General features: G+C 35.0%; 1 protein-coding gene across 2 annotated transcripts; it reads right to left on the bottom strand.

Moving 5' to 3' along the window:
• Window positions 1-72532: 72532 nt before the first annotated feature.
• On the bottom strand, window positions 72533-265228 carry FAT4 (FAT atypical cadherin 4). 2 transcript variants are annotated; one of them, XM_037991681.2, is made up of 17 exons: window positions 259055-265228; window positions 170215-170346; window positions 162113-162374; window positions 160466-160816; window positions 153461-154383; window positions 152645-152819; window positions 131777-131957; window positions 118164-118414; window positions 111925-116274; window positions 101015-101119; window positions 96637-96944; window positions 88728-88813; window positions 87657-87836; window positions 85106-85230; window positions 83236-83453; window positions 77286-77547; window positions 72533-74681 (listed from the first exon to the last, which is right to left on the bottom strand). In XM_037991681.2, the coding sequence occupies exons 1-17, from the start codon at window positions 264227-264229 to the stop codon at window positions 72814-72816; spliced, it is 14952 nt and encodes a 4983-aa protein (XP_037847609.2). In that variant the 5' UTR covers window positions 264230-265228; the 3' UTR covers window positions 72533-72813. The 2 variants fall into 2 exon arrangements, with proteins under 2 accessions (XP_037847609.2, XP_037847612.2); XM_037991684.2 differs by having other exon boundaries at window positions 72533-74678.
• Between the last annotated feature and the right edge of the window lie 23130 nt (window positions 265229-288358).

The raw sequence follows: 288358 nt of genomic DNA, 5'->3' as shown, positions 1-288358 counted from the left end.
ACTGCTTAACAAAATAAAACAGGACACAAATGGAAGAACGTTCCATGCTCATGGATAGAAAGAATCAATATCATGAAAATGGCCATACTGCCCAAGGTAATTGATAGATTCAATGCCACCCCCATCAAGCTACCAATGACTGTCTTCATAGAATTGGCAAAAAAAAAAAACTGCTTTAAAATTCATATAGAACCAAATAGAGCACGCATTGCCAAGACAATCCTAAGCCAAAAGAACAAAGCTGGAGGCATCATGCTACCTGACTTCAAACTATACTACAAGGCTACAGTAACCAAAACAGCATGGTACTGTACCAAAACAGAGATATAGACTAATGGAACAATGCATCTTAAAAAACTAAAATGGCAAGAGAAACCAAACACACTTTTTTTTTTTTTTGAGATAGAGGCTCACTCTGTTGCCCAGGCTGGAATGCAGTGGTCCAATTATGGCTCAGTGCAGCCTTGATATCCTAGTCTCAAGTGGGCCTCACCCTCCCAAGTAGCTGGGACAACAGGTGTGTTCAAACATGTCTAGCTTGTTTTTTTTTTTGTTTTTTTTTTTTTTGGTAGAAACAGGGTCTTCCTCTGTTGGCCAAGCTAGTCTCAAATTCCTCAGCTCAAATGATACTCCAGTATTGGCCTCCTAAAGTGCTGCAGTTACAGGTGTGAGATACTGTACCCACCTCAAATCAAAATTTAATAGAAGAAAAGAAATAATAAAGAACAGAGCAGAAATAAATGAAATTGAAAAGAAGAAAATAATATAAAAGATAAATCAGACCAAAGTTTTTTTGTTTTTTTGTTTTTTAAGTTAAACAAAATTGAAAAATCTTTACCCAGATTATGGAAAAAAAGAGAAGATCCAAATAAATAAAATCAAAGATGAAAAAGGAGACATTACAATTGATACTGCAGAAATTCAAAGGATCATTAGTGGCTACTATGAGGAACTGTATGCCAAAAATTGAAAGATATATAATAAATGAACAAATTTTGAGACACAGAAAAGCTTACAAGATTAAAACAGGAAGAAATCCAAAACCTGAACAGAAAAATAACAAATAACCATATCAAAGTCATAATAAATAAAATGTTTCCCAGTAAAGAAAAGCCTGGGACCCAATGGCTTTGCTGTTGAATTCTACCAAATTTTCAACAAAGAATTAATATCAATCAATCATAGTTAAGTTATTCTGAGAAACAGAACAAGAGGGAATGCTTCAAAATTCATTTTACAAGGCCAGTATTAACCTGATACCAAAACCAGACAAATACACGACCAAAAAAAAAAAAAAAAAAAAGTACATGCCAATATCTTGGATGAATATTGATGTAAAAATCTTAAACAAAATACTAGCAAACTGAATTCAACAAGACATTGAAAAGACCATTAATCATGACCAAGTAGGATTCATCCCAGGAATGCAAGGATGGTTCACTATATGCAAATTAATCAATGTGATACATCATATCAACATAATGAAGGACAAAAACCATATGATCATTTCAATTGATGCTGAAAAAGCACTTGACAAAATTCAACATCTCTTCATGGAAAAAAAAACTCAAAAAATTTGGTATAAAAGAAACATATCTCTTTTTTTTTTTTTGAGACGGAGTCTCGCTCTGCCGCCCAGGCTGGAGTACAGTGGCCGGATCTCAGCTCACTGCAAGCTCCGCCTCCCAGGTTCACACCATTCTCCTGCCTCAGCCTCCCGAGTAGCTGGGACTACAGGCGCCCACCACCTCGCCCAGCTAGGTTTTTTTTGTATTTTTTAGTAGAGACGGGTTTTCACTGTGTTAGCCAGGATGGTCTTGATCTCCTGACCTCATGATCCGCCCATCTCGGCCTCCCAAAGTGCTGGGATTACAGGCTTGAGCCACCGCGCCCGGCCAAAGAAACATATCTCAACATAAAAGCCATATATGAGAGACCTATAGCTAGTATCATACTGAATGAGGAAAAACTGCAAGCCTTTCCTCTAAGATCTGAAACACAACAGGGATGCCCAGTTTCACCACTGTTATTCAACACAGTACCGGAAGTCCTTGCTAGAGCAATCAGAAAAGAGAAAGAAATAGAAGGCATCCAAATTGAAAAGGAAGAAATCAAATTATCCTTGTTTGCATATGATATGGTCTTTATATTTGGACTCTATGTGAAAACTGTTAGAACTGATAAATTCAGTAAAGTCGCAGACTACAAAATCAACATCCAAAAATCAGTAGTATTTCTATATGCTAACAATGAACTATCTGAAAAAGAAATAAAAATGTAATCCCATTTACAATAGCAACAAATAAAATTAAATACCTAGGAATTAACTTTACCAAAGAAGTGAAAGAACTCTGTGATGAAAACAATAAAACACTGATGAAATAAATTGAAGAGAACATCAAAAATTTGAAAAAGATTCCATGTTCATGTATTGGAAGAATCAGTATTGTTAAAATGTCTATACTACCCAAAGCAACCTGCAGATTCAATGCAATCCCTGTCAAAATACCAATGACATTTTTCACACAAATAGAAAAAACAATTCTTAAGTTTATATGGAATCACACACACACACGCACGCACACACACACAAACTCACTCCAGCCTAACTAAAGCTATCTTAATCAAAAATAGCAAAACTGGAAGAATCACATTATCTGACTTCAAATTCTACTACAGAGTGATTGTAACCAAATCAATATGATACTGGCATAAAAATAGACATATTGGCCAGGTGCAGTGGGCTCACACCTGTAATCTCAGCACTTTGGGAGGCTGAGGCGAGTGGATCACAAGGTCAGGAGTTCGAGACCAACCTGGACAACATGGTAAAACACTATCTCTACTAAAAATACAAAAATTAGCTGGGCCTGGTGGCACGTGCCTGTAATCCCAGCTACGCAGGAGGCTGAGGCAGGAAAATCGCTTGAACCCGGGAGGCAGAGGTTGCAGTGAGCCAAGATCGTGGCATTGCACTCCAGCCTGGGCAACAGAGAGAGACTCCGTCTCAAGAACAACAGACATATTCATCAATGGAACAGAATACAGAACCCAGAAACAAATCCACACACCTGCAATGAACTCATTTTCAACAAGGGTGCCAAGACCATACCCTGGGGAAAAAAGTCTTTAATAAATGGTGCTGGGAGAGCTGGATATCCATATGCAGAATGATGAAACTAGACCCCTGTCTTTCTATATAAACAAAAATCAAGAACAAAGACTTAAATCTGACACCTTAAACTATGAAACTACTAACATAAAACACTGTGGAAACACTTCAGGGCATTGGTTTAGGCAAAAATTTCTTGGAGTAATACCCCAAAAGCACAGGGAACCAAAGCAAGCATATACAAATTGGATTGCATCAGGTTGAAAAGTTTCTGCACAGCAAAGGATACAATCAACAAACTGAAGAGACAACCTACAGCAAGGAATGGTTGGTTTCACTAATGAGGACAACAATTTGTGTTTTAAACCAGGTTTCCAGCTTACCTCGGATGGTCTGGTCTTTGAGTGAATATACATGTTTGGCTCTCGAAGATTATTTCATTCTACAGCTGCGTCTGTTAGGGTAGCACCAGCTTGTGTATTACTAGATATCCATTCCTACTCCCACACCTGCCTCAGAGTGCATTGTATCTCCCATCTTCTTTCACCTCCAGATAAATCTTCTCAGAACTAGAGTAACAGTAATCAACTTCCCTTTTGGTTAAAACACCTTCTTTCTGGTAACAGAGGACTCAACCACGAATTCTAAAATTACCATTCGAATTCCTCTTGGGTGACCTGTAGTTTTCATGCAAATAGGACCCTTATCGCCAGTATTTCAAGAAACCTTTTTTTCGTTCTGCGGACACTCGATTTTCTTTAGAAAAATAAATGAATAGAAAGAGAAAAGAAAGAAGGAAAGAAAAAGGAGGAAAAAGGGAAAGAAAGAAGACACGAAGGGAGAAAGGAAAGGAGTGAGGGAGGAAGAGAGGAACGAATGAAGGAAAGAAGGGAGGGAGGAAGGAAGTTTAATTGCCCAACATATTCTCCCTCTCAGCTGTCTAGACAGAGCTGATTTATTAAGAAGGGAATTGCAGGCCAGACGCAGTGGCTCACGCCTGTAATCCCAGCACTTTGGGAGGCCGAGATGGGGGAATCACTAGGTCAGAAGATCGAGACCATCCTGGCTAACACGGTGAAACCCCGTCTCTACTAAAACTACAAAAACAAAACTAGCCGGGCGTGGTGGCAGGCGCCTGTAGTCCCAGCTACTCGGGAGGCTGAGGTGGGAGAATGGCGTGAACCCAGGAGGCGGAGTTTGCAGTGAGCCGAGATCGCGCCACTGCACTCCAGCCTGGGTGACAGAGCAAGACTCCGTCTCAAAAAAAAAAAAAAAAAAAAGGCAGGGGAGGGGAATTGCAATAGAAAGAGTTTAATTCACACACAGCCAGCTGTATGGAGGTCAGAGTTTTATGATTACTCCAATCAGTCTCCACCAAAATTTGGGAATTGTGTTTTTTCAGGATAATTTGGTGAGTAGTGGGTCAGGAAGTGCAGGAAGTGGGGAGTGCTGATTAGTCAGGTTGGAGATGAAATTATAGGGGTTCAGAGTGGGTTTTCCTTGCTGTATTCCGTTCCTGGTGCGATCACAGAATTGGTTGAGCCAGACTACCATTCAGGTAGTGTCAGCTGATGCTCCCAAACACAGGATCTGCAAGATATCTCGAACACTGCTCTCAGGTTTTACAGCAGTGATGTTATCCCCGGGAGCAGTTGGGGAGGTTCAGAATCTTGCAGCCTCCAGCTGCCTGACTTCACACCGTAATTTCTAAACTTGCGGCTAATTTGTTAGTCTTAAAAAGGCAGACTAGTCTCCAGTCAAGAAGGGGATTTGTTTCGGGAAAGTGCTGTTATCAATTTTGTTTGTTGAACTGTAAGTTAAATTCCTCCCAAAACTAATTTGACCTATGCCCAGAAATGAACAGGAACAGTTTGTAGATTAAAAGCAAGATGGAGCTGGTTAGGTCAGATTTCTTTCACTGTCGTACTTTTGTTTCAATTTTTTGCAAAGGTAGTTTAAAGAGGGAGGAGGGAAGGAAGGAAGGAAGGAAGGAAGGAAGGAAGGAAGGAAGGAAGGAAGGAAGGAAGGAAGGAAGGAAGGAAGGAAGGAAGGAGGGAGGGAGGGAGGGAGGGAGGGAGGGAGGGAAGGAAGGAAGGAAGGACAGAAGGGAGGGAGGGAGGGAAGGAGGGAAGAAAGGAAGGAAGGAAGGAAGGACAGAAGGGAGGGAGGGAGGGAAGGAGGGAAGAAAGGAAGGAAGGAAGGAAGGACAGAAGGGAGGAAGGGAGGAAGGGAGGGAAGGAGGGAGGGAGGGGAAAAGAAAGAAAGAAACTTTAAAGCTTTCAGAACAAAAAATTAGACTAGTACTGGTGCTTTTGCTGTGTACACCAAGCCATATATTGAGTAAATTAATAAATAATATACATATTATACATAGATCAATTGTTTCTATATTAAAAATAATTATGAATAGTAACAATTACTTTTTAAAAAATAGTCTAAACTCTCTGTCTCTTAAAATTTGCAGTAACCTACAGTTCTAAGCTCCTGGAGAACATTTAAATTAGTGTTGTGTGCAGTAATTACCTGGCACCCAGTACATACTTAATACATATTTTTAATGGTATTTTAAAACTAAAGGAATCATTCCATTGTGGCTACCAAAATTAAGTGGTTTGATATCATTATATCAAAGTAAATTAATCTAGCAGCAAAATCACAGAAATAACTTGATTTCAAGAAATAAACTTTTTAGACAGCAAAAGTATTCTAATCTCAGAAACGTTAGAGTCATGTTAATTAGCAACTATTAATTCAATTTAACTCTTTTCTACAATATTGCTATTATTGGTTTCCATCTGGCCTAATTAATAAAAATTCTTCTTTCACTGGTTCTGATCATCAGCCAAATTTCATTTTCCCCAATCTGGCTTGGTTAAGAAATGATCTTAGTCCATCTGCAGTAGCCTTACTTTTATAATAAGCCAGAAACACAATGACTGCTGATTATATAAAGCTATATTCCAACACATCTACTGAATGTCTATTTTACCATTCAGATGGTGTGAAAGAGGCTGAAACTTTTCAAGATGTTTTTTCTAGTAAAAATATTTCTATACACAACAAATATAATTTTAGAGTTTTAAAATACACAAGTGTGCTCTTTGGAAGTTGTCAATAATTCTGGAACAGAAATTGTTAATTAAACATAGAAACTATAAATAATCAATGTCCAAGTACAATCAAATAAGTAAGTTGTGTCTCTAAGATTGTAAAGGCAAGGTCATTTTTATACGAGGACATATAACTGCCATTTTATACATATGCTATGATTTAAATGTCTCCTCTAAAATTCATGTTAAAATTTAATTGCCATTCTAATAGTATTAAGAGGTGAAATCTTCAAGAGATGATTAGGTAATGAGGGCTCTACCCTCACGAATGAATTAATGCTGTTATTGCAGGTGTGTGCTCCTCATTGCAGGAGTGGGTTAAGTATAAAAAGAAGAGTTTGTCCCCCCTTCTGTCTCTCTGTCATCCTCTCTTTGCTCTTCCATCATCGTCATGGGATGACACAACAAGCAGGCCCTCACCAGATGCCAGCCCTTTGAGCTTGGACTTCCCAGCCTTCAGAACCATGAGGCAACACATTTATGTTCATTGTAAATGATCTGGTCAATGGTATTCTGTTACAGCTGCACAAAATGAACAAATACAGAAAATTGTTACAAAGGAAGTGGGAAAGTACTGTAACAAATACCTGAAAATGTAGAAGTGGCTATGAAACTTGGTAATGAGTAGAAGCTAAAAGAATTTGGAGGAGCAGGCTAGAAAAAGCCTACATTGCTATTAATGGAGCGTTAAGGATGATTCTGATGAGGGCTCAGAAGAAAACTGTAGGAAAAGTCTGAAACTTCTTAGGGATCACTTAAGTTGCTATCATCAAAATATTGGTAGAAATATAAATGTTAGGCTGGGCACAGTGTTTCACCCCTGTAATCCCAGCACTTTAGGAGGCTAAGGCAGGAGGTGTCTTTGAGGCCCAGAGTTCAAGTCCAATCTGGGCAACACAGTGAGTTTCTGTCTCTACAAATTTAAAAAGAAAAGATTAGCTCAGTATTGTGGCACATACCTGTAGTCCTACTATTCAGGAGGCTGAGGCAGGAGGATCACTTGAGTCCAGGAGTTTGAGGTTAGAGTGAGCTATGATTGCACCACTGCACTCCATCCTGAGTGACACAGTGAGACCCTGTCTCTAAAAAATTTTCTATATATATATATATATATATATATAAAATCAGGTCATATGATATATAATTTTATATAATATAGTATATAAAATATATAGTTATTTATTTTGTTTATTCATCCACATATATACATATATATAGATGATAAAAACAATTCTGATGAAATCTTAGAAGGAAAAGAGTAACAAGGTATTGGAAAATCTAGTAAAGTCATCCTTTTTTATAAAGTGGCAAAGAATTTAACTGAATTGTGTTCATGCCTGAGGGCTTTATAGAAGACAGAATTTAAGAATGATAAACTAGAGTTTCTGACAGAAGACATATCTAAGTAGCAAAGCAGTCAGCAGGCTGTATGACTTATTTTAACTGTATATAGTAACAGGCAAGAAGAAAGAAGAAATTTCAAAACAGAATTTACAATTAATGGGGAAGCAAAATGTAAAAATTTGGAACTTCCCCAGCCTGGCCATCTGATATGGTTTAGCTGTATCCTCATCCAAATCTCATCTCGAATTATAGTTCCCATGATCCCCATGTGTCATGAGAGGGACACAGTGGGAGGTAATTGAATCACAGGAGTGTTTACCTTCATGCTATTTGCGTGATAGTGAGTGAGTTCTCATGAAATCTGAGGATTTTATAAGGAGCACACAGTGGGAGGTAATTGAATCACAGGAGTGTTTACCTTCATGCTATTTGCGTGATAGTGAGTGAGTTCTCATGAAATCTGAGGATTTTATAAGGAGCACTTCCCCATTTTGCTTGGCACTTCTCCTTCCTGCTACCATGTGAAGAAGGACATGTTTGCTCCCCTTTCTGCCATGATTGTAAGTGTCCTGCAGCCTCCCTAGTCATGCTGAACTGTGTGTCAACTAAACCTCTTTCCTTTATAAATTACCCAGTCTCAGGTATATCATTATTAGTAGCGTGAGAATGGATTAATACACCATCTAAGCAATAAAAATCCCTGTTTGGGAGAAAATACCAAGGGTGTGACCAAGCAACCCTTTCATAAGGGAATTAGTATAGGTAGAATAAAGCCAGATGCTAGTCATCAAAACTATGAGATAATTACCCTGAAAACATTTTAGAGATTTTTAAAGTTCCCCTCTCATCACAAGCCCAGAGTTGTAGGAAGCAGAATAGTTTCAGGGGAAGGCAGAATAGTTTTCAGGGATTCCCAGAGCCACCTCACAACTCTGCTGTCTGCATTCTGGTGCAGGGTACCTCAATGTCCCAGACAAAGCTCAAACCAACACAGATGCAGATCAGTCTGTTGCTCCAGAGGGTGCAAAGGATAAGTTCTGGTGACGTTCACATAGTGCTAATTATGCAGGTGCACAGAAGGCAAGAGCTATGTGGCATGGCTTCCTCCACCTAGATTTCAAAGGATGCTCCAAAACCTTAGTGGCCCAGGCAGAGACTTTTTGCAAGGGCACAGTGACCACAGAAAGTCCCAACTAGGGTAATACCCAAAGGAACTACAGGGTTGGGGCCACTACAGAGAGCCCTGATTATGACAATGTCCAAGAACTCTGGGATTGCAGCTGCAACAGAGACCTTAAAACTTTAGAGCTACCCATGTGCAACATCAGCGTGGAAAAGCAACTCTAGAACTGCTGCATGGGCTGACAATAGCAACGCCATAGGCGTGGGGCTATTCAAGGTCATGGGATCCCAACCCCTGCCCCAGTGTGTCCAGGACGCAGGAAATGGAGTCAAGAAAAGTTATTCTGGAGACTTAAGGTTTGATGTTGTTTACCCTCTTGTGTTTTAGACCTATTTGTGGCCTATTTCCTCGTTTTCCTTGTCTATTACTCCCTTTTGGAATAGGAATACCTGTCCTATGCCTGTCCCATCATTGTATTTTGCAAGTAGATAACTTGTTTTAGTTTCACAGACTCACAGCAGGAGAGAGATTTGCTTCAGGATGAATTGTGCCTTGGGTCTCATCCATATTTGCTTTAGACAAAACTTTGGACTTGATTGGTCTTTTGAGTTGATGCTAGAACTAGTTAATATTTTGGGGGGTTATTAGAATGGGATAACTGAATTTGTATGAAAAGGACATACATTTTTAGGATCTAGGGACAGAATGCTGTGGTTTGAATGTCACCTCCCAAACTTATGTTGAAGTTTAATTTCCACCATGACAGCATTAAGAGATGGGCATTCATATGGGTATTCATTCATGGTCTGGCCATGAGGGCTTTGCTGTTATGAATGGATTAACGCAGTTGTCACAGAAATGGATTCCTTAGGCCAAGCACGGTGGCTCATGCCTGTAATCCTAGCACTTTGGTAGCCTGATGCAGGTAGATCACCTGAGGTCAGGAGTTCAAGATCAGACTGGCCAAGATGGCGAAACCACCATCTTTACTAAAATTATGAAAATTGGCCAGGCGTAGTGGTGGGCACCTATAATCCCAGCTACTTGGGAGACTGAGGCAGGAGAATCGCTTGAACCTAGAGTGGGGAGGTTGCAGTGAGCCAAGATCGCACCACCTCACTCTAGCCTGGGCAACAGAGCGAAATTTTGTCTCAAAAAACAAACAAAGAAGTGGATTCCTAATAAAAGGATGGGTTTGGCCTGCTTTTGCCTCTCTCACCTTCTCTTTTCCCTTTGCCTTTGTCATGGAATGACACAGCAAGAAGGCCCTCACCATATGCCCATCACTTGATCTTGGACTTCTCAGCCTCCAGTCCGTGAGCTAATACATTTCTGTTCATTAACAATTTCCCAGTCTGTGGTGTTGTGTTACAGTAGCACAAAGTGGACTAAAATAACATTTCACAGCAATTTATATTATTTATAGAATTTTTAATAATATGGTTTTATTCAGACTGTGACAGGTTCCCATTATAGTGACTTAATACCTGATAGAAAATATATATTGATTCAGCTACAAATCTCTTTGAAAATAATTGCTCATATCTGAATACTCCTATACTCTTATAGCTAGACTGACTACACTGAGGAATGCCCTCTTACAAAGAAGTTAACTACACTGAGAATTGTTACCTGTTATCCTAGTGTAATAATAATGCCTTATTTGACTATCAAGTCTTAGTCATGATAATGATTTACATAATCCGTTTACTTTTAGTAATTATTGTCATTGTCATTGTCATTGTATTTCCCCAATATAGCCCAGAACAACGAAATCTTAAATAAAGGTCATAATTATAAATACAGTGACTCATGCCTGTAATCCCAGCATTTTGGAAGGCCAAGACTGGAAAATCACTTGAGTTCCATAGCAACCTGGGCAACATAGCAAGACCTGATCTCCATAAAATTAGCTGGGTACAGTGGCATGTGCCTGCATGCCAACCCAGATGATAGACTGAGATCTTATTGCTAAACATAAATAAATGATTAAACAAATAAATACATGTTTATAAATATAACCTAATTTTCATGAATTCAATAATTTTCACTGTCAACTAAATTAATGAACAGAATCCAAAGCTATTTCAAAAAATTAAAAAAACCTTTATTAATTTAACATCTGTTTATAATTCAAACAAGTGGCATTTGTCTTATTCATGAACAAGTTTTAGAAAATATTTTCCTTCATGACTAAAGAAAGAAAGAGACTCATTTCAGAAAAATCACTAATAATATAGCTTTATATAAAATAGAATCATGGAGAAGGTAAATTTTTATGCTCTTTGAATGACAGTAAAGTAATGGATGAAAAATTTATTTAATCACTTTTTTATATCTATATATCATCTATCTTCTATCTCTATCACCTGTTTATTTATTTGTGATAGGATTAAAGTCATAGGCTATGGATTTCTCTTCTTATTTCTGACATCTTTTCACACACGCTACTACCTCAGAAAAAACCATTCTAACCATCTTATCTAAAAGAATTTCTTCTCTGCCCTACAATTCCTCTATCTCCCTTACTAAATTATATTTTCATAATAATAATCTCTGATATAATTCTTTATTTACCTCCTTAGTATTTACCTTAGTATTTACTGGCAAAATAATTCAGTGCTAAGAAAGCAGGAAATTGCTCTAGTTTATTTATCATAATATTTGAGTATCTGTACTGTAAGTGGTTCATTCTCAATAAACATTCTTGCATGTATGGAAGATGAAAATAATTTATTCTAAGAAACTTACCATCTTGCTTTATTTTTCTTTTCTTTCATTCTTCCTTTTCCTCTTTTAGTCCTTCTCGATCTTGTCAGTATTATCACTGTACGCTCATGAACTAGCAACAAGAAAAATGTTCTTGTATTGAGTAGCAGATTTTACTAGTATTTTATAATTTCTAGCTAGTCAAAGTAAAAATACTGGCTTTCCCATTTGGCTTAATTTACTGACTAACAGAAAGCAGATACAATAACATAATAACATTTTGCTAATATAAAAAATGTGAGTTTTCCCTACTATCTATTGGTGTGGAAGTACAAAAGAAAGATGAGGTCTGTTATAGAAAATACATAAGCTAAATTTTATTTTGCAGAACATAATGTAACATGTGACTTTCAAAAGTTTCTACAAATGCATTAAAGATAAATGCAGTCTACTCCAATATTTATTCACACTATTAAATGGTAGATGGATATATACTATGTAATGTATAATACCTTATGGATATCTACATGTCCACTGTTTTAATTTTCCACACCTCTTATGCTCCTATCAAACAGCATCTGAATAAATGAGGGAGACATATCTATTTCACTTTGTATGTTTGAGATGAATTAGGCCATCAAATCTACAATACATCTTATATGTATTCTGGCTCCTTCCAACTTCATGAAAATATCCCTTGTAAAATTACTAGCTTTGCCTCTTTTTGGTGTCAAATGATGAATATGTAGCTACTGATATCAAAGAATAAATATACACTGTAAACTCTTACTTCCCCTACACCTACTCACCCTCTCTGAAACATATTCCTATCATAATCTCCCTGCTATGGTTTGAATGTGGTTCCCAAAGGTCATGTGTTAGAAACGTAATCTCCAATGTAATAGTGTTGAGAGGTGGGAGCTTTAAGAGGTGATTGAACCATGAGGGTTCTGCCCTCATGTATGGAGTAATGCCATTATTGTTAGAGAGGATTAGTTATCACAGGAATAGATTCCTGATAAAAGGATGAGTTTGCCCCACTTTCTTTCCCTTCTTTCTCTCTCTTGCTCTTCTGCTTTCTGCCATGGGATGGAACAGCAAAAAGGCTCTCACTAGATGTGGGTCCTTCAATTTTGGACTTCCCAGCCTCTATAGCCTTGAAAAAATAATTTTTTTGTTCACTATAAATTACCCAGTCTTGGATATTCTGTTACAGCAACATAAAATGAACTAAGATACTTCCCCGGTTGCTGGTGCCAAAATCATTGGAGTCATATTGATTTCTGCTTTTTCCTTACACATCACATCCAATCTGTCATCAAATCCAGTTGGCTTTACTACTAAAATTTGTCAAAACTCTGATAGCTTCTCACTACCTCTACCCCTACCAATGTGGTCCAAGCCACTGTCATCTATTGACTAATAATTGCAATATGACTAGTCTTCTTATTTCCACTGTCACCACAGGTTATTCTTACAGAGTAGCCAGAGTGATTGTTTTAAAATGTATGTAAATTTACACCGCTCTTCTGATCAAAATCCTCTAATGGCTTCCCACCTCACTCCAGCATAGAAGCTAATACCCTTACAGATGCCTACAGAGGCTTGCACCATCTGGTCCTCTGATACATTTCTGACTTTAGTTATCACCACTTCCCCTCATAATCTCTCTAATCTCTGGGCACGTTAAGTCTCCTACTGCTCCTCCAATAGGCCAAGAAGTTATTGTCTAAGAGATTTTGCTTTTTTCTCTGCCTGAAATGATTTGCCCCAGTTACCATGGTGACCTTCTTATCTCCTAAAAGTATATAGTCAAATGTACCATTACTGCAGATGTCTTTCTTGTTAGATCGAAAGCTCCACTCCTCAATCATCACTTTTTCTTACAAAATTTTAGTAACACATACACAGTAATGTAAATTGTCTGTTTCCTACCATTGGCAGGTAAGTTCCATGGTTGAAGGAAGACTTTGATTTGTTTATTGCTGTATCCCCAATTTTAGAACAATTTATGGTACATAGTACATAACCAATAAATATTTACTGAGTATTTGGTTAGAACTCATGCCTATTAGTCATTATTAGCTCCTTCTTAATTAATAGTAATATTAGTCAATATTAGCCCCATCTTAATTCTGGACAGAATAAATTCTAGTTCTGAGGTTCTATTGTGATTCTTTTGGTCTTCTGCTGTGCTTCTGTGTACCTTTTCAACAGGATCATTTCAAGCTGGTTGCTCTATCTCCTGGCCTCCTCGTAAACTCACAAGCCCAGCTAGCTATTACCCCAGGACATTTGTGGCCTTTGGACTTTTCTGTGCCACTCAAGAGTGTGTGTGTATTAGGAAATAATCATATGCACTGCATCTGTCTGATTATGTAGAGCTGTCAATTTTACCCAAATTTTGCTTTATCTGTTAATAAACAGAGAATCATGTAAAGCAGACACCTCGTAGATTCCCAAATGAGAAATTCTGCTTTGTTTTTTGCTTTCCCTTTAAACTTTCTCAGTCCAACTCTAAAATTCCAGCCTGAGAATGAAGAACACAGAAGTTTCATTCTTCTGTTCATATACGTATCCCCCTTTTACTCCTGTTTCCATTTTCCGTCCTTTTTTTCTTCACATTGTTCCCTGGGACTTGAAGTTGGAGATTTCTACATTATTTCATGTTCATATCAAAACCTGAGTTCTCTCTTCCACTACCATAGAGTGGAATTCTATCACAGTTTTTGCTATGTTAAAGTAACAGGCAAACAATATTGAAAAACTACTATTTTTTCAAAGAAACTGGGAAACTCTCATTTTGATGAAAATTTTCCTTTATATGGAAATCCAAAGCTGATTATTGATTTCCATCTCCTCCTCTCCCCAGGTGAGACCTAAGCAAATAAAATGCTTAGATCAGCTTTGATGGTCAACTGCCACTAAGGAATATGAAATAAGGAATATATATGTCTGTGTGTGTGTGTAATAGGATTGGCAGCCAAAAACAGTAAGAGTTTATCTGAGAACAAATCTCAGATGATGACTCCAAAACTACAATCAGAATGAAAAGTTTCAATTTCAATTCTTTATAACTGAGAACAAACCTAAATTTATTGAGTGTCCCTTCTATTTCAGTAAATTTTAGACATGGCATAAAATGTTTGATGTAATTTTTTCACTATCATAAAGAATAGGATACCTCAAATTTTTATATTGTTTTCACTATTCTTGTTGCAACTTCTTGCACATACAATCATATTCTGCTTCTACTGTTTCTTAACAATTGACATACTTCTACTTTCACATTCAGCAGATGAGAAAAAAAAATTACACAATTCCCTTAATATTCTGTACCTGCCTTCTCAAACTTACTGTCTTTATTTATCCTCTTCTTGTTCTTCCTCAGTGGGGAAGAAATTGCCTTCTTTCTCAAGGTAACTTTTGCAGTGGAGCTGTGGATCTGATCTCCTTAGCTTTTCTAGTACTTAGACCATTCTCCGTCTTGAATCCTTCTTTTCTTTTTACCATATCTTCCCTGATCTTTGACTAGACTACTTGGCCATGGCATCCTTCCTCTTTCTCTAAATATTTACTGACGTCCATGTATAAAGACCTGTCTAGATTGCTGACTGTGCTCTGTCAACCATCCAATCACTTGTTAGACTCTCATGCTGGTATTTCTGCTCCATCATCTTATGGGGCACATGCACTCTAATGAATTCATTCTTCAAAGTTGTTGTGTAACAAAATCACTCGGAGAACTAATAAAGAACCTGGTCCCATACTCTTTAAAGTGGATAGGGCTGAGGCCTCTCTATTGGTATAAGTCCCCCAGAGGGTTTTGACACATATCAAAAGTTGGGAATTGCTGCTCTACTGGTTTCTAAGATGACTTCTTAGTTGCCAGGAGTATGTAATTTTTTGACCATTTCACTCTCCCCAAACTCTCTTTCTCTCCTTCAGTTGTGTAATAAAGTGCTCTCCTGGATTGGACACCACTTGAGCAGTCTTAACTCTGGTAGACTCTCAGGCTACGTTTGTTGAAATAAACTGAATAACCAATGTCCTTATCAAAAAATCTGGTCTTTAGTCTGCTTTTGTTCAAATTTCATTTTTTTAAAATTGCCTAATTTTATTACTTTTTCAGAATAACAATATAGATTTTGCTTTTCAGTTCTACAAGCAAGTTATTTGAAATAAAAATCTTAATACTAATGCATTTTTTCCCTACCAGGCTGTGTTCATATTGGCATTTAGAAACTTAAATGATGACACATTTGCTTAAGAAAAAAATTGGTTTGTTATAATGTTATAATTCTTTATCACTAATTTGCTGATAACTAGATGGAAAATGAAGCACATGGCTCTGATTCACAAATTACATTTCTAATTTAAGGGCATATTCAATCACTGAAACACAGTTTTAGAACTAATGTTCAAATTTCTGAAGATATTGAAATATTTGATAGAAAATTGGGTTGGGGGATGCTATGGCTCTGTACCCCCTCAAAGCATCCTAATTGAAACCAAAGTCTAATGACACTAATAAAAATTTGGTAGATTGACAGTCGATTCCAAGAATATGGTTGTTGGCAACTTACCAAAATTAATCTGTTCCATATGTATAAATATCATATAAGGGTATTCTTCTCTAAAAATCATGTTATTTTAGCTTTCATACCTACCTTTGGATCCAAGTACTGTTATAAGATCATCTTCCCTGCAACTGCTGGTGATAATCCATACATGGATTTGCATGGGTGTGCACAGCTGTGTATGCATCATGGGCCTCCTACAAATGCAAGTGCACACCTATCTATTCACACACACATAGCCCCATAAAGATAACATGCATATAAATGTAAATATAACAAACATATCAGGGTAGTGTTAAGCTGAGATATTTAAGCTTACATAAATCAGCAGATTCAGAAACTGGGTCCTCACACAAAGTGAAACTAGCACTGGTATTATGTGCTATGACAGGATTTTTCCATTACATAGTCAGATAACCCTGTAAATGTGACATAAATATTTGGCAGATCTTTACTTTGTAAACATACATTACTGTGTCATATTATATAAATGGCTTCTATAATGTGAGTAACACTAAAAATGAAAGTTCTTAGTTTTCTAAATTATACATAAATATTTTACATATGAGACATATGAGACATAGCATTAATCTGAAAGCATAACAATATGAAAGATTGCCCTTTATAAGACAATGTTTGGTTTAACAATGTATTTGCAATGTCAACAAAATGAACAAATGTTGAAAGAGTACTTAATAATCATAGTGATAAATGAAGCATACATTTGGTAAATATAAAGTAAACAATAACATCTCTTTGTTCATAAAAAAAAAGTTTTGTTTTTAGTTTATAGTCTCATGAAAAATTACATACTTAGAATACAATAGGCTCAGGGAAGAGCCTGAAAAAAAATGAATGCAGAGTCTTAGACATAGACATTTAAACTCATTTTTTGTGTATAATAATGTCTATTTAAAATAAATTTGACATTAGTGATATTTTATTGTTGCTTCTTATTTATTTAATGATAAAAATATAAATACCCACCAAAAATATAAAATACACATGGAACATAACTATTTGAATATCTTGCAGATTGTCATCAAATTGCTTAAGAAAAAATTTCGGTGAAATGCCATTATTTTCTTTTTGGCTGTTTATAATCTTTAAATAAAATCAAAGTATAGAAAAGTGCTCTTAAATTTTTAAGCCCCAATTTTAATTGATTAAATATAATACTAATTTTATATCAAATAATATATAATATTGAGTATGGATTCATATGAAATGAAAGATGACTTTCTATTAAATCATACAATCTCATACTATGAGCAATTTAGTCTCTAAACCATTCATTGACTCAGTAAATGGTCATTTTGATAGTGGCAGGAGGCAGTCAAATGCCTAGGCAGATAGGAGAACGTCCCCAGCAAAATCCCACCTTCAAGCGAAAAAGCAGCCTGAAGTCTGAAAGACTGAACTGCTGGTCCCAGATCAAACCAGCTACTCAGAGTGAAAACTTCCATTCCTGTCTGCCTGCCCTTTCCCAATTGATTCTTTCTGAATAATACCTTTTAAACAATTGAACGTTGCCTTTTCCAATACTACTTATAGCCTGCCCCTCCCAATTGTGAGCCCATAAAAACTCTGCAATCAGTCACACTGGGGGGAATTTCCCGCCTTTAGTGTGAGATCCCCCTGTGTCCCCTCTCTGAGGGAAGCTGTTTCGTCACTCAATAAAACTCCCCACCCTGCTCACTCTTTGATTGTCAGCATATTCTCATTCTTCTCGGACAGTGGACAAGAGCCCGCAACTCACTGAGTGCAGGTATCCAGAATGGCAGTCACACTGGCCTTTTGCCCTCACTGGGAAAGGGGCCAGGGACCGACTGAGCTGCGAACATGCCACAGTCCATCAGGCTGTGGAAGGCAGAATTAAAAGAGGTAATTAGCTCATTAATACCCGCCCCCCCCCCCCCCCCCCAGGGCTTTGAGGTTGTGAGAACTCTTGCCTGGGTGCCACCGTGTTCCCCTCAAGGTGACATGCCTGGTCTGGCCACGGACCCCACATGGAGACTGTTCCTGTTTTGGTACCTACAGTGGCTGGAAGGATCCTACACTTGCTAGCTCACATGCTCCTTCCCACAGGAGCTGAGCACGTTGGGCCGAGAAGATGGCACACCTGGGCAGCGCATTGGTCAAAGGGGCTGAGAGACAATTCCTGTGTCATTTTGGAGTTGCTTTTGTGCCAGGGGCTGTGCTAGTCCAGGAGATTCTACAATTACTTAAACAATATGAATAATTCTCTAAGAATTTTCTATCATACTGTCACTCACAACATAATTGTGTGTAATTGAAGATGCACACATGTTTTCTATTATTTATAACAGAATATATAATAATAGCTAATATTTATTGACAGTTTATGTAGCAAGAATCACATTAAGGATTTAACAGCCATTAATTTGCTTATTCTTCACACTGATACAGTGGGATAGATAATAGTATTCACATATTATAGTAGAGGAAGCTGAGGAATAGACCTAATGTAGCATGCTTAAGGTCACAAAAATTATCCAGTGTTAATTTTTATGCAATACATAAAAAATAAAAATCTGTAGATAGGGAAACGACAAAATAATACTAATATTAATAGTCTAATAATCAAGATATAGATTGTATACTAGTGGAAGCTTTTTGACTATTAAAGAATTCACCAAAATTGATGATAAGACAATCTTTAAACTATTATTTGATAAAGACACTCTTCTACTTTGGGCTTCTAAAATAAACTACCATAGAATGGGTGGCTCTTAACAACAGAAATTTATTTCTCACAGTTCTGGAAGCCGGGAGGTCTCACTCTTCTACCAGGTGAGGACTGTGAAAGGAAAATAAATCTTGGATCCCCCAAATTTATCTAAAACTTGGGGCCCCAAAACTAAGCTAAAGGGAAAAGTCAATTTGAGAACCGCTTGGGCAAGTTCTCAGCATGACTTTTCCCATTCTATTCCAAGTCATCCCTCTGCTCACTGAAAAAAATGCATATCTGCTTGCCTCCTTTGGAAAGGCTAATCAGAATCTCAAAAGAACGCAACAATATTTCTCTTATTTACCTATGACCCAGAAGCCCCTTCCCCACTTTGAGTTGTCCCACCTTTGCTTCGAGTTGTCCTGCCTTCCTGGACCAAAACAATGTTCATTTTACATATACTGACTGATGTCTCCTGTCTCCCTAAAATGTATAAAATCAAGCTGTGCTCAGACCACCTTGGGCACATGTCTTCAGGACTTCTGGGCTGTGTCACAGGTGCATGTCTACAGCTTTGGGAAAATTAACTTTCTAAATTGACCGAGACCTGTCTCAGATATTTGGGGTTCACAGGATACAGTGAAAAGATGACTATCCATAAACAGGGAAGCAGACCCTCACAAGAAAACAAATCTTCCGGCACCCAATCTTCAGAATTGTGAGAAATGGATTTCTGCTGTTTGCAAACCACCCAGTTTATGGCAGTTTGTCATAGCATCCCAAACAAACTGCAACTGTGTCTTTAACACATAATGATATTTTAAAGATCATCTTACACATCAAAATTAAAACTGACCTCTCAGTATCATTTAACAACTATTCTGTCTTTATCTATAATTATCTTAAAAATAACTTTGGACAGTGATATTTTTGAATTAAGATGTCAACAAGCCTATTTTGCAATGGTATATGTATTAGTTTGTTCTCACACTGCAATGAAGAAATACCCAAGAATGGATAATTTATAAAGGAAAGAGGTTTAATTGTTTCATAGTTCTGCATGGCTAGGGAGGCCTGAGGAAACATATAATCATGGAGGAAGGCAAAGGAGAAGCAGGCGCCTTCTTCACAAGGCAGCAGGAGAGTGACTGCAAGCAGTGGAGATGCCAGATGCTTATAAAACCATCATATCTCATGAGACTCACTCAGTATCACAAAAACAGCATGGGAGAAACCACCCCCATGATCTAGTACCTTTACCTGGTTCTGCCCTTGACATGTGGGGATTATGGAGATTATAGGAATTACAATTCAAGATGAGATTTTGGGTGGGGACACAGCTAAACCATGTCAGTGTATCTTCAAAATCTATTCTTATTCTTTTGTTGTTGTTGTTGTTATCAACCTCATTTTTCCTGGAAAATTTTCACATTCTGCATGTGTCTAAATGTGTTCTCATGTCATTTAATGTGTTCTTCCATCTTCTTTATTTCTGGCACACTGATAGCCCTTATATTTTGATAATAGTTGTGTCTTTTTGTTGTTGGCAAGGGTATTCAAAAGATGGTGCTGTGTACTTCCTGGTTATATTTCTATCAGGCAGAAGATAACTTCTGTCTGAATCACTTCAACTCACTTTTCAAGGCCTAGTTCTTATCTTACCTCTGTAGGACACATGATTGAATTTCCCCACTACTCCTCTGAACACACATGGCCCCTAATCAATATTTCTTTCTACCAATTAAAATTGTGTGTGTCTGTGTGTGCGTGCATTCTGCTGTCCTTGACTATAAATGTTTCCACCCTAGTGACCATGCTTTTACCATATTTGTATCTTTAATGTCTGGTAATGGACATTACATACCACAAGGCCTGATATGTTTAGGATGAAAAATTGTTTTAAATATTAGGTTACATACATATAATACTTAACAGAGTTATGTAGCCCAACCAATACTTCCTGAGTACAGGTTATACCTCTGTACTCAGGAAGCTCCAGTCACAGCAGTCTCCTGATAGGTCTCTACAGCTTTAGCAGTTTTTCTATTGCTCTTGTAACAAATCACCACACACTTAGTGGATTAAAACACTATGCACTTATTATTACACATTCTCCATGCATTAGGAGCCCAGGCACGGTTTTGCTGGATCTTCTGTTCAGATCTCACAGGCTTAAGTCAGAATGTCCATCAGATGTGCAAACCTCATCTGAAGCTATTGGTCCTTTTCCAAGCTCACTGGTTGTTGGAAGAATTGGTTTGTGTGTGTGTGTGTGTGTGTGTGTGTGCGCGTGTGCAGTGGTAGGAACAGTTTTCCTCCTTATTTTCATCTTCATCGTGAGCAAGGAGCCATTCTCAGCTTTCAGAGGCCTTTCCCTGTTTAACAACAGTTCAGAAGTTGCCTGTTTGCTTTCTTCCTCAAGGCCAGCAAAACTCATCCCTCTGACTTCTTCCACTAGCCACAGAAAACTCTGCTTTTAAAGGACTCAACAGATGATGTTAGGCCCACCCAGATGATTTCTGCATTTTAAGATGAAATGGCTTGGAACTTTCATTAAATCTGAAAAATCCCTTCCCAACAGTACCCAGGAATAGACAGGCGACAGAAAGTCTTGGCTGTGGGCCAACTTAGAGTTCTGCCTACTGCAAGCTTGTCAAACAAAACCTTTTCCTGGAGGCTCCTTTGTCAATCTGTGGCATTCCCTTGAAGCCTTATCCAAGCTCCTCTCATGCTTGATTCTCTCCGTTTCATCAAGTCCCAGTAGAAATATCAGTTCTTCTGAAGGGTGTTCTTTATCTTATTTAAGTAGCTACCTGCAACCTGTGCCTTATTTTCCCATCACAACATGCTATTGCCTCCATAACATTAATCGTAATGTCTATTTTTTCAATTAACTTACTTGTTTATTGCTTCTCCCTCTTCAGAATATAGAATCTGTGAGACCAAGAAACTTCCATGCCTTATAATAAGTGCCAAACCCAGGTGGGTGCGTGACACCTAAGTGGTTAGGAAATATTTTTTATTGAATGAATACTAGCCTCTCTCTGTGTGTGTGTATATATATATGCATATAATTCACATTCTAAAGATAACTAGTTGCTACTCACAACATAAAACCTCTATATAAGTGGAATTGCAAAAGCCTTGAAACTGAATTTCTGATTATTTTATCTTGAAAGGACCAACCTTGGGTATCAACTTTTAACCATAAACTTCAAAAAGTAATACGATAAAAAAGAGAAAAGTACTATGCAGTATATATCTTTTCAATAAACCACCACACATGTTAATCTCTTCCAGCCAAAAACATGCTCACATACTTCTTAGACTTTCTTTTCCTTGGAAAAGATGACACATTAAGAAAGAACACTGGTTATAGGATGAAGTGGGAAATTAGAGAAGGAAGTCATATTTTTCAAAGCTGGAGACATTAACATTTTCATTTTCAGTCAGGAGCTGGGATTTTCATGCCCCCATAATCTTATTCTTTAGAAATGATTTGCATTTGCATTTAGCAGTGTGGAGTATTAAAACCAAGCACCCTTCCCAGTTCCATTTACTCTTTTTCATCTTCCAACCAAAGAAGTGGACAAATTAAGGGATTAGTTTTTGGTGGGATATTATTATGCACTGTTTCATTTGCTTTCTTCCTTAAGCCTAAGTGACTTGCTACTGTTCACAATGAATGCTAAAGTTTACTTTGCTTTATGATATTTCACATGTTTTTAATAAGTTATATCTTCAACATAACTTTAATGCTGGGGAATAAAGGGCATATGTTTCTGACACTTTTATTCTTTGCTCTTCATCATAAGATCTCTGAAGCTTGCAAGTCTTTTGTTTAGTCTTCCTTTTATCAGGATATTTGAAAAGGCAGTGGTGTTAGTTAAAGCAGTTTCTTTGTATTAATCTCCAACCCACCCGCACTGTTAAGGCTTCCTGTGGGGCTCTGGCAACCCAGTTTTCCTTCTTAGACAACTTTTCCATCTCCTTCTAGCAGTGGGAGGTCCAGTAGCTTAGGAGACTGAACTGTGTGCTTTTCCTCTTTTACTGCTATGAATAAACTGCAATGTTTATAATGACTCCATCTTATGGGGTATTTTTCTCTCATTTCCTTCTTTTTTTTTTAATTTATAAGAATGTCCTGAACTATTAAGCATTCTGAAGTTTTATTCTATGCTAGACATTTTACATAAGCATTTCATTTACTCCACACAACAATCCTGTGAAGTAGGTTTTGTTGTTGCATTTTTTTTTTAATTTTAGAAAATAAGACTAATATAAACTTGCCCTATATTTTATAGATGATAAGTAGTAAGACCAGAATTTACATCTAAATCTGCCTAACATCTGAGCCCAGAATCTTGATTGAAACCCTCAGATGCAACTCAGGGTCTGTCCTCAGGATCTGAATTGTTCACTTGGCACTTACTATCTACTAACCTATGTATATTATTATCTTTTCGTATGGTTATCTTCATTTCTCCAAGGGGGCTCAAAACAACTCTAAGAAAATCCCGTGGTAACTCCGTAGGGTCTCACATCTGAAAGAAGTGCTAAACAAATGTTTCTTGACAGATGGTTTTGGTGTGACCCCTCTTGGCCTAGGTGGATTTCATTTTTTTATTATGATAAAACATATATTATATAAAATTTACCATCTTAATTGTTTTAAGTGTACAGTAGTGTTCACTATATGCAAGTTGTTGTGCAACAGATCTCTAGAACTTTTTCATCTTGTGAAACTGAAACTCTCTATTTAATAAATTCCTTTTTCCTCTCCCCTTCACTCCTAGCACTCACTGTTCTATTATGTTCTAAGAGTTTGACTGCTTTAGATACCTCATATAAGTTGAATCATGAAGCATTTGTCTTTTTGTGAATGGTTTATTTCAGTAAGCATAATATCCTTAAGGTGCGTGCCTTCGTGTTCAACCTGTGTGTTTCCTTAATATCCAAAGTTAGTCTTTTGTAGAAAGCATAGAGTTGTATCTTGGTTTTATGTTCATTCAGCCATTGACTCTGTGTCTTTTGATTGGGGAGTATAATTTACATTTAAATTAATTACTGATATAGAAGGACTTACCATTGCTATGTTGTTAATTGTTTATTTTATGTCTTGTAGTTTGTCCATCTTTTTTTCTCTTTGTTTCCTTTGCCTATTATTGAATTTTTGGTAGTAATATGCAGTGATTTCTTTCTCATTTTCTTTTGTGTATAACCTATAGGTATTTTCTTCATGTTTACAATGAAGATTACAGAAAATCTAATACTTATAACAATCTATTTTAAACAGATAATTTCTATTACATAGAAAAACTCTATTCCTTTACATCCTGTCTTCCCCATATTGTATTATCAATATTATAAATTAAATGTTTTTAGATTTGATGTCTATTAAACTAGTTACAGTTATAGTTTTTATTCTTTTGTCTTTTAAATTCTGTCCCCAAATTAAAAGCTATTTATGCATCATAATTATAGCATTACAGGATTCTGTATTTGTTTATGTATTTACCTTACCAGAGAGTTTTCTGTTTTCAAATATTTTTGGGTTGCTCTGTGGCATCCTTTCACTACACTTTGGAATACTTCCTTTGTCACTTCTTCTAATGTAAGTCTAGTGCCAATGAACTCTATCAGGTTTAGTTTATTTAGAAAAGTCTTCATTCCTCTTTCATTTTTGGATCTTTATTCCTCTTTCATTTTTGAAGAATAGTTATGCTAGCTATAGTATTCTTAGTTGACAGGTAATTTTTCCTTTCAGTACTTGGAATATAACATCCACTTACTTCTGCTCTACAATGTTTCTGCTGAGAAATTTGCTGATAATCTAATGAGAGATTCCTTGTATATGAAATTTTGCTTTTATCTTGTGTCTTTCATCCTCTGTTTTTGAGTTCTGACAGTGTAATTATAATATGTCTTGGTATGTGTCTCTTTGGGTTCATTCTACTGGAGTCCTTTGAGCTTCTTGAGTTTGGACGTTTTTTCCTTCAGATTTTGAAAGTTTTCAGCCATTACCTTTTCAAATAAGCTCTCTGACCCTTTCTTTTCTCTTCTCGTTCTGAGACTCCCATAATACATATGCTTTCCACTTGATGGTGTTCCATAAGTCCCCCAGGCTTTCTTCACTTTTCTTCATTACTTTTTGTCTTTGTTTCTCTGATTTAATAATTGCAAATTACCTGTCTTCAAGTTCCATGACTGATTTTCCTGTTTGATCAAGTCTTCTGTTAACCCTGCTGGTGGAATTTTAACCCGTAATTTCTATTTGGTTCTTTTTTATACTTTTCATATCTTTGTTGATATTCCCATTTTGTTCATGCATCATTTTCCTTGTTTCATTTGTTTTTCTGTGTTCTTTTGTAGTGCACTGAGTTTCTCTAACATAATTATTTTGAATTCTTTTTCAGGGAATTAACAGAACTTCATTTTTAGGGTCTTGTCTGGAGATTTATGTTTTCTTTCATTGGACTTTTTTTTTCTATATCTTCATATGCTTTATTATTTTTTGGGGGGGGGATTTGTGCATTTGAAAAAGCAGCCACTTCTTCCAACCTTTAAGAACTATCTTTATGGTCGGGCGCAGTGGCTCAAGCCTGTAATCCCAGCACTTTGGGAGGCCGAGACGGGTGGATCACGAGGTCAGGAGATCAAGACCATCCTGGCTAACCCGGCGAAACCCCGTCTCTAGTAAAAAATACAAAAAAAAAAAAAAATAGCCGGGCGAGGTGGCGAGCGTCTGTAGTCCCAGCTACTCGGGAGGCTGAGGCAGGAGAATGGCGAGAACCCGGGAGGCGGAGCTTGCAGTGAGCCAAGATCCGGCCACTGCACTCCAGCCTGGGTGACAGAGAGAGACTCCGTCTCAAAAAAAAAAAAAAAAAGAACTATCTTTATACAGGGAAAGACCTACATCAATCAGTCCAACTGCAGATTCTCAAGACCTCTCAAACATTTTCTGGGAATGCATCTTCTCTTGATTTGTATATGTAATTTCCCATTTATAAAGGTTTGCCAGTTTCTTCTTTTTTTTTCTTTCTTTCATTTTTTTTGAAATGGAGTCTCTCACTCTTGTTGCCCAGGCTGGAGTGCAATGGCGCAATCTCGGCTCACTGCAAACTCCGTCTCCTAGGCCAGCTTCTTTTTAAATAGCCCATACTTTCATGCTCTCTCTGGTGTCTGTCTACAGTACCACAGGTTTTCTGGTACTGCAACAACCCTCCTAGCTCTCCTTTGTTCTCAGACATTCCTAGGTATCTAAAGTATGCTGCTTCCTAGTTAGCACTTCAAGTCAGGAAAGACAGAAACCAGACTCTTTAAAGTTCCCTCAAAAGCTGAACCATTGGACATATATTTCACTCTTCTCTCTCTTTCTCCCAGGGAAAAGCTGTTAGTTAAGACTTTTCTCCTAATTGGGCCAGCATGAGCTGGCTTGGGAAAGGAGCGACAATTCGTGAAATGAAATGGCTTTTCTTACACATTTTAATGCAACTCCTCTTGGCAGTGTGGCTGTTCTTGACTTTGTCTGAAGTACTGTGACTTCTTAACAAGTTTCTGGAGTTCTCATAAAGGCTTTTTAGACTTTATATTGTTTAGTAGTAAAGGTCTCTGTGGGAAAACAAAGTCTAAAACTTTTTATTCCACCATTTTCCTGAAGTCCCTCTTCTATTCATTTATTTATATCTGTGTTATTATCAAAACCTCAAACCCAAGTTTCTTTCACACCTCTTTTTAATATTACTTTTTTCTGTAATTCCTGATCTCTTCCAAAAATGAGACGTTTAAATTTACTGTTTGATTTATATAATTTTCTCTGAGTTTGTTGCTAACTTTAATTCTCTTCCTCCTATGAAACCAAGTGTTCCAAAAGAATAAATCTGATCAGTGTAAGCCAGGAAATATCAAAACTTTAGGTTAAATTTTTGCAGATTTATTATTTTCTTTTTATTTTTTTGAGATGGAGTTTTGCTTTTATTGCCCAGGCTGGAGTGCTATGTCGCCATCTTGGCTCACTGCAACCTCCGCCTCCTGGGTTCACACGATTCTCCCGCCTCAGTCTCCGGAGTAGCTGTGATTACAGGCATGCACCACCACGCCCGGCTAATTTTTTTGTACTTTTTTAGTAGAGACGGGGTTTCTCCATGTTGGTCGCGCTGGTCTTGAACTCCCAACCTCAGATGATCCGCCCTCCTCGGCCTTCCAAAGTGCTGGGATTAGAGGTGTGAGCCACCGCACCCAGTCTGCTGTTTTTTTTTTTTTTTTTTTTTTTTTTTTTTTTTTTTTTTAACGAACTTATAGCTGTCTTTCAACATCTCTGAAGTTTCATTGTTTTCATTAAGAAGAAATATACGCATTCCAGATGTAGCATGGATATTTTAAATTATGTGCTAATAGTTTTGATAAAATGATCATAATATAGCCATTTGTTGATGTTCATTTCAAATGAAATCTTCTAATGAAATGGCTATTTAAGGGGAAAATATAAGAAAAGCCACATGTTCTTTAAGTGTTTCCTAATCATTCAATCACGATGAGTTTTATTGAAGATAAAAATAAGAACAATTATCCTCAACGAAGTGAGTAATTTAGAATTTAATGCTCCAATACTCCCAGTTTTTGAAAAATTAACCACGAAAAACCTAAACTTGGCACTGGTTTCTTACCTCTCAACTCACAAGATGTAAAGTTATATTTTGATGAAGATCATTTTATAGCATACCTAGTGGTTATTTAATTAATTAACTTTCCTTATTGGCTATAGTAATTGCTTTATTCAGCTCATATAAATAATAACACTCTTTCTATGTTCTCAGGATTGGGCTAGATCTATAAACTGGTGCATGAGCCAAAACAAATATAATTAATATAGAGATAATAAATCATTCAAGTAAAAAAATTATAAAATGGACAAACAGAATCTTCATAAAAGTTAACCAACATTTATGCCTTTATTGAACTACAGTAAAATATTGCATAGATAATATTCTTACAAGACTGTAGGCACTTTATAAATGTTTTACAGTTATAGATTGATTAATCAAACAAAACAATTCCATAAAATAGATTCTGTAATTATCACTATTTCTCAAAGACTAAAACTGAGGTATAGAGAAGTTAAATAACTTGTCTAAAGTTTAAAAAGTCGTGTCCTTAGAAATTAAAAATATAGAATTTGATTCCAAACATCAAAGTCAACCATGATCTTCTGTACACTGAGTACAGGTTATATGCACTCCACCCCCACCTCCATGCACACCCTTACATACACTGAGGCGCATACAGTTATTTCTCATTATTCATGGGGGATATGTTCCAGGGTCTCCCACGAATACAAAAATAATAAATTTAAATTGACATAAAATTACATAACAATTGCATATAATTTACACAGATTCTTCTGTATGCTTTAAATAATCTTGAGATTATTTATAATACCTAATACAATATAAATGCTATGTCTGTAGGTATTATATTGTTAGGAAATGATGACAAGAAAAATGTTTGTAGATGTGCAGTACAGATGCAATTTTTTTCTTTTCTTTTTTTTTTTTAATTTTTTATTATTATACTTTGAGTTCTAGGGTACATGTGCATAACGTACAGGTTTGTTACATATGTATACTTGTACCATGTTGGTGTGCTGCAGCCATCAACTCGTCACTGGGAGTTATACCAGATGCAATTTTTTTCTAATATTTCTGATCTATGGTTGGTTTAATCTATAGATGTGGAAGCCATAGATAGAGAGAGCCGATTGTTTAGTTATTCCTACTAATATATTTCTGGAATTTTTTACCTGTATTTTTATCTTCTCAATAATACTATATGTATTACATACATTTCCATTCTACAATCCTAGTGCTTTCTGATTCCAAAGCAGGGCTTTATCTTTGATGCCTTCTGGGAACTAAATTGTGTTCCTTCCAAAATTCATGTATTGGACCCCTAATCCTTGGCGAGACTGTATTTGGAGAGAAGGCCTATAAGGAGGTGATAGAGATTAAATAAGGTCATAAGCATGGGCCTCTAATTCAATAGGACTTGTGGCCTTATGGGAAGAGGAAAATACAACAAAGCCTTCTCTCTACTAAGTGAGGACATGTGAGAAGGCAGCCTTCTGCAAGTTAGAAAGAGCGCCTTCACCAGAAACCAAATTAGCCAGCACCTTAATCTTGGACTTTTGCACCTGCAGAACTGTGGGAAATAAATTTCTGTTGCTTAAGCCAATCAGTCTGTGGTATTTGTTATAGCAGCCCAAGTAGACTAATGTAGTGTCATTACTTCATTCTCAGCTAAACACTAAGACTCTGTCTGTATGTTTCTTAATAAAAACTATGCAGGACTCTACCTAGGGGATTTCAAAAACTCTAATGCCAAAGTGTGATGGTTTATAGTAATTCTAATCGACTCTGTATCAGTTTGCTGTGGCTGCTGTAACAAATTACCATAAAATTTATGTTTTAAAACAACAGAAATGTATCCTCCCACAATACTGAAGCACAGAGGGCCAAACTGAAGGTGTTGGCAGGCCACATTCACTACCAAGGCTCTAGGGAAATATCCCTTTCTTGCCTTTTTCATCTTCTGGTGGCTGTCAATATTCTTTGCCTTGTGTCTTCCATCTAATCTTCAGGGCCAGAATCTTCAAGTGTCTGTTTTTTGTTTGTTTGTTTTTGTTTTTTTCACATCACCTATTCCTCTGTGTGTAGTAAAATCTCTCTGACTCCCTCTTAGAAGGATGCAAGTAATTTCTTTTTAAGGCCCAGCCAGATAATACAGAACAATCTCTTCATCTCAAGATCCTTAATTTAATCACATCTGCCAAGGTTTGGCTTTGTCACTATTATTGACATATAAGGAAACATTCACAAGTTCCAAGGATTAGAAATATGATATCCTTTGGAGGGAGACGCATATATTTCAGTCCACCACAAACTATAATTCAAAATTATTAGTATTTTATCCATTTTTACCACATTCTTTGGACTCCAGAAAAAGAAAAATTCTCCTTCCTTGCCAGACTAATTGCAACACCTGTAGTAGGGATCCCATTTCTTGTGGTTTTATTTCATGACCTTTTCCTATCAATTATGCCCTTACTCTTTATTTTGCATTAGTCTCTCCTTATATATGGACTCCTTTCCTACAGACTAAAAGAATGTATAAATATACCTTCGCTACTTTTGTTTTAATGCTATCAAAAACAAAAGCAAAACACTTTCATTCTTCATTCAAATTTTCTTTCCATAAAGATTCTGCTCCATTTCTCTTTTCTTTCATTCCCAAATTTCTTGATTACATCAACATTTATAATTCTTCAGTAAGATATCTCTGATGCCTCCCAGTTGCTTTTAGAATGAAAGTTCAGGCTGTTTATCATGACATTAAAGATTGCTTCAATTGTAATTTCTACTTGTGATTCTGGTTTCTTCTCATGATGTGCTACTGTGACCTAATTCTCTCCAAAGTGCATGTGATGGATCAAATAGGAGCAGTGATTCCTTTATAATATCCTTCCATTTAATATAAGGAGGCTGGATGATCACATTGCCAATATGATGAAGTCATCTTCTACCAGTGTCCAGGATAAGGCCTTAACAGAACAGACTGGCAGGATCCAAATCTGTCTCTGCTAACTCTCACCAGGAGCCCTCACCTACCATGTGAGGAGGCTGGGTATCCTGACTATGCTTGGATGCCATGCAGTGTTGCTACAGTTAATAGTCCAAGCTTAGTCCATCCTTCCCATCGTCTTTGACAAGGTTTTAGATATAAAAGTGAAAGTGGTACCACACATAACCTTTCAACTAGTCAAAAGTCAACAGGTTTTAAGAGATTACTTTGTTAATCTTTTTAAAAATCAAGCACTTATAAGAATCTTAAAGACATTATTTTACAGAAGACTCACACAGGTTTTTTATTTTGTTTTGTTTTGTTTTGTTTTGTTTTACAATAGACAGAAGAGCCTATCCAATCAAATAACCGAATAATATTAACGAAACCTGTAAAATTTTTATGGTAACTATGTCACTCACAAACAATAATAACTTAGAATAAAAGGACCACAGACAGCACAAAATAAAAAAGACCTTATAGCCACCTAGTCATCTAAACAACCATAGGAGGCCCGTGTAGTTACAAACATGGGCCAAAACAATGATTCAAAGGACAAAACCCATGAACTAGAGCTAAAAGTCACAGCGTACATTTCCAGGAAGCAGGACTCAGCTTTAATCATAAAATTGGTGACATCTTCCAGACTGGGTTTCAAAGTTTCTATGAAACTGTGACTGTTATGTGCCTATGCATTTCCTTATTGAATGGGAATGGCTATTGTGATTACACTGCCTCTGTCTTATTGTTCTATATTGTTTTTTGTTATGTTTTGTTTTCCCTGGAGCAGGAATCAACAGGCAACTTATCAATTTAGTTCACACATTTATAGGATGAGAGAGAGACCATGCTCAATCTAAGGAGCATCATAACACCTACGTCTAATTTGAATTATAAGATTCAGGAATCTAAGTTAATGCTGTATTGGGAGAAATCTTTAAAGATCTGAGAATAGAATTAATATATTTATCAAGGGAAGAAACGATTAAGGGGTAGATTCAGCAAGATAATATAACAATTATAAATATATATACACTCAACACTGGAGCACCCAGATACATAAAGCAAATATTACTAGAGAAAAAGAGAAAGATACACCCCAATGCAATAATAGCTGAAGATTTTCTCACTCTACTTTCATCATTGGACAAATCTTCCAGACAGAAAATCAACAAAGAAACATCAGACTTAATCTCTCTTCTTATAGCCTTTGTCTTGAAATCTATTTTGTCTGAAATAAGTACAACTACTCCTGCTGTTTTTTCGTTTCCATTGGCTTGGAATATCTTTTTTCACCACTTTATTTTCAGAATAGCCAAAACTATCCTAAGCAAAAGAACAAAATTAGAGGAATCACATTACTAGACCTTAAATTATACTACAGAGTTATAGTAACCAAAATGGTATAGTACTGACATACAAACAGACACATAGATCAGGGAAACAGAATGGTAAACCCAGAGATAAACGAATACCTCTACAGTGAACTCATTTTCGACAAAGTTGCCAAGACCATACATTGAGAAAAGGGCAGTCTCTTCAATAAATGGTGCTGGGAAAACTGGATATCCATATGCAGAAGAATGAAACTAAACCCGTATCTCTCACCATATACAAAAATTAAATATCAAAATGAATTAAAGACTTAAACTTATGACTTCAAACTATGAAACTACAAAAGGAAACTTTGGGAAAACTCTTCAGGACATTGGAATGGACAAAGATATCTTGAATAACACCCCATAGCACAAACAACCAAAGCAAAAATGGACAAATGGAATCACATCAAGTTAAAAAGCTTCTACACAGCAAAAGATACAATCAACAAAGTGAAGAAACAACCCACAGCATGGGAGAAAATATTTTCAAACTATCCATCTGACAAGGAATTAATAACCAGAATATATAAGGAGCTCAAACAACTCTATAGGAAAAATTTAATAACCCAATTTAAAACTGGACAAAAGATCTGAATAGATGTTTCTCCAAAGAAGACATACAAATGACAAATAGGAATATGAAGAAGTGCCCAACATCAATGATAGTCAGAGAAATGCACATCAAAACTATAGTAAGTAGTCATCTCACTCCAGTTAAAATGGCTGATAACCAAAAGTCAGGCAATAACAAATGCTGGTGAAGATGTGAAGAAAAGGGAACCCTTGTATACTATTGGTGGGAATGTAAATTAGTACAACAACTATGGAGGATGGTTTGGAGGCTCCTTGAAAAACTGAAAATAGGCTACCATACAATCCAGAAATCCTGCTCCTAAGTATATACCCAAAAGAATGAAAATCACTATATTGAAAAGATATCTGTACTCTCATGTTTGTTGCAACACTATTCACAATAGATAATATTTGGAAGTGATCTAAGTGTCCATCAGAAGATGAATAGATAAATAAAGTGTGGTATATATACACAATGGAGTACTATTAAGCTGTAAAGAAGAATGAGACCCTGTCATTTTCAACAATATGGATGAAACTGGAGGTCATTATGTTAAGTGAAATAAGCCAGGCACAGAAAGACAAACTTTGCATGTTCTCACATATTTATGGGAGCTAAAAATTAAAACAATTGAACTCATGGAGACAGAGAATAGAAGGATGGTTACCAGAGGCTGGGAAGGGTAGTTGGTGGGGTAGAGGGTGGGGATGACTAATGGTTACAAAAAATAGTTGAAAAGAATGAATAAGTATTCGATAGCACAAGTGTGACCATATTAAAAATAATATAATTATACATTTTAAAATAAATGAGTGTAATTGGATTGTTGGTAACACAAAGCATAAATGCTTGAGGTAGTGGATACCTCATTTTCCCTGATGTGATTATTACACATGTATGCCTGTATCAAAATGTCTCATGTAACCCATAAATACGTACACCTACTATGTATCCACAAAACTTAAAAATTTAAAAAATATATTAATTAGCTACATTCATTATTTAAATTCCTTAAAATCTATTAAAAAGTTAAATTAAAAAGTAAAATTCTACGCCAGGTGTTGGGGCTCATGCCTGTAATCCCAGCACTTTGGGAGGTGGAGGTGGGTGGATGACTTGAGTCCGGGAGTTTGAGACCAGCCTGGGCAACATGGAGAAACCCTGTCTCTACAAAAAATTACAAAAATTAGCCAGACGTGGTGGTGCGTGTCTGTAGTCCCAGCTACTCAGGAGACTGAGGAGGTGGAAGGAGCTCTTGAGCCTGGGAAGCAGAGGTTGCAGTGAGCCAAGGTCTTACCACCACACTCCAGCCTGGGTGACAGAGCGAGACCTTATTTCAAAAAATGAATGAATAAATAAATAAATACATAAATACAAACATAATTTTAGATACTATGTTGTATAACTTATTTCCCCACATAAAATAATACTTTGATGCTTCTCTATATACAATAAGATTGAAAACAAATGTGTATTTTATTGCTGTGGGTAGATACAAGTCAAATAGATAAAAGTGTCAATTGAGAAACTTACCTTAAAATAAATTCACTTAAACTATCCAAAAATATTATTTCACCAATGTCCCAAAACATTTAAAATCATACCAAACAATTTATAAATTATTTTAATATAGATTTTTAAAACCATACTACTATCAGTTTTGAGATTAAAAACCATTAAGATATTAACACTAATTCTTAGCAGAGAATTATCTCTATCTTGTCATTACTTCTGGCTGAATACATTTCACTTCTTTAGAGCTAATTACATCTCCTATTTCATATGCTTTGAGATTGTCAGCACAATTTTATGTGGAAGACAGAGAAAGGAAATTTCAAGCACGAGGAAATATATTTATATTTAACATTAGAGTAATATTTGTCAGTTCAGTCTGTAGTTCTATTTATGTACCAACAGTTTTCATGAAAGAAACAAACTAATTTGAAATGCTATTTCTCTTTTAAAGCCATTTGTCAGTAGCATATATATGGGGAAATCAAAGTGCTGTTAGGATAACTTCAAAGGAGAGACCAAATTTGCTTAATCTCTTTATTACCTTAAGATGCTCTCTTAGTTAGCTTGGGTTACTACAAAAATCCCATAGACAGTGGCTTAAATAGCAAATATTTATTTCTCATAATTGTAGAGGCTGGGAAGTCCCTGATAAAGGTATCAGCGGATTTGATTCTTAATGGTGGCCCCCTTCTTGGTATGCGGTTTCATTAGTTTTATTCTTCTGTTTATGGATATCCGGTTTCCCAGCATTATCCTCAATGTATGTTCTTGGTGACTTCCTCAAAATGGCTTGGCTTAAATGTGTAGATTTATTTCTGAGTTTCTTGTTCTATTCCATTGGTCTATTTGTCTGTTTTTATGTCAGTATCATGTTATTTTCGTTACTATAGCTGTGTAGTCTAGTTTGAAATACGGTGGTGTGATGCTGTCAGTTTTGTTTTTTTTCGTTTGTGTTTTGATTTGCTCAAGATTGACTTGACTGTCCTAGGTCTTTTGTCATTACATATTAATTTTATGATTTTTTTTTCTGTTTCTGTGAAGAAGTTCACTGGCATTTTGATAGGGATTGCATTGGATCTGTACATCACTTTGGATAATATAAACATTTTAACACCATTAATTTTTTTAGTCTATAAACATTAGATGTCCTTTAATTTTGTGTGCCTTCTTCAATTTCTGTCATCAGTGTTTTATAGTTTTCATTGTAGAGGTCTTTTACTTCTTTGCTTAAATTTGTTCCTAGGGAATTTTTTTTTTTTTTTTTTTTTTTTTGTAACTATTGTAAATGAAATTGCTTTCTTGAGTTCTTTTACAGATTGTTTGCCATTGTCATATAGAATTGATACCAATTTTTGTGTGTTGGTTATGTATCCTGCAATGTTCTTGAATTTATTGATCAGTTCTAAAAGTTTCTGGGGGGAGATTTTCTAAATATAAGACCATGTCATTTGCAAACAAGTACAATTTGACTTCTTTCTTTTCAATTTGTATGTCTTTTATTTCTGTCTCTTGCCTAATTGCTTTCTCTAGGTTTTCTAGTAGTATAAATGAAAGTAAAAAGAGGTAAAAATGAGCATCCTTGTCTTATTTCAGACCTTAGGGAAAAGACTTTCAATTTATCCTCATCAGTATGATATTAGCTGCGGGTTTGTCATATGTGGTGTTTGTTGATTGAGGTATGCTCTTTTTCAACCCAGTTTATTGAGAGCTTTCATCAAAAAGGGATGTTAAATTGTATTGAATGCTTTTTCTGCATCTACTGAAATGGTCATATGGTTTTCATCCTTGAATCTGCCAGTATAACACCATGATTTTTGATTTGCATATGTTGAGACAGCCTTAACTCACTGGGATGAAATTCATTTGATCATGTAAAATGAACTTTTTCATGTGTTACTGGGTTTGGGTTGCATTTATTCTGCTGAGGATTTTTGCATTTGTAGGATTCTTTATGACTTTATAAAAAGAGCAGATAATATAAGTGACAAAATGTACTTTCTGGAATAATAATTAAATTTAATTTTCTATAAATATATAAATACAATTACTATATCTTAACTCTAAAAGAATTGATACATTCCTAAGACATCTATGGGTCAAATTATTTTCTCTGTCCACATTTGTTCCTAATTCTCTCATTTTCTTGGTCATATTCTGTTAAAACTTTTAATTACAATAGCCTTGGTTCATATAGGTCAGAAAAAGTTATTTTTTGTGTTACAGTTTCAATACAAATTGCATTACTTTGCAACTTTGCACTAAAAATGCCAAGCATGCTTTTATTATTATCTAGAAATACTATTCCTAATAATTCTTGTTGCTACCACCTCTTTGTCTTTCTCTGTATATTTCTGAGTCTATTAGAGTGCAGAAATAGGTTTACTATAATGATTCTTCTGATTGGAAGAGTGGTTTCCAAACTGTACCAGACTACAAAAGGAGACTTGTTGCTCCTTGAGTAATAGTCTCAAATCTCCTTTCTTCTGATCAAGATAATGAAGCCTGTGGACAATGACTTTAATGAAATCTTAGAGGAAACTGGATAATACATGTAATAAATTCAAAGATGAAATTACATATCATGTAGTGGGTGCCAAGACATAGAAAAGTAAAGGGTATTTTTATGACATTCTATATTTTTTTCAATGTTGTTTGAATAGGAAGATGGCATTTTTATATGTAGATCATTTCTAACATCTTCTTTGGTTTTGAAAAAAAGGATAATATGCATATAGTCTCTGCTTGGAAATATCTCAACTTTTGCATATTCTTCCTAAAAATGTGTAGAACTGTGGCTCCATGCCCAGTGTCTCAAGCAAAACAAACAAACAAAAAGAAATAAAACCTAATTTAATTATTAATAGTTATTAAATATTGATGCCATTTCAGGGTATCAGTTTGACAAATTATCTAGGATGTCTTTTCCTGAAACAAAATTCAAGTTGCATAAAACAGAGTCATTGCATACAGAGAATGTTCATTTGTTTCCTAAGAAAATTGTTAGGGGTTAGGATTTAAATCATAAGTGTATAAATCTTTACTTACTTGGACATGTCAGTTAAAAAAATTGTCAGATTTTATCAAATTTTAAAATGCAAATGTCCTTAATTATATACTGAGAGATAATATAGTTTGAAATAGCTTATTTTCCACAGTATAATCTTGAATCAGCAAGGCCTTGATTACTTACTCAGTAGGATGCCTTTGAATTGGTTAAATCAAATAACTGTCATGTTGGACAATGCTTGGAGTACTAATGAAGTAGATGGAAGTGGGAAAAATGCCAAAATAGACTTTTGAAAAGGGAAAAAGATGACCATGAAATTATGTATCATTCAGTTTAGGTGTAAACATCCATCTGTCCCTATTATGTTATAACAGTTTATTATTCAAATGCATACTGTGAAAGAAGAATATCAAACTGATAAGTACTTAGTTTAATTTTTAACAAACATCGAAGATTAAAAGATAAACATTTTAGTCTTGTACAAGTCATCTGTATTTGATTAAACTAAAAAATTAAAGTGAAGAAACTTACAAGCATAAGCTCTTGTTAAACTTTCTCACTTGTAATAAAGAATCACCAGTGTGCCAAACAAATGTTTATTTTACATTTAATTACTTGCTACCAGTAATAAATAACAATTAAAATTTCAAAATATTTTGGACATTATAAAATGTTTACATGCATATAATATTGAAAGACATGAATATTTACATTATTCAAAAGGATGATAACTTCTTTATGTCAAGAGAAGCCATTTCTGAATTGTTAGTGAATTTAACAATTTAGTTCCTTAAAATTAAATTAATGGCTTTGATTCATCTGTCTATTCTAAATAGCATTAATCATTTTATTTTTTACTTTTTAAATTTACATTGAAATTTAACAAAATTTTCTGCAAAATCTATGAGTTTCTGTTATTGTTAGGCTTATGATTACATATCCTTAATTAAAAAGACACTGACCTTTCTCATTCCCTATAATTAAAAATATCTCAAGATTTCAGTAACTCTGTGTTCAAAATATTAAGCATCTCTGCTCTTTGTTTTTGCATATAATCTAATCATTCTTGATGTTTTTGTCAATTCTTTTGTAATAGTTCTCAAAAATGTTTACTTTTTAAACATTGTCATAATCACTAGTTCACGGCCACATCACCAGACACTTGTGCAATTGCTAAAATTCTAATAGGCTCTACTTTCCTGAAGTGCCCTCTTCTTCAATACGAATTACATAAGCCTAAGAGATTAAATCCTTAAAAATTCCTAACAACTCTCTGTTATCTAGAAGGTCAAGTCCATAGCTGTTAGTTTCATATTAAAACTACTCCTCAAACTAGTCTTAGTGTCAGCTACTAAATTAATTTTGAATTTCTTTTCTGAACAAATCATCTATTCTTAGATGTTATCTGACCTGTACATCCATCTTCTACAGTTGCATAATCTTAGTGTATTCATTCAATTTGGTATATGTATTCAATTATTATTTATAGCTATCCGTATTGCTATAAATGTATGCAATTCTAATTTATATTGACTTTTTAGGTTGTAATACGCTTTCAACCAATTATTGATCTTGGGATAGTATGGAACTAATGTGGACTCATGTATGTGTATATTATTGCCATAGAATTAGGGCACAGAAATATATACATGCAGGTATTCAACTTCAATACACAACTGGAATTTGGAGTCATGTGATATAAAGCATAAGAAATGTAGATACATGCATTAGTGGATTTAAAAAAGATGGGGAAATAAGACCAGAGAGATAAGAAGGCATCAGTTAATAAAGAAAGTTTCGTCTTATGATAAGAAATTTGATCCTTATTCTAAAGAGCATGACGAACAACTTGCATTTAATAAGCTGAACAACATAATCTCAGTTTACATCAGTTATTACATACAAATAGAAGAAACGCCGTCATCGTGAGAAGATAATTGGACTAAATAAAAAGCAAAATCCAACTATGGTAAATGCTTTTTATGTCATACATAAAAATACAGAGAAAGTCTTAAAATTAAATAATAGAAAAATATATAGCATGAAAAGATTAAAAGGAAAACAATCTGGTTTAGATATATTAATATGAGATCAAACAGACTGTCAGTCTATTTTATAAAATTTATTCTAGAAATAAAAAAAAATACTTCATATTAAAAAAAAAGTCAACAGGGAGATATAAAAATTCTGAATTTCTATGCATCCAAATCTATGACTTCAAAACATATGAAACAAACTCTGAAAGACCTAAAAGGAAAAGGAGACAATTTCACATTAGCCAATTTTGAGCTCCTTCTATCAGTGATCAATTGAACAAGCTGAAAAATGTATTAAGAACACAGTATATTTGAACAACATGATTGCAAATTTAAATTAATGGATATAGAAAGAACTCTAATTTGCCAAATTGCAAAAAGTACATTATTTTCAAGCACACAGAACATAAAATAATAACCATGTCTTACACCTGAAGTTTGTTTCAATAAACTTCAAAAAATTAAAATAATATAGAATATTTAATCTGACCATAATATAATGAAACAAGATGAATATACAAATATAACTACAGAAAATCATATGTTCTTAAATGACACAATGTATTTCTAAATAACTCAGAGATCAGAGAAGAAATCACAATCAATATTAGAAACTATTCATAAACAAATGATTATTAGTGCTTAAATGTTACATATCAACATTTTTTGACATACTTAAAGGCAATTATGGCCTTAGTCATGTGTATTGGTAACGAAGAAACACTAAAATTCAATTAGAAATTTAGAACAAAGGAAATAAACAGCAATGCCAATCCAAAATAAGAGTAAAAGAAAAAAGATAATGAAAACAAGAACAGAACATGGTGAAATAGAAAACAATCATGGGATAAAAGGATGAACACAGGCAAAAATGATTTGCTGAAAAGATTTTAAAGACAATAAAATATTGGTAAAATTATTAGAAGAATAAAAGAAAAAGGCATAATTAAGCAATATCAGTAATAAATAGGAGAGAATACTAAAAGTCAACCAGATAATAAAATAACAATATAATATAATAGCAAATATTATATTATTATATTATTATATCACGGATGTATATATTATATATTATAAATAATAATATGATAATAGTATGGTTAATCTTATGCAGGTTAATTTCCAAATTTAGATGAAACTGAATGATTCTAAAATCAAAATCCATACTGACAACGAATATTGACAAATTAAAAATGAAAATATGAACAGTTCCATTGACATAAAAGCATTATTAATATATTTTCACAAAGAAAACCCTATGGTTAGGTTATTTGACCAGCAATTGCACCTGAAATGGTTAAAAATAAATAATGGATTTTCCCGCGGATTCCAGCAGTAAATAAAAAAAGAGAGAACGCTCTCAAGTCACTTTATAAAGTTAGCCCTTGACCCCAAAACCTGAAAGATATTATAAAAAATAATGTTTACACATCAACCTGTTCATTAATTAGATGCAAACATTTAAAAATATATAATGAATCAAATACAATACACATTAAAAAATGATACTGAGACAGGAGAGTTCCCTGACCCCCTCGTGAGGGGAGGGGGTGTTTCGTTTGATCAGCTCGAACCTCTTGTTGCAGCAGGCGCACCCCCATGAGTGGGCAGGTGAAGGAGCCCAGCCAGTGCCTTTAGGCTCCGGCAGGAATGAACCCTGTAGCAGCCAGAGGCAGTGTCTAGCGGTTGTCCGCAACCTCTGGAGCTCCAGAGGGCATGTGTTACAAACAATGCAGTTGGGTCCGCAGATAGCTTAAGTGTTAACCAGCTCAGTGGAGAGTCAGGGTGACATACACCCTGCCCTCTTGGTACCTGGGTTCTTGTCTGACATCCAGGAACAATCAGGTCACAGGGACTTGAAGGATGGTGAATGGGGAGATTTTATTGAGTGTGGAAGTGGTTCTCAGTGGGATGGGATGCTGGAAAGCTGATGGAGTGGGAAGATAATCTTCCCCTGGAGTTTGGAAATGGCCGAACTCCTCTCCCACGGTCCAGCTGCTTCTTCAACTTTCAGCTCCTTTCCTTCTCTCCTTCTCTGCCACACCACTCTGCCGCGATTCTGCTCTTGGAGCCTGGGGTTTGGGGTTCTTATGCACACAGCATAGTGAGTAGGGCAGGCCAAAGTGGTCCTGGAAAAGGAAACATTTGGGCAGAAAAACAGGAATGCCTGTTCTCATTTAGAGCCATAGCTCCAAGCTTGAGGGTGGAACCCGCACCAGGGACCCCACCTTCTACCTTCTGTCCATACCAGTACTTTTGTTTGTTTGTTTTTACTATTTCGTGTTTGTTCTAGAATTACAAGTTTATTTTAATATTTAAAATGTCAATTGATGAAATGTACTGCATTAACATGACAAAAAATCACACAATCAATAGAAGATACAGAAAAAGGATTTGATAAATTCAACAAATGCTCATGCTAAAGAAAAAACATATTACAGACAAATATTACACAGGAACTTCCTTATGAAAAAGTGTGTCCCTAGCATTCTATGAGCATAGTATTTAATGGTGAAAACTTTTCCTTTGAGAGCAGGAAAAAAAAATGAATGTCTACTACTATACCTCCCTGCTTTTTACAGATATAACAGATGTTATTGCCAGCACAGCATACCAAGAAAAAGAAATAAAAGTTATATAATTGATATACCTAAGTAAATGCATCATTATTGGAAGATTTTGCAAGCATGTACCTTAAAAATTCAAATTCAAAAGTTTACAAATACATTACTAGAATTAAGATATTGTTTATAAAATGTGGTCAGAGTTTAATATAAAGTGTCTGCTTTATTTATAAATATAAACATTTGAATAATTAAATGGCTATCGATCCATATATATAGCAACAATAGTTCTAAAATATTTCAAATGGGTATAACTTGATATTATGAAATATGTGGAAGACGTTTATGACCTCTATGCAAAGGAATAAAAAGTTATTGGTAGAAATGTTTAAAACCTAAGTGAGTGGATTTTAAACATCTTCATGTTTTAAAAGACTAAACAATGCAAAGGCTATTCTCTCCCCAATGGTTATATAACCAATGCAATCTCAATCAAAACTTGGTAGTTGATCTAAAGTTAGTATATAGCAAAGCACTTAGGATAACCAAGAAAATATTGAAAAACAAAAACAAATAGGAAAGCCTTATTCTAATTAATTTTAAAACCTATTATGAAGGTACATTAAGCATTAAGTCATTTACTATGATATAAGAAAGGATTCCCTATTTACTAAATGGTGCTGGGAAAACTGGCTAGCCATATGTAGAAAGTTGAAACTGGATCCCTTCCTTACACCTTATACAAAAATTAATTCAAGAAAGATTAAAGACTTAAATGTTAGACCTAAAAGCATAAAAATCCTAGAAGAAAACCTAGGCAATACCATTCAGGACATAGGCATGGGCAAGGACTTCATGACTAAAACACCAAAAGCAATGACAACACAAGCCAAAATAGACAAATGGGATCTAATTAAACTAAAGAGTTTCTGCACAGCAAAAGCAACTACCATCCAAGTGAACAGGCAACCTACAGAATGGGAGAAAATTTTTGCAATCTATCCATCTGACAAAGGGCTAATATCCATAGTCTACCAAGAACTCAAACAAATTTACAAGAAAAAAAAATACAAGCCCATCAAAAAGTGGGCAAAGGATATGAACAAACACTTCTCAAAGAAGACATTTATGCAGCCAATAGAAATATGAAAAAATGCTCATCATCACTGGTCACCAGAGAAATGCAAATCAAAACCACAATGAGATAGCATCTCACACCAGTTAGAGTGGCGATCATTAAAAAGTCAGGAAACAACAGATGCTGGAGAGGATGTGGAGAAATAGGAATGCTTTTACACTGTTGGTGGGAGTGTAAATTAGTTCAACTATGGTGGAAGACAGAGTTGATGAGTGCAGCAAACCAACATGGCACATGTATACCTATGTATCAAACCTGCACGTTTACACCTGTACCCTAGAACTTAAAATATATATATATGAATATGAATCCAACAATATAGATAGAAATAGACTGTCCAGGCACAGATTCAGAAATATAAAGACAGGATGCATAATGAATTTGGCACTGAACAGCAGTGGGGAAAACATCACTTTTCAATAAGTGATGCTGGGACAATTGGAAATTCATGCAGAAGAAACTTGACCATAAAAATCAATTTGGGGCAAATTATGGATCTAATTGTAATATAAATAATAATATAGTTTCTGGAATATGCTATACAAGAATGTCTTCATACTGTTACAGTAGGGGAGAATGTTCAAAACAGTTTCTATGCAATTTTTGCAATTACTTTTAATGGCAAAAACTGCAATGACGTTTGCACCAACCTAACATAAAGGAACCGACTGATAAATTGCACTCAAAATTTTACATTTCTGTTCGTTAAAAGAGTATAAAGAGGATAAAAAGACCAGCTAAGGTGAGGGATAAGGCATTTGTCACATATACGACAAACAAATAGCTTATCATAATTTCTAAAAAACTCTTATGAATAAGAAAAAGATGATCTCATAGAAAGTGAACAAGATATTTGGATAGGCACTGGATTTATGCAATTGGTGGCATGAAGGGAAATTTTTGTTCTATCTGTGTTGGCATGAAGGGAAATTCTGTGATCTGTCAGTATTGATTTCTTGACCTGGGTAGTCGCAATTCTGCAGATGTTTACTTTTTGAAAAAATTCATCTGTACAAAATCTGCACAATTTTGATGTGCAAATTTTTCTGTACTTTATTTCTTATAATTATTAAATGTTTTAAAAGCAAGATTATTTCACTTCTAGTAATAACAGAATTGTTGAGGAGATTCTTCAATGTAGAAATAAAAACCAGCAATTGAGGGTAAATTTCAGTAATTTCCAAGAAGAAATGAGGGCCTGAACAAAGAGAGAGCCAGTAGAAACAGGAAGAAAGGAAACCATTTCAGAGATAGTACGTAGTTATAAACATGGCTTGACGATTAAAGTGGGGAGATAAAAGTAGAGGAAAGAATTTATTTAGAATGACTCACAGGTCTTGAGTGTATTGTTGGAAAATTATTCATTTGATGGAAATATTAATGAATAGGTTATATTTATGTCCTGCTAAGAAAACCAAGAGAGAACTGGAGATGCAGATATAAATTCAGTAATTCTACATTTTATTTGCAAACTGTTGAAACTGAACTTAAGGCTTATGTCATTAGACTCGAATTCTTAACCCAGAAATACCAGATAGCCTGAACTGGAGTATACTAAAGGAATGGTACCATTATTGTAGAAAGACATTAACATTTCAGCTTGCAACATGGGTCTTATCAATAATCAAGTTTCTTTACAGTGCAAATAAAATGAGATCACAAAAAAGAGTAAAAATGATTCTTCTTGGAAGCAGTTGAGTTTAATTAGCTCTTTATAAGCAGTGTAATAATTGGCAGCATTCAAATTGCTGACAGCTTCACTTCTGACTTCTTTATTTTACTCCCTTCTTTTTCCCCCTCACTTCTTTTAAAGGAAGATCAAAGCCTGTATAGCTGAGTGAATGCTAATGGTGCATACATTTATTTGAAAAGTTTTAAGGCCTTGAAAATCTGCACGTAAAATTTTTTATTCTCAAATGTCTGCCTGTAAGTGTATTTGACACTATTAGCAGGAATTATCTCTGCTTTTATTCCCCCTGTCCTTTTTAAAAGGAAATAAGTCTGATTGTGGAAATGTTGATTAAAATGAGAGTTACATAACCTTTTTGATCCTCCACAAAATAGGTACTTTGAACCACAGACTTGCCATAGAGTTAATGAGTCTCTTCCTCATGCATATGTACTTTCCTCCACATTGTACGCTGCATGAGGAGGGGCCTGAGCCCACCATACAAGCTTGGGAAAACGATTAAACTCTCTTGTTGGTGAATATATAACTCTGACAGGTGGGAGGTGTTGCTGTTGCAGTTTGTAAAGAAAGAATGGAATATTTTCCACTGGACAAAAAATTTCCCAGATTCTTACATGAACGAAAAGCCTTTACGCTCTTCTCAAAATAATAAGAATTACCCATGGCAACTTTGCGAAAGTAGTTCAGAGTTTTATCAGAAAATAGAAACTGATAAATAATTGTGCTTAGAGGAATTAATTTTCTGAAGCATTGGCAGAAACTTACAATGTTTGCTTCTTGGACTTCACTCTCTGGACATACATTGTAGTGGGATATTTAGTGTTGCTGAATGTGATGCTTAAGTCAAATTTCAAGGGTAAATATATACACTTCAACACTTTGCCTGAGAAAGAGAAAGTTTTAAGTTAATAGTTGTTATTATTTTGTTGAAGGAGAGAAAGAAAAAGAGGAAGGAAGGGAAAGTAGAAGAAATAGAATATCTACAGCACTCAGTAATTCAGAGAAGCTGCATTAATTTTTTTTCTGGTAACATCTCATATTACTGTCTTAGAGTAAAGAATGGCTGCATGGAATCAAATTATAATTTACTAATTAGAAAACATGCAAACAAAAGTTAGCATAGCCAAACTAAACAGGAGAACTAGAAAAAAAAACTGCCTTAAAATATCTGGCTTTTGTTTTATCTATTATAAGAAGATATACTGCACAGTTTATAAGTCTATACAACAGAATATTAAAAAGCAAAGCATTTCAACTAAGTTTCCAAAACATTAAACTCCAGCTTCTCCTTAATTTTAAAATAAAGTTCAATAAAACACTTATGCAGTGTGTGTCAAGGGTGGGGGTTAACTCCTTTCTGGTCTTCACTCTTACCCCTTTCATCTGTTTAGATGATAAAATTGAGGAGGCAGGAATGTTGGAATTTGTTGGAATTATTTCGAGTGGGTTTACTGTGCATACTGGAAACTCATCCACCACAAATACACACAGAAAGCCAGTAGAGACCAGGAGATTTTCCTTTAAAAGGCGTATAGAATGTTTACTACTTTATAGTACTAAACACATTGACATAATAAAAGAACATTACAAATTGAGACTGCTTGGGGGATTCACATCACCAAAGAGTATTTTATTATCTGAGAGCATCCAGGAAAATTTCTTGATTGCATGCACCAATGTAAGCAAGAACTATTCTAATAGACAATAGCCAAGCTGGGGCAATCATTAAAGAAAATATAATTTCTAATTATACCCAATGAGTCCCACTTACGCAATATACTGGTTATAATGTATTTCAAGGACCAAAATTTGCTTTCTGATTAAACTTGCAGAAGACTCCATATGTTCAAATCTTCAGGCCTATATTGTGACAAAACTAAATCCAACTCAGGAATTTAAACAGGAGTGCCTTGTCCTCAATTCTATTCTTGTTGAACAACTTTTGTTATTTAATATATGAATAATCACTATGGGTCACTATAGTAACAAATAAGTGTTTGGCAGTGATTGGAGAGGCTCAGATGATTGAAAGGATGATAAGAATTATTCTTTTTTAAAAGAATTCCAGGCCCCCTGCCAATATTTTTAAAAAACATCTCTCTCAAACCTTATGATTTTATTTAACTGCAAAACACTGAAAAGGAAGCACTCCCCTTGGTGGAGAAGGCTACTTTGTAATGCAGACGCTTCTGGAGTATTTTGTAATATGTTGGCAATGAATTAATGTTAAGAGGTTATTATTCTTTTTAAAACTTAGATTGAGGACTGATTAATAAAAAGTGTAATAACCAATTCTTATTAAGCACTTACTATGTGCCAAACTCTGAGCTCAGCTCCTCACATGGATTATCTCATTTAGCCCTTACAACTACCATATACTGTAGGCACCCCTGAAATTCTCATCCTGCTTACTTAATAGGAATACTAGAATGCAAAAAGTTATGTAAGTTTCTCAAAGTTACACACATTGAAATTTTATTTAATCTGACAACAAACCCCATGTTCTTAATAATTTTGTTTTATTACGTCCTTCACTTTTCCACATTCCAAACATGAGGTGTTTGGAACATCCAGAAATGCTAATAAAATAAACACACACTTGTTGCATGAGTTTGAGTGCACATTGTGTGTTTTTGTAGGGTGCGTGTGTGTGTATGTTTCCATAAATCTTAAAGCATTCTACATACCTAATGTAATCTTTCCATTAAGAATCTATAGGATCACATTTCTTCTTTACGAGTTTGCCTAATGAAAAAGTAGCCACTTCAAACACCTGTGTCTTAAACATGGACTTTATTCCTCTTATATAAAATGATAATTATTATAAAGATACCCCATTTAGTAAGATCACATCTCAGCTTGTGCTGTGTCAGAAGACACTGGGTACCTTCTTAAACTTCTTCTTCTTCTTTTTTTTTTTTCTTGCTGTTGCTGCATTCCTACTTCTGGCCTCCAGAGTTCAGTCAAGAATGGCTGCAGAATAGGTGTGTTGTCTATATGTAGAAGCCCAAGGCTATGCTAAATTTGCTGCATCTGCTATTTGCTTGGGTTCCATCTTTCCTTCGGAGTCCAAACTACAGCAAGTCTCATTTTATTGGCCTTGGCTTTATTATGCTTTGCAGATATCACATTTTTTACAAATTGAAAATTTGTGGCAACCCTGTGTCTAGTAAGTCTGTCAGCACTATTTTTCCAAAAGCATGTGCTCATTTTGTGTCCCTGTGTCACACTTTGGTAATTCTCACTGACATGATTCAGCCCTGTGTCCCCAACTAAATCTCATGTCTAATTGTAATCCCCACATGTCAGGAGAGGGACCTAGTGAGAGGTGATTGGATCATGGGGGCAGATTTTCCCCAGACTGTTCTTGTGATAGTGAGTTCTCAAGGGATCTGATGGTTTAAAAGTGTGGCACTTCCCCCCTCGCTTACTCTCTCTCTTGTTGCTGTGGTAAGAAGTACTTGCTTCCTCATTGCCTTCTCCCATGATTTTAAGTTTCCTGAGGCCTCTCAGTCATGCTTCCTCTTAAGCCTGCAGAACTGTGAGTCAATTAAACCTCTTTTCTTCATAAATTACCCAGTCTCAGGTAGTTCTTCATAGCAGTTTGAAAAAGGACTAATACACTCATAATATCTCAAATATTATTGTATCTGTCATGGTGATCTGTTATCAGTGGTCTTTGATGTTAATATAGTAACTCCTTTAATTAATGTGTTAATATGGTAACTGTCACTATGAACCACACCCAAATAAGATGGCAAACTTAATTGATGAATGTTGTGTGTGTTCTGACTACCCTGGACTGACCATTCCACATCTATCTCTCTCTATTCTCTGGCCTCTCTATTCCCTGAGACATAACACTATTGAAATTAGACCAATTAATAATTCCGCAACAACCTCTACGTGTTCAAATGAAAGGAAGAGCTGCATATCTCTCTTTAAATAAAAAGCTAGAAAAGATTAAGTTTAGTGAGGAAGGCATGTCAAAAGCCATGAGAGGATGAAAACTAGACCTCTTGTGCCAGTTAGCCAAGTTCTGAATACAAAGGTAGCATTCCCAAAGAAAAGTAAAAGTGCTACTCCAGTGAATACACAAGTGATAAGAAAGCAACACAGCCTTATTGCAGATGGAGAAAGTTTTAGTGATTTGGATAAAAGACCAAATTGGGCATAACATTCTCTTAAACCAAAGCCTAACCCAGAGCAAAGTCCTAACTTTCTTCAATTCTGTGAAGATTGAGAGAGGTAAGAAATGTGAAAATAAAAGTTTGAAGCTAGTAGAGCTTCATTGATGAGGTTTAAGAAAAAGCCATCTTAATGACATAAAAGTGCGAGGTGAAGAAGAAAGTGCTGTTACAGAAACTGTAGCATCTACAAATTATTTAGAACATCTAGATAAGGTAATTGTTAAATGTGGCTACATTAAACAGCAGATTTTTAACCCAGAAAAAACAGACTTGGAAGAGGAAGCCATCTAGGACTTCCATAGCTAGAAAGGAGAAATCAATGCCTGAGTTCAGTGCTTCAAAGGACAGGCTGACTCTCTTGTTAGGGACTAACACAGCTGGTGACATGAAGTTGAAGCCAACACTCATTTATCATTTCAAAAATCCTAGAAGAAGGCCAAATTTACTGTGCCTGTGCTCTATAAATGGAACAACAAAGACTGCATGAAAGCACAATTGTTTATAGTGTGGTTTACTGAATATTTTAAGCCCATTGTTGAGACCTACTGCCAGAAAAAAAAGAAGATTCCTTTCAAAACATTATTATAGGCAATGTGCCTAGACACTCAAGAGCTCTGAAAAAGTTGTAAAAGAAGACTAACATTGTTTCCATGCCTGGTAACACAACCTCCATTCTGCAGCTCATGGATCAATGAGTAATTCTAACACTCAAGCTGTTTTATTTAAGAAGCACATTTTGTAAAGCTCTAACTCCCATAGATAGTGATACCTCTGATGAATGTGGACAAAGTAAATTAAAAACCTTCTGGAAAGGATTGACCATTCTAGATTCTATGAAAAACATACATGATTCATGAGAGGAGGGCAAAATACCAACACTAAAAGGAGTTTGGAAGAAGTTTATTCCAACCCTGATGGATTATTTTGAGGAGTTCAAGACTTCAGGGGAAGAAGTAATTGCAGATGTGGTGGAAATAGCAAGAGAACTAGAATTAGAAGTGGAACTTGATCCTGGATTGCTGTAATTTCATTATAAAACTTGAATGGATTTTTTCTTTGTTCGTCTTATTGATGAGCAAAGAAGTTGGTTTATTGAAATAAAATCTACTCCCGCTGAAGATAGTGTGAACATTTCTGAAATGCTGACAAAGGATTTAGATTATTATATCAATTTAGTTGATAAAAAGTAGCAGGGTTTCAGAGAATTGATTCCAACTTTGAAAGAATTTCTACTGTGCATAAAATACTATCTATCAAACAGCATCAAATGCTACAGAGAAATCTTCCATGAAAGGAGGAGTCAATTGATGTGAGAAACTTCATTGTCTTATTTTTTTAATTTTTCACGCCACGCCAACTTTAGGAATCACCACCCTGATTAGTCAGCAGCCATCCACGTGGAGGCAAGATCCTTCACTGGTAAAAATATTATGATTCATTGAAGGCTCAGATGATTATTAATATTTTATAGCAATAAAGTACTTTTAAACTAAGATATGCAAATCAATTTTTCTTAGACATAATGCTTTCGCACAGTAGGCTACAATATAGTGTACATATAACTTTCATATGCACTGGAGAGTCAAAAACTTTCTGTTACTTTATTGTGGTGCTCTGGAACTGAGCCCACAATATCTCTGAGGTATGCCTGCATATAAGTTGGTGAAACTGCACCTTCTCGTGGCTAACCTAATAATTGAATCTACAACATGAGGCTTCCCTTTCATGCAGGTCTATCACTATCTTCTGTGCCACCGTGGCATGAATTAGATAAAGGTCACCCTTCCTGTGGAAGAAAAATCCCTACATCAGAATATGACCTGAAGAGGGGAGTTTAGGTTAGATTTCATTATCAGGTGTGTGTCATTGTACAGTAAACATCTTGGACAAAACTTTGTAATAGTCCTTATTCCTTTTCAGAGTTCTGGAGTACAAAGCAGCCACAAAATTAAGAGTCTCAGGTTTCATATGCTTTCTATTCCTGGTTAACAACAATATTCATCCATAATAATCCATAGTTAGAAGAGCCTTAAGAAGAAAATTATGAAACCAGGCTGGTTGATGGAAATAGTTGAAAAAAGAAACGACTGCATTTTACTTTTTTGTATTCCCTCTATCCATTACTAGAAAATAAATTCCACAGAATCTTTTATTCTTTCTCTAGCGTAATGGTTCTCAACTTTGGTTGAATATTGGAATTACCTGGAGAACCTTGAAAACTCTTAATCATCAGGCTCTATTCGAGACCAGTGAGATCAGAAACTAAGAGGACAAAACCTAAGCATCTGTATTTTTTAAGTGCTTCAGGTAATAGCCATGATCAAAGCTGAGAATCACTGAAGATTTGAATCATTGGGAGGTGGTGTAAGAATAAAACTGTGCGATCTTCCTTTCCATAATGAGCTTGTGTGACTCAAGTTATTTATTTATAACATAACAGATCTATCTTATCGTTTCAAAAAGTTTAACTATAGAACTTAACTCAAGTCATTTAAGTCCCTCTCTTCAAGGTTTTCAAATGGCTAAATGCACAATGTTGGTAATCAATTATAAAATGTATGATAGATAGTATATTTCTTTTTCCTAGAAAGTTCTTTCTGAACAGCAGCAAATGAACATTACCTGGGTATGAAAGAGCAGGTTTCCATAACATAAATGTTACTGAATAAATCATTAGGCCTCAATTAGCCTTTTTAAAACAATTAACTATAATAATTACCAAAAGGAAAAAAGAAAGTTTTACAACCTACAGTTTCCTTCAAGAAATAACTATTTAATAATTCATAAACAATCAATATGCAGAAAATATAATGGTATAGATAGCAATGTCATTACTAGGCTACAGCACTACCATAGTGTATCAGTAAACCACAGTTAACAGAACAAATATTTTTGGCTGTGGAAGGGTAGGTTCTCCTAACACAAATTAATCTCCTTAATGGATTTTCCTTACCTTCATGAAAAATACATTATGGGCTCTTAAGTCACACTCAACACACTGTTAGGGTTTTTTATGATGTGGGGTTGGCACAAAGATGATTTTTCTTTCACACTGTGGGTAAAAAAACAATGAGCTGGGTGGTTTGGAGCCAGACTATTTAATCACTAGGTAAAGACTGATTACCCAGAGAAGCTGCGTATTCTTAAGCACCCTCCTTCCATAAGAGATTCTTAAATTTTCTTGAGAGGTAGAAAAAAGAAATTGCATTGTGGGGCTTAACATCTGTGAAATTTTCAAAGTGTCAAAAAACGGTTCCAGTGGGCCTCCTTATTAATTGCTTTGATTTTCTTAAAAGCCAACCAAAGGAAAATTGTCCTGACGCACTTGAAAATGCCTCTGCTCATGCCCAACCTTTTTCCTGTCTGAGTATTCAATGCAGTGAGGGTAACTTGGAATGCAAACAAAAGTTGACTGTGGCCAGAAAGGCACAGCACACTTCCAACATTATAATAGTTTTGAAGCATCATTATATCTAAGCATTATTTTTAAGCGTGTGCTATTTCATAATATAGATTTTTAATGTGGATGAACATTCATCTAGGACTGAATACCCAATCTAACTATGTCATATGCGTTAAGTAGCTACATTAATGCTGCTTTAGGTACATCAAGATAGGCGAAGGAATTTCCATTGCTGTGCCCTTTAACCAGTTTAATTAGATACTGCAAGCCATAAGAGTCTGGTAAGAATTTTTAGAGGGCAGATGTGTGGCATTCATGATACCATCCACAGTTTTATGGTAGAACATGCCTTGCCTTTTTTTTTTTTTTTTTTCAGTTTCCTCAGTTTCAGTTGTGTAAAATTGTTTTGAAACCACTGAGTTTTTATTTTCTTTTAAGCAGAGGTCAACAATCAGCCTTCAGATGGTTCAAATTAGTCAACATAGATCAGAGCTGAACCCCTGCCCTACAAGTGAACATAACTTCTCCTGTGAGAAATCACCTGGCAGCAGGCTACAAGGTGAGAGAATCGTTAGGGCTGCAGAGAGTACTGCTCTTTGAAATGGCAGGAATCACACTGAGTTTGCAGCACAGGATCTTTCAGTAAATATTGCTACTACCTAGTGGTGCTCTTTCTCAGTAGTTGGATTTAGGACATTGGTAATCATCTCAGGGATTTACTGTATCCCAGAATTTTAGGCAAAATGTTTTCTAAATAAATCACATGAAGAAAATGTATGACCTAGATGTTTAGGATTGTCACCCTGTAACTTTTGTGATGATTATATTTCATCATAAAACCAAGTGCAGAAGAGTTAGACGGGCATTTCAAAATTTTATGAGAATTTAACTAAGTAAAGGAATTGAGACAATCATATTCAAATTCAAGAGGCAATTCAAATTATGGCCGAGAACCACTGCTGTGACTATTGTGTCTTAGAGTAATTTATATTAGCTATATAAAGCTGGAACTATTTTTTTCAAGTAACTGTCTGTAGCAACCTATGAATTTTCAGAGTTTATCACGAACTCTAAACTCATGAAAAATCTAACGTGTACTACTACCTTAATTTCCCAAACTTCACAGTTAGTAACTTTTCTAGTATGGAGGCTAAAAGTCAATGCTCCTTTTTACAGTACACTTAGTAAAATATTTTATCTCCCAAACACCAGTTTAATCATTGCCTATTTCACTTTCCAAACACTTTCATTCCCAAATGAATATATTAAAATCTAGAAAACAAATAAGCCTTTTTTCCCTTTGCTTCATTCTAATCTAATGTTAATAAAACAATAAATTATATCAAAAGTTAGGTCATGTAAATCTCTTTCTTAAATTTAAACAGAACAAACAAACAAACATTTCCAGGATTCTTCATTGCATTAGTAAAAATCCAACTCTTTTTTTTTTTTTTTTTTTTTTTGAGACAGAGTCTCGCTCTGTCGCCCAGGCTGGAGTGCAGTGGCCGGATCTCAGCTCACTGCAAGCTCCGCCTCCCGGGCTTACGCCATTCTCCTGCCTCAGCCTCCCGAGTAGCGGGGACTACAGGCGCCCGCCACCTCGCCCGGCTAGTTTTTTGTATTTTTTAGCAGAGACGGGGTTTCACCGGGTTAGCCAGAATGGTCTCAATCTCCTGACCTCGTGATCCGCCCGTCTCGGCCTCCCAAAGTGCTGGGATTACAGGCTTGAGCCACCGCGCCCAGCAAAAATCCAACTCTTAATGCAAGAGCCTGAACAAGTTAGAACTGATGTCTGCCTCACTCATGAAGCTTTGCCACTGTTCACTTTTCAATCACAGATCACTGGCCATTATAGTAGTTTGAATAATGGTCCCCAGATAAGTCCATATCCAAATTCCAGGGACCTGTGAGTGTACTACCTTACATGTGAAAAGGACTTTGCAGATGTGATTAAGTTAAGGATCTTGAGATAGGAAATTATTCTGGATTATCTAGTTGGACCTAATATAAAAACATTTAGCATTATAAGAGAGATGGAGGAGTATTAGAGTCAGAGAGAAATATAAACATGGAAGCAGAGATCAGAGACAAGGCTTGATCTCTGCTGACTTTGAAGATGGAGTAAGGTGCCTTGAGCCCAGGATTACAGGTGGTTTCTAGGAGCTGGAAAAGGCAGGGAGATAGATTCTCCCCTAGAGCCTTCAGAAGGAATGCAGGCCTGCTGACACCGTGATTTTAGCTCAGTAAAACAGATTTTGGACTTATGACCTGCAGAAATGTAAAATAATAAAGTAGTGTCATTTTAAGCCCCTAAATTCATTGTAAACTGTTAAAGCAGCAATAGGAAATGTAGATAGACACATTGCTGTCTTTCATTTCCTGGCATACACAAACCTCCTCCATAACTCAGAGATTTGCTGTGTCTCCACAGTGGAAGATGTGTGAAGGAGAGTCTCTAGGTCTTCTTCACTCTGGTCTTCTGGATAAATGAGGCACCGAATAAATATTTGTTGAATAGTGAATGATCAGATTAGAATCTGGGAAGGTGAATGTATTTACTTGGGGAATGGTTTAGGAGTATGATTTTTGTTGTTTTACTTAGGATTGTTAATGTATAAGCAAGATACTAGGAAGTATCCACAGTATATGATTCTTAGAGGTTTTTTTTTCAGCTTTATCTCTTTGCTCTGTTTTTACACAGAATGCCCTTTACTGAAGGAATATAGAAAGGAAGTGATGAAAGCAAAAGGATATAAATCATTCACTTTATTAGTAAGTGCTAATTAAGTCATGGATTACTTCAAACATGACCAACCCACCGATACTACTAACCATATTATCACTAACTGCTGAACTCTCAGGGGATTTGAGTGATTATTATACTACCAGATATACATTTGATGAGGGAAAATATTTGATATGGTTTGGCTGTGTCCCTACCCAAATCTCATCTTGAATTATAGTTTCCATAATCCTCACATGCCATGAGAGGGATCTGGTGGGAGGTAATTGAATCATGGGGGTGGTTACCCTCATGCTGTTCTCTTGAGAGTGAATGAGTTCTCACGTGATCTGGTTGTTTTATAAGGGGCTTTCCCCCCTTTGCTCAGCACTTCTCTCTCCAGCTGCCATTTGGAGAAGGACATGGTTGATTCCCCTTCTGCCATGAATGTAAGTTTCCTGAGGCCTTCCCAGTCATGCAGAAGTGTGAGTCAGTTAAACCTCTTTTCTTTATAAATTACCCAATCTTGGGGACTTTTTCATAGCACTGTGAGAACAGACTAACACAATATTACAAGGAGGAATTGTTTAATACTTTTGGAGGTGTTACAAATTGATCTTAGTGGGGCGTTTTTTGACCAACTGACCAACTTGTGCCAAGGGTCTTCTCTTATACTTACTTCTACAACAGTCAATTAGATTAATTACATCTGATCCAATCACTTCCTATTCTTCAATTAGTTTCAGCAAACAATATTACTGCCTGTCTTATTACTTTTTTATTCAAAATTGTTCGTAGCAATCTTGCTGGCAGGTACTAAGAAGGTAATGAACTTGAGCTTGTCTTATTTTGCAGAACATGTGTTAACATATCCAAATATGAGCACCATATAAAAATGCACATGATGTTTTTCTGGGCAAAACATTAGGAAAAGCCAGGCTTTTGGATGTTGCTTTTTTTAAAAAAAAAAAAAATAACTTGACATCTACTTTTCATTTGTTGTTACTTTTTAAACTATGATTTTATAGATTCATTTGGTTATTTTTAAAATATGGGCTATATTTGTTCAAATAAAATATTTCAACATTTAAATATATTTCAGTGACGTATAAATATAGTGAAGTCACATTATTTTGTTTAATAAGTGAAACATATGCCTGGTTTAAATGTGTAAGATTTTTTCCTTTCACAATAGTGTATGAAAAATATTTCATTTCTTGAAAGGATTGCTTTTATATTGACTTGAGTTTTTACAAAAAAATCTGTGTTTGTCTAGCTTTAAAATCTTTTGTACTTCTTAAAGTGAGACTATTTCTTATTAATAAAGTAAAAGTTAGGAATCATTTTCTCTAGATTATTTAGGAAAACTGCTATGAAATGTAAAATTCCAGAACCTCTTTTTACTTGATGTAGTTTTGCAAAGAAAACAATTTTACCAAAACTTCCCACCTAAAAACAAAATACTATGTCTTTAGATATATTCTATCAAGAAATCATGGGGACGTATACTGATTTATTGATAAGGGAAAATTAATATAAGTCAAAAATAAACAAGCAACAAGAAAATCTTAAATCCAGACTTTTCTAACTAAGGAGGGTAATGATAAAGGAAAATGAGTAAGTGTTTTCTTTGAATAGCTTAATGTGAGTCACAGGAAAACAAAGACCTATTTTACTATTAAAGAAAAGTACTCATCTACAAAAAATTGTAATGGAAAAACTTCTGCTGAGCAGCTAGAAATGGATATCCCCTAGGACCCAGTACACTTAATGGGTTTTTAGTTCTGTTCTAAATGTTTTCGTTTTCAATTCTCAATCAGTGTTGTGCAAAATGTCAGGTTTTCTTCAACTTTCTTTTCTTCCTCCTTGGAAACTCTTGCCCTTTGTCAATTGTTTAGAGGCAGAAAAGATTACAGTTCTGTATAAGAAGTCCAGGTTAGTTGAAGATACTAGAATTCAAACCCTGTAAAGATTATACCAAATGTATACGTATGCATTTTTAAACTACCTAGTTTACTCCCAACCTGTAAAATTTCAACAGACTCAAATTATATCTATGCCTTGGAGATAAAATAGGTGATTAATTAGCCATTAAAGTAGGAGAATCAACAGATCGGCTGACATAAGGATTAAATTGCCTTTTACCCCAAGAACTACACTCTTAAAAAACCTAGTTAGAGAATGATTAATCGTGAAGTGACTCTTCTGGAGAAATTTTGTTCTGAGTCTTTTAGTTTTGATAACTTAATGTCTCTGACTTTTCAAATAACACAATAAATTAGCTAACTTATATTATATAATATTTATATTTATATAAATTTATATAAGTGTATGATAGATTTATATTTATATATAATATACTTTTATTTTATATATAGATATATATTTATAGCTATATCTAATACATATTATATATTAATAAATATATATTTATAAATATACATATTTATATAAATATAGCAAATTTATATTTGCTATCAGATTATCTGGTGCATTGCTGATTGCTCTGCTTTTCAGTGAGAGTCACTGGGGAAATTTATATCTCAACAAAAGAAAATTCTGTAATTTTGATTCTGTTACTGATTATAAAACTGAGCAATATGAGAAACAGGAGAAAACTCAAAAGTCTGCAAGGGACCATCAGTCACTTGGTTTGTCTGAATTAATTGTTATCTTCAGACAACCAGTTTGTGTTGCTCTAGCCTGAGTTTACTTACTAAATATAGAAGTAGTCTCAAGCATTATTACTGCATATACAACATAGACAGCTAATTACCCTCTGTTGAATATTTTAATATGTTCCGCTATAATACATTTTTTAATGATAGACAATAAATTAAATTTGTATTACAGGAAGAAGGAGAATCTACACACTGGTGTTTCTTAATTGTTGCCAAAGGAAACCTAACAAAAACTCGTGGATTCAATGGGAGTATTAATAAGCCAATCAACAGATGGCTAATTGTACCACTGAAAAAATGCAAATAAATTAATTCTCACTTGCTCTCATCTATTGGGAGATAAAAGTAGAATTATTACTTTCTATCTCAATATATTTGTATAATTTATATGCCAAGATATTTTAGTGAAATAATCTGAAGTAATAAGAGTATAAAGGATTATTCTAAAATTGTGACACCACAAAGCACCTCCATTCTGATAGAGTTCTAATAACATCTTACATTATTAAACTGGAAATTCAGAGATAATTAAATATTTGTTTTATTAGCTTATTTGCAACAATGAGGTTACAATAGGCATGCTATAGTAACAAATCATTCTAAGATCTCGATGGCTTAAACAAGGAAGGTTTCTTTGTCACTCATGTTCATGCCCATTGCAGCTCTGCTCCACATCCTCATCATTCCAATACCCCATTGGAAGGGGGAAGCCTCTACTAAAGTGGTTCTGATGGCAAAGAGAAAGTAATGATGGAGCATCTAGAGGATGCTTTGAAAATATTTGCTCAGAAGTGTCACATATTACTTCCATGCACATTTAACTGGCTAAAGAAATTCACATGGCCAAACTTGATATCAGTGAGATAAGAAGTAACATTTCCCTACAGGAATAGTTTGTGCAAGAAAGTATAGCAAAAATTTGTATTATAATGTGGTCAATTCCATAAGCGTTTTTCTAAAACCAATTTATAAAACGTTTCCCCCAATCCTGAAACAAATTTCATAAGAAGTTCAGAAAAATTTTGAGTAAACATAGCAAAAAAATTAGAAAATATTATAGTAGGTTATGAAAAAATACTGTCAAATATTTATGACCCTTAATCTGGCTTAAAATCAAAAGAAATTGACATTATCAATCTAATGCTTTCCATAAGATTGAGTGTAAGAATAGATGTTTTTGTTAAACTATTACTCCGCTTGCAGCTCTGGTCTTATATGACTACATTTAGAAGAGTATAATGAGCATCAGTTCACTTCCTATTATGATTTTTTTTCCTCAGTCACATTGATAAATACATGGATAAATTATATAAATAAGTATATTTAATTTTGTATAAATGAATGGAAAATTTTAGAAATGGGGAAATGGAATAGTTGCCCCAATATTGCACATAAATAGGTAGTAATAAGAAGTGTTTATATTAAACCCATGTCTTAATTCTAGGATGGACTCCTTTACAATCATTGGCAATATTTTAAGAGCATCTCACTGTTTACTAAATTTAAATACCAAAGCAATGTTAGCATGAAAAAGATTGCTCCAACTATGAAGTCATCCATAGAGCCTGCAAATTTGTCACTCAACACAATGAGTACTAGGAACGAAACTCCAAAATCGAGAACTGGGGCTGGCAACCTGCTATTGCTAAAGTTAGGACATGGCTCCAGGAGCTCATTCCCAGTGCCTGAGGGAAATGTTTTTGAGTCTTTAAACTCAGAAGAAGAAGAGTAAAATTTATGTGTGTTTTAACTGACATGTCATGTGCAACAATGTTTAATATTTGAGTAAATCTTCATCTCTGTATAATATCCTATCTCTATCTGCTTTATTTCTTGTTTGAGGATACTAGACCCTAATGATCCATAGTCCCTAGCCAAAAAGAGAGAAAAATACAATAATTACACTTCAAAATATATTCTTCCTTTTGTATTTTGGGACCAAAAATCCAAAATAGGAAAATATAATGTATTACATTGAAGCAAATTCTAATTTGATGTCTTAAATTATTGTCTTTTAAACTAAGAAATAATTTAAATAGCCTTCAGACAGATTTGGAAGAAAGAATCTACATGTGCAAGAATTGAGTGCTGAAAATAAGGCACCTGTGACTTAATCTTAACTCTATTTGTATTTTGCTTTACTGGCTACATATATGCTTTCATGTATTCTATATATGTCTGTCAATCATTGGGAGGAGTGAAGACACAGTAATTCAGAAAACTGAACAACTTACTGTAGTGGCAAAGAACTTTTTAAAGGAAGGTGAGAATAAAACAGAAATTCAAGGTGAGGGTTACTCTAACCCTAGCCAAGAGAGCACACCTTCAGTCTCCCGAGTCCACACACAGAACACACACACACACACACACACAGAACACACACCCACACAGAACACACACAGAATACACACAGACACAGAACACCCACACAGAACACATACACACACACAAAAAAACAGAGAAGTTTCAACAGTAGAAGCGCTGACATTTTTTGTTAATGTGTTTTCGATATTGTGTTTCAAATGTCATTTGAACCAAGTGTTCTCTTTTTTCTTTCCTCTCAGTGGACTTTTCAGGTGTAATTATAATTATTTTGAAATGTCAGTGGACTAAACTATGCTCAGTAGGAAATAAGAATAAAAGAAATAAACACATTAATTCCCTATGCAATCTAATAATGAATGGAGAAAGGAGAATTGTAGTATACTATTTTACTGTCATTATAAGAATTAACAGAAGATAAATGCTTCTTTGTATCAAAAAAAATTTCAGCTTCCACTGATGTTAGTATAAGATGATGACTTTTTAGATTATCAGGTATTGGGCACAAGAAAGTTTAGGATTTTATAACAATACAGCTCTCTAAATAAGCTATGCTGTATAATAAACTGACCCCTTTTTAAGCATTCTATTATTCACAATGAGAATAGATAAGCAATAATAATATATGCACATTATTCCCCTAAACAGGAGCAGTCATTCTCCCAGAGACCATATGATGTTTTATAAACCTGGCACCTGATAAAGATAATAAATTGACTGCTCTAGAAACCATTGTGTTAACTGAACTGCCTTGTCATTTCTGCCTGAAGTGCAACGTTTCTAGCTGCAAATGGCAAGGGAAAATAATCAATGTAAGAGAAATCTTAGCTTTAAAAAGGTAAAACAATGCAAATGCAATGCCTTTCTGAAAGGAATATACTTTCAAATAGAAATACTTGAAAATTTGAATTCATTACCTCAATTCCAGTGAACAATATGTCTCAGGTACTCATATTATACTCTAAATATAAATTCCCGAGCTTGTCCATTTAGAACCTTATATATGAACTGCCTTTGACACTCATATGATATCAGAAAGGTCTTTCAAATTCATTTGCCTCTTCTCTGGAGTAAAGTTCTTATACTGCTATACCAAGGGTATTAAAGGATTAGTTTGGTATCTTTCCAATTCATTTGACTGGAGGCCAAATCAGATTCTACTAGTCTGAAAATAGAATTCCTGGCCTCAGGATTAAAATCATTACAGGTGCTTACTAAATGTTTCAAGAAAAATGATCAGCTTCGTCCTCCTCATTGCTAATGGAGCTGATTATGTAGAAGGCACATTATGTTTTAAGAACTTCATGTAAATCAGTCCAATTAATCTTCATACCATCCTATGAGGTAGATATTATCATCATCGTTATGTCCATGAAGGAATAGCAAATAGAATGTAATGACATAAGCATATTGATTCAGAATCCACACTCTAAGTAAAGAGAAGTGGAGGATAAGAGCCAGATACAGAAGACATGTTGTGGGGAGACGTAGAAGAGATATAACATGGTATACACTGTAGGCAAAATTTAAAGGACCTAGTAAGCAAGAGAAAACCATGACAGCTTTAAAGTTATTGATATACTTAGTAGAAAAGTTGACTGAACTCAGAGACCAGAGTTTAAATTCCAGTTCTACTCTTCATTTGTTATATAACTTTGAACAAGACCCTAAACTTCTTCATATGTAAATCATATAGTAAAATTATTACTTCTTATAATTGTGAGACTTAAACAAAACCAACTAATTGAGTTAAGTAGAATAATGCTTATAAGACGCTTAGCATGGTCTGAGGATTTTCTCTGTACACTGCTTTCTGATGTCTCATATGGTTTGGTTGTGTACTCACCCAATTCTCACTTTGAATTGTAGCTCCCATAATTCCCACGTGTTGTGGAGGGGACCCAGTGGGAGGTAATTGAATCATGAGGGTGTGTCTTTCCTGTATTGTTCTCGTGATAGTGAATAAGTCTCACAAGATCTGATGGTTTTATAAAGGGGAGTTCCCCTGCACATGCTCTCTCCTGCCTACCAGAATGTCCCTTTGCCCTTCCCTCATCTTCCACCATGATTGTGAGGCCGCCCTAGCCATGTGGAACTGTAAGTCCGTTAAACCTCTTTCCTTTATAAATTACCAAGTCTCAGGTATGGCTTTATTAGCCTCATGAGAACAAACTCATACAATGTCATATTTTCTTTATAACTTCTTTAATATTGGTTCCTAATTTTCAATAACATGCACTACTGTCAGATTAACATTCCATTATTTTGGGTATAATCATTCCTGGCTCAATATCCCTTAAGTGCCTGCAGTTTAACATCAGAGATATCACCTTGGCATTCCACCTTTTTCACAATTTATTGTGATATAGCAGAAAGAACCCCGCATGTAGGGTTAGTGGGTATATTTAAAGGGAAGCATTAAGAACTTCACCAGCTATTCACTGTTACTTTGTGACTTTGAGTAAGTCTCTTTTAGTTTATGTTTTCCTTTCTGTAAAATGTGTTAGTTACTTTTTTGTGATCAACTTCACAGATGTGATATAATGTTCAAATTAGATAACTTACCTGAAAACTCTTTGAAAGCTGAAGAAGAGATATACAAGTGTTAGGTAGTAATGGAAAAAGAATGAGCTTTTATATCTAGCACAACCCCAATTTAAATTCTGCCCTTGGCCCTTACCAGCCTTGTGGAAGTCACTGACTCTTTGATTCTCAGTATTTATAACTAGAATTGGGAAGAATAATATTTACTTTCAAAAAATAAAATCTTACTGCTGAATATTGATCCTTTGGTTTTTGATGGAAGTTTATCTTATCTATAAATCTGTAGATTGCCCCTAGGACTTGGACATTGTTTTATATTAATGTCATTTTCATATATTTCTCCATGCCTGACACCAGCTAACATACAATATTTGCAACACAAACAAGGAAAAATAGTGAAGATTAGTGATTATTATTCCTTATGCTTTTAGTCCTCACCTACTCTGATTCAATTAGGTTTCTGAATATAAAGGTAACAAATTTATTGGAGTCTAAGAATAAAAATGAAAGGGAGATTCTCTTATAGTCCATGACGATTTCATTATGAAACTACAGGGAATGAAACTGCGTTTATCATGACACGATTTCATTGCATTCAATGTGTGTAGAGAATGGATGACAGGGAGGGTTAGGCAGCTGTCATAAGAGGGGAAGAAACAGGTTAGCTGCCAGCAGTGAGGGCAAGCATCAAACATTAGCTCAGCTTTAGACTGCAGAGAAGTATAAAGAGCTGACAAGACAGCTTCACTTGAAGCAGGAAGACATTAGTTCTCCACTTTGAACCAAAGAATGTGTAATGATGCGGAATGCAAAAGGCAGGGTCACAAATAATGATAATAATGACAGTAGTACGACAGGCTCAAAGAGTAATGGCTAAGAATTGCATATCAAAGAAACAGCATAAAGTGAATTGTATGAGTTATTTGTCCAGATTTTAGCTACCATGTTGGCATGTCTATTGCAATTGTTAAGAGATAATGTATTTCAACTATTGAAACAAATTAAATTACAAATGCCAATTGACAATTAAATATAATTTCATAGGTATGTTTTAACTTAACACATCTATAAAATGTTATAATAGAAACCAAGTGTTAGATACTAATTTCTTATTTAGGTGGGGAATTTGATAGTGTTGTAGATTACACAAATTAAATGCTTCATGAATATTCATTGAGTGCATCAAAGAAAGATGCTTGCAGTAAGAGTTCCTGGTGCTCATACTTCAAAACAGATATATATAAATAACCTTGATTTATGCCTGTTACATATTTTGTGAGTATAATGCCACAAGTCTCTCTTAACAAACCTTATATCTGCGTAGATTTTTGCTAAATGTGACTTGAAGCAACTAAAAATGTAGTTGAGATTCAATGGTCTGTTTTGTAAAGAACATTCATCACAGTTAAGAATAAGATCCACATGCCTCATCACGTTTGAATGCTGTGTGTGTGATTCAAACGTTACTTCTCTGTCCTCATTTTCAGCTGCTCTCTCATTTACTCACCATGTTTCAAACACCTTGGCCCTTTTTAGTTTCTGGAAGATAGTGACTCTTCTCACTGTGGTGGCTTCGCTCATTCCCTTCCCTCTGTGAAAGATGCTCTTTCCCAGCTCTCTACCTGGCCAACTCCTTTGCTAAATCTCAGCTTCAATACTCACTCTGCAGAGGGGACTTCTTTAACCATCCTTATCAGTAACTTCCTCCTTTTTCTTCCCTTGTGCCAAATCCCAGAATCACAATGCACCCTTTTAGAACTAAGACAACAATTAGTATACTAAATGCAAATTCATTTTGTCTTTGTTTTGAGAATATTAGAATATTTTTACAACTTTTGATACCATCAAATTGTCAATAATACTCAAGAAGCTTTGATTTAAAAGATAATGTCATCATATGCTGTATTTATATGTGTATATTTGTCTATATGTGATATCAAATAGTTGCCATCATAGGATATGAATCTAAACTGTTAAATATACTGTTAACTTTATTTTCTTTTATTAACTAATCTTGTCTAAATACTGATATTCTAAAAAAATAATTTTAAGGGAATGTTAAAGAGTTCATCTTAATAAAATTTGAATTTTTTTTTTTTTTTTTGGTACTGGTCTCTGAAATTGCCCCCCCCCCCCCCCAACTCTCAATTATTCCAAAAGTTGAACAACTTTACTAGGACATGTTATGAAAGCCAAAATTTTTAGTATTTTCAAGAAGTCCTCCATGTTTGATATTACAGGCAAAATGCTTCCTTTCTTCAGGCAGCCATGGATACCCCATTCACTATTTTGTGTGTTGTCTTTATTATACAGTGTTATTAATAAAACTATTACAGTTTTTAACTTTGTTATTGGAATTTGCTACTTATTAAACAAAATTTAAGGATGGTATTACCATGAAATAAAGCAAAGTTATCTGATTAATACTATCAAAAAATGTAACAATGGATTGCTATTCTAAAATGTATTTAGCGGAATTTAATATCTAAATGTGCATTTAATTTGGTTTAGACATTAATGATGATAATAATATGTATATTATGATAACATAAGATTCTATTTCCAATTATCTCGTGATAATTATGGAGTCCATAAAGTATTTTTGCCAACTGCTCAATGCAGCACCTTTCATTTGTTTGTTTGTTTGTTTGTTTTTGAGATGGAGTTTTGCTCTTGTTGCCCAGGCTAGAGTATGATGGTGCAATCTCGGCTTACAGGAGGTTGCAACCTCCACCTCCCGGGTTCAAGCGATTCTCCTGCATCAGCCTCCTGAGTAGCTGGGATTACAGGTGCGTGCCACGATGACTGTCCAATTTTTTGTATTTTTAGTACAAACAGGGTTTCACCATGTTAGCCAGGCTGGTCTCGAACTCCTGACCTCAGGTGATCCGCCTGCCTCAGTCTCCCAAAGTGCTGGGATTACAGGCATGAGCCACCGCACCTGGCCTCAATGCAGCACCTTTTAGGAGTTGTGCAATTTGCTTAAATGAAAGTCTTAAGATGTAATATGAAATTATGTTGAATATTATAGAGGAAATTTACAACAAAACTCGGACACATAGAGATATTTTATTCAGTTTCAGCAGAATAATCAGAAAAATATATGGTTAGAAAAACAAAAATATCAGAAAAACATGTCATTTTGTTGTGCCTTTTTTTTTTCCCTTCAGAGTTTCGAATGTCTCCTTTCCACAAAATATAGTCACAAATGAGTCCTTTAAGAATTTGAATGAGGGCTGGGAAATTAAAATGGAAAATTAAAAGCAATGAAATTGGAAAGCAAAGGAACTCTGAGGATAGCTAGACAACTGTCAGAAGTAATTATTCAGTAATTTTACCCAAACTAAGCTTCAGCTCTATTTACTGCAAACTCAGCAGAACATGATCAATCTGAATAACCTCATACTCTTTTTACTAGAGATGACACCAATTTTGTGAAAAAGTATATTTCCAAAACCAATTGAACCAGCTTCAAAGTAAGGAGTACATGGTCGAACAAACCTGATAGTAGTCAGTTCATGGTAATAGCTTTAAATACAATAATTTTAATTGTCTTACATAATTATACAATGCAGGAACTGCTGAAAAATATTAGTAAAATGCCCAAAATGTTCTTTAAATCACACTAAACCTATTATTTTGTTTCTTTTGAAAATTTAGTAGATTACTAAAGCGTGGGAAGTAATTGATTGTTCAGAAGACTGCATGTGGAGCACACATGCATATGAATACCTCAGACAAATTTAAATAATTATTTGAAGACAGAGCTATGCAAATCTTAAAGTACTTTGGAAAAGGGAAAATCTAGTCACCAAAACTGCAAACTTCTTGAAGGCAAGAGTCATCTCTCACTTATCTAAATCTCTGTGGTGTTTCGCACAAAGCTCCGTTGTTAAGCAAATTTAAAAAGTGGATGCAATACCAAAGTATTGTACCAAGTTACAGGCTAACTTAAAAGGTTTTTTTTAATCATGTAATGTTCGACAAGTATCTGTTTAAAAGTGACTATTAAATGTTTAGTAGCCAGGAATTGTACTCTAATTAGAATAGAAAACTATGAATCATAAATAATTGTGCTTTAAAATCTATTGAGCATTTCTTGGGCTTATTCTGTCCTTGATCTGAAGCTGCATAAGACAATTTCAAATAACAATATACTAACCTATTCTGTCCTATAACAATGAAAAGCAAAACCATCTTTCTTAGAACACTATCTAATGCTTGCTGTCGATAAAGCTTAAAAGAAAAAAAAATATTTTTTAGGTTCACTCCCATGATCTATGTATCAGTCTTTGCATCATGTGCTACAGTAGGCTTTTTGCCTGGATTAGATAACATATTTTTAAGACATCGTTTTCTGTTAAATAGTATATGATGTCAATCGAAGTTTCTTGATGATGATTCTGCCAAAGGAAAACAGGACAATTCTCTTTTCACTTTTTTTATCCAAAGTCATTTCTCAAATTCATCAGTTTTCCATAAAGAGTCATCTGACATTCTGCGTAGCATTACTCCAGATTCATTATATGGTATCTTTCTATTTTCTCAGACTCATAGCTATAAAAGAATTTACACATTTTTGGCATAGGTTATGCTGCTCTTTGTCTCAATCATACCATTTCTCTAAAAGGGTATTTTCTTAGAGTGTTTTAATTTTTTACTTAAAAATCAAGGATCAACAAATTTTTTCAGCAACATTCGGGCCCAGAACTGTGCAAATAGAGTAGGAGAAGGATGGTTTGAGTGAGAAGACTGCTCTGGCAAAACAGAATCTTATTTTGATCAGCATTTGTACCACATGAAATATGTTTTCAATTTGAAATGGGGAACTCAGTGACATTGCCAAAGAACTTTGTACATTGTAGGTAATTTTATTTGGGCTAGAATGGTACATAGATTGAAATCCCAACTTTTTGCCAGAATATCATGATGACTGTATTTTGTATTTTGCAACCTGATTTGGGAGTTTGGCAAACTGATTCATAAACTAATAAAGTTAGAAGTATTCAAATAGACCACCTGAAAATCATCTGCCTTTAGGCAGTGTGTTTTAAAACCTTCTGTGGGTCTTTCCATTTCAACAGATATGGAGAGTCTCTCACAAATATGTCTATTTTGAATATATCATACACTATATGAGGATTTGATGAATCTGTCATTAATTCAACATATTCCTTTCATAAATATGAACAGTCTTTATATTATATATAGGTGTCAATTACACATTTTCAGAATTGTGTGAATCATGACACAACTATGGGTTAAACACATACACATTATACAGTGAATAAAAAGACTTCCCCAAGCCTTTTCATGGTCAATGCCAAAAATATGTATTTATATATTAATTCTATTTCAGTACACTTCACTTGGATACTTACTGAAATTCTAGCATACTTTGAAAAGTGCATTAGTGATGCAAAGATTTAGGTAACTATACTCATGATAAACAGCAACAACAAAATAACCTCATTAACAGCTATATGGGCAACCCTCAGTTGCCTTGATTATACATGAATCTTAACCATCAGGGCAAAATGAATGCATGTCTACCTTCTTAGGATTTACTTTGCATTGGGAGAGTTACTTCAACAGTAATTCTGTTTCTAGGCCAGTTTTGAAATATTCTTTACATACATTTATCCTTAAGCTTTTTGTGGGGCAGTCTTTGCTAATATGTTGACAACTATGTAGCCTAATTGATTCTCTTGCTGTTTCTCTAACATGAACTGTTCAAATCTAAGCTTCTCCATGTCACTCTCTCTGCCTGAGAAAGTGTCACACATATGTCCAGGGCTCACTCACCTGCCTCATTCAGCTCTCTGCTCAAATGTTTCCTCCCCAGAAAGGTCTTTCTGATTATCTGATTCAAACTAGCATACACATTCTCAAGTCAACCTCTTACCCTTAGCCTGTTTTAGTTGGCTTGCTAGCACTTGCCTCCACTAGATACTACACTACATGATTAGTACTATATTTATTTATCTCCTCTACTAGAATGTAAGTTCCACTAATACAAGTCTTATGCCTGTTTTTCACTACTTTATTCCATGACCTAGAGGAGTACTTGACGTGTAAAGGGCATGAATTACGTCTGTGATCAAATTTAATCCAAGACACTAAATTTCTTTGAATTTTAATATATTTCTCTGTTAAAGATTATTCTATTTCATGGCCAGGCGTGGTGGCTCATGCCTGTAATTAATCCCAGCACTTTGGGAGGCCGAGGTGGGTGCATCACGAGGTCAGGAGATCAAGACCATCCTGGCTAACACGGTGAAAACCCATCTCTACTAAAACTACAAAAAACATTGGCTGAGAGTGGTGGCGGGCACCTGTAATCCCAGGTGCTTGGAGGCTGAGGCAGGGAAATGGCGTGAACCCAGGAGGCAGGCTTGCAGTGAGCCAAGATCGAGCCACTGCACTCCAACCTGGGTGACACAGCAAGACTCTGTCTCAAAAAAAAAAAAAAAAAAAAAAAAGATTATTTTACTTCACGGCCTTTAGGTCAGAATATCTTTATTTGCAATGATTATCAGAGATGCATAGGTTTTCTTAGGATTCAATCTTTAATATGTATTTGTAGGTACCAAAACTGTATGCACCCAAATTTATTAGATCCTACTTTCTTTTCCCTCATTAAGAATAAATAAAAAAATGTAGAATTCATGTGTAACACTGACATATAACACTTGGACTGAAAAACCCATAAAACTGCTGGCTGGCTCAGTAGTAATAGACATGTAAATTATTAATAATATGGCATTTCATTTAAAATATTTTAAGGGACATATACTAGGTTAATCAAAGTCTTTAAAGTTTTACTTCACACTGAATGGCCTAATAATGTGTAAAGTGTATTTTATTTCTAGGTTTATTTTCCTAAGTGAAGGTAATTTCAGTCATTTTGAAATGTTAGTCCTTTAAAATGGCATCTATGACATAGCATATTGCATTGCTGTATTATTTATCCACAATTTAAAAAATATTTTCACTTTTCACACTTGTCTTTTACCATAATATTAAATTTTAGTAAAATAAAAATGCATTTGCTTGACAATAGTGATTTGTTCTGAGATGGAATGCCTGGAAGTAATAGTCACTTGGCGATATATTCTATTTCACTTATAAATAACGTATCTATACACAACATGACTTTCAATAGTGTAAGCCAGTTCTATTTCTCATCAGCCTTGGTATTGGTAAGTATTTTGTTAGCAACATGCAATGGGGAGTGGCACTCCAGGAACTTCTGCTGCTCCATTTTCTTTTCATTTTTTTTTTTTTTTTCTTTTTAGAGTAAAGTGAAAGCAAGTTTGATAAGAAAAAAAAAAAGGCTATCCACTGGCAGAGCAGCTTCCATTTTCTTAAAGTGATTTTAATTGATCTTAAGCTATCGATAATATCAACTAATTTAGAAAATTCTAGAGATGACATTGAAAGCAACAATAATGTGCCCCTTAGAACTCAGTAAGCAAAGTAGTCCTGTGTCATGCTGCCACACCTTGTTCACATGGGTGATCACATGCAGTTATGACAGCATAACTGCAAGGGTATTTTCAATATGCACCTGAAAGAAAGTAATATTTTTCCCCACAACACAGATGCAGAAGAGCCTAAAGAAGTCTGTTCTACAGTGCGTCAGTCTATGCAACCCTACCCTCAAAATCTGAGAGGTTGAAGAAAGAAGCTGACATATCCAGTTGCTCACAAAGAATCATTCAGTGGGGACTTATGAACAGAAGCCATGTTTGTGCCTCAGGCAGTGGAGAGACAAAATGGCGGATCGCTGCACCATTAACCCCCAGTCCGGGCATTATATATCATAGGAAAGAAACGTGTAGGACAATTGAAGTTGACCCCTCATGGAAATGCAAGACTGCTATGTGAATCTGCCTAAGGTCAGGATTTACAGTTAGTACAAGTTCTTACACAAGGAATCATAGATAAACTGGAAATATTAGAGGCATTCCCAGAACCGGGGTTAATCAGAAGCCGACATGGGAGATGAGCATCCAAAATGGAGTTGCTTTGGCCTCTACAGAGTAAAGCAACTGTATTCCAGGATATCCAATAAAACTTGACAGGGGATGGATTAAAATTCTCAGGTCATAATTTTATGTGTGAACGTGCAAGTAACTACCACTATTCATTTGTGGGGATTGCTAATCTGTTAATTTGCCTATAATCCCTCCTCCTCATAGTACACCATATGTCACTTCAATATTTCGATAAATTAAATATTACTGTCCATTTTAAAATGAGACCTTCATTTCATAGATTTCTGATTTATTTTAATATAAATATTGGCCTTGCTTCAGTAGAACAGATTTCCAAGAAGAACCAAAGACTAGAAATTGTCGTATGAGAATCCTATCATGTTCCTAAACTGGGATTGATTAGTCAAGGGAATAGTAATTCTCTATCTCACAAAGAATTCTTAGAGAATAAGAGTAAGCTTGGCACCAAGTTCCTCCCCCTTTACTCTTAGCTATAATCATGTTTATCATCTTACATTTAGCTCTGTTCTAAATTATAGAGTTTATATTCTTGAGGACATTGAGATGCTTCAGAGGTTTTTTTAAACTGTATTCTGTTTTGAGTTACACAAAGCAATGAACATGTTTCCATATTTGGAGAATAAACTTACAAAATTCATAGAGAAATACTAAAACATGTTGGCTCATCACAGGTGAGGAAAAAAGAGAAGATCCAATCATTATCTTACATTGCTTCAACCTAAAGGAATATCATGATTTAGATTAAATTCACATTATACTTCCTAATCTGAAACCAAAAAATAATAATGTCAACATTATTAAATAATAAAATAATTCTGGCATATACCTCAATCTGTGGGTGTTAATATACATATTGTTAAAATTCCTATTCAATATGGTACAGTCAGTATTAAAGGAGAGTATTCTCAATGAATATTAGGTTTGGGGCTGATATTTAATTAAATATGTTCTGAGATTGTGAGGTAATTTTTAAAAATCCTGTTATTTAAGATGTAACTATGACTCCTGAAAACAGAGGTTTGTCTTGGCTAAGACAGCATGTACAGTTTCTTTAGAATTATGCAGCAGAGTAATCAATAAATTAAAGACACATATGTAGAGTGGAGCTTTCGCTATCATTCTTTCTACCCACCCTTGGACTTAGAGAATTTTGGGCTGGGTCCTTGGAGAAAATCAGACCCAGACATTTTTCCATAATTAGCTTTAATTCATTGCTGCTTCTACGGCTATAAGACTGATCTAAAGCTGGTCTTCAGTGAACACATTCTACTGGGAATTTCCAAACATTTATTGCCAGAATGCTTAAAACAGTTTCATAACAAAGTCAGTCCCCTAAGATCAACCTAGTCTAGACTCATTATACTCCAGGGAAACCTAAGAACTCTGACATGTAGGAATGCACTAAAGTGACTTTGAAATACCTGTTCTGGCAATGATCCATATTCACATTTTTTAAAAAGAAAATGATGTTGCTCATATACAGTTCAAGTAGGCATACCCTATTGACAAGTAGAGACTATTCTCAATTGGGCATACAAAGAATATAGAAAGTTAAAAATTAATATTACACTATGAATACACAGTATTTTAAATAAATATTTTAATTCTATTGTTGACATTTACAAGTAGAAAGCATACAGTATGTTACAAATATCAAAATGTGAAAAATATGAATGTTACATAAGTAACAAATATAAAAAAAGTATTTTCTTACCTTCCCTGAAAGTAAGAAAACTATTCAGCATAGGAAAATATCAGTATCAAAAACACAGTTTAGGTGTAAAAAAAGTTTTTACACAGTATTAAAAAAAATGATCTACAAAATGACAGAAAGTAAGTGTTGAAATCTCATTTCATATAAATTATAAAAACTGGGTACTTAGAGTAAATGTTATCTGGTTGGAAAATAAGTCCAATCATAGGCTTTCCTTAGGTCAATTCTTTAAAATATTAAAAGCATAGAAAATTTTTTTCAATAAATAACGTTTAAGAGTGTCCTAAGTGCTGCTGAGAACATCATTCGCATAGCAAGGTGGCAGTGTTCTGGGGACAACATGCAATCATTCTGTTCCTAATGGAAGCCTCATGAAAGTCAGGAGACCATAATCACTTGTTCAAGGATCCAGAAGTTTTAAACAATTCTATAAGAAAGCATTAAAGTGCTGAACACAATGACTTAATTTTAGTACCCACTGTCATGTAAAACTTACTCAAAACTCAGACATTTCTGAGCAACATCAAATACGGAAACTATCATTCTGAAAAGTGTTAATATACTTAATCTTTCATTCCACGATAGGAGGGTTCCTTTCTACACTTTACAAGGATTGGTTTAACATCAAGAATCTTGCAATGCAAAACATAATTATAATAATACAATGGAAACAATACACATACGCCACTGGGAAAGCACAAGTTCTTTTCTGCAATGGTAAAGGTATCAATTTTTAAAAATCACAAATCAAACACCGGTAAATAAGAAAAATTTTCCAAATGCTGCATGCCACATAACTAGTTACAAAACACAATGCATGCAGGGAAATAAATTCAACCACACATGTTTAAATTAAGAGTTGTTGTGAGTCTGTTTCAGCAGCATTGTGGTTATTATTTTTAAAGTTTTCCCTCCACCACTAGTCCGTACTGGCCTGTTTTTCAAATGTGACCCAACCTAGTCGGCAAGTTTACAATGGTTTGAGCATTTCTTGTTTTTGTATTTTTATAGTGCCAGTACATAAACTTCACACATACTGTTCTGCTTCCCCATCTTTGGGGACTGGCTTAGTTGTCCCAGCTTTGCCTTCTTCATTTGCTGCTGCTTTTTCTGGAAGAGATGCCAAATCTTTAAAAACATCTACATAATGGCCAAAGCCAGGGCCCCAGTTCAAAAGGTTGTCCCAGTTGAAAGTCCCTGCTTGCTGCCCTAGCTTCATGGGCAGTGTGTTGTCAGCAGCGCCTGGTGCCGCTGCCTGGGTGCCCACAGGTCCTCCCTCGGCCCTGCGGCCGTGGTACCTTCGAGGCTTAAGTCTTGCTCCGTAATTATCTTCATCATCTGCATCAGATTCATTGACTTGAGATAATTTGGGCATCCTGGAAGTATATACCATTGGCTTCTCCCTGTCATATTCCATTTCTGAGCAAGTGAAAGATTCATGGGAGTCACTATCAGAAGAGGACTCTGGAGCTGGAATGCCATCGGCTGGATTCCTTGTTCTAGACAGTGGCCTTCTGCAGTCCTCCTCTGAAGAAGACCTCCCATGGTCTGCACTGCAGATACTTGGGTTTCTAGGGCGAGGTGTGTTGAGCCTCTCCACTTCCTCAATAGAGAGTCCAACTGGAGGAGAAGATTCCAGAGGAATCTGCCCAGTTGGCTGCTTTAGGCGACTCCCTGGTCTAGAACCATGTGATGCCATGGCCTGAGGACTCTTGCTTCTCCTTCCCAGCCTTGTGGCATAGTTGAAAATGCCAGGTTGGCAGGTGTCACCATGCATTTCCAAAGTATTACCATCCCTTATGGGAAGATGCAATTCCCTTGCTGGGCTGTTTCTATAGAATGTAGAAGATTTGGAGAAAGGGGCTGGACTGTGTCGAGACAGAGGGTTGGGAGTTGGGCATGCTGAGTGGCTTAGGGAGCTGGTTCTCAAACCTTGACCATATGAAGGCTGGTAAGTCAAACTGCTTGCTCCTAAGGGCATGGGGGATTGCCTTGCAAAACCTAGGGGACTGTGCCTCTGGATTGAAAATTTTGGTGTGTGGCTGCGGAACTGCTTGTAGTGTTGGATGATGTCAGCATCCGAAGGGGCGATGCTGCTGGCATTGTCAATGTCATAGTGCTCTATCTCCTGCTCTGGAGATGCCAAAGGGGCACTGGGGATGGTTTCTGAGTTGTGAGGAATATCAGTTTCATCATAGATAAGGTAGGGGTTTTCCCTTTCAATGATATCTGGTTTTGGGTTTCCTTCAGGCTGCTTCCTCACGGTCATGTCATCCCCGTAGGGAGGGATATTGTCGGGGTCATCAAAAGCAACATTCTCACTTCCCTTTTTCTTCTTCTCCTTCGGTTTCTTCTCCTCTTTGGGATTTTTGGCCTTCTTCCCCCTGCACTGGTTACACAGGATAAGGCTCAGGACCAGGAGGGCCAAGACGGTTGCGCAGCTGCCCACGATGGCAGGCACAGCCCACAAAGGCAGAGAGATCTCTTCAGGGCCCTGACTCAGAACACAGACATGTCCTGCAGGACTTCCAGCTTTGCACACCTTCCCCTGAGGACAGAGGACGCCAAGACAGGCCACCACCATCTCACAGGTCCTTCCTGTGTGCGAGTCTGGGCAGCTACAGGTGAAGCCAGAGTGCAGGCCTGGCTCACAGCTGCCACCATTCTGGCACGGGTGGGAGGCACAGTCTCCAGGAGGGACACATCTGTAGGCATACCACTGATTAATGCACAGCAAATCACCCCAGCAGGGGTTGCTGGCACAAATGTTCGGGCCACGGCAGCCAATCTTCACCGAGGGATCTGTTTTTGAGATGGAGGCCAAGCTATGCTTCCCGCTGAAAGGAAGACTTTCTCCACCATACCACATAGAAGCAATGCAGCCATCAAAACCTGCTGGGAGAAGAAGCAGCAGTAAGGCTTTTTACAAAAAAAAAAAAAAAAGCTTATAATACACTGCTGACATCTTGTAAAGAGAAGCTCCACAATCACCTCATATGAATACAGAACCTCAGTCTCAGTCATCGTCCAGCTGAAAGGTAATTAAGCTGTGCATCTTATAACATACATTAGCAAGGGACGTAAGATTACCGTGATCAAACATGGGGCAGATTGCTTGAATCTCACTCATTCTTAAGATTTATGAATGACTTGGGCAGGCTGAATTTTCTTTTACTTACTCATTTGTTTATTTATCAATTCCCTTCCTTCGTACATTCCATATACCAAAAATTGCATATATACAAATAAAATGTATGTTTTAAAACTTGTAAAGAACATGAAATCAGCCAATGATTTCAACTACTAAATCATGCATTCCCATTGAAGGTGATAATGCACCAAAGGTGTGGAACATAGGTTCTTGGGAAACAAAAGAAAAAAATCTTAGCTATTACAATGGTCTGTGGGCCTCGAAAGGGAAGATAAAAACATAACTCTGGTGTTAACATTTTATGACTTGGGGATGGCAAAGTTTAGACTATATTAAGTGTCTCCTTAGGGGAATGATAAAGATAAAATACAAAGTTAAGAAACACTTCATTACACTTGAGTGTGCTAGCACTGCTGATATTCCTATCTCAGGACCCAACAATCTATTTTGACTCTACCAAAAAAGCATAATTTCCATTGGCTTGTTTTCTCACAACATTCTATAATCAACATATACGAAAGACTTAGGACCTGGACTTTAACTTTTATGCCTTAAATCTATTACTCTCACATGCATTTTTCCCTCTTATTTAATGCATCGTTCTACCATAGGGATATTCTCATTCTTGATATGTTTTACCATGTACTTTTGTGACATCTTTTCCTTTTGTTCCTATACTCCTGGTTTTCTTCCTATTACTTTGTCTCATTTTCTGACTTATTCTCCTCTACCTATAACCAGTAACTCTTAGGGTTAATCAAGATGAGGTCCTAGGCTTTCTTTTCACTCTACACCCTGATGTTAGATGATCACATCCATGTCCAGTACTTAAGTTACCTGCTTGACACTGACCACTCCTAAATACATATTTCCAGCTAAAGTCTATTTCTGATTTCCAGCCCATCCATCCAAAGGAGTTTCTCAAAGATGTTTCAAACCCAAAATGTCCCAAACCAAATCTAATATTTCTCAGAGATATGCTGCTTTCACGGGGTTCTGCAGTTTCCTCTCTTGCTGACCTACTCTTCTTTGAGTTGAGAGGTAGAAACCTCCTTGAATTTTACCATAATCACTAACAGTTTGGTTGATTATAGTTCCCAGAGTACTTCTTGCTTATCTATTTCTTTCTAATTCCTCAGTCACCACACTAGTAGGAGCTCACAAGACATCTTGCCCAGATCCCACCTCATTTCTATAGATCCACTCGTGCCCTCCTCCAATTCATTCTCCATGTTGTAGCCTGAATGATCTGTAATATTACTGCATATCTAACTTGATCCTACTGTGATTAAAGTTTTCAATAACTTCTCATTGCTCTGTAGATAAGACCAAAACTGCAACATGGTCAGGAAGTTGCTTCATTCTCCAACTTCATCATTTACCTATGACATTCGCCCCCAGTGTGCTGTGTTCTATAACTGACTTAAACTATTTCTTTTTTTTTTGAGATGGAGTCTCGCTCTGTCGCCCAGGCTGGAGTGCAGTGGCCGGATCTCAGCTCACTGCAAGCTCTGCCTCCCGGGTTTACGCCATTCTCCTGCCTCAGCCTCCTGTGTAGCTGGGACTACAGGCGCTGGCCACCTCGCCCGGATAGTTTTTGTATTTTTTAGTAGAGACGGGGTTTTACCATGTTAGCCAGGATGGTCTTGATCTCCTGACCTCGTGATCCGCCCGTCTCAGCCTCCCAAAGTGCTGGGATTACAGGCTTGAGCCACCGCGCTCGGCCAACTTAAACTATTTCTTTAAAAAAATTCCTATCAACATACATTAACCTTTCATACACTTCTATACTCCTCCTTATCACTCAGATTTATGTATAAATGTCAATTCCACAGCAAAATTCCCCTTCCTTTCTGTTTTTCACTGTATTTTAGAATTCTACATTCTTCATTTGTATTATTTATCACACATTAGAATAATGTGGTTACTTGTGTAAGAATCTGATTAATGTTTGTCTCCATTAATGGTCTATGAAGAGAGTGGCTGTGAATGAATAAATAAATGAACAAATGTATACAAAATGCTTGGTGGACAAGCAAAGCATCAACACACTATGGACTGAATTACAACTTTGGTAAGAAAGATGCAAGCTGCTAAAGAAAGTGGTGGCTAATAGTTTATTACAAACTTTCTGAAGATAGTTATGACATTCTTAGGATATTTATAATTGATATTATCAGACATCAAACTACTTTTTTAAGCATAAATTTTATTGAATGAAATTGTACTGTATATGAGATTCATGCTAATTGTGTAGATTTTAGTCACTCATGCCACAAGAAAAAAACAATTACTCTTTGAAGAACAATTTTACTTCCCTTGTGATTCTACTTAACAGAGGCATTTACCTGTTTGGGCGTCTCGATGTGCTTGATTGAATGGAATTCCTCCAAGTGATATAGTAAGCACATCAAGGCCACCGAAGTCCTGAGTAGGGTGGATAATATCTCTGTTATATATTCTATCGACAGACAATACTGTAGCTGTTCCATTTTTCACAATTAGAAAAGTGTGCCAGTGGCCGTCTGCAACATACACTTCAGGAATATTTCTCTCCACTTTCCCAGCGATTCCTGCATCAGATGTAAAATGTACTTTGCCATTCTTAATCTGTAAAACATATTATAAATAATATGCAATTAAAATATGGTATGATTAAATCAAAATCATTAATAAAACTAAACTTAAATTTTTTGACCAATCTACAGCAGATAGAATAGCTGAATAATCTGGTTGTATTAGAATGTACTTACAAACCTTGTGTCTACAATTTTGGCAACATACACTTTTATAGTTAATAGTTTCAATGGTTTTCAAAATATTCTTGTATGTATACCTAATTTCTCAAAACACAATGAATTATTTTCCAGAACACAATTGAAATAATAAAGGGGCAAATGCCCATTTTAAGATAACTAAATTATACCTTTTTAAATTATTTGTATTCCAGTGACAACCTGCCATTGGAGTGCGTTATGCTGATTCGTTTAGTAAAAGGCCCACAGTACTAAAAAATTGTGAAAACCACTTGCAAAAAGAAAAAGCAATGCTCAGCTAAAAAGGAAGCATAGTTGAAAAATAAAGATGAAAATAATTGTTTTACCTCTCATCTTTTACACACAAATTTTAGGAATAAATGATGCCTATTGTTTATATCATTTATTGAGATCAAAAACTATGATGAACAAAGAGTGAAGTCTTAATGAGGTGTCTGGGCAAGCCTTCACTTTGGCTGTCTTTTACAATTTATCTAAGGGATATTTGGTTTATTTTATTTTGTCCAGGAGAACATTGGGTAACAGGGTGCTCCCGCTCCAGTTTCCAGCTACTGAGTTTCCAGTATCCTGAGCAGACCATTTTAGAAAATGAGATAATTTATGAGGCAAGATGAACATTTGGTTCAGGGAACATATCCCGTTACCACTGCCAGACAAAGCTGGTGTGTTGGCAGGGGGATGCAGTGGCACTGTTCTTCAAATAACGGGAATGAAAAGATGGATCAGTTTATTTTGTCACTCAGATCAAATGCTATTTCTACATGCAACAAACACATCTGGTAAAACTAAAAATCAGTTCATTTGTACTTTATGGAAAAGATGTCTAACACATTTACATATGTTATTCATATAGTAATATTTTATTAAAGCAATTTTTCCAGATAATAATATATTTCAGAACCAAACTAAAAAAAAAAAAACACAGAAAATTCTAGCTAAATGACAATAACATTTCATCAAATGGGCAACATCTCATGACACAGAGTAAAAAGAGCAACACAGAGTAAAAACTAGCTTTGGTTATAGCTAGAGTCCTTTTTGAAAAAAAAACATAGGAAAAGCCTCCTCCCAGCTCTTTCTTCCTAATTGATTTCATCATGTCATCCTTTTATTCAATAAATTTTTCATGAAAGATAACTTGGAATATACCACGAATTGGGGTGGATAAGAATATAAGTTCCCATTATAACATTCTTAATGTTTTCCTTCTCCCTGGCAGTACTGTACTTAACACTTATATAATTCCTCACTTTTAAAACGTCATGCTAATCTTTGCTTTGTTTTATTTATTCATAAACAGTCAATGATGAACCACAGGAGCTGAAAAATTATTATCGCCTAGTGACCCAAGAGCCATTGTAATGTCATAGCACAACAAATTACTTATTGTGGGGAGACAGGTGTAAACAAGCCTACTGTGCTGCCCGTTGTATAAAAGTATATCACATGCAATTATGTATAATACATAATACTTGATAATGATAATAAATGACTATATTAGTGGTTTATGCATTTACTACACTAAATTTTTTTATCATTATTTTAGAGGGTACTGCTTCTAATGATATAAAAAAGAGTTGTAAAGCAGCATCATCCAGGTCCTTTAGGTAGGATCCAGAAGAAGGCATTGTTATCATAGGAGATGACAGTTCCATGTGTGTTATTGTCCCTGAAGACCTTCCACTGGGACAAGATGTGGAGGTGGAAGACAGTGATATTGATAATACTGACCCTGCGTAGGCCGAGGCTAATGTGTATTTTTTTGTGTGTTTCTTAGTTACTAATGCAAAAGTTTAAAAGTAAAAATAAAATGAAATAAAGTTTGAAATAGAAAAAAAGCTTACAGAGTAAGGGTATAAGGAAAGAAAATATTTTTGTACAGCTGTACAATGTATTTGTGTTTTAATTGTTACTACAAAAGGGAAAACAGTTAAAAAATTTAGAAGTTTATAAACTAAAAGAGTTACAGTAAGCTAACGTTAATTTATTATTGAAGAAAAATATTTTTGATAAATTTAGTGTAACCTAAGTGTACAGTGTTTATAAAGTCTGAAGAAGTGTATAATAATGTCTTAGGCCTTCACATTGACCCACCACTTGCTTAATGACTCACTGACTCAGAGCAACTTTCAGTCCTATAAGATTCATTCACAATAAGTGCCATTTGGGCAACACGAGAAACCTTATCCCTACAAAAAACACAAAAATTAGCTGGGCATGGTGGCACACGCCTGTAGTCAAATTTACTTGGGAGATTGTGTTGGGAGGATAAATTGAGCCCAGGAGGTGGAGGCTGCAGTGAGCTGAGATCATGCCACTGTACTCCAGCCTGGGCAACAGAGCAAGACCTTGTTGCCCAGGCTGTCCCCAATTGCCCACAAAAAAATCTTCTATGTACCTTTTACTGTACCTTTTCTATGTTTGGATATGATTATATACACAAATACTTTCCACTGTGTTACAATTGCCTACAGTATTTATTACAGTATACATGCCATATAGGTTTGTAGCACAGGAGCAATAGACTATTCCATATAGCCTAGGTGTATAGTAGGCTGTACCATCTAGGTTTGAGTAAGTTCACTCTATGACGTTTGCACAAGAATGAAATCACTTAACAATGCAGTTATTGAAATGTATTCCTGTCATTATGCGACTCATGATGGCATTTATTTGTTCATTTATTTAACTTGAATCTATAGAGCTTTGAATTCCTTATTCCAATTATTCTGTACCACCTGTGTTGCCCACTTAAACAAACAGACAAACACAAAACAGAAGAACTGGTTTAGAGTAGAAATAAAGTCCATCACATTACTGTTATTACAGAACATCAAATATGGAGCTATAAGGTATGGCATGAATGAAGAGAGATTTGTGAAATGAGTTAAATATTGGCCTACAAAGTTTTAAACAAGTATGCTTTCCTTTTGCCGTTCTCTCTGAAACTTTCTCTTCTTAATTTTTTTTTCTGAATAGACCCAATTGATTCTACATATTCTTTTCTCTCCTCTCATCACTACTGCTGCCCATACCTGACACTGACACCCTGTCTCTCTCCTAACCACATGCAATCCCATGTACTCAACACCCTTGCTCATTTTTCACAAAATGTCCCCATCTTCTGTCTGCGTGTGTGTGTGTGTGTGTGTGTGTGTGTGTGTGTGTGTGTGTGTGTAGAGAGAGAGAGAGAGAGAGACAAAATGATAGAAAAGACAATGAGAGAGAGAGAAAGAGAGAGAGAGAATGCAAACCATAAGAAAGAGTTAAAGAAAGGGTCAGAAAAGGAGCCAAAAAAAAAAAAAAAAAAAAAAAAAAAGGAAAAAGAAACCCTGGCGTCTTGGTGACCAATAAGCTAACTGATAAGTAAAAGCCCATCCTAACTAGCTTCCTAGTCTGTATAAGCACTTGATATTCCTGTCATCCAAATAATTTGCCTGCTTACAACAGCCACTTTCTTTCAGTTTAGATATTCTTAATTCACTGCTGTTATTTTTTTCTTACCTATTCTCTTTACCTACCAAGCCCCTTAATCTTTGAAAAGCTGCTTTTCAAAATTTTCATACAAAAGTATGCATTTTGATCTGTATTATCCATTTTTTTAAAAATTAATTAGCACTTACTTTCTTTTCAGGAAAAAAATTAAGTTATTGCTACCAATCTAACAAAATCTGGAGTTGTATGCTGCTGTCCTGTTGGAAATAGAATTTATGTTGACAAAAATGGATCCTGACATTGAGCTTTTTTCTTAGTGGAGAAAAAAATTTGTCTTTCATTTTTTTCAACCACATTATATTTTGACTAAATTCCTTGGCTTAAAGTGTACGTTAGTACAGAAATATTTCGTATGTCATTTAAATGGCACTAAGACTTGGAAGCAGTTTAACAGATAACACACAGACCTCAATGTCAAAGCCTCTCAAAACACATAAAATACGTTTCTTATAGAAGATGAAGACCTGTTTCTTTCTTTGCTTCTTTACTTTGTTTACTTCAAATACCATTTTCAATGAAAATTATAAGTACCAAATAATAATATAATACAATGGCTTATGTGTTCTCTTTTACAGTTGTTTTATTAACTCTGGAACTGGGTCCTTTGTTTCAATAGAGGTACAGTTAAAACCTGAAGATGTTCTCTTGTAGGGGATAAGGGTAGAGTCTCTGCCACTTGGCAGTAATATCTGGGGCCACATTACTCTTTGTTGTGAAGTGCTACTGTTTAGCAGCATTCCTGACCTCTACCGCTAGACGCCAGCAGTACTCTCCCACCTCCTAACTGTGACACTTGAAAATATCTCCAGATATTGCCAAATGTCCCCTGGGGGTAAAATTTTTCCTAGTTGGAAATGACTAGACTAGAGGAATTATCATTTGAGAAGGTAAGAAATGTTGGTTTTCATGCTACTTATTAAATATATTTATATGCAACATAATCACAGTTGGCTTGCACAGAGAAAAATTTTGAGGATGAAAGAGGCTGAAGTTTAGAAGTGAACATCTATTTTTATTTTTAGTATTATATGTGAATTAAACCTAATAATTTTCTGAACATATTGCTCTTTTCCTTTGTGAACGATCCCTGAAGTAATTATCAAATATTGACTAACAGATGAAAATAATTCAGGAAATCTAGATTTATAATCTTAAGAATTTACTAAAATTTATATAAAAAATTATCAGTAGAATGATACAAAGTAATATTAATGGAAGGCAGTCAATACAACTAAACTAAAGAAACTATTGGTCTAGGAGATGACTTATTAAAGAAAGCAGAAATATAGATTCATAAATTCAGAAAGCTGAGAGCTGATGCAAAAATAGATATCTATTGAAATTATCCATCTGTATGTAAGTTTAGTATCTTATTTACAGATAAGAAAAAACAAATTATGTAAAAGCCTAATGATAAATCAATCCATTGTTCTCATGAAGTATAATTTTTAAGATTATTTAAAAATTATTTGGAAAGGTTAATTAAAATTATAATAAATTCCAAATATACTTCACAGAGTTTATATAGACAGAGAATTGAATATATGCTCCAGAAATCATATAATTTCAAAATGTTTTTCCTTATTTCAAAATGTTTTTCCTTATTCTCATCCTGTCAATTGACATATACATATCAGTATTTGAAATAATTGTTGGAGAAAAATATTTTTGTATTTCAAAGACACATTACATTTTTGGTTTGCTTTGTTTAAAAGTAAGAAAAAAGCGATATAAATTCTTACCAGAAAAATAGATTGCAACTCATTCTTTGTGTGCTGGCCTACCTGGCAGGGTTCTCTACTCTAAAGCACCACAAAAGTGTGTAGAAACCAAACCATTCAGATCTTTGTTACTCTGGCCAATGCCTGGGGAATAGTTAAGATAGATGACATTGGAATAGTGCCCAGCATTAGTCGGAACTCTAATGGGTTGTAAAGAAAAGGACAGAAATTATGGGAGGAGTGATTTAAACCACTACACGGCAGGCGGTCTAATCAAATGAAGTCACCATTAGCTTTTATCTCACCTTCACAGTAGTGTAATTGCTGCTTTCTTGGATATGGATTAAAATGCCATTCTCGCTTCTGGTCCTAAATTTTACCTCCAGACTGTTCACACCAAAAGGCTCCAACATGGCACCTCGTATGCTTTGCCTTAACAAATATTCCCGCTTCTCATTCTGACTCATGTGGTAGTCTAAGCGCCCTTTGCCTTCTAAGGATAAGGCAGTGTCAGGAGTAAGAGCTGAAAGCCAAAGGAAAAAAGGGAAAATGAATGCATTCATTTGGCATTTCTTGGAGAGTTTTCTATAGTGACAAAAAATATAAAAAGGACAATGAAAATATTAAGTTTTGGGAATTACTGTCCCCCAACTCTACTCTTTAAAAAATAGTCATTTATGAATTATTATATAAGTTGATTTCAAATGTTTACATCCATTTCAGAAGCATGAAATGTAAAATACTTTATGACAGTCATTAACCATTTGGGAAATATTTACTAAATTATTTGCCACATTATATAAATCATGAATATCTAAAGACATAGCCACTTGTTGGAAATATGTACCTGAAAAATTTGTTTGTAATCATTTTCACTGTGTTTCCAAAATATATGTTTGCATGATTAAAATAATTTGTAATCTTTAGTCTCTAGTATGCTATGAATTTGGACAAAAAAGTGTACAATCAAATATTTGCATCTGTAACTAACTTTATTTTCAGTAATCATCACATATAATTTATCATCATGTATAATCAGTATGTATATTATAATTTATCATAATCTGAAAAAAATCTACACTCCAGAAATATGGAAGTTTAAGTTATAGAAACAAATCATATAGCTAAAGAAAGAATATGAAGAAAATGAGCTCAAATGTATTTCAGTCCTGAAAAATACACTTTAAAACGATACATTTTATAGTATGTGAGTTACATCATGATTTAAGAAAAAGCACCTCAGGCATTTATCTAGCCAATGACTCATATTTCAGATATAATTAGGCTCCTACTTATTAAATATTTATTCATTAAAAATCACATGACAATATGTTTTCTATGTTTTCATTATCTCTAATATAATTACACACAATTACACTTTCTGCTAAGACCTTTTAGATTATATTACATCCTCAATTTTATTATGCATTTCTATTCATTTTCATAATATAATTGAATCAAATGACTTCTTAAATGTAGTTAGATATCTGCAACAGATTTAAGTAGTAACCACTTGTTTGAAAATGAAGAATTTTAAGAAAAGAGGAGCCATTAGGGTTAGTTAGTGAAATGTGCAGCTCGCAATTACAGAGCACCAATTTCTAATGATGATGTGAAGGTCATTAATGTCTAAATAATAACATTAGGGCTTAGGAGACAACTGACGAAAGGATTTTAAAAAGCAATATCCAAAACTAATTCTACCACTTGTACATTGAAATGAAAGTATCAACATTAATTTTAACATACGATGCCATTGTATGATGTTTTGAGCTCAGTGTTGAGTGATTTAGTGTGTATACCTTTTTATGCACAAAAATTGACCAGAAAAATATCCCCCAAAGGCAGATAATATGGAAAAAAAACCCTAAATATAACCTTTGATCTTTTAGATTGCCTAGCATTCTTACAGCTAAAACAAACAAAAATAAGTGAATAAAATACTTTAAAAATGGAAGCTAGAGATTTAGTAAATAATTCTTTAAAAGGATACCATTCTTCAGGTTACAAAAATATTTTTTAAATGTCACTGTATTTTACCAATTATTGCCCATTTAATATTTTTAATGTTTAGAATGAAATCATAATTTTTAATCCAATTACATACTTGGGTGCATATATTTTACTTTTCATAGTTATTATAATTTCCAGGGGAAGATGGAAGACCTTACATACATTTTTCACAGTATTTCCCAGTGAGTCCCTCTTTGCAATGACACTGCTGCCATGACCAGTAATCCATACATGTGCCACCATGCTGGCATGAGCTGCGAGTACAAGCGCCTTCCAGCCTAGGGCATCTAAAATAAATCATAATGAGAACCATAAATCACATAAAAGATGAGGAGAAGTTTGCTTAAACTCGATAAAATTTGTATTAACTTGTTTAATTTCAAGCACTCCATTATTTGAAGCTCAAGTTACAACTACATTTGGAGAAACTAATAAAATTAGAAGTTTTCCTAAAAAACACAGTCTGCCTCACACTAAAAGAGATTCAAGAAAAATTATGTCTTACATAATAATGAGAAAGATGTGACAATTTCTTCTTTAAATTAATTCTTACTTGAATAAAATATCTTGGTCAAATAAACACTTTGGTTAATACATATTATCCAGGGACCACATATTTTTTGACACCTGTCTACCAGGCTACTCATGCAACTAATGTTTAATGAATGCCTACCATACGCCAAGTACTGTTCTAAGCATGGAAGTAAAGTAATGAAAAAAATAAACGTGCACTCAGGAAGTACTTATCTTTTTCTTGTGGAAGAGGCAGAAAATAAAGAAAAAAATAGCTATCGAGAAAATTAAGGTGAGAAAAGGTATAGTCAGTTTGCAGGTTTGCTGAATCTTTAGATTAGGCAGTGAATTAATCTTAATCTTTAAGATTAATTCTTAAGACCTAAATAAAATAAGGGAATGAAGTATATCTGGTAGAATATCATTTCAGCTAGAGGAAACAGCCAGTGAGAAAGCCCTGAAGTGAAAGCATACTGCCATGTTTGAGAAACACTGAGGTCCAACATGGTTGGAGCTCAGGGGACAAGAAGAAGAAGAGTAGTTAGATATGGTCAGGAAGTTAAGGGAGATGGCAGATCACAAAAATGTTGTCAGTCAGTGTCAGGATTTTGGTTTTGAAGCTGGGTTAGATGGGAAGCTATTGAAGCACTTTGAGCCAAAAAGTGAAAAAGTTAACTGACTTGTGTTTTAAAAACCATTCTGGGCCGGGTGCAGTGGCTCATGCCTGTAATCCCAGCACTTTGGTAGGCCGAGGCCAGTAGATCATGAGGTCACGAATTCAAGACCAGCCTGGTCAACATGGTGAAACTCCCGTCTCTACTAAAAATACAAAAATTTGCCATGCATGGTGGCAGGCACCTGTAATCCCAGCTACTTGGGAGGCTGAGGCAGATAATTGCTTAAACCCGGGAGGCAGAGGTTGCAGTGAGCCGAGATCCCGCCACTGCACTCCAGCTTGGGCGACAGAGCAAGACTCCGTCTCAAAAAACAAACAAACAAATAGAAAGGTCATTCTGGACATAAGGTCTAACAGAAAGAGAGGAGTTAAAGGTAAGTCTAAAAGTTTTGTTTCAGTAGGTTTTGACCTAAAAAGATGTTCACAAAATATCTCTAAATGAAAAAAAAAAAAAAATGGTATTTAAAAATGTGTGTGAACATGGAGAGAGATACAAAAGGATGCACACCAAAGCATTAACAATGGTGGCAATCTCAATCCTTTGTTTTTCTGCACTGTTTGATTAATAATAATAATGAACCAATGTGACTTTGTAACAAAACAGTAACAACATGTAGGAAAAGAAAGGCAAATGGCAAATGTTATTAAAATATTTAAGTTACAAACATTAGAAAGTATTTCTAGCTTTGCCAGTAGTAGTTTTATTTCTAGTAATCTCATCCAAAAAATAATGTGAGCAAAGATTTTTGTGAAAATGTGTTAATCACAGGGTAATTGGTATATTAATAAAATTGGAAACAACTAAAGTGTAAAGCAATAGTTAAAATATAGCACATTCACATTATGGGATACTAAGCAGTCACAAACATGACAATAACCTAGGAGTACTTGTCTCTGGGTGGTTAGATTATAGGTTAATTTTATTTTCTTCCTTGTATTTTTTTCAGAATTTTTCAAACTTCAATAATGAACAAAAGTAATTTTAAAATAAAATATGTAATTTCTACCATTCCTAAGTTATTGCTAGAAACCTAATTAGTAATCAAATAAAAAAGTCTTACAGTTCATAATTAATCAAGTTATTACCTGTTTTTAAAGCTGTATCAAGTTTTTAGGAATATGTATGTCTATAAGTAAAACTATTTAAGGTGAAATAAAGTTCTATGTGCCCATGATGGCTAACGTCTATATATCTATATGCTGGAACTCTTTTTTATATAATTTACCAACTTAGCTCATTTAATCTTCACAACTCTCTGTAAGAGGATAAAACATATACACGCACACATACATATATATATAAAACATATATGTATAAGACTCTAGAAAAATATTAATTTTCTAATTAAATATCAAACTTTATGCTAAAATTTCAAAGGTGTAAATAAATATTTAAAATTCAAAACAATGTATATCATTTGGTATTTTTAGAGTTTTGAGAATAATTCATCTTTTGATGCTCACTGAAGCATACTTTTTTTGCATTGTTTTTCTTTAAAACAGTAAGAAATAAAATTGCCATACTGATCTAGGATGCCTTGTGCTGCCAAAGCTTGGCTGGGTTCCAGAGGCCTTCCATTGACTGCAAACTCCATTATACACCCGACAAAATCATGGCTTTCCACATGTCCTCTCCTCTGAAGGATTGGTTCTAGCGATCTGATACCTCCAACTGTGACTCTATTTGGCTGAACATCAAGAGTCCTAAATAAAAAATGGAAGATATAAATATTAGTGCCAAAGGATTACATTTTTAGTATAATGTTTATTTCGAAAAACAGTGAATATAGCTTTTTTTGACATTTATTATAGTGTGATAAATTTCAATAGAAAACATGTAGAAGAGTGTCCTATAAACACACAGAGTTGTTAGGCTTCCAAGTTATGAAAAATAATAAAATTTATGGAAATTATGTTTTCAATTAGTCAAATTAGATGTATATTATCACAATACTGAGTCAGTAAGAAGGAGCATACTCTCAGAGGGAAGATAAAATGCTATAGAATTAGTACCACCTCTAATATTTACATTACATTGCTCCTTCCCTGAAGAGATGATAAAGGATATCAGTAAGTTGATCAATGCAAGGGATGCCAATAAGTTGACTGAGGCAATGAATGATGCGTCATTATCCAGGTCTATTTATTTTTCTCTGTTTATCATTTTTTTCCTATTAAAATCACTTATTTTCTGGTAGATTACTGCTGTGTTCAGCTTTAAGTGCTATGGAAAAATATCTGTTAATAATTTTCACATAAACTTTTAGAAAAGCAGTTGAAAGAACTGGGGTCTTTATCCTACATGTTTTTCAGAATGAAGGTATTATACGATTATTTCATGAATCCTTCCAAAGACTACTGGCTATATTTAATTTCCTTTTCACCAATTTTATCCTTATTTCTACCACTTCATTTCACACATTTTAACACATTTTGCACAGTAATTATTGACTATTTTATATTATAAAAATTTGGAGAGGGAAATAAAATATCTTAAGCTTTATGTATACTTAGCATCCTGTAATTATTTTAGGTATACAATTTATTTTAAAAAATTTAAGTAATAATGAAAATTAAAGTAATCATGTTCCTTACCAGTCATCTGAAACTGCCACATTACTGACAGTACAATATCCTGGCTCTTGGTTCTCAGAACAGGAGTCCACAGTTAAGGAGGCTGCCTATGAAGCAAAAGAAAGAAACGTTCAACTTTGGGTTCTACGGTCCCTATTAGCCTTTCCAGCCAACATTACCCATGACTTGTTTCTATGTGAACATGACTTGGAAACTATGATAACATCTTGATTTAATGTGTAAATCACATAATTATAATACTGAATCATGGGCACATGTTTCTTTGATATCTCAAACTAAAATTATGACTATCTATACCTATAAGAGGTAAAAGGGTACCTTTAAAGATCCTCTCCTGCTCCCCTGTTTTAAAGGTGAAAAAATATAAAAATGCCATTAATCTTCTTTAGAATAATATACAATAGGTCTGAAACATCTTCCTGTAGATTACAATCTTAAGAAATGTGTTTATTGTACTGTCAAACTATGTTAACAAAAGCAAAGATTTTCTTTTTCTTAATTTTTGATTTTCAAAAGTCTTATTCTCATACGATTTCAGCCATATTTACAAAAGGACTATGAAAATACAGTATAAATACTATTATAGCAATCTATGAAAATTTAAATATTCAGATTAAAGTTTGAAATATGTTAAATCAAGTAAGTGCTCTTCTCATTTTTGTTAAGAATAATTTTCTATAAATAACATTACAACATATTTCTTTATAATCAGGATGTATTACTGTAGATCACTTTACAGTATAAAATCCCCAATAGTATTTAAATAATGACTAAGTAGTCATTTTTACATTCTAAGGGATGCATATTCCCTTGAGACAAAAGTCTTCTGTTTAGTAGAACATATGAATACTCCTTTTGATTGATAAACAAAGTCATCAATTTATGGTTAAAAGGCTTAAGAATATGATAACCATAGAAGTCAGAGTCCTATATAATGAGTACCAGCAACTGAGGATGGCTGCAGTGCAGTCTAAGACCAAAGTTGTATATCCATATTATTGTATAATCTGCAATGCTATTGTGATGCACCTCCTTTGTTCCCCAAACTTCATTAAAATTTGACAAACGACAAACTTTGCACATTTTAGCTGCTGAAATTATAAGAAGGATGGAGTAAGGCCGGGCGCGGTGGCTCAAGCCTGTAATCCCAGCACTTTGGGAGGCCGAGACGGGCGGATCACGAGGTCAGGAGATCGAGACCATCCTGGCTAACCTGGTGAAACACCGTCTCTACTAAAAAATACAAAAAACTAGCCGGGCGAGGCGCCTGTAGTCCCAGCTGCTCAGGAGGCTGAGGCAGGAGAATAGTGTAAACCCAGGAGGTGGAGCTTGCAGTGAGCTGAGATCCGGCCACTGCACTCCAGCCTGGGTGACAGAGAGAGACTCTGTCTCAAAAAAAAAAAAAAAAAAAAAAGAAGGATGGAGTAGATCACGGGAATAACAATAATTCATTTTCTGAATGGACAGGAGGTTTAAAGATTTCTCCCAGTGCAGACAATAAAGCATTATTCTAAATTTATGAATGCCACAGATGGGGTTAATTCAAATTTGTTACATATATAGAAGATAAATATAAATACAATGCAACTATCTATTTATCAGGATGCTTATCATCTCAGGTTTATAAGAGCAAAGCAAATGTAGAAAACAGTGCAGGAAGATTAAGCAAGTTGACTAATAACATGACAAACTTAAATGCAAAGTTTTGGATATCAAGTTTTCTGTATTAAAAAATAAGGGCACTTTCATTAGGAATGAAAATGATTAATTTCCTTAATATCCCACTTTTACCAATATTGTTTATGATTTTTAGGCAGTATCTATAAAATATATATTTAAATAGGAGACTTGCAGAAATTTATCTGATGTATCTCACATTTTAAAAATAAAGACTGAGGTGAATGTGTAGTCAATTTATTAATTGTTTATCAAATATTACTGGCTAACTATTCTTAAATGTTTCTAAGAGTTAGTTATTATAAGGTCTGTACAATAAACTCTTGTGAGCCACATGGCTATTTTTGCCTTTTTTTTCAAGTAAATTATAACGAATACAAACATTTGTAGGAAAAAATTATACTTCCAATTCTCTGGCAAGACATTCATGCCCCATTCATGCCCCAATTCTTTTGACAGTTATGATTATTTCCAGTTATCTGTAAATTGGGGTGACACCCAATCTCAAAAGCAGTATTAGGTTTTTATAATTCAACTTCTGCTGCTTAGGTGACTATTTGATTGAACACATCTCTCTACATATATTATGCAAGTATCCTTGTAGAGATCCCTAAAAGTATCATAAACTAGAAAGTACTACATGGATATTTATAAATGCCTCAACTAGAAAAATAACCTTGGATAACAGAATTGTATTTTAGTTATTGTTAATATTTCATATACGTCTAAAAGCTTGCTGATACAACTCAAAGAATAATGGAGGAGATGTTTTATTTTAATAGTAAGCTTATGCAATTTAATCTTCAGAGTTAAATTCTCTTTTGCTGTTGAATTTTTATAGCTTTACCACTATAAATTAAAATATTTTGCCTCAACTATGCAATGATTTAAAGCTTAGAGGTTAATGATTTTGCCAGTTTCCAACCAAAATTATTTTGAAATGTAGAAAATGACAATTTCAGAATCCAGTAGGGGCCTTATTTTGGATGTTTTCTGAAACAGGAAGACATTTTTCCTATGACTCAAGTAATAATGACAGAGTTTTTTTTCACATATAGTATTATTAAAATTGATGACTGTGGTCACAATAATACAAATGAACTGCATCCTTCAAAGTACCTCCTTCACTTACCTCTTGCTCCCATGTCCTTGTTTGATAGAATCAAACGCTCATGAAGTTTAATGTGACCTTGGAGGTCATCAGGTAAAATCGTTTATTTTACATTATAGTATACTTGACAACATATCAGAAATATGGTTATCTTCCATATGTGTGGAAAATGGGGGTGAGGTGATGTCTACTATTACTCATCAGCTTTAGGATATTATTATGGCTAATGTGAGCCCAATCTATATATATCAATCTCCAAATGTTTTTCTGATTCTTTAAGGCCCAATATTTCTGGTTACATCAATCATCAGGAATACTGGAATTGATTAACTCTATATTCTTCCAGAGAATACCAGTTTGATATTATGCTGATTTTTAAAATCTCAAGCAAAAATCAGTGCAATAATCTATTACTATCTCCAAATGTTTTTCTAATTCTTTAAGGCCCAATATTTCTGGTTACATCAATCATCAGGAATACTGGAACTGATTAACTCTATATTCTTCCTCTGAGCATACCAGTTTGATATTATGCTGATTTTTAAAATCTCAAGCAAAAATCAGTGCAATAATCTATTACTAATCAGAAAATATATTTTATCCAAAATTGGTTTGTTATACCTCTACTAATGTTCATTAAAGTCAGGTGGATTTTTAGGCACCACTCATAATTTAAACTTCACTAAGACTAAGATCAAGTCAAATATTCCATTATTTTACTTCAAAAGGTTATATGTGGGATGAGTTGGTGATAATTCAGGGTGACTAACACCTGTTTAGCACCTAATTCACAGAAATAAAATTTTAATTATGATTCATATTAACCTTTACAATAATATGGAAATGTGGGCATAGTAGAATTAAAATATAAAATATAACATTATGTCTTGACACCATTTTCAGACTGTTGGGGGTAATTTTATTAAGTAAACACTGTATAAATTAAATATATTAGAAAAATATTCCAGCTGGAAATATTAAGGAAATGGGGAAAACAATATATAACTAAAATGATTGATAAAAACCATATAATACATTTGTTGTTTTCTCACCCACATTTCAAGTAACATACATTTAATAACCTGGTAGGACACTGAATGCAGTTTGATGGATGTGGCGATATCCATGAATGACATGTCTGAGCAGCTACCTTTGAGCATGTTGACACAATCACTTGGTTATATTTAAAGCTAATCATTATTCTTTTTCCCCCTCACAATGAAAAATAGTTCTGTATTTAAAAACTTGCTTAAATTTATTTTAATGTTGTAGTAAATTAGAGTGGAGGAGAGAAAAATCATTGTATCTAATGCCAATTCAAAATAGACATGGATTTATAAAATATTCCTGAGAGCAAATGACAAACTTTGTTCTTTGATAATAGATTGCCTGTTACGTGTATTGGTCAAAAATAATTAATATTATAAGGTAGTTTCCATCTTATGCCCTTATGAAATTGGTAATTATAGATTGCACAAATTTTAGCCTTTAAAATTAACTATGGGCCGGAGAGAAAAAAATAGCAAAAACTTGGTTAAAAACATTTAAAATATTACTTCTGAATATTGCTTATATGCATTCAGCAATATAACATATTCCACGTATTTAGTGGCAAAAATTAATCTGTAGTCACACAAAGGTATGATTCATAGAATCAGTCTAAGGACTATATAATTTACCATATATTTTAAAGATTGACATGAAATCAGAAATAAATTTATAATCATTTAGATACCAAGTTTTTTCATTTAAAAATGATTTCAGGGCACTTATTTTGTTTTGGCTAGGCTTTCTTTTTAGTAGACAATTTAACATTTTACACAATTCCTTTATCTAGGGTGAATTATAAATCTTACCAGTAACTACACTTTTTTGTTGTTGTTTGTTTTCTTGAGACAGAGTCTTGCTCTGTCACCCAGACTGGAGTGCAGTGGTGCAATCTAGGCTCACTGCAAGCTCCGCCTCCCGGGTTCACGCCATTCTCCTGCCTCAGCATCCCCAGCAGCTGGGACTACAGCTGCACACTGCCACGCCTGGCTATTTTTTTTTTTTTTTTTTTTTTTTTTTTTTTGATTTTTAGTAGAGATGGGTTTTCACTGTTAGCCAGGATGGTCTTGATCTCCTAACCTCGTGATCCGCCCGCCTCGGCCTCCCAAAGTGCTGGGATTACAGGCGTGAGCCACCACGCCTGGCCACCAGTAACTACACTTTTAAAGGCTCAAAGCTAAAGTGCAAAAATGCTTTAAGACAGATTTGTTAGCATTTTCTTATAAAAAAATAAATAAATAAATCCTTGGTAGCCATTACAGATGGGGGAAATATGGAGAGATCATTGTGAAGATAAAGAATAAAAAATAAATAAGCTGTTCCATTCTATTACACTATGTCAAATATTTTCAAACATTAATAAAGAAAAGATGTGATGCATTTTCCTTCATAAAAAAATATTTGTTTAATAAACACAAGTCCTAAATAGATATGTCATTCTTGTAACATGAAAGCCACATAATAAAATCAATATAATCTGTAAATACATGCATGCCTCATTGTATTGCTCTTCACTTTATTGAGCTTTGCAGATTTGTTTTTTACAAATTGAAGGTTTCTGGTAATCCTGCATCCAGCAAGTCTATCAGCACCATTTCTCCAACAGCATGTGCTTACTTTGTGACTGTGAGTCACATTTTAATAATTCTCACAATATTTCAAATATTTCCTTATTATTTTATGTGGTATGGTGATCTGTGATGAGTGAAGTGTCCTTGGATGTTACTATTATAATTATTTTGGGGCAACATGAACCGTGCCATATACGATGGCAAACTTAATTGATAAATGTTGTTTATGTTCTAACTGCTCCAGCAATTATCTGTCCCTGGTCTCTCTACCTATCCTCAGGCTTCCTTGTGCCCTGAGATAAAACACTACTGAAATTATGCCAACGAATAATCCTACAATGGCCTCTAAGTGCTCAAGTGAAAGGAAGAGTTGCATGTCTCTCACTTTATATCAAAATGTAAAAACGAATAAGCTTAGTGAGGAAGGCATGTAGAAAGCCAAGATAGGCCAAAAGCGAGGCTTCTTGTGCCAAATAATTAGCCCAGCTGTAAAAGCAAAGTAAAAGTTCTTGAAGGAAATTAAAAGTGCTACTCCAGTGAATACACAAATGATAAGAAAGCACGATAGCCTTATTGCTGATATGGAGAAAGTTTTAGTAGTCTGGATAGAAGATCAAACCTGTTACAACATTCCCTTAAGCCAACATCTAATCTAGAAAAAGGCACACTAACTCCTTTCCAATGCATGAAGGCTGAGGGAGGTGAGGAAACTACAGCAGAAAAGTTGGAATGCAGCAGAGGTTGGTTCATGAGGTTTAAGGAAAGAAGTCATCTCTGTAATGTAAAAATACAAAGCCAAGCAGTGAATGTTCATATAGAAGCTGCAGCAAGTTATCCAGAAGATCTAGCTAAGGTCATTGATGAAGGGGCTACACTAAAGAACAGACTTTCAATGTAAAAAATCAGCCTTTTATTAGAAGATGTCGTCTAGGATTTTCATAGCTAGAGAAAAGAAGTGAATGCCTAGGTTAAAAGCTTCGAAGGATAGGCTGACTCATCAGGAGCGAATATGGCTGGTGTCTTGACATTGAAACCAGCACTCCTTTTCCATTCTAAAAATCCTAGGATCTTTAAGAATTATGCCAAATCTACTGCACCTGTGCTCTATCAGTAAACAGAAATGCCTGGATGACAGTGCGTCTGTCTACAGCATGGTTTATTGAATATTTTTAATCCCACTGTTGAGATCTACTGCTCAGGAAAAAAAATTCCTTTCAAAATATTACTGCTCACTGATAATGCACCTGGTCACCCAAGAGCTCTGACAATGATGTACAAGGAGATTAATGTTGTTTTCATGCTTGCTAACACAGCATCCAGACTGCAGCCCATGGAACAAACAGTCATTTTGAGTTTCAAGTCCTATTATTTAAGAAATAAATTTCATAAGGCTATAGTTGCCACAGATTATGATTCCTCTGATGGGTCTGGGCAAAGTAAATTAAAAACCTTCTGAAAAGGAGTCACCATTCTAGATGCCATGAAGAATATTCATGATTCATGGAAGGAGGTCAAAATATCAAATATTAAAAGGAGTTTGGAGGAAGCTGATTTTTTACTCTCATGGATGAGTTTGAGGGCTTCCAGACTTCAGTGGAGGGAGTAATTGCCAATGTGGTAGAAACAGCAAGAGAACTAGAATTTGAAGTGAAGCCTGAAGATGTGATTGAGCTGCTACAATCTTGCAAAACTAACATGAAAGGACGAGAAGCTGCTTCTTAGGGATAATCAAAGGAAGTGGTTTATTAAGACAGAACTTACTCCAGGTGAAGATGCTGTGAACATTGTTGAAATGACAACAGAGGATTTAGAATATTCCATAGGCTTAATTAATACATTAGCATCAAGGTTTGAGAGAGGCTTGACTTCAAGTTTGAAACAATTTCCTCTGTGGGTAAAATAATATCAATCAAATAGACTCAAATGCTACAGAGAAATCTTTCATGAAAAAGGAGTTAATGTTACAAAGTTTACTGTTGTTTTATTTTAAGAAATTTCCACAGCCCCCACCACAAATCTTCAGCCACTACTACCTGGCTCAGTCAGGAGCCACCAATATCAAGGCAAGACCCTCTACCAGCAAAAAGACTATGACTAGCTACGACTATTGCTAGCATTTTTTAACAATAAAGTGTTTTTGATTAAGGTACGTAGATTTTGCAGAAAAGTCTCCTCTGTTCTTTAATTGTTTCTTCAGTCAAGGCAGAAATACTTAGGAAAGAAAGGTAGTTATTTTAAGTATAGGCCTGATATGGCCTTAAAAACATACAAAAAAATCAATGAAATTTTCACACACTAGGCTATTTTCTCAATTGTTCTCTTTTTTATTGTTTTTGAACACAGTTGTCATGAGCAAAAGAAAAATGTTACATCTAAGTTGTTCATAACTAAAGTGTTCATTTAATGAATAAACCTAATTTAATATGATTTGCACCCCAGTTCATAATCCAGTTGGATATACAACAACAATAAAATGAGGTTTATGTAGGATGAAATATCTTACCATTCCTGCTCTCCGGGCGATCACAGTGTGAAAATGTCCATCTGACACCTTCTTCATGGTGGTGAGTTTATATGTACCACTGCCTAAATTATAAGAGAATCTTAGTCTTTCTTCGGCAATTTCAAGGGCCAAAAACTCAGCCCGGTCGCCTGTCTGGTTGTCATAGTTGTAAAGCAATAAGGCATGACTTTTAATAGTGGCAAATTTGACATAAATATAGTTGTTATTGGGGTCCAAGCTTGGAAATTCCATGTATGACAACTCCTCAAATCCATAACTATTCAACTCGCAGTGTTTTCCAAAGACACCTGTTGGAGGGAAAATTGACAAACTGGCATAAAATTTCAGGGAAATTTTAGTATATATTTTGATTAAAATATTTTTGAATTATAAAATGAGTTATGTTTTAACAACTTTCTTGTTACTTACCAAAAAATTTCATCTAAACTAAAATTGAAATAGAGTTAATGATCTTTATGAATGAATGATCTTTAAAATATGGCAGAAATGATTAATTGATGTAATTATTTTTCATGGTCTGATTAGGGAACATATCTAAGTATGCTTTGTTTCTAAAAATTAAAGGTTTAGTGGAATGGAGTGTGTCTGAAGAGATTTTTTTCCCAGAAACGTTTCAAAATTTGTTGATTTTTATTTTTATAATTTTTTTTTTTTTTTATTTTTGGGGGTCAGAGTTTTGCTCTTGTTGCCCAGACTAGAGTGCCTGCTCACTGCAACTTCTGCCTCCTAGGTTCAAGCGATTCTCCTGCCTCAGCCTCTCGAGAAGCTAGGATTATAGGTCCCCAGAACCACACCTGGCTAATTTTGTATTTTTAGTAGAGACGAGATTTAACCTTGTTGGTCAGGCTGGTCTTGAACTCCTGACCTCAGGTGATCCGCCCGCCTCAGCCTCCCAAAGTGCTGGGATTACAGGCATGAGCCACCATACCCGGCCTAAATTTGTTGACCTTTTAGAAGTTTTATTATGCTACAATTTTCAGCCAACATACTTCCTTCATAATACATAGTTCTTAAAAACTATTTCAACTCAATTGAAGATGGTAAATGCATTTGTTTTGATTTTTTAAAAATCAGTACCTATATTCATGTTATTTTCAAGGCTACAAAATCAGGCAAGTGAAATCATTGGTTCAGGAAAGGAAATAACTGTCTTTAAGTTTTTATCTCTTTCTTGTTTTATACCCTCTGTGGGTATGATTTATAGCAGGCTACTTTAAAATAGCTGTCTTTTTTTTTTTTGAAAGCCAGCATTCCCACTTGTTTGTGCTGGTTCTTTTTCAAACTTGAAAAATGAGTTTTATTGATGTTACAATGCTATGCCAAAATTCTTTTCCCACAAATATTAGTAGACTGTGGCAAATGATTGGAAAATTAACCCACGCCAATACCTCATGATTCTTATTAACTTGCAAAGGCTTCATTTCTTAATTTTGGCTTTTTATGTCCTGTAAATGCATAAAATTTAGAGTGAGGGAATTGTTCAGCTAGAAGGAACCAATGCCATTATTTTATAGAGTATTTAAAACTTGCTTAAGGTCACAGAACCAAGAGAAACAGCCAAAATTTGAGGCCAGATCTATTGATTGTCTAGTTGTTTTGACTACCACATTTTATATCAGAACATTTTAAAAATTAAAACAGCCTAGAAGCTGCCATAAAAGTTTGTGTTATTTATCTTTTCCTTTTCTGTCCAGGCTGAAATAATATTTATTATAAATGAGTAGAAATTATACATAATTTTGACCAGGCATGGTGGCTTATGCCTGTAATCCCAGCACTTTAGGAGGCCGAGGTGGGCGGATCACGAGGTCAGGAGATCAAGACCATCCTGGCTAACACGGGTGAAACACCGTCACTATTAAAAATACAAAAAAAAATTAGCCAGCCGTGGTGGCTGGCACCTGCAATCCCAGCTGTTCGGGAGGCTGAGGCAGGAGAATGGCATGAACCTGGGAGGCGGAGCTTGCAGTGAGCCGAGATCATTCCACTGCACTCCAGCCTGGGTGACAGAGCGAGACTCCATCTCAAAAAAAAAAAAAAAAAAAAAAGAAATTATACATGATTTTAAATTTTTAATCTTTAACTGAAGTTGAAGGCAAAGGAATTATAGAAATTATATTTATTGATATATATGATATGTCATATATATGATATATAGATAATATATTTTATACATAGTATAATCTTGTATATTATATATTTATTATATCTATCCTGTAGAACTTGCATTTGTATTTTATACATTTCTGTGGCATTTATATTTAATATTTATAATTTCTATATATTAATAATTAATATATAAATATGTTATAAATGCAGAAAGAGTAAGTGAAGTTAAGGGAAAAAGAAAGCATATAAATGAAATAAAAACACTAGTGAAAAAATTTGTATTATGTGTTCACTTAGGTCTCTTCTGAATAAACTTTAATAAATCTATAACAATGTGCTGAATATTCAAATTTCAAACATGAAAATATTTCTTTATAGAATTTGAGAACAAAAATCATTTTTGTTTTTAATTCTATCTCTTTAGTTTCAAATTACATAGTAGTGTTTCAGTGACCTTTGTTTTCTAAGTGCTGACAATGTCTAAGTTTAGATAATGATTTTTTGTCTTTGCCACTGGAAGGAATAGGGGGAGAAATTTGCACTGCCGGCTATGTGTGATTTGTGTCTATTTTAATTTACATTGTGCTATTCCTCTTTCCCTGGCGATCTCTAGCAGAGTGACAAGAAGGTACATTTGGCCCCCCAAATAGTTCCACTTAATAGGCGACGCCAGTTGTACCACTACAGTGCAGCAGCGACTTGTTTTTATTGTGTATCAATTTTCTTAAATCCTCAAATTTGCAATTGTAATGTAAAGGAATCCCTAAAAATATGAACGTTTTCGGTTCAGTCACTTGAAAATCATTTCCAGTGTACACTCTAACCCCCTTATCTTTTATATCAAAATGTTAAGTTAAACCATGAAACTTGACTATGGTTATATGTAGAAAGCAGCACCATTTAAAATTATGAGACACCATTGAAAGAAAGAAAAAGTTTTTGGAGATCTAAAGTTGTGTTTATTTTGACCTTGATATACCTTTCATTACTTCACGGGCATTGTTAGTGCGAATTTCAAAGACATTTTATTAAAAGGGGTGCTGTGAATGTCAGACTGGACTGAAAATAAAAATTTGTGTTCTAGTCGCTACATTGTCTTGGGGTAGTTTTGTTTCAACTTCATTATTTGACTTTGGGCAAATCACTCAATTTCTGGGCCTCAAAACCATTGGTAAAATACATTCCCCCAAATTAGGTATTTTTCTATTCTGTTTGTCTTTATCATTCTATTGATATTGTGCTTAATAAAAACAGATAGTCATGAAGTTGTTTGGAAATTAAAAATACCTAGTAAACTATACAGGATATTAGGAACTGCATATGTCCTTCAAATTCTACTATCTACTATAGGTTGAGCTTTACTTTTCAGGTCCATATAGCACAGTTATATGCCCAAAGGAAGACTAGAAAAATATCCTTGCTCTTTCTTGCTTAAGAAAAGAGACAGAGTCATCTGGAGATGGATTCTATGTTGTGGTGTAAAGTAGCCTTTAAAAAAATGGAATAATCACAAACTTATGAGACAAACCAAGCTAACACAAATGCTTCCTCCGGTTTTTGGCTGGCACAGTAATGGGTAATAGTTGGATAAGACCTGGATGGAATCTTTTAGTTCATTCCACTAGGGTGAATAAATATGTTTGTTTACACAAAAGTTCTTTTTAACAATTTTTCTTACTCAAAAGAACAGATAAGTTTGAAATTTTATTAGTCAGGTAGTATCAGCTACAAAAAGCCTATTATGAAAACTTCATGTATAGTTACTAAGTCCTTCTAATGAAAGCGGCTGAATCAATGTAAAAAACAAAATTAAAAACTAATGCAAAAAACAAAAATAAAAAACAAAACAATATTCACAAAACTGAAACAAACAAAAAACCTTACTTTGACTACTCTTAAAGATCTGAAATAGACAGTGATGTCAAAGAGTGCTTAAAGATTTTTTTTTTTTTATTTCATAAGTTCTCAGCTAAAAAGAAGACATCCATAAATCTTTGAGGGGAAATGTCCTACAGAAACAACATTAATTCGATTATCTTGAGTTGACTCTTTTTCTAGTAATGATCAATGCTATGCATTCAATGGGATTTCCATAACTTTTACAAATGTTAAACATTTAATATTTTATTGTAATAAAACTTTCCATGTAAAACAATAGTTTCTTTGTCATGCTCATAATAAAACAAAATTGCTAAATTGTGTGCAAAAATGAACTTATATTTTATATCAACAAATAAGTTTTACTCACCAAATGGACAATGACAATAATAAGAATCCACACCACTTTGGCAGGAACCACCATTAAAGCAGGGGTTGCATTCACAGTAATTGACTGAAGATTCACACATTTTCCCTAAAATATATCAAATTCATTTTTTAAAATTTTATACATAAATATATTAACACCGTTACAACATTACCATATGTAAAAATCTTTCCTAAGGCATATCACGGAGAAAAGAAATATAAAAACATTTTACTTGACATAGGAAATTAGAATAATATCTTAGAATTTAAAATCTTGTTTAGTTGACCTATTGTAAAATGTGCATTATATTTAAGAAATAATTTACATAATCATCTTGGAAGAAAATACTGTTTGCAGAGAAATGACATGATAAACATATTTAAATACTTTCACTGAATTTATTTTCTTCATCAATGTCCCTTCATTTTTTATATTTTATAGATGGAGAGTTGAAACTTACACTATTCTTTACACTGCAGAGATTTTCTTGACTTAGGTATTTCAAAGATAAAAATTTAGCCTATTTATCAAACTACACTCCTTCTACTACCAAGAAATGTCACTTAAATTGCACATATCTGTTGTAAAGCAGAGTAGGAAAACACATCATATTTTAAAATGCTTTTGAAAATTTATTCTTGACTACAGATTATGTATACTTTGTCTTTTGTCTGAAGTGATAATACCTAAGCAGCATATTTTTCAGTTTATAAAGACTTTTCTCATACATGATCTTGTTAAATTGAATCAACTAATATTGACTGAGAGCTTATTATGGGCCAGAGATGATAATGGAGCGGGATATGGCAGTGAAGAAAGCAAACAAGTGTTTTCAGACTGTGGTTCCATTTCAGTAGGGAGTATTAATCCATACAAAAGAAATATTTACATTCAAAAGTGAAGGATAAAAGCCCCTTAGTAGTTAACATATTGTCTGTGAAACTGTAAAACTATGACACAGACCAATTCAGGGCTTCTGCTCCCATATCCAGGTTTCAGAAAACTATGGTAATTGATCACGTGGTGTATACAAGTTGGGGTATAAGTCCCACTTGTTTTTGTTATGTTACTTGTTTTTACCTAAACCTAAACATATTCTAATACCACTATAACTTTAAAGTATTGTAATTATTTACTATATTCGTTAGGATCTAATTTTCAAATTTCATAATGCAGTGAGATGTTACAGAATTCTTAGTTAATTTCTTTTCATTGAGAGTAGGATTGTAAGTAGTATAGCATTTGTTTCTGGAAGCTAGTCTCTACTTCCCAGCCCAATTTCACTAATGCATTTATTAGATAACTCAGGAAATGATATGCATTCTATATGCACAACTAGACCTACTGCTGAGCACAGATAATTCATTTCATCATACTAACTTTGCTTAAAACACAGTCAAAATTTTGTTTAACTTGGTTCTGCTCTTGTGGCTTGATTATGGAGCCACACTTATTCTGGTCTGAAATTATAAGTGTGAGTCAGATCTCATGATGCTAACTAAGCCCATTTCTGTACATCATAGAATCATAAGCATAACATTTTTTCCCTTATAAATAAATTGGGAACCTCCTTATGAGGCAAAACACTGAGCTAACAATTTCAGAATACCTTTCTATTGTTAAGGCAACGACATGAAAATAAACAAGTTACAAATGTATGGGCACAGAAATCAGGTTTTAAGTATTGTAGCGGTGTACTACATTTGAGAAACAGGCAGGCAAACTTTAAATAGTGTTGAATTTCTCACCAGAGAGTAGCTGTTTCATAGAACCCTTTTCTATTTTGTTTTTCAACTGATTATGTGACGGCCATTTTCGTGATGTAGATTTTTTTTTTTTTTTTTTTTTCTCACAGCACAGTGTTCCCCAGTTGCAAATACATAAGAACTATTGGCAATATTTTTGATTAGTTGTCATCAAGAAAGTAATATTCTACTCTTTCCATTTTGTTTTCACTGTAAAAGCATACATAATTTTCACTTGTGCTTTTTGACCAGGTACAGCTTTACTTTCTTTTATTCCTTTCTTTATCCAAAAAATTATTTTAGAGTTGTGTTAAAAGTAACATGTATAAAATACATAGATTTATATATGTATTTATAAATGTGTTCAATATACCCTTCTTATCATGAAAACATGTTAGTGGGTTACAAAATTGCCACCTTCACTTCTTAAAGACTGGAAACGAGGAACAAATAAGATGTAACAAATTTAGAGGGTACTGCCATGTATACTTACTCAAATACTTGGACATATGTGCTCTCTGAGAAAAATGTATGAGTATAAATCCCGTCATTGTTCCTATAAAGCTACTGTATCTTTTTTGAATTTCATTTATAAACACTATCTTTATAAATCTTGATTTAAATAGCAACAAATGAAATTTATGTGGTGTTCTTTTTGTGTATAATTTATATGAATCAATTATCTTATTTACACTGTATAAAATATTTTAACATAGACATCTGAGTTTAATTTAAATATAAAATACAGGCTATTGCAGTTACTCCAGAGTGAGGAGAGGAAATATATCCTAACATAAATAAGACTTATTCATTTATTAAAACAAACACTGATTACAAAGTGGTAGAAGATATTATAAACCAATAAAATACTAGTTTTGAGAATGAATTCCTATAAAACTTAAATTCTCAATAGAATCTTATTCTTCAAGTATACACAAATATAAATAGAAATTGTTAAGAAAAAACAAATTCAATCTTGCATTCATTATTTCGGTTTAAAAATAAAGTTGTTTCCTTTTTACTTTTTCTTAGTGGATAATTACATATAATTAATAATGGCTATTCCTCAAGAGCTAAAAGCAGAACTACCATTTGATCCAGCAATCCCATTACTGGGTATATACCCAGAGGAATATAAATCATTCTACCATAAAGACACATACAAATGAATGTGCAATGCAGCACTATTCACAATAGCAAAGACATGGAATTAACCTAAATGCTGATAAATGACAGATTGAATAAAGAAAATATGGTACATACACACCATGGAATACTATGCAGCCATAAAAAAGAACAAGATCATGTCTTTTGTGGGAACATGGATGGAGCTAGAGGCTATTATCCTCATCAAACTGACATAGGAACAGAAAACCAAATACCACCTGTTCTCACTTGTAAATGGGAGCTAAATGATGAAAACACATGGACACAGCGAAGGAAATAACAGACCCTGGGGTCTACTTAAGGGTTGAGGGTGGGAGAAGGGAGAGGAACAGAAAAGATAACTATTTGGTATTGGGCTTAATTCCTGGGTGATGAAATAATCGGTACAACGAACCCTGTGACACGAGTTTACCTATGTACCAAACCTTCACATGTACCCAGAACCTAAAATATAAGTTTAAAAAAAATGAATAAAAAGACTTTGTTAGTGCTTACATAAAGGAATTTGTTGTTGAGTTTGGAAAAAGTAGTCTTATTTGTTGGTGGTAGAGTATGTAAATTATTTACTATTTAAAAATGTAGTTTGAGTTCTCCATTTAAAGAGTAAAAATTTTTTACAATTCATGAACTCAGAGGTTGCCATACTAGATACTTAAATTCAAAGACATAGTAGGTAAACATGTTTACATTTAAATTATTATTTAAAATACCTGTGTCTTTTGTGTGAAAGAAGGATGCCATAATTTTACTTAGAATCAAAAGAAAGCTTCTAAATGCATATTTCTCAAGTTTGGAAAGTTTATGCTGTTTTACCCAATTAGAAATCAACAAAATTCTGAATTGTTTTGTGCAAGTCTATCTACTTAAATTGTAGTGTTAATGGCATAATGAGTACCAGAGAATGCAGTAGTTTAAATTACTCTAACATGCTCTTGGTACAATAATCTGATGTGTTGAAGCACTGTGAAACAAAATCTTGGATCATTAACTTAATTAATGCTGCAAGTCAATTAACAATACTTGCCAAACGCCTTCAGGCTTGGAAGTATGCTGATAGGACTTGCACAAAGACAGGCATTTATGCCTCTTGAACTCAAGAGGCCTCCTTCTATTAAGATATGTTTACTGCCATAGCAGCTGTTTAGAAGAATAAATTGATCTCATTGCTTTGACATCCGTCAATTAATTGTGTTGCCATACACTATTTATCATAACTAGAAGGAGATGTGCTTGAAGAAGTGTAAATTCTTAGCACATGGAAAGTGGGAATAGTTTAAGGTGAAAATAAATGCACAATAGGAATCTATGGTATCCACAGACTTTCCTAAACTTACAAGAGAAATTTTGTGTCTATTTTCATGTTCGGGGCAGAAGATGTGATGATGTGTTGAACATAAACTGAATCTATTTTAATCACCTATGGTCTTTTCAACAAGAATGTATATTCAAGTCTCACTTGTCCAATAGCACATTTTAATGTTGGATTATGTGAAATAGAGCTAAATTTATTCTCAATTGTTAAATTGGACCACCCTATGAAGATATGATAATTTTTGATACCCTGTGATTCATGCAGCCTTCAATTGAATATCTTAGATTATATATACATATTAGACTACCATAAATATTATTTTTAAATCGCCTGTATTTCTACACAGAGGAGATGGAAGAATATGTGCGACTCTAAAAGTCCATTTTAGGTCTAAAATGATTATGTTATTAATAAAGAAATTCTATAATAAATATATGCTTTTTATTCTAGACATTTATCTTATAAATTTTCCAAATTATTTTAGCAAAAAGTAGCTGTCTTTTGCACAGTATGCAAATGTTTTCCATTATTGTTAAGGAGCTATGAAGATAGTCTATCTAAGTATACTGTTCAATAGCCTTATGGTTTTTTTACATTGAAACAAAAGCAAAAATACCATGTTTTAATAAGGACTGCCAGTAAGAAAAGCAACAACCAAAAAAAGTTTTTACCTTTGTATTGTAAAACAAGCACAAATACAACCTCAATGAGATTACAAATGATTACATATGATTACACACATAAGCTTATAAATATATGCTTATTTTCTACAGAAATAAGAAGCATTTAAGCTACTTCTTAGAAGCATAAATTATTAATGCTTGTATAACTTAATGTATCACCTAACATAAACTGCCTAATTCTGCTTTCAGGAATCAAATCAAATCAAAATAATTGCACTCTTTGTTCTCTCTTACATGAGCCACACTTCTTTATCTCAAAGAAAATTTAATTTCATATATTTACTAAATTTCTTTTGTATTCTATGGTTTTCCGGTCACATGATCATCAATAACAGTAATACATGACCGTAGTAATTTTAAAAGAATCACTCTTGGTTACTCCTTCCATCTTTATGAAAGCAAATGTTTGGCAAATTTCTCAGTCAAATTACTGTGCATAGTCTGTATATAACTTTGTATGTCTGAAAAAAATTTACTGTTTATACTGTCAAATGACATTAAAGTGATGAATGAACAAACCTCATCTTTCCTGAAATATTGAAACTTAATTGAGAACATAAGAAAACTTCTCCATATGGTAATAAACCCCTGGCATTATTCCAAATACTACACCTAAAATGCATCCAGATGTGTGAAAGTGAATGGAAAAGGTTAAAGAGACTATGAACTAATTATGTTATAAGATAGCCAGATTTATAAATAAGCTGTATCAAAATGCTGCATATTATAACACTATCCATTCCCATGAAGGATTTAATACCAGGAATGTGATGCAAACAGTGCAAACTTGGGAGCAGGAGACAAATGTTGATGTGGTTACCATTACCGTGCTTTCTAATTAGTGTTCTATTAAGTGCAAGACATTTTCATTTGTATAGGAAAATAAATACTACATGTGTGGTTATTAGGCTAAAGTTTTCCTCTAGGAACCCCTAGACTTCTGAGGCAGGAATAATGGTTTTTATTCACTGAGGCATATTGACAATTGATGCAATTTTTGGTATTATTACATTTTGTGAAAATTTATAAATTAATTTTTCACATGGTCTATACTATAATAAACTTTATCCATCTTTTTTCTAATATTTTATGTTACAGTTAGTCAAAGTTCCATATGGTGATATTAATGTAAAGATTCTAAGAAAGTTTTCTTAATAATGAAACATATGACATATGAAGTGATTATAACTGAATATGTTACCTATTTTTTCAATTTTCTTTTGGTTCTTTTTCCAGTAACTAAGGAAAAGAGATCAGAAATACATGTTATACAAACAAATTCATTCCCTCTAAATCACTCATTCATTGAAAAATATAGTTGTTTTATATTTATTATGTGCATGGTTACAAACTTGAAAATAAACTTGAAGAATATTTCAGAAATAAACTGGTGACAGTATGATAATAACTATATCCCTTCATATTTTTTGTTCCATGATTTTCATTTTCATACTTGCATCCTTATAAGTTGTTCTCTACCTAAAATCTCCATTCAGCTAACATTCAATCACACCCTGGGGGATTCTGGGGATAAAGTCTCTTAGTTTGCATCAACTCATAAGCCACTTACTCTTCTAATCCTTAACACAATTTCTAAATCCACATAAAATACGCAGTGGGGTGTGTGTGTGTGTGTGTGTGTGTGAGAGAGAGAGAGAGAGAGAGAGAGAGAGAAAACTGGGTATAGGTAGTGGCTGAGGATCATTTTAAGCAGAAAGTTCAGAAAATCGTGCAGCTCTGATTTGTAATTCCACAGACTCTGAAACTCATTGATAAAATGGAGGTGAAAGTCCACAAAAATAGAGTATGAAAAAATACAGTAATTTAAAATAATTCTGATGGCCAAAAGTTATATACAGACCATGAAGAAGTGAAGCTTTACTAAGGCACTAGACTTTAATTCATGTTAACTGAAGTAAAATCTAGCTATTATGAGTAATTTTTTAAAACAATCATCTAAGAGGCACACATATAGTTATGTGTAAATTTTGTCTTATGGCTTATTAGCTCTGACTAGGTTAGATATTAAGATGTTTTGGTATATTAGCTCTGTCTTCCTGAACCAGGCTCTCTGGCAGAGATGAGGTAAAAAGAATAACTCAGAACGATCCTTCAGAGATTACCTCCACAAAAAAACAATAACAAACTATAGAAATTTAAGCAATACATTTCTAATTTAAAGTGTGAATTAACATTTGCCACTCACTATGTTTTTTTTTTTCATACTGTTTCCTGAAAAATATAAAAAGGAAATAAAATTGTCAGACATTAATTATCTGCCAGTTTTACTGGATAGTTAGTTCATCCAGAATTTGAAACTTGATTTAAAAAAATGTAAGATTCATCTTAATCATTCAATTTTATGTTTGTTTATATCATTCCTGATCAGTTGGATTATCTCCTACTATGCAAATGGAGACTGAAGTGAACTCTGAGGAGAAGTATGTAACGTTAATATATAACTTCAAACAACCTTCCCTCGAAAGAGTTTATGATATAGACTTTGGCAGCCCTGGCCCTGGAGTCACCGGATTGTAGGCTCAATTTCCTATAATGTAAAGTAGGCGTAATAATAACACCTTCCTAAGCCACCTATCATCTGCTGATATTCAGCATTGTTCCTATCTCTCCATATTGCAAGGGCTGGAAGTCTGAAAACTACCTTTTCCAGACTCCCTTCCAGCAGGGTTCAGGTTTACATTCTGCCAGCAAAAAAGACTGGGGTGATATTTGAATGGTGAAAGCAAAGCAGGAACCATTCTCCTCAGGTCACTTGGTGCAGCACTGCAGGTGGGCAAGAGGATCAGCAGTGGTGTCTTGCAATGCTTGTCATGTCTTTAGTGCTGCTCCCATTGGTGAATGTTCCTGACCTGTATTCTTAGCCAGGTTGAAGATTTTGTAAGATGTTTCCTTGTAGCAAATACTTTCCTGCCTCAAAGTCTGAGGGTAGTTCCAATTTCTGATCAGTCTCAGACAATACACTGTCTTATTGGCTTTCTATAAGGATTAAGTATTAATAGAAAAATGGACAAAACATTCTTAAATAATATCACCATAGAACTCACCATAACACTCTACAGCAAGGGCAAATCAAAGGGCAATGTGTGTGACATGCATATAAAGAGCAGAGGCTCTGGAGTCAAGTTTCTAGTAAAAAACTAGTTAGAACACTTTCTGTGCCACGGCTGGAGGCAAGTTGTCTAGTCTCTTTTAATGACTCAAAGACTTAATTTTTTGGTCTTCAAAATTGGAATAATAATAGTAATATCCATCTTACAGAGTTGTGAGAACTAAATGCAATAATGTCTATAATGCAAGGAGCTTTAAAAGTGCTTTACATAACAACTTGATAAATGTTATTAATATTTTATGATGGAAAGAAATGCATTTTTAAAAGTTTCAACTATCATGTTTAGAAAAGTATGCTATGTATATTTAAATGAAATGAAACAAAGAAATAAACAAACCAGAGGGAAGTAATGTACCCATCATTTATGCTAAAATCAGCTAAATGGTGCCTTTGTTCACAGCAGTAGTACTTTCCGTGTTTCTTATCGATACCTAATAAATTTGCACTTTCTTCATTCTAGGACTAAATGTAAACTCACTCTAAACCTAAGTGTGAATAAATGCATTACACTAATGTAGGACATAAAAACTCTCATTGTTGAATTACCAGCCAATAAAGTAATTTTGGGGATGGGTAAGAAAGAGTGAGGGAAGTGTTCTAGAAATCCTGACCTCAACATGTATATAGCTCTATTATTCATGATCTTAGGATATAACTCTCATAAGACTCACAGTTAACTTCTGCTACACAGGTTTCATGTCTTTTTAAAAATTCTGTGGTACTCCTCTATTACTACCACTATACTAATACTATTGTTAATACTATTAATTAGACCGAAATTACTGAATACTGCATAATGTACCACGTGGGTTTTGTTTGTTTTGAGACCGAGTCTCGCTGTTGTCAGCCTGGGCTGGAGTACAATGGCGCAACCTCAGCGTACTGCAACTTCCACCTCCCGGGTTCCAGCAATTCTCCTGCCTCAGCTTCCCGAGTAGCTGAGATTACAGGTGTACACCACCATGCTCAGCTAATTTTTGTGTTTTTAGTAGAGATGGGTTTCTCCATGTTGGACAAGCTGGTCTCTACCTCCTGATCTCAGGTGATCCATTCGCCTCCGTCTCCCAAAGTCCTGAGATTACAGGCATGAGCCACTGCACCTGGCCTGTACTAGGTGTTTTACAAACATATTTACTCATTACAAAAACCCTAAAAGATAAGTAATTATGATTATTCCCATTTTATAGACAGAGAAATGAAGAATCAGTTAAGGGTAGGTGACTTCCCAAAAGCTATAGCTAAATCAGATTCTATGACATCTATTACTTTTTCTAGTACACATGCTTTCTGCTTTTTCTTCATTTACATTTCGAAGTGATTTCATTAGAAGGCAAAGACTGCATGTTCTGTTTCAACATTTTCAAACTTGTTCTATATTTTCCTCAAGTGATTCAGTTCACCAAATATAAAAACATCAGTATACACATAATGGGCACTTTTAAAAATATAATATACAAATGCATTTACTTAAAATATTATTCTGTAATACATCTACAAAAGCTAAAGCAATCTATCTTGATTCTACCTGTACTACTAGTAGTATAAATTATGTGTATAAATACTGCAGAGCAACTTAATGTAATCTGCATGCTTTACAAATGTATAGTGCGCAATTTATAAGGTAGAATTTTGCTCTCCTCAAACTTATCAATAGCATAACATTTACTCACATTTGAAGGAACATCAACCACTGATCAACTAATAGATAGGTTGATAGATAATAATGATATGGAGATGGAGTATAAATAGGTAAGGATATACATATATATGGACATCATATCCCACTAGGGTGCTAAAGACTAGTTCAAAATTTTTTCTGCTATATGTTTAATGCTGCTTTCTAGTCTATCAAGATAAGCTGTGGCTCAGTTGTGTTCTAGCTTTCTTGAGAAATAAGCCTATTGTGTTTTCTATCCAACCATTAGAAATACACCAGTTTTTGTTGTTGTTGTTGTTGTTGTTGTTGTTTTTAGACGGAGTGTTGCTCTGTTGCCAGACTGGAGTGCAGTGGCGTGATCTCAGCTCACTGCAATCTCCACCTCCCGGGCTTAAGTGATTCTTCTGCCTCAGCCTCCCGAGTAGCTGGGACTACAGACGCACACCACCATACTCAGCTAATTTTTGTATTTTTAGTAGAGATGGGGTTTCACATGTTGGCCAGGATGGTCTCGATCTCTCGACCTCATGATCCGCCCACCTTGGCCTCCTAAAGTGCTGAGACTACAGGCATGAGTCACCTTGCCTGGCCCAATAACACACCATTGTAATCTAAATCTGAACACATGATTCTTGCTCTTCTTATGATGTGGATCACATTTCAATAATAATGATGACTATGATTTTAAAATATCATAAAAAGGATGATGATAAAGAATCAACAATAATCACTGTTAACAATTATTTAACACATAAAATGGTCCAAATCTTAGGCTTTGTATATATTATATCCTTTAATATCTAGAACATTCTTTTAAGAAGATATTATTCTCTTTTTTGCTCCTGTAAGAGACTCTATGAGACTAAGCGCTTAAGCTCTGGATTTAACTGTGCAGACTTGAATAGTGACATTACAGCAAAGTAATTGAATCACCTGAGAAAACTTAATTACTTACTCTCTAATTCAACTTCCTTGCTTCCTTGCCTATAGAAACTGGAAAATATTCCTACCTCATAAGTTTTCTTGTAAGAAGTAAACAAAATAAATACATAAAAAGTGCTTAGAATAGTATTTGACCAACAGTAAATGTTTAAAAACATTTGTTACAATTATCCTCATTTATATGGAAATCATTGGAAAATGATAAAATTATTTCCTTTCTATTATACTTGACATGGCTAAAGTCTTAATGAGAAAAGTACAAGCATTGTCATACCTGTGTATCCAGTTTTGCAAACACAGTTGAAGCTTCCTGGAAAATTCTGGCAGACAGCACCATTCTTGCAAGGACTCTGCAGGCACTCATTGATATCTCTCTCACAGGCCCTACCAGTGAAGCCATCTGGGCAGCTGCATGAAAATCCTCCCACTAAATTGTGACAGGTTCCACCATTGTGGCAAGGTGATGGAAGACATTCATCTATATCTATTTCACACCAGCTTCCTGTGTATCCTGGCAGACACTTGCATAAGAAAGGCTGCAGAGGTTCATTTGCCACGATGATGACTGGAAGACTCTCACGGCTTTTTAATACGGAGCTCACAGCCAATCTTCTTAGACAGCTCCCTCCATTCTGGCATGGGCCATGCACACAGGAGTCATGATCCACAGATTCCACCTTTACTCCACTCTGCCGGAATAGGATCTCTTTGATGCTTTCAAAGAAGGTTGCTACGCCACTGGGATTCACATACTGATTATGATTTCGCTTCACAGCTGCCAAAAGAAACGTTCTATTGTTCTCTTCATATGCACTGTACAGTTGCACAGCAGTCCCTAAGCCCGTCAGCTGTGAGCTGGCAATGCGTAAAAAATGAAGGTAGTGGTTGGTCAAGAAGTCCTTTATGGTTGGTATGCCGAGACGAAGTAAGATGCTGTTATCCACTGTGGCATTGGAAAATCCAGCAAAGAAAACTCTGATGTTGCTTGTGACTGTGCTGTGAACTCCATCATTGCTAAGGACGGTCAGATCAAATGTACCATCTGTGGACCTTGGCTGGGAATTCAGATCACAAGTACCCCCTGGAATACTGAAGAGGCTGGTAACTCCTGAAGTAAGGGAGCAGTGGAAGCTGTCTAACACATCTGGATCCTGTGGCTTCACAGAGCCTAAAATCCCACCAGGAAACAAGTTGCCATAATAATTAACAAATATCTCCACTGTCCGAGACTGTGAAGGATTGTCATTTTGGTCTATAACTGTGATATGCACAGTTCCTGTGGAAGACATCTGAGGAACACCAGAATCCTTGGTAACCACAGACAGATAGAAGTCTGCAATCTGCTCTCTGTCAATCTCTCTGGTTGTGCTCAGAACTCCAACAGTGCTCAGACTGAAATAATTGGTGGCAGGACCCGTGCTCAGCAAGTAATAAGTAAAGGGACCTTGATTTGGAGGGAGATCAGGGTCAGTGGACTGAAGGGTCATCACCAAAGTGCCCGGCCGTTTGTTTTCCATGACTTCTCCTTCACTGACAGTCAGCATGGGCCCGTTATCATTTATATCTTCCAGGGTGACTAATAAAGAGGCACTACCTGTAGCTGAGGGGGTCCCTGAATCAACAGCCAAAACTGAGAGGTTATAGATGGGAAGGGTTTCTCGATCTAATTCTGCAGTAACGGTGATCTGTCCTGTCTGTGGATTAATAGAAAAGGCACCATTTTCATTCCCTGATCCGATGAAGTAAGAAAACCTGCTCCAGCTGGGGATGGAGTCTGAGTCAAAGGCACTGACAAAGGTCACATGAGTTCCTATTGGGACCCCTTCACTGATCTGCACACTGTAGATGTTTAGAGTAAAAACGGGTGGGTCATTTGCATCAAGCACGGTGACATTTACAGTGACCTCATCTATATCTGCACCTCTAATGCTGCCAAAGTTCTTGGCCAATACCTTCAAAGACACCCTTTCTTCTTTTTCTCGATCAAGAATTCCAGAAACATAAATCTGTCCAGTCTTCTTGTTAATCTGGAAACCCTTCTTTCGACTACTACCAAAAATCAAATAATGTACCTCCCCATCAGTGCCCAAATCACGGTCGCTAGCAAACACTTCTCCAACTATAGTACCTTTAGGAGCTGCTTCTGAAATTTCAAAATAGTAAAGTTTGGAAACAAAACGGGGCACATATTCATTTGTCCCTTTTAATTGTACATTAACAGTGGCAAAGCTACACCTTTCCTCATCGGGGACATTGAAGGCTTTCACAGTAAGATGGTAGCTCTGCTTGGTTTCAAAATCCAAGAAGCCTTGAGTGGTTATGACTCCTGTGTTCGGGTCAATGACAAAGAGGTCACTGTCAGATGACTGTACAGTATACGCAATCACAGCATTTGTTCCAGAGTCAGCATCTGTTGCATTTAGGTGGATAACTGTTGTTCCACTTGGGGCATTTTCCAAAACAGTAGGGAAATAGTCATCAGAGAGGAATACTGGAGAATTATCATTCACATCAATCACATTTACCGTCACACTGCAGTAACCAGTTCTTGCAACCCATCCTCCATCTATAGCACTAATTGTCATTTCATGTTTCTGGCATAGCTCATAATCAAGAGCTTTGGCTAGTGTTAATATACCTGTAGAAGAATTGATTGCAAAAATGCCTTCTTCATTTCCTGAAGAAATGCTGTACTTTATCAAGCCATTCATTGCTGCGTCTCTATCTCTTGCAGAAACAGTTCTGACAATGGATCCAATGCTATGGCTCTCAGGGATAGTTGCACTCATGTGGCTTTGAGAGAATTCAGGCGTATGGTAGTTTTCCTCAGTGACAGTTATTTCAACAGTTGCTTGGGAAGAAAGTGGAGGGTTTCCCTTATCCTTTGCAGTGACTGTGATATAAAAGTTTTGGTTCAAGTCAGAAATCAGGGAGGATGCTACTGAAATCCACCCCGTATCATTGTCCAACTTAAATTTTCCTAAATGGTTATCATTAGAAATGAAATACTCCACTTCTGAATTCAGTCCAAAATCTTTATCATCAATTGCCATAACTTTGATTAACTTCGTACCAACCTTAACATTTTTGGTGACTGGAGTGAAATATTTACTTTTAAGAAATTGAGGTGCATTGTCGTTACTGTCCACTATGTTGATGGTAACTGTTGTCTCACTAATTAAGGAAGGATTACCTCGATCTGAAGATGTCACTATAAAACTATGCCTGTTGACATTCACATTACTGAAGCCAGTGACATTTTGATATTTTAAGATCTGTTTATTGAAAATCTCTCCAGTGGTGGCATTAATCCTGAAATATTCTGATTGAGATTTTATAAAATAAAACACTTGTCCATTTGATCCCTCATCAGGATCTGTGGCAAATACCTGAGTTACTTTGGAACCAATCTCAGTAAGTTCAGGGCAATCTAAATAATAGGAAGGTCTGCTAAACCTTGGAGCATTGTCATTGACGTCTGTCACAAATATTGTGACATCTGTACTTACAGTCCACCCAGAATCATGTGCAGAAACTCGAATTCTGTAACGGTCTGTATCTTCCCTATTTAAAGGTCTGCTTATGACAATATCCCCTGTGCTGGGATTAATTGTAAATGGAAGACTTTTGTCCATTATAGAATATCTACTAATTGCATTAATCCCAATGTCTTCATCAGAAGTTGTGACACGAGTAACTGTGTATCCTAAGGGGGAATTTTCAGGAACGTGGGCACTAAATATCTGAGAAAACCTAGGGGCATTATCATTTTCATCTAAAATGTTAATCATGACTTTTACTGAAGTACTCTGAGACGGGGACCCTTTGTCTGAAGATTTTATGGTTAGAACATAATGAGATACTTTTTCCCTGTCCAAAGGTCTAACGCTTCTAATTTCTCCAGTAGCATGATTGATACTGAAACTATTTTCCATGTTGCCATTAACAATTTCATAATCTAACTGTCCATTGGGTCCACTGTCCTTGTCCACTGCTGAAACAGTAAGTATTTTTCGAGGGGAAAGGTTTTCCAGTATTTCAGATACAAATGGGTCTTCCTTAAAAATTGGGGCATTATCATTGACATCTAATACTGTTATATCAAGTTTCTCATAAGAGGAGAAAGGAGGGAAACCACCGTCTCTGGCCTCTATCCACACCACATATTTTTGTATCTTTTCAAAATCCAGAGGTTGACTAATAGACACCTGCCCTGTTAATTGATCAATCTGGAAAGTATTGCCAAGATTCCCACTTGCAATATAATATGACATAGGTTCTCCTCTCAAAGAGGATCCCGCAATGGTGGTGACAAGAGAGCTGACTGGTTGGTCTTCAGGAAACATAAATGTCTGCTCTTTGGCTCTGACTTTAGGGAAATCTGCCTTATTCACGAATCTAACAGTCACTGTTGTAGAATCTGTCTTTGGAAATGAGCCACCATCTTTTACATGCACAGAAAATGTCACTTCTGAAGCTCCGTTTAGTGGTCCGGTGGCCATAATGGCTCCCCTCAGTGGGTCAATGTGAAATTTTTCAGAATTTCTACCCGAAAGAGAATAATGCAGTTCAGAATTTGGTCCAATATCAGCATCTGTGACTGTAACCGCAAAGACAAAGGAACCTATAAAAGAGAGAGTGTGCAGTTATAATCATGTGGAATTTAAATAAAATATTTGGTAGCAGATTGCTGCTTGATGTGACCTTATTTTCTCATGATTACTGGGGAGAACAGTATCTCCTATATTTTCTCAGAAGTTCACAAGTCAAATCTGCTTTATGATTGTCTTCAGAGACTAACCTGCCATTTTCTAACTAAAATTTATAGTCTGTTGGATTTAATACTTTTTAGTATGCCTTTGAGAGAAGCATAGGGAAAATAACTTGTTAATCATGCAAAAATCATAGTTTCTAAGGGAAAAATCTGCACATAAAACAACATTCCAAGAAACATAATATGCGAGCTCTGCAAAGCGCTATGCCTCTACCCAGTGCAAAGATACCATTGCCCTAGTATGTCTTAAAATATCTTCCAATCACTTTATATGTAATTGTGTCAACAAAAATCATATGCTCATTACCATTGACTCCTTATCCCCACTGTTTTACGACAAAATTCCTTTATACGTGAACTATTATCAGATGAAGAAAAAGTATGTATATGTGTGTGTATGTATATATAAGCCAATTAAAATACAATTAAAATAATTGTAAAGTAGTAAGAAATAAGAATTGAGGGATAATGGACTCATTTTGGACTCCAAAAGTTAGTGCTTACACTGAGTGCCAATGAAACAGATTGTAGTAAAAATATGCAGAAAAGCTGCCATAAGGACATATTTTCAATCTACTCATTCAGAAACCATTCCCAAACCTGCACTCTCACCCCTACAGAAGAAATGGTAACAAAAGTAAAATATCTTTTATTTTAAAAAGGCCAGTGATTCTGATTAATTATAATAAGTCCAATGAGGAAAAGATGCTTAAGCATACCTCATTTTACATAGGAAATTCTATCTTGCACCACCACACATTGGATGTAATTAGAACCATGCCTGCCAACATCACTTCATCTGAAGACCTTTAGCAGGTATTTGTCACTTCGATATTGACATTTCCTTTTGATAGAAAGTTGGCACATACATTTATGAATCTTATATTTTAGATTGGTATCATTTTCAGATTAATAGAAGATGAAAAATCACTGAAAGGAGGATCTGTTTACTCAATCTGTTTACTTTTTTTCTAATCAAAATATTTCTAAGCAAGGAAGATTAAATCAATAATGAGCTATATTTCTATATTTTCCCCTTTGAACACTCATTTTAAAAATTAAAAATGGCAGATTGGTGCAGTTCTTAAGAGAGTATGCCTTTCTTAGCAAATGCCAAACTAAATTTAAAGAGATACAGAAAGATAAAAGCATATTGTCAATATGAAAATTATTCATAAATGGATCCATAAACTTACTAACAGAACAATTTTCATTTGTAGAACCTGGGATAAAATAAATATTAACAAGAAGTATCCATTTATTAAACTTTTTGAAAATATATCTATGAAAAACTGAAGTAAAATATTCATTTTCCACTGACAAATATATTTGAATGCCTATTATCTCCCAGATCACGTTTCAGGTAGTGGGGTATGGCATGCAAAATGGAGACAATGCCGCCCCTCTTAGGAAACTTACACATAATTATTCCTCCGGCCACAAACATCATTAACTATGATGTAATATATATGTTAATTATTTCTAATATTCAAGTAATATTAAGAAATAGTAATACGTAACAATTATAAAACTTTATACACAATTAGTCTGGCAAGAAAGGGTTAATTTTCAAGTTTCAAGCATTTTTTCATTTCCACTAGACAAAACCTGAATTTCAGAGGATTTGCAAAATTAGGTGATATCAGAAATATGTATGTAAAATATCATAACTATTTTTATAGAAATGTCTGATACATAGTTTGCTTATATCCATGTGGCCTCAGAGTTTGGTTGATTACCTGGAAGAGCAGGAGATGGGATGTGAGTGACATATGGGTGATGCTGAAATCTTGGTGGATTGTCATTGACATCAGTCACAGTAACAAGCACACTGGTGGAACTGGAAAGAGGCTCCGGGTATCCCGCATCACTGCAGACTATCACCAAAGTATAATTATCTTTTGTTTCCCTATCTAACAATGCACTTGTGATGATTTGTCCTGTGGATGGGTTGATCGTGAACTGAGAGTTTCCACCGATGATCCTATAACTAAAGAAGAAAGCAGAAATAGGAATATGGCATACAGTTTTAATATTGTAACTTCTATTTACTATAATTAAAAAACTGAGGTAGAAATGCAAGAAAACATTACAAGAAAGATCATACAACAATGTTGGAAAGAATACAACTAGATCTAGCTAATAAATATTTCAAATTTTCTGTGAACATCACATTGATCTTTATTGTGAGATGTCCAGTGATGTCAAGGAAGTCTTCAGAAGGTTTGTAGCACTCTAAAGTTGTGCAAGGCCACCGAACAAACCCATAAGACTTTAAATAAATGAGCTGAAAAGCATAAATCAGGGGACTTGCTTTAATATTGTGGTTAGTGGCCGGGATTACAAATGAATATCTTTTAAATGAAACTAAAAATTATTTTTCTGCTGTATACCATAATAAACCAGAGAAGATCAGTTGAAAATTGTATTCTTTTAAGACAAAACCTGTATTTGACATGTATCTGCTTCTCAGAACAACTCAAGGACTGATTATTTATACAAAGACCTTTCTAGTGATTAATTCTGTCTTTGTCATTCCTCATATGGTTTTGTTGCTTTGTTGTCAGGAGAGGTATGACATCTTCATGGATGTTTTGATGCTAACCAGATAGGTTAACAGGCAGGAGTTTCCACTGAGAAAAGCTTCCCTGTCCTTTCTGAAGAGTAAAGTTGTCTGCATATACTCCTGATTTTGTGTATAAGGTGGGGTCCCAGAGATCAGCCAGGAAAGAAGTAGCTAAGCTTGAAGGTTCAGAAATTGGCTATGATCCATAATTTTTAAAGTTGAAAGATAGCATGGAAATAGATATCTTTAAAAGTTTTCTTCTTTTATACCAACAAAGAAATACCCTTGTTGGAGTTGGCTGCATGTTTCTGCAGTTTGCTTTGTGTCTGTATAAACATAGCAACAGCATATACCTAATATAAACTGCAGGGGAAAAAACTCTATATTGCAGTCAGTAATATGTTCATTCTTCCTATTATGCTCACAGTTTAAAACAAATATTTCAGCACTTTTTATCCCACTTTACTGAAATAATCAGCTGTTGAGGAACTTATATTTAAAAATATCAGAAGTCTTATAAAATGATAGCAAAACAGGGAAAGAATAGAGAAGTAGTTTGGTTGAGAAATTGCTTCAGTATTGATAAATTACTTTGTATCACTCAGATTTTTAATATGTTTGGCAAATCACATGACAGAATCAGGCATGTGTGAAAATAGCATTAACTATAGTTGTTGGGCCAGAAGTGACTATTAAGTATAATTACTGCCCTTTACAGTAGATAATATCTATCCTCTTTATCAGAATATAAATATCAAGTTTTAAACATGAATTCCTAAAACTTGAAAATTCAGGACTCAAAAAATAATCAAAATACCTTATCATTTTACAAAGTGTAGAAAACTGAATTTGAGAATTGTGTAATCTTATTTTTGGAACCTTGTTGCTATCAGTGGATGTAGAAGTAACCAAATAATTTAATAGGAAAAAAAGAGTAAGCCATACTGCCATAAACCTTTTTAGTTTTATAATGGCAAGGATCAAGGTTCAATCAAATATTTATTCCTATAAATATTCACATATACAAATAAAATGAGATTGATAAAAAATGTAAATTTTCATCTGGATGTTTTATATATGTCAAGACTATTGTGTATTAAGCATAATGCATTGACAGGCAAATGGTGTGGCCTTTAGTACAGTTTCACTAAATGATCCATTCAAAATGACTTGCTATGATTTAAATGTTCTCTTCAAAACTCATCTTGAAATTAGTCATTGTAACAGAATTGTAACAATCTTAAGAAGTAGGGCCTTTAAGAGGTGATTACACCATCAGGGTTCCATCATTATGAGTAAATTAATGCCATTATCACTGAAGTGAGATTTAGTTATTGAGGGAATGGGTTTCTGATAAAAGAATGAGTTCAGCCTTATTTCCTCTTTCTGTCTCACATGATTGCTCATCATGTGATGCCTTCTGCCCTTCTGCCATGAAATAACAGACAGGAAGCACTCACCAAATGCAGGCCCCATGCCCTTAGACTTCCCAGCCTCCAGAAATGTGAGTCAAATAAACTTCTATTCTTTATAAATTACCCAGTCTGTGGCTATAGCAGCAGAACACAGACAAAGAAACCTATGTTATAAATTCTGATTTTCCTATTTTATGCTATTGAACATGCTATTGCTCATACTTTTTACAATTAATGAGTAAATTGTCATTAATATCTAATTAATTTTTTCTAGACTTCACTAGATTCTAAAGCATATAAAAGTGTATTTTAAATATGAGATGTTCTATAACACCAATCGGATGCAAATTTATACTTCAAAGTCTTTTTAAAAACACAAGAAACACAAGAAGCTCTGTACTTAGATTGACAGTTAAGATAATATGTCTAGATTTTTGCCACATCTCTTACTTGAGGTTTGGTTCTATTCTCATCCCCTCTGATGACCTCTCTTGCTTTTCTGGCCTGCATTAATTTTTGTAAAGTTAAAAACTTTATCAGATTGTGTCTTGTGGTATCTTCTTAACAGTTAAAACAATTATGCTGTTATTTAAATATTTCCAGGAACTTATTGATTTCTTAGTGCATATCAAGCACACTACTTGGCAATTTATATATGTTCTTATTTAAATCCCAAAACAATCCTTACAGTTTATTCTTAGTTTTGACTGTTTAGGGATAAGGAATCTGAATCTAACAGAGACTAAAGTAGTTGCACAAAGAAACATACAATCCATAAACAGCAGATATAGAATTTGAATTTCTGTCTTTAAGAATTCAACATGCACTTTTTCCATTATACCACAGTAGAAGGAAGGTAAAACTCAACTGAGGGAAAGTAGTGAAGATGGGAAATGTACCGATTACTAAGGCCAACATGGACTCTTGGTCAAGTTGTGTCAAATAGAATTTGTTCACATTTAGTTCTATGAAAATCAATAAACATGTTAATTTATTTTCTAATTTGAGAATACATTAATATTTCAAATTATTTGAATAAACAGAGACCACTGTGATCTGAACCCTAAATCAACTATAGCTTTTGTAAAGTTAAAATATCCCCATTTGATTTTTTTAAACTTCTTTGCCTCTTCCTGAGTTCTACTAGGGTTATAGGCATTATACTGTCTACTGGGAGAACACGATCTTTAGTAACAGTTAAGAGACTGATGCTAGGAAGAAACTGTATCAACTAATGAGCAAAATAACCAGCTAACATCATAATGACAGGATCAAATTCACACATAACAATATTAACCTTAAATGTAAATGGGCTAACTGGTCCAATTAAAAGACACAGACTGGAAAATTGGATAAAGAGTCAAGACTCATCAGTTTGCTGTATTCAAGAGACCCATCTCACATGCAGAGACACACATAGGCTCAAAACAAAGGGATGGAGGAAGATCTAACAAGAAAATAGAAAACAAAAAAAGGCAGGGGTTGCAATCCTAGTATCTGATAAAACAGACTTTAAACCAACAAAGATGAAAAGAGACAAAGAAGGCCATTACATAATGGTAAAGGGATCGATTCAACAGGGAGAGCTAACTATCCTAAATATATATGCACCCCATACAGGAGCACCCAGATTCATAAAGCAAGTCATTAGAGACTTACAAAGATACTTAGATTCCTATGCAATAAAAATGGGAGACTTTAACACCCCACTGTCAACATTAGACAGATCAACGAGACAGAAAGTTAACAAGGATATCCAGGAATTGAACACAACTCTGCACCAAGTCGACCTAACAGACATCTACAGAACTCTCCACCCCAAATCAACAGAATATACATTCTTCTCAGCACCACATCACACTTATTCCAAAATTGACCACATAGTTGAAGGAAAGCATTCCTCAGCATATGTAAAAGAACAGAAATTATAACAAACTGTCTCTCAGACCACAGTGCAATCAAACTAGAACTCAGGACTAAGAAATTCAATCAAAACTGCTCAACTACATGGAAACTGAACAACCTGCTCCTGAATGACTACTGGGTATATAACGAAATGAAGGCAGAAATAAAGATGTTCTTTGAAACCAATGAGAACAAAGATACAACATACCAGAATCTCTGGGACATATTTAAAGCAGTGTGTAGAGGGAAATTTATAGCACTAAATGCCCACAAGAGAAAGCAGGAAAGATCTAAAATTGACACCCTAACATCACAGTTAAAAGATCTAGAGAAGCAAGAGCAAACACATTCGAAAGCTAGCAGAAGGCAAGAAATAACTAAGATCAGAGCAGAACTGAAGGAGATAGAGACACAAAAACCCTTCAAAAAATCAATGTATTCAGGAGCTGGTTTTTGAAAAGATCAACAAAATTGATGGACCACTAGCAAGACTAATAAAGAAGAAAAGAGAGAAGAATCAAATAGATGCAATAAAAAATGATAAAGGGGATATCACCACCGACCCCATAGAAATACAAACTACCATCAGAGAATACTATAAACACCTCTATGCACATAAAGTAGAAAACCTAGAAGAAATGGAAAAATTCCTGGACAAAAATACTCTCACAAGACTAAACCAGGAAGTAGTTGAATTCCTGAATAGACCAAGAGCAGGCTCTGAAATTGAGGCATAATTAATAGCCTGCCAACCAAAACAAGTCTAGGACCAGACGGATTCACAGGTGAATTCTATCAGAAGTACAAGGAGGAGCTGGTACCATTCCTTCTGAAACTATTCCAATCAACAGAAAAAGAGGGAATCCTCCCTTACTCATTTTTTGAGGCCAAAATTATCCTGATACCAAAGCCTGGCAGAGACACAACAAAAAAAGAGAATTTTAGACCAATATCCCTGATGAACATCGATGCAAATATCCTCAATAAAATACTGGCAAACCGAATCCAGCAGCACATCAAAAAGCTTATCCACCATTAAGTGGGCTTCATCCCTGGGAAGCAAGGATGGTTCAACATACAAAAATCAATAAACGTAATCCAGGATATAAACAGAACCAAAGACAAAACCACATGATTATCTCAATAGATGCAGAAAAGGCCTTTGACATAATTTAATAGCCCTTCATGCAAAAAACTCTCAATAAATTTGGTATTGATGGACCATATCTCAAAATAATAAGAGCTATTTATGACAAACCCACAGCCAATATCATACAGAAAGGGCAAAAACTGGAAGCATTCCCCTTAAAAACTGGCACAAGACAGGGATGCTGTATCTCACCACTCCTATTCAACACAGTGTTGGAAGTTCTGGCCATGGCAATCAGGTAAGAGAAAGAAAAAAAGGGTATTCAATTAGGAAAAGAAGAAATCAAATTGTCCCTGTTTGCAGATGACATGATTGTATATTTAGAAAACCCCATCATCTCAGCCCAAAATCTCCTTAAGTTGATAAGCAACTTCAGCAAATTCTCAGGATACAAAATTAATGCGCAAAAATCACAAGCATTCTTATGCACCAATAACAGACAAACAGAGAGCCAAATCATGAATGAATTTCCATGCAGAACTGCTTCGAAGAGAATAAAATACCTAGGAATCCAACGAACAAAGGATGTGAAGGACCTCTTCAAGGAGAACTACAAACCACTGCTCAATGAAATAAAAGAGGACATAAACAAATGGAAGAACATACTATGCTCATGGATAGGAAGAATCAATATCGTGAAAATGGCCATACTGCCCAAGGTAATTTATAGATTCAATGCCAACCCCATCAAGCTACCAATGACTTTCTTCACAGAAATGGAAAAAAAACTACTTTAAAGTTCATATGGAAACAAAAGAGAGCCTGCATTGCCAAGACAATCCTAAGTCAAAAGAACAAAGCTGGAGGCATCACGCTACCTGACTTCAAACTATACTACAAGGCTACAGTAACCAAAACAGCATGGTACTGGTACCAAAACAGAGATATAGACCAAGGGAGCAGAACAGAGTCCTCAGAAATAATACCACACATCTACAACCATCTGATCTTTGACAATCCTGACAAAAACAAGAAATGGGGAAAGGATACCCTATTTAATAAATGGTGCTGGGAAAGCTGGCCAGCCGTATGTAGAAAGATAAAACTAGGTTCCTTCCTTACTCCTTATACAAAAATTAATTCAAGATGGATTAGAGACTTAAATGTTAGACCTAAAACCATAAAAAAAAACCTAGAAGAAAACCTAGGCAGTACCATTTAGGACATAGGCATGGGCAAGGACTTCAAGTTTAAAACACCAAAAGCAATGGCAACAAAAGCCGAAACTGACCAATAGGATCTAATTAAACTAAGGTGCTTCTGCACAGCAAAAGAAACTATCACCAGAGTAAACAGGCAACCTACACAATGGGAGAAAATTTTTGCTATCTACTCATCTGACAAAGGGCTAATATCCAGAACCTACAAAGAACTCAAACAAATTTACAAGAAAAAAACAAACAACCTCATCAAAAGTAGGCAAAGGATATGAACAGACACTTCTCAAAAGAACACATTTATGCAGCCAACAGACACATGAAAATATGCTCATCATCACTAGCCATCAGAGAAATGCAAATCGAAATCACAATGAGATACCATCTCATACCAGTTAGAATGGCAATCATTAAAAAGTCAGGAAACAACAGGTGCTGGAGAGGATGTGGAGAAATAGAACACTTTTACGCTGTTGGTGGGACTGTAAACTAGTTTAACCATTGTGGAAGACAGTGTGGCAATTCCTCAATGATCTATAACTAGAAATACCATTTGACCCAGCCATCCCATTACTGGGTATATACCCAAAGGATTATAAATCATGCTGCTATAAAGACACATGCACACGTATGTTTATTGTGGCACTATTCACAACAGCAAAGACTTGGAACCAACCCAAATGTCCATCAATGACAGATTGGATTAAGAAAATGTAGCACATATACACCATGGAATACTATGCAGCCATAAAAAGGATGAGTTCATGTCCTTTGTAGGGACATGGATGCAGCTGGAAACCATAATTCTCAGCAAATTATCGCAATAACAGAAAATCAAACACTGCATGTTCTCACTCATAGGTGGGAATTGAACAATGAGAACACTTGGACACAGGAAGGGGAGCATCACACACCAGGGCCTGTTGTGGGGTTGGGGGATGGGGGAGGGATAGCATTAGGAGATACACCTAATGTAAATGACGAGTTAATGGATGCAGCACACCAACATGGCACATGTATACATATGTAACAAACCTGCACGTTGTGCACCTGTACCCTAGAACATAAAGTATAATAATTTTAAAAAAAGAAAAAAAAGAGACTGGACTTTAGAACATAGTTCACTTGGACATAAATTTAAACCCCATTAATAGCACTTAAAATCACAAAAATTTCCTAACATTTTTAAGCCTTCTTTCTTTATCTGTAAAGTGGAGATCACATTTTACTCTTTTTATTTGGTAGTTTTGAGTATTAAAAATATTTTTTATAAAGAGCACTTGGCATTGTAATTGATAAATGGTGAGCCTTCAAAAGTCTAAGTTTACCAACACAATAGGACCTATGTAATATATGTGTATAAAGTAATAGTCTATTATATACAATCTATCCCAATCTATCTATATATAGGTTTAGTATCCATTATCCAAAATTCTTGGAACCAGTTGTGTTTTGGATTTCTCTGGATCTTAGAATATTTGCATATACATAATGAGATATCTAGGGGATGGGTCTCGAGTCTGAACACAAAATTCGTTTATGTTTCATATATACCTCATATAGATAGCCAGAAGATAATTTTATCTAATATTTTTGATAATTGCTTGAAACAAGATTTGTGAACATTGAAACATCAGAAAGCAAAGGTATCCGGTGTGGAATTTTCCGCCTGTGGCATCATGTTGATGCTCAAAAAGTTTAGGATTTTGGTGCATTTTAGATTTTGGGCTTTCAGATTAGGGATGCTCAACCTATATTTAGATAGTTAAATGGATAAGGGGACTAAAAAAACCAAAACAGAAACACGGTTAAGTAGGTAAAAAAAAATCCTGGTTTCAAGTTCATATCCTTTATAACAGAAAGATATAAAAAAAAGAGTAACTACAAAAGAGTAAAGTGCTATAAAACAGTAAAGAGGTGTCAGTGTAGGTATTTAGAAGACAGAACACTCTTGACTGGAACGATTAAAATAAAAGCCTTCTCAGAGAAGGGTAAATTTAACATAAGTTGTAAAGGGGCTACCCATCTTTCAATAGTGTTCAAAAAGGCAGAAAAAAAGAAGGTCTAGGCTAGTAGTCAGCAAACCTTTTATATAATGGGCCAGATACTAAATATATTCAGCTTTATAGGTCATATATTCTCTGCTGCAATACTCAGCTTACCATCATATGGCAAGAGCAGCCATAGACAATAGGTACATGAATGGGCATGGCTGTGTTCCAATAACACTTTATTTACAAAAACAGGCACTTGGCCCAATTTGGCCTGCAGGTAGCAGTTTGCCAAGCCCTGGTCAAAGATATCAAATACATTGAACAAACCTATAAGGCTTGGGAAAGCACAGATCCTCGTCCCGTGAGCAGAAAATGATCCAGCAATGCTGAACTTTTGGCCATATGTTGCAGAGTTCTGCAGAATTAGCTTGGGAAGATGCTGGGGCCATTTATGGGGTGACTAGAATTTGAAGACCTGGAGTTATACCATAGGCAAACTGTAATTGAGAGATTTTGAGGAAGTATAATTGTTAAAGCAGAGCCAAGAGATGCTCACGTTCAGGCATACTTCTGCCATTGCCCTTTAATTCACTGACTCAAGCTTTGCTTTGCACAAAGTATTTCCCATAATGCTGAAAGAGAAATCATTATGAAATATAAACTAGTCATGTTTTTATGCTTGCTGCTTAAAACATTTCCATTGTTTCTCTCCTTAGATGCAGAAAGAAATTTTGAATTTTCTATATGATATACAAAGTCCACTCCTAACCCACACCAACCATATGGAAATACTTTCTTTCTCTAATGCCATGCTTTTGCATAGCTCTTTGCTTAGCACCTGATACTCTTTTTGCCTAGAATGTCTTTCATTACTTTATTTCTCCATAAACTACTTTTCTGTCTTTCTAAAACTTATTATTTGAAGCTTCTACTGATTTTCTCAAGTATCACTGAAGTATCATCGACTATACCATTCTTTCCACCTATTCTGTGCTTAAACTATACTTGTTATATGGTACTATACTTAAGAAATTACAAAATTATCTCTTCTATTAAATTGTACTTCTTATGGGCCTTAGAGTGTCAAACTCCTCAGAGTTTAACAAAGTTTTTGGTGTATAGTCAGGACTTCATAATTTTACAGGATAGTGTACCACATGGATTGGAAGGATTAGAAACTAGCGTCGTGGAAGTGAGTTAATTTTTATTATAATAGTACGGCATGATGTAAGTATGGTCTGAACTAGGATCTTGGCAGAAGGGATGCACTGAAAAGAATGGGTGCCAGATGCATTAGGAAAGAAGAAACATGAGAATTCGTCCACTGATTGAGTATAAGAGAGAAGATGACCCTTAGCCACAGGTGTGGTAAAAAACAAACCAAGGCAATATTATTAAGACAAAGCAGAAAAACAAAATGAGAAACAGGAAGAGTAAAGAATTTTAGGTACACTGTGTTTATGATGCCAACAGAACCTCCAGTGTAATGTGTCTATCAGCGAGTTATAAATATGGGTGGAAAGTTTTGGAGTGGAATCAGAATTGATAGCACAGATTTGGAGGTTTTGTCCACAGAATTGATGCTTGCATTAATGGAATAAATCTCTCTCTCTCTCTCTCTCACACACACACACACACACACACAAAAGTACTGAGAAAATAATGCAGTGAGAAGTATTCAAATTACTTTCCAGGGAGAGAAAGAGAAGAAACAGAAGACAAACTGTGTGTGATCAGAGATGCAGGATGATAAAAAATAATGTTTATATAGAAATTGAGGAGGAAAAAAAATGTCAAAAAGAAAAGATGGTCTGGCCTATAGTGTGAACACTGAAAAATGTAAAGGAGAATAAGGATTTAGAAAAGTCACTGGACTTGAAAAATTTCAGTAGTCTTCTGACAGGGCCTTTTTTCAGTAAAGCAATGAAGGAAAAAAAATCAGACTAAAGATTTTCAGGAATAAATGACCAGAGAAAATAGGTTGTGAAGCTAACCTTTCAAGAATGTTGTAGTAAAAATAGAATGAGTAAAAGCAGCTATTCTAGAGAATATTAAAATCATTCATTCAATGCATTTATTTAAGTGTCAACCACTGTTATGTACCAGATATTGTAAAAGAAAGACTATATTAGGAGTAAAAAAGATGACATGAGAAGAATAAAAAGAAAAAAAAACCCTCAAATTAATTTAATGACTTCTATGTCCTAATAATTATGCCAGAGATATTTATGAATATTAACTGATTCCATACATATTGTTTGATACATAGTAGGTGGTTAGTAAAGTTTGTCCACAAACTGTAAAGTATAAATTTTTATGTTCATTTTTATTGATGCAGAAACTAAGCCTTTAAGGCATTAAAATGACTTTCCTAGACCATGGCAGGCAACTAAAAGAACCAGAATTCAACACCAGATATTTGGAGCATTTCTGTAGCTATGCTAACTTATGTAAATGAGCATTTATATAGATATCTACATGGTTCAAGGAAGAGAGAGAACTTGAAGACACATGAGAAAAACGAGTAACTTTTGAATTAAAGAGTTGGAGGAAATTGAATGGGAAGAGATTAATAACACATATTAAGGAATTTTCCTGGCCAGGGTGCGGTGGCTCATGTCTGTAATTCCAGCACTTTGGGAGGCCAAGGCAGGCAGATCATGAGGTCAGGAGATCGAGACCATCCTGGCTAACATGGTCAAACCCTGTCTCTACTAAAAAATACAAAAAATTAGCCGGGAGTGGTGGCGGGCACCTGTAGTCCCAGCTACTGGGGAGGCTAAGGCAGGAGAATGACGTCAACCCGAAAAGCGGAGGTTGCAGTGAGCTGAGATCGCTCCACGGCACTCAAGCCTGGACAGAGCAAGACTCCATCTCAAAAAAAAAAAAAAAAGAAAAAAGAAAGAAAGAAAAGAAAAAGAAAGAAAGAAATTTTCCTTAGAATGTTGACTTTGTCAGTGGCGTTCATGACTTTCTCCAGGGTTGTGATATACAAGAATTAGAAATGAGGCTTGAATAGAGATTTGGTCCACTTGGGAGAAAAGGGGATACATATCTGTAAAAGCTAAGCTCTGGAATAGATATGTGGACGGCAAAGACATAATCTGGATAGGCTGATTTTCTAGAAAGGAAAATACTAAAGGTGAAGTAAAATGTGTAACTTAAAGTAAGTACACCATTTGTAGAAATACAAAGTTTGATGAAACAGGCAGAAGTAAAAAAGAAACATCTGTTGGCTGGATGCTATATGCAAAATCATGCTAGATCATTGGAAAAAAGTAACTTATAAGACACATAAAAGTTTATGTTCCTGGAGATCCCATCAGTAGTTCAGTAAATAACCTAACCATGTAAAATTTAAATGGGAGATAAATAATTAAAACAATAGCTCTTTTAATCTGAAGAAATAATAGATTTTCTTCAGGATACCATGAATAGCAAGGAGTTACTAACACCAACCATAAAATACATTATATTCCAATAAGATTTTATCAAACCAGAGTAAATAAAGTAAATGATATCATATCATGATCTGCCTAGGTGTTTGAGTGGAAAACTTAGATGATTCTGATTTCTCTCTTTCATTTGATCTCACATCCAATTTCAAAGGCATGTCCCAAATCTATTTGCTCAATTTTCATTTTTCCACATAAGTATAAAGTTACTCTACTTGGATAACTATATTCATTGTGCCTAAATGGTACACTGGTTTCTCTCCATAAATCCTCTCTCATCAGATTCTATCCAAATGTAGACTAGTTTACGTGTCTCTTCTGTTTAAAACTCCTCAGTAGTTTCCCACCTAAAGGTAAATTGGAAAACCCCAATTCTGTATCATGGCTTAGAAGTCCTTACATGGCCTGTGATTTAGCCCCTGCCTACCTCTCTAACTCCTTTCTCACTCTGGTCCAGACATGCTGACCTTCTTAGATAACACAACGTGCTTAATTCCATCCCACAGCTCAGTCCTTTCAGCTTAAAGGTAATTCCTTAGAGAGACCAAGTATTATGGTCTGAATCTGTTTCTTAAAATGTGTGTGTTGAAAGTCAGTTTTCCAAAATGATTTTGTTGAAAGAAAATTGGTAGCAAACAACAAAATAATACATTAATCAAATCATTATCATATCAATATATCTGTTACCCATAGCTGATAATTCTTAATGCCTCAAATTTTATCTTCTGCTCCATTACTTTGATAGCCATCTAACCAACTCTAATTTACCTAATACCAGCCTATAGAAAGTGGAGGAGCGGTATAAAATATTTATGTGTGTGAGTTTTTCTCTAGAATATTTAGAAATCTTCATTTCTTATAGTTTAGAACAGATACGGAAGAAGGGGACAAGCTAGGTCAATAAAATGTTACAACTCAATTTCTTTCACATCCTCTCTGAACAAGTTATCATATTTGTGTCCTCTATTTTAAGAGGATTTAAGCAAAGTAAAATACATTTACTAAATGAAGAGTACACAAATATTCTTATTGAGGCTAACAGTGGAATAAAAATGGTCAAAGTTCCTTGACATTTCTCCAATCAATGAGTGCTGCATGCTTCTCCTCACAGTGAATCTGGGCTGGTCATCACTGCTTTGACCAACAGAGTATTATAGAAGTGCTGCTATGGCACATCTGGGTCTGACCTTCGAGAGTTCTGGGAGCTTTCACTGGTGGCTCTTGGAGTTGAGAACCACCGTGTAAAAAGTACAACTACTTTGCTAAAGAACCACATCAGGAAGTTCTGAGACTACTCGAGGACAGAGGGGCCTAGATGATCCTAAACCTTCCAACCAACCCTGCCAAGGCAGCAGGCATGCAAAGTTATCTTGGGCCCTCTAGATCATCCAGTTATCACGTAAATACTGTGAAGTGCCATCAGTCAACCTCATGAGACAGAAGAAGCACCTAGTGTAGTCCCAAACTACAAAGCCATGAGATATGATAAAAATATAAATTAAATAAAAATTAAATAAAATCTTAGAGTACTAAGCAGAATGTTTACTATTTGAATCCTCATTTTATGAATTGTTAGCTACCAGCAATAGGTAACAATAATAGGATATGAATTAATATAACGTTCATTTAATTAAACATTATATTCATGTAGTTCAAAAATCAATGTTTAATGAGAAAATAGCCAAACTTTACAAAGGAAAACATACTGACCTTACAACTGCATTTGTTGAAGCATCAGCATCTGAGGCATTTACCAATAAAACATCTGTTCCAGTTGGTGCATCCTCAGGAATTGTTGTGAAATACGCTTTACTGGCAAATGTGGGGACATTGTCATTGACATCATCTACTATGACGTTGATTGTTCCAGTGCCAGTCAGGGCAGGGGATCCTAAAAAGAAAAGAAAATCAAATCTCAATGTTTATAAACAAAAAATAACAAATTTAACGATAATTAGCTGTAGACAGAAATACTAAAGAGAATTCAGGAAACATCAAAGTAAAATTTCTGAACATACAAGTGAGCATTTTAAATTTTGTTACAAGAAAAATATTTTCATTTGTGAACTAGAATTTCAACTCTTTCCTAGTAACTCTGCACGAAGAGTATATGTCATGCTCTCATTCTATTTTAAAGGTGCTGATTCGACAATGTAGAACATAACAATATCATTTAAATGCCACAAAAGAGGCACTGCCGGTAATTTCTCTGAAATTATATTAAAATAGCTCAAAGCCAGATTTGAAGAATACCCACAGGCATGGAAGAGCTGGCCAACTAACAAGGCAATGTTAAAAACTGGACTCTCAGCTGTAACTATCATTGTTACTATCGCAAATTCAAGAGTCTCTGAGGTATTTAAATCCCTTTCCCATACTAATCAACATCTGTCAGTGGGAGGAAAAAAAACCTTCAAGTTATATCTCAAAAAGTGTTATCTTCCACGTGCTAGAATAGTTTTATAATGATGAGCTAACACAGAATCATTTGTGCTGCTTCTATTTAAAATTCAATGTAATGTGAAATGATTCATTTTTATTTCCTGTTCCAGCTGTTATCAATATACAGTGAAAAGCCAACATTTGCCAAACACTTAGGTCACACTATCTGTACTACACAGAGTTAGCAGACTCATTTTGTGGTGAAGGCTTGTTGCCATATTGCTTGGAATTCTGTGTGTTGTCTCCATAACTGAAAGGTAAATTATCTGCCACTGATTGTGTTTTCAAAACCGTTTTTCAAACTCAAACTCTTCTAAATAGAAACAACGAAGATCCATTTAACTGCATTTATGCAAAATAAAATAAAGCCCAGATACTCTCCTTTTCTGCCTAAGATACTACTTTACCTTCAATAAAGTGATTTCCCTTAATAAGATATTTAAATCCTACTTAACTTCACCATTCGATATTCTGTAAATAAAACCATTCATTCATTTATTTGTAAAATGTTTATGGAATGCCCTCATTATCACAGAATGGCATTGAGATTCACAACCTTACAATATTATTTTCTAATAATCATGTGATTTGCTGGTGTTTCCTTTACCACTATTCAATCGTTTTTCTATGTTCTTAGATTGTAATTACTCATGGCCTAGTACCAACGAGCTTTTATGCTCGGATGTATGTATAGGAACCCAAATCAACAGATGGAGAAATTATGGAATGAAATGGTTTTGGAGATCTGTTATTTTTGTGAATCCTAGGCTAGATGAAAGAATGTGTATACCCGGTTGAGCAGAGCACAATAAAGAACCACGATACCTCCCAGAAAATGATGCAATTAAATTTAGACTGCACACTGATTATTGTTGTCATATATATATACACACATACACATATATATGTAAAATAAGACATTTTATATTAAGTATTTCATTTAAAGTAACATTCAAATAGTCAGAAAAATTTGACGTTTAAGAAATATCTAAAAAATTAATGTAAAGTTTATGACTGCAGAAATCTTACCTATTAGTGTTTGATTTTACATTAAAGGGGAAAATAGCCCTCAATCTATTGGTAATATACATAATGAACTATAAACTTAAAGAAAATTAAATGCCTTTTTAGTACTTGCTTACGGTAAGCAATGGTAAAATTATGCAACAAATATTTCACACACACAACAAGATAGATATGAATAGAGGATACAATGGAGAAACACATCAAATAAGACTGTAAAAATTCCATGCAACATATTAAAAGAAATATCAATAACAGTAAATACTTGTTTAGTCCTTAGATATGCATGCACTAGTTTAAGAAGTTTACATAAACTGTATTATCTAATCCCCATAAATCAGCACTGCTGTCATCTCCATTTGGTATATAAGTAAGCTCAAGTTTAGAAAGTTTAAGTAGTTTTTTCAAGGCCACAGACCTAGTGAGGAATGTCACCGAGATGTGACCCGGGTAAAACAGCCCTGGAGTCTTTACTACGGGCAAGAAGCTGGATGGTACTGCCAGTAGGGGGAACAGTGCTGCTCCCTGTGCTGCTTTGGGGGTCTGGACAAGCAGTGCTGTCGCTGAGCCTAGAAGAGCACCAGGCAGGAGGTGGAGAGAAGGCCCAACAGGGAGGACCTTCACTACTGGCCAGATTAAGTTTGTGGGACATTTGAGCACAATAATCTTGGCATAGATTTTAAATTTCTCACAAGCAATATATTCAGGTTAAAATAAATATTTTGGAGTGTATTGTTGCGTACCAATGTTTGGTTTACATTTCTTGAATGTGTGTTTCACTATATACAATTTTATGAAATGGAAGTTAATGCTCTGAATAATGTTAGTAGAGTTCCCACTAGTTGCATTAAAAAAAAAAAATTACCAAGGGAATATGTGTGCATTTGTGTGAACAAAAGGGGGTGCCATGGAAGAGAGAAAGACACCAAAGGAGGGGATATATTAATCAAGGTTCCAGAGAGGCAAAGGATGGGAGGAGATGCAGAGTTCTTTAATCTCTTTTACTGATATTTCACTCTACTCACTAAAAATCAGTCTTCATCTGTGAAATGAGAATAATAATAGACTCTATCGCAAAGGGGTATTGAGAAGAATGTAATGTGCTTAGGACACTACCTAGCACATAAATTATATTCCATGTTTCTCATTGTTCTTCTGGTACTTGTTTTAGAGACCAAAGAACCCACAGAAATTGAAATATGAAAAGTCTATTTTTATTATATAGTTTTCTGTATTACAGCACTCAGGATTCCGCCCCTTCCCCAAACCTTTCAATTCAGTCTTATATTATTTGGGAAAATATTTTGAATCATAATATATCTCAGTATATATTATATTATATATATAACACAATCAGTTTCACGTGTGGTAAAAATACATGAGACATTTAGCTCTCTAAAAAGTCACAGTTTTATGGAAGACACAGTAAATTGGACATTTTTAAATGTGATATTTTAAGACTTACAGTGAGATTTCAAGAAATCTGGATATTTCTGATACACACATTGTGCTATAATTAACAATTAGAAAATAAGTTACTGCTACTCAAAGTCTTTATATTAATATTTGGTATTCTTAAGTGTCTGGTGATACACATATGGAAAACCACATTAAATTATGACTGACTCATTTGGACAAGAATATGTGATTTCTTTCTTCGTCTGTAAACCATATATTATTGTAGATACATTTTCTGAGTTAGAAAGCAAATGCTGGAAGCAGTAAAAAACGAGCCGTTTATTACAACAAGTTCAATCTCACTGTATTCATACCAAAGAATATCATCTTATTTTTCCAGATGATTTTCAAAGCACACAAGTGACAACAGACAGTTCTGGCTTGAGGATCATTTGTTGATCCTCAAGATTAGCGAATGATTCTCAAAACTGGCAAACGATCCTTCAGCCAAGATCAGCCCCATAGGTGATTCTACATCTACATGAGTCTGTTTTCGAGCCAAGAACCTTCTCCAGAGTCCCCTTTTTCTCCCTTTATAATCAGCCACAACCCACTTCATAAGCTCTCGGAGTTCTCTTCTTATTTTTTTTTTTTTTTCCCCACCTCAAGAACAGTGAAGTACAGTTTCTGCAACTGTCTCAACTTTCTTGTTGCCCCAGGAAATGTGCACACAAGTCTTGTTAGTTTTTTAAATTTTTTTCATAGGAAACCTTACAGAAATTTTGTTCTATATTTCTAAGCCTTTTATTGAGATTTAACTAACCTGAACTTTGAACCCTGCGTCCAATATGTTTGACTATTATTTTTGTGAATGGCGCTTACCAACTCTCCAACCCACTCCAACCTCTTGCTTGCTGACTGATAGCATAACCTCCAAATCAGCTTTACGCAGAAAAATGAAATCAAGGGAGAAAAATGGAATGTTCCTTAATTTCAAGTGAATCTTATTTTCATTGCATTTGTGCCAGGTGAGTAACACAAACTCCCTAGTCCTTGGCAACCAGAGATCTTGGCACTTCTTTTATGTGCTAATTGAATGAAGATGCTGTGTTTTTGTTGTTGCTTTTCTGTGTCTGTGTGTTTGCTTTTTTTTTTTTTTTTTTTTTTAACTTTTTTTCCTTTTGACTGTGTGGAGAGATCCTCTGGAGTATTACTGTTTCCCACCATGTAGTGGATACACCCTATTTGAAGTGCTGCACAATGCTTACTATTACTTTATCTTCCATCCAAATCTTTCTACTGCCTCTGGGTTGTCAGATCCAACTGCCTATTTCTTGGTCTGCTCTTGCAAGTTACTGAAGAGCCTCAACATTAGTGTGTCAAAAACTGAAATCAGAGTCATTATCTGTAAACCTTGCTCATATATTTATAACTAAATTGAGATATAGGTACATATATACAAATACATGTGTTGTACATATTTTATTGAACACATTTGATACCAGATCTATACATATTTTATACACGTATTGCTCATTTAATGCACAGATGCCACAAAGTAGGTATTCTTGTTTAATTTTGTTAACCAACTTAAGACCCAAAGAACTTAACCAATTTCCATTTAGCCACAATAGACAGAAAGCCAGTTTTGAATTCTTAAAAAAAATCTTTTCTAAGTTAATTAAGCTCAGATAAAACTATGCTACTCTTATTGCAGATGTTTCACTCTGTATTATTACAATTATCAACATACTCCACTCACGTCCTATTAAGTTGTAAGTTAATTGAAAACAGGAATAATTATGTTTAATTAATTTTTATATTAACCCATAATACATACCATTAGGTCTTGTGCTCTGTCTGTATTAACCGTTTCTCTCATTTTCTATATGAAAACGTGGTCTAGTGACTACATGGATGCAAGTTCCAATAATTGAACACTTCTAGAAATATACAATCTAGGACTACAGTCTTATAGTCTGGGACTTAGCCTAAGGCTGGGGTCAGAGAACAAGACTACAGACAAAGGTCAAAGTTTTGCAGACAGGGTACTACTTAGAAACAGAAGGTCCCAATTAAACATGAATCCCATGAGAGGAATCAGAATACTAGGGCCAATATTTAGCTCAAATAGATCTGATAATGATGAATTATATACGTAGTGGCGTAGAAGGGCAAAATTGTTCAATTCCATCTGGGATTGATTTATGAAAACCAGATGCAATCACAAAGAGGCAGGATATAATGAAATATGCTCCTGATAGAGGACAGTGAGCCAATAAAAGGGGTAAAATATACAAATAAAAATTAAAAGTCAAGGTCTCAGAAACTTGTAATTGTAGAGGTTAGGAAGATGCAGTGGATATTTGAATTAGTAGTCAGAACTCCAATTAAAAGTCAAAAGCCTAATTACAATTAGTAGTCAGATGAAAATAATTTCAAATTTAAATTTGTAAAGTTGTATGTAGTGTGTGTACATATGTATGCATATATGTATTCATATATATACATAAATATAAGATAAACATGGATAAAGTGATAAAAATCTTCTTCAGTTTTTAGAGAAAATAGCCAAATAAGAAAACCCACATTCTGAATGGCGTATCCTAAAGTTTACACAAACCAAATTGTGCACATGCACACACTCAGGGGGAGAGAGACAGAGAGAGACTGTACACAGTTAATCTTCCAATTGTTCTTGATACCACAGTTAACCCTAGGCCTTGTGTGAGTCACATTTTATACTCTTAAATATGAAAAACTATTAAACTAATAACTAGCATTGCCTTTAAGACTGGTAGCTTAATCAGCTCAAATATATTAAATGAAGTACAAGAAAATTTAAAATAAGACTTTTTTTTTTGAGATGGAATTTCACTCTTGTTGCCCAGGCTGAAGTGCAGTGGTATGATCTCAGCTCACTGCAACCTACTCCTCCCGGGTTCAAGCGATTGTCCTGGCTCAGCCTTCCAAGTAGCTGGGATTATAGGCACGTGCCACCACACCTGACTAATTTTTGTGTTTTTAGTAGAGACAGAGTTTCACCTTTTTGGTCAGGCTAGTCTCAAACTCCTGACCTCAAGTGATCTCCTGCCTCAGCCTCCAAAAGTGCTGGGATTACAGGTGTGAGCCACTGCACCCTGGCCTAAAACTTAAAATAGATTTAAAAAAGAAAAAAGTTTCAGGTAACTGCTCTATCAGAAAATATACAGATAATAAGTGATGTGAATGAGTTTAAATGATTGAAGTTCAAATGTCAGGAAGATTATATTTTTTATGTTAGCACCTATAAATTAAAAATACTTCTCTAAAACATCAAAAGCTATTCAGCAGAAGTAGAATTTCTGCTTAACTTAACTCTGTCGCTTTGCAACAAAGCCATTTTCTTTCTTGACATCAAATATTTGGTGAATGGGTCCCCTGACTAGGGGTGTGTTTGTCGTAATAAAGTATTAGCTTCTTTTTTTCCCATGAAATAAACTCATTTTTCTCACAGTAAGTAAGCCATCCACTAAAAAATGTACTGAAATTCAGCCATCCTATATTAGCATTGAAGATTATGTGGTTAGATTTAAATTTGAACAACAACAAAAAAATACACAAAACAAAAAGTATGTAACATTTTAAATATTACCAACAGCTGTGTATTTTACAAATTCTATTTTATAAAATAACGTATTGCTGCTAATTAGTTCTCTATATATGCTTACACAAATTAGATATATACACACTTAAATATCACTTGATTTTTTTTCATTATTTTTGCATAGGAATCTATCAAAAACACTGTATTTCCTTAAGATAAATTACATAATAAAAAAAGGCATGAAGTAAAACTAAAATAATGAATTTAGTAAAGTTATGACAATGTCACTGAAAAATTACACAACAAAGAGAATATAATTAATCATTAAACCATGCACTTAAAAAAAATTGTTACAATGAGAAATGTAATGATAATTATATCTTATCACAATTTTTAAAAATTATAAAATAAAAAATATTAATAACCAAATATTTTATGCCTACAAAAAGCACATTATGAGGAATTACTATTTGGAGGACATTAAAGAAACCCAAAATTCTCAACACAGTTATTGAAACTCTGAAACACTAGAGGCTACCACCTAATTTTAAATTCAACCTACCTCTGCCTGCCTCCTGAGTGAAAATATCAAATTATATATTTAAGAATACTTATCAAAATAATCTTTAAAAAGAATTGTTTTAAAAATATAAAATTAGAAAACTTCTTTGAAAATAATAAAATCCTCGTAATGAAATCAGGTTGGTTTTGATTTTATATAATCTTTATCACTCAGTTTATATAAATTTTATCATAAATATTAAACATAGTTTATTGCCATTTCAAAGTTTAATTTACTTTGTATACTCAGATTTATAGTTTACATGGAGTAAATGAATAATAGATTGAAACTATTTTATCAAATTTCAATTCTATGGAACCTGATGGCAAGTTTAGCTCTTATTCAATAGAATTTTCGAAATTAAATGTTTTTGGAGTTTTATCTTAAGAAAACACAAATAAAATTCTATGTAGAAATATTTTTTTTCTGACTAAAGAATAGCTGATTTAAAAGAATGCTATTTAAATAAACGATTCAGAATAATACTTAGATCACTAACAAACTTCACATAAAGTCTGCTACAGGTAAGAGGAATTAAAACAATAACCAATTATCAACTTTGGAAACAAGATTCCCATTTATAACAAATTTGCCAGTGGAAATAATGAAAGCTGCCCTAGACTCAAAAATAAAATTAAGTCAAATGCATTTCATGTCCAGTAATTGAAGGCAACTCTAGCATGATTTCATTTATAGAATTATTGGGACCTTAAACGTTTTCAAGCAATTTTCATTATTAAAAATGTTCATCATAACAGACAAGGCAAACTTTTCTATCATACATTCCCACAAATAATATTGACAAAATGTGATCTTTCTGGAATATTTAAAAACAATTATCTTCAGATGTAAAATGTCATATTACACAATTCTGACCTCTCTTTTGATTACAGAGCCATTTATAATGCAATGACCAGCTTTAAATAAATAATGTGACAGACAACATTAATTCAAAATGTTATCAGGTGCTCACCAATAAAATAAAGCATGATGATCAGTCCTTTTAGCTTTTAGCCTTAACTTTGCAAAAGCAGCATGTTTCCCTCCATTAAAAAGCAAATTTCAATCCCTGCATAAGAATGAAATTTATTCCCTTTCAGTTGAATGATAAATACCCTTAATTAGAAATGCTAATAACTGAACTGTTCCCTGAAGACCTACTATGCTGACACATAAATACTTCATAACTAAACTTTTGTGCCAAATCTAGAGCCAGAATCCCTATATCCCTTTAGTATAACAGACTGTGAATTATCTATAAAGGACAAGGGATAACATATTTAATTTGTGCACAGATTAATCTCCTACCCCCAAATTCAATGCAAACATACAGCCCAACTGATTGCATTGTCTATGGAGGTATGTGTACATCATACGTATTGGATATCCATAGTATAATATCTAAGATTTGTTTGCACTTTATACTTAATAAAACCCTTGGATACACATTTTTTTATTTATGGAGGGGAATAATGCTGTGATTTCTAATTTATGAATATTATGACTTTACCAGGTATTTTACTTACAGAGAAACACAAGATTTTCTGCTTCCTAAAACAATGTTCTCTTTAATATAAAAATAAAATTTAATCCAAAGAGAAAAAATTCATATAAACATAGTCTATATAAAACAGAATATGGTAGACAGGCTGACATTTGGGAATTGGTAAATAATTGTTAAGTAATCATCCCCTGTGAAGTGAATTGGCCTCAAATCCTGCAGTCACTGAGAAACAGCTGAATGGGCACTACAAGTTGTTTATCTTTTATAACACAAATTTTTGTTGGTTGTTTTATAAATTCATAAAATTGAGATACTAGTGCCTAACTTTCAGGGCTATTGTGAGATTAAATGAGATAATATAGTACATATTCTGGAACTTACAAGCACTAAGTGTGCATATAATGAATATCATCTAATGTTTATGACTTCCTGTGATGTATCTCTACTTGAATGTCTTCCCTGAGAACTAAACTTTTATATTTAACTTTCTACTTGACATCTCAATTAGTTATATTATTTCAAATGTAGTATGTCCAGAAACTAAGTTTGCTAATTTGCCCTAAAATCTTTTTTCTCCCCATCTCCAAATTGCTCATCCCAATATTCTAGTATTCGGGCCTGATTCATGCCTTTTTGTAGCTTCTTATATTTCCAATACTATCATCAAGTCCACAAATTCAACTTTCCAAATGGGTAAAATATACAACTACTTAACACTCTCTAGAGAGTTAATCTGCTTTATTTAACTGCATCATGTTTCATAATACTCCCAATCTATTTATTATATTGTTTAATTTCTACTGTCTATTTTTGTGATTGTAATGTAAGCTGTATAAAGACAGAGACCTCTTCACCAGCATATCTTCAAGACCTAGAATAATATCTGGAGTAGAGTGCTCCATAAATATTTTGTGAGAAAGCAATGTTCAGAGACTTGTTGTTTTAGACATAAAGTCTTTGCCCATGCCTATGTCCTGAATGGTATTGTCTAGGTTTTCTTCTAGGGTTTTTATAATTTTAGGTCTAACATTTAAGTCTCTAATCCATCTTGAATTAATTTTCGTATAAGGTGTAAGGAAGGGATTCAGTTTCAGCTTTCTACTTATGGTTAGCCAGTTTTCCCAGCACCAATTATTAAATAGGGAATCCTTTCCCCATTTCTTGTTTTTGTCAGGTTTGTCAAAGATCAGATGGTTGTAGGTGCGTGGTATTATTTCTGAGGGTTATAGGGTTATATTCTGTTCCATTGGTCTATATCTCTGTTTTGGTACCAGAACCATGCTGTTTTGGTTACTGTAGCCTTGTAGTATAGTTTGAAGTCAGGTAGTGTGATGACTCCAGCTTTGTTCTTTTGGCTTAGGACTGTCTTGGCAATGTGGGCTCTTTTTTGGTTCTATGTGAACTTTAAAGTAGTTTTTTCCAATTCTGTGAAGAAAGTCACTGGTAGCTTAATGGGGTTGGCATTGAATCCATAAATTACCTTGGGCAGTATGGCCATTTTCATGATATTGTTTGTTCCAATCCATGAGTATGGAATGTTCTTCCATTTGTTTGTGTCCTCTTTTATTTCGTTGAGCAGTGGTTTGTAGTTCTCCTTGAAGAGGTCCTTCACATCCCTTGTAAGTTGGATTCCTAGGTATTTTATTCCCTGTGAAGCAATTGTGAATGGAAGTTCACTCACAATTTGGCTCTCTGCCTGTTATTGATGTATAAGAATGGTAGTGATTTTTTCACATTGATTTTGTATCCTGAGACTTTGCTGAAGTTGCTTATCAGCTTAAGGAGATTCTGGGCTGAGACGATGGGGTTTTCTAAATATACAATCATGTCATCTGCAACCAGGGATGATCTGACTTCCTCTTTTCCTAATTGAATACCCTTTATTTCTTTCTCCTGCCTGATTACCCTGGACAGAATTTCCAACACTATGTTGAACAGGAGTGGTGAGAGAGGGCATCCCTGTCTTGTGCCAGTTCTCAAGGGGAATGCTTACAGTTTTTGCCTATTCAGTATGATATTGGCTGTGATTTTGTCATAAATAGCTCTTATTATTTTGAGATATGTTCCATCAATACCGAATTTATTGAGCGTTTTTAGCATGAAGGGCTGTTGAATTTTGTCAAAGGCCTTTTCTGCATCTATTGAGATAATCATGTGGTTTTTGTCTTTGGTTCTGTTTATATGCTGGATTACATTTACTGATTTTTGTATGTTGAACCAGCCTTGCATCCCAGGGATGAAGCCCACTTGATCATGGTGGATAAGCTTTTTGATGTGCTGCTGGATTCAATTTGCCAGTATTTTACTGAAGATTTTTGCATCGATGTTCATCAGGAATATTGGTCTAAAATTCTCTTTTTTTGTTGTGTCTCTGGCAGGCTTTGGTATCAGGATGATGTTGGCCTCATAGAATGAATTAGGGAAGATTCTCTCTTTTTCTGTTGATTGGAATAATTTCAAAAAGAATGGTAGCAGCTCCTCCTTGTACCTCTGGTAGAATTTGCCTGTGAATCTGTCTGGTCCTGGACTTTTTTTGGTTGGTAGGCTATTAATTATTGCCTCAGTTTCAGAGCCTGTTATTGGTACACCAAAAGCAATGGCAACAAAAGCCAAAATTGACAAATGGTATCTAATTAAACTAAAGAACTTCTGCACAGCAAAAGAAACTACCATCAGAGTGAACAAGCAACCCACAGAATGGGAGAAAATGTTTGTAATCTACTCATCTGACAAAGGGCTAATATCCAGAACGTACAAGGAACTCAAACAAATTTACAAGAAAAAAAATAAACAATCCCATCAAAAAGTAGGCAAAGGATATGAACAGACACTTCTCAAAAGAAGACATTTATGCAGCCAACAGACACATGAAAATATGCTCATCATCACTAGCCATCAGAGAAATGCAAATCAAAACCACAATGAGATACCATCTCACACCAGTTAGAATGGCAATCATTACAAGTCAGGAAACAACAGGTGCTGGAGAGGATGTGGAGAAATAGAACACTTTTACACTGTTGGTAGAACTGTAAACTAGTTCAATCATTGTGGAAGACAGTGTGGCGATTCCTCAAGGATATCGAACTAGAAATACCATTTGACCCAGCCATCCCATTACTGGGCATATACCCAAAGGATTATAAATCATGTTGCTAAAAAGACACATGCACACATATGTTTATTGCGGCACTATTCACAACAAGCAAAGACTTGGAACCAACCCAAATGTCCACCAATGACAGACTGAATTAAGATAATGTGGCACATATACTCCACGGAATACTATGCAGCCATAAAAAAGATGAGTTCATGTCCTTTGTAGGGACACGGATGCAGCTGGAAATCATCATTCTCAGCAAACTATCGCAAGAACAGAAAATCAAACACCGCATGTTCTCACTCATAGGTGGGAATTGAACAATGAGAACACTTGGACACAGGAAGGGGAACATCACACATGGGGGCCTGTTGTGGGATTGGGGGACGGGGGAGGGATAGTATTCGGAGATATAATGTAAATGATGAGTTAATGGGTGCAGCACACCAACATGACACATGTATATTTATGTAACAAACCTGCACATTGTGCACTTGTACCGTAGAACATAAAGTATAATAAAAAAAATAAATAAATGAAAGACAGTCCATGTTAGATTAATAATATATTAAAAAGTCCTGTGTCATATATATATATAACTATAAATAAATTTATTTTAGATGTATCAAAAAAAAGAGAGAATTGTTAAATATCAATAAGCCCATAGAAGTGTAATAGTCTCACTGACTGTGTTAATCTGTTCTCACACTGCTATAACGACATACCTGGTACCGGGCAATTTATAAAGGAAAGAAGCTTAATTAACTCACAATTACCTAGAGCTGGGGAGGCCTCAAGAAACTTATAATCATGGCAGAAGCAGAAGAAAACATGTCCTTATTTACAAGGCAGCAGGAGAGATAAGAATGAGATGTGCAGAGTGAAGTGCGGTGAAGCCCTCATAAAACTATCACATCTCCTGAGAACTCACTCACTATTAGGAGAACAGCATGGAGGTAACTGCCCCCATGATTTAATTATCTCCCACTAGGTCCCTCTCAGGACATGTGGGGATTAAGGGAACTACAATTCAAGATGAGATTGGGGTGGGCACACAGTCAAACCATATCATTCTGTCCCTGGCCCCTCTCAAATCTCATGTCCTCACATTTCAAAACACAATCATGCCTCCCAAGAGTCTCTCAAAGTCTTAACTTATCTCAGCATTAACTCAAAAGTCCAAGTCCAAAGTCTCATGTGAGAAAAGGTACATCCCTTCCACCTATGAGCCTGTAAAATCAAAAGCAAAATAGTTACTTCATAGATATAAAGGGGGGGGGGCGGCATTGGGTAAATATACCCATTCCAAATGGGAAAAATTGGCAAAAAAAGGGGCTACAGGCCCCCAAAAGTCTAAAATTCAGCAGAAGAGATAAAGCTTAAAGCTCCAGTTGATCTCCTTTAACTCCATGTCTCACATCCAGGGTATGCTGATGCAAGATGTGGGCTTCCATGGTCTTGGGCAGCTCTGTCCCTGTGACTTTGCAGGGTACAGCCCCACCCCAAGCTGCCTTCATGGGCTGATGGTGATGCCTGCAGCTTTTCCAGCTGCATGGCCTTCTTCTCACAGCTCCATGAGGCAATGCCCCAGTGGGGACTCTGTGTAGGGGCTCCAACCCGAAATTTCCCTTTCATACTGCTCTAGCAGAGGTTCTCCATGAAGGCTCTGCCCTTGAATAAAACTTCTGCCTGGACATCCAGGTATTTCCATACATACTCTGAAATTTAGGCAGAGGTTTCCAAACCTCACTTCTTGACCTCTGTGCACCTGCAGGCTCAACACCATGTGGAAACTTCCAAGGCCTGGGGTTCGTACCCTCTGAAGCAACAGCCTGAGCTGAACTTTGGCCCCTTTTAGCCACAGCTAGAGCGAATGGGATGCGGGGTAACACCTCCCTAGGTTGTACACAGCAGTGGTGCCCTAGGGCCACCCAAGGAAACCATTTTTTCCTCCAAGGCCTCCTGGCCTGTGATGAGAGAGGCTGTTGAGAAGGTCTCTGACATGCCTTGGAGACATTTTCCCTGCTGTCTTCATGATTATCATTTGGCTCCTGGTTACTTATGCAAATTTCTGCAGTGGGCTTGAATTTCTCCCCCAGAAAATGGGTTTTTCTCTTATATTGCAATGTCAGGCTGCAAATTTTCCAAACTTTTATGCTCTGCTTCATCTTAAATGCTTTGTCATTTAGAAATTTCTTCTGCCAGTTACTTTAAATCATCTCTCTCAAGTTCAAAGTTCCACAGATCTCTAGGGCAGGGGCAAAATGCCGCCAGTCTCTTTGCATAGCAAGGGTGACCTTTGCTCTAGTTTCCAAGAAGTTCCTCATCTCCATCTGTGACCACCTCAGACTGGACTTCATTTTCCATACCACCTCAGCATTTTGGTCAAAGCCATTCAAAAAGTCTGTAGAAGTTCCAAACTTTCCAACATTTTTCTCTCTTATTCTGAGCCCTCCAAACTGTTCCCACCTCTGCCGGTTTCACTTCCACATTTTCGGGTATTTTTAGAGCAGTGCCCTACTCTACGATATCAGTAACCTGTATTAGTCTGCTTTCATGCTGCTAATAAAGACATACCCAAGACTGGGTAATTTACAAAAGAAAGAGGATTAATTGACCCACAGTTCAGCATGGCTGAGAAGGCCTCAGGAAACTTACAATCACAGCAGAGGGGGAAGCAATTCACAACCTTCTTCACATGGCGACAGGAGAGAGAAGTGCTGACCAAACGGGGAAAAGCCCCTTATAAAACCATTAGATCTCGTAAGAACTCACTCACTATCAAGAGAACAGCACCGAGGTAACTGCCCCCATGATTCAATAACTTCCCACCAGGTTCCTCCCATGACATATAGGAATTATGGGAATCACAATCCAAGATGAGATTTGGTGGGGACACAGGCAAACCATATCGTTAACTGTAATAAGAACTTATTTATAAAGTGCATTAAATTAGCATCATAGTTTGATTTTAATTAATGCAAAATGATAATTGGCAGTGATAATTACCAATATTATCATCTTCTAGGCATAAAGCCTAACAAATTCTATCTTCTTTATTTAACAATTAAATTTAAACAATATCTAAATTTAAGCTTATTTTCAAAATACCAATATTTAAAATTACTGATTCCACTTAATTTGGCTTCACTTAAAAATGTTTTCAAACATTTATTTATTTAGGGAAAGAAAAATAGCAGTTGAATGTTTCATTTATTAAAGTGAAATGAATAAAGTATAAAAAAGATGTTTAAAATTGCATTTTTATAAGTTTATGTCATAGAGAGAGTTAGCAATATGTTTTAAGGAATATCCTGATTTCCTTAAAAATATGTAATACATATGATATGGATGAGCAAGAATTTAGTTGAAAGCCAGAATTCTAAATATTATACTTGACTTTGCCACTACCTGGGTCTGCAAGTTCTAGCACACTGCTTATCTAACCCAGGCTTCAATTTTCTTATCTGGAAAATAAAGGAAGTGGACTGGCTCATATCCAAGAAACCTCCTGGCCAAAAAAAATCATCACTTAATGTCAGATTTCTCTAACTTAGAATTTTTTCATATGTAGCTTTGTTTAAAAACTCCTCCAAAATATACACTGAATATAACTGTAGCATCCCGAAACTGTCATACCAGTTTGTTTTACTGCTCTCTTGCACACTAATTCAGTTCCCTGAAAGAGTAGTGGCAGATATTAATGCCTCACAGCATTTAAATTTATTTTTGAGGGCATAATCTCATCTTGAGTTAAAAAAATTCTAAAAGGTCTGGACAAATTACTTGAATAAATATATATCCATTGGAATAATTTATGTGAACACCAAAATTTCCATAGTAAAATTTAAAACAAGCACATTTTTCATATTAAGTTGATGTGAAATGATGGGCCCTTATATTTAAGCTATGTGAAACCAACTGCCACTTGTGCTTAGAGGGTACTTAGATATTTGGGAGATATGAAAGATTCACAATTGTTTGCTTTGGGAAGCCCAGGTACCAAAGAGTTGTCGAATGATAAAACTATTCAGGCCAGGCGCAGTGGCTCACGCCTAGCACTTTAGGAGGACAAGGCAGGTGGATTGCCTGTGCTCAGGAGTTCGAGACCAGCCTGGGCAACATGGTGAAATCCTGTCTCTACTAAAATACCAAAAAATTAGTCAGGCATGGCGGTGTGTCCCAGTTACTTGGGAGGCTGAGGCAGGAGAATTGCTTGAATCCAGGAGGTAGAGTTTGCAGTGAGCCAAGATCACGCCACTACACAACAGCCTGGGCAACAAAGCGAGATTCCATCTCCAAAACAAACAAACAAAAAGAACAAAAACTATTCAAAAGCATGTAGTTTCTGCTCATGCAGGTTTTGAATTAAATTTTATGAGCCAGACTAAGAAAAAGTGTATAGTAAAGCAGAGAGTAGCAATAAGACCTGTCTAGAAACATCTAATAGATAACAGAATTGAATCAGAGCCAGAAGGTTCAGGGGAAAGTCATGAGAACACAGCTCAAGCAGTATTTTAAGCACTTGAAACTGAATTAAACCCATAAAATGCTTCACTGGGTCCTTACATATGACTGCAATTTGTCACATCACACTAAACACCACAAAGCCTTAAACACTTGTGCTGATTTTCAAAACAGAGGTCAATTTGAATGACCACAGCCAATGTAGCAAAAACTTCTGGAATTTCAGCCATGAGTTAAAAATGATTTGCACTTTTTTCTTTTGGAAGATTCTTTTAAAAAATCTGCAAACAATGAATATATAACAACAAACTAAATATGAGTATGTTAAATAAATATAAATAACAGTTACATATTAAAATAATAGTTTGTCTTTCAAATGATAATTATCATTATTAAACAAATATAACTTACTCATTCAACAAATATTTAGGCCGGGCGCGGTGGCTCAAGCCTGTAATCCCAGCACTTTGGGAGGCCGAGACGGGCGGATCACGAGGTCAGGAGATCGAGACCATCCTGGCTAACACAGTGAAACCCCGTCTCTACTAAAAACACAAAAAACTAGCCGGGCGAGTTGGCGGGCGCCTGTAGTCCCCGCTACTCGGGAGGCTGAGGCAGGAGAATGGCGTAAACCCGGGAGGCGGAGCTTGCAGTGAGCTGAGATCCGGCCACTGCACTCCAGCCCGGGCGACAGAGCAAGACTCCGTCTCAAAAAAAAAAAAAACAAAAAAAAACAAAAAAAAACAAAAACAAATATTTATTAAGCACCTATTATGTTGCAGGTCCTTTTCTAAGTGTTTCTGATAATCCCATTTTGAATAAGACTTAGGAAGTTCACTTTCTCTGGAAATCTGATAGCGATGGATAAGGTAAACAAACTCTATATACTCATATATTTTATGTAGAAGAATACAATTTTAGATAGGAATTTGTGTTAAGAAATCACAAAGAGGTGAGTTGATAGAGTGACACTGGGGAGAGGGCAATGGCAAACATAATACTGCTGGTCAGATAAGTCCTCTCTGAGAAGTTGACATTTTCTCTAAAATAATGAAAAAATGACCATGACATAAATGCCCCTCTCCCCCACCAAACCAAACCAAATAGCTGGCTGTAGAGTAGAAAATTCCAGGCAGAGAGAACTACAAGTGCAAAAGGCCAACATGGCAGAAAGGTTGGCATTGTTAAGGAAGCCTGATTGATTGGTTGGCATTGGCAGTATGCAGTAAATGTTTAGCAACTGCTTTCAAGAAACAGGCCAACTAGATTCAAAGCATTTACTGATTTCCATGGTGTAAATACTTCCACGTTGGCCAATTGCAATCTAACAAGGTGATGATATCAAATGCAGAACTGAGAGGAGACAAAGGGTGAGCTGGGGCCAGTGCATGACACTGGCTCAAAATAAAGGTGGCAGCTGGTGGTGGTGGAGGGGTTCAGATAAATTGACAGAGACCAGGTTATTTAATCCCAGGTAGTCAATGATAAGACATTTAAATTTTATTCTTAGAAATCATTGCAGGGTCTCTATGCAAGAGATGGGGTATGATGATCTAATTTATAGTTTTAAATGTTCATGTGTTACCTGTTGGAAAATGCACCATGCAGGAGAAAAGATAGGCAGTTAGCAAGCTATCATATTACCCCTAGCTTAGACTAAGGAGGTAGTATTGGAGGTAAAGAAAAGTGGATACATTTGGGACAATTTTGGACATTTTTTGAAGCTGAGTCTACTTGTTAATGAATTTGTTGGATATGGTGTACAGAGGAAGAGGAATGAATAATAATAACAAGGTGTGCCTTCAGCAATTGTGAAATGCTCTACAGAGCAATTTGTTTAAGGTAGGGAGGTGAATAGAAGTCAAAAGTGTTACTTTGGCCTTACTAAGCTTGAAATGTCTAGCAAACATGCTGACTGACATTAATAGTTAAAATAAGCAATTATTTTTATCTATTTGATCAACAAACTTTCATATAGATATTAGTATTTCCAATCATAGATACAAACATGAAGGAATAGGAAAGTTGTCAGAGGTCATATAGCTGGGAATGTCAGAGGTGGGATGTGAACTGGGGTTTAACTATAAAGTCTATGTATTTAACTCTAGGATATACTTCCATTTCTATCCGAATTCATTTTTTAAAGTATACTCTTCTAGTTTCCCTGATAATTTCCTGCTACTTACTCCATTTAAAACATTATTTTATTTATTGCATATATGAGAAAATAGTAAGGCAAACTCTTGTAAGAAAGGCTACTTAGGAATAGAATGCCTAACCCATATGAATGACATTATTGCTTTAGAGCAAATTCTCCTTTAAACCTTGTAGCAGTACCTGCATTACTATACCAGGTGGATGTGTTAGCCTCCTATGAGTTTCTACTTGGTACAGTAAATCTTTCTAGAAGAAATAACAATAAGTAATGCATAATGAAGGCTGAATATCCATACTTTCAGTTATACCTAAGCAACACGTCATCAGTAATGGAATTGTAGTCTGTTTAGCAATTTAATTATCTACAGGAAAAATGAGATATAATTATTATACTCTCTTCTGGTTTTGTAATTTAGTAATGTAACTTTTAGCACCATACACATGATAGTGTGGTTGTAGCTTATTGGAGTAGTAGACAGGAGTAGTTAGAGTTTCCAGATGTGCTACTTTGCAACCATGCAGTCAGTAAATAAAAATATGATGATAGTTTAAATGGTAATGTTTTCTCCCTGCCACATTGAAAGATTTAGTAGTTTGCATGATTAAAAAGCTGCCACTGCAATCCGTGCCATACTGATGAAATTGACCTATCTCTGGGCTAAGGTAATAGTTCAAAAAAAAATGCAAAGGAAAGGTGATTTGTGAGATAAAGAATTAAACTCTCAATTTTTTTTAAAAACCACACTTTGATATTTTCCATGTCCTTAGAACACTACAGATTTGAGAAAAACACTGCATCTGGGATCTAATAGTTGCCATATTTTTCTGAAATTTCTCATGTCATCTACGAGTTTGACTTTTGAATCAAAACAGTGAATATGTATTTTAAGTCCTCTGTCAAAGATCTCATTCTTGGAAAACAAGATTAAACTGTAGATTCTAAAACTGGATGTCTAAAACTCACATTCTCCTGAAAAAAGTGGTTATTCATATCAAGAGTATCCAAGGGAATTAATTTCAAGGTCACCCAGTTCAACTTTCCTTACAACTTCTGTTTTCTGTATCACTCACAACAAGTGAACTTCAGACATCTAATTGAGTATTTATCCACCAGTGGCCTCAGAAATGCCAGTCTATTTCAGAGCAACTTGAAAAACAGTGCTCATAGAGAGCTGTGCTTTGAAACAAGGTTTAATTAATGCTTTCATTTTTAGAGCTGCCAAAACAACATGACTTGGGATACTAATGTCACTGAAACTCATTTGTGCCTCCCATCATGGTCTTCAGCATCATTTTTAAAGCTTTGAGTGACAGGCTTCCACATATCCTAATGTTACTGATAATCTGATTGCTCACCCTCCACAACTTAGGATCCTCCATTACTCTATTGGGCAGAATCTTCACACATCTGATCTGCATATTTCTTATTTAACAGAAATTAGGGTTAGACTTCTGTTACTTATCTTTATACTAATAATTCCAAGTCCCGGTTTCCCCCTGATCCCGATTTTCCAGGCTGATGGCATCAGGAACTTACAGTTTGGCTCCCTGGAATCAGGACTTGGTTCTTAAGCAGCCTGCACACTTAGATCAATGCTTCACTGAACACTGAGCCACCTTCTAGTGAAAGCTCCTACTAACAGACTGACTCACCCATGTCTATCAGAAGAGAAGAAGTGGTTGGAACCATCTAAATGTTTCCAGAGCTAAAGTACTTTAAATGACTCCTGGCTCAGGAAGTAGAACATAAGGTCACATCCAGAGGTACTCAATTGGCTTATAGGGCAAGAATTCATTCTGTTTTATGGGAATACGGCTTAGGTGGCGATGACCTTTAGCCCTTGCCACTTATATATAAATGTCATAAAGTGAATTAGGTGCCATCAATAATATAGAGGCAATCAGAATTTCGAGCATTAGTAAAAGTGAACAAATATTTCATTTAATGGCAAACAGAAAATACTTCATACTCATATTATGAAGAAATTATTATTATTTTATTTATTTATTTATTTTGAGACGAGTTTTGTTCTTGTTGCCCAGGCTGGAGAACAGTGGCATGATCTCGGCTCACTGCAACCTCCACCTCCTGGGTTCAAGTGATTCTCCTGCTTCAGTCTCCTGAGTAACTGGGATTACAGGCATACACCACCAAGTCCAGCTAATGTTTGTATTTTTAGTAGTGATGGGTTTTCACCATGTTGGTCAGGCTGGTCTTAAACTCCTGACCTCAGGTAATCCATCCACCTCAGCCTCCCAAAGTGCTGGGGTTACAGGCATGTGCCACCGTGCCTGGCCTAGAAATTATTTACAAATGAACCAGGTTGTAATGGACTTACCTCCATCTATAGCTGTAATCATTAAGACAAACTGCTCTTTTGTTTCCCTATCCAGACTCTGTGTTACTCCAAGTTCTCCACTGGCTGAGAGAGTAAAAGCGTTGTCTTCATTACCACCAAACAGAACATATGAGAGTTTGCTGTTAGATCCTTGATCATCATCTCTTGCCACCACCTAGAGAATAGTACATATCATGATGTGAGTAAAACAAACAATGCATCTCATGAAATAAAATGCCTGCATTTAAAAAAACGAGGTAAAACCATGTTAAGAGATTCCAAAGATATATTTTAAGATTTTCAAGTAAAAAATAAAAATGGCACACTATAGTATGTATCATCCGAGTCTATTTGTGTAAAAATATGCATAAAGCTAATGCACAGCATTTTTGGAAGGCGTTATAAAAATTTTTAAGAACAGTTTCACCTAGGTAGTTAAATATATGAAGGAAAAGAGTAGAGTAATATTTGTAACAAGTTTTTTCAAACATTTCCATCATTTTATTTTTTACTATGTACAGATATTATCCTTGTGGAACAAAATTCAAAAACACAAATACATAAATGTGTGAAACATGAGTATACACAAAAGAAAGCTAGTAAAACACAATAGCTTCATCGATGAGGAAATTAAGAGGTTGTTAGGTATGATGTTTATAAACCTTTCCTTTTCAAAGTTTGCTATATCTGCAATTGAGCATTTCTGGTTGAGAATGAGGAGAGAACACAGGAAGCATAAACACTGTAGAAGAGGGAAGGTTTTCAAATAGATGTCTTATAATTAAGACAACATTTGCTTTATTTAAATATACTGACCTGAAGAATTGTTCTGGGTAGTGTCCGTAAATTCTCAGGGACATTTACAGAATACGGAGATAGCTCAAATACAGGAACAAAGTCATTAATATCCAGTAGAACAATGCTGACCGTGGAGGTATCAGTTCTCGGTGTGCTGCCTCGATCTGTTGCCTGAACAGTTAAATGGTAGGTAGGGGTCTTTTCTCTATCCAAAGGTTTAGCAACAGTGATGGCACCTGTGACAGAGTCTATCCGAAATTCCTGATTGGTATTACCATTAACAATGCCATAGCGAACCTGTCCATTTGTGCCTTCATCTCCATCTGCTGCAAACACTTGTATTATATCTGTTCCAGTAAGTGTGTTTTCATTAATCTCCACTTTATACAAAGTTTGTGCAAAGATGGGGTTGTTATCATTGATGTCAAGTACCATAACTATAACCTCTGTAGATGAAGAGAGAGATGGTTGACCTTTGTCTGTAGCCACCACTGTTAGAGTATAATTAGAAACCTCTTCTCTGTCCAGTTCTCCAGTGAGCCTCACTTCACCATCAATAGTCCCAATACTGAACTTGTTTCCCAAAGGGTTCAGCAGAGTGTACTCAATATAGCTGTTTGGGCCACTATCTGGGTCAGATGCTTGAGCTTTGAAAACAACAGTATCAATAGGTGTATTTTCTGGAATGTATGTCAATTTAGGGGAAAGAAATGTTGGTGGGTTATCATTTACATCCAACAAAATAATGGAGACTTGAGCAGTGCTTGTGAATCTGGAGGCTGGAATCTGTGGCAGGTCATGCACCTGAACAACCAAGTTGTAGAAGGACTGACTTTCCCGATCCAAAGCTTTTAGGACTTTGAGTACACCATTCTTGTCAACAGTAAACTGCCCAAGACTATCACCTGAAGCAATGCTATAAGCCAATTGAGAGTTGATGCCTGAAATTAAAGGGAAGAAAAAAAATATCTTAAACATATGATGATTGCAGAACAAGCTATGGCAAAACTTTTGGCAAGTATTTTGGCATGTTTGATATACCATGCACCCAAACACACTTTAGGAAATCCTGTGAGCAAATGATCTATATGCTGCTTGCTATTTACTAGGGTGTTGACATGTTAAATTACAAAAGTAAAGAGGAGAAAAATATTCCAGAGAGTGGATATTTTTCTGTATATTTATTTATTTCTATCACATAATTCTTGATTGTCCAACACTAACAGTGCCACACATTATACTGTTAGCCAAACATTTGTAACTTCAGTAATTTAGGGAGGTTGAACCAATTTTCAAGAAAGGGTAATAAAATATTCTGATGTATGGCATTAGTCATGAATGCTGTGAGTGTACTTTTACATTTCATGTCAAAATCAGTAAATACTTATTAATTTCTATTAAGCATCTAGCTAAGTAATGACCTTTAAGATAATAGTTATCTTTTAAATTTTATTAAACATATTTAATGTTTCAAAAAAGTATTTTTAAAGAAATTGTTAGCAGTAAAATTATACATAAAGCTTTCCAAATATAAATGTTCATGATATTATTGGACTGTATTTAGATACTGTTGATTTTTCTTAGGATCATGTGTCATTTTTTAGTTTAAAAATGGTTTCTAAATCTTCATTTCAGAAAATGCAGAAATTCTTATAACAAAAATGATGTGGAGCATATACATCATCTTATTGTTCTAGTAACGAAAGGTAAATAACAAATAAGCAGCGAAAACAGAAAGAAGTCAGTTTCTGCCTGAGTGGTGTTTTCTTCTCTGGCCTATAATTGTATGTGTGCATATAAATGACATGTACATTTTTGCATCTTATCCTAATGACATTGGAAAAATTATAGGATAGTATGATAAAAACATACTGTACATGTAGATAATCTATCTTTACTAAAGATGTATATTCTGGGACTAGCAAATATCTACTGACTAACGTGAATTACTTACAATTAGCTTCTACATTTCTAATGTTAATTTCAACTATCCAGGTTTCTGAATTCTGCCTATGAGAAGTGATGTTCATTTTTGGAAAAAGTCGTCTAGAACAATTTAATCACCCTTTTACTCTTTTCTTAAAAACAATTCTTTCTGATTATTCTATGAATACTTCAGTTAACTTTTGCCTTTTTTCGAACTTCATCAAGTTCTTTAAGAAGTTAAATTTAACCTGAGTATGAGATTGTTTTCTACTATGTAGAACTCATTGTTTTCAAAAACACCACAGTTATGTGTATTCTGTGACTTTACTGTCTCTAATATCCTTCACCTAATTTGAAACATAGGAAAAATATTTATGAATATAACTTTCAGGCAATGACTTATTAATAAAGATTTCTAGGATAAACAATGAGTAAATCATTGAAAAGGTAGTTTATTTTTCCCCCTCATTATGAGTTGTGGCTTTTAATCTTAAGACTACTCACAAGTGAACAAAGAGGTTATAAAGTTCAGAATACTTAGGAGTCTGAAAATCAGGAAAAATATGAATAAATAAAGCTAATAGGTGTCAGAGGTCAATTCATCCACAGGAAAGAAACAGAATTGTAGAATCTGACTAGAACAAGGTTAACAGCCTATTTCAACCCTTGTCTTAAACTTCCACAGGCTTCACAGGATAAAAATTTCCATTATCTTCATATATATATATATATAGAGAGAGAGCGCTTTTAGGACTTTCATTACAACATAAATATACATATATACATTATATTGTGTGTGTATATATTTACTCAAACATTATAACATACATATATTCAAGTATCTATATACACACACACACAATTTATTTTTAATTTTGCATATATGTGTGTTTCTATTAATGTCTACATACATAATTACTTTCAATTACTTTTTAAGAAAATTTTCTGCATTTCCTGTGAAAAAGTTCATCAGTAAATACTGAATCCCTATTCTTTTGGGGACATGATTATTATTGAGAAATGCAGTTATGAAAACACCTGAATGAAAATAAATACCAACAAGCAGAGATATAGAAGTTAATTCTAGAGAAGCATATAAAATCTTTCATATCTAAGATCAAAATACATTAAAAATACTGACATTTTACATGGCCTAACATTTCTACACAAATCAACAGGAATGGGAGCAATTAAATCAAGTATCTGAACAACCTTAGTCCATCATGTATGCTTCTTCCTTGAGTAAACAGCTAAATTGCAGAGGTAAAAAGAGAACATGATCCCAAAATTTTATAGCCTTGCTGTAAACAGTAGAACAGCCTCTTTTATAAATGCAAAAAGTTTGGTAGATGAATGGGTAAGGGAAGTAATAAATTTTAAACTAATTAAAAGTATAACAAAAGAAAAATTTGCTTTTATGTTCAAATACATAATGACAAATATATTAAGTAACAACATCAAAAATAAACTGAAGATAATTATTGTTGATGAAACTAAAAAATATAACAATTTTTACATAAAATATTGCCATATTATAGAAGAAGTAGTTCTCATCTCAGGAACTGAAAATTAATTGCTGCAATTACAGGTCATGGAATCTGTCTACATTTACTTTACTGTAAAGAAAATAACTTTTCATTTCTGAGATGTCTAAAAAGTGAATTTGGCCATACACACCACATCTAGAAAATACATGCAGACATAGCAAAACTCAAACTTCTCCCTGAATATTTGAAATATACTGAAAAATACTAAGCTTAAACCATTTTAATCTATTTTTGTGACAAATATCTGAATGATGAGACAGTAAACACATTATTTTAACGTTATTATTTTTACATTGTTTTGAATTCTAAACTTTATCCATAAGTGTTTCAATTTAAATTTAGTGGGCTTTAATGGCCCAACAGATCTTTAAACTTCAAACAGTCCATTGTGAACCATTTGTGTTCAATGTTCTCCAAGTCATTTAGTTACATGATTCTTCCTGGCAGTTTTATTGCATATGTATGGTTTTATGGTTTTGTCATATATACATACACACACACACTATATATAGATATGTACATATCTATATACAGTATTTCAGTCTCATGAATAATTTAGTTCTAAGAAGCACAGTACATAAAATATATATTATAAATATATAAAAAATATATAAATGCTAAAATATATTTTAAAAGTATAGGTGTATAGTTTCATGCTATAAAATGTGTACATTTACTCACAATCTATAAATGCCATCTTCTAATTTCTATAAAGAACTAATATTTGTCAACTTTTCACACAGCTGCAACACAAAGAAGTATTTTGAATAACATCCATCTTTATAAAGCAGTTTCAACAAGGTCATTGGATCACTGGAATATATGAATCTCAGTGGTGTGTATTGTACACCAATATTATATAGCTACATTTATTCAGCAAAAATTCCGATTGTATTATTAGCAAAACATTTTTATATGACTTTCCAATATTTAAAGTATAAAGAATTTATAGGATAATAAAATAACCATCAAAGCCAGAATATTTCCGTGATGCTTCAATTTAAATAGTTTTCCTCAATGTAATACCATATGCATGGTAGTCTTGAGGCTAACAGAGGTATTATCTTTCTGTGAAAACAGTAAAAGATCTGATTTATTTTTATGAAATCATCATGTAAGCTAAATTTTAAACTCTGAGAGAATCCATAGAAAGATAACAGTTTGTGAAATTTATTTTCATATAAAATGTCTTCATCTAAAAAGATGACAGTATTGCCTCATTGGAACCTTCTGATCAGAGATTGAGATTTATTTGTTAATTTGTTATTTAAAAAAATGTCTGACTAATATTGTCTGTGAAATACTTGACACTCTTTTGTGTAACTGAGCTGGAAAATTTTACAAACAAGCTTACCCTTGTACAGCCTTATCACTGTCCTTGAAATTCAGAAAGAATAGGAATTGTGTCGTATATTTTAGGTCAAGGTGCAGGAAATTACACTGATAAAATTATTCAAACTAAAACAATGAATAAATATTGCTTGAAACTTTTACTCAATGCAATTAAAGGAAAAATATCACAAAAACTGACTTAGAGTCAATGGTCAATGGATTTCTATGCTTACACGTGCATGGAATATTCCAGTAGGTTTTTGACAAGCAAAGTTCTTTTCTTTTTATTTTTAAATTTTTGGTATCTTCCCAGTTTCCCTATATTTTAAGTTATGATGGTAAATAAAACTTATTCCAGGAAACCATACAATTCTATGAAACAATGGGTTGTCTCTAATACATAACTAATAAATCACAAAGAAACATAGTGGAAAATTTTTCACTATAGAAAAGTTGAGCACAGTCACAGGACAAACAACTTAAGAATATATAATAAGCTTTGAAAATATTCTTATCTATGGAATAGGTAAACTAACTACTAAGAAGTTAGTTTTGGAGAAGTCAATCTCCAAAATAGAGATTAACCTCAATTATATATAGATGTCTAATTGGAGCCAATTCACAGACCTGGCATGAGGTACATGAAACAGTGTGTGCAGTGTTCTTAGGCCAGGACTGGGTACATGCAAAACACTTCACAGATGTCGGTTCTTGAGATTATTATCAACATCGTTAACATTAAAGTACTGTTACTAGCAATAGTAGTAGTAGTAGTATTAGTACTAGCATTACAGCTGCATCTATTTTAGATATATCTTTGTGTCCAATTTTAACTGCACTTGAACTAGAAGAAGAAACTTCAAAATGGTCTTACTCAATGAATTCTAAATAAAGTGTTTCTCATTTTACTTATTGAAACATATATAAAATACTGTGCTTTTGCTTCTCATATCGTTCCAAGTGCCATTTATAGACACTATGAAAAGGAAATTAAGTATAGAATAGAATGTTAAAATAGAATAGTATTTTGAGATTTCACAAATCATCCAAGTTAAAAGAATAAGGAAATTCTGAATTGAGATAGAAATGCCTGTCACTAGAGAACTATTTCCTCTTCAAAGTACTGTCCTTTGTTTTACATATTGACAAGACAATTTAGTTGCATCCAATGTAAGGGAAAACACAGTACTAATTTCCCAGACAATTCAGTTAAAGATTGCTAATCCATACAATGTTTTCTCTAATGCTGTATTATATAATGTGTGTACTTATAAAACAGGAATTATAAAATAGAAAAAAGGCCAAAGGAGTCAGCTATTAAAATAAAGTTTGCCAATTGCTTTTGCAATAAACACAAATCAAACATATGTGAAGTATAAATTTAATGCAAAATTTTAACTTGATCATTTAGCATAAATTAAACAGATCTGAGACTTTCTGTGTTAAAATGAAACCTGGTTAAAATATTATTAGCTGGGCTGGGTGCAGTGGCTTACGCCTGTAATTCCAGTGCTTTGCGAGGCTGAGGGAGGTGGGTCACCTGAGGTCAGGAGTTCGAGATCAGCCTGATCAAACTGGAGAAGCCCCGTCTCTACTAAAAATACAAACTTAGCCAGGCGTGGTGGTGCATGCCTGTAATCCTAGCTACTCAGGAGGCTGAGGCAGGAAAATCGCTTGAACCTGGAAGTTGGAGGTTGCAGTGAGCTGAGATTGCATCATTGCACTCCAGCCTGGGCAACAAGAGCGAAATTCCATCTCAAAAAAAAAAAAAAAATTGTTAGCTATTTGTCAGTCAAAAATATGAAACTTAAATTTTGCATTCGTAAGCATTTTTATTTAAGTCTTTGGTTTCATTTTTCAAGTTAAAATAATATATGTAAACTTAAATATTTTTATTTATCTAACAAAAATCTTCAAAAAAAGTGGCCTTATGACTTCTATATTACTAAATTGAAACACTACCCTACATTTGGGGGGAAAAATAAGATAAAGTTTATAAAACAATAAAAGGTATGTTTTCTGTTACAAATAATAATTTAACTGATAAAGTACTTAATTTTTAAAATCCTCTATAGTTCAGTTATAATTCTATTCCTCAACTTTGGAACTATATTCACAAAATGCATTTTTGTGATGGCTCAACACAATAAATAAATGTAATATAAATCTGATGACAGTTTATAGATATTTTTAAAATTATATTAAATAAAATACATACCATCATCTGCATCAGTAACATTAAACACAAGAACAGTAGATCCTACAGGTAGATTCTCCATTAAAGATGTGCTGTATGAATTCAAGCTGAAAATAGGTGGATTATCATTTACATCTAGAATATTGAAATAAACTCTGATGGCAGTAAATTGTCCCCCACCATCTTCTGCTCGAACAGTGAGGATATAATATTGCTGTACTTCATAATCTAATACTCGAGTCAAATTAAAGACCCCAGTAATGGGATTCAGGAAAAAGATGCCATCTTCATCATCTTCATTCACAATATATGTAATTTCTCCATTCACACCAGAGTCATCATCCGTGGCTAAAATGGCTGCTACCAAAGAACCTATCAAAAGAATAATAGCATAAAATCAAGGAAGCAAGAAGTATTACTAAGAGAACATACAGAAAGAGACCAAAAAATGTATTTGTACGGTAAAATATCTTAACTAGAGAACTGCTATGAAAATACGGTGAACATTACATTCTGCAGATTTATATTTTACCATTTCCCTATTTGAATAAAGTATGTGATATATCAGATATCCCGTGGACCTCAGGTTTCAGCATAAATTTCCTGAGGAATTATTAATACATCTGACATTACGTTTCCATCTAGCAGTACCTATCCATAAATATACTGATGAATTCAATAAATATTTAAGGTAGCATATTGCTAGTGCCAGGAACTGAGGATTCCAAAAAATATATAGACTTATGCCCTGATGCTACCACTCTAGAACTCATGTGGTCATTGCAATAACTAAGGCAAGAAATAAGTGTGATGGGATTTCCATAAAGGACATGCACAAAGGTATCTCGGGGAGTGAAGAAAAAAACCGCAGGTAGAAGGAATCCCCTATAGATGTTTAATTCCTTTGCCAAATGGAGTTTCAAAAATGTATGGCTTATCATGAATAATCATTCCAAATGTAATTCAGAATAAAATTTTAATTTTACATAAAAATTTCCAACAATGGGAATGAAGCATACACACACACACACCAGAAACATGGATATTGAGTACTCAGACTAAAAAAATCACAATATAATGTGTTCAAAGAAGCAAGATTATAATTAAAGATTCAGTTTCTCATAACACTTAATGGGCATTTGCTAATACCCAAGTCCTGTGTTAGCAAACTCAATGTACTTTCTAAATTATCCTTTACCTTAACTCTAACAGGAATTACTGTTTCCATTTACAGGATAAATAATTGAAACTAAGAGAAATGAATTAACTTGCCTTTGATCACACAGCTAGTGAGTGTTAGAATCAATATTCACTGTTTTTCATGTCTCTTTGTTGCTGTTCTTTTTATACATAGCAGCAAAATCACATTAGACATTTTTAAAGCAGAAAGAGCACCAAAACAGTGGTTGACAAAAAATTAATAATCCATGTCACAGATACTTTCAGACATATTTGGCTAACCTCATCCATTCTAAAAAAATTTAGCCATTTGCTTGGAAATTTTACCAAAGATCATTAATGAAAAGATCCAAAAATCCAGCACATATATTTTTGTAACTAGTAGTATACAGTAAAAACTAATCACTGACTAAGATCAGCCAAAACATAGTATGCAATTTTAGTCAAAGGCAATCCTTGCAAAATACACTTAAGAGACCCATCACCTACCAGGGATTGTGTCCTCTGGAATGTCAAAAGAGTACACAGGTCTGGAAAACTTGGGTGTATGGTCATTCACATCACTGACAGTGATATTAATTCTCATGTCCGAGGACTGAAGACCATCATCAGCACGAACTAGCAATGAATATTTGGAACGGCGTTCCCTGTCCAACCTCCTGGTTGCTATCAGATCTCCGGATTCTGGGTCAATGCGAAAACTATCATCAGCTCCACTAATGATAGTGTATGTGACGAGAGCATTTGCACCCTAAAAAAAGAAACCAAGCATCTGAACTATTGGAAGTAGAAAAGCATTGCTCCTTATATTTTCTTTTGAACACATATTTGACAAAGTAAGGCTTTTTGTCTTTAAGTTGATATGATATTATAAGACTTAAACAGGTAATGAGAGATAAACTCAACTAAGGCGGTAAAAGCTTTGTATGCCCCAGATTACAAACCATTGCTGAAAGAAATCAACACAGAATGGAATACAAAGAAATATAAACAAATGGAAAGACATCCCAAGTTCATGCATTGGAAGACTTAATATTGTTAAAATGTCCATGTTATCTATGTAATTTACAAATTCAATGCAAATTATATCAAAATGCTAATGGCATTTTTAATAGAAATAGGTAAAAGCACATTGAAAATTCATATGAAACCACAAAAGAACCTAAATAGCGAAAACAATCTTGAGAAAGATAAACAAAGTTAGAGGTATCGTGCTTCCTGATTTTAAAATACACTACAAAGTTACAGTAATGAATAAAGTATGGCGCTGGCATAAAGACACACATATAGACAAATGGAACAGAATAGAAAGCCTACAAATATATCCATGCATGATAGTCAATTGATATTCCATAAGGGTGCCAAGGATGTATAATGGGGAAAGGATAGTCACTTCAATAAGTATTGTTGGGAAAACTGGACATCTATATGCAAAAGAATGAAAATATACATTATACACAAATATCAATTCAAAATGGATTAAAGAGTTAAAATTAAGGCCTGAAACTATAGAACTCCTAGAAGAAGCCTGGGCAATTATATCATGTATGTGATCCCCAAAACAAGCAACATAAGCAAAAGCAGACAAGTGAAAGTGTATCAAACTGAAGTTTCTCTACAGTAAACAGTCAAGAAAATGAAAAGGTAATCTATGGGATGTGAGAAAATATTTGCAAACTGTATATCTGATAAATGATTAATTTTCAAAATATATAAGTAAGTCCTACAACACAATAGCTATAAGTTTGGTAATCCAATCAAAAAATGGCTAAGGTCTTATATAGGTGTTTCTTTATAAAGAATACATAAAAATTGCCAATGAGTACATAAAAAAATACTCAATGTCACTAATCATCAGGGAAATGCAAATCAAAACCACAAAGAGAAATCACCTCACACCTGTTGGAACTGCTATCATAACAAATAAACCAAAACAAGTGTTGGTGAAGATGTGGAGAAATTGGAACCCTTGTACACTATTGGTGGGAATGCAAAATGTTGCAGCTGTTGTGGAAAACAGTATGGAAGTCCTCAAAAAAAAATAACAAATAGAATCACTGTATGATCCAGCAATCCTTTTTTCACAATGGTCATGATTCGGAAACAAACTAAATAGCCATTAACAAATGAATGGATTTAAAAAAGTGATATAAGTTTAGCATCCCTAATAAAAAAAAATCCAAAATCCAAAAGCCCAGAATCCAAACATTTCCAAGTGCCAATATGATGTTCAAAAGAAATGCTTGTTGGAACATTTCAGATTTTGACATTTCAGATTACGGATTCTAAATCAGCATGTATAATGCAACTTCCAAAATAAAAAAAAAAAAAAAAAAAAGGAATTTGAGACACTTCTGGTCCCAAGTATTTCAGATAAGAAACACTCAACCTGTATATACATAAAAGGGAATATTATTCGGCTCAAAAAAGAAGGAAATCCTGCCACATGTGACTACATGGATGAGCCTTAAGGATATTACACTAGATAGTCACAGAAAGACAAATACTGCATGATATATATTTATAGATATGATGTATCTAAAATAGTCAAACACATAGAAGCAAGGAGTAGAATGGTGGTTTCCCAGGGCAGACAGTAGGGAGAAATCACTAGTTTATAAGCCATGGATATACATCTTAACTTATGCAAGAGGAATAATGTCTAGATCTACTGTACAACATTGTGCCTATAGTTAACAATACTGTATTGTACATTTAGAAATCTTTTAAAAGGGCAGATCTCACATTAATGTTCTTATCACAATAAAATAAAAATAAAAGCATATCAAATGAATATAATATTTTGCAGTCTTTCACTATTCATGTGCCTGGCTTACTCACTGCTGAACAGTGTGTTAGAGTGGACAATTTTAATGTAGAACGAAAAAAGAAAGTCAAGTTAAAATGTTAGAGTATCAGTATATTTTTGAGAACCCCAAATGTAACACAACTTTGCCTCAATTCTACAGCCAAGGAACCCCGATATTGTTTTAATTGGAAGCAGTCTTTTAAGGATATTGATACTGCAGTATGGACTAGTGTAGGGAGAGGCCAGAGAAGGCAGTGTGTGAATACAGTTTGGGCCCAAGAGATTGAGGCTTCACTTCCCCCAAGTTGGTGAAACTGTTCTGTAAAATGAAAATCCCTGTTCTGTAAAATGAAAACAGGGGTGACTTCCTATGTACTCTCAGGTCTTTGAGCTGTGACCCTCAAAATTCTGAACTAGAGATGGCAGAGAGAAAAATAGAATATTCATGGTGTTTGCTAGATGCTAAATGCCACTTTGAGCACATCAATTCCAGGGCACTAATCAATTTAATTGTTAAAGGCAAACTAACAAGGTAAGCACTATTAGAATGCCCATTTTAAAAGAAATTAAGGGATTGGAATCCTGGCCATCTTGCTCCAGAACTTACTCTGAATCACGATTAACTCAGCATAATACATGGGACAAATTAGTAAAATTTGACAGATTATTGAAAATAGAAATAATGCTAATAGCTCTCTCATTTGCTCAACATTTCCATATATATTCTCACTTTTTTAACAACACCATATGCAAAGTAAAAGCAAAAAAGAAAAAAAAAAGTCTTTTTAAATTTCAAGTTACTTTGGGAATTAAGAGAGTACTCTTACTGAGGACATTTCAAGAATAGGACCTGCTTTGATGCAGGATAAATATGAAGTTAAATTTTATTTGCAGTGTATTTAGGGATTAAAGGATAGCTTCATAGAAATGGTGAGCTGGCAATTAGAGATTTTAGAATGAGGTTTAAGAAAAATATCTGAAGGTCATTTTATGTGGGTGTCAGTTGAACCCACAAGAGTAGTTCAGAAATTAAATTAGAAGAGATAGAGATAGGAACACCCTTATTAGGACTGAATAAGGATGGTGAAGGAATGGGAAGAAATAAGAGAAGCAAGGATCAGCAGAGGAAGAAGGAAGAGAGATATTTCTTAATTCTGTATATTACAATCAAAATACTAAGTTAAATTATACCCCGTGCTGATTGAGATAGGATGCCCTGGGGCCATACTTTTTGGGGTTGAAACTGTGCTCCATTTATTAGTCATGTGGCATTGGACCACATACTTAACCTCTCCAAGCCCATGTTTCCTCATCTGTACACTGGGATGATAATATTACCTGCCAAAAAGGATTGTTTTAGAGGTTAATTTAGTTAATATATATTTTAAAAACCTAAAAACCTAGAACCAACCTTGACAAATAGTAAGCACAGGATAAGGATAGTCATTTTATTCTTATTCTTACTATTTTCTTATAAGAGAAACATGATGGCTTAAATGTATTTGATGACTTAGACTTCTGCAAACAAATAATTGGAATCAAAATATAACTAGAGTTGCTATATATCCATGGGAAACTATGGTATTGGATTTCCTATTATATGTTATTATTGACCTTGACACTGAGGTGTAAGTAGTGCTGGAATTGTTGACTTCAAAAATGACTCTTTAATTTGATATACTTACCTAAAACAAATATACCATTTATTATAATTAACCTCTAAGAATGTATTTATTAAAATATTAAGACTCAGAGCTCTCAGGGAGAATATTAGGAAGAAGGTAAGTTTGGAGCGTATAGGCATGTAAAGCTGACACACTGGGGGATTATGGCATCCACAGTTTCCACACATCTTTTTTCCATCATAGCTTACATACATTTTTTCCTTCATGATCAAACATATAAGGAGATGATTTCTTTTTTCCTTTTTTTTTTTTGATCTCACTCTATCGCCCAGACTGGAGGGCAGTGGCACGATCTTGGCTCACTGCAAGCGCCGCCTCCTTGGTTCACGCCATTCAAGGAGATGATATCTAACAGTCTAAAGCAAAAATATTCCCTCTATACTTAGTGTTAGTTTGTACTGCATTCTTCAGGCCAGTCTTAACATTTAGTAAAATGAATGCCTCAAAGCATATTTAAATTTAATAATGGACAGCTGAGTCTAAGACATTACCCACATTTACCTTGTATATTCAGGTGTATGTTGACTACCTAACATATTTATTGTAATTTTCTGGTTTAACAAAAACATTCCATAAGAATGCGAGACTTCTAATCTGACCACAATCTGTACTATTTATTCTGTTTCACGAGGAATTCCATTATTTTAGTAAAGTGGGTGAGGTATGGAAGTAGCTACATTCAATTCTGACCCATGAAAATAGTAAGTACTTGGAAATGAAGGTAAAGCAAAGAAACAAAAACCTATTTAATGCTATTACAAAAATGGTTTGATATTTAGAAATTCCCTGTCTACAAAATGGCTGTAATAAATAATAATATTCTTAAAATTGTAATAATTTTTCTGAAAAGAAGTAAACACACCGGACTGTGTTGATAAAAAAACAATCTTTTTCATATTCAAAATCAGCTGATGTGGTGAATTCATAATACTAGTGAATGTCTGAAAATGTCTGGCCAAGAGTAATGATTTAATTAGGTCTTTTGAAAAGTCTATTTACTTAATATTCAAAATATGCCATATCAGCAACAAAACAAGAAACAAATTATCATGTTCCAGCTGCAGTACAGTGGAAATAATGCTGGTTAAAAATATTCTGCTCTCCTGACGAACCACAGACACAAAAGCACATGGAAGGAATTCTAAAAGTAAACAGCCATAAATTTCAAATACATATTAGAATCTTAAATAGTATTTTCAAAAACATATATGGTACTACGGAGCAAAGTTTGATTTTCCTGGCCCATTACTAGCATAATTCTGTTCGTAAAAGAGAACAAGAGACAAACAGAGTCGTGTGCTTCTGAAACATGTAAATCTTGATCCAACACGTTTCAAATGGTATCTAAATTAAGTTCAACATGTAAATGTTGTTTTATAAAATTGTAATTCCTTTACCCAGGCTTTATTCTACAGTGCCCTACAAGAATTCCTATAGCATACTAACACTTATATGTTAGGTAAAGTAATTAATGAAAAGTATGTAAATAATTTTTAAAAGTCTACACAATTGGCTGACAACCTACATAATCTTGAGTCTTACTCAAACTAGATGAAGAGAGAAAACAGAGCCAGGATTTGAAAAGAGAGAAAATATTTTAAATATTTTCTCCAAATTCCGCTAAGAGGTAAGGGGCTGAGAACAAAGTAGAAAATAGAACAAAAAGTTTGTCTAAAAGCATTAATATTTATTATAAGCAACTAAAAGCAACAACAAAAAGAAAACGGCCCAAAATTCTAAATGACACATGCAGCCATTCTACTTAACATGGAACCAAAGACATGTGAGCTCCTCATGTCAAGAGTTATAGTCAGTCAGTAGTTATTAAAACATTATTAAATTGTTTAAAGGAAAATGCATTTAAGAAGGAACACAGCTTTGTGAGCTTTTTCTTTAAAAAACAACAGTTGTAGTTTTACTAAAATGCCCCCCTTTCCTTTCATGTTGTAGGTGCACCTAGTTACTCCCTTCCATACTTTCTGCCTTTCTACACTCACACACAAACAAATCTAGTTACAAGAATGTGGTGATGTTTATGCCTTCAGGCACAGTCACACCTCATACATATTGTCAGCATCCCTCTCTACCCCTGAATTGCTAACAGCCTTTCCTCCATTTCTCTTGTTTATTCCAACGGTATAGCCTCACACTTTTCTGGCCCGAATTTCCCACTCTGTCTCATCTCAAAAGTACTTCTTATATATCCTAGCTATCATCACTTTACATTCTGTATTTTTCTTAACTATGTCTAAGTGATAACACCTGCATGATTACTTACATTTTTTTTTTTAAACTTAAAAAGCAAAGCTAAGTAGAAATAAAATAAAAATTCACAAAAGCAAGTGTTGGTCTAAATACCTAGAGATATAAGGACCTTCCTAGGCTTCCTCTAGTCTCATCATAAATGTAAACATAGCTTAAAAGATGAACTTGAAGGCAATGCAAGTGTGTGCACACATAAACAAACACACACACGGAAGTCAGATGGAGAAAAATAAGAATGCTGGCAGTATTGCATTTATACTAATAACTTATTTGAAATGTTCTTAAAGAGAAAATATTGGTAGGGAAATAAAATTATAACAGTATCAAGAGAATAGTATTAAAAGGGTTGAATGTTGGAATCTCTGAAATAACAATTTCTTAAGAGAGCAGTATGATGATTAAAACAACTAAATTTCCAAATACAATTTTACCTGTTATTCCTGTAACTCCTATTGAATAATCCCACTCTAATTAAAATATTCCATGGAGTAAATAGCCATCCCATTTGAATATCTATTATAATTAACATGATTATTACTTTATTATTTTAAAGTTATTAGAATAAATCACTTCAAATAAATGAGTTTTATTTGCTCTGTTCCTGGAGAGAGTATAACCAACAAAACAGCCATTACAATTTCAATTATTTGATGTCAATTGTCTTCTGCCAATTGCACGAGTTTTTTTGTTATTGCTGCTATTTTCAAATGAGAGTTAATGAAATTTTATGAATTGAAAAATCAAAATGTATATTATCAATGATAAACTTTAAGAGAATGAAATAGTTACTGAATTATGGCTAATGACATCACATATCTATGAATAATAGAAATATTAAGTCAGACAACTCTTTCAAAGCTAGCTAAATCTGAAATAAGTGTGAACTTCACATTGTAAAATTGAGTAGAATGTACTAAATATAAAACATCATACCTTTTCTAATAGCAAATTGCAATTACCTAAATGTCTATGCTTTATTTTGTTCATCTGTAATAGTTGGATTTTGGCAAATTTTATAAATGACTAAGTCATTACATTTCTGTATTGGCAGTTAAAATTATTCTATTATTTATTTATTTACATTTTTAAGGTCACAGAAATACATTTATAAAGTGCTTATTTGTATGCCAAGAATCAAGTTTCTGATATTTCTGAGTTTAGATGAGAAGAAGAAAATTAAATTCTCTGTTCTGTGTTGGGCTTGGCTTAAGGGGAAAGAGGTAAGGAGATACTGGTGTCTGGAAAGTTATTCCTCTTTCCTAAACTCCAGAACATTAATTAAACTCCTTACCCAGTAAGAAGACAACAAGCTATGGAGTTTTTTCGTGAGAAAAAATGTAAATCACACATTATATGTTTCCATGCCATTTGAAACATAATTACATAGCTGAACTTAATATATAAATATAGAAAATAGTAATCTAAACTTTAAAATTCTGTAATTTTACGTCATTTGCTTTTAACAATTACAAATAAAATAAAAATCAAACCTTAGCTGCTATAAGATAGCAAAGGGGAATAATAAAGGCATAAAATAGAGATACATCTTTAGATATTTTTATTATTAAAGAAAAAAATAATTTGGCTAGGAAACCTAAAGTACAAGCAGCAAGTAAGTGAGTTGTGGATTGCTGATCAGAGGAAAATTACCTCTTGATAGTAATCTCTTTTTTAACATTTTTATGTTACATTTCAAGAAGTAATGTTCTTTGGAAAGGAGCACACATGCTTAACCTTAATTATTGGGCAATAAAAGTAGTCAACATATCCTAGAAATTTGATAAATCACTGCACTACTAAGTTTCCCAAATTCAGAGACACGCTCGAGCTACCTCATCAGCATCCATGGCTGTCAGCTGCATAATCTTAGAGCCATCGCCAATGTTCTCCTCTACAGTGAGATCCAGCATGTCGGTTGGAAATACTGGTGGATTGTCATTGATATCCTGAAGTGTTATTTCTACCTACAAAGAAAAAGGAAACAATGTGTGAATGACTCCCACGTGTCCGCAAAATACCAATTAAAGTGACTGCCAGGAATCCATGCAATTAAGACTGCCGAAATGAATCAGAACCTTTGCATCAAACATCCAAACAACAGAAACTACTCCTAGGAAAAAACTGTGAAATCTTTACAGGAAAACATAAAGTCGAAATAAAAATCATCTGTCTTGTTGATAAGTAACTGATTTTAAATAGTGGCCATGGAGTTTATACTACAAAAGGTCCACTGGTTAACTGCCATTTTAATTCCAGGATTTGCACATCACTATGGAACTGCCAAGGCTCAGCACTGTCTGTCATTCAACGATTAAATACTGTCTCACACACAGAGGAGGTGGTGTAAAATTTCTTGCCGAAATGTTTACATATTGGCAACTAATGTCTGGGGGAAATAAAGAAGTTCACATGTTGTTTAAGAATCACTCAGAATTTCCCCCTTTAAAGTCTATCCTCATCCTTTAGGGGAAGAAAAATACATCTTTTCTTTGTATTTCCACTCATATCAGCACTTTCTATTTGCAACTAAAGCTAAGCCATCATTTCTTTCAGGTGTCGTGTCGATATAGGTTGCAAATATTAACAGCTTTGTTTAAAAGACTCTAGCCAGAGTTATTTGTTTCCTCACCTAAGAAAAAATGTTTAGAAGAAAGGATCTGTGAAGTCTAAAATAATAACTTCAAACTCTATATTTTCTCTTTTGAGTTAGGTGCTAATAGCTCAAGTTCTGGTAAGAAAAGGGGAAAGACAGCTGCTAATAAAACTGAAGTCTTCCCAGTTGGATAACAAAATTAAGTCATGGAGAAAAACTCACCCATCCATTTAGCTAGGATATAACCAGGGCATGTTTTTCATAGGATAAAGTGTCATCTTTTATAGTTATGCTATAAAAACTCCATCAGTGATGAGTGATGAGGATGAATCTGAAGGAAGTGGGGAGAGCAAAATAATTCTGATTTCTCCTTTCCCAGGAAGAATGGAAGCTATGGGAAAGGGAGAGGCAGTAAGTAGGACTGTCATCATTCTCTGAAAAGGAATGAATGGGAAATATACGAGAGCTAGACAAATAAATAAATAAGCAATTGATAAAAATAGAAAACCCCAGAAAACAATATATAAAATTAAGTACTAAATAATTGTTATACCTCTAGTTCCACCTTTTAGTAGAAGAGTGGATCATAAAACAAATGGCTCAAATGAGTCCAGAGAATGGTGAAGACAGGCAAGTCTCAGCAGTTAGAAATCTGACACTTGTGATTTTGGCTAGCAACAATTGTGGACACCATTTCCTTTAAGGAAATACCCACAGTGACTACAACTGCAGCCTATAAGATGCATTTCCAACTTCCTTGCAGGGATGTAAATATCATGGGTTTTAGAATCAGAGAGACCAGACTTCAAATTCCTGTCTGACACTTATTAGCTGGATGAACTCGGGTACTTAATTTCTCTTAGCCTCAGTACATCCTTTTAAAATTAGTATAATAATAAGTGTCCTAGAGTATTTTATGAAGACTAAACCTTGATGATATAGGTAAAGAAAATGCTTAACACAGTTTCTGGAACAGAGTGAAGTATTCTATAAAATATCAAGATCTTAGTTTTCAAGCTATTAGGACAGATCTGGAAGCTTCTTAGAACCAGAAAAAGGCTTTGAGAAAAGGTATTTTAGAAATCAGAATTCTAGTCTCACATACAGTTTCAACTGGTACACACTGAATGTACATTGGGTTTTCATGTGGGAAGAGCTTTGAAATACACACATATACATACACATATATATACACACACACATGTATATACATATATATAATTAATGTTCTTCAGGAATTACTAAATATCTTCATTTTATACATGTACATTTTTGTATATATATGCAGAGTCCTTAAAACTAGAAAAACTGACAAATAAAAGGTAACTGAATGCCTCATAATTCAACTCTGAACTTTTAGATTCGCAGAATTTTAAAAAATTCTAAATTGTCTTTCATCCGTAATCTTATGACTTTATTGGGAAAGCAACAAGCCACTCTTGTGCGTGCTTGGGGGGTGTGTGTGTGTGTGTGTGTGTGTGTGTGTGTGCATGCTTGCGTGTGCATGTGTGATTTTGTAAATGTCTTTGTGAAAAAACGTACGTGTTTGTGTAACTATGTGTGTGTGTGTGTGTAAATGTGTGCTTGTAAGTGTCTATGTGCAGAGAAGAACATTAAATTGAGAGTAAGGAGGGTCTAGATTGACACCAATTAAATATGACCATCAAAGGCACATCAGGAAACAGAGTTACACACTAGAAACAAGTTGTGTGTACCTAAAAGATGTCTCATTGTAACTGGTGGGTCCATGAATTTAGCAAGCCCATTCTATATTTTAATAGTTTTAATAAAATAACTAATAAACATACCTGACATTGTTTTAGGTTACATGTGTGTGTACATACATACACACCTACACACACATATATACATCTAAAAACCTCAGCAGAGCCCTATGACCTAAGAACTAATTATCTCCCATTTGAGAGATGAGTTAATGAAAGTCCAGTGGTAAGGAACTACCTAGTGTTACAGAGCTAATCAGTCAGTAAGTTTTCTTTACTGCTATGCACACCTGTCGCTCTCGTGTGTGTGTTCGAAAAACATAATTAATCATGTTTTTAAAATATATGCTACAGCTATACAAATATATTTTCATAAATGTGTATTTCATTCACATCTGGATCACTTACATAAGAACGAACTAGCTATATGATCATGGGTAAGCTAATTAATCTCTCTCTGTCAAATTTTTTTTTAAAAACTAGACTAGGTGATCACTACATAATGCTCTAGAAGTCTTTGATCCCATATGCACTGTGAGATTTTGGTCATTTCAGATACGGAAAAGTCTTTCTTTTTGCTTTAGTAGAGATAGTAAATTTAATTAAATATATTGAGTTCAAAACTACACCTTTTTGAATGAATCTATATAGACCAGTCGTATATACAGATCTAGACCATTTCATCATCAGTTTATATTTTTTGTAAGAATTCCATAGGTCATTTATTAAATAAAGCAGGCTATCCTCTTTCCCAAAATTAGTGTCATCTTGCCATTCTAAAAGTGAATAACGGCCGGGCACTGTGGCTCATGCCTGTAATCCCAACACTTTGGGAGGCCTAGGCAGGGGAATCACCTGAGGTCAGGACCAGCCTGAGTTCAAGACCAGCCTGGCCAACATGGCAAAACCCCATCACTACTGAACATACAAAATTTAGCCAGGCGTAGTGGCGGGCGCCTGTAGTCCCAGCTACTCAGGAGGCTGAGACAGGAGAATCGCTTGAACCCGGGAGGCAGAGGTTGCAGTGAACCGAGATGGCGCCACTGCACTCCAGTCTCAGCTGCAGAGTGAGACTCTGTCTCACAAAAGAATAAAAAAAGAAAAGTGAATAACCTCATATTCCATTTCTTGAAAATCTAGATATTTTTCCTTAATTGCCCATTCCCTTTTCTCTACTCCACAGTTCCTTAGATATAACTGAAAAGCTTTCAGCATGGCTTGGCAAAGTTCTCTCATTAGCCTGGGGTTTTAATTATCCAGGAGAGAAGATGTGAACTCATTAGCATAGATAAGTGTTATCCTGCCATTTCTTCACTTACCAGATCCTTAGTGCCATGGTTCTATCTACCAAGAATTGCAAGATTCTGAACCCATTTACATGTGATGTGGTCACTAAATATAACATTTATTCATTGAATATTTTAGAATCTGTCACATAACAAGTATGTGTTAGTCACCAAAATATACAAAAGAAAATAAGACATGTCACCATTCCTTGTAGAAAATAGGTGATGTACTTTAATAGCAATATTTACAAATGCAAGCAGTCATCCCTGGGAAAATATACTGTTGACATCTTGATTCCAGAAGTTTGTCTTCCACACTATCAATATTATTTAAATTACCTTACTTCTTGCCATTGGCTGTTACTATTTCTCTTGATGATTCTAAATCCTAACATGTGCTTAGTTCACTCTGAGATCTGACATCAACCATTACTATACCTTCTTTAGATTAAGGTTTGGTGTGATTTATTTTAAAATGTTATATAAAACACAAGAATTGAACATGAGAAGTTTAAAGAAAATATCAGGAAGCAATAACTACATTTTTATAATTCTTAAAACCGTTTTATTTCTATACAATTTAGATCACTTTAAATAACGTAGACAGTGGTTATTAGTGGTTTAGCTTAAAATTCCAAGATCTTAAAATAGTCTACAATATTATTTCTAAACTAAAAAAGCATATGTTGTAAAAATTAAAGGACAAACCAAATATCACTACATAATTATGCTTTCAGTGTCAGCATTGCCCCTCCTAGTGTTTTACATTTATCTTTGCATTTGTTTAGACTGGAGGCAAAATAATTTCATTCAAATAAACATTTTGCAAAAACACAAATCACATTTCAAACTCAGAAGTTTCTCTTCATGAGTGGCTACATTTTGAATAAAAACAAAACAAAATCTGGCAATAGCTTTTATAATTGAAGTTCATAACAACTTAAGGTATCAATTCTGAAAGTTCGTAAAAACTGACCTTTAAAGACGAAAGACTCATGACCCTGTTAAGATAAGGCCCTTTCACGTTTCATGCATGCCTACCAAATGTTGACCTTTGTGCTTAGATATTTGGTCCTTTAAAAATGTGTGTGGTTTCACCTGCTACAATTAGAAGAAATGTACTTAGTAGCTCTGTGTTTGACGTGCAATAAATACCTCAGCTGCAGCTAATGGTTGAGCCACAGGTATCATCCACTGCCACTACCGTCGTTACCATTTAGGTAGCTTCACAAGAATGACTTTCTTGACTGAGTCACCTGAGCCCTGAGCACTGAAACTCTGGTAAATGAAATAATTTTATTTAGAGACAAACACATGACTGAGATTAAAGGAGCTAATAACCAATTAGTTCACAAATGGTCTGTCTTTTGGTAATTTAAAATTTCTAATTTTAAATTAGAAATATACCTTTAAATATTGTTACCAAATTACTTTATGCTGAAGGAATAAAATCCCTGGTATTCAGCTTGCTGAAGAGTCAAGTGGATATTTTAAAACTAAAAAATATTTCTGTGGGAATAGTGCATAAAATAATATAATATTTTTACCTTTCATTTTTTCTGTAATATGCAGTCTATCATTTTATTTTGCTCTACATTAAGAATGATATTATACATGGGGATTAATTTTTTTAAATGTTTAGGCATACAATTACATAACTAAGGAGCAATCATTACCTAACAATAGCTAATATCAAACCATTATATATTTGTGGATCTAACTATAAAACATGCTATTTCTCTGATTTAAATTGATATTATGAAAGTAGAAGATTATATTCAAGTTAAAGGAAATGACTGAAATAGCAAAGTCCATCATGAGTGTATTCCCCAGTTAATAAACTGATAATTGCATGGTGGTTACCACCTCAACCACAATTCTAAACATATTATTAAACGCATATCCTCTCTGCAACTTAAATCAAATGGTTCTTAATGAATGGGATGAAAAAATCTAAACATATTTTAATTCACAACCTTCCTGCAATCTACATGAAATGGTTCTCAAATAAAGAAGAAAAACAATCTTTTGTTTTCTTTTGGGAGACTGTAGCATTTGTAGTACAGTGAAAGTTCAGAAATTCATTCATTTGCAAGTCAACATATTAATACTTTTTGTAGGAATCTTAAATACCATCAAGTCCATTTCCGTTCTATTTCCGTTATTTTAGAGAGTCAAAATTAAGGCACTGAAATGTCAAGTGATTTATCTAAGAAAAACAATGTTAGGTTTCCTACTCCAGGGCACTGATTTTTCCAGAGTTGTGGAGCAAGCCAGGGCTGTGGAGCAAGTTGAATCATGTGCCTAAGACACAATGCCTCTGATCTTTGCACAGAGAGAATGATCTTTCATATAGATACACATTTGATGTCAACAAGAAAATAATTTCTGATGAAAATAATATTTGATGGGCTACTTTAAAAAACATTTTATTCACTTCTTGCCTATTTTTAGGTTCTTTTATATTTATATTAAGATAAAATAATCTGTGAGAGTTTGTCTTATCAATGCCACTGGAAAACTATTAGACATTCAGCAGGAAGACAATAGGTATGTATTACAAATAAAGAAACTATAGTTAAATTCTCTGTAAATATCAGTGAAAGTGATTGCTATTAAAATGTATACAAAAAGCTGTTTCTTTTTCTTAAAAGTTGCAACATATAAATACTCATTTTTAGAATGGCTTACATCTAAATAGTTGGCAGGGTAAACAGAAAGTGCACAAACTATAAAATAGTAAGACCTGATGCATCAAGGCAAATGGTGCTTAATTTTTTGTTTTGTTTAGTGGCAAAAATAATTATTTGCTTTATTGACTTTTTGGATTTGTGGAACTGACACACTCAAAATTAATTGTCTCATGTAATATTGTCACTTAAAGCACATAAATTATGACAAACTTTGCACTAAAAATAATGTTTAGACTTCACAAGGGTCATCTCTAAAGATGTTAAGAAAATTCCATCAAGATTGCTTTTAAATATAAGCAATTAACAGTTTTGTCAGAAATATTTATTTCAATAATAGTATTTTGTAGCTCTGATTTAAGTTTACATATTACAGAAATAGGTAATTGCAAATATCTTCAGGATACTGAAGATCATTTATATTCCTTAAAGTAGAGACTTCTATATTCTGAGATTCCAAGAGCAATAAAGTGTCCTGCTCATTCTGACAACTTATCCTTGTCTAGCATGTAACTTCTCCTCCAGAGATATTTCTGTTTTTAAGGAAATCCAGGTCATTTTTACATTTTTATTAGAGTCCCATATTCAGCAAATGTAATAACAACATAGACACTCTACTGGCACATAAAGAATGTATTAATCAAAGTTGTCGACTATCACAATGATATTTTAAAGCAATTCAATCCTATTGATTTCCTAGTTTTTGTGTGTCCCACATGCTATCATATATAATTTTTATGTTATGAAATCATATTTTATGATAATTCAATAACTACTCATAATAATGACTTATTTTTTCCTTTTTTAAAAAAACATTTCTTCTAAATAAGAAAAACGGGATACATGTGCAGAATGTGTAGGTTTGTTGCATAGGTATACATGTGCCATTGTGGTTTGCTGCACTGATTGACCCAACCTCTAAGTTCCCTCCCCTCACCTCCCACCACCCCCAACAAACCTTGGTGTGTGTTGTTCCCTTCTCTGTGTCCATGTGTTCTCATTGCTCAACTCCCACTTATGAGAGAGAACATGCAGTACATGGTTTTCTGTTCTTGCGTTAGTTTGCTGAGGATGACGGCTTCCAGCTTCACCCATTTCCCTGCAAAGGACATGATCTCATTCCTTTTTATGGCTGCATAGTATTCCATGGTGTATATGTAGGACATTTTCTTTGTCTAGTCTATCATTGATGGGCATTTGGGTTGGATCCATTTCTTTGCTATTGTAAATAGAGCTGCAATAAACATACATGTGCATGTGTCTTTATAGTAGAATGATTTATATTCTTTTGGGTATATACCCAATAATGTGATTGCTGGGTCAAATGGTACTTCTGGTTCTAGATCCTTGAGGAATTGCCATTGTCTTCCACAATGGTCGAACTTATTTACGTTCCCCCCAACAGTGTAAAAGTGTTCTTATTTCTCCACAGCCTCACCAGCATCTATTGTTTCCTGACTTTTTAATAATCGCCATTCGGACTGGCATGAGATGGTATCTCAATGCGGTTTTGATTTGCATTTCTCTGATGATCAGTGATGTTGAGCTTTTTTTCATATGTTTGTTGGCCACGTAAATGTCTTCTTTTGAAAAGTGAATCATGACTTAAAATTTTAAAAACTTCAAAAAAATATATCTTTAATATATTTTGTTCAGAATATCTCCCACTTAGGAGATTGGAATAAAAAGGTCCTACACAGTGCCTATCACTGCTTCAAAAGCTGCTACACTAAACACCATGAAAGGCACTACTAAACCTGGAAGAATAACTGAGCTAATTCAAATGTGTATTGCCCTTTATAAGTCATTATGATGTCATCTCAATAACATTTTGCTAAATGATGCCTCAGTTTATGTTGTGTAGGTACTACTGAAATTAAGCAAGGAAAAAGTGTAATCTTACACTCAAAACAATTTTTATTCACCAGAGTGAAACAAGATGCTGGAGGCCTACCATTTACTTTTCTGTATGGAATCTCAAGTGAGGAGTTGAAATTGAAAGCAAATTCACCAAATTGAAACCCACCAATATCAGTACAACCATCACGCCTCAGCTTTCGCTTCCTTTGGCCCTGAAAAGGAAAACTCCACCTTTCCTGCCTAAGATGAGTGTAGAGTGTGGAATATGAGTTTTCCCACAATGCAGTGAGAGGCTCAGTGCTGGGGGACAACTCAGTATGACTGCATCGGGGTGATGTGTGCAAAGGAACACTCTATGACTCGACTTTAAACGTGAGAATCAAGTATAGAGTTAAATTTAGTCATTAGGAACAACAACAAAAACAAATTCAATGCCTACTTGTACTGTAGTTGATGGGTTTAAGCTCTAAGTACTTCCATTTCTTAACAACAATAGAGAGCTGTATTGTCACGAAAGGATGGTGCCAGAGTCTGCATATGTCCTTTAAGTTTGTTCTTCATTTTTTTCCCTATTTTGGGTGACCACTGGGAATTCTACTGCCATAAGTCTGGGTGAAATGTTTCACGACATCCAGAACACTTCATCATGTAGCAGAGCCAAAATCTATTACGGTTTGCAAGTGACTCATATTTCAGTTATGAGAACGCCCTAACAAAGAACAGTTTGCATTTAAATGTTCTAAATGTCAGGAATGTATTGTTTGGACTATGTAGGTATGCAAGGCCTGATCTTACTCCATGAACGATGCTTTCAAGTATTTATTTGTTTATGATGTATAATCAACTTTGTTCAAACTTGTGGTAACTCTAATAATAGTTTACTATCTCATCTTGATGGTATTACTGAAAGCTTGAAATTGAAACGTTAAAAAAAAATGGGAGAAATCAAACTTTGGAGGAAAGACCTACCATCTCATTCTGTGAAAGACTGACTGGGGCTATGTGGGACTTATTAAGGAAAACTGATAGGACCACTACCACCTGTATGAATGAACCGTAACTACTAGAAAACACAAATCTGTTGCAGGCCCAAACTCTACTTAAGTTTCAGAAATTATCATAAAGTAAGTATGTATTTGGTGCATTTTATTTTTAGAACTAGAAGAAAAAAAGAAATAAGCATTATATTTTACTAGAAAATGAGTATTTAAATATTATCATGCATACTAAAGGCAATTTTATTGTTTCACAGGAAACACTTTAGTACAAGAAACATGATACAATGGTAATATTTGATGAAGTAACATACAATATGGGAATTGGAATACTTCTGTTTTTAAGATTATAGGCTATTGAGCACTTTTTGTCATGTAAAAGTTTATACTTTAAATGTAAATAATATTATATTTATTTAGATATCAGAGCATTCACATCACATAAAAGTATCTAAGTATTCTGGAATATTAGGAATGAAGGAAGCATATACATTTTAGATTCTCTTTAGTTTCATTTTTTAAGCAAAGTAAAATTAATCATAATGAGTTTTAAAACTGAATGGACTTCTCATATAAGCTACATGTATATAACTGTGACCAATTATATTTCTCAAACAAAAGCAATTACATTAATCTGTCACCACTAAAACTCTTCTAACAGTCAGCAGCACATGTTCCTGGGATTTTGATGTATTTCTTAGTAGGAAGAAATATGTATGAATAACAGGCAGGCTTGGAGAGTAGCCAGGAGTGACAAGAATGGCTAGAAGTGTGGATAACACATAGTTAACTCCATTCTTAAAACAAAATGCTTTCCATAACTCACTAAATGTGTGGTGACATAATAAAAAGCTAGTTTTGTTGTGCTTTCAATACTGTTCAAATTAGAACCAAATAAGGATTTCTTTTAAGGCACAGGCAACCATGTGTAACCACTTCAATTTTTCCTGAAATCAATACTGCATAATTTCTGCATTTTAACAAATTCTTAAGGACGTTCAAAAGTAAATGCAGGATAAAAGATCAAGTTAAAATATGTGTGGTTGCATAAGAAACTTACGGAAATTTTTATACTACCCTTCAAAACAAACACCCTGCGAAAGCATCCTGTAGTGTATGTTTCAATAGATGTTAATCTGAGTGTGGTAAACACATATCAAAGGGAAATTTTAGTATAAATCAAACAAACAAAAAATGCCACTAAATTTTTTCTTCTCTTTTTTTGCCTAATGTATACTGGATACTATGAAATAAAGGCTTCCATTAAAACTACTGAAAAATAATGAAGTGGTTTGATTTCTATTCAAGGTACAAGCTATGGCAGACTTAATTAATGGTCCCAATACCCCTCCCCATAAACAACTCTGCAGTCCCTCCCACTAAACGTGGGATTTCTCTCTTTGCCTTTTTTGGGGCTCTTTCATAACATTTGCATTGGACAATAGGCTATTTATAAAAATAGCACAAAAAGTAGCTTAAAATACACTTATTCTTTTTTACCTCTGCCATGGTCACTAGAACAATATGTTTCTGCTAGCCCACTACTACCAGAAAGACTACAGATACTGAGTAGAGGAATCTCAGCTGAAAGGTGTTTACACTGAAGCCAGGCTTCCTAGTTGAGTCCAACCTAAAGAAGCCCAATTGCAGTTATCCAACAATGCATGAAGTTAAACGTGAATTTTTGTAGGCCTTTGAGATTTTTATGGCTCTTTATTATGCAACATTATTCTGGCAATAGCTAACAGATACAACAGCCAGAACAATGAATTCATTAACTGGTTATTTTACTTTGTTTTAATGTTATAAATAATTACTGGTCTAACATGAGAGGCACAAAGAAGAATAAAAAGCTAACGTATACTGATCTGTGGTATGCCTTGTACTGAGAGTTTTATTTCTCTGCATCTATAAATACCTTTTCCTACCCTATATAGCTACCCATTCTCACTTACCATGCCATACTGCTATCTGTCAGAAGGAGCAACTCAAAATAAGACATATTAAGTTCTTCCTCCCCCTCCAACAATCCAAAGATTAGAGAGGTGCTGGGAATACATGATCCAAGAGGAACAAATCATAGATTGGGGCAAGTTCATCAGATTGTGTGTTTTTTTTTTTAATAGAAAATTTAAACAAACAAAAACACAGAGAACACTACAAGAACACAATAATGGCACAAGTACAATAAGAAACAATGCAGCCCCCACAATAACATGGTCTCCATCTTTAGTGGTTTTCTAGAACCCACACGAGACTTGGCTATAGTTCTTTTATGGAATAACTGAAATGTCAAAATAATCCCTCTTCTTCATTTCACCTTTGCATAGTAGTCTTCACCTTTGCAGACATTTCTACTATTTGATGCAAAAGACACTTTTGACTCATAGCTATGCTATTCTATTTCATTTGGTTAATAGTCTATAACAGGGGTCTCCAACCCCTGGGCACAGACTGGTACTGGTTTGTGGCCTGTTAGGAACCAGGCCCAGAGCAGGAGGTGAGGGGCGGACAAGTGAACATTACTGCCTGAGCTCTGCCTCCTGTCAGATCAGCTGCAGCATTAGATTCTCAAAGAAGGGTGGACCCCATGTGAACTGTGCACGCGAAGGATCTAGGTTGCGTGTTCTTTATGAGAATCTAATGCCTGATGGCCTGAGGTGGAACACTTTCATCTCAAAACCATCCTCCCACCCAGTCTGTGGAAAAATGTCTTTCACCAAATTGGTCCCTGCTGCCAAAAGTTTGGGGACCGCTGGTCTCTAATATTTATATGTCCTTATATCTTTTAAACAGCTATCTCAAACTATAAAATTAAAGTCTCTTTCTAGAGTCTTGTGTTCTGTTTCTACTTCAAAACAACAACAAATTTAATTTCTATGAAACAGCTTTAGCTCATCAATAAACAGTAATGAATACAATTTTTATGTGATATAAAATGTAAAGTGTATGTTCTAAAAAATTCAACTTATCAAAATAAATTTTTTGGAAGTGCATTGCTCTTTAATTCTATTTAGAAATCCTATCTTTATAAACTCAGGGCCGGGTGCAGTGGCTCACACCTATAATCCCAGCACTTTGGGAGGCCAAGGCAGGTGGATTACTTGAAGTCAGGAGTTTGAGACCAGCCAGGCCAACATGATGAAACTCCATCTCTACTAAAAATATAAAAATTAGCCAGGCGTGTGCCTGTAATCCCAGTTACTCAGAAGGCTGAAGTAGGAGAATCCCTTGAACCCGGGAGGCGGAGATGGCAGTGAACCAAGACAGTGCCACTGCACTCAAGCCTGGGCAACAGAGTGAGATTTTGCCTCAAAAAAAACAAAACAAAACAAAACTCAGAAAACCTGCTTCTTTTCTAAGGTTCAAACAGTGAAACATTTAGATCAGTTTCTAATATAATGTCTAGCGTACAGAAGGCATTTAATGTACGTTTATTCAATGATGTAAAAACCAGTATGTCCATTGCAGTAGTACATTTTATTGTTACACACACACAAATGAAGAAGTGAGTGAACCACCAACTATTACACTTACATTGAGTAATGAAAGTCCGAAGAATTATCCACTGATGACCATCAGAGTTAAAAGTAATTAACAGGAGGAAATTTTTTAATATGAAAAATAAGGAAATAAATGACAAAATAAATTTTCTTTAATAAGATGTTTCAGCATAAAAGGCTGTTTTAGATTTTACATTGTCAAAACCATAGTACCAACATTTTTAGTGGAATAAGAGTATGACAAAAAGCTGAACGAAAAGCTGAATATATTTTTTTTAAATTAACTTTTGAGAAGTCTGAACAACTATGGAAATGTAGAAAGAAAATAATGTGCGAAATCAGATAAAACATCTGTACACTTATAAAAGATTTGAAGTTAGACTCCAGAGTAATGGAAAAAGCCATCAATTATGAATACCGACTACAACTTACCATCTCCATGAAATAATACGGTTTGATGATTTTTTCTAATACTCTCTCACTCTTCCTCAACTTATGACTATATAAATATGATTATAATTTCAAAGTATCCTATGACATCAAAGGATACTTTGATTTCAGTTTTCAAATAAAGGTATGTTCTATGGAAAAACACTGGAAAAATAAAACAGATGGCACTTCACCACTCATTCTGCTTTTTCCAAGATAAAGTAAGGCAATTAACTACTTGATGTTGTCATTGAAACATGCTTTTAAATATACACACTTAAATTTAATTTAAGGAATCAATATCTGAATTTTGTGTGAGGATGACCAAGAAGTTTCTAAAATTGGCAGGGCACATTGGCTCATGCCTGTAATCCCAGCACTTTGGGAGGCGGAGGCCGGTACATCACCTGAGATCAGGAATTTGAGACCAGTCTGGCCAACATGGTGAAACCTCATCTCTACTAAAAATGTGAAAAATTAGCCAGGTGTGGTGGAGGAAGCCTGTAGTTCCAGCTACTCAGGAGGCTGAGGCAGAAGAATCACTTGAACCTGGGAGGCAGAGGTTGCAGTGAGCGGAGATCATGCCATTGCACTGCAGCCTGGGCATCAAAAGCAAAACTCCGTCTCAAAAAAAAAAAAAAAAAAAAAAAAAAAAAAAAGACGTTTCTAAAATTAGTTATTCAAAGATCAAATATTGTCATTCCTTAGTAAAAATTATTTTGTTACTGAGCAGTGTTAAATTTACTTGTTGAAAAGGCGTATCAAAAAATCCATTAATGAATCCAACAAACATTCATTGATATCTTACTAGAGCTCAGGCCCTTTGCTTGTTGCTTAGGATACAAAATACCCAGGTGTTCACATTGGCTGTCTAGTAGAAGCACAGTCACGTAAACCAAAATTACACTACATGTTGCTGTAAGTAAAAAATTACGGAGAGTCTAAAGGAAAAGTACAAGTGATAAAAGACTGGAAATTTAGACTTCATCACAATTTAAACCTTTTTTGCTTTAAAGGACATTATTAAATGGAAGAAAACCTCACAGAATGGGAGAAAATATTTGCAAACCATATATCTGAAAGGGACTTATATCCAAAATATATAAAGAACTAATACAATTCAATAATAAAAAATAAATAACCCAATTTAAAATGGGCAAAGAATTTGAATATACAATCCTCCAAAGAAAATGTGAGAACAGTTAAAAAGCACATAAAAAGATGTTAAATTCATTAGTCAACTGGGATATGAAAATTAAAAATACAATAAAGTGTCACACATAAAAATGGCTATATTAAAAACAACAGATAATAACAAGTGTTGGTGACTATATAAAAAAATTGAAACACTCATATGTTGTTGGTGAGAATATAAGATGGTGCAACCACTTTGGAAAATACTTTGGCAGTCCTCAATATGTTAAATATGGCTGTCACAGGACTTGTAATTCCAGTCATAGGAATTCTACCATAGAGAAATGAAACATGTTTGCACAAAAACTTGTACACAAAAGTTCAGAGCAGCATTATTTATAATATTCAAAAGGTGAGAACAACCCAAATGTCCATCAGCTGTTGCATGACTACACAAAATGTGATATATTCACACAATGGAACCATATTCAGCAGTAAAAAGAAATAAAGTCATATTAGTACAGTTTATAGTATCCCCCTTATGCTCAATGAAATATGTCAGTCTGATAGGGCAGCGACAATGATAGACTTTTTCATTCTGGTTATTCCAATAATTTTATCACATTTTGCTTAATAAAAAGGATTTCCATGGACTTGTTTTAAAGATCATAATAGGCTTTTTTTTTTTTTTTTTTTTAAAGAGGTACCTCTTAAGAGTGGAAATGAGAAGCTGAACTGATTGAGCTTTCAGTCCCTTCTAAATCTGAGTCTAGAATTTCATGATATAGTTTAACACCAGGTACTGGAAAACCATATTTCATTGCACTTGTCTTTATCATGTTTCACAGATATTTGCATATTGTTACAAATTAGAGGTCTGTGACATCCCCTGCATCGAGCAAGTTTCTATCAGCATCATTTTTCTAGTAGCATGTGCTCCCTTTGTGTCTCTGTGTCACATTTTGGTAATTCTTATAATATGTCAAACTTTTTCATTATTAAGGTGATCCATGATTAGTGATTACTGAGGTTACTATTTTCTTGGGAGAATTACAAGCTGTACCCATATAAGACAGTGAACTGGATGGATAAATATTGTCTGTCTTCTGAGTCCTCTACTGGCCAGCCATTCTTCCATCTCTCACCTTCTCCTAGGGTCTCCCTGTTCCTTAGAACAACAATGTGGAAACAAGGCCTGAAGCACAATATTGAAATAACCCTCCAATGCCCTCTAAGTGTTCATGTGAAAGGAGTAGCTGCACATCTCTTACTTTAAATCAAAAGTATAAATAATTAAGTTTAGTGAAGTAGATACGTTGAAAGCCAAGGTAAATCAAAAGCTAGGTCTCTTGTGCCAAATAGCTACCCAAGTTGTAAATGCAAAGGCAATGATACTGAAGGAAATTAAAAGTGCTGCTACAGAGAACACACAAAAGATAAGAAAACAAAACAGCCTTATTGCTGACATGAAGAAAACTAACCACAACATTCCCTTAAAGCAAAGCCTAATACAAAACAAGACCCTAACTCTGCAATTCTTTGAAGGCTGAGAGAGTTGAGGAAGCTACAGAACAAAAGTTGGAAGCTAGCAGGGCTTGGTTCATAAAGTTTAAGGGAGGAAGGCATCTCCATAACATAAAAGCACAAGGTGAAGCAGCAAATGCTGATGTACAAGCTGCAAGAAGTTATCCAGAAGATCTAGCAAAGATAATTGGTAAAGGTGACTTCATTAAAAAACAGATTTTCAATGTAGATGAACAGCCTGCTCCTGGAAGATGCCACATGAGACATTCATAGCTATAGAGGAGAAATCAATGTCTGGTTTTGAAGCTTCAAAGGACAGGCTGAGTCTTTTGTCAGGGACTAGTGCAGTTGGTGACTTTAAACTGAAGCCAATAATCTTTCACCATTCTGAAAATCCTGAAGCCCCTCAGAAGTATGCTATGTCTACTCCACCTGCTCCCTACCAATGGAACAACAAAGTCTGGATGACAGAAAATGTTCACAGCATGATTTACTGAATATCTTAAGCCCACTGTTGACAAGTACTGCTCAGTGAAAAAGATTCTTTTCAAAATATTATTGCTCATTGACAATCTACCTGGTCATCCAAGAGCTCTGAAAAAGATAGACAAAGAGATTCATGTTTACATGCCTGGTAACACAGCATACATTCTGCAGCCAATGGATCAAGAAGTAATCTAAACTCTCAAGTCTTATGATTGAAGAAATACATCTTGTAAGGCTACAGTTGCCATAGATAATGATTTCTCTGATGAATCTGGGCAAAGTAACTGAAAACTTGGCAAGAATTCACCATTCTAGAGGCCATTAAAGACATTTGTGATTCATGGGAGGAGGTAAAAATATCAACATCAACAGGAGTTTGGAAGAAGTTTCCAACTCTCAAGGATGACTTCGAGGGGTTCAAAACTTCAGTGCTGAAAGTAACCACGGATGGGTTAGATATAGCAAGAAAACTAGAATTTGAAGTAGAGCCGAAAGATGTGACTGAATTTCCACAATCACAAGATAAAACTAGAACAGATGAGGATTTGCTTCTTATGGATTAGCAAAGAAAGTGCTTTCTTGAGATGGAACCTATTCCTGGTGAAGATCCCGTGAATACTGTTGAAATAACAACAAAATATTTAGAATATTAAATCTACTTAGCTGATAAAAGAGTGGCAGGGTTTAAGAGGACTGACTCCAGTTTGGAATGACATTCTACTGTGTAAAATGCTATCAAGCAGCATTGAATACTAGAGAAATCTTTCATGACAGTCAGACTCAATCAAAGCAGCAAACTTCATTGTTGCCTTACTTCACAAAATTGCCACAGCCACCACAACCTTCAGCAATCAGCACCCTGATCAGTCAGCAGCCATCAACACTAAGGTAGGATCCTCCACCAAGAAGATGATGACAACTTGTTGAAGGCTCAGGTAACTGTTAGCATTTATTAGAAATAAAGTATTTTTAAATTAAGGTATATACATTGTTTTTAAAAAATGTAATGTTATTGCACACTTAACAGACTACAGTATACCATAAACATAATTTTATATGCAATGAAAAAACAAAGGAAAAACTGTATGCCTTGCTTTATTGTGATATTCACTTTATTGCAGTTGTCTAGAACTAAATCTGAAATGTCTCAGAGGTATACCTGCATTTAAAGATCAAAAATTCAACTAGCTGCCCAAACTGATCATAGCAATATAACCACAGCCTATGGACTTAGAAAATCATACAAGGGCAGAAAATGGTCAATAAAACATGACAACTGTATTTTTTTTTTTTTTTTTTTTTTTTGTCTCTTCTACTCACATACCAAGAGACTGACTAACTGGGTAAATTTATTGCTTTTCTCTTAATATCGTTTTATTGATGGCCTTATGTGACTGCTGTTAACACTAAGAATGCATAGCCCATCACTTGCAAATTTATTTCAGTTGCTTAGAGAAACTACTTGACTACTAACATTAGTTTTATTGAAATTGGAATGTTTCTGTAATAGGTAAATAGAAGTTAGTACTAATATGAATTCATGATATCTCAATAAGGTAATATAAAGCCATGTTTATGAAAAAAGCAAATGTTTCATATAATCCCTTACTACTAATTAGGTTTTCCTGCCCTGAAATATAACAAATGATTGCATTTTAAGAATATCCAGTAAATACACAAATATTAAAATGTGTCAGTGTAGGGTATTTATGAAATCCTGTTAGTGTAGAATTGCAAGCATTTCAAATTTGTCAAACTTAATGAAGAAGACTACAGAAACATTACAGTTCTCCTGTCTAGATTAATAGAACTCGTGCAGTCTACTTACATTAATAATTGTTACCGGAAATCTATTGCTTTCCTCTAGTGGTTGTTTTTAGATATTCAAAACCTGGGATTGTTTTTTCAGTAAATCAGATAATAATTTGTAATAAAAGAATAAACTACAATTTTAATAGTCTCTGTTAACTTTTAAACTAATACTAAAGAGTAATTAAGGACTTTCAACATGTTTTTATTGACGGTTTTTAATATTGTATGGATTATATATGTAAAATCATTATGCAAATTTTTACATTATATTTCCCTTAAACTGTCAAAACATCTATACATTACATTGTGTTGGTCCCTATTTTTAAAAGTATTTTCTGTAAGAACCTCAACATAGCCTTTTTATTGTGACAAAAGTGCCTTGCCCTTCATAGGTTAATATTGCTGCTTGATTGATTTAACCATATTCACAACAGCCAAAGTTTAGCTCTTTCAATTTATGTCTTTTTAGTAGGTAACTATCTGCATTCACCTAAATTCCCTAAGAGTGAATACCAGGTGTGGTGGCTCACTCCTGTAATCCCAGCACTTTGGGAGGCCGAGGCAAGTGGATCACCTGAGGTTGGGAGTTCGAGACCATCCTGGCCAACATGGAGAAACCCTGTCTCTACTAAAAATACCAAATTAGCTGGATGTGGTAGCATATGCCTGTAATCCCAGCTACTCAGGAGGCTGAAGCAGGAGAATTGCTTGAACTCCGGAGGTGGAGGTTGCAGTGAGCCCAGATCACGACACTGCACTCCAGCCAGGGCAACAAGAGCAAAACTCCGTCTCAAAACAAAATAAAACAAAAGAGTGAACTCCATAAACACATGGGCACAAAAGCTAGCAATGTGTGTGTGTGTGTATATATATGTGTGTGTGTGTGTGTGTGTGTATATATTTTAGACTATACAAGGTATGAAATAAGTTCAAATTTTGATTAAGAGAAAGGTTAAATATCCATGTCTGGCCAGGTGTGGTGGCTCACACCTGTAATCCCAGCACTTTAGGAGGTCAAGGTGGGTGGATCACCTGAGGTCAGGAATTCAAGACCAGCATGGCCAACATGGTGAAACCCTGTCTCTACAAAAATACAAAAATTAACTGGACATGGTTGAGTGAGCCAGTAATCCCAGCTCCCGGGGAGGCTGATGCAAGAGAATTGCTTGAAGCCAGGAGGCCAAGGTTACAGTGAGCCGAGATTACACCACTGCACTCCAGCCTGGGCGACAGAGCAAGACTTCATCTCAATAAATAAATAAATAAATAAAATAAAAAATCAATGTATTTTTATTAAGGTTCTACACTCTATGACTTTCACTTTTTAAAAGATTGTTCTGCATGTTAATTTTTTAATTTGCTTTAACATGTCTTTAAATTATATTAATAAATTAAATTTGTTCTCATTTTTAAGTGAATTCTTTGTCAAAACAAAGACATTACAAGTTTTATGCTTCCAAGCAACTGCAAATTAAAGGAAATTGGAATGGACCAATAACCATTTACTATACTTCATTTAATCCAGGGTTTTCTGTTGAGCATTGTGTAGATACATTTCTCGTTCACATGATGCATCATTTTTTTATACAATGAATTCTCCAAGGCAACCAATGAAGTTGCAAGTCAAGTAATTATCAAAAATGCTTGACATAAATAAAGGACAGAGTTCCCAGTTACTCAATAGCCAATGGAATTTCCCTTTAGGAAAATAATCTTCTCAGTTCAGTGTACCTCCTACATTTAAAATTTTCTTTTTCTTTTTAATTTTCATAGTAGCAATTGAGAAAATATTCTATGTTACAAAGACAAATATTGAGTATGGAATTCATCTTAGTTTATTAGACCATATTTTGACTGTTAAATTTAGAAGTTATGTTTATATCTATTTGAGAAATTGTACTAACATTGATGAGCAGGAATGACAACAAATATTTTATAATAAAACAAATATCTTACTAAGAGAAAATATAGTACAAGCAATAATTGTCCATTTTGGCATCTAATTTGAGATTTTCTATAATTTTCAAATTAGTTTTATGAATATCTGTGATAAGAACACATGTTTCTTGACCATACTTAGCTCACCAAATCATATGAAATTACATCTGATTTTTATATAAATAATGGTTGATATGTGATGTATAGTTACTTTTCTGAAAAATAACTATGCCTCCATAATTATATTTCATTAACTTATCCAATAAATATTTATATAGGAGTTACTATGTGTCTGTTATAGATGATAAATATACAGCAATGAACAAAACCAACCACATGCTCTGCTTTAATATACCTTACATTTTAATGAATTCTTAAAGCTATTCTTTATACTGGGCTTTACAATGACATTTTGCTACAAACAGTTTAGATTTTAAAAGACTAACAATTCCTAAACCCATTGGTTTATATGTCTAACTTGTTACATATATGGAATCAATAATATATCTGTTAATCGGGAGCAGGATTGGCATATTTTTATCTGGCAATAACTATGCTTATGTCTATCGAAGTTTTTAATTGTCATTTTCTAAATAGAAAGGTAATTGTGCCTTATTTTGCAGGTGTTAATAAGCAATACAACCCTGGGCATACATGCAACAGATTTTTCAGGTTTTCTGCTTGAGCAAACTGTTATTAAAGTAAATAACAACATACAATTTATACTCAAGTGTATATTGGAGAGAATGTTTGTGTGATAACTGAACTAAATCACTTCCACATTTAAAAATATTTTTATAACCTCTAACTTTGTTTTATTTGCTAAAATAATATTAAAAATCAACCAAAATGTCCTAATTTTGCTTTGGTTTGTGAGAGTTTGCCAAGATTTTTGAATGTTTATTATTTATTAGAATAGCTTTTAACTTTAGAAACAGACCTCTAGAAAAACAGATTTTACCTATAAAACTCCAAAATTTAAAGGTTTGGTTGCATTAATAACTTGCCTATTAAAATGTGCATGATTCTTCAGAACAAATGTAACAGCAGAATAACCACTCAAGTATGTACTCAGTTGAGTCACAAAATGATATACTTAAGATTTTCTAAAGGTTTATATTTAAGCAAATCTTAACAAAACCAAACCTGACTTGTTTGGGGTCTAGTTTCAGAAATGATATTGATTATAAAGCAAGCAAAGCATAAATATAGGGAGGAGAGGTGGTCTAATCACAGTTGGAAACTGTACATGAAGATGAGTATTCCCAAAGTTTCAGTGAATGGATTTTTCTTTTTTCTTTTTTTTTTTTTGATAAAGAAGGCTCATTTTATTTAAGCAATTTTGTAGCTACATATGAAATATAAAAGTAAATAGTAAAGGCTTTTTTTTCTCATTGAAAATCCTCTAGAGAAAAAAAAAATTGTTTTTAACCCAAAACATGTTTGTGCATACACATATTTATAAATATGAAGTAAGTTTTTGATCAAAAAGGTCTATAACAAATAGTCATTGGTAATTTGTGCTTGAAATTACCATAACAATGTTGGAAAAAAAGGGCTATGACATCTGCGTCGTTTATATGAAACCCCACATTTCACTTTCTTTTAGAATTTAGAAGAAGAAAAACACACAAAAAAGTAACAACCACTTCGGGAGCCACATTTTTCTTCCCTTGTGATAAAAGGAAATTTACTATTGTGCCTATTTTGCTCTGACTGCCTGCAAATGCAAAAACAAATCTATATTTAATCGTGACATCCAAACAATTTTTTCTATTTTGTTATTTTATTGTTATTTACTTATTTATTTTTTAGATAGAATTTTGCTCTTGTTGCCCAGACTGGAGTGCAATGGCACGATCTCAGTTCACCGCAACCTCCACCTCCCGGGTTCAAGTGATTCTCCTGCCTCAGCCCATTGCAGGCATGCACCACCACACCTGGCTAATTTTGTATTTTTAGTAGAGACAGTGTTTCTCCATGTTGGTCAGGCTGATCTTGAACTCCTGACCTCAGGTGATCCGCCTACCTCAGCCTCCCAAAGTGCTGGGATTACAGTCATGAGCCACGGCACCTGGCCTATTTACTTATTTATTTTTAATTATACTTTAAGATCTGGGGTACACGTGCACAACGTGCAGGTTTGTTACATATGTATACATGTGCCATGTTGGTTTGCTGCACCCATTAACTTGTCTTTTACATTAGGTATTTCTCCTAATGCTATCCCTCCCCTATCCCCCCAGAGGCCCCCATGTGTGATGTTCCCCATCCTGTGTCCAAGTGTTCTCATTGTTCAAGTAGTTTTTTCAAATAGCATCAACAGAGGTCCATTTTACCTCTAATTATTTCAGTGGTAACTGTTTGATTTAAATTTAAGTATGGTAAAGACCTTTTCTAAAAGGAAAAATAAAATCTTGCATCGCCAAGTGTCAATTTATTTGTTTTAAAACACTACTTTAAAATGTAAAAATATAAACTTGGTAAAATCTTTGTAGGTGTATAATTCTTACAAAAATAACAAACCAATACAAATGTGCAAATTAAATGCACACTCAAAACAATTTAAATTCACAGCAATAGCTAAATATGGCTAATGTTCTCTGAAATTAAGCTCCCCATTAGAAGTGTTATACAGATGCCAACACTACCTGGGTTCTAGTCTTGATGCTATTAGTCAGTTACTTGAGAACTTTTATAAGCCTCAACAGCTTCATATAGAAAATGGTGTTCCCAAGTGTTAAAAAAAAAAAAAAAAAATGCAGTTTTGCATAATGTCAGGTAAATATATTGTAATCGTAAGAATAGGTTTTGTTTAAACGTCGTGCAGGTGAGTTCAAATCTCAGTAACGACATTAAAATAAAAAGCGAATACTTGTCAAACATTAAATGAATTGTTAAGAAAATCTTGTAATTGGTTAAAAGCAGAAATTAATTCCCTAAAACGCATTTATGGATGACATCGAAAGTCATGCATGCCTTTTCAGCCAAGTTATGAAAGACGTGTTTGTGATAAAGAAAACTACCGAACTAGGGCAGAGAGCTGAAAGTTTAATCACTCTTAGTGCAGTGATGTCTAACTAGTTACAAATTAGAATCACCAGATATAATTTTCAAAATACATATTTCCAGACCAAAGCCCCAGAAACCTCACTCACCAGGGTATTCAAGTAGTTTGCCAAGGATGGGCAACAATGTAAAGAATGACTATTCAGTGACATGACAATAAGCACTCCAAGCCAGTGCTCATTGGAGGCACAGGTGAAACGATAGAAAATAAAAGCTTCGAGGAATCTAGAACTAGATGTACCATATGACCCAGCCATCCCATTACTGGGTATATACCCAAAGGATTATAAATTATGCTGCTATAAAGACACATGCACACGTATGTTTATTGCAGCACTATTCACAATAGCAAAGACTTGGAATCAACCCAAATGTCCATCAGTGACAGATTGGATTAAGAAAATGTGGCACATATACACCATGGAATACTATGCAGCCATAAAAAAGGATGAGTTTGTGTCCTTTGTAGGGACATGGATGCAGCTGGAAACCATCATTCTCAGCAAACTATCACAAGAACAGAAAACCAAACACCGCATGTTCTCACTCATAGGCGGGAACTGAACAATGAGATCACTTGGACTCGGGAAGGGGAACATTACACACCGGGGCCTATCATGGGGAGGGGGGAGGGGGGAGGGATTGCATTGGGAGTTATACCTGATGTAAATGACGAGTTGATGGGTGCAGCACACCAACATGGCACAAGTATACATATGTAGCAAACCTGCACGTTGTGCACATGTACCCTACAACTTGAAGTTTAATAATAATAAATAAATTTAAAAAACAAAAATAAAAAAATAAAAAAATAAAAATAAAATCAAATCAAAAAAAAAAAAAAAAAACTTCAAAGAATAATGTAATTCCAATCTAACACAATCTGTTTTCAGAGAAATGGTAAGAGTAATAGCTGTCAACCTTATTTTATGAGACTAACATAATATTGATTGTAATAACTAATAAGAGACAATAAAAAAATAAATTACAAAAAAAAAAAAAAAAAAGCTTCATGACTTTTTGTCTTTCACTTTGTATTAACTGCCTCAGCCAAACATATACATGAGAAATCATTTAGCTGCTTTACCAAACGTGTTATGACATTAAATTTTAAGATAAACAAGGTTGCCAGTGAAAATGTTCTTGCTATTCTTACTTACAATTTAGAGTCACCATGAGAAAACCTAAAATAATGATTAAACTCTCCTTTCTTTGGTTTTATGAGTTACTAAATCAGTAAGGCCTATAGGAAAATTTCACACTTCGTCACTAAATGTTATGGTGCTGTCTTTTCTCAAGTAATAATCTGTTTTTTAAATAAATAAAATGAAAACTCCAGAGTGTTAATTCATCTTGCTCTGAAGATGCCAAGATGTGCCAATGAATTTAAGTCATACATAAAGTTATTCAAGTTACATAAGGGGCAATATCATATTTGGCACCTTACTTGATGCTAACAAGCCTATGTTGTTTTTCTATGTGTTAATATTATAACTAATATTAGAAATAAATGTGTTGTTTTAATTATTTACTTGTATCCTTCTGGAATCTTTACCTGACCATATCTGAATACTTAATTATTCTGAATTTTACAATTATTTCATCTGAGTTTAGCTAGAATTATCTGGTCTCTTTTGCTATATCCTTGTATTCATTAAGTGGAGAATTGAGAAAATATTGATGCAATCCTACCGCTGCACACTTCACTGGGCAAGATTTTCTTGAATAAGCAAAATGATTCAATAAGGGTCAATCTGAACAGCTCTGTGAATATACTAAGAACCACTGCATTGCATCCTTTGTGGTATGTGAATTCTATTTTTCAAAAGTTCTTTAAAAATAAGTAAGGGTCATTTTGCAAGTAATGTCTCTAGAACAAGGAAGTGAATCCTGTTCGTATAACTTATTTGTATTGAAGCCATGATGGCTTCTTATTGATAGCGCCTCTCTTTCTTTTTCCAAATAATACTTATAATAATCTCTCATGGAATATTTCCAAGCTTATCAACTTACACTAATACACTGATGCTTCATCATTTTGAAAATAGGGGCATTTGTTTGTCACCAAATTTCTGGAGAGTTGCAACTTCAAGGATATCCAAATGTGATTATGGGTTTACATTCTGTCCTTACACTCAGTTTCATCCAAATGTGATTATGGGTTTACATTCTGTCCTTACACTCAGTTTCCCTTTACAATTAGGGATGTAGGAGAAACATCTGGAGAAGACTGAAGCCATCAATCTCTGTAAGATTCACAGACCACCAAGTGATAACACAGAAGGTGACAAAGAACTTTAGAATTGGCAGACTGTGGAGCTCATTTCATCTGATGCATTTGAATAAAAAATCCCAAGCCAAAGAGTTAAGTTGGTATCTCTGATTTCAAGGTTAGTAGAGACCTGTGACTAGAATTCAGATTTTCCCTAACATTTCACCCTTTAACAAATATGTCATTTATCCTAGTTTATTTAAATAGGAAATAGTCTGAAATCATATATACATAGTCCTCATTATTTTCTAATACATATATTTTCTTCATCTAAATGTTTGAAATTGCACATTAAACAAGGGTTGTTTCTTGCCCTCAATTAATTTTTAAAGGAAGGCATGAATGCTATAGCCCTAATGATGGGTGTTAATTCTGGGCTTTTTCATGTTCACCTGTATGACCCTGGAAAATTGTTTTGCCTCCCTGTGCCCTGTTTCTTCAATCAAGTAATCTCTAATAAAAGTATCTCAGTTATAGGGTTTTTAATGATATTTAAATGAGATAAAAGTGTGTGAGGTACATGGAATAGTAGCCAGCACAGTGTTTGACAAAATAGAACTGATATTGGTATTAGTATTACTTAATGGTACACTTAAATTTCATTTGTTACCAACATAACACAAATATTCAATAAACACACACAAACATAGATTATGGTTTTAGAAATAAAGCTTCATTTACTAGAAGGAACATTTATTAGGTACCTAATAATAAATGTCAAAGTTTTTAAAACAATCTGTCCTATATTCTGATCTCTACATTTCCTTTAGATATAATTTGTCTCTTTAGATAAAATTTGTCTCTGTTAGAGTAGTTAAGATAAAAACGGGGGGCGGTTCCAAGACGGCTGAATAGGAACAGCTCCAGGCTACAGCTCCCAGCATGAGACACAGAAGACAGGTGATTTCTGCATTTCCAACTGAGGTACTGGGTTCATCTCACTGGGGTGTGTCAGAAAGTGGGTGCAGGACGGTGGGTGCAGCTCACCAAGTGAGAGCTGAAGCAGGGCAAGGCATCGCCTCACCCAGGAAGCAAAAGGGGTAAGGGAATTCCCTTTCCTAGCCAAGGGAAACTGTGACACACAGCACCTGGAAAATCAGGTCACTCCCACCCTAATACTGCACTTTTCCAGGGGTCTTAGCAAAGGGCACAGCAGAAGATTATATCCTGCACCTCGCTCTGAAGGTCCCATGCCCATGAGGCCTCCCTCATTGCTAGCACGGCAGTCTGAGATCTAACTGCAAGGCAGTAGGGAGGCTGGGGGAGGAGCGTTCACCATTGCTGAGGCTTAAGTAGGTAAACAAAGTGGCCAGGAAGCTCAAACTGGGTGGAGCCTACTGCAGCTTAAAGAGACTTGCCTGCCTCTGTAGACTCCACCTCTGGGGGCAGGGCATAGCTGAACAAAAGGTAGCAGAAACTTCTGCAGACTTAAACGTCCCTGTCTGACAGCTTTGAAGAGAGTAGTGGTTCTCCCAGCACGGAGTTTGAGATCTGAGAATGGACAGACTGCCTCCTTAAGTGGGTCCCTGAATCTTGAGTAGCCTAACTCGGAGGCACTCCCCAGTAGGGGCAGACTGATACCTCACATGGTGGGGTACCCCTCTGAGACGAAGCTTCCAGAGGAATGATCAGGCGGCAACATTTGCTGTTCAGCAATATTCACTCTTCTGCAGCCTCTGCTGCTGATACCCAGGCAAACAGGGTCTGGAGTGGACCTCCAGCAAACTCCAACAGACCTGCAGCTGAGGCTTCTGACTGTTAGTAGGAAAACTAACAAACAGGAAGGATATCCATACCAAAATCCAATCTGTACATCATCATCATCATCAAAGACCAAAGGTAGATACAAATAAAACCACAAAGATGTGAAAAAAAACAAAGCCAAAAAGCTGAAAATTCTAAAAATCAGAGCTCCTCTCCCCCTCCAAAGGAACACAACTCCTCGCCAGCAATGGAACAAAGCTGGAGGGAGAGTGACTTTGAAGAGTTGGGAGAAGAAGGCTTCAGACAATCAAACTTCTCCGAGCTAAAAGAGGAAGTTTGGAAAAGAGGGATGGAGCAAGATGGCCAAATAGGAACAGCTCCAGTCTCCAGCTCCCAGCGCGAGCGACACAGAAGACGGGTGATTCCTGCATTATCAACTGAGGAACGCAGCTCATAGCCAGCAACGGATCAAAGCTGGACGGAGAATGACTTTGACCAGATGAGAGAAGAAGGCTACAGTCCATCAAACTTCTCAGAGCAAAAGGAGGAATTACGTACCCAGCGCAAAGAAGCTAAAAATCTTGAAAAAAGAGTGGAAGAATTGATAACCAGAATAGTTAATGCAGAGAAGGCCACAAACGAACGGACAGAAACGAAAACCATGACACGAGAAATATGTGACAAATGCAGAAGCTTCAGTAAATGACTTGATCAACTGGAAGAAAGAGTATCAGTGATTGAGGATCAAATGAATGAAATGAACCGAGAAGAGAAATCTAAAGAAAAAAGAAGAAAAAGAAATGAACAAAGCCTGCAAGAAGTATGGGATTATGTAAAAAGACCAAACCTACGTCTGATTGGGGTGCCTGAAAGTGAGGGGGAAAATGGAACCAAGTTGGAAAACACTATTCAGGATATCATCCAAGAGAACTTCCCCAACCTAGTAGGGCAGGCCAACATTCAAATTCAGGAAATACACAGAATGCCACAAAGATACTCTTCGAGAAGAGCAACTCTAAGACACATAATTGCCAGATTCACCAAAGTCGAAATGAAGGAAAAAATTTTAAGGGCAGCCAGAGAGAACGGTCGAGTTACCCACAAAGGGAAGCCCATCAGGCTAACAACAGATCTCTCAGCAGAAACTCTACAAGCCAGAAGACAGTGGGAGCCAATATTCAACATTCTGAAAGAAAATAATTTTAAACCCAGAATTTCATATCCAGCCAAACTAAGTTTCATAAGTGAAGGAGAAACAAAATCCTTTACAGATAAGCAAATGCTTAGAGATTTTGTCACCACCAAGCCTGCCTTACAAGAGACCCTGAAGGAAGCACTAAACATGGAAAGGAACAACCGTTACCAGTCATTGCAAAAACATGCCAAAATGTAAAGACCATCGAGGCTAGGAAGAAACTGCATCAACTAACGAGCAAAATAACCAGTTAATATCATAATGGCAGGATCAAGTTCACACATAACAATAGTAACCTTAAATGTAAATGGACTAAATGCTCCAATTAAAAGACACAGACTGGAAAACTGGATAAAGAGTCAAGACCCATCAGTCTGCTATATTCAGGAGACCCATCTCACATGCAGAGACATACATAGGCTCAAAACAAAGGGATGGAGGAAGATCTAACAAGAAAATGGAAAACAGAAAAAAGCAGGGGTTGTAATACTAGTCTCTGATAAAACAGACTTTAAACCATCAAAGATCAAAAGGGACAAAGAAGGCCATTACATAATGGTAAAGGGATCAATTCAACAGGAAGAGATAACTATCCTAAATATATATGCACCCAATACAGGAGTACCCAGATTCATATAGCAAGTCCTCAGAGACTTACAAAGAGACTTTAGACTCCCATACACTAATAATGGGAGACTTCAACACCACACTGTCAATATTAGACAGATCAATGAGACAGAAACTTAACAAGGATATCCAGGAATTGAACTCATCTCTGCAGCAAGCAGACCTAATAGACATCTGCAGAACTCTCCACCCCAAATCAACAGAATATACATTCTTCTCAGCACCACATCACACTTATTCAAAAATTGACCACATAATTGGAAGTAAAGCACTCCTCAGCAAATGTACAAGAACAGAAATTATAACAAACTGTCTCTCAGACCACAGTGCAATCAAACTAGAACTCAGGACTAAGAAACTTAATCAAAATCGCTCAACTACATGGAAAATGAATAACCTGCTCCTGAATGACTACTGGGTACACAACGAAATCAAGGCAGAAATAAAGATGTTCTTTGAAACCAATGAGAACAAAGATACAACATACCAGAATCTCTGGGACGCATTTAAAGCAATGTGTAGAGGGAAATTTATAGCACTAAATGCCCACAAGAGAAAGCTGGAAAGATCTAAAATTGACACTCTAAAATCACAATTAAAAGAACTAGAGAAACAAGAGCAAACACATTCAAAAGCTAGCAGAAGGCAAGAAATAACTAAGATCAGAGCAGAACTGAAGGAGATAGAGACACAAAAAACCCTCCAAAAAATCAATGAATCCAGGAGTTGGTTTTTTGAAAAGATCAACAAAATTGATAGACCGCTAGCAAGACTAATAAAGAATAAAAGAGAGAAGAATCAAATAGACGCAATAAAAAATGATAAAGGGGATATCACCACCGACCCCACAGAAATACAAACTACCATCAGAGAATACTATAAACACCTCTATGCAAATAAACTAGAAAATCTAGAAGAAATGGATAATTTCCTGGACACTTACCCTCTCCCAAGACTAAACCAGGAAGAAGTTGAATTCCTGAATAGACCAATAACAGGCTATGAAATTGAGGCAATAATTAATAGTCTACCAACCAAAAAAGTCCAGGACCAGACAGATTCACGGCTGAATTCTACCAGAGGTACAAGGCAGAGCAGGTACAATTACTTCTGAAACTATTCCAATCAATAGAAAAAGAGGGAATCCTCCATAACTCATTTTATGAGGCCAACATCATCCTGATATCAAAGCCTGGCAGAGACACAACAAAAAAAGAGAATTTTAGACCAATATCCCTGATGAACATCGATGCGAAAATCCTCAATAAAATACTGGCAAACCAGATCCAGCAGCGCATCAAAAAGCTTATCCACCATGATCAAGTTGGCTTCATCCCTGGGATGCAAGGCTGGTTCAACATATGCAAATCAATAAACGTAATCCAGCATATAAACAGAACCAAATACAAAAACCACATGATTATCTCAATAGATGCAGAAAAGGCCTTTGACAAAATTCAACAGCCCTTCATGCTAAAAACTCTCAATAAATTCGGTATTGATGGAACGTATCACAAAATTATAATAGCTATTCATGACAAACCCATAGCCAATATCATACTGAATGGGCAAAAACTGCAAAAATTCCCTTTGAAAACTGGCACAAGACAGGGATGCCCTCTCTCACTACTCCTATTCAACATAGTGTTGGAAGTTCTGGCTAGGGCAATCAGGCAAAAGAAAGAAATCAAGGGGATTCAGTTAGGAAAAGAAGAAGTCAAATTGTCCCTCTTTGCAGATGACATGATTGTATACTTAGAAAACCCCATTGTCTCAGCCCAAAATTTCCTTAAGCTGATAAGAAACTTCAGCAAAGTCTCAGGATACAAAATCAAAGTGCAAAAATCACAAGCATTTTTATACACCAGTAACAGACAAACAGAGAGCCAAATCATGAATGAATTTCCATTCACAATTGCTTCAAAGAGAATAAAATACCTAGGAATCCAACTTACAAGGGATGTAAAGGACCTCTTCAAGGAGAACTACAAACCACTGCTCAGTGAAATAAAAGAGGACATAAAAATATGGAAGAACATACTATGCTCATGGATAGGAAGAATCAACATCATGAAAATGGCAATACTGCCCAAGGTGATTTATAGATTCAATGCCATCCCCATCAAGCTACCAATGACTTTCTTCACAGAATTGGAAAAACCTGCTTTAAAGTTCATATGGAACCAAAAAAGAGCCCGCATCTCCAAGACAATCCTAAGTCAAAAGAACAAAGCTGGAGGCATCACGCTACCTGACTTCAAACTATACTACAAGGCTACAGTAACCAAAACAGCATGGTACTGGTACCAAAACAGAGATATAGACCAATGGAACAGAACAGAGTCCTCAGAAATAATACCACACATCTACAGCCATCTGATCTTTGATAAACCTGAGAAAAACAAGAAATGGGGAAAGGATTCCCTATTTAATAAATGGTGCTGGGAAAATTGGCTAGCCATAAGTAGAAAGCTGAAACTGGATCCTTTCCATACTCCTTATACGAAAATTAATTCAAGATGGATTAGAGACTTAAATGTTAGACCTAAAACCATAAAAACCCTAGAGGAAAACCTAGGTAATACCATTCAGGACATAGGCATGGGCAAAGATTTCGTGTCTAAAACACCAAAAGCAACAGCAACAAAAGCCAAAATTGACAAATGGGATCTAATTAAACTAAAGAGCTTCTGCACAGCAAAAGAAACTACCATCAGAGTGAACAGGCCACCTACAGAATGGGAGGAAATTTTTGCAATCTCCTCATCAGACAAAGGGCTAATATCCATAACCTACAAAGAACTCAAACAAATTTACAAGAAAAAAACAAACAATCCCATCCAAAAGTGGGCAAAGGATATGAACAGACATTTCTCAAAAGAGGACATTCATACAGCCAACAGACACATGAAAAAATGCTCATCATCACTGGCCAGCAGAGAAATGCAAATCAAAACTACAATGAGATACCATCTCACACCAGTTAGAATGGCAATCATTAAAAAGTCAGGAAACAACAGGTACTGGAGAGGATGTGGAGAAATAGGAACACTTTTACACTGTTGGTGGGATTGTAAACTAGTTCAACCATTATGGAAAACAGTATGGCGATTCCTCATGGATCTAGAACTAGAAGTACCATATGACCCAGCCATCCCATTACTGGGTATATACCCAAAGATTATAAATCATGCTGCTATAAAGACACATGCACACATATGTTTATTGCAGCACTATTCACAATCGCAACGACCTGGAATCAACCCAAATGTCCATCAGTGACAGACTGGATTAAGAAAATGTGGCACATATACACCATGGAATACTATGCAGCCATAAAAAAGGATGAGTTTGTGTCCTTTGTAGGGACATGGATGCAGCAGGAAACCATCATTCTCAGCAAACTATCACAAGAACAGAAAACCAAACACCGCGTGTTCTCACTCATAGGTGGGAACTGAACAATGAGATCACTTGGACTCGGGAAGGGGAACATCACACACCGGGACCTATCATGGGGAGGGGGGAGGGGGGAGGGATTGCATTGGGAGTTATACCTGATGTAAATGACGAGTTGATGGGTGCTGACGAGTTGATGGGTGCAGCACACCAACATGGCACAAGTATACATATGTAAAAAACCTGCACGTTATGCACATGTACCCTAGAACTTAAAGTATAATAAAAAAAATAAAAATTAAAAAAAAAAGAAGTTTGATCCCATCACAAAGAAGCTAAAAACCTTGAAAAAAGATTACAGAAATGGATAACTAGAATAACCAATGTAAAGAAGTCCTTTAATGATGTGATAGAGCTGAAAAACATGGCACGAGAACTACGTGACAAATGCACAAGCTTCAGTAACCGATTCGATCAACTGGAAGAAAGAGTATCAGTGATTGAAAATCAAATGAATGAAATGAAGCAAGAAGAGTAGTTTAGAGAAAAAAGAGTAAAAACAAATGAAAAAGCCTCCAGGAAATATGGGACTATGTGAAAACTCCAAATCTACATCTGATTGGTGTACCTGAAAGTGACGAGAAGAATGGAACCAATTTGGAAAACACTCTGCAGGATATTATTCAGAACTTCCCCAACCTAGCAAGGCAGACTGACATTCGATTTCAGGAAATACAGAGAATTCCACAAAGATACTCCTCGAGAAGAGCAACTCCAAGATACATAATTGTCAGATTCACTGAAGTTGAAATGAAGGAAAAAAATTTAAGGGCAGTCAGACAGAAAGGTCTGGTTACCCACAAAGGAAGCCCATCAGACTAAGAGCGGATCTCTCGGCAGAAATTCTACAAGCCGGAAGAGAGTGAGGGCCAATATTCAACATTCATAAAGAAAAGATTTTTCAACCCAGAATTTCACATCCAGCCAAACTAAGCTTCATAAGTGAAGGAGAAATAAAATCCTTTACAGACAAGAAAATGCTTAGAGATTTTGTCACCACCAGACATGCCCTGCGAGAGCTCCTGAAGGAAGCACTAAACGTGGAAAGGAGCAAACGGTACCAGCCACTGCAAAAGACATGCCAAAATGTAGGAAGAAGCTGCATCAACTAATGAGCAAAATAACCAGCTAACATCATAATGACACGATCAAATTCACACATAGCAATATTAACCATAAATTTAAATGGGCTAAATGCTCAAATTAAAAGACACAGACTGGCAAATTGGATAAAGAGTCAAGACCCATCAGTGTGCTGTATTCAGGAGACCCATCTCACATGCAGAGACACACATAGGCTCAATATAAAGGGATGGAGGAAGATCTACCAAGAACATGGAAAACAAAAAAAGCCAGGGGTTGCAATCCTAGTCTCTGATAAAACAAACTTTAAACCATCAAAGATCAAAAGAGACAAAGAAGGCCACTGCATAATGGTAAAGTGATCAATTCAACAAGAAGAGCTAACTATCCTGAATATATATGCACCCAGTACAGGAACAACCAGATTCATAAAGCAAGTCCTTAGAGACTTGCAAAGAGACGTAGACTCCCACCCCACTGTCAACATTAGACAGATCAATGAGACAGAAAGTTAACAAGGATATCCAGGAATTGAACTCAGCTCTGCACCAAGTGGACCTAACAGACATCTACAGAACTCTCCACCCCAAATCAACAGAATATACATTCTTCTCAGCACCACATCGCACTTATTCTAAAATTGACCACATAGTTGGAAGTAAATCACTCCTCAGCAAATGTACAAGAACAGAAATTATAACAAACTGTCTCTCAGACTACACTGAAATCAAACTAGAACTCAGGATTAAGAAACTCAATCAAAACCGCTCAACTACATGGAAACTGAACAACGTGCTCCTGAATGACTACTAGGTACATAACGAAATGAAGGCAGAAATAAAGATGTTCTTTGAAACCAATGAGAACAAAGATACAACATACCAGAATCTCTGGGACACATTTAAAGCAATGTGTAGAGGGAAATTTATAGCACTAAATGCCCACAAGAAAAGCAGGAAAGATCTAAAATTGACACCCTAACACCAAGATTAAAAGAACTAGAGAAGCAAGAGCAAACACATTCAAAAGCTAGTGGAAGGCAAGAAATAACTAAGATCAGAGCAGAACTGAAGGAGATAGAGACACAAAAACCCTTCAAAAAATCAACAAATCCAGGAGCTGGTTTCTTGAAAAGATTGACAAAATTCATAGACCACTAGCAAGACTAATAAAGAAGGGAGAAGAATCAAATAGATGCAATAAAAAATGATAAAGGGGATATCACTACCGATCCCACAGAAATACAAACTACTATCAGAGAATACTATAAACACCTCTATGCAAATAAACTAGAAAACCTAGAGGAAATGGATAAATTCCTGGACACATACACTCTCCCAAGACTAAACCAGGAAGAAGTTGAATCCCTGAATAGACCAATAACAGGCTATGAAATTGAGGCAATAATTAATAGTCTACCAACCAAAAAAGTCCAGGACCAGATGGATTCACAGCTGAATTCTACCAGAGGTACAAGGCAGAGCAGGTACCATTACTTCTGAAACTATTCCAATCAATAAAAAAAGAGGGAATCCTCCCTTCCTCATTTTATGATGCCAACATCATCCTGATACCAAAGCCTGACAGAGACACAACAAAAAAAGAGGATTTTAGACCAATATCCCTGATGAACATTGATTCAAAAATCCTCAATAAAATACTGGCAAACCAAATCCAGCAGCACATCAAAGAGCTTATCCACCATGATCAAGTGGGCTTCATCCTTGGGATGCAAAGCTGGTTCAACATATGCAAATCAATAAACATAATCCAGCATATAGAAAGAATCAAAGACAAAAACCACATGATTATCTCAATAGATGAAGAAAAGATCCTTGACAAAATTCAACAGTCCTTCATGCTAAAACTCTCAATAAAGTCGATATTGATGCAATGTATCTGAATAAGAGCTATTTATGACAAACCCACAGCCATTATCATACTGAATGGACAAAAACTGGAAGCATTCCCTTTGAAAACTGGCACAAGACAGGGATGCCCTCTCTCACCACTCCTATTCAACATAGTGTTGGAAGTTCTGGCCAGAGCAATCAGGCAGGAGAAAGAAATAAAGGGTATTCAATTAGGAAAACAGAAAGTCAAATTGTCCCTGTTTTCAGATGACATGCTTGTATATTTAGAAAACCCCATCCTCTCAGCCCAAAATCTCCTTAAGCTGATAAGCAACTTCAGCAAAGTCTCAGGATACAAAATCAATGTGCGAAAATCACAAGCATTCGTATACACCAATAACAGACAAACACAGAGGCAAATCATGAGTGAACTACCATTATCAATTGCTTCAAATAGAAAAAAATACCTAGGAATCCAACTAATAAGGGATATGAAGGATGTACCTCTTCTAGGAGAACAACAAACCACTGTTCAATGAAATAAAAGAGGACACAAATAAACGGAAGAACAATTCATGCTCATGGATAGGAAGAATCAATATCGTGAAAATGGCCACTGTCCAAGGTAATTTATAGATTCAATGTCATTCCCATCAAGCTACCAATGACTTTCTTCACAGAATTGGAAAAAACTACTTTAAAGTTCAAATGGAACCAAAAGAGAGCCTGCATTGCCAAGACAATCCCAAGCCAAAAGAACAAAGCAGGAGGCATCACGCTACCTGACTTCAAACTATATTATAAGGCTACAGTAACCAAAAGAGCATAGTACTGGTACCAAAACAGAGATATAGACCAATGGAACAGAACATAGCCCTCAGAGATAATACCACACATCTACAACCATCTGATCTTTGATAAACCTGACAAAAATAAGAAATGGGGAAATGATTCTCTATTTAATAAATGGTGCTGGGAAAACAGGCTAGCCATATGTAGAAAGCTGAACCTGGATCCCTTCCTTACACCTTATAGGAAAATTAATTCAAGATGGATTAGAGACTTAATGTTAGACCTAAACCCATAAAAACCCTAGAAGAAAACCTAGGTAATACCATTCAGGACATAGGCATGGGCAAGGACTTCAAGTCTAAAACACTAAAAGCAATGGCAACAAAAGCCAAAATTGACAAATGGGATCTAATTAAACTAAAGAGCTTCTGCACAGCAAAAGAAACTACCATCAGAGTGAACAGGCAACCTACAGAATGGGAGAAAATTTTTGCAATCTACTCATCTGACAAAGGGTTAATATCCAGAACCTACAAAGAACTCAAACAAATTTACAAGAAAAAAACAACCCCATCAAGAAGTGGGGGAAGGATATGAACAGACACTTCTCAAAGGAACAGAAAACCAAACACCGCATGTTCTCACTCATAGGTGGGAATTGAACAATGAGAACACTTGGACACAGGAAGGGGAACATCACACACTGGGGCCTGTTGTGGGATTGGGGGAGGGAGAAGGATAGCATTAGGAGATATAATGTAAATAATGAGTTAATGGGTGCAGCGCACCAACATGGCACATGTATACATATGTAACAAACCTGCACATTGTTCACATGCACGCTAGAACTTAAAGTATAATAATAAAAAAAGATAAAAACAACATAAAAACGAAAGTATAGGAAAGAATATTCCTCATGTTAACTTGATGTGAAGCTGCATCATGGCAATTCCAACTTGAACAATTCACTGAATTATTATTAGACTGAAAATAAATTTAAATAATAGATTTAAATCAAATCATCCTCTAACTTTTACATACATTTTAAAACACATTTCAACTTTGTAATTTCATAGAAAGAAAGGAGTTCAATGATTCATATTAAATGATTACTGGTGGTCATTTCTGTTTTGTTATTTTGTGTATGTTCTGAATTTTGTTATAATAAAAAAGTAATGTTTTATTTAAAGAATGGCAAAGCTATTTTTATTTTAAATATTTTAAATAGCAAATTTGTCAGGCTTAGATTTTTTTAAAAACATTGAACTACATAAAACATCCATGGGACCATAGACTGTTAGCATTAAATTCTAAATTGAAAACATGGGTTTTTCACTTGCTATTGCATATGATATTGATCAAGACAACTTTTCTTAAATTCTATTTCCATGTCTACAGTAATGAATATTATATTTTCTTTCTCACTGGACCATTGTAAGGTTAGAAGCATATATCAAAACACTTTGAAATCAGTTCAATAGTATTGTGTAAAGAAAACGTGATTTGCATTCTTACAAATATTCCATATTCAGCATTCACAACATAACAAATCATGAACCGTTGTGCCACATATATAAAAAGAGAACTGTTTGAGAAGGCCTTCCCTGTTTTTCAAGCCAGCTTCCCCATTCACCAGTAATATGTTCTAAGTACCTCAAATTCATCAAATGTAGTTAATAATTCCTATCACACTACCTCAGGTAGCTCCAAAGATCAACATGTTTTCGTTTAAAAGAATCTTTTAGGGTGATTTGTACTTGCAAGGCATGATTTCACATTTTGTTGTTGTTGTTGTTATTAGTGTCATTACTATTGATATCACTTTTGTGAATCCATCTTGTTTTTTTTTTTTTTTTGTTTTTGTTTTTGTTTTTGTTTTTTTTTGAAACAGTGTCTCCCTCTGTGTCATCCAGGCTGGAGTGCAGTGGCACAACCATAACTCACTGCATTCTAAGTCTCCTGGGCTCAAGCGATCCTCCCACCTCAGCCTCCTCATTAGCTGGAACTGCAGGTGTGCACCACCACACCTGGATAATTTTCCTTTTTGTTTTTTTCTTTTTTCTTTTTTTTTTAGTGGAGACAAGGTCTCACTATATTGCCCAGGATGGTTTTGAACTCCTGAGCACATGGGATCCTCCCACATCTGCCCCACAAAGTGTTGGGATTACAGGTATGAGACACTGTGCCCAGCCTTGATTCAACATTTTTTAAAAGAAGACTTACTTACTGTCTTCCATTTCATTCTTCTTTCATTCAAAAAACATTCAGTAAATGCCTACCAAGTGCCAGGCTCTGTCCTAGGCACTGCAGACACACTAGCCAACAATGAATATGTGATTCCCACCTGATGGAGTAGAGCAGTTGAATAATTGGTGTTTATGACGCCCCTTTCTCAGGGAGGCATTCCTTAAATGACTCCATCTAAAGAATATGCCCCATATACCGCTATCATTCTCCATTACATCACTTTGTTCAGTTTTATTCATAAAAACTCTGTTATTATCCAATTTATATATTTCTTATATACATTTAGATATTAATTAAGATATTATTTAATATATTCAATCTCTCCCCACAATTGATATTCCAATGAAACAGCCAGTTTTTATCTTATCCCCTCCTATATTCACAGCCCCTGGGACAAAGTCTAGAAATTACTAGTGTCTTCTCCACTATTTGCTTAATAAATTAACTGTGAGGTCAACAATTTACATATTATTACTTACAGCATTTATAGCAGATGGCATGAAATCAAGTCAGTTTCTCAGCTGGATGGACTCTAGGAAGATACCCTATGCCTCAATCCCCGGCCACCCTTCACAGCCACTCTCCTTGGGAATTTCATGGCTCTTTCCAACTTATCCACTGTTGATTTTTGGAAGAAATTCTCTAAAAAGGCATACACAGTATAATATTATTTGTATAATTAATTATTCATATATTTAATGTTATTTGTATAATTATTCGAAGAATTAATATATATCCATGTGATCCAATATTTATGTTACATATTTGATATGTATAAATTTTTAAGTTCCTATAAAATAACTCAGCGGCCTATCAGTAGACATTTAAACTTCTTTTTGTTTTTTTTTTTTTGAGATGGAGTTTCACTCTCATTGCCCAGGCTGAAGTGCAATGGCGCGATCTTGGCTCACTGCAACCTCTGCCTCCCAGATTTAAGCGATTCTCCTGCTTCAGCCTCCCAAGTAGCTGGGATTACAGGCATGCACCACCATGCCTGGCTAATTTTTTTTTTCTGTAGTTTTAGTAGAGACAAAGTTTCGCCATGTTGGCCAGGCTGGTTTCGAACTTCTGACCTCAGGTGATCCGCCTGCCTCCGCCTTCCAAAGTGCTGGGATTACAGGTGTGAGCCACTGCGCCCAGTCTAACATTTAAACTTCTGATTAATAAAGGGAACTGTGATGATTTCTATAAAATTTTGACATCAGAGAGACGACACTGCCCCCATCCCCAATACCACCATTGAAACTTTAATTCTGCTGAGTAATCAGGTTTGCCTTACACAATTTGAATATTACCAATATTGTGAATACTGTCTATATATGTGATTTATAGGTTTGGTTTTCATTTATTTTTTAGTGACTGTTCATATTAATCCAACTGCAATCCTCTTTCATCAAGAAACACTGTTTTCAAATGGCTGAATATGTGTGCTTCCTATGGCTGTAAAGCAGAGCTGCTTCTATTCTCCAACAGTATCTCACGAGTCCTTGTGTATGCCATGCACTGTGTAGGGAAGTGGGCATAATCCCTCAAATTGTTAGGAGCTGTACAGTTTAATAAGCAGTTTGTTGTATGTATCACAATCTCACATTCATTCTGGAAATTTGGAACTGCCTCTACTTTGTAGGATTCCTGTCAGAATACAATGAGAAATATATAAAAACCCTTCACCAGCATGAAACATACAAGTGCTTCATAGCTATTAGCTATAACAATGATATGAAATATATTTTCATCCCTATTCTACAAAGAGTCAGGAAGAAGTAACATTTGTACCTAGTTGTGGCAGAACAGAGCTGAGTTTGATTATTTCCAAATCGAGTATGAACTCTATCACCCTATACCTGCCTTTACAACAAACATGTAATATTAAAACCCAATACACCCAACAGAAAAAGGAGAAAGGAACCCAAGTGCCCTTTATGATAAACAAAATGTAGTATATACATATAATGGAATATTATTCAGTCTTAAAAAAAAAAAAAAAGGAAATTCTGACATTTACTACAACTTGGATCTACCTGGAGGACATTATGCTAAGTAAAATAAATCAGACACAGAAAGACAAATATGTATGATTCCATTTATATAAGTTACCAAAAGTAGTCAACTTCATGGGAACAAAAAGCAGAACAGTGGTGGCCTGGAGCTTGGCAATTGGAGGAAATGGAAAGTTAGTGTTGAACGGGTAGAGAGTTTCAGTTTGGGAAACAAAAACATTCTGGAGATAGATGACGGTGACAGTTGCAGAGCAATTCGAAATTACTCAATGACCCGGAATTATACACTTAAAAATGATTAAAATGGCAGCTTATATGTTATGCACATTTTACCAGAATTTTTAAAAACCTCAATGGCATGGCCACACTTTAGCCATTTTCGTTAAACAACAGAATGGATGAATCAATACAGATGATGGTAATCTCCCAAATTGTTGCAGGAAAGCTAGGCATTTTTCCTCTTGGCCATTTCTTTTGTTTGTTTGTTCGTTTGTTTATTTGTTTGTTTTGTGAGATGGAGTCTCACTGTATCACCCAGGCAGGATGGAGTGCAATGATGCAATCTCAGCTCACTGCAACCTCCACCTCCTGGGTTAAAGTGATTCTCCTGCCTCAGCCTCCTGAGTAGCTGGTATTACATGCACGTGCCATTTCTCATTGAAGACAGTTGTTTCCTCTTCCTTAAAACTCCACGTTGATAAGATTTAACACATTCAATTCAGATTAGAGGTCTGCTGATTTTATGTTATTTACCTAAAACTGCATCTCACTTATGCCCTCCAACCACAGAATACGTATATCAAGTATCTGATGGGTATTTATTTTAATGGAAAAGCAAAAGGCTGATACAGATTTGTCTGACATAAGGTGATGTACATATTATGCATGAAAAATACAATTCAAGCTACATAATATGACTCTCCCTTGGCATATTCATTCTTAAAGTATTCTAAGATTGTGTAGTGCCAAACACAATATTTTTCTTTTGTCAGTTCTCCAAAGTGAAACTTGACCACTGAAGTCTAAAAGGGTGTACAGCAACAAAGCACAAATAGATGAGACTTTAAATTCATTCAAGTAACATTTGAGGCCACGAAAGCATGGAGAACATGATTGCCTTAAAAAGTACAGTTTCCAGAAATTCTCATAAGAATTCCTCAGCAGGCATATGGCGAGAAGCCAACTTTCTCTTTCTCTTTCTCAAAAAAAAAAAAAAAATGGTTTTGGATATTTTCCTATCTTGACATTTTAGAAACATCTAAGGCATTGCCAGATGTCATGTGTGCATGTGGTTTTTTTTTTTAATCATACTTTTAAAAAATCATAATTTGCATTCAGTTTTGAGTTTCAGAATCAGGAAAGTCTCAAATTTGATAGAAAGGGTTAACATTTTTTATCCAATATGAATATATATATATATATGTATCTCCTAACTAGAGAAATATCACAGACTTCCTGGCTTCCCTCCAAAGACTTTACCAGTCAGGCGCATTGGCTCAATTCCCACTCTACTCTAAAATGTCTTTTTAGTTTGCTTTCTTTGTCTTTTTCATATTCTAACAGCATAAACTGTTTACCACTAATGCTACAGAGCTTCCCTCCAGTGAGTCAGATTAAAAACACGGTTATTTAATAATCACTAAGTCATACTGGAAAAAATGACTTTTTCAATCACATGCTTTATTTCCATAAACCCACACTACTCTCTACAAATCTGGATTTGCACTTGAATGTATTCAAGCTCTTCTGCCACAGTGAAAGGCCATTTCAAGAACCTCTGTATTCTTTGCCAACATTTTTGTCTATAAATACTTAGCACTTCATATGGCTCCAGAAAAATAATTTCCAAACTAGTAACAAATACTAAATTGCCTATTTAGAAAGTCTTATAAAACCTTAAACGGAAGGGGGAAAAAACTGAACTGGCAGATTTAGAGAGTTCCACACCATCAGGTAGGAAATTGCCTTTTCCCTTTTTGTTCATAATCTCTACCTACCTGAGTCAGAGTAGAACTTCCACACATGCATTCACCATTTTCCCTGATTAAAACTATGGCAAGTTAGTTGGGAAAAGTTACCAAAGCCAATGTTTGCATATACCATCTTGTAGTAGTTTCTTACACGCTAGTCAAGGAAAGGTGAATTTTGGAGATGTCTGATTAAAAAGGGTGATGGTCACCCTAAATTTCCCCCACAAGGAACGTTTTTCATTTTAACCATCTCTCATGAAAAGTGACTGACTTTGAACAACTGAATAACTTCACTTTCTATGATATATGGTTGAAAAAACTAGTTACAGAGTATGTTCTTTTTCCCTCAACCTGATATTTAAACTATGCGTATTTCCATATTGACTCCTATGCATTTTTCATAGATTCCACAGTTCTTGGCACATTAATAGATGCTTAAAACATACGCAGTCCTTTACTTTCCTGGATTAGTGTACAGATTCTAGAATCAGAATGCTTGGGTTCAAGTCTATTTCTGACAGTTACAAACTGTGTGACCTTGAAAAATACCCTCTAGAACCTTTGTGTTCTTCATTTCCTCACCTGTAACATGTGATGTTTCATAGAATGTTTATAAATATTAAATGGTTTAATATATGTACAGTGTGTAGAAAATTGTCTTGCAAATGCTATTTCCAGCTCTACCAAGAATTGCTTCCAGTAAATTTTACCTCGAAGAATTATAATTGGTAGATGAGACTTTGTGGAGCAGTGTGGTAAAATAAATTGATATCATTTGATGCATGTTTGCGATATTAAAATTAAAAGGGAAAATTCTGGTTTATTTATATTCTAACTAAACTAAAGAAAAACTTCTGTATGGCAAAGGAAACTATCAACAGAGTAAAACATCCTACAGAATGCAAAAAAAAAAAAGAAAAAAAAATTGCAGACTATGCATCTGACACAGTTCCAGCATCTACAAGGAACTTAACAAACACCATTAAAAAGTAGGCAAAGGACATGAACAGACACTTTAAAAAAAAAAAAAAAAAAAAAAAGACATACATATGGCCTACAAGCATATGACACAAAGCTCAATATCACTGATCATCAGAGAAATGCAAGTCAAAACCACAATGAGATACCATCTCATACAAGCAGAATGGCTATTATTAAAAAGTCAAAAAAATAACAGATGCTGGCAAGGTTGTAGAGAAAAAAGAACATGTGTACACTGTAGGTGGGACTGTAAATTAGCTCAACCATTATGAAAGATAGTGTGGCAATTCCTCCAAGACCTAAAACAGAAATACCATTCAGCCCAGCAATTTCATTACTGGATATATACCCAAAGGAATATGCATCAGTCTATTATAAAGACACACATGTTATGTTCATTGTAACACTATCCACAAAGGCAAAGACGTGGAATCAACCCAAATGCCCATTAATGGTAGACTGGATTAAAAAATACATATATGGTAGATACATACCATGGAATACTATGCAGCCATAAAAAGAACAAGATCATGTCCTTTGCAGGAACATGGATGGAGCTGGAGGCCATTATCCTTAGCCAAATAACCTGGGAACAGAAAACCAAATATTCCATGTTCTCACTAATAAGTGGGAGCTAAATGATGAGAACACATCAGCACATAGAAGGGAACAACACATACTGGAGTCTATTAAAAGGCAGAGGATGGGAGAAGGGAGAGGATCAGGAAAAATAACTAATGAGTACTAGCCTTAATTAATGCCTGGGTGATGAAATAATCTGTACAACAAACCCCCATGACAGAAATTTACCTATATCAGCAGTGCCCAACCTTTTTGGCACCAGGGACCGGTTCCGTGGAAGACAATTGTTCCACAGAGCGGGGTGGGGCAGGCATTGGATTCTCATAAGGAGCACGCTCTCTAGATCTCTCACATGCTCACTTCACAATAGGGTTCATGCTCCCACCAGAATCCAAAGCAGGGGCTGATCTGACAGACAGCAGAGCTCAGGTGCTAATGCTCACTAGCGGGCCGCCCACCTCCTGCTGTGCATCCCAGTACCTAACAGACCACAGCCCCACACTGGTCAGTGGCCCCGGGGTTGGGGACTCCTGACCTATATAACGAACCTGTACGTTTACCCCTGAACTTAAAATAAAAGTTAAATCTATAAAGGGGGAAAATTCTAATTTAGTTATATTCAAGGCATTTCTAATGTTTCCCATACTAATTTTAGTCAAATATTCATTTTCTGTTACTTTCTCATATGTTTTACTTCTTAAATATACTTTCCTCTTTCCCTACAGCTAATAATTTTGTTTAAACAACAGTCATAACTCTCCAGCTTACTGCAATAGTCTATGAATCTCCTGGCACTCAGTCTTGCAATCCTTGAGTATATAATAGCTGTCTCGTCAGAAATAACAAGAACCTAATTAGACTATTGGAAAGAGAAATGATGGTATGAATAGGAAAGACAATAGAGAGTAAAACTGATAAGACTTGACCATTTATTTACACATAGGAAGAAAGAAAAAAAGAGAAAGAGGAGTCAAGGAATAAAGTTGAGGTTTTCAGCTTGAATGATGAGAAGAGAGTCCACTTTCTTTTGGACAACACATCCAAGCTCATGGCTACTTTCATGGATACCACACTCCAAATACAAATTTTAACCTAGACTACTGTCGTGTTCCAGGTCACATATCCATCTTCCTGCTGGATATTTCCATTGGTATCTCAGAGTGACCTCACATTTAACAGGCCCTGAACTAATTTATTGTCTTCTTGTTATGACTCCTCATCCAGCTTTCCCTAACTCATCATCCGCTTAGCTGCTCAAGGCAGAAACTGAGCCATCATCTTTGGCTCGTCCATCATATTCCACATCTGTATTCAATTCATCATCAAGAAATAACAGGACCACATCTTCAACACATCTCCACTCAATGCATGTACCTCCAACTCCACCACCAACTGTTAGTAGTCCAGGGCTCCAAGTTCTCCGTGCTCAAATTCTAGGTCCGCAATGCCCCCAACCTCTGTTTTATTTGCATGTAGCCAGGAAGATTTTTATGAAACCCAAATAAGAAAATAATCAGTAATTTGATAAAAACTCTCTATGGCTTTCCATTTTGGTATGAGAAATACCAAACTTTTAGTCTTATTTTGGGTGCTCTTCACTCTCACACCCAGGTTGCCCTTCCAGGGTCTCCTCTCATTTTCCTTTTAGGACTCCATGCACCAGCTCAAGAAACCTCACTTCCTTCAGTTATACAGAGCTGTATGCTTTTCCAGCTCATGGTATTTAAGCGTGCTATGCTTTCTGCTCAGAACACTGACTCCTGACCACTGAAGCTTGCCTAGTTAATTCAAGTGATCCTTCGTATCACAGTTTAAATATTACTTCCACAGAGACTCCTTTAGTGACTCCCTGGTAGCTCACAGTCTAGTTTGGGTTCCCTTCTAATATATTCTGAAAGTCCCCTATTTTTTCTCCTTATCATATGCTTATCATAATTTATTGAAATACCTTATTAATAACTGGCTTTCTTAATAGACAGGGTGAAGTTGAAATTCACTGGGGGCTAAATTTCCAGGTAGAAATTTCCAGCACAAAAACAGACTGTGATGTTGAAGAAGAGACAGAAGTAAAGAGAGATCAACATAAATGTGACAGATGATGCTATGAGATTACTCAAGAATCACTATAGAGAGAAAAAAGTCCAAGAAAAAGTCTTTGAAAAAAACTACATTTAATTTGTAGCAAGAGGGATGATGAAAGAGGGGAAGCTAGAGTGAGGGCACACATGGGGTGGGGAGAAGAGACAAAGAGAGAGAGAGAGAGACAGAGAAAGAATAGGAACATCCACAAAAGTAAGCAAAAAAACAAGCAAGTTTTAAGAACATCCATCAGTCTATCAATGATGGACAACTGTTTCTGCTCACTTTTGCATCCTTGAAATCTAGAATGATTGTAATGCATAGCAGACTCTAAACAACTATTTGTTAAATTAATGTCCAGCATTAAAACCTTTCCAGGAACTATCAATAGGGGAACATATAAATGAAATATTAAGTAAGCCTTTCTGCAAACTAAAGAGTGATGAGATAATAAGTAGTGAATATAATAATCCGTAATCGTTGCAATTCTAAAATCAAATCTACTTTTTAAAAAATAAGCTATAGGACAGGCACGGTGGCTCACACCTGTAATCCCAGTACTTTGAGAGGCCAAGGCGGGAGGATCACGACGTCAGGAGATCAAGCCCATCCTGGCCAACATAGTGAAATCCCATCTCTACTAAAATACAAAATATTAGCCGGGAGTGGTGGCACGTGCCTGTTGTCCCAGCTACTTGGGAGGCTGAGGCAGGGGAATCGCTTGAACCCAGGAGGCAGAGGTTTCAGTGAGCTGAGATGATGCCACTGCATTCCAGTCTGGCAATAGAGCAAGATTCTGTCTCAAAAAAAAAAAAAAAAAAAAATATATATATATATATATATATATATATATATATATATATATATAAAAATAATAAAAAAGCTATATTGATATAGAATTGAAAAAATTGAAAAATATTAAACTAAGTAACATGGTATGATTTAATCTAAAATAATTTCAGGATTCCATTCCCAGTACATCACTCTAAAATGAGGAGCAAATCAGATGGAATTATAGCTGAATACAAATATTAAAAAGTAGCTACATATATACTTCTATTTGCTTCTCTCAGACTAAGAAATTATTTATACACACACATACACACACACACACACACACACACATAAGCACCCAATTTCATTAAGATATTGCTAAGGACACCCGCATATATGTACATAGTTTGCCTTGCATACAATTTTTATTGTTGTGAAAACTGATTTGATAATTTCAGTCTTTTAAAGTTTTTAACTACTACAAAAATTTCTTCTTGCTTTACTAAAATTTTTTTTTCAAACGAGTTCTAAAAGGTTCATAACATTTATATAAACCATCCAACTAATGCCAAGCTAGGAAAAGATTATCTTCCCTTTAGTTTGGTTTTGGTGTCTGTTTTATTTTTCGACTAGTCAAGTGCAGTAGTGGGGAGGTGGGGAAGTAAAACAATGAGTTCTATCTGTAATTGGCTATGATCAATCAGTTGAGATAACTCATTACCTTCAGACCAGCTATCTCCCTTTTTGACATAATCATACTAGCTGGATTTCCTCACATAGCTTTTGAATAGTGTATGTTTAATAGAAATTCTCCTATATTTTTTATTATCTTATTTGACAAAATTCTCTATTCAAAGAAGAATATACAGTGCAATACATTTTCCTCTATCAAAAGTAATTTTGGGTATTTTACTAATATTTAAAATTCATGTGATACTCAACCATGTAAAAAAGGCCAAAGAGTTTAAATGTAAATCTGTATATCTCCAGACCGGATCCTAAACTGAATGATTCCTCTAACCAATTCTTCATCTGCAGCTTTTGGGAATCTTTATCCCTGTATCAGAAGGGAAGAATCATTTCTCTTCTAATATCATACCACCGAACTTCTGAAAATATTACCTAGTCATCATGACATCGCCACCTAGAATTTCAACTAATATCTTTCAACTTATACCTGATGTCCGGCTAGGTTCTCAGAATGTTCTCTTTCACTGGACAGAACATGATGCTTGCCCTCAATCTATTTACAGTCTTGCCCTCTTGAAAAGAAATATATAGTCTGCATATCCCTAAAAAGTTGAAAAAGGAAAAATACGTTTCTGTGTAAACACACATACACACTTTTAATCAAGAACCATGATAATATAAGGGTAAATATAATGAAATAACAATGGAAGGAAACAGTGTATTATCAGCACATCATGAATTTGAAGAGTGGTACAGTAGTCAAGAACATCTAGTGAGGGAGGGGACTGAAATGGCAATTGAGTATAAGCAAACTTCAAATGTCTTTCAATGAGAGGTCTGATCCAGGGTCTACCCATGGTTTGTAAGGAAAATAATAGAATCTGGAACTCAAAATAAACCAGGCAACATTTTACACAAGCAGTTGAGATAGAAGGCCAATAGTTATTTTGTCCCATTGCTTGTGGGAATCTTTGTGCTTCATGGGTAACTGGAGTTCATTCTAGTGAGGCTGGGATTTGCACATGAGAACAAATAGGGCTCGTGACTGACGTAGGAAGACATAGAATGACAAGCGGGTCAGAACGGTTGCAGGTAATAAAATGACCACTTTTCTATAAGGACAATCTTCTATAAGGACCTCTCCTTTATTCTATTTCCTGAAACAGAGCAAATAACTCTTTCTCATGTGGCTTCTGTGGCATATAACCCACAGTATGCAAAATCACAATTTTAATATGAATTGTTTGGTTGCCTATCCTCCCTGTTAGGGCATATGTATTTTTATATCATCTAGCACTGTCTCAATCAAGGTTGCAGAGTTTGAATGAACATTTATCAGACCACCTCTCAGTTTTTACCACATCACACCATCTTTTTAAACAAAGACAATGACTTTCTATTTCCCAAATCTCTCATGAGCCTATGGGCCTCTACCCCATCACTAACCATTGATTCTGTCACACGCCATCTCACTCCCTGTGCCTTCCAGATTAACAATTTGATGGATCTCATTCTTTTTATTCACCTTGTACCTTGTTACTGCTTTCACTGTCATGTCATACAGAACTATTTCATAGGTGTAACTGCTCCAGATGCTTAGTTAATAATAGACTGAAATCCCAAAGAACAGAGATATATTTTTATTATTTTTGAATTCCCTCCAACACTTATCACAGGAGAGAACTGAGATCTAATACATATTCATTGCAGCTAATTGAATTGAACTTTGCCCACTGGGGAAAAATGTAATATTTAGTCATACAGTAGTTAGCAATTTGACACTAAATTTAATGAAAAGTATTTGAAACACTACACATTAGTGCACTCAAATCCGTAAATATTTATCCCAGAATTTGTGAAATTAAGCACGACCATATTTTATACATTTGCAAATTTTAGTAAACTAAACTTTTAATGAAGTAAAGATAGCTATGCCTCTAATAGTATATCTGCAATCCATCCTCCTCCCCTAAAGACATGTTAAATTTTATGAGTATAGTCAGGGGGATGACTACAATTAAGTGCATATATATTATTGTTCAACACAAATAGTATAGGTTTATTGTAATTATCGCTTTGCTGGTCAGCCTCTTCTTCTAGACAGTGAGTTCCTTGAGAACAGTAACTGTTTACTCAGGCCCTTGGACATAATACGTTTGATTAAATAGTTCCTGAATTAGTGAGTTATGTGAGAAATAATGACTTCGCAGTGGGACTTTACCGAGGGAGCTATAATAAGAACAGCTAATCTGTGATCTATGTGCCAAACTCCCTGCTAAGAACTTTATATTCATGACATAATTGTGTCCTCCTTACAAGCCTGTGTGAGAAACGTGATGAAAATGTTTTGAAAATGAAGAAATGAAAACTTAATGAAGTTAACTGACTTGGTAAGGTCACAAAGCCAGTAAATTGGGAAAGTGGAATATGAATCCAGACATGATGACTCCAGATCTCTTAGCCATTTAGGAAAGAGAGAAAGAGGTGATAATTCCTGGAGTAGTGGAAGTGCTGGTGTTAGCAATGCGTAAAGGAGGAAATATTGAGAAGGGGCAAGAAAGCTTTTAGAACGTCAGAGACCTGATTAATGGAAAAGAACAAAAGATAAACTGGATTAGACTAGAGAAACAAGGAAAGGCAATGGCAGGAGGGAGGGGAAGAGAGTTTAGGACACTTGAATTTAGGTTGTTTCATCCTGAGGCATAATCCATCTAGGGAATCTGGGTGAGTGGAATCCAGTGGAGAGTAAATAAGTAGTGTTTTCAGAGTTAAGAGTAAGCACTGTAATCTTTGGAACTACTTCTCCCTCCCAGAGATCTGGGCCAGAGCCCGTGAGTAAAAGAAATTTAAACAGGCAAGAAATAAAAACAAAATGAAACAACCTCCCTCCCCACAAACACACAGGCAGAAACATAAGGGCATTTGTTCCCTGAATACTGGTATCACATAGTTACCTTTCGATATGAATTTATGTGAAAGTACGATTTCTTCTGAAATTAAGTTACTCTCCACTATTTCAGTTTTCTCTTTGAAGTGTTTCTTTTCTTTTGGTTATGATACTCATACTAACATGAAAGTATGTTTTTGATTTAAAAAGATAATTAGAAGACAATAGGATTATAGATGATGATCTCACAGTTACATTTTTAAGACTGATAAATCTTACCCTGACTTTTAGTCCATTTATTAACAGTATGATAAGTCACAGTGAATTAAATTATTTGTATTTGAACATATAAGCAGTATGTTCTCTAAAATATCCCACTTAATGAATATGTATGAACTCAATATATTTGGAGGTAAATTGGTCTTCAGTATACATTGCCTGTTTAGTATTTTAATAACTCAATTATTAGGAAAACAATAACATCCATTAAAATCAAGATATTTAACCACCTAATTCCAGAGTAAGAAGATTTTTTGCATTTGGCCTTAAGACATGGGGTGAATTATCTCTGCGTGACTATGACTCACTTTCCTCATTAGAAAAATGGGGAAACTAGTAGTATCTATGTGGTAAAACAATTGGGGGCATTAAATGTGCTCCTATGTGATGATGTGCCAGAGTAGAACCTGGCTAATTCTATACAGAGATTTATGCTGCTGCTTCTATTATTTGTTGAAAATTTGTCTACCAAGTCTGATCATAAAGTTAATATGGGCAAATCAATGGCAATGGCAATGATTACTCACGTACAATTAAATACTTTCTAAATGAAAAATGATAAGGTAATCATGTTTCACATAACAAACTTGTTTGTATGATTTCTAATACCTACAATATAAGTTCTAATAAAAGTACAATGTAAGTGGTTTTACTTTCCACTTCTAGCTGCCTTTCCTTCTACTAGCTATAATTTTTAGCTCCTGAAACCCATAACCCCACACCAAATCTTCGCAAACATAGAAAACGTGGGTGTAGATAAGGGGTCCTCAAACCCTGGGCCACAGACCATTACCTGATAGGAAATCTGCCTGATAGCAATCGGGCTGCACAGCAGGAAGTGAGCGGTGAGAGAGGGAGCAAAGCTTCATCTCTATAGCCGCTCCCCATCTTCCCATCACTCACATTACCACCTGAGCTCGGCCTCCTGTCAGTCAGCCACAGCATTAGATTCTCATAGGGCACAAACCCTATTGTGAAGTGCGCATGTGAGGGATCTAAGTTGCACGCTCCTTATGAGAATCCAATGGTGATGATCTGTCACTATGCCCCTTCGTACCCAGATGGGAACATCTATTTTTGCAGGAAAACAAGCTCAGGACTCCCACTAATTCTACATTATGATGAGTTGTATAACTATTTCATTAGATATTACAATGTAATAATAATAATAGAAATAAAGTGCACAATAAACGCAATGCACTTGAATTACCCTGAAACTATCCCCACACCCGGGTCCATGGAAAAAATTGTCTTCCATGAAACCGGTCCCTGGTGCCAAAAAGGCTGGGGACTGCTGATGAAGATAGTAAATGAAACTCATTTCTCCTAACATAACAGGTACATTTGTCCATAGTTAGTAAGGTTGCAGTTATTTAAAACATTGAAACATAAAGTTAAACGCAATATTTCTAAAGAAAAAAAGGCTAATTTCATTTCTTTTTTTCCTGTATACTCATCTATAATCACACTGGAGTTCCCCCGCCCAAGCTGGCTTACTTAAAAGAATTCTGGTCTGGCTTACTTAAAAGAACCATACTCTACTGACTACAAAGGAAACTAATACCGAGGGACAAAGGGAAACAATCTTACAGCTCTGTGAAGTAGTTAGCTTTTCCTTTCATAAGCAAAACGGAAGGGATGTATGGCCCAGTTACTTCATTAATCTGTTGGAATTGACAATGTTAAGACGTTTTCTGAGGCTGTTTACCACAACAAAGGAGAGCATCCATGGTAAATGACAACCCCCTAGGAGGAAGGTCTGAGCCCTTTGTAAAGACCCTTGATTCAAACATATTCTCAGAGCACATGCCAGCAGTGTTCAACAATGTATATGCTTAGTTGTTACTCTCTAAGCCTAAATTGTAATGAGGAGATAAAATACTTTGTTTCTCTTTAGTGAAAGCAGTAAAATCCATAACAATGAGCAGTTAAAATAACATCACTTTGTATGAAAATCTAATGTTAACAAATACAGCTGAAATGGCAAATGTATCTCATTTACTTAATGCTAATGACCATATTAGTAAAATCAATTTAATTAAAATTCCATTTGATTCCTTTGTTTTGTTACTGTTAAAGGACCAGAATAATCTACTTATTATCCAGGTTAAGGTATAAATCTATCCCAAATCTTATCTTTAGGTCTTTTTGCTCTATAAGAATCTGTATCAATTTAAGTGAGAAAATGACAAATTTTATTATCTATCAAGAGATTGTACATTTGCCTAAATTCATGAAAAAACTGGAATAACTCATTCAGGCATATTTATTCAGTAAAATTGTATTTATCATTTTACTCTATTATTTCTCATAACCCCCTAAAAGGTTTCAATGTTTCTTTTTGTTTACAGGTACTCAGAAACACAGACAGTTGAACACACTGATGGATTAATTTCTTCCACATGAATATCATTTTATACATATGGAATACATTATATGCTATGTTCACTTTTATTCATTCAGCATTATTACTAGTTGCTTTGTATAAAAGCACACAATGGGAAGTGTTGGGGGAGCTATACTGAGATAATAAAATAGAAGGCATGCAAAGACATAGTTACACACTCGGGACTTAATTTTTACATTTTTAGATTCGTGAATGTTCAACAAAGAACTACTGGAGATTTAATGCAATGTGCAATATCCCACCATCAACTTATAATCTATATCTATTGATATACAGATGTCTATGATTTCTATTAAATTATCTGCTATATTATCATATCTCATTATATTTATTATAATATATAATGTGTATCAATTATATGTAGATATATTGATATTAATATCTGTCTATATGATGTTCATTGGATGTGCATTGTAAAGGCTATTATAACATATTCTGTAACTCAACTATATTTTACTTATGTTAGTCTTGTCACCTGTAATGTTGTCACTTTTTAAAATAACTCATATATGGGGCACTTTGAAATACCTAAACATGGCTTGTAACCTATAAATGACAAAAAAAAAAAAAAAAAAAAATTCACCCTGTATCTACAAATTTAGAGAAGAATATTATTTCTATAATGATCTGCATATCTAGAAAACTTTTTTATATTTCTTTAGCTAGTCAGACAAAACTTCAAATTTCTTTTGTAAATAACAGTGTTACATATTAGTTCATATATCTGCATAAAATAAATATTGACCACACATGCAATAAATCCATAAAGAGCATTTCTCTACATTTACTTTCAAGACAAATTACCCAGGGGTGTAAAGATGTCATTAGTTTTATCATACATCCAACTTTAAGACATGTCAATGTATACAAATGTATGGCTCTTAGGCAACTTTGCTCTTCTCAATCAGAGGAATGCAGCTAGGGTATACTATTATTGTTAGACTACAAAGATAAGACCACCCTGAGTGGCTCATGTGAACACTGTCAGAGCTGCTTCTTTCCTCTTTGATATCATTCAAAGTGATGCATGCAGATGAGGTTGCTTTTACCAGCCTCCCACTCAGGGTCTGGTTAGGCCACTGAGGAAAATACTTGTGATACACTGCCGACAGAAAACGAAACATGAGCCATACAGCAGGGCTGCTACTCATAGGATATTACTATAGGTCAACCAAGGGGTTCAACTGTGATAGAAAAAATCCTCTAACGTAACAATATCCAGGGAAGAAAGAGACAATATGGCGTCTGGCCCTGTAGAAAGACGATCTGTTAAAAAACTGCAAATCAACTTTGTCATCATCATCATCATCATCGTCATCATCATCATCATCATTGCCATATATTTTTTCTCTTCCGTCAAGCAACTCCTTCTCCAATTCAACTGAGTCCACTGATTATTGGAGAAAAAAAAAAAATTGACCTACCATTTCTACATCACCAGAAACAAATGAGATAAAGCTGTGAAATATTTTACCTGTATCATAAAAGGCATGTGTGCCATGCATAAATTACATTCTCTAATCTTTACAAAACCCTAAACATAGGTGTTTCCTCATTCACAGATAAGAAAGTGTAATTTAACAAAAATCAAGTAACTTGACCAAGGGCATAAAGCTAGTAAAAAGAGCTGAGACTCAAACCAAGTTTGTAATATTATTTCCATCAAATCAGTACAACTCCAGGATCCAATTTTTCTTTCCATTTACCTACATGCATTTGAAATTATATCTGGAACACATTCTGTAATGAGATGGATCAAAAGAATTTGTATTTTTGGTACATTAAAATATGCGGAGGATATTCAAATTTTCTGTTATAACTAGCCAACTCTCATATCCACCTTAGAAACTAATTTTACTTTAGAGATATAAATATGTTTTAGGGTAATACAAATTATTACATGAATATATAAATTAGTTTCTTGGAAAGAAATATTTATTTAAAAATTCATTTAATTTTCTATCCAGTGTCAATACCTCATTTGAAGGTTCTCTAAAATTAAATTGGCTAAAAATATAAATTTTTGATGATATGCAGGGAATTATTTGGAAAAAGTAAAGTACTAACAGTTTAATAAGTAGACGCTATACTAAATTTCTTTACATTCATGTCTAAATTTAAGAAACTAGGTGGATGATGGGGAAAACTCTCACAATATAAATGTGCAGTTGAAGCTAAGCTAGTAGGACTTCCTCCCATATTTCTGAATCTTAAAATTCAGAAAGTCTCAGAAACCACACTAGGAGTACTGCTTTGAACAGTTCCTTTGAGGTCCACTGTTTGATCCAGGACTCTGATCAAGTTAAAAACTAAACTTTAGATTTATTTTCCTTCTTACCCAACTGTTCCAACCATTTTTTTTTTCAATAAACTCTGAAAGGCTTGTTCACCATTCTCCCATCTACCAATATTACCTTCATTCTTCCATTTCCACACACATTTTCCTGTTGAACTGAGGCTTGATACTAATTTCTCAGCTTCACCATTCGACCCTCTACACTGTGGTTTCATTTCTTTCCCTGAACTAGCTTCTTGGAATTCAGAAAAGCACACCCTATCACTGTTTAAATTGGCCTGGGACTCTCTTTTCTTACCGGATATACACTATAACTGTACATCAGAGTGAGAATTTGTTCAATATTCCATCAGCAAAGAAATGAAACCAATTCATTTATGAGTAAGCACAATAAAAAGAGTCAATATGTAAAATTTTCTAAGTTGACTATATCCATATATAATACCAAAGTATCTTAGTTATTTTTTTCTATATTTGAATCAAAAACATACCGAAAAGCAAATAAACTACATGTTGAGTGTTACCAAAAGACTTTATTAATAAAAATCCCTTATATTAAAATTTTATATTAATTTAACACCAGCGAGCTGATTAGGGAAAATGATAAGTTATTTGCCCATTTATCACCTATGAAAATCTGGAGTAAAATCTTACAAAACAATCTTAGTAATAGAAGTTTACAAAATTTTTCCAAAATATTATAAAATGCAATATAATTTCCCACCTTTGTCTTTGATACATGGACTTCAACTGTTATTTCCTTTAAGAAAGCATATTTCCAGCATTTTTTATTCTATGAATTACACTCACTTTTGAAAGATTTGTTGAATAACAGCATAAATATCTATCTACTCATGTGATTAAAGCACAATTTTTTGATTATATAATAATTTAAAAAAAGGATGATAGATTATTGAAAATTTCTGGGACCTTTGGGTTGATTCTATAATTATGGCTTTGCAAATTCTCAAACTTTGCCGTTCAACCAAAACACATTTTACTTAGTCTTCATTAGGAATTTTTCAGTCACTAAATATTTTACTCTAACGATTAAAATGTAACAAATGTTCATTTTTAATAAAGTAAATATGTATGCATAGAAGTCATATTAAAGAAACCACAGATCTCCCTTGTAACACAATACCAAAACTGATAGTTTCTACTTAAAATAAATGTAGAATACATATATGTATGTATAGTTTATCAATGTAACCACGAGCTCTGCTACAGCACTGTTTTACTCTAATGACAAGTATTAATTTCTGTTTTTAAAGATAATATCAAGCTCTAAGCCAACTAAAAGATTGACAAAGAATACTAAACGTATTATGAAAAGGACTTACTTTAAAACATATTTGTCTCATTTCTGAGCCAATACCAATTTGGGGCACAGTTCAATTTTAAACTAAAGAGAAAATAATAAAAACGTTATTTATATTATATTCTAAAACAATATAAAAATGGGCAAGCCAATAGTGGACAGATGTTGAGATGATGCCTAACAGGCAATGAATGGTTTCTTTGTTTGTGATGAAGTAATGTTTTGGTGAAACTTCTGTAAACTATCACCACTAAATGCTGACTGGTTTTCATTTTCAAATTATTATAAAGCTGACTGAATGAAGAAGTCATTCTGACTCAGGGCCAAACTTTCTATAGAACTGAACATTTCTTGAAAAATAAGATCTGATTTGGGTGATATAAAGTCTTTATTAGTATTAACAATGTTTCCTTTGCGTCTTTCTAAAATTTACAATCCTCTAAAATTTCACAAAGATTTGACAACACCTTCAAATTAGAGTGAAATAGTATTTTAAGATTTCCATACAGAAGAGGGCTAACCAGGAATTAAAAACACATTCATCAAGGCCCTATTATGAACAAGGCATTCTGCTGAGGAAACAGCAAAACGGAAATAAATCATTTTTTTTAATACATCACTGCATCTAATAGAATTCAATGTCGTCTTATGGCTTATACAGTTGACTCTGGCATTTTTTCTTTCAAAGCCAAGGTTGCAATATGCTGAAGAAGCAGAAGAAAGCCCCAGTTTCACTGCAGAAAAGGGCAATGTATGCGTGTTAGCCTTACAAAGACGACTGGCAGCTCTCAGAAAGGAAAGTACTGCACATATGGGGAAGCAATCTGAAGAACTAGCCTTTGAAATTAGGGACCCCCATTTTTTAAATGTCCCCACTGTGATGTACACAAATGAAGTGCAGAAAATCCTGATCGATAGGCTAAAAAGGAAACAATGGAAAAAGAAGTTTTTACTTACAAGACTAACAGTCAAGCACAGGAGATGTATTTCCCACATGTGTTGGTGGCCTGCATGCTAGTGCATTTTCAAACAAAACATTTGGTGATTACCTATTCTGTATAAACATTTTTTGAGAACAATAAATTATTATATTAAAAATAACTAATGTTACATGGAAGAAATCATTTAAAACTGTTAAACTTGGAGCTACACTAGTTGAAATGGCAAAGAGGGTGAGCGGTACTAGTAACAAAGTTTCCCCTGGCCCTTGAGGTTTCTTCAAGTCTAGTTTGAAAATCACAGTACCAGGTGACCAAAAAATGTTTCCAGAATATTTTAATTACCACTCATGTAATTACTTAGAGCTACACACTATTTAAGCACAGAACTTCAATGTATGATAGTCTTCATAAGTACTATTCTATAAGCTAGACAAAAAATGAAAATTAAATTAGTATATACTTGAAACAACCTAAATCCCTTTTAAAAAAAGTATTTGTTGGGGAAAATAAAAGTTGTACTACAATAAATCAAAGGGCATAATATATCTACTGTTTATTGAAATTCCATTATAAAATACTTCCACAGGTAGCGTCAACCTTTCTGAAATTAGTTGAATTTCTGCCTTAAATTCTGTGCCTACTTGGTATTCCTCAAAACCAAGTTTATTCTGAGTTGGAAGTGTCTAGAATTTAGTAATAAATGGGAAAATTCTGAAGAATCCATCCTTCTTAGGATGAATATTTCTGGTAGGAAGAGTTCTTAATACAAAAGTTTAATCACTGGTTATGATCAGGAGGAAATGCGCACAAACATTTCTGACTTTCAGTAGCAAGTTTTGAAAAATCAAAGCAAAATGGTGCCTTTTTACTCATTACGCATTTATTTCCTCACTTCATATGCCGTTTGGTTCTATATATTAACAAAACTAAGCTATCATGAAACAGCTATAAAGCTTATGGTATCAACAAGAACTCTTGCATGTACAACGGAACTGAATTTATTCTGAAGACAGAGAGAAATGCACAGACTCATAGTTTTGCAGACAGGTTGACACAAATAATGTGACCAGAAAAAAATAATTTCTTAATGAGACAGCAGAGGATGACAAAAGAACATGCATCACATGGTTCATGGTTTTCAAAAATGTGAAATTCTGTTTTGCTAGTTGATTTATGACTAACAATTCTGAAACTAAAAGCACATTTACCAAATCCACATGAAAATGAAATTTATGACACAGTCTAAGGTAGTTACTGTATCAGTGATGGCCTGTATCAGTAATTGTTCTATTATCTGTACATTTAATTTCAAATTGGTGGCACCAAACTTATCTTTATATATTTTAATCCTAAAATTAGAAAATTATATGATCCATTGCATTTGAATTTAAGTTAATTAAATAAAGTAATATTGGATTAAAAAAAGTTTTATTCCAATCTAACCAATCAATCACATCATGCAGCCAGTAAGTGCAGGTTCTGTTGGTTATCTAATGATGCAAAGCATGGAATCAGAAATCTTCTACTGAGAAACCTCAGTCATCATACCCATACCTCTAATTCAATAATAATAATAATTTATGTGTCCTTTTATTCCAAACTGTCAGAATGGGAAATATGGTGAACCTCCCTGCCTTAAGGGTCAGGCATTCTTCTTTAATTTTAAAGGACTGTCTGACTGGGGAAGATGAATACATACTCAGAAATCTTTCTGCTTAGTGTCCATCCCTAGTAACATTTAATGGCTTACTGTAGAGAATGAGGAGGGAGTACTTTCAAGGAAATCAGCAGGAGTTCTGTAAACTTGCTCTGTTTTCCTATGGATGACCGCCAGTACCCATTTTTCCAAACTTGTAAGGATCCAAGCCTTCCTGGAGGCCAGCTCTGGGGACAAAGGTGCTTCTCCAAAGCTTGTTATAGATAGGAACATTCGGACTGAATGAGAAACTCAGTAAACAAAAGCAAAATCTACCAACTCTGAAGCACTGACTATACAACACATACTTCCTTCCTAGTCTTTCACTCCTTACAAAGACCAAACTGGATTCTTTCTGTTGTATACAAGAAATGAAGTCATTGAAATTGATTTTAAAAAAAAAAAATCAGCATTAAGGAACACAGCTTTGAAAAGATTAAGTGAAGTAGGATGAAGTTTTGATTTTTATACTTGGAAAGATGAAATGACAGCAAATTGTAAGGCCAACCCAAAATCTACGGTTTCTCATTTTCTTTGAATTGATATGTCCTAAGAAGAAAAAAAAGCCTTCAAATATCTCATCTCATTGATAGAAAGAAAGAAAACACTGACTGTTAACTAGAAATAAACACCAACCAAGTTACTTTGGCATCTAACTGGCTCTAAAGTGCATGAATTGCTGTACTTTAAATCAAAATTTACCATTTCTTTGTATTCCTTCAAGAACTGTCCTACACAAATCATAATATAAATTATTCATTCATTATGTGAAAGATACATTTTTATGAAGTGCCAAATAATCCAATTCCATTGTATAGAAATTTACTGATCCAAATTTCATTGAAATTAATAGATCTTACATAAAAAACTGACCACAGTTACAAATTAAATATAATGTAGTAAGTAATTACAAATTCAATATATGTGTCAAGATTTTGCATTGAGTTTAGGGCCCAACTGAAGCACTTGGAATTGTTTTTGCAGGATTTTAATCAGTTTTTATTGTCCTTCACTTTTGTAAAAAATAATAACTGTTATTTGTTTTTATTTCTGAAATGAGCTTTTGTGCATCTTTATATAACATGAACCTAGTTTATGTGATGGTATGAATGTCAAGTAAAATGACAATATTTGAAATGAATTCATTATTATAGTCCAAATATACTATTGGTATATTTAAAAGTGGGCATACATATTGAATCATGCATGTCATATACTTCATATAAAATTTCACTTGTGCTATTTGGATGCTTATGACACCATAAATTTCTCTAGGTATGAACGTTAGAAGGCGAGAATTTCAGGTGCATGGTGCTTTTCCAAAGCTTGTTATAGATAGGGCTATTTAGGGTGAATGAGAAATACAGTAAACAAAAGCAAAAACTACCAACTCTGATTTAATATTCCATCTCTGTCATTTGTGGAAGGGTATGATATCCATTCATAAACTCATTTGAAACTCTTTTAAACTTACACTTTCAACCCATTTATTCTCATTTGATACTGATGTAATTTCTTTTTTTTTTTTTTTTTTTTTTTTTTGAGACGGAGTCTCACTCTGTCGCCTGGGCTGGAGCGCAGTGGCTGGATCTCAGCTCACTGCAAGCTCCGCCTCCCGGGTTTACGCCATTCTCCTGCCTCAGCCTCCCAAGTAGCTGGGACTACAGGCGCCCACCACCACGCCCGGCTAGGTTTTTGTATTTTTTTTTTTAGTAGAGACGGGGTTTCACCATGTTCGCCAGGATGGTCTCGATCTCCTGACCTCGTGATCCGCCCGTCTCGGCCTCCCAAAGTGCTGAGATTACAGGCTTGAGCCACCTGGCCCGGCTGATACTGGTGTAATTTCAATCCATAACACATGAGTTAATGTAGTATACATAATAGAATGCTGAATATTGTGTTACTTTTCGTAAATATATTTCTCTTAACTACAAGTGTTAGCCATTGTTTTAATATACTGGAAAATTCAAAACAAATGCAGCTTCAGTAATAATTTACAACATTTAATAAACTTCAACAAAAATATCTTTTATATTTTCTTCCACAGACTTAAGAGTCCTAATTTTCATATTTTTAGTATACTCTTCTAAACCTCTCTGGGTAATATTAAACCTTTTTCAGAATCTTTCCTAATTGTAGTAACCAAAACCAAATACAACATTCCCAATGCATAGATTCATTATTTCTTATATGATAATTTATTTTAGTTTCTAATCTTCCTGATTTGTTTGGACTTTTGAAAAATAACTTCTATGTTCAGGAAATTAACTATAGATAACTCTTAGACTTCTCCAAGCCTTGGCGTCATAAAATATGTCTGCAGTTTTCTTTAAGATGTGATAACTATAATATAAATTATCCTAAATTTAATTTCATAATAAACTCAGCACATCCTTTTAGGAAAAAGATGTTGGCTTCAATCACAAGGAAACATCATAGAAGTATCAACATTATTATGGGTATTATCCATGCAGACAACCTTTATGGCTGTCTTGGATAATTGCTCCAAGTCTGAATATTTACTTAGATAATCTGAACATATCTTCCAGGATCATTAATTTGTGTATTCATACTACAAAAAGAAGAATTACTCTTGTTTACTATCTTGAGTGGTTGTACCTAAAGTGGAGAAAAATTAGTTTTCTTCACTCTAATCCTGGGTATTGGTTAACTTTCTCAATGAAGCATTAGGTATTGATTGCTCTCTAGGTATCAGGCATCCGGATCCACACTGGGGATACACTGATGAGCAAGACACATGACATCTGAAAGGATCCTTCAACTTTCTGAAGTGTACACCCTAGATAAAAAAACATCATCGTTCTTCATATGGCAGATGAGGGCAGCCTACTATTTTGTTGTGTTCTCTGAACTCTAAAGTTGTATATTAATTGGGCATTTTATATATCAAATATGTTCCAATTTATGTGATAAACATTATTTCCTTAATTTTGCTTGGTATAGAAACTACTATGTTAGGTGTTTTGGTACATTAACTAATTAGGACACACAATAACTAAACAAAGTAAATATTAACATCATTGTTTTATGTATAAAGAAATAGAGGTTCGGCCGGGCGAGGTGGCTCACCCTGTAATCTCAGCACTTTGGGAGGCCGAGGCGGGAGGATCACGAGGTGAGGAGATCAAGACCATCCTGGCTAACATAGTGAAACCCCGTCTCTACTAAAAATACAAAAAATTAGCCGGGCGTGGTGGCGGGCGCCTGTAGTCCCAGCTACTTGGGAGGCTGAGGCAGGAGAATGGTGTGAATCCAGGAAGCGGAGCTTGCAGTGAGCTGAGATAGCACCCCTGCACTCCAGTCTGGGTGACAGAGCGAGACTCTGTCTCAAAAAAAAAAAAAAAGAAATAGAGGTTCAGAAATATTGTGCAACCTTTACAACGTCATGAGCTAGTTCAGGGACTGGGTCTGAGTGATGTGAAATTTGAACTCTGGGCCTTCTGATCCAAAACCTCATGATTTTTTTCTAGTTCATTTAAATTGTGTCTGGAGTTTTTCAAGTCCAGACATCCCAAATAATAGATGAAGAGGGTGTTAAGCATCAGTATGATTATTACGATAAACTGCTAACTCTTAACAACTGATAAATCCAGTGAAAGTGGCTAAGTGAATTAGTAATATATCCAAATTCAAAAGTCAATTAATTTTCAGGCATATAACTCAGAGGTCCTATTATAAAGTCTTGGATCTTTTTAAAATTTTAGAAAGTATGTACTAAAATCATCTTAGTATTTTATGTAATCTGTATTAACTTTTAAAAATAAATGTATTTTTTTATTGTAGTCTGATGCAAAACGTATTCAAATCCCAATGGAAATATAACACAGTGAGCATACTTACAAATTGTAATTTATTAGTAATTTTTATTTATGATTTATATTTATGCTTTATATTTTAAATATAATATTCAAATTATATATCAAATGTATATTCAAAAGTACAAATCAATTTTTCTTTTTTAAACAAATGTTTTTGGTTAAGTGTTAGCGGTCATCTCTTCAAATGTCAATAAACTGAAGAGGTACTGGAGAAAGAAGGGCAGTTCTAGAAAACTATTTTTCCACTGGATGTACTGTTGACATTTATTTTTACTTCTAAAAATATCTGTAAATGTGACTATACAGATTTTTCTTATCTTCTTTCTTTTGTTAGTACCATTAATTGATTGGTCTTTTTATCTATATATGCATATTTCTCTATATAAAATATGTAAATAGGTTATATGATTGAAATACATAGACATAATGTATGCTCTCTATATACATATAGTGATAATATATAATTAATATCATATGATTGGTAATATATATCTATGGTTTGGAAAAAATGCCTATTAGTATTAGTATTCTTATATATGCCTTGCCTAGTACAGAGCCTACCTCTCAGGCTCATGCTTTCATATGGCATTTGCAATTAATAGCTCCCACCTGATTTCCTTCAAGAAGTGTAAATGCTCCCAGTCCTAGAGTCACTGAATTTTATATCTTAAATATTTCTGTTACCACAGTATAGCCCTTATTTAAACAAAAGGGTAACACTTTCATGAGGCTCTAAAGAGGAAAAGTCAGTCAGCTTCAAGACACAAGGGCTACTGTTCCTATTCACAGCTTTGTTTTAAATCTTCCCTTGTTTTTCCTCAACAAACCATGGCACAATGCTGCTGCATGTTCCCCTCCCAAATTGAGGCTGTCAATACCAGGTTGTTTGGCCTCTGAATATGCGAGCAGGCCGGAGTCAGTCTTCCCATGAAAATTAAGTCAATGACCTGCCTCCTTGAATTCTTGTGAACCAAAAGACAACCATAATTTTTCATCCTTTCCATTCTCACGTGTTGTAAATGTTCACTCAAGTCGCAATGCAATATAAAATGCATTAATTCCTCCAAAGTGGGTTCACCATGCATGATTTAATTATAGCCATTGAATATACTTTTTCTCTACTTTTTCAAAAAAAATAACTCAAGGCTCTAGCTCTAAGAAATTTATGATTCAATAGTTTGCATTACCCTTATTGTCTAATCATGTAGAAGAAAATGAGGTTTTCTGCTCATTGGTTTGTCAAAAAAAGTATAGCCATAAAAGTTTTAACCTGCAATTTTTTTCTCAAAGAATCAAGTTCAGTCAAGTAACAACTTCTCTATTTCCCAAAGCTTACTGTACCCCAATTTGAAAAACAAAAAGAAGGAAAACACTGCTACCACTTTTATTTTTAATCCCTCACATTTTGCAGTCCCTGTTGAAGTCAGATATACAAAATTACACACAGCTTTCCAAGATTTGCATTTAAAAGATTGTGTACAAGCTTCAATACAGGTTGCTCTACCGTGACCATAGAAACATCAGAAAAGTTGGAAAATTCAGTCCACTGAACTTCAAATGACTTTATTAAAGTGTCACTAATCAGAGTTAAAAGACACAAGGTTTTAGTGTTTGGGCTAACCAAGTGAAAAATTCTCAAAGTCTAATGACCTACTAAGAGCAGTACTTAAAATTATAAAAAAAAAAAAAAAAAGGAGGGGGAGAAGTTGTTGAAAGCAAATTAAATACAAAAACCTTCACTGCCTTCTCCAAAAGATTGATCTCATACAGATAACAACAGCTTAACTCAACTGTGACACTGAATACAGTGCTCTTTGGCTAGGCAGCTGGGAAAAATCTACCTGGTTAACATTTATAGCACTATATGTATATATGTGATTAAAATACAGACAACTAGATCATTTTAAGAGTAAATCTGTATTCCATTTATAGCTAATAAGGTAAGTTATATAAACTTCAACCTTCAAAACTTTAAGGGCATTCTAATTGAATTAGAAGCCAGAAGAAAATTTCAACATGCAAAGCAATTCAAAGTGTATAAATAATGCATGCCAGAGTAGTAATTTGAAAGATGAAAATCCTTAAATGCTACTAAAAGTAATCATTAATATTAACTATATTTAAATGGTAGTAATAACAACATCAACAAATTGCAGAAAAAAATAAAGGAAAATAATACGTATTTTTGTCACCACTGTGTGTGTATGTGTGTGTGTTTTCCAATACTTCTTTAGAAGTCTTTAGTCATTCCTCTTTGGCTTTCAGCAAAAGTTAACAAGGAAAGAAACCTGAAGGGCACTAGTGTCATTTCAAACAAGAGTCCCCAAATCAAAAACATAAAAAAGGCAATCTTAGCACCTTAATTGTCCAACATTTTTCCTTTGCAGAGAATATTTTCACTGTTCTGTTCCCATATGAAAAATTACATTGCAGTAATTAAGTTGGAGGACGATCTGCTCCATTCACTTTTCCTCCAGGAAGCACCTGAATATTCATCCGTTCACCAATTTTAAACAACTGTTGACCATCTACAATGTGTAAATGGAAGCATCAGCTACTATGGGAATTTAAATAAAGGATGACCTTTGGTTTTACTAGCAGTTCGAACCATGACCAAATTACACATGGACCTTCTAAATTAGGTAAAAGATAGAAATAATATGCAAAAAAAAAATCACTACAGTACCAAAGAAAGCAAAACTCATCCATTCACAAATTCATTTCAGTGTATTCATTCTCTTAGCATTTATTGATTATTGCCACATTCCAGGCACCACTGTAAGACATGGAGGACCCAGGGATGAGTGAGAAATACACCAGGCACAAAGAAATCATAGTCTTGGTGGTGGGGGGTGGTGGCAGGGACAGTTAGAAATGCAAGTAATTTATCAATGGGGTAAGCATTACAATTGCAGTGTGAATAAAAATGGTGGAACTTAGAAGAGATTAACGCTACCTGGAAGGCAACTAAAGATTTTTTTCATCAGGGTATTCTGGACCAAAACAGTGAATGATGAGAAGGAACTTTCCACAAAGGAAAGCAGAATAATGTCCATTGGCATCACAGACAGTATTTGGTTTTGAAAATATCTCGTTTTCTCTCTTTTTATTTATACTTAGCAATTCATGTAAATCTAAGATCAAACTTCTTTTCAGAACCCAAAGAAACAAGGTGGTGATTAAGTATTCCAACATGGGAAATTGGTGTTTAAGGTATGCTGAAGAATTTTCTGGTTGATAAAACCTCTGGCTATAATGGATAATCTCCACATTAGTAAACTCAAAAGTAAAAGTCAATTAACAAAACATGAGGCCTCCTAGACTGTGTTCATGCTGTTTACTATGAAATTGGAATAATTTACCTAATAAATTTGCTTCTCAATTTTTCAAGGTAGCTGGGAAATCCATACACTACAGAAAAGGGGAATCAAGAGTATAATATAGTAAAATATATTAAAAGAATAAATGTATAAAGGAGATAACATTACTCGAAATATATGCAATATCTCTGGAAATATGCTTTGGAAAAATTATAGCATTGCTCAACATTCATGAGCAACTTTTTGCATTCTAGTAATTGAATTATGAGATGTTCCCACAACTTCAAAAATGTAAATTACTTAACCTAGCAATAAAGTCTCTCTCCTAATACACTCCTCCTGGCTCAATTCCTCTAACTCACATCACACACTAAATCTTTATCAGATCATCTATTAGAGCACAACATGATCCAGAGACCAATTCATTACTGTTCTTCACCCTCCTTTTGCACAGGCCTGTATTAAATATGCTTTTGGAAATATCTGATGCTCTATTTATTTTTATTTATATGTAGCAATTCATGTAAATCTAAGATCAAATTTTTTTCAGAAAACCATTTCAAATTAACCTACCTAATAATATGTTTAACTATTTACTTTGTATCCTCGTCCACAATTTCTACTGTATTTATTTTATTCTGTAGTGTGGCTTCTCAAATTTTCTCTCAGAGCTGAGTCAATATGTATTTTTAACTTATATTCTTGACTAGTAAAGTTCTTCACAGAGTAGGTAGTCAATACTTGAACTCAGAGTTCTAAAAATATATTTAAAAGTCTAAGATAAATAAAATTATTAAGTGCTATTAAAACTATATTAAGAGATGAAATTTAAGTTTCTTCCTTTTTTATTCTTCTTACCAAACGTAGTTGTAAATCATATGGAAATTCTTGACTGATTTAGAGGCCAAAACAGATTAAGTGACTGGTAATATGCACAGGAGGTGAAATGGGAAGAGCCCACGGGCTTGGTGCTATGGATTCCAGCCCTGGATGCTGCCCCAAGAACTGAAGCTGCTTAATTCATCATTGTTTCTAAAATAGCAGAGATATGGTTTAATGTAACTAGGTTAATACACTGACTTGCTTCTGGAAATACCATCTGCCCTGTCTGAAGGACAATAAGCTATCATCATGGACAAGAGCAAATTTAGAGAATTCAATAGCATACCTCAGTTTTCATGGGAAAAACTATGGAGGCTTTATAAAAAACACTATTTTGGAAACCAAAATATATGAATATGAATGTGATTTTAAAAGAGCAAATGATTGATTACTTAAAACTTACACAGCTTCTAAATTAAATTATATTAAATTGGGCAGAACTTTTGCTATATAGTTATTAAAACACTTATACAACTAATATTAGCCAATAGAGTTAATTATAACCCAATTTATAATTTCAAAATTATATTGCATGGATTTATTTGCATTAGAATATTTACTCAAAAGAACTGTACATTAGGTGGAATATTTCTCTAAAAACATGATTTAATGTAATAACTAATAAATAAAAGTAGCAGTGAAAATGAATGAACCAAAATTTTACACCTGGATTTTTATATCTCATTTTAATATTTTTAGCTATGAAATAATACAAAATTGTGTTTTGTTCTTGGACATCTTATTATTGTAACGAAAAATAAAATTCAAATGTATATGATGACATCTACAAAAATTTTAAGTTAATAATTAAGTTTATAATGTGCTGAGTGTTCTAATGTAAATATATCTAAATTTAAATTGTATTTTTAACATTAAATATGAGTGTATAAGGCAAAGTTTAGCTGAAGCTTTAATCAGTTTAAGTTTGCCATATACTACTAAAAAGTTATTGCTCTCACCTTCTTTCTAAATGTATAATAAATATAAAAATAAGTAAATAAAAATTATCCTGTTAAAGATAATTGTTGAAAAGTCAATGAAGGGATTCTGAACAAAACCAGTATCAATTTCATATTTTATACCATAAAAGCTTTCTAATCTCTTGAACTATGCTTTGAAATTATTTGAGCTTGATAAGAATTTTGCTTTCAAAAATATCTTTATCTACACTACTTCATATTGATAAGACAAGATCTGTCTGATGCTTTAAATTTATCAATACCAATCACCGTGCTGAAATTTTAGAAATTTATAGATCAAAAGTTAAAATTATTTTATAGTATTCTTTAATATGTTTGACAAAAATCACATATATAGTATTGGGATAATCATAAACTTACACATTTATCATTCAACCAACATTCAATAATGCCAACCTCATTTTTTACTTTGAGAAAATTTATTTTTTATAATATTTGGTGTTATTTAAAATGAAATACTTTGAACTATTTCCTGTCACCTTTCTTCACAGGTCCTCAAAGATTAATTTTTCTTAACTGTATGTATACATTTTATAAAATGAAGAAATGCAAGGACATTTAGGAAATCATTAATCTTTTGTATATGATGAAAAGCCACAGATAGTCTCAATAAATCAATGTCTTTTGAAGACACAAAAGAATTCTTGTTTAATTCAAAATCCTTTATTTAAAATGCCAATGTCTTTATATTATGCAGAAGTGCTCCAGATGGCTAGGCACATGTTTCGATTATGCTAAATTACTATTTTTTCTCTTGATTTCTTATTCTGTTACATATAGAATCTTACATTTATAGCTACTAATTGTATCTTGATTAGTGCAGGTAAAAATATTCTTATTTGTAAATGTAAATGATTTTTAGATAAGGAAGAACATGCATGAATTAAAAGACACTGTACACTACATAAGTCAGAACTTTAAAAAGATATTCAGCATATGATGAATCCTAAAAGTTAAAAAATAAAAAATTCTATTTTTCATTAGTCATTTTTATTACAAATGGACATTGCTATACCCCTGATCATTTCACTACTAAGAAGACTTCAGAAATAAGAAATACTTAGGGTCTCTATACTAACAGTAATTCTACAGTTAATAGAAGTATAATGTAAAAACTAACAAATCTCTAATATTTGTATGAATACCCATATAACCACTGCCTCAGGCCACTTCTTTTAAAAACACCTCATGCATTCTGTTCTAAGTAAAATATCCTTATTTTAGTTCATTTTAAATATGCTTTCCTAGGGATAGCTCATAGAGCCATTCCTTGTTCTTGAAACACTACAGAGTTCTTTCACATTTTTCATTTTTTTCTTGCATGTCTTTCAGAACTATTGCTTTTCCTACAAAGATTTAATCAGTTAAAGTTTGCCTTGTACTAATAAAAAACTATTGCTCTCATCTTCTTTCTAAATGTATAATAAATGTAAAAATAAATAAAAACTATTCTGTTAAACATAATTACTGAAGAGTCAGTGAAGGGATTCTAAAGCTACATAACAACACGCAACACATTTACACAAACTGAATACATAGGACAGTGTACATTTTTACTTGTTATACTGTATTATCTCAATGATTGCTTGCAATATAGCTTGTCAACTAATGCCAGAATCTTGCAATGTGTTTGAGTAGCAACCACATTAGAAAAGATAACTATCCTTTAGTGTTCCATGTGTTGATAATCCTACTACTACTACTGTTACTGTGCTGTTACTAAATACTATTACTGCTAATACTACTACTGCTGCTGCTACTAATATTGCCACCACAACTGCTACACTACTACTACTTCAGAGAATTAGTGAAACTGGAAAACTCTAGAGAAGAGCTTCGAAATTTGCGAATGTGTAATTAAATTCTTATATATGACCTAATCTGTTAAAAAGAGTTGTTTCTTACAATGTGTTCTACAGGACATTTGCATCAGAATCCCTTGAGGGACTTGTTAAAATATATTTCAAGAACTTTCATGAAATCTTCTGAAAAGCAATCTGCATTTCAAATAAATATCCACCTAAGAGATTCTCATGTATATTAAGTTTTGAGAAGTAATCAAACTAAAATATATCAATATATAAAATTAAATATTTTTTGAATTTAAAATTTTGCTTATATTGAATATCCATAAAATAGAAACAGTAAAAGCCCTTGAAAAAATATGTTGATGGTTCATTTTCTGAAATTCATGTATTTTCTGTCAGTGATTTTAAAGAATGTTTTCTATATTCATTTGATTAAAATCCTGCTTCTATATTCAAACTATTTTTATTCATGATTCATTTCAAAAAGGACTTAAAGTAATATTTTTTAAACTGTCTATGTCATATACACATATAAAATTATTCAATTATACAATTAACTACACCATTATATTATAGATGTACAATAAAATATTACTTTTTAAAAAAATTTCCAAACTGATATCTTTATCAGAAACTACTATTAAACTCTTATATGTGACCAGGTCAGGATGTGCTATTGCTAAGGATGAATTTTGCTTAGGCTGAAATCTTGACTCTAGGTCTTCCTAATTGTATGATCCAAAGGGAGTTAATTAATCTTCCCTGAGCCTCAGTTTTCTCATCTGTGAAATGGTAACAACAACGATAACTATTTCATAGTATTCTGAGGTTTGAATAAAACGCCATAAATAGCCATTTGTTTTAAATAAATGTTAGTTTTTGTTGTTTTAGAGGTAGTTGCTGTTAATGTTCCATAATTATTAATAATGATACTATTATTGTTTAATAACTATTACCATAGAAATAATGTTGGAGGCTGGGCGCCGTGGTTCACCCCCGTAATCCCAGCACTTTCGGAGGCCGAGGCAGGCAGATCACGAGGTCAGATCGAGACCATTCTGGCTAAAACGGTGAAACCCCGTCTTTACTAAAAATACAAAAAAATTAGCCAGGCGTGGTGGTATGAGCCTGTAATCCCAGTTACTCGGGAGACTGAGGCAAGAGAATGGCGTGAACCCGGGAGGCCGAGGTTGCAATGAGCCTAGATGGCGACACTGTACTCCAGCCTGGGCGACAGGGCGAGACTTTGTCCCCCCAAAAAAAGAGATAATGTTGGAGAGAGATGAATAATTATATTTTCTGACCAGGATGTAAAAATGTGTCATCAAATACAAACATGCATCAGGGCATCTTAGGGCAAAGGAAGCTCTTAAGGACAGAGATGGTAACAGCGCAGAATAGACCTGTATTCAAACAGGAAGGAAAGGGAAAGCACATTAGGACTGATAAGCAGCCTCAGACCAAGGGACACTAGAGTATCCCTTGGATGAGGCCCAAGGCGCACATGCTTTAAATCAAACACTATTTAATTTCATAGGAATGTAATTTTTCGTATTAAGCATTTTAAAAACAGAAGAATAAACGTGGGTATAATTTGCTTGATATTTTTTCTGCATATAGATTAAAAAAAGATTGCATTTCCAATAGTTTAAAATATGCAGACAAAGCCTTATGAATACAAACTCCAAAAGCTCAGACAGGATAAGTAATCTCAATTGTGTTGATATTACAGAAACCAGTTACTGTAATCAGTTGGCGAAACTTTTTCATCACAGCTACCTTTTACATTTTCTGATAATAGTTTATGTGATGTTTGTCTTCCTCTTAGATTGTTAGTCTCTTGAGAGCATGGATAAAAGCTATAAATAAAAGCTATCCTGTTAAAAGTAACTGCTTACCTTTGAACCACACATATCTGAACTATGTGTATCTGACCTGAACTATGCATATTTGAATACCCAGTAAGAAACACTGTGTCTCGCATATTGAATACTGGAATGATAGTTAAGGATGGGAAGGTAGTAAAAAGGCCAACAAATTATCCACAATAAAAAATAAGAACAAGGTCCTAGTTAATACTTATCCCTTCTAATTCTGAAATCCTTACTTATTGTCTAAATGACAATGTGCAGAACCAAGATCTTAGCAATGTAAATATATGCATCCAGGCAAATGGCAGGGAAAAGGTTAATGTCCCTTCTGTTTCCATGTCCATCTTGCATTTCAGAACAAAACCAGAAATCCGAAGGAGGTTTAATTCTCTACTGAAACACCCCAAGAAAACTTTCAAACTTATCTTCATCTAAGAGCAGGGATGAAAAGATGAGGTGTCATTTACATAGTTATGTCCTGGCAATCTTGTCTGATCAATGACAAAGCCAGCATCTATGCAAATGAAGAAAATGAGAGAGAAGTGAGTGGATACTTATTTTGGTGAGTATCATGGGTGCATTTTTAAAGTTTGTTTCTCAAAGCTGCTGTTAAATAGATTTCACAAAAGAGGCAACTGATACTGTGATACTCTTGGGGAAGACAGCTTCCCCAAATCATGATTATACCCAAGTGTGTTTCAATCAAAAGTCCTTACTCTTCCCATGTATTACATAGACTCTCTAAAATAATTTTATTTTTCTTCCCAAGTTCCCTTGATTTGAATTCAACAGTCTTTTTACGCTCACCCATTCTTGTAAGGAAAATTGTATAGGTAATAACAATAATCCTTAAAGCAACCGCCATATAATTATATCTGGCTGTGTTTATATATGTGTTTTAACATATAATGTAGTTACAGTATTGGTTCCATCTTACCCTTTCTTCTACTACTAAATTTATATTAAATATTAGTTATTAACTTGTAGTTAAATATTCTATATTTTCCTTCTGTCAGGGTCCTTATTAAAAGCAAATGTTGATTCATTTGTTTTTAAGTATTTAATTAGGAGACAAGTTTAGGTATATCAGTGACAGAAATGTTCCTTTCAAAGTTAGTTTAGTATCTCATTTAATTCAGTTAATTATAAGTTCAACCCTTAAAAAATAAATGTTCCGTGTTTTCTAAGTAGGCTTTTCCTTTTAATGTGATTAATTAATGGTTAATTTGATTCATTGATATACTTTGGAATATGGTTATTACTTCCTTCAAAAAATACTGCTTGCTTTTATTTTCTAGTTTAAAAATTCACTGTAATCCAAACAAAAAAGAAAGATTTAATTATGATATAGATCAGCATTCAAACACTTTGTATTTATATTTATGGCTTTTGCTTTTAATCTCCTTTCTATGAAATTAACAGGCTATGATTTATAACAATTAAAGACCAGTGAAGTGTACTGGAAAGAACTAAAGCCTTGGAACCAAATGAACTCAAATGGTGCTCTACCACAAAACAATATACTGACAATTTCATGATCCTTGATACTCCATCTACAAAACGGAAATACCATTACTTACCTTCTAGAATTGTTGAGATAATTAAATGATATATTTTTAGTGCATATGTTAATTAGTATATGACATTAAAGTTGAATATCAACAATGAGTTCCTGCCTAGTTCTGCCTAATTTTATTTGTTTTCATAGTCATAGTACAATTAAATTTGTTCTAACATATTGCCTCAACATCAGAATAAACACATTGAAAGAGTGGTACCTTGTTTCAAATCTTCTATTAAAATACAACTACGACCACTTACTCAAAAAAGCACAACCAGAATGGACAGTTTTCAAAGTAATTTTTCTAGCTCCAGAATTAGAGCTCACAAAATGACATTGCTTACAATGATCAGACATTGAACACTTAAAAATTTATCTTTACCAAGTGTTTCAAATATGATATTAAAATGAAAGAAAGGTCTTTTAGAGCCAAACTATGTTCTGAAGTCTCATTTCTGGAATAGTCATTACAATTCACTTACCCTATCTTTTAACAAAGGTTACATTTTTATTTGTTTCCCTAGGCAGGTGGATTATATTTAGAATATAACTTCAGTATCTGACACTTATCAAAATATAGTGTATAAATTGGAAAATGCTACTCTAACTTTGCATTATAATAAAATTTTAAAATTCTGTGATTTACTTAAAATAAATATATGCAAAATCAGTGTTTAAAAAATTACATCTGTTTCCCTTTGTTAGCTAATAACCCTTCTGTTCTCAGTTATGTCTTGCGGCTCACTAGTCACTCATTTAAAAATTATTTTTATACCTGATACAGTATAATGAAGAAAATTACCATAGAGTTATTTTTAATGCACTTCCTTAATAATTTCCATAAAACCAAGAAACAGATTTTGTAAGATTGGTTTTGATTTCCATCTATGTGGTATCATTAAAAATGTCATCACAATTTTTGTATGAACAGTAGCTATTTACATGACCAGGAGTGTTTACATTTTTTTATCATTGCCTTCTGGACCACACAAGGAGTAAATAACTGAATGTAGCATCAACAAAAGTAAACCAGTCTTTTAGGAAAATATGCAGTGCTATGTGTACTGCACATTTTCCTCACAACACTTATTAAGGGATTGGAATTCTCTTTTTTTAACAGATACAGGTACTGTGGTTCAGGGAAGTCTGGCTTCTGCCTGAAGGTCACACAGCATGAAAAGGTTAAGGCAGTATTTGAATAAAACTATTCTGACTTCCAAATATATATTTATTTTAATATTTCACCATGCAGCACAGATTTGTACTCAATATTAAGAATAATAAATAGAACTCCTCCAGAAAAAAAAAAAATGAAATACACATGAAAACCTTTAATGAAGGTTAAAAAACTGACTTCAGGAAACATTGAAGTTATAAAAAATGTAAATTACAGCTTTATTTCTTCAAATGTTTCCTCTGTGTATTATAAATTATATTATTAACTAACAGAATACATTTACTGAAGCCATTTTTTCCCAAATAGTATTGGAGGTGTAAGACAGAGGCAAGCTAAGTAGTAAATGGATAATGTGATATATTTAAATTTTAGACACATATAATAAACAGCACTCCGAGAAAATCACCTCTACTCCTATGTTAATACTGCTCAATCACAACACCACCCCAACCCCCATCATCAACATCTACCACCATTTTTTTTCCAATAAAAATGGATTCTATTAATATATTTTCTCTTGGTTGCTGAGCAACAAAAATTATTCATGTAAGTATAAACACACTGAAAAAGAGAAAACTGCTGAGAGGAAAATACAATAATAGACACCTCTATCAGCTACAGCCATCTGTGTTCAGTTTGACCCATGTTTTTGGCAAGCTTCTATTGTCCCTCCCATCCAAAGCCGTCTTGTCCTACAGAGAAAATTCTACTCCCACTTTTTTCATTTTCCAGCAAGATAAGGTCAACTGGTGTTCTAAATCTGCCAAGCTCTGGAATTAGAACACTAAAGATTCATTATTTGTAACTAATTACAACCTCAGTAGATAAATACGTTTTCTATTTTATTACGTGAAGTAATAAAATATTAAGCTGGTGTTGCAACACAGGCTGTTCTGTTCCACATAGCAATACTATACACAAATTAGTATTTTATTGTTTTTAGTGGAAAATTTAAAGTACTATCTTAAAAAAAGAGACTATGGGTTAACTTTTATGCAAATAAAGGATTATCATACAGCTACTAGTGAAGAAAATTCTAGGACCATATAATATAATCAATTCCAGTAACATTTAATAACTCTGAATCATGCTTCAAATTTGCCATTAGATAGACATAATCACAACTGGTATTGGTATTAAAGTAATACATGAAATACATGTCTTGTTTTAAGCAAATCTTCTGAAACTGTCAAACATCTCAAAATTGTTATAAATTTGAAATTAACATGACAATATAATTGAATACATTTTATTCTTTCTTAATTTGAAGACAGGAGATGCCTAAAAGTTTAAACGCTATTAGCACCTGATAGGAAGCAATTTCTTAGAATTGTGCAAAGGATTTAGAAGCAGTGTCATGTAAGAGAAATGTTATAGCTGTTGGTGGTTCCAGGATCTTTGTAAATGGAGATTTAGGGAAAACAATATGGATGGGATGGGGACAGGTACATGAGGAGAGGTGAGGGGGCATGTGGGAAAGAGCAAGAATCTGGGTTCAAAGGCTTCGTCTTAAAGCTGCATTTGCATAACAAAAAATCCTTGTTTTACTTTAAATTCCATGTTTTTGGGGGATGTGTTTTGGAGGATGCTGATGGAGATGTGAAGATCATGAGGAAGCTGTAGCCTCCTTTTCTCACTCCATGTTTAAGGACTGGAGTCAACACTGAGTATAGGTTGACTATACTCAGTAAGTAAGAAATTCTAATCTGGGACTCCTCTGCCAACTAAGTGTGTTATGTAACTGGGCCACATAAACCCTATTGTTTTAGTTTATCATTTGAAAATGAGGTATCAAATGACTGTCCTAGAGTTAAAAACCTGAGACTCCCATTCCAATTCTAGAGCTCTGACCTTTACTTGGTATTGATTCCTCACCTTCCTAGCCTTAGGATATTAGTGACTCCACTAGAGGAAAAGTTAGAGTGTATGTGATCGCTATTCTTTTATATTTTTAATATTTGAAAATACATGACATTTTTAAATAGCATCAATGTTTTCAATGGCAAATTTTGTCATCTCACAGGACGATTGTTTCTATTTCTTGAAAAATGGAAACAATCTAAGACACAGATTACTAGAAAATTATGCTAAGTATTTTAATCACTGCAGCCTACCTTAAAATGAAGTCTCCTCAAGGATTAAGCTAAAGTTTTACAGAAAACTTCTCTGGTTAGATTTTCCCTGTGATGTGCTACAGATATGTTAATGTGAAAACCCCAATAGGGATACTCTTGCTGTGATTATAAAATATTAATCCACTTCATGAAATAAAGCTAAACAAAAGCACTTACCAATGGGGAATCTCTTTTGATCCATAAATAAATAATCTGCCAGAACTGCACTTTTACAATTTGCCACAAATCCACTTACTAAAAGACGTCACATTAAAATGATGTTGAAAATCTGTCACTGAACTAGTGAAGATGCCATTAAGAAAATCATCACTTTAAAATAGATCTGTTTTTGAGCATCTGTAGGACGAATTCTATTAAGTTCCTTGGGTTTAGAAAATATGTATTTCCTTTGTTTACTCTCTGTGTGTTTGTTTAGTATAAAAGCACAATGACATATATCTGATCTTGCTTCTCTGCTTGACTTGGCCTTTAGAAAGCTAAACATAAACTCTGTGAGTTACCTAAATTACATATATCTGTAGGCTAATCTTATATATTTCAGGATTATTTTTAGTAACACTTATTTTTACTGGAGATTCATTTACTGTTGTATCTCTTTGTTGTACATATACTTTAGTAATCTGCTTCAAATCTATTGTAGAATGAAGTCAATGTATAAATAAAAATAATGAGTAAGTGTTTTGACTTAAAGAACAAAGAGTTAGATACTATAAAACACTACACCAAGCAGAAGGAAGCCCATCTTCTTTGTGTATTTGCTTATTTTGAAAATTTTATGAAGAAAACACGAAAAGTGTCCAGTAAAATGTTAGAATCATTAATTATAAAACCTTCACTTAAAAAGTTACTAGAATTTACATGTTTTTTTCAAAAGCAGTTTTGAAAGAAAGATAGTTTTCCCTTTTTTGGACTGGACAAGCCAAGTTGACCTCAATTAAGAAAACTGCATTAAGTCATGGACAAAAAACGATTTCTAAACAGGCTCACAAATAACACAATTCCATGATAGTCAATATTTTACTACCATCACTAAAACTTGAGAGATGAATATCCCTCATCTAAATCAGAGATAAGGCTTCAAAATGAAGAAAACACTGAATATTCAAATATTCTAACTTGCTTGGTTCTTGAGCAACTAAGCCTTTCAAAAAGTTTCAGAATTCATAAATAACTTCACTTAAGGGGTTATAACTATTACTAAATTATGTCAACAACAATACAATAGTGGACGAAAAATAGCATTAACACCAGACTGGGCAGTATTGTTGAATGTCAGGCATGTTGACCAAAGTCATATAAACCTGGGTGTTAGTCTAGATTTGTGACCACACAGAAATAATGAAATTATTTGTGTCTATTCTTTAAAATGAACATAAAAATGCTTGACTTCCTCATAGACTTGTTGAGGAAATTGAGAAAGGGGAAAAAAAAAAAAAAAGAATGGAACACTAAAATACTTCAGAAATAGTTAATTTTTAAAAAAATGTTAATAGTCTTGTGTAGATCTATATTTATTTTTGGGAAAAAGGGTAATAGCACTAATAAACTTGATTGAGTGCCATTGTTTTTTTCACAAGAAGTTGTGAAGTAGGCGCTATCACTACCATTTTACAAATGAGGAAAACAGGATTTTGAGAGTAGCCCTGACAACATCTGAATCAAGCTTCTCTTAAATCAAAAGCATGCATTCTTTCAACTAAACTTAAGGCAAGAGGGATTATTCAGCAGTATTTTCTTTGCTGCATGTTAAAATCAAGTTTACTGATATTATCGATGTGAAATGTTGAACAAGGATGGTAAATTAGAAAAAACAAATGGCAGTAATTAAAGTGATCGATATTAAAAGTAGTAATGTTTTCAAAGTTTCCATGTATTCACCTTTTTGTTGATGAACAACATGGTTTACAATAACTTAAGATCTGATCTCTAAAGCAAAATTAGGTAAGTTTGAAGGAAATGAGAAGACATGAGATGGTGTAGCATACATTGTGATATATAGTTTCTAGAATGTTCTACTTTACCAAAACATCTATAGCATGAGTGGTCCCACTTTCCTTCACAGACACCATAAATGTTTCTGAAGTTTGGGTTACAGGCTCTTAGCCAATCAAGTCATGTAGCCACTGTCTTTTTATCAAGGAAAATCAGTCTTTTCCAATCAGTTAACTTCACTAATTTCAGAAGAGGCTCTAAAGTCTTGGCTTAAGAGATGAAAAATGACTCCCATACTTCAGCATGCATCACTGGTTGAGCTCCTGGAGCTTAAGCAGCATATTTGCAGCATTATCAACAGTAAATCCTTAGTTTATCAATGATTTACTGAGCATCTGACTAGAGCCAGCCACACTGTAGGTGCTATGCATATAGCAGAAACAGATGAAAACCTTTCCCCTCATGGAACATATATTCTAAAGGGAAGGCACACCATAAACAGAATAAAGAAGTAACATATGTGTTATGTCGGGTGATGATAAGAAATAAGCAGAAACAAAAGGAAGGAGAGAGAAAAACGAAGATTGGAGAGAAGAAGGACTTTGCAAGGTGACTCTGAGAAATGATGTGGGAAATGTGAGGAAGGGAGCAGTCCAGGCCAAAGCTGCCACAAAGACCCCAAGGAGGGGCACCTGAGGCTGGGGCCTGGAGCTCTGATGGTTGCTGAACAAGTTCAGGCAAGGAGAGTCAGGAAAAGAGATGTCCAAACAGTAACTAATAAGAGCAGCAAACTAGGGTCTTCAGGGTCATTTTAAGAATTTGACTTTTACTACAAGTGAAATGGGAAGCTTTGGGGCAAATGAAATGATCTAAAAGATCACTCTCACTCTGGCTGCTAGACTAAACTGAAGGGGACAAGGACAGAGGCTGAGATGACAGTTCATTCATTCATTCACTCAGTCATTCAACAGAAACTTATATTGTGTCTACTATGTTTGTTCCAAGTAATGTTCTAGACTCTTGAGATATGTTAGGGAACATAGCAGACAAATATATCTCCCCTTATAGAAATTCATTCCTGTGGGAAGAAGACAGATCAAACAATAATCAACATTATAAATCAATAAATTATATCACTCACATCCACTCCCTATACATATATAGTGTTCATATTTTATATAAAGGAATGACATTGGTTGAGCTCCTCAGTGAAATAGATTAAAAAGAGAAAAAAAATCAACAACTAGTTCCAGAGGCATTCCAACATTTAACATGTGGGGACATAAGTAGAAATTGGTGAGGCTGATATGTCTTATGAGAGAGGAAGATGAAGAAATGACACAAGGCAATGGAAATCAGGCAGCGTAAGGGGATGGTTACAATAATCAGTTATTAAAGGAAGATTAAGCCTAATTTACAATGTGAGATAGAAAAAAATACTTGAAGTATGGGAGGTTGTTGTCCAGGATGATGTCTGGAGAAAGGGTGTTCTATGCAGAGGCAAGATCCAAGGCAAAAGCCCGAAGGCTGGGGTGTGCCTAGCAAGTTCCTAGAATAAAAAGAAACCAGTGTAGGTAAAGCCAAGTAAAAGAAGAGAACAGCAGGAACATTGTCAGAGATCAATAAGAAGATGTCTTCAATAATCCAAGGGAAGAATGATGCTGTCTTGGACCAAGTTAGTAACAGCGAGCATGATGAGAAATTATCATGAAATGATCATATTGAAATGAAATATTTTGAAGACAGAGCCAACAAGATCAACTGACAGGTTGTATGTAGGGTGAGAAAGAAAGTTAGGAGTCAAAGATAACTCTAAGATTTTTGACCTGAGCAATCAGAAGCTTGGAACTGCCATCAACCGAAAAGAAGATGGCTGAAGATGGAATAGGTTTTTATTGGGGAGATTATCAGCAGCTTAGATTTAAATATGTTAATTTAAAATATCAATTAGGAAGTTAATCAATGAATAAGTAATTGGTTATATGAATATAGGGTTCAGAAAAAACATGTGGGCTGGAGACAAACTTTTGGAGTCATCAGTGTATATTGTCATTTAATGCTATAAGATTGATATCTTCAAGGGAATAAGTATAGAGTGCAAAGAGAAAAATTGCAAGAACTGATTTTAGGGATGTTCCAGCACTTGGAGTTTGAGGACATGGTGAGACGCTTGTGAAGGGTGCTGAGAAGTGATTGTTCCAAGAAATAAAAAAGGGTAAAAAGTAACAGAATATGATGACTTGGAAGCCAACTGAATAAAGCATTTAACGGAAGTAAAATCCACTAGGTCAAATATTCTTTAGATTAGATACAAGGAGCATTGAGAAAGGCCATTGGGTCTAGCAATATGTCCATCATAGTGACCTCAGTAAGAGCAATTTCACTGGAGTGGCAGGGGCCACGTCTGATGGCAGTAGATTTAAGAGATCATGAGAAGAAAAAATGCAGGTATAGGCAACTCTTTTGAAAAGTTTTGCTGAAAAAGGAAGAAAATACATGAGAAACTGAAATAATGGAAATATATTCTTGCCTTGGGTTTTAGAAAGTAAAATGAAGAAATAACAGATTATAGGTCAATAAAGATTATAAAGGTTAACAGGGACCTAAACAAAGATTGATAGGGACCTAAAGTAATCCTACTACTGGTTCATCACCAAAATTTCATTTTACCTTATATTTTTTAAATCATTAACATGAAAAAGTATAGAAATATGAAAACAACTTTTTACATGGTGAGAATTATGTCTACAAATGTTCAGAAACAATCATAAGTAGCATTAGTTAGTGCTGTGTTGGAACTAAATGCACAGACTTTAGAGGCAGACTGCTGGGTTTAAATCCTGCTTCCACCATAAACCAGCTCCATAAGCAACCTCCATGAGCCTCAGTATTCTCATTTGTCAAATGATGATATGTTGCATCTACCTCCAGAACCATTGCAAAGGCAAGACAGCACCTGACAAGACTGTTTACCAATGTCTAACAATAATATAAGCGCTTGATATGGTGTTAGAATCTATGAATGATAAAAAGCCTTAGAGAAATGTCAAATAATCATCATCAAAAATGCCATTTGCTCCCACCTGCCAGTAGCAAAGCATGTTTCCAAATGTCTTTCAACATTTCTTCAAAACCTTAAAATTATTTGGTTTTTACTCACTGATTGTTTCTTAAAAATGCATACATGTCTAGAAACTGAAGAACACTATGGTCCTATAATCAATTTTTAATTACCACATATAAATTATCTGCCAATTAGATTGTTTCCTCTTCATGACTTTATTGTCCAATTTTGTCTCAGGATATTAACAGCAAGGAAAATCCAACAGTCTTTGTACAATGGGGGTATAATTACATGTGTGTATTTTATACAGAATGTTTGTTTCATAGAATATTTTCACCTGTCTGCATTCCCTATACTCTCCTTCTCAGTCAGCATACTATTAAAAGGGCTACTCTTGTCACAGATTACACAAAGCTTGAAATCATTAGAAAATATTTACCATATTCAATATTGGACACTTTATACTCCTCTTGACCCATATCACCTGCCAGTTATTCTTTTTCCTATTTCCACTCATGAGTGCCTAATTCAGAATACCACCTACTTTTATGGGTATTATAAAGAGCTAGGCCTAGATTCATTAATTCTTGAAATACAGAACCCACCTCAGGGCCTATGCAGTTTGCTACAGTCACTAATGCAACAGTCCCTCACAACTAATGAGGTTCTTAGGCAGTTTTTCACTCTAATGATGACAAAGTGCAAACTGCAGACTGCAATGAAAAATTGATTCCACAGAATTCTAAGTAAATAACTATTTTTCAAAACTATTCCTAGAGCAGATTTCTCAAAATCAAATAAAATAAAAAAGAATTAAAATTGTTAGGGTTTTAATAAAGACAAAAATGTAATAAATAGTAAATTCATTGGAAGATGAGTTATGTCTATAGAAATCTAGCAGCAGGAGTAAATCAAGCATACTGAAGATATATATAAAATATGCAGCATGAACATAATTGGCCATCAATAATCCTGTTTGTCACACATATTTGTACCTATCTTAAAAATTTATAAAGCCCTTTACTTCACAGCATTTTGTTCAATACATTTAAAAACATACCAATAGGAAAGAAACAAAATCAGAAAATTCATCCCAGCCTGTTTTTTAAAGAAACACTCTTGACATCAAACACATAGGAAGCAGGAAAAGGTTTTCATATTTAAAATAATCTTCACACTCTATCCACTCCAACCCCATCATTATTCCAAAGAAGATGATTTATCATCTACAAATTCAAAAATAGATTCTCCACTTTCTTAAACTGCAGTGACTGCTTCCAAAGTGAATAGTGCTGTAGGTTAGCAGAGACCCCTCATCAACCTTTGCTCTCCATTTGGCTTCAGCTCCCTTCTCTCCAATTCTCATCTTCTTCCCTCCTCTAGAAACCCTTGGAAGTCTTCTTAATTCAATTCAGGCTCTTTGCACCACCACTAACTCACCCCTAGGGATGTAACTGATCTGCTGAGGGCCTTTACTATGGTAGGCAAAAATTGTTTCCCTTTATTTTACACAATACATCACAATACTTATTAATTTTTTTGAGATAAAGTCTAGTTCTGTCACCCAGCCTGGAGTGCAATGGCAGGATCTCAGCTCACTGCAGCCTTTGCTCCCAGGTTTCGAGTGATTCTCGTATCTCAGCCTCCCAAGTAGCTGGGACTACAGGCGTGCACCACCATGCCCGACAAATTTTTGTATTTTTAGTAGAGATGTGGTTTCACCATGTTTCCCAGGCTGGTCTCGAACTCTTGGCCTCAAGGAATCGTCTATCTTGGCCTCCCATTTAAGGTGTGAGCCACTTTGCCTGGCCTTAAGTGCTTTTTAAACAACAAATCAGAGAGTGAAAACAAAGTTATTACAAAGCATACATATATCATCATAGCTATAGGGCAAAGAGCTTTTCTTTTAACCAAAACCACAGACTGATCTGGCTTGATAGAAGAGTGTTTATGAGGATGCATTCTGAAGTTATTCAAGTCTGGATATGGTTTTCTTTCTATCTATATGAACTTAAGCAACTTATTTAACTTATCTGAGACTCAGTTTCCGTAGCTATAAAATGCAAATGATATTAGTATTTTATGGGTTAAATAAAATCCCTAAAAATGCACTCATCACTATGCACTTATCATTATGTCCAAACACAGCAATATTCAATAAATTTTATGATAATAATAGTTATTATATACCCAGTTCTCTTGCCTGTATTCTGCTTTTGAGGTTCAATACACAAGATATACAGACATTTAATCTAAGGTGCACTAACTGTGATTCAAAATCCTGTGAAAGAAAATCATTTCTAACGTTTGTATCCAAAATGGACCTCACAAATGCCTCCATCATTTCTCTTGGAAATCTTAATAGTTTCTTGTGAAAATAAATTAATTTATTATCAGATTGCTAAAACTCATTTGTAATCATTAATGAATCATAGTCCATTTACCTAATATTCCAAACATACTTTTAATACATTATTTCAAGTGGCTCTTTTTTTGCTGGTTGTTTATTGAATTGCCAAAATCTCACTACCCACACCAATGGTTCTCTCACTGTGGAGCATGCATGGACCTCCATGCAAACCAGAGACCCATTTAAGGAGCACTGGAAAATCAAAACTGTTTTCATGATAATGCAAACCATCCTCTGCCTTTGTTCACTGTGTTGGCATTTATGCTAGAGGTGCAAAAGCAATGGTGGGTAAAACTGGTGGTACTTTAGCACAAGTCAAAGCAGTTGATCCAAAGTATTTTAGCAGTAATTGTGTTCTTCACCACCACATACTCAAGGTAAAACAAACAAACAAAACAATTTCATTTTAAAAAGTAAAGAAATTTTCTTGAGAAAACAGAAAACGTATTAATTTTATCAAATCTGGACTTAACTTTGATGTCTTTTCAATATCCTGTGTGACACAGAGCAGTATGTGCACAAAGACCCATTACTCTGTACACACTATGTATTGTGGTTTTCTCAAAGAAATGCACAATTGAGTTGTAAGCTGAACTAGCCACTTGATTTGTGGAATACCATTTTTACTTGAAAGAACAACTGTTTCTTTTTAAATATTTGAGTATGCATAATCTTTTCTTTTTATCATGAACAAAGGAAGCCTGACACTTCCAGGAAAACAACAATATATGTTACTGATAGTGAAATTTTGAGCTTTCAAGTAAAAATTCAAATTTGGAAAATTTCTAACCATCACCAACAGGTTGAGAGTTGTATATTAAAGACTTTTATGATAAATTCCTTATCAGTTACACCAACAATTTTGAAATGATCAATGCCTGATATTTCTAAATCAGGAATAGGTAAAAAAATTCATGACGAATGCAAGATCAATGTATTTTTTTGTAACAGAGCTGATAGGGTTTCATATTCCGCACTGCAAGTAAGTCTTAAGAAACTGGCACTGTGGACTTCTGGTGTAGTAGACAAATTATTTCTCCATTATCCAACTCAAAATATCTGTGTAAGGATGGATTCTGTTCGATATTTTAGCCAAAAAAACAACATATTGCAATATATTGCCCAAGAAGATTTGAGAATCCAGCTGTATTCTATTGAGCTAGCTATTAAAGAGACTTGTAAAGATGTAAAATCATGCCACTCTTTAATTTTTTAGTTTGAAAAAAATAAACTTTTTAAAAATAAAATAAAAATGTTATATGTTTAAAATGTAATGTAGTTTTAAAATGAATTAACAAATATTTTTAATTTCTTCAGTTTTACTGTTAAAAATGGTAAATGTCAATAGATAAGACATGCTTACACAAAGTCTCCAGCGGTGTCCTTGGCAATTCTTAAGAGCATAAAAGGGTCCCGAGAGTAGCAAGTTTGAGAACTATGGCCTGGTGACTACCTAAAAGTATAAGATTGCTTCCTTCCATTTAAACACTAAGCTCCATGTCAGAACACCCACTTAAATTCCTCTTTCCTTGTTGAGTTTCCTGATAGTTATCAATTCATTTGTAGAGAAGAGATAATTATGATGTTCTGACCTGAGTTCAATTAATGAGCAGCATCAGATTTAATAGCTCCCTTCATTTCCTCGGCTTTTCTCTGGTGATTTATTCCTAAGTTATAAAGACATATGTTCTGATCTTAGGTCTTCTACCATCTCATTCAGCAAACATGTATGGAGCACCTACTATACCTCAGGTAATATACCAGGGTCTGAAATAACAAAGACCAATAAAACAAAGCCCCGATCATCATGAGGTCCAACCAAGTTCCTAAGTTGCCTGTTCCTTTGTCATACACATTAAAAGATAAATGCTTACTGAAGTACATATATCTATTTTTTGGTGAACCTAGAAAAATGGCACAAACTTTACATGACCTATTCTAACATAATCAAGACTATCTAAGCTCTTCTGAGAACATAAAGAGATAAAATAAAACGGTAATTAATCTTGTGTCTGTAACCCAAACACTCTTTCAATGACATAACTATCAATGCCAAATCTTTGGATATAACAAGTAGGGTAAGTAAAGGTGTATAACTGGACAAATCTTTGGAATGAACAATATCAGAGTCACAGTCATTAGCCTCTTACCCCAAATGTCAGAGCTAGGAAAGGAATGCAGATGAAATTGTTTCTCTTTTACCCGCTGACTCTCTGCCTGCCCATGGAATGTGATCAGCATGACTCTGCCAGAAACCTGAGTAAGCAACCCAGACTCTTATCAGTGTACATGAATAATTTTTTAAAATGCATTGGACAAAGTCCAATTAAACAAACAATTTAAAAATTACCTTTGATAACAAGAGGAAACGTATAACTTATTTTTGCAGAATCACAGTAAATTAATCGTTTGAGCAGAAGGAAAAAAGCACTTTATTGTATATACTTGAAAAATCCAACCAATAATAATGTGAAATTCTAGCTCACAACCACTGCTTTCAATACTCTTTGGAGAAACACATTTGCTTTTCATTTTCAAAGTGGTTGAATCTTGAGCACTCAAATTTGATTTACAATTTCAGCACTTAAGTTCACAGAAGATACGCTGACTTTTTTTAATTAAAAAAATCATATTGAATTCTCCCCAGATTTTTAAATGACTAGACTACAGTAAATATAAATAACTTTTCATATTGGTGTTACTTGACTTATAAAAAGTAATAAACAGTTCATCCCCTATTAATAACAAAATTACTTACAAATACTTTTAATTTTCTTGCCTATGGCAGAGGCAGCACTATTTAATACTTTTATGCTGAGCCGATCTTTGCATAGCTAATAGGTAAATAAAAAAGACCCAATAAATCTAATGATTAAACTGAACATTTATTCTCATTCTCCATAGTATTCTAATAAAATGTACTACAGTGAACCAAACAAGAGCATCTAATAATGTAATCTGTTTTACAGTTTAACAAATTCATAAAGTCTGGAATGACTTAATTGCCTGCCTTCAAATCAATATTTTGGTTTTCAAACTAATCAAATATATTCATCTAAGAATTAATTCCAGAGAAGAAAGTTAACGACAGGATTGTGGGTTTAGGATATGGATAACTTCAACTCAAAACTCAATTACATATAAATCATGGCCTGAGCTAAACCAAATAGCTCAACATATAAGCCCTATATTAAACTTTTTAAAAAATAATTAGGTCAAAGAAGATATTTGGCTTAGAAATCCTTTCAGTGCTATGTAAGATAAAATTGAATTCCCCTTAGAATTATATCTCTAATTAATATGGTCCTCTAAGAGACATAACCAACTATTATGAAAAAAATCACAGAGGATACAAAACTATATAATAATAATAATAAATTATCATTTAAAAATAAAGAAAATCCCCACCTCCTCCCCCAAAAAAGAAAAGCAGCAAGAAAACAAGCACATGAGCCTCAATTTCACTAGCATGTTGTGTTTGGGTCACTGCCAAGTATCACAAACCACATTTGATGTTTGTGTTTTTGGCTGAGTGACACTAGAATGTCTTTGAGGGGCCTGGGGAGGGAAAGAATGAACTTAGAAACACCAAACAAGAGTTTTCTGGAGTATAGCTATATCATTTCTAGTTGATCATCAAAATAACATTGAAAGTAGTTCAATTAAAAAGCAAATCAATGATACAAGGAGGTAGTAGCCTAAAATACACTCCAGGGAAGGTTGAGCTTGGAATTCTTTTGGCTTATGCTATCAAACACTAATTTCTTACCAACCAACATACAGAACAACATGTATCTATCCCATGGCATTGAACTCAGTATTGTCAAGAAACAGCACCTAGTCTCTGATTATTCACAGCACATTGCATGCCTTAGTTTAAGAGGGAAAAGGAAAGATTATCCTAAGTCAGAAGACAGTGTCTAAAATGTTAAGGCAGATGAAATCAGGAATCTCCCAAAACTTGGCTCAGCACATTAAAATTAGTCACTGTCTATAAAGAAACTGCCAAGACTGCTGAGGATGTGAAAGTTAATACTGTCCTGGTGTACACTGTCAGCCCATCCTCCATGGCCACTCTTCCTGAAGAGCTATGGTACAATGCTGATTCCTGCCAAAGCTCTTCATTTGGGAATAGGTCTTCTTAATTCTGAAAGTGCCCATCTTCCAGTAGACCTCCTTACTAAGTGGTATTTAGATTACCTCAGCAATCTAGCTTAGATAAATGGATTTTTTCCACTCTGAAATGGCTAAATATTTCTCCTTAGCCTTATACATTTGATGGCTATAAAGAAAAATATATAGGGAAAAGAAAGTTTATTATTTAGTTGCAACCAAGATTAAAACTAAAGTTTATGTAATTCTCTGTTAGTCTTTGTGACAGAACATTTTTAGGTGTTCCTGTTCATAAATTTAACAATAAACATTGAAGGTAAACAATTATAGAGAGTAAATAGAAAGAGAATGATCTTTCCAAAAAGCACATTAACAAATAATAAATGACTACAAAATCATTACCTCTGCTCTCTGTGTTCTGGGAAAAGCAGTTGATTTTTCTATGGCATAAACATCCACCAGGTAAAGACATGCTCCTTGCTCCCGGTCCAGAATGGCTGCAGTCTGAATTATACCAGTATGTCGTCCAATAGTAAAGAGGCGTCCAACAGTTTTTTCTTCACAACGAACTGAAACAATGTAATACTCCACTGGGGCCTCAGATCCTCTGGGGCTAGCTGCTTCTATTGATATCACATTTGTGCCAATGGGTTCTCCTTCCTTCAAAATAGTTATATATTTGGGTTGAGTAAAAACAGGTCCATCAAGGCCTTGAAGAATGATGGTCAATTCAGTGGTTGACTTCCTCCTTTCAGGCCCAAGGTCTGTTGCTGAAACTATGAGATTGTAGATCAACTGTGAAGGAACCAGCGCTGAAGCCACTCTCAAGTCTCCACTATAACGATCAACAATGAAGGTGTCTGTGTCCCCATTGATGATCTCATACTCTACTTCTCCATTAGCACCTTCATCTGGGTCAGCAGCCATAATTGTTGTCAGAACAGAACCAATCACAGCTGATGGGTCTGCAGCAAGGGCGTTTTGTGATATAAACATTGGGACATTGTCATTGAGGTCTGTAACCAAAATGGTCACGTTCTTCAAAGCATACCGTCTAGTTTCTATTGGCACAGCTTGATCATTGGCTTTTACAGTTAACTCAAAGAGATTAGCAAATTCCCGATCTATTTCAGCATTAGTATATATAGTCCCTTTGACTTCATCTATGGTAAAATGGCTGCCTCTTGGCATCTGTTGAATGATTGTGTAGGATAGTTGCCCATTAATGTCAGCATCAGGGTCATGTGCAGTCACTGAAATGACAGATGTACCAATGGGAATGTTCTCAACAATAGATTTGAAAATATCTCCAGGAGGAAAGCTAGGAGGGTTGTCATTAAAGTCCCTCACGTGAATAACCACTGACATTGTAGATGAACGAGGAGGTCTTCCTTGGTCTTTTGCTGTTATATTTAATTTATACAAAGACTGTGTTTCAAAGTCCAATTTTTTGGCAAGAAAAATACTCCCAGTGTTTGGGCTAATGCTAAAAGTTCCGTGGTTGTTAGTCCCAGTAATACTGTAATATAAATCAGCATTGTCACCTGAATCGGAATCAGTTGCAGTAACAGAGGACACGAGTTCACCAATTCTCATGTTTTCCAAAATATCAACAAAGAGTGTTGATTTAGGGAAAGAAGGGGTATTGTCATTTTCATCTAAAATATCAATATTTAAAGTACACGTTGAATTGAGGGGGATTGTCCCTGAATCCACTGCTTGAATTATAAGGGAATAGCCAGGTGTTGCTTCATAGTCTAATTTGCCAATTAGTGCTACCTGACCAGAGGTAATGTCTATAGCAAACTGTCTTTCTTCATTTCCTTTTATTATAGAATAATGAATAAGTCCATTATTACCCTCATCAACATCTGAGGCAGATACTCTTAAAACTTGTGTCAGATTGGCTGCTGACTCTGATATTGTAGCTTGGTAAAAGTCTTTTAAAAATTTGGGAGCATTATCATTTATATCCTTCATGTAAACATGTACAGTGGCCTGATCCTTGAGAGGCTGAGGGAGCCCCTGATCTGTTGCTATGACTGTAAAGCTAAACACTGCAGTTCCTCTCCGCCTCATAAGAGACTCCCTGTCAAACTGGTAAGTATTTGTAATTTCCCCACTGATAGTATGCAACTCAAAATCTGGCTGCACCATTTCAAAAGAATACCTTACTTCTCCATTTGGCCCAAAGTCTTTATCTGCAGCACTTACTTTGCCCACAAACGACCCAGCCCTTTGCTCTTCTTCGAAGTAAAATGTGTAATTGGTACTGTTAAAAAGAGGTCTGTTATCATTTACATCTTCCAAAATTACAGTAACATTCACAGTAGCACTAAGGGGTTCCACTGCTCTGTCAGAAGCAACAACCATTAAAACATATCTGTCTTGAAGTTCACGGTCAAGTTCACTTTTTATATACAATTGACCATCTGGGAATATGCCAAAAGCATCCCCTGTATTTCCTTCAGCAATGGTGTATGCAATTTCACCATTTGCTCCTGAATCCTTATCAGAAGCTTGTACTTTAAAAAATCGAGAATTCACAGGTTCTGACTCAGAAAGGGTGACCTCATAAGAAAGTTGGTCAAACACTGGTGAATTGTCATTTACATCATGGACATAAACTGTTAGGATGACACTAGAGGAGAGCTGTGGGACACCCATATCAGATGCCAATATCTCTATTTGGTAGGAGCCAGCCTGAACATCCAGAGGCCCAAGCAGACTAATAGTGCCATTCTTTTCATTGATAGCAAATAGGTTCTTGGGGTTTTGCTTCAGACTATAGAGTACCATGCCACTGACACCTTCATCAGGGTCCACAGCTTTGGCCTGGAAAATGCTGTGACCTGCCTGCCAATTCTCCACCACATTTACACTCTCTATTGCCTGAAGGAAATGGGGAGAGTTGTCATTCAAATCCTTAACTGTTATGTTAACCATAGTGTCTCCAGTCACTGTGCCCCCACTGGCCACTACCTTCAGCTGATAAAATGATTGCTCTTCTCTATCAATCACATTTGCTGTGGTAAGCTGCCCAGTGACCTGGTTGATAGCAAACATACCTTTCTGATCCCCAGTAGTAATGAGATAACTGATGTTGGAATTGAGATCCATGGTGGATGCAGACACACTACCCACATGATATCCCAGCGCCACGTTCTCAAAAACCACAAAGCTGTAGGCAACCTGACTGAATACAGGTGGGTTGTCTTGAGTGTCCAATACAGTGATGGTTACTATTGCCTGGTTGGGAGATTGTAAATTGCCACCATCAGTAGCTACTATTTGCAACTGATAAGCTGTTTTTTCTTCTCTGTCTAGGGCCATTCTTGTAGAAATAACCCCACTCTGAGCATTGACCTGAAACCGAGACCTGTCCCCAGCAGATATACTATATTTGACAGTACCATTGGTACCCAAGTCTGGGTCAGTGGCAGACACAGTGGTGATGTAGCTACCTCCAGGCTCATTCTCCTTAATATGAGCAAAGTATTGGACCGGGTAGAACACAGGGCTGTTATCATTTATATCCAGAAGACTCACATTTATGCGAGTCATTGATGACTGAGGAGGGGAGCCCAGATCTGTGGCCAGAACCAACAGGGAGTAGAAAGCTTGCTCTTCTCTGTCCAAGGAGGAAATAGTACTCAACCTCCCAGACACAGGATCCAGACGGAATGACCTCCGGTCACTCTCTGCCTCTTGTAAGGAGAAGCGCACTGTGCCGTTGTCACCCAGGTCCCCGTCAGTTGCCCTGAGCATCAGCAGTTCTGTCCCTGTTGGGGCATTCTCAACCACAGACAGATCATACCCTTCTGGCTGGCTAAATACTGGCTTTTCATCATTCACGTCTAGGAGAGTTACTACGAGCTGGGCATAGGACACCTTGGGGTGAACTCCCTGGTCCCGGGCACTTATATTCAGTACAATCTGGGAAGCAAGTTCACGGTCCAGGCCCCCAGCGGCCCCAGTAGTCACGAGGCCACTATGTTCACTGATATGGAACCATCCCAGTCCATTGCCAGAGACGATGCTGTAACGCAGATTAGCATTGAGACCAGAGTCGCCATCAGTGGCAGATATCCCACTCACATAGCTTCCTGGAGGCGCCTCCTCGCTCAGGTTCACTCTGTACACTTGCTGTGAAAAGACAGGAGGATGGTCATTGATGTCATTAACAAAAATCACCAGGCTTGCCACAGAAGAGCGCGCCTGGACTGCTGCGCCAGGGGGCGCCCCATAGTTATCAGAGACGGAAACTGTGAGGTTGTAGGAAGGGATGCGCTCCCGGTCCAAAGCGCTAGCCACCTTGATTAGGCTCAGGTTCGGCACTTTGCTGCTTTGCACTTCAAAGTGGCGCTGCTCATTGCCCCCGAGAATCTGCACGGAGATGTTCCCGTTGGCCGCGGAAGAATCTGCGTCGGTCACGGTGAGCAGAGCCACCACGGTGCCCACTTGAGCGTTCTCATCTACCGAGGCGTAGCGCGAGGTTGCAGGGAAGTAGCGGAACTTCACTACCGGGTCATTGTCATTCACGTCCAGCAGCTGAATCAGCGCCTCGGCGCGCCCCGTGAGGGAAGGCACGCCTCTGTCCATCGCCTGCACCGTAAGCGAGTACTGGCGCCGGGCTTCGAAGTCCAGGGGCTCCCGTACCGTGATAAGCCCCGTCTCAGGGTCCATTTGGAAGGGGGTCCCCTCGTCCTGCAGGCGATAGCGGATGTCCGCGTTGGTGCCCTCGTCCGCGTCCGCCGCCGCCACCTGGAGGACGCTGGAGCCCACAACCGCGTCCTCAGGCACCCCCGCCTGGTAGTGAGAACTGCCAAAAACCGGGGGGTTGTCATTAATGTCTTGCACAGTCACGTTTACCTGAAGGTAGCCCCGCCGCTTAGGCTCACCCTTGTCCTCCACCTCAACCAGGAGCTGGTACTGCGACGTGACCTCGCGGTCCAGCCCGCCCTTGGACACCAGATGCAGGAACGCTCCCTCGCCGCTCGGGTTCAGGGTGATGTCCAGACGGAAGCGGCCCGCCTCGTTGCCGCGGATGATGCGGTAGGAGCGGTGGTCCACACCGTTTGAGCCGATGTCCGAGTCGGTGGCGGTGTCTAAGATGACTTGGCGCCCGCTGCTACTGTCTTCCTTGAAAGTGACCACGATAGAGGGGTCCGGGAAAACCGGGGCGTTGTCATTAAGGTCCCGCACCAGCACTCGCACTTCGGTGGGGTAGGTGGGCGCGCTGGAAAGGACCACCAGGTTGATCACGTCGCTGGGCAGGCTCTCGCGGTCGATGGTGGACGTGGTGTACAGGGCTCCGGTGCTACTGTTTATGGCAAACAGGGCGTGGCTTTCGCTGAGCCTGTAGGTGAAGCCGGGGCGCGTCTGGATGGTGCCTACCAGAGTGCCTGGAGGTTGCTCTTCCAGCACTTGGAACACCTGGCGCTGCTCGGCCCCGTGGACCCAGGCCTGCCCCGGAAGCAATGACAGTAGCCAAAACACTCGAAGGAGCTGAGATACTGACAGAGTGTGCAACGGGAGCCACGGGCGGCCAGTAGCCCTGTCTGGTGCTAAGTCCATGGTCCTGGCTCCCTAAAACGATGTGATGAAGAGAAGGAAGGGTGAAGCAAACGCAATGATATTTACAGGGATTAAGGACAGCCAGCAAAGATTCAGCCGACGGCTTGGTCTGAGACCTCTGCTATTTCAAAGAACCTCCAATCCAGCAAAAGCAAGTAGCATCAGCAAAAGACTCTAGGTAGCCAGTTGGACGCGGAGTGCAAGAGAGATGCTGTGGTGAAAAGCGGCAGGGCATTCCGCGGGACACTCCCAGTGAGCTGAGTTCCCAGAAAAGTTTCTCAAGCCTCTTATATATTCCCCCTTTACTTTGTTTTTGAATCCAGATAGTTTGAGCGTTTTCACCCAGGTGGATGAGAGTTGGGAGAAGTTGCCTGTATCTAAGGTATATGAGGAATCATTGCAAAGAACGGTCTTCAGAAACTTTAGAACTTACCCGCAGCGAAGAACGTGAAGAGGGAGGAACAAACGTCCAAGCACAACTGCGCACCGGGGAAAGGTTGGTGGGGAACCGGGAGAATCGAATTCCTTTCCCAAAAGCTGGAGGCGATGGAATTTCTGGAGTCCCCACTCCTCAAAAACCACGCTGCAACACCCCTCCAACTGGGCTCCGGCAGTGGCCGCTGAGGCCCAGGCGGCGGCGTCTGCGCGCAGGCAGTTCGGGAACTGCGTTCCAAGCGCTGGCGTTCGCGCTCTGGCTCCCGTACCCGGGAGCGCTCAGCTCTGCCCCTTCCCCTCCAGCAGCCGCCGCCGCCGCCGCCCCTGTTGCGGCTTCAAGCCAGTGGTCCGGCACAAACAACAGCCAGGGTTGCTCGGCATTTTTCACCTCTGCCGGGGCGCCTGCCGACCCATTATTTGTACATCCAAGTCGAACGCAGTTCCCTCTTTCTTCTTGGCCTCGCAGGGGCCGGGCAGAAACAGCGTGCGGTCCCCGAGTCGCCCTCCCCTCACCATGCCAGGGGGGTCGTTCTCCGGCGGCCCCAGTCGGAAGCCCACTCTAGTGCGCCTCGCCCCTGCCCTCGCTATCTCTGCTTTTATTGTCCCGTGTCAGTTTCACTTTGTAATCCACAAGGCTTTTTGTTTGGGGCGGGGGGTGGTTGGTGCCTCCCTCTCCTTCACCGTTGGCAGTGCAGGCGGCGAAGTCGGCGCTGGACTGTAGTGACGCCCTCCGCAGCTCCGGACTGCGCCTGTCAGCGCTCTCCCTCTCGCCGGCCGGGGCCGAAGGTTGGACCGCGGTGGAGCTAGGGCTCCGCGAGCCCCTCTCCACCTCCCGCCTGGTCCCTCACACTCTCCCCGCCCCTTCCCAGTCGCACAGGCATGCTCTCACACACACACACACACACACGCGCGTACACACACACACACACACACACACACACACAGCGCGTCGCCGAAACACAAACAGAGGGGGAGGGAAGTCCAGGATTTAGAGCAGCACTCAGAAACTTTGCTCGCCACTCATTGATCCCCGCACTTTAGTTCGCCCGGACTCCCCCTAGCTCCCGGTCCTGTCACCTTCTGCCCCTCCCTCTTCCCAGCCCCATTGGGCCGGAGCTGAAGCAGCCCCGCCCGGCACTCCTACCGCGAGCGCCCTCCGCCTTGCCTGGCCTCCGACTGGCTTCTCGGGATGCTAATCACTTCACCCTCCCGGACGGCTGTAGGCGGTCTGGTGTGGGAGCAAAGCGAGGCGGAGGCACTAAGAAGGGGGGTGATTTTTTTTTTTTCTTTTCTTTCTTTCTTTTTTTTTTTTTTTTTTTTTTCCCCTTTACGGCCAAATCTTGGCCGGCGTCAGAGCAATAACAGCAAAAGGCTGCCGCAGAATAGATGGGGGTGGGGTCAGGTTTGCAGATAAATAACTTTAGTGGCAGGGTCTGGGGGAAGACCGTTAGGTTGTTATGCTAGTAATAACTCAGGGGTAAGGGGGTCGAGAGAAATAAAAGAAAGGCGGGGGGTGAGGGTCTGTTAAAGCGGGGAGGAAGGATTAAGCAAAGCCTGTCTGGGAATGCACAGTGCAGATTTGCTTTAACCATTTCCTGCCCCTTCTCTCTTTATGCAAGGCAGAGAGCTGCCATACAATGTGATCCCACAGCACAGAATCCAAACCAAATCCTCCCCTTTCCTCCTCTTTCTACACAGTGGGCTCCCTGCTGTCTAGAGTGAGCTAAACTCTAAATCTTCACTCACTTGCCCCTCTCCCCCACCTTCCAGGTGACTAGGGGCAGGAGGCCTGGGTACCAACTACCAAAGGCACTTTGGACTTCCTTCTATAGGAAAGGCCAGGGGAACTCAGTGTTCTATTTTCTTTCCGAACTGGATTCCAGGTGCCAGTAGCCCAAACCTTAGGGTTTCAACAACAGTAATAATGGCAGCCCTTTGAAAAGAGGGAGGTATTTTCGTGTTGCAAAGTTAGTTGGGAATTTTGATCCCTGATGGAGTATTTCCACCTCCACATTTTTTAGCCAAAGGAATTCTAATAAAGTTTAATTTTGCTTTTCAGTCTGGGACAAATAGATACCAGAAAGTACAAATAAATAAATAATATTTAAGCTTAAGTTTTTAAAAATACCCACATGCCACTTAATGCACTCGGATCAACTCACCCACTCTTCACTGCAGCTAATTTTTGTGGTGGCATGCATCGTTTCTTTAAAAGAAGAAAAACGTTACTAGGAATCAGATCGATATTTTTCCTCTTTAAGGGAACCAACTTAGAAAATAAGAATTCAAGCCAAACAATGCAAATACAGGGCATATGTCACACATTTCTGCCACAAGGATCCCTCCAAACGTAAAACTTTCTGCGCCCAGAGAGGTTCAGTCATGAGTAAATACTGCCCTCTGCTGTTCTATGTCAGTCTTACATCTTTAGTCTCCTGGTTTCTTGCTTAAAATTAAATGCAGAGACTAAAAGGATCTGGTTACAAGGCTAATTCCTCCTTCTTGCCTAGGGATAGCAGCAGAGAAAATGATCTTTAAGAATCTCCTAGTGCCTTTCTTATTTAGAGTAAAAAAAAAAATCAAGAGTAGTAGGACAGACAACAAATTCAAGTCTTGATGATGCAAGCAGCCTGTAATTCAAAACTGATTTATGGAAACATGATTTCTAAAACTATCTCCAATTCCTCTGTTTAGGTTAAAAAACTAACTTCTACATATTCCTCTACTGTAAGGTAATGATTTAATTGGAAACAGGCAAAAAAGTTAATTTTAACCATTTATGTATTTTAAGACTTGAAAACATTAGACTCTAGACTTTTTAGAGACATTCTAAGCCTTTTTCTCAAAAATCTTATTTTTCTTAAGTTACAATCCTAACACCATTATTTTTGGTATAATTTGGCCAAAAAATATTTGTAGATGAACTAAAGTGACAACTAAATTTTTACACAGTTTTACAAATCATGACTATGCGTGATTTTAAGAGAGTATCACTGTTTTTTTTTATTTTGTTTGCTAATGCACTATTATTCAGGTATTTATAGAGAAATAAACAGTAAGGAAGCATGCAGATACTTGTTGTAGGAGATCATGGACTTTTGTTAGTTTGCTTATTTTTTTTGCCTGTCGGATAATCTTCAGATTTAGTGTCAATAGTATTACATTTTCATTATATATGAGTGAATTTAATTTGGAGAACAGGTGAAAATCATTCATTCTGTGAAATGGAAAGTATACAATCAGTGCAATATGTATACATTTTACTTTTACTAAACAAGATATGGAAAAATAAAGTAATACAGAAAATATATATGGAGAAAGAGTACATAAAACATTTTTTAGACAATTTCAAAAGAGGGTTATCAAAAATTAGCCAATAGTGTGGTTATTTGAACAAGTAGAAACTTTGCCCATGATGACTACTTTAAAGTAACATATTCATTTATAGATAAAACCTATATATAAATTTACAGTCTACGTATAGATAGCTACACAATTTAAGGTAAAATATAGAGCATGGTTTTAATAAAAGACAAAGGTATTTTGTTGTTATTTTTCTCCTTTGCATTTCATGCATGCTAAAAAATATGGATGCCCTCCCAAAACATACATGAAAGAAAGTAAACACATATAGAGATCATTGTATGCATGAAATATGCAAAAAAGCCATAGAATACATTACTAGGTAGATATTATAATGGAACATATTAATAAACAGTTACCATAAGAATCATTTCTCATTGTATATTTTCTTTCATTAATTGCCTTTCAAAAAAACAGCAAGTTAAGTTTATTTGTGCTTTTCTACCAAAGGCTTGTATGAAAAGTGTTGTTTAGTCAAAGCTTTTCATACAGTTTCTAAAGGGGAAGATATTCTCCAATGTTAATAGACTGTGGAGGACATACTTTTATGTCCAAATATAAAAGAAACCAGAGAATACCTCATTTGAACCTTAGAACGTACGTTAAAACAAATAACTTTGTACCAATTTGTTATGATCTATACACATTTGCAATCATTATTTAATTAAATATATGAAATTATGTTTTAGTCATGTTTTAGATTCCAGGTGACAAAGACTAGGTTAATTAGATTCCTCAATTCCTAAGGCATTAGCAACATTATTCCAGAAAAGGGTATTCTCTCAACTTCCTGCTTTCCTCCCCTCTTCTCCTTTCTTCTCCTCTTCTCTTCCCTTCCTTTTCCATCTCTTGTACTCCTTTCCCTTCCTCTCCCTTTTCTCCCTTTCTTCCCCTCATCTCCTCTCCTTTCCTGTCTCCCTTTCATTTTTTCTCTTTCCTTTCAATTCCTTCTTCTTTACACTCTTCTCTCCACTTCTCTCCTCTAGGCTCTTCTGTCCTCCCTTCCACTCTTCTCCCCTCACTTTCCCCTTAATTTACACCTTATACTGTATTTTACACCAAACTCTCTTTTGCTCACTTTACTCTACCTTCCTGGACTCTACTGTACTCCCTTATTGTTCTTCACTCTCATTACCTCATCCCCAGAGGCAAACATTATGAGTGAAATGTGTATCTTTTTGTTTCTATGTGTTCTTACAAAATGTGTATTATGTAGTTATCTTGTATTTTTGAAACAAATTTTATTGCATTATATTGTGTATATAGCTCATCCTATTTCTTATCTTTTTCACCAAGCACTACATTTTTAAGATTTATACATATTGCTATGTGTATATCTGAACTGTTGTTTCTGACTGTTGCAGTTTACTTTAATGTGTATAACCATTAATTTCAAAATATCCATTTACACAGTTATAGACATCCTGTTTTCCTCCAAACCCTTGTCATCACAGTAAGTCTGCACTGAATATCCTTGCAACTGTCCCCATATGGAAAGGAGTAGAAATATCTTTCAGATATATAGTGTAAAAGGAAAAACACTTTACTCAGTATCTGAAACAAATAGCTGAATGGACTGCTTGCTAAACAAGAGGGAGCTGTGTTTGTAGGACTGTCTTTCTGAGCAAAACAGATAACTCATCTTATTTAGATTTGGGTAAGCATGGAGTTAATAGATGGCAAACTTTCAGAAGTAGGAGGGGTTAGAGATTGGTTAACTTTTGTAGAGTGTGGTTTTGCAGATTGGCGGAATTTCAGAAGTTTGGTTACTGATGTAAATTCAACGTTGATTTGGAATGGTTCTAAAACTGTTTTTTTAAATACAAGTGAATCGGATTTTTGTCTTCGTCATCTGTTTTCATTATTTCATTATTTCTCTCTTTTATTTCTTTGATCTAGCTCTGTTATTTTCCAATTTCTTGTGATAAATGTTTAATTCAGTATTTTATTTTCTTATTTCCTGATAAGTATCTTGAAAGCTATAAATATTCCTCAAAATACTACATTAACCTAGTCCCACAAAGTAAGACACATTCACTTTTAAATATTTATGTTTGGGGCAGGGTGCGGTGGCTCATGCCTGTAATCCCAGCGCTTTGGGAGGCCGAGGCAGGTGGATCGCGAGGTCAGGAGATCGAGACTATCCTGGCTAACACGGCGAAATCCCGTCTCTACTAAAAATACAAAAAATTAACCAATCCTGATGGCGGGCACCTGTAGTCCCAGTTAGTCAGGAGACTGAGGCAGGAGAATGGCTTGAACCTGGAAGGCAGAGCTTGCAGTGAGCCGAGATGGTGCCACTGCACTCCAGCCTGGGCGACAGAGCTAGACTCCGTCTCAAAAAACAAACAAAAACAAAACCCAAAACGCACAAAAAGCTTATGTTTTGGTTTTCTCTGGAGCACAAGATTATATATTAATATATGATTACAGTTCAAAATATGTGTAGTCTAAGAGCCGTCTCCTTCAGCAAAGCCTGCTGCCTTTCACCACCTTCCCTGACACGTAGAATCTACATCGCTTTGTTACTAATTATTTATTGTGTTATGTTAAAAGTAGATAATCTGTCATAGAAAGAAGTCTCCAAATTCTCTGCTCTCATGTTTTTTTAATCCACTCCAATCAGAGTTGTACCCAAAGCACTACACCAAAATTTTTCTGATCAAAGTCACAACTGATTACGTCCTTCTCCTTGATTCACTTTTCCTCATTTGCTCTCCAGGACATCCTCCTAAGTCATGGACCACTACTTTTCAGTCTGAGGCATTTTAATGTCATGCCTTAGGGCTAAAGAGAGGAATTACCCTCTTCTCTTTTCCATGCCCACTCAGTCCCATGGTCACCTTATTCTGTCTCAAGACTTCCAATAAGTTGAGAAAACTCAGAAAAAAATATTAATTATGTGGTTCTTGGGTGCAATATTCCATCCATATCCATTAGATTGTTTGTTAATTATGCTATTCCAATCTTATGTATCATTACTGATTTTCTGTTAGCTTCATATATTGATGACTAAAAAAGGTATGTCCAAGCTGCATTTATGATTGCAGTTTTAATTCTCCTTATAGGCTTATGTAGCTATTCTTGCTTTATGTTGTAAGACAATTATATATGTACACACACACATATGTATAATTGCCTTACAATGTAAAGGAAGAATAGCTATATATAAGTATGTATATATGTGTGTATATATATACACACACATATATATAAAGTCATTCTTATGTTATATGTTATAATGTATAATTATAATTACATTATAATTTTAATGTATGGTTTTAATTACATTGTAATCATAATATATGATTATAATTACATTATACATTGTAAAGCAATTACATATATTGTAAGGCTTATATATACACACAGTCATATATGTGTGTGTGTGTATATATCTTTCTGAATTTCCTTTAGAATGGCAGATGTTGTTAGGAACATTTTATTGTACCCTTGTTCTCAAAATATTTTTTTCCTTTAAGAATACAGTTCTAAATTCAAAATAATTTTAGACTTATTTAGATAGAATTTTTTGGCCATGTGCCATTCTTGTGCACATATATAAAAAGGAAACATAAAGCTTAGTTGGGTATTTCTAATACTACACATAGATAGTTCAATTCATATGAATTTTTTGGTTCAAATCATTACTATCCATATTTATTAGCACAGCTTTTTCTTACATGGAAATTTGGCTTGTTTTTTTTTTTTTTTTTTTTTTTGAGACGGAGTCTCGCTCTGTCGCCCAGGCTGGAGTGCAGTGGCCGGATCTCAGCTCACTGCAAGCTCCGCCTCCTGGGTTTATGCCATTCTCCTGCCTCAGCCTCCCGCGTAGCTGGGACTACAGGCGCCCGCCACCTCGCCCGGCTAGTTTTTGTATTTTTTTAGTGGAGACTGGGTTTCACCGTGTTCGCCAGGATGGTCTCGATTTCCTGACCTCGTGATCCGCCCGTCTCGGCCTCCCAAAGTGCTGGGATTACAGGCTTGAGCCACCGCACCCGGCCCGGAAATTTGGCTTTAACCATGAATATAATTCTTCTTTTAGAAGAAATCTGACATTTGCCAGGACTTCTCATGTCTTCCATGTATTGAATGTCACTTTGATTTTTTTTTAAGTTTTCTCTGTGCACACTTCTGAATAACTTCTGCCTTGTTTTCCAGTTCACAAGTTCTTTATTCTGCTGTTTGGATCTGCTTTTAAACTCATCCATTTGATTTTCAATTTAATGAATGAATTCTTTTATATATAAACTTTATCCTATGTTGTTTCATAGATAACTATCCTTTTCAGATATTTTCAAACTTATTTTCAACTTCTTCAAGAATGTTAAATATAATTTTACTGTTGTTTTATATTTGTGTCTGACAATTTCAATATCAGAAATATTTAATGGTCTGTTTCTGTTTTGTATTATTACTCATTTTAGTTGATCATAAATTGTTTTGTTATGTGATTAGTTATGCTTGAATGTAAGCTACTTATTTTCACTGAAAAATTATTTGTGGGTGTTCTTTGAGGCTTAAGGTAGGTGTGCCCCATAAGGAAAATCTGATTATGTTTCTGTTAGGTGCATGTGGGATACTATTCATCTGCAACCACTACTGTTTTCATTGAAGCAAAGATGCCAACAATAAAAAAGCAACAATATTTTATGAATTGCTAAGCTGCTAAATAAATAATAAAATACTCTCTTTGAATTTTTTGTTTAAAATGTATTTTACACTCATCCAAGTTGATGTTATATGTCATTTTCTGTATGTATAAAAAGGAAACTAAATTGGGAAAAATAAATTGGGCAAGGCACCCTTAGATCATCTTCACATTGAAAATCCATCTAAAAGGGGTACAGCATTTATTGAAAGGAAGAGTCCTCTGTCAATGACTGTGTATGCGTGTTAATATACTGACGCTGCCTCTTCAATACTCATGTACATTCAATAGTAATTAAGTCACAACTGCTTTCCAGCCTTTAACAAATCAGTTCCTATTTCCAGCTATTAAATATTACTTTGTGAGATATTAAAATGGGTCTCAAAAAAGTGAATATGAAAACAATAAAATGTGATAATTCACAGCATAAGGTTTTGTTTTGTTTTAGGTTTTTTTTCTGTACCTACCTAGTAATGTGATTTTGAGAGCTGCTTTGTAGCTTCAACTTCTCAGATTTATCCACTCCCACAACCCTGGTCTAATCAGTGTCAAGGCAACTTTATTTACTGTCTTTTGCAGAAGGCAGGGTGACTAAGAGAGAGAGAGAGAGAGTGTGTGTGTGTGTGTGTCTAGTTAACTCTTAACTGAGAACTTGGGATTTGAGGGCTCCAGTTTTAATAGGAAAATTTTCCTGTTAGATTTCATACCTCCAGAGATAGCTGACCTTTTTCTCTCAGCTTTCACATCTTACTATACCTTAATAGCTAAAGCTCAGATTTGTAAACTTTGGTAAATGTTCTCAGGGCAAAAACTAATTCATCATTGAGTTTATCTATGTGGGTTCTCAATTTCCTCTAGATCATATGGTAATTGCTATCATGCCAGCTGTTTGATCTCCTAAGGAAATACTTTAAAATTCAGTAATTTTAGTTGTTTTAGTGGTAAAATAATATCCTGATATTCAGAATAATATCCTTCCAGAATAGGAAGGCTATCTTCATTATTTTTTCAAATATTTTCCTCTCTTCAATTTTCTTCTCTCCTTTGGGAAATCTTATTTGATTGTTATCTGTCATCCATGTCTCTTTAGCTTTTCTTGCTATCTTTTGAGAAAATTCCTGAATCTGATGCGCCAACTTATTAATTCATCCCTTAGGTACAGTGTATCCAATCTACAACTGAACAATGTTTTGTTTTCTTTATGTCAACTCATACTTTTTCATGCCTAATATTTTGACTTTATTGAAAAAGAAACTTTTATTTTTGTTTTGTATTGGCAACACTGATCAATCATTTGTTTATCTTTAGCACAATGATCACTTGTATGTTCTTGTTCATATGTTATAATGCTTAGCTTCTTATGGCCTGTATTATCCAGTTTGTTTTTCTCTGAAGAATGACTTTCTTTATGTGTTTAGTTATTTTGGTTCATCAGCTCGTTACACATTACTGGTAATGTGTGTTGAGGAGGGACTAAAGGCCAGTACTTAATCTCTGAGTTTACAGCAGGGGTTAAAAAACTTTTTCTCTAAACACAAGATAGTAAATATTTTGGGTTTTGAGAGCCAGACAATCCTTGTCACACTAGTGATTCCTGCTCTTGTAGTGTAACAGCAGCTTTATATATTACAGAAATAATGGGCTAGGTATGGCAGTATTCCAATAAAACATTATTTATAAAAACAAGAAGCAATGCCAGTTTGTCCCACACGTTTATCATTGGCTGACTCTGTTTTAGAGCACAGGAAATAAGCCTCGTAGGGAAAATCTACCAGGAAATTCTGTTAATCAATCCCATTTGTATTCTTGAATTTTAAACTGGGAGGTGAAGCATGATTACAAGGAGACAATCTCCCTAAATTGCAATATACAGCCGTGGGGATTTTTTTAGAGAGTAGAGCTAGTATGCTCAGTGCCTAAGGGCAGATGGCCAGTTTGCACCTATTTAATGAGGGTGCTGGTGTCTTAGCTACTGCTGCTGAAATCTGCAGAAAGGCAAGCAATATTTGCCTCAAGGCAACACAGTGTAGTGAGAAAAGCTGTTTTATTTTGTTTTTTGTTTTTCTAAATAGTCATCCTTTCTAGCCTTTGACACAAACTATCTGGATTTCATTATTTCGTACTTAGCTTTCTTCCTCCATTATCCATTATTCTTTGTTATATATACATAATTTTCATAATTCATATATACATAATTTTTTCTGACTAGTAATTAATTTCCAAAGATTATGTGGAATCTGTGTGGATGTAAATAAGCTTAAAACTACATGATGAAAACTAGAATCATATTTTTTAACATCACACTTATGGCAGAAACAAAATGAAGGGTTTACTTTAAAGTCCTTCATAATATAGTACATGTGAGTATGGGAGCAAACCCACTGGAATGGAAATTGCTTATAGTACATGTGAGACTAGGTCTCTGCATATTGTGGCATTTGCCACAAACTAGTAATTACCTACCATAATTTGGAGAAACGACTCAGTCCAACAACTGTTTTGTGACAAGCTAACATTTTGTTGAAATATATGTCAAGAGTTGGTCATATTTGAATCTTTATTAGATACATATATATATCCTGCTTATCTCAAATTAAAAATATACTAACATAAGTAGTGATCAAAGACTGTGTATATCCTATTCAAAACATAAAATAAACCTGCATAGCATTTCATGCTAGAATAAACAGAGAAAAAGAACAATAAATGCCTTTAACTTATATGCAATATGTATATTCATCATGCCAGAGGAGTGTTAAGGAGAATAATAGTCTAGGTTTACTAGATTTTTAATGTATAAAAAAATTTTGAAAATACAGAACTATTTGTACTACCACTTTCATTATCAATAGGAGAGTTCTACCAGAAGAGTTGAATCTAGGAACTATAATCACCTTTACTGACAGCTAACGTTTTATCTTTTTTAATTTTTAATTTTAAACTTACTTGATATAATGAAGTATAGACTACTGTAAGACTATTTTGTATTAGTATTTAATGAGCATTCTCTTGTCAGTCTACTTTGACATAAATATTCTTTTATTGGCTATGTAACATTTTGTTACAATAATAAGCCAAAAAGTAATTGTTCCTTTGATGCTGACATTCAGGATTTTTCTAGGTTATTTTGCTATTATAAGTAATGCTTTGATTATTGTTGTTCAATCATTCAACAAAGTTTATCGAAAAGTAAATATATGTCCAGTACTTTAATATTACAGAGAATACAGTGGAGAACAAAAGCTATAACTTGTATAATATTTAGTCAGATTACAGAAATTTGAAAAAGAATGTAAACATTGAATCACCCTTATTACACAGTGTTAAGCTGCTTTCCATAAATGACGTACCAATGTACAATAGAAACAGAAGTATAACAGGGTTCTTTTTTTCAGCAAAAAGGAGAAACACACACACTTAAGTGTAAAATGTCTTAAATCCTGACCCATGTAAGGGAGCTAAAAGAGGTGCCTTCTTTTAACATGAATTTCTACTATATTTTTATATTAGCTACCTGTATTTCTTTTTCTCATAAATTATTCATGTCTTTGCCCTTTTAATCGTTTGAAGTCTCAGTTTTTTTTTGTTTTGTTTTGTTTGTTTTTTTTGGTCATTGTTGCATTGTTGTTAAATCTATTTGATTTCCTTTGTGAATATCTATCTTTCTTTTAAATTTGAACTTACCTTGTAACAACTGACATAACACCACAGGAGCCGGGAAAATAAAAGATTAATTTTGTTTTTTTTTTTCTGTGTCTAGCATGTTTCTTGGCACTCAGATAGTATTCAATGAATGTTTACTCAATGTCATACCTTATAAGGTGCCTAAAATTTAAAAAAAAGTATTAGAAAAAAACAGCAGTAACAGATGGCTTACACTCCATAGTCTGAAACAGCATTTGAAATGTAATGGTGGTGGTACTCAGATGATTTCAGGGGGCTCAGAAGAGGATTTTGAATGGTACAAGAAATGAGAATTTTTAAAATATTCAATACTGTGATTTGACATTCAACCTCCATTGAAATCTTACAGCTCTCTTTTAATGTGCATTTTAGAGGGTTTTTTGTTTGTTTGTTTGTTTGTTTTCAAAACACTCTCTCATCTGTGGTTCTTCATGTAATGTTCCTCTGCTTAGAACTTCTCAGGCAAACATACGGTGGAGGCTGAACTTCCTATTGTGTTAGCTGTTTCTCTGTTGGCCGACAGAGCCATGGATGCATGTCCACCCTGGTATGCCAGTGGCCTGTCCCCGTGTTGAGAAGTCACAGTATCATACCATTTGCAGCTACAGCAAATTCGTCATCCCTGGATCAGTTACTTTGGTGTGTCAGTGAAGTTAATTATTCCAGTGAAGGCCTCCAATTTTTTCACCTTGCTGACTATGACAGAAGTCACAGTGCCCACGGTGAGGTATTTCTATTTCTATAGCATTTCCAATAATTTAGAAATCACTTGATTACCTGTAGTAAGTGTCCTTTTTGAAACAGCTATACTACCTTATAGTTTCTGCAACTGGATCTTGACTGATACAATCATAGGTGAAGACAGTTATTCCATTTTCATTTCTCTTTCAAATAAAGGAGAAATTTTGTGATTGGTATCAGAACCTATAACATTACATATTTTCCTTTTGAATAGAAAGTGATCTAAGTGAATAGTCCAATATGACAAGTATAATTTATCAAGATTTGATTAACATGACACTGTTGGAATACAAGATAGATTCTCTTTAGTAAATACCAGCATCTGAGTCAGAAATAGTGAACACACACACATTGAAATAAGCAAAAACCTTAACGTAGCATATGCTAGAAGACAAAGGAAAACTAGCAGAGGATCTCTGTAGTACTTAAATATTTTTGATATTTTATGGCACTCACAACCCTTGTTAAAAGAAAGAGTACATTATCTGTACTACTTAGTTGGAATATTGCAGATGTTTCTAGTCTTTGTAAACATATCACAGCATCTTAATTCTTTGTTTATTTGAATTGCTCCTTAGTCATGTCTCTTTTTCATTCCATTCTTAATCACTGAGTCTGTGATTAAAAATGGCAAACATGTGTTTTGAGAAGAAACTAAGCTATGATTTTGGTTGTGGGTAGTAATTCCTAAGAGGCAGAACATATTAACCCCTTCCTCTCCACCTTGCTTATGAACTCACAAATGTACAGGTAAACAGTAAACACAAAGTAAAGCATAGAAAAATAGAACAGTTTTCAGTTCAAATATGGTTTGTACAAGGAGATGTTTCTGAAGAAATAAATAAATAAAAAGTGATGGCGGGGTATGGTGGCTCAGGCCTGTAATCCCAGTATGTTGGGAGGCCAAGGCAGGCGGATCAAGAGGTCAGGAGTTTGAGACCAGTATAGACAACATGGTGAAACCCCATCTCTACTAAAAATATAAAAACAAGGTGGGTGTGGTGGCAGGTGCCTGTAATCCTAGCTACTCAGGAGGCTGAGGCAGGAGAATTGCTTGAACCAGGGAGGCAGAGGTTGCAGTGAGCTAAGATCGTGCCACTGCACTCCAGCCTGGGTGACAGAGTGAGAATCCATCTCAAAAAAAAAAAAAATAAGTGACAATATTTACAAAACAATGCTGAACTAAAATAGTATAAGAAATCACAGGATATTATTGTTGTTAAGACTCTTAATTTATGCTATTAAACAAAGATCAGTTTTGGAATCTGACAGTCTTTGGATCTAAACCTGACCCTGTCTCCTATTCTCTGTAAGGTTACATGAAAGTAATTTCAGTATTCTACGATTAAATTTGTAATGAATTTTTCTTCATTTGTAAAATGAGAGAACTCAACTCACATGTTAACTGAGTTGATTGCTTCCTGCCAGTGTATGAGACACATCTTAATTTAATTAGAAAAAGTTCTAGATTAAAGTTAAATGCTGTTAATTGTGTGTGTGTGTATATGTGTGTATATATAGAGAGAGAGAGAGAGGAAAATTTGAAAATGTAATTTCAATTGTTATGGAAGAAACATAACTGTATTCATGTAAAAACAACACTGAATACTTGGATAGATAGAATTTTGAGATATATAGTAATTTCCTAGAAACTCTGGAGGAAAACAAGAAAAATAATATAAAGTAAGTATATATTCATAGGTAAAGTTAAATGCGATAATATGGTTACATAAAAGAAAGTATGAATAGTGCATTTATTTTAAACTAAGTTTAAATAAATTCCAATGGAGTAGATTCAAACAGGATAATATATTAAAATTAAGTGCTAAGAAAATAGCAAAATCATATAAAGTTGAATATAAGCCTGTATAGTCATAGCTAATAAAGGTTTTATCATATTCAAAAACAATAATTCACTTCAAGAAATTCTAATGTCATGTTAATACTCTTAGTAAAAGCAAATATGTCACTGAATATTACTATAGGCAATAAATACTACTCTACAGTTCTGTCACCTGATTCTTTTGGGAATATATACATTACATTTGGATTGCGGTGGCTCATACGGCACTTTGGGAGTCCAAGGCTGGCAGATCACTAGACATCAAGCATTAGAGACCAGCCTGGCCAACAGAGCGAAACCCTGTCTCTACTAAAAATACAAAAAAGTTAGCTGGGCGTGGTGGCGCATGCCTGTAGTCCCAGCTAGCGCCGAGGCTGAGGCAGAAGAATCGCTTGAACCGGGGAGGCAGAAGTTGTTGTGAGCCGAGATCGCGCCAACTGCACTCCAGCCTGGGCGGCAGAGCGAAACTCTGACTCAAAAAGAAAAAATGAATTTAATTTTATAAAAATGTTTCTGTTTCTATTGAGTCAGCAGATTGATAGCAACAGGTTTACATCACACATTTTGAGGGACTAGACCAAACGATTTCTCTTATCCCCAGTAGGTCTAGGACTTGTTTTTTCTTTTTTAAGGACTTTCTTTATAATAACAACATGGTTTAAAATAACCATCTTTGCTTTGATAATCTGTGCTTCATCTTTGCTTCATAGATATGATGGTTAATGCCTCATGGTAGACTACTGCTTGCAAATGATAAGATTTCCTTAGTTTTTAATCCCTTTTTGATGATTACATTTATAATACAATTACATAATTCAAGACATTAAATTGATGCTATTTAGAAGGCTGATTGAGATGACATATTATACAGATTTAAAGCCAATTTTTATGTCTTCAACAATTTTGCTAAAGTTTGTGATAATTTTGCTTGATTTCAGTATTTTGTATCATTGATAACCCAGTTTTGTGCTTGATAAATTCTAATCCTAATTCCACTAAAGAGCTCTTAGAACTAAGTGCTTTCTTTTGCTATCTGTACTGGAAGTACATTGGATATAGGCTTCTTTTTCATACATGTGTGTGTGTATACACACACACACACTGATTTAGTCAATGGATGGTGATGTAGAGCTGTAATAATAGTAATAGTGTATTGGGTAAGTGTAGTATATGCATACAAGAAATGAGTAAAGAAAATGTCATAAAGGATGCATTAAAGAATTGGGAATATTTTATTAAACAAACCTATACTACACAGGAAGTGGTAATGAGTTACTTGAAGGTGACTTACATCAGTTTAAAATATATATTACAAACACTGTGGAACCCACTAACATTTTAAAAAGCAGTATAATTGATATGCTAATAGAGAAGATAAAATGAAATCATATAAAATGCTCAAGGAAATCAAGAGAAATCAGAAAAAAATGAGAAAAAAATGCAAGAATTATTATTTAAAAGTTATGTATAGTAGATGTTAATTCAACTTATCAATAATCTCCAAGCAAGAGTCGTCGAAATGCACCAGTTGAAAGAGAGAGAGAACACATAAAATTATGCTTTTTTTTATAGAAAGCCTTAAAATAGTAAATACTCAGAAAGTTTAAAAGTAAAAACAGGAGAAATTTATACAATGCTGATAATAATTGTTTTAAAACAGAGCAGCTACACTAATTTCAGAGGGAGCTGACTTCAAAATAAAGAAAATTATGAAGAATTATGAGAGATATTATATAATGATAAAGGGATTAATTCTCTAAGAAGATGTAACAATCCTGAGTATATATGCACCAACAAACAAAGCACCAAAATATGTAAAGCAAAAACTGACAAATTGAAAGGAGCAATAAACAAACCACTGCTAAAACTATCATAATTAGAGACTTTAATAGTCCTCTTTTACTGATTAATAGATCTGAGAAGCATAATAACATTAAGGATAGCTTGCTTGAACAACACATTCAACTTGCTCTAGTTGACATTTACAAAATCTATTCAACAACAGTCGCAAAACATTCTTCCCAAGCTCACTTAGAACAAAAAATAGACCTTATTCTTGGTTGTTAAATATACTTTAACATATTTAAAATAATATAAATTATACAAAGATTGTTTTCTGATCACAGTGGAATTAACCTAGAAATCAATAACAGAAAGATAGCTGGAAAATCTTCAAATATTTGGTAATTGAACAATACTTTTAAAATAAAAGATAGATAAAAGAAGTGTCTCAGAAGAAACTCTGAAATAAATGAAATTTTGAAATAAATGAAATATTTTTTGAAATAAATGAAAATTTAACACATCATAATTTGTGGGATGCAGTAAAACAACTTCTTAGAAAAAATGTTATAGCATTCTATAACAAACAATATATTATAACATTAACATCATGTAGGTGATGGGTTGATGGGTGCAGCAAACCACCATGGCAGGTGTACACTTATGTAACAAAACTGCACATTCTGCATATGTACCCCAGAACTTAAAGTATAATAATAAAAATATTTTAAAAAATAAATTAAATTAAAAAAATAAAAGTTGAGCACAACAACAACAAAAAAAGCAAATAAGAAAGTTATAACCGGTAACCTAAGTTTCCACTTTAAGAAACTAAAGAGAAACAACTCATAACTAAAGAAAGTAAAAGGAAATAAATAATATAACTTAGCACAGTAATCAGTAAAATTGAAAAAAGAAACGCAATAGAGACTATCAACATAATCAAAAGCTGTTATTTTGGAAAAGATAAAACTGATAAACCATAATAAACAAGTAAAAAAGGGAGAACACAAATTGCCAATATCAGAAATAAAATAGAATTCACTAATATTGAGTGGACATTAAAGGATAATTAAATAATACCTGACATCTCTATGTCCATGCATTTAACAACTTGGATAAAATAGAACAACTCCCTGAAAGACACAAAGTACTAGAATTTATAAATAATAATCTGAATAGGCCTATATCTGTTAAAGAAATAAATTGATAATCGATATTCTTCCAAAAAAGAAGTCACCACAGCCAGATAATTTTATTGGTCAATTATAAGAAACATTTTAAAAAGAAACGATATTAATTCTCCATAATATCTTTTACAAAATAAAAGCAGAGGAACACTAACACATTCAATGAGAACAGTATTATCCTAACATCTGTTCAGTAAAGGGACTCAGCAAGTCAGAACTGCCCAAACCTTGCACATTCCAAAGAAAGGATTGTCTTCAGGAGGACAGGTTGTTGTCAGATACGATACCGGGGGATAATTTCTGAGCCTGTCTGATAAGAGTATGATTAGATGTATAAGTCCTGGACTATGCTGCATGAGTTTAGGCAGATGGTTTATTCTACTGTTATAATGTATGATAAATACCTGTTTTTATATGCCTGATGTCCTGGGCCACACTGTAGAAGACTGGCCTCTCAGGGGCTGGAGACTAAGTAGTCACAGAGGGGCTGCATGCCTACATGTCTCACCTTCCAGTAAAATTCCCGGACATCAAGGCTCAAGTGAACTACCCGTGTTGACAAAATTTCATATGTTATCAAACATCATCATTGAGAGAATTAAGTATTCTCTACGTGACTTCACTGGGAGAGGAAACACGGAAGCTTCTACCTTGTTTCTCCTGGACTTCCTCTGTTCACGTTTTTCCTTTTCTGATTTTAATCTGTATCCCTTTTACTGTAATAAACCATAAGTGTGAATACGACAGTTTTTTTAAGTTCTCCGAGTCTTTCTAGTGTGAACATTTTCAGAATCAACGTGCATTTTTTAAAAACCTGACAGATAGAGCCAGGAAAGGTCATGAAGAGAGGATTCTTATGCTTATATGCCTATTAACAAAAAGTATTGTAAAAGACTCTGTAAAAATGTTGACTTTGAACAGAGGCCACTGCAACCTTTCACAAAAAAATACCACTGCAAGCATGTCTGCTTCTGTGCTTCTGCACACAGCAAAGGAAACTATCAACCAAGTAAATAGACAACCTACAGAATAGGAGAAAATATTTGTAAACTATAAACTGACAAAGGTCAAATATCCAGGATAGAAAAAGAACTTACACAATTCAACAAGCAAAAATCAAATAACCCTATTAAAAAGTGGGCAAAATACGTGAACATATACTTTTCAAAGAAGACATACAAGTGGCAAAAACACAAAGGAAAGACATGCTTGTCATCATGAATTATCACAGAAATGCAAATCAAAACTACTAGGTACTAGGCTGGGCACAGTGGCTCATGCCTGTAATCCCAGCGCTTTAGGAGGCCAAGGCAGGCAGGTCTCATGAGGTTAGAAGTTTGAGACTAGCCTGGCCAACATGGCAAAACCGTGTCTCTACTAAAAATACAAAACGTTAGCCGAGTGTGGTGGTGCATATCGGTAATCTCAACCATTTGGGAGGCTGAGGCACGAGAATTACTTGAACCTAGGAGGCAGAGGTTGCAGTGAGCTGAGATGCACTACTGCACTCCGGCCTGGGCAACAGAGCCAGATTATGTCTCAAAGAAAAAACAAAAACAAAAATAAAAAAAATTACTAGACACCGTCTCACACCTGTCAGAATGGCTGTTAAAAAGTCAAAAAACATCAGATGCTGGCAAGGCTGCAGAAAAAAGAGAACACTTATATACTGTTGGTGGAAATGTAAATTAGTTTAACCATTGTGGAAAGCAGTTTGGAGATTTCTCAAATAAAGCAAAATGAGCCAGAAATCCCATTACTGGGAATATATCCAAAGGAAAATAAATAATTCTACCAAAAAGACACATGCACGTGTATGTTTATCACAGCACGTTTCACAAGAGTAAAGATATAGAATCAACCAAGATGCTCATCAAGAGTGGACTGGATAAAGAAAATGAGGTACATATATGCCATAGAATACTGTCCATGACAAAACATGAAATCATGTCCTTTGCAACAACATGGATGCAGCTGGAAGTCATTTTCCTAAGAAAATTAACACAGAAACAGAAAATCAAATACCACCTGGTGTCACTTATAAGTGGAAGCTAAACATTCAATACACGTAGACATGAAGTTGGCAACAATAGACACTAAGGACTATCAAAGGGCAGGGGTGGGCAAGGATTGAAAACCTGCCTACTGGTTACTATGCTCATTACCTGGATGACAGGATTAATTGTACCCTAAACCTCAACATCAAGCAACATACCAAGATAACAAACCTGCATATGTACTCCCTGAATCTAAAATAAATGCTGAAATCATAAAATAATAACCATAAATAACAAAAAATGTTGATGGCAAAGGTGCATGTGATAGATGATTTTACATAATTGGGATATGAGTCTTTTTTACAGTTGTTGGTTAAGGTAAAGGTTTCCCTTTACTTACCTAAATGTGCACATAGTATACTATGGCAGAAGTTATTTCCATTGAAATGTTCTACTCCCAAATAAATATATTTTTCTTTCAGAGAGAACCTCTTTGTTATTTAATTTCACACTAGCATTTTAGTTGACACTTGGGTTGTTAGGCACCCACAAAACTGGATAAAGACATTGCAAGACAGAAAAAGCTCCAAACCAATATATTTAATAAACTCAAACACAAAAATCCTCAACAAAATATTATCAAATCAAATCCAACAATGTGATTTATACACCATTACGAAGTAAGACTTATTCCTACTGAAATAGTACTAGCAATGCTTGATCTACAACAAAATATCCCTCAGTGTAATCCAACATATCAACAGGATAAAGAAAGAAAATTATATAATCCTATGAATTGATGCAGATAAAGTAATTGACAGAATACATCACCCATAATGATAAAAAGTCCCAGCAAACTATTGAAGAAGAACTTTCTCAGTTTGATAAAGAATACCTACCAAAAAACGGACAGACTATATCATATTTAAGTATAAGGAACTGGATATGTCTCTGAGATCAGGAGCAAAACCAGAATGTCCTCTCTCCCTACTTCATAGTCAATATATTATATAAGTCCTAGCTAATTTAATAACGTAAGAAAAGGAAATAAAAGATATACAGATTGGGAAGAAAAAAATGAAATCATCCTTCTTTATAATTGACACGAATATGTGAAAAATCCAAAAAAGTTAACAAAAAACTCATGTCGATGGCATTTGTTCTTAATAAGATGTGATAAAATGACACCTTACCCCTGTGGTCTTCTGCCAAAAACCCCACGACGCCACACTAATAATAGGAAAAACATCAGACAATTCCAGATCAAGGGACATTCTGCAAAGTAATTCACCAGTACTTTTGCCAAGCTCATGAAAAATAAGAAAATTCTGATAAACCCTTACAGTCAAAGAAATATAAAGAAACATGATGATGACTAAATGTAACATGGTATTCTGTATGGGATCCTGGAATAGAAAAGGACTTTAGATTAAATCTTAGGAAATCTGAATAAAGTATGGACTTCAGTTAATAATAATATATCAATATTGGTTCATTAATTGCAACAAATATACCATAGTAATGCAAATGTTAAAAATATGAGAAATTGGGTGTGGGATGCATTTGAACAATCTGAACTACTGTCACTTTTTTTTCTGAAAATCTAAAACAACGTCAAAATTTTTAAAAAGTTATTTTAAAAGATACTTTCCTTGCTGGCTTGTTATGGGTAAAGCCTGGCTGAAGACAGCCTCAAATAAAGATGACAACAGCAACTTAGGCAATGACAAACCTGGTGTACCATGAAATTTCCTGCTGGATTCTGGCCTAATTAAAGCTGACCTGGCAAAGGTCTGCCTGAAGAGTCAAACTACGTAGAAAATTATTAGAATCCTTTTTTTTCCATGTTTGTTTTTTAAGTCTAACAACGGGTTTTGGTAACATCTCTGTAAGTAATGCATAATTTTTCTTAGAAGGTCTTTAGGGTCATTATCTATCTAACATTCCAAACAATAGAAACCCATGTTGAAGGGGAGAATTATTTTAGGATCTGTCTGTAGTCTCCTGTCATCTTGATTTACAAATTAGTATCACTGAAGCACATCTTAGTTGCATGAGAAAAAATGAGAGCACTGATTCATCATCTTTTCAAAGCAAATTGTTTATTGTATATTTATGGTGGAAGGGAAAAAATATTAAAATGTCTTCTTATGAGAGAAACTATTTACATAATGAATGACTAATATGTTGAACGAAGACAAACTAAATTTAAAGTGATTGTATGATAATTTAAAAGTATAAAAATGAACAGTGTTGAAAAGTAAAAATAAAGTACCTGTAATTCCACTACTAAAAATAACTGTTCCATATTAATGCTTCATCTTATTGTTTGTTTTTTTCCAGGTTCTTAGTATAAACAATTTCACACAATGAGCATCTGTTTACTCCTCACTTACTGACATTCAGTAATTCTTGATATTTTAAAATATTTGCTTTCCCTTTATGAATATGATATAATTTATCTGATTTAGTTGCAAATAACTTGGAAACATCTTAAAACTTTAATTCTTTGAATTAAAAGCAAATGTCTAAATGTCTATGTAGGGCATTCTCATATATAACCAAAATATATTTTCAGACCAAATATATTAATAATTTCCTATCAACTAACTAGTTTATTGTTAATATTGAAATTGTTCCACAAATTTCTATTATAAATGTTTTATTTTCATTTCAAAAAGGATTCACAGTTGAATTCAATTGTATCGTTTTAATTTTTTTAATTTTGTGAGACAGAGTTTCACTCTTGTTGCCCAGGCTGGAGAGAAATGGCACTATCTCCGCTCACTGCAAGCTCCTCCTCCTGGGTTCAAGCGATTCTCCTACCTCAGCCTCCCGAGAAGCTGGGATTATAGGCACCCACCACTACACTCAGCTAATTTTTTTGTATTTTTACTAGAGATGGGGGTTTCACTATGTTGGCCAGACTGGTCTCCAATACCTGACCTCAGATGCTCTGCCCACCTAGGCTTCCCAAAGTGTGTTACAGGCATGAGCCACCATGCCTGGCCACTCATCTAATTCTTTAATGTGCTTTTCAAGACATTGACTTTTTTTTTCCCTAATGTTCTGGGGTACGTGTGCAAGATGTGCAGGTTTGTTACATACGGAAATCTGAGCCACGGTGGTTTGCTACATCTATCAACCCATCACCTAAGTATTAAGCCAAGCATGCATTAGCTATTTTTTCTAATGCTCTCCCTCCGCCTCACTTCCCAACAAGCCCCAGTGTGTGTTGTTCCGTTCCCTCTGTCCATGTGTTCTCACTCTTCAGCTCCCGCTTATAAGTGAGAAGATGTGTTTGGTTTTCTGTTCCTGTGTTAGTTTTTTGAGGATAACAGCTTCCACCTCCATCCATGTCCCTGCAAAGGAAATGACCTCATTCCTTTTTAAGGCTGCATAGTATTCCATGGTGTATATGTACCATATTTTGTTTATGGAGTCTATCATTGATGAGCATTGTGGTTGATTCCATGTCTTTGCTGTTGTGAACAATGCTGTAATGAATATATGAGTGCATGTATCTTTATAATAGAATGATCTACATTCCTTTGCATACATACCCAGTAATGGGATTGCTGGGACAAATGGTATTTCTGGTTCTAGATCATTGACCAGTCACCACACTGTCTTCCACAATGGTTGAACTAATTTACATTTCCACCAACAGTGTAAAGGTGTTCCTATTTCTCCCTAACTTTGCCAGCATCTGTTGTTTTTCTTGACTTTTTTTTAAAATAAGTAACCTTTTAGAACAGTTTTAAGTTCACAGCAAATCAGAAAGAAACAGATTTCACATATACCCCCTGCCCTCACACATGCATAGCCTCCTCCATTATTAATATCCTCCACCAGAGTGGTAAACTTGTTACAACCCATGAATCTACATTGACATATCATTGTCCAGCAAAGTGTGTAGGTTACAGTAGGGTTCACTCTTGGTGTTGTATGTTCTATTGGTTTTGACATACATCCACCCTTATAGTATCATACAGAATAGTTTCATTGCCCCCAAATTCCTTTATGTTCTATCTACTCATCCCCCACTTCCCCTTAACCCCTGACAATCATAGATCTTTTTACTGTCTCTCTAGTTTTGTTTTCCCTAGAATGCCAAACAGTTGGAATCAAAGTCATATAGTATATACCCTTTCAGGGTATGTCACTCAGTAACATGCTTTTAAATTTTTTCTATGTTCTTTCATGGCTTATTAACTCATTTCCTTTTTATAACTAAATGATGTTCCATTTTCTGGTTGTCTTTCCATGGCTTAATAGATCATTTCTTTTTAGCATTGAATAATATTCCATTGGCTGGATGTACCACAGTTTACTCATCCATTCAACTACTGAAGGACCTATTGGTTGCTTCCAAGTTTTGGAAATTATGGGAAAAAAAGCTGTTATAAACACCATGCACAGGTTTTTATGTGGAGATAAGTT

Source organism: Chlorocebus sabaeus, chromosome 7, assembly GCF_047675955.1.
Source record: "Chlorocebus sabaeus isolate Y175 chromosome 7, mChlSab1.0.hap1, whole genome shotgun sequence".
Classification (NCBI taxonomy): Eukaryota; Metazoa; Chordata; class Mammalia; order Primates; family Cercopithecidae; genus Chlorocebus; species Chlorocebus sabaeus.
This window is presented reverse-complemented; position numbering and strand designations above follow the sequence as displayed.

What these genes read in the sequence shown, in the direction of transcription:
- FAT4 (XM_037991681.2), bottom strand. Translation starts at nt 264,229, where the DNA reads ATGGACTTAGCACCAGACAGGGCTACTGGCCGCCCGTGGCTCCCGTTG. An exon ending in GATTACAGCTATAGATGGAG is followed by an intron (nt 131,958 to 152,644) that starts GTAAGTCCATTA and finishes TTTTCTTTTTAG; the next exon opens with GATCCCCTGCCCTGACTGGC. An exon ending in GCAATTACACTACTGTGAAG is followed by an intron (nt 77,548 to 83,235) that starts GTGAGATAAAAG and finishes TATGTTTTACAG; the next exon opens with ATTAAGAATGGCAAAGTACA.